This window comes from Festucalex cinctus, chromosome 15, assembly GCF_051991245.1.
Source record: "Festucalex cinctus isolate MCC-2025b chromosome 15, RoL_Fcin_1.0, whole genome shotgun sequence".
Classification (NCBI taxonomy): domain Eukaryota; kingdom Metazoa; phylum Chordata; class Actinopteri; order Syngnathiformes; family Syngnathidae; genus Festucalex; species Festucalex cinctus.
The window spans coordinates 11,507,697-11,764,786 of NC_135425.1; the positions used below are offsets into that span (position 1 = coordinate 11,507,697).

At 37.5% G+C, this 257,090-nt stretch overlaps 6 protein-coding genes across 13 annotated transcripts; 4 read left to right on the forward strand and 2 right to left on the reverse strand.

Annotated features, from left to right (window-relative positions):
* Positions 1–52,688: 52,688 nt before the first annotated feature.
* Positions 52,689–76,450, reverse strand: atp8b1 (ATPase phospholipid transporting 8B1). Its single transcript, XM_077497186.1, has 30 exons — positions 76,111–76,450; positions 69,149–69,331; positions 68,953–69,050; positions 68,626–68,739; positions 66,852–66,950; positions 66,554–66,615; positions 66,224–66,296; positions 65,498–65,568; positions 64,992–65,074; positions 64,587–64,745; positions 64,351–64,439; positions 63,959–64,149; positions 62,968–63,052; positions 62,687–62,810; positions 62,558–62,601; positions 62,286–62,442; positions 61,981–62,169; positions 61,773–61,885; positions 61,477–61,641; positions 59,250–59,361; positions 58,678–58,753; positions 58,369–58,501; positions 57,906–58,034; positions 57,667–57,823; positions 56,429–56,652; positions 56,264–56,347; positions 54,884–55,129; positions 54,558–54,696; positions 54,253–54,383; positions 52,689–54,142 (listed from the first exon to the last, which is right to left on the reverse strand). Exons 2-30 carry the CDS (start codon positions 69,309–69,311, stop codon positions 53,921–53,923), a joined length of 3,732 nt encoding a protein of 1,243 aa, XP_077353312.1. The 5' UTR covers positions 69,312–69,331; positions 76,111–76,450; the 3' UTR covers positions 52,689–53,920.
* A 1,023-nt stretch (positions 76,451–77,473) lies between these two features.
* On the reverse strand, positions 77,474–89,616 carry LOC144002745 (uncharacterized). 7 transcript variants are annotated; one of them, XM_077498230.1, is made up of 16 exons: positions 89,050–89,111; positions 88,827–88,914; positions 88,655–88,737; positions 87,758–87,835; positions 87,626–87,673; positions 84,879–84,953; positions 84,662–84,804; positions 84,110–84,184; positions 82,554–82,649; positions 82,040–82,234; positions 81,828–81,956; positions 80,319–80,412; positions 80,087–80,202; positions 79,819–79,992; positions 79,631–79,720; positions 77,474–79,480 (listed from the first exon to the last, which is right to left on the reverse strand). In XM_077498230.1, exons 1-16 carry the CDS (start codon positions 89,066–89,068, stop codon positions 79,373–79,375), a joined length of 1,611 nt encoding a protein of 536 aa, XP_077354356.1. In that variant the 5' UTR covers positions 89,069–89,111; the 3' UTR covers positions 77,474–79,372. The 7 variants fall into 7 exon arrangements, with proteins under 7 accessions (XP_077354356.1, XP_077354352.1, XP_077354354.1 ...); XM_077498228.1 differs by having other exon boundaries at positions 77,475–79,480; positions 87,749–87,835; XM_077498226.1 differs by having other exon boundaries at positions 87,626–87,835.
* Positions 89,617–91,027: 1,411 nt separating this feature from the next.
* txnl1 (thioredoxin-like 1) lies at positions 91,028–96,265 on the forward strand. Its single transcript, XM_077498075.1, has 8 exons — positions 91,028–91,314; positions 91,979–92,075; positions 92,522–92,695; positions 92,817–92,942; positions 94,861–94,930; positions 95,074–95,246; positions 95,802–95,906; positions 95,995–96,265. The coding sequence occupies exons 1-8, from the start codon at positions 91,217–91,219 to the stop codon at positions 96,022–96,024; spliced, it is 873 nt and encodes a 290-aa protein (XP_077354201.1). The 5' UTR covers positions 91,028–91,216; the 3' UTR covers positions 96,025–96,265.
* A 1,574-nt stretch (positions 96,266–97,839) lies between these two features.
* wdr7 (WD repeat domain 7) lies at positions 97,840–169,062 on the forward strand. 2 transcript variants are annotated; one of them, XM_077497291.1, is made up of 31 exons: positions 97,840–98,022; positions 98,840–99,011; positions 100,651–100,757; positions 100,954–101,032; positions 101,258–101,432; positions 102,672–102,748; positions 102,810–102,929; positions 103,052–103,197; positions 103,297–103,396; positions 104,400–104,547; positions 104,960–105,075; positions 105,195–105,327; positions 106,734–106,954; positions 107,615–107,810; positions 110,864–111,078; positions 115,177–115,410; positions 115,510–115,803; positions 118,127–118,323; positions 121,471–121,568; positions 127,924–128,070; positions 130,721–130,839; positions 132,723–132,846; positions 137,545–137,658; positions 150,347–150,574; positions 156,551–156,737; positions 162,004–162,121; positions 162,260–162,409; positions 162,580–162,662; positions 162,739–162,838; positions 163,900–164,004; positions 165,451–169,062. In XM_077497291.1, the coding sequence occupies exons 2-31, from the start codon at positions 98,853–98,855 to the stop codon at positions 165,652–165,654; spliced, it is 4,494 nt and encodes a 1,497-aa protein (XP_077353417.1). In that variant the 5' UTR covers positions 97,840–98,022; positions 98,840–98,852; the 3' UTR covers positions 165,655–169,062. The 2 variants fall into 2 exon arrangements, with proteins under 2 accessions (XP_077353417.1, XP_077353418.1); XM_077497292.1 differs by lacking the exon at positions 127,924–128,070.
* A 35,183-nt stretch (positions 169,063–204,245) lies between these two features.
* Positions 204,246–220,847, forward strand: st8sia3 (ST8 alpha-N-acetyl-neuraminide alpha-2,8-sialyltransferase 3). The gene is made up of 5 exons (XM_077497616.1): positions 204,246–204,632; positions 207,915–207,944; positions 210,518–210,637; positions 212,062–212,619; positions 215,585–220,847. Exons 1-5 carry the CDS (start codon positions 204,469–204,471, stop codon positions 215,865–215,867), a joined length of 1,155 nt encoding a protein of 384 aa, XP_077353742.1. The 5' UTR covers positions 204,246–204,468; the 3' UTR covers positions 215,868–220,847.
* A 10,059-nt stretch (positions 220,848–230,906) lies between these two features.
* On the forward strand, positions 230,907–255,612 carry onecut2 (one cut homeobox 2). The gene is made up of 2 exons (XM_077497341.1): positions 230,907–232,448; positions 255,306–255,612. The coding sequence occupies exons 1-2, from the start codon at positions 231,248–231,250 to the stop codon at positions 255,593–255,595; spliced, it is 1,491 nt and encodes a 496-aa protein (XP_077353467.1). The 5' UTR covers positions 230,907–231,247; the 3' UTR covers positions 255,596–255,612.
* Positions 255,613–257,090: the final 1,478 nt, after the last annotated feature.

Consider the following 257,090-nt stretch of genomic DNA (forward strand, 5'->3'; position numbering starts at 1 on the left):
AAAAATGAAGCAACATTTTTCTCATACAGTATCTACATTTTTCTTGAACTTGTATGACATATGGAATTGTTTGACAAACGTCTGATTGAAATTGAAATTGCTTGGGAATAACAACGTGGCTGCCAAGCAGACAGTATAGTGGTTTACACAGGTGTCGGCAGTGTATATTATGGGTGTGTGTTTGGGAGAGGGAATGGGAGAAAAAGGGAGAAAGAAGGACAGAACGGAAGCTTCAAAGAGGCAACTTTGGTCAATTCGTGAACACTGCCCTCTGTCTGTAGGGCAAAAAAAAAAAAGTAATTAGTGTTTCACACACAGTTATAAGATACTTGTTATTCATATGAAATCAAGTTTATTTATTTATTTATTTTTCACTTCAGTCAGACACTAGAATTACTGTACTGGTGATTTAAAATAAACACTTCTGTCCAGAGTTGCAGTCAATGCCAAGATCCTGAAAGTGAATTTGTTAAGTGGAAGTAGCAATACCTTTAGTAACTCATTCACTCCCAGCCATTTTGACAGAAGCAATCTCATTCGCTCCCGGCTGTTTTACTGGATTTTGACTGATTTTGAAAGGCCCACAGAATATTCTGTTATATTGCCAGAAAAACATGGAACCCACCAAAAGAAAGATTAAAGTCTCTTCTTTCATCAGGAAAAAAAGTTTCTATCTGTTTCCGTTTTGCAGCAATTAGCATTAGAATATAGCTAAGTTTAATCAGTTTTCACAAATTAAAACTGTAAGTAATTTAGCTTTTTTTCTACATGGCCCTGGTTGATCTCCTTTGCTCTGCTGCCACCTGCTGGCCGTTTGTGTAATAACTACCATTTCTGCAACCGTTCTTTGCAGTTGAGAGGCTGCATCAAAGTCTTCTGTATGCTCTAGCATAAAACAAAACAAACAAAAAAAATTATAAATACATCTTTGGGACACTTAAAACATAAAAAAAACCAAACGTATTTACACGTCATTGGGAGCAAATGAGTTAATTGCTCATTTGCTTTACTTCAACATAACAATTAGGCCTGTGGAACATCTTCATCATCTGTCATTAGTTACTCACCACCTTTATTCATCATCATCATCATCATCATCCGTATAGCCAGCACCTTCACAGTTTTGTTGTAACACAAAGTCATTCTCATAATCAGCAATCTCATGAACATCTTTATGATAAGATTATCAGTTTCTACAGATTTGCTGCTATCACTGTCTTCATTATTGTTGTGATCCCCATCCTCCATTAGTTCCCACCTCTGAATGTAAACATCTTTGAGTATCTTCATTGTCATTGTGATCATCGCAATGCTAATTAATGTCATCATTGACCTACTCATTGCCATTATTTATACCGTATATGCATAACTATTACAACATCATTGCTATCTCTGTTGTCATCATTATCATCATCATCTCAGTGTTCATTTGTTGTCATGGCGATCACTATGGTTTGTATCCACTCTGATAATGATCAGCCACATTTTCACCAATATCACACCCAAATGATCAGCAGTCATTGTCTCGTTAGGATTCATAATTTGCTTTGTTATCACCATCATCATCATCATCATCATCATCATCATCTGCAGAAGTTGCACTACCTCCCCAACTATATTTGTACATTCTCCAGTGAACAAAAAAAAAAATGTTGAATATGTTGCTCTGCTTTGTCTCAGTATTTTGAAAAAGCATGCATGCCTGCCCCATCCATTATGTCTGCTGAGTCCACTCTAATAATGATGAAATGGGCAAATAAAATACTGAAAATGCTATTTAACCCAAAGAACATTTGACTATTTTTACCTCCTTTTGATTTATTTACCTCAAATGTAGGTTGCTGTGTCCGGCTTCAACTTCTGCTGACTGGACGAGGAGCTGTGGAAGTAACTAGACTGCATTCAGATTAACGCTGAGGAGATTTTGTGGATGCAAGACTATATGAATCATAAGAAAAAATACTGGATTGGTTGAATTGATACATCTCAGGGACAGCAAGGTGGCTGACTGGTTAGCAGCACATCTGCCTATAGTCTTCTTTTATCCCAATTCTCTGTGTGGGTTGAATTATCTCCAGTTACAAAAAATATGTTTGGATAATTCCTCTCAGACATAACTCATAATTGGACATTATTATCTTTATCAAGTCAGGATTTTTGTTTTGTTTTGTTTCAGTAGAGTAAGTGGATAAACAGAACATAAGCCTAACAATCCTGTTGATTGCATTCACGTTTACATGCTGTCAATATTCGGGTTAAGGTCAGAATTCTGGTTTCTGAAACAATCGAGGTAACACGTTTACATCCGTGGCGGACAGGTACTAACCTGGCAATAGCATGATAGACATTGCGCTTGACTCAAGTGAGTTCTCCGCAATATCCATCTGGTACCTCTCCACGGTAATTTGCTCGGGAAAGGCGGGACATTATGTACAATAATTCGAGCTGATTGGACGATGCAACATTGTACACATTTGTTTCAACCAATCACGGCCACGGGTGAAAATGTTGTCTTCATTCATGTCGAAGTGGGGAAAAGCACGAACATCTTACCAGCTAGAAATGCACGAAGCGCCCTTTGTTGTTCAACATTCAACAAGGAAACGATGAGTCATTCTGCAACAACAGAATTAATTGTAGTGTCCATTCGTCCATGTTGGGTTTGTTTGTTAGCCCCGGCGTCTGCGCTGGCTTCCTGTTTTCGTCACTGTTGCATGTCCCTCCCTAAACACAATGTCGCCCTGTGATTGGTCCGAACCACCAGTGGTTCGTATCGGTGGAAATGACCGAGAGCGGTACAAGATGTATTCTCCGGAGTTTGTGAACTCACAAATACCACGAGACTTCATCTTGCCAGAGCAAGGTTAGACAGGTACTCCCATTTACATGCGCATTTGTGCTTGATTGGAGTATCCCGTTCGGACTGCGACACGCGGACAATGTAATTACGTAAATAACGTCATTTCTACTTTTAGCTTACGACGTTCAATAAAAGATATTATATTTATGTCACTCACCATGCTAAATAAAGTAGTCTGTTTCCTTCTTGCTCCAGAAGTGTGGATCTTTGCTGCAAGCGTCACGTCTGTTGACACCGGCTTGACTATTTCCGGTGGGTTACACGCCAGAAGCATGGACTTATATACGTGTATTTTCCCTATGTGTAGGCATAAACTGTGGCGTTTTCACCATAGAGACACAAAATAACATAAAAATGCAGCAGAGAAATCAATGTATTCAAGGGAGGCTCCTTAGCGAGTAGGACGGAGCTGTGCATACAAGTTGTGACTACACAGACCAAGATTCCTTGCGAATCAAATAAGCGAAGAACACGAAGAAGAAAATAGCGAGCATGCGCACAGCGAAAAACAATGCTTCGATCGATCAAGGTATTCTGAATGTGTTTATATCCACAAGAATTTGGGATATGAAAGGGGTAACCCAGGGGTCTTATTCGGGTTTTTAAAAACAGTAAAAGTGAAGTAAAACGTATCGGTTTTTAAAAATGCGAATAATACCATATTTGGGTTATTCATACGTTTTTACATGGCCTTATAAAACCCGAATATTGGCAATATTCGGGTTTTAAAAGGGTTATTGCCTGCAAGTAAACGTAGTCAGTGAGGTGAGAGTGAAGGAGGGAATGATGATCGAAAGGGAGAGAAAGTGAAATGGGAGAGGTCTAAATTTGGCATTGGTTTGAATTCCACTACATTCAATACACATGTAAAATAACATTAACTCATTCACTCCCAGCCATTTTCACTGAAGCAACCCCTTTCGCTGCCGGCTGTTTTACTGGATTTTGACTGATTTTGCAAGGCCCACAAAATACTGTGTTCTATTAGTATAAAAACATGGAACCTACCAAAAGAAAGATTGGAGTCTCTTCTTTCATCAGGAAAAAAAAGTATATTTATATCCGTTTCCGTTTTGCAGCAATTAGCATTAGAATATAACAAAGCTTCATCATTAATCACAAATCTGTTTAAAACTGTGGAGAAAACATGGGCCTGGTTGATCTCTTATACCCTGTTGCCACTATCACTATCACACTACCATTGCTTCAAAGGCTGCATCAAAGCCTGGTTTGTATTCTGTATGTCCTAGCATTAAAAAAACAAAACAAAAAAAACGCATAAATATGTCTTTGGGAGCGTGGTAACTTAAAATAGAACGTATTTATACGTTTTTGGGTGCAAATGAGTTAATGGTTAAAACATCACTTTGTATATCATCACTTGATGCCCCAAAGCTCGGGACCCCGAGGTGCCGTGTGGATTAAGACTTTTCCCATTGTCTTCATGCCCTTGCCTAGCAATAAGTTAGCCAAAATAGCACTAAATTGCTCCACCATCCGTTTTCCTATGGAAGGTGCTTGTCTGGCATCATGGCATGACAATATTTTTTAATTCAAGGTGATGTCCACTTGCCACAACGAACCGACCAGCAACGCCCCATTCCGTGGTTCCAAGCTCTCACTACATACACAGTCAACAGGATTGATGAGTGCACTGGAACCTGATAAATGCAGTGTGACAAGGGCTTTATTGTAGCAAAAAATAAATTTAAAAAAATGAAACTACTGTATTACATTCTGCTTGCACTTGAATAAGCCACAATGAAATACTGTTTGTCGTCCACAGTTGGACACAGACAGAACATATTCATTTGAAGCTAATCTCTCTCATAAACTAACAGCCATCTTCGTCATGATTTGATGATTTTGGCAGCCATGAGTATGATCACCTTCTGTGTGTTGATATTTCAACAAAAGGTCATTGACTACTGAAAAGCTTAGCTCCCTAAATTTAATCAGATCCGTGTGTGTGAGTGTGTCCGTCTGTCTGTCATTGAGCAGATTGAAATATAATCTACTGTTGATCCCCTTTTCTGACCGTGCGTTCCCACATTCCATAATACTTAATTACATTTACTTTAAAAAAAAAAAAAAAAAAAAAAAAAAACACAGTAATCAGCACTGTATTTACAATTTTTCATTTCATCTTGTTTTCCAATTTAGTGATTCTATTTTGTAGCTAGCTGAGTTCTGGTGTGTGACAACACTAGTGTAATATTAATTTTGGAATGTTAATTAGATCACAGCATGTCTGGATGATGAAAAGTGACCTCACCTCGCTCAATAATCTTGTTCAGATAACCTTTAAATGTCCAAAGAGCTCTTTCGCAATAATCTTCTCTGAAAGTGAGAAGATTGGTTTAAAAATATGTTATATCTACCCATGACCTTGTGAAATACTGTTTCAGTGAAAGGAAGAAGATTCTTGCACTGACGAAAAAAAAACACGAAGTAGTCATCAAGGGGGAAATATGGTCATGTGTATAAACTACAAAAGGAAAAACTGAGCTCAAAGACCGGCAGGGTTGATTTTAAAATATTTTTGTCCCCAATTCCCCCTCCCCATACACCCCTCACTGCTCTAGAACTTTCCTTTATGGCAACTAATGGTTTTAATAATGTGTGTTTGTATGAGTTAGCGTACAAGACACCAAAGCGATGCAGAAAAGCACACATACACAGATGCAGGCCTTTGAACAACCAGATGTTGCTGAGCTGCAGGTTGGAAACATCAGTGAACTAAAAACAGAGTAAGAAGTGGGCCGAGTCTGTGGCTAAACCAGAAACTGTAATGGAATGCAGATTTCTTCAAACTGCTGCAACCTCACACACACGCACGCGGGCACGCTCGCACTCTTAACGCAAGACATCACAATTTTGTCAATGTCAAAATTAGCTGATATTGTTGCAGCACCGTGTAATAGTGGTTAACACATATGCATCACCCGTCAAGAAGTTCTGGGTTCAAATCTTAGCTCAAACGGACAGGCTTCAGCCATGAGGGCTTCACATGTGAACTTACTGCAAGTCACATCCCAGTCCACCATTTGCAGATAGAACACTTTCAACGTTGCTTGGAACGGCTTTCCACAAATTTCAGGAGTGTGTTCATGGGAATTTTTGACCATGGTGCCAGAAGTGCATTGTGAAGTCACATGTTGATGTTGGTCTGGCTATTAGTCACTGCTCAAATACATCTCGAAGGTGTTCTATTGGCTTCAGGACTCTCTCATCCATGATTTTATGGAAACAAACAAACACTCACCATTTTGGCATCTCAGCTACTTCTTGCTGTTTCAACATGTGTGGCTAACATTTAAAGACGAAGTCAACCACAAATTGTCCTTACAAAAATATTTTCTATGCAGCCTCACTAGTCTAAACACGGTAGGCTATTCTGACTAATATTCTGTTTTGGAATATGAGCTAAGCAGATAAAATTCAACCATTTTTAGCTATATTAGGGCGTCAATCATGGCTCACCTGTTTTCTCAAGCTGAGCCATGAGTCTTCGTTACTTGAGCATCGAGCGACTGTGATGTAATTTTCAGTCGACAAGTGGCAAAATGGCCGACCCCTAAGATGGATTTAAAAAAGGGTGGTGTTTGATGCTTAACTCATATTTCCCAAACATAACATTAAGCAGAATGTCACGTTTAGACTATTGGGGGCACATAACATATTATTGTCACTGGCACAGGACTATCTCCTTGCTTCTAAACGCTTTTTAGGCAATCCTAAGGGTCTGACGTTTAGGGAGAGTGAGCTCCCGGCGAGGCAAGATAAATCTAAATGTTTTGTACAATTCATTCTGACATTTGGGAAAGTGAAGCATGAACCTTTTGGGAAAGTCTGTGACTTAAGCATCAAATGTGGTAAACTAGGTTGTTTAACTGTTAAGCTAAAGAGTGTCATGGTTGGGTTTGGGTTGATTTTGTTACTTTTGTCATGGCTTAGGTTTAATTTTGGTTTAGTTTGATTTTCTTTGTTTAAGTTCAGTCATGATTTGTGTTTTGCTTTGTTGTCCTGGTGTGTCCCCCTAGTCCTGTCAAGCATTGTCATGTCCACCTGTGTTTGCATGCCCTTCCTCATGTGTCAACCAATCAGCATCCTCTGCCACTTGTGTCTTGCCCAGCTGTGTCTAATTGTCAATTAGTGTGTGTGCGTGTGGGGGTATTTAGTATCTTGTCTCCCCTCTGTCCGCGTCGATTCATTGTTGCCCCCCCACCATTATGATGCTGGTTTTCTGCCTTGTTGTTCCCCCGTCATGCTTTGCTTACCTTTTGGAGTTCGCTTTTTGTTTGGTTCGATTAAATTCCTTTTGTTTTACTTCACCTCTGCCTCCTCGCATCGCTTCTCTGCATTTGGGTCCACAACCACAACAAACAACCTGACAAAGAGGAGTCAACTGAATTTACAAAACAAATTACTGTATTTGTAAGGTATTTAACACTATTAATACCTGGGGTAGGCCTAACACAACTCGGTTTGATACATCAGCACTACTACGTACACGTTCACAAAAGCATAATGCGAAGGTTGGTCAGGACACAAATCCACCTCAAATGTTTGATTGGCAAAGGTGGGAAACGGACGTTATACTTTACACTTAATATGATAACGAATGAGAAATTACTTTCAATGCTTGAATGTGCCCACGTAAGTAATATTTGGCCTGTTCTTATCATGTTCCTCCCTAAGGGCCCTTGTTGAGGCTTCTCTGAGTGTTGCATGATTAATGCTCGTATATTTGACCGCAGATATTTTGCTAAGAAATGAATCAATGTCCGAAATGTTATGACCTGATGGACATTTAACTTGTTTTTACCACTGCAGTATAAAGTATATAGTTATACCATGGAGAAATTTACAGTACCTCATAATTTCCTGGAATACATGCGGTTCACCTGTAAATCGGAATTCAAACACTTTGAGCAGGTGATAGAATCTTTTTCATAACTTGTTATCATTTCCCACAGCATGCGGCTGCACATCTTAGCGGGAAACTCTGAAGAGCTGATAGGGAATGTGTGAAGACAAGAGGAGGAGGGCTGGAAGCAAAGAGAGACTCCCTTTGGGTACATTTTCACCTTTGGCAAGGGAGGAGGGTGAGAAAAGAAGAAGAGAACGAGAGCGAAGAGGAGTGTCTGACGATAATAAAGAAGGAACAGTTTCAAAACCTGCGATGTGAGCTGCTGGTTGGAGCTCAACCACTGATTTATTTTTTTTTTTTTAAGTTGTCTACCAACTTTCATGTTATTGTTGTGAAAGTGTCAACGGACCACAGTGCTCATCTGACTGGCAAAAGTGCTTATTAGACTTGAAAAAGGCGATGGCACCTTTAAATGCATAAACACATTTTGCACAACAAGCATCTGGCTGTGAATTACTTTTTATATTTATGGTATCGACAAACGTGTGACATGTTCTAACTCACACATGCATGCGTGTCTCTTTAGCACATACGGTATAATTGTTTCTGGGTGATAATTATCGTGCTTTTGCATTAAAGTTTTCACTCCCAGTATAGTCAAAGCATTAGTTCATTTTCAAAATGAAACTGAAGTTCTGATAAAAGCATGATCAAAATTGAACACTATCAGTCAGTTGTATCACTCATACTATTTCTCACATTGTTGTTTATGTTTACAAGTTTGTTTCTTTATCATACAATATTATATTAGATCTTCATCCTGTAAAACCTCCATCCATCCATCCATTTTCTTGACCGCTTATTCCTCACAAGGGTCGCGGGGGCTGCTGGCGCCTATCTCAGCTGGCTCTGGGCAGTAGGCGGGGGACACCCTGGACTGGTTGCCAACCAATCGCAGGGCACACAGAGACGAACAACCATCCACACTCACACGCACACCTAGGGACAATTCGGAGCACCCAATTAACCTGCCATGCATGTCTTTGGAATGTGGGAGGAGACCGGAGTACCCGTAGAAGACCCACACGGGCACGGGGAGAACATGCAAACTCCACCCAGGAAGGTCCGAGCCTGGACTCGAACCGGAGACCTCAGAACTGGGAAGAGGACGTGCTAACCACTCGACTACCCTGTAAAACCTGAACCATGAAATATATGAGAGAAAATTCAGATTTTTTGTAAATAGAGCAACATTTTTTTTTTTTGAAAATCAAATTCCTCATGTAACTTTTGATTTGTGTCAAATTTGATACATTCAGTCACAATATGTGCTATATTCAATTGGATAGATTTTAGCAGTAGGGTCATTCCATGCCAAATCCCCAAAAGTGGAGACTGAGGAGATTTTGATTTGAATGAAAATTGCTGTACTTGTTGATAATGCAATCTCAAATTTGATGTAAATAAGAGCAGGTGTTTGGGGTTATGGCCCGCCCAGTTTTGCCAATTTAACCAAAAAGGAGTGTGGCCTCCTTTGCTTAAACCCTCATATCTAAGGAACTACTGGGTCGATCTTCACGAAACAGGTATTGTTGGAAAGGAAATTCAGTAAGCATTCAAAATCTGCACTTATTAAGAGAATTGGTGCATATTTTAGTAGTGACGGGTTGACCTAAAATTTGACCATGCAATTGACTTTGTGGATCACATGACCTTAATATTTTTCATGAAATGTAATCTCTCATATGTTCTCTTAAAAACACAAATGTGGTGTATTATTATTATTATTATTATTATTATTATTATTGTTATTATTATTATTATTATTATTATTATTATTATTATTATTATTATTATTATTTATTCATTCATTTCCTTGACCGCTTATTCCTCACAAGGGTCGCAGGGGGTGCTGGAGCCTATCTCAGCTGGCTCTGGGTAGTAGGCGGGGGACACCCTGGACTGGTTGCTAGCCAATGACAGTATTATTATTATTATTATTATGTTGTTCGTGCAAGCATGGATCTGTGTGTTGGTGTGTATGGGTCATCTCCGCTTTGACGTCAGTATTAGTAATGAAGCCTCTCATCCTACATACGCTTTGCCTATATTAGAGATCTCATGTTGTACCCACGTCATCATCATCGCACAAACCCTTTTGGGAACTTTAGCCCTGTGATTCAACATCTCACTTGTGGTAAACCTTTTTTTTTTCAGCAAACAAATTTAGGATGAGGCAGCACAGTGGTTGAGTGGTTAGCACATCTGTCTCACAGTTCTGAGGTTTCAATCTGGGCTGCAGCCTTCCATGTGATTGCATGCTCTCCCTGTGTTTACTTGAAGACTCAAAATTGTTGATAGGTGTACTTGAATTGCTGGTTGTCTATACGTGTCTTGCAATTGGCTGGCGACCAGTCCAGGTTTTACCCCGTCTCTTGCTGGGATAAGCTACAACTCAACGAGAATAAAATAAAATAAAATTCATCAAATTTTTATTTATTTATTTTTTTTAACTTTTTTTTTAAATTGCTGTTAAAGTAACACTAATTTTACCATTTAAACACTCTACCTTTAGTTTGGCATTTCCTTTTGTTTGGTACAGTGTATGATGCCTCCCACATGAAGGTCATTACCCGCTAAAGACCAAAAAGTGAAGCAATGCATGATAAAGATTTTTCAGGGTTGTGAGAGTATCTGGTCCATGAAACAGCTACAGAGAGAGGGCACTTCCTACTGGATAGTGACCAGATGGGGACATAAAAGTTGGTGCGTGTGTGTATGTGTCACTAGTTACTGTTTCCATGTCTTTTTGAAGGAATGGACGCTTTGAAAAGAACTCAAATGGGAGAAAGACGAGTCGGTGATGATGATGATGGTATTACGATGAAGCTCTATGTGTGTGTCTGTTGAATATGTGTGGCGGTGATGTCAGGTACGCAGGTGGGTGGCAGGGGGCATGGATGAAAAGGTCTCCTAAAATAAACACAGCTGATATCAGTAGATTTGGATTTTGGTGGGGCAGTCGCTCATCTGTCAGGACTTGGGCTTTTGAAAGTGGAGGGTCACGTTTTGAATCCCACTGCGGACAAATCCAAAATGGCAAATAGATGTCGGAACGATCCATGTCTGCTTTGCGACTACTGTGACTGTATCTCTCCTTGCATGCCTGCATGTGTGTGTGATCTTGTTCTCTGTGTAGCCAAAACAAATATACAGTGTGCAATAGTGTGGGATGAATTCCCCGTTGAGGGTTTATAATTAGTATAATAAATGTATAAAGGAAAAGAAAATTGTAACATGTCACGCTTCTGTGATGACATTCAAGGCAAAAATAAAGACACAAATCTGCTGTATTTGATGACAAAATACATTACAAACCTATTCTTGAGAATAATGTATCTTAAAATAAACATCATAAATTGAGATATGGTTTTACATATTTTTATAGAAAAACAAAATCATTGTATAGATGTTGAAGACAGTCAAATTATGCCTGTATCACATTGATGGGCGAACGTTTACAATACTAACCAATGTTGATTTTACGTTACGTTTTGTCATGTTTTCAATCAATCAATCAAACTTTATTTATACAGCACCTTTTCATACATTCAAATGCAACTCAAAGTGCTGAACAATTAAAACATCCAAAATACAATAAAAAGAAAAAGGCACCCCTTTTGTTTTGTTCAAGGTTGCAACATTTCCTAAACATTCTCTAAACAGTTGTAATGGTTCTCTAATAGTCTTAATGTTTTTCTTGTCACAAGGAAAGTTTGAACATGTTCAAAATAGGTCATTTTTGGAAGAGTTACATATGTAAATTTAAAGGTTCGTTGATGGCCTTGTGATATTACATATTATTATAAGAATGACAAAGACTAAACATTTGTAATTGAAAAAAAATTGGAATGTAAAGTCGGCACAATTTTTTTTCAATATATTTCTTCTTTGCATTGTATTCTTTTAGTTCTACTCTTTTTTTTCTTCTATTTTTATTACTTCAATGTTCATATTGTGAGGTAGTTTATAGCTTCTCTCGATTTCAGAATAATGTAATATTTAACTATTTAAAATGATTCAGTGAGATGTTCCATTTACATGGTAATTATTTTAACTTTTAATACAAACAATCATTTGGAATTTTTTTTTACATATACAATAAAACAATAAGAATGAAATAGTGCAATTTGCCAACAACAGTAATTGAAATAAGTTTTGAGTCCTGTTATCCACCAAATATGGAGACGAAGGAGTGAGCAAACTGAGTGCAAATGATGGTAATTGTTTTGACTGAACTACATGTGGAACATGAACAATTACAAGCAGATTTTGGGCAATGACTAAGAAAGGCATCAAAAGGAGAGAAAGGGAAGGTGCGTCTAAGGAGGAGTGACTCCCCTCCACTAATCCCTGCTCTTGCACGTCCTCTTGCCTTTAAATATATTCCACTGGCATGCATGTACATTTTTATTTTTGTTGTGTAGCCGCTGCTTTTTTGGCTGCGGGCCCCATCTGTCGGCCAGCTGCTAGATGTTTGTAAGGAAGTGTGTGTGCATGCGTGAAGGCGTGTGCGTGTGTGTTTGTGTGTGTGAGGTTAAGGAATGAAAACACACAAACTAATGCAAGGAGATTAAATGCTATTGGATGGGAATGTTTGTTGGTTTATGAATATGCATAATGGGGGAGAGAGTTTTAAAGGATGGAAAAAGGAGAGAGCAGAAAGAGTTGGCAGGAGGTAGAAGAAGCAGGAAAAATTAGTTTTGAAAAAAAAGGAGGAGGACAAGGCAAAAAACGGTTTAACAGTTGATTTAAACATAGATGGAACCAGAAGACCCAACATGTATTGAGGAACGACATAGAAGACACTTCAAAAATGGTGGACATCTATCCATCTATTCACAAAGTGCAACCTCAGGGAACATGTTTTTTTTATTTTTCATTATTCTAGAATGAAGTGTAATTGCACATCCTTTACAGTAGGTGGCAGTAGCGTTGTCAACGTTTGAAAGTGCTACATAAATAAAGATGACTTATCTCCTCTATAGTAGTGTACTTGCAGAAATTTTAACGACAAATATTACTTATAGTGTCAGCTGAGAGTTTGGGGGCAGAAAATACTTTCTTCTTCCTTGGGGGAGGGCGTTACAAAAAATAATTGAGAAGCACTGCACTAAAGGGAAAGTTGAGCTAAACCTTTCTGAGACTTAGGGAAAAGGCAGCAGCTTTTACCACAGAGTCTCTTGCAAAAATGCCATTAAATGTTGAAACAAGAAAATGCCTGCAACCAAAGAGGGTTGAAAAAAAATGTAGATGATTAAAAAAAAAAAAAAAATCAAATGGACATATAATTGATGGAAGAATTAATTGATGGGTGAATCGTGAATAAAGAATGAATGGGTGGAAGGCCTGAAATAGTGCATAAATGGATGGATGGTGGTTGGATGTAAATGGACAGATGTTTCCATCCAAACAGTGTTTGAAGTTTGGAGTTATTAGACAAATTAATTTAATTTCCAATCATTTAAATGGGAAAACTTTGGTTTGCGAAATGGATCGAGGAACAAATGAAGTTTGTGAACTAAAATTGACTGTACACAGAAAGAAGAAGTAATTGTGGGAATGCTTCATTTATGATTTATGCTGTTCAAATTTCAACTTGCTTCAAAATTTCACACCTCCCGGGTTATATATTGTCTGATTCCACATTGCTAACAGTATTCGCACAATTTAACGTTAAATATGAACTTTTCCCCATTCATTTTCAATGGGATAGACATTGAACTATTTCTAAGTGTCACTTTCCACACCCACGTATCATCATTACCAGGTGTTTGATACTGCTCATTGGCACAGTTGATAAAGTGCATTGTCCAGTAACCAGGAGGTCATCATTTCATAATTTATCTCTCAATTTACTTCATAAGCTATTAGTATTCAGGTTTCAGCATTCCCACCCAATTTCTCAAGAAATTGCACTTAGTCTAGTTTGATGTAAATTTCCAATGTAACTGTAATTTTTGGAAAGAATGGCAATGATATTTACAAATATATTGTATGTTTTAGTGTCATTGTGTGTGTGTGTGTGTGTGGATCAGTTTAGACTCTGCTATAGCACTGGGACGTCCATTAAAGTAGGTCACTCTCAAAGATAATCACACCGTCCTTTCCCTCTCTCTCTCAGTATGTTGATAAATCTGTTGGGGGTGATTCTTTCTTCCATTTGTTTGTGCCTTTGTTGTTGCTGTAGACATTCGTGGACAGGGTATGTGCATGTGTGTGGGGTCCTATTTACGGGGACAAAGCCCCTAGTGACCCAATAACGATACGGAAATCAGACTGTTGCATTGTTAGCAGCTCTGCTACTTTCATCAGCACATTCTGTTTAGCTCAGCCAATAGAAACAGCTCTGACACACTATCTCACAATTTGTATGCTGTAATATATAAATTACAGCATATCCGTTCAGAAAATAATAAAAAATGTGTGCTTTCATATGAAACATACCGAATTAGACGGATGATAACCATTTTGAGGGTTTTGTACAGTTTGGCCATATGCAATGCAATGTGATCTAATGTAATGAAAAGTTGTTGGAAATACATGGTAGCTTGGTAGGATGTGAATTTTGACAATGTATGTCCGCACTTGCAAATTTTCAACATGCAGTAATACAGTTCACCATCAAGCTCTTTAGGGGTTGACGTATCAAAGGAGCAATATTACTCGCAGATGTTTCTCTCAAATTCCCTTTGTATGTTTCCTCATTGGAATCCTTTTTTTTTAATTATTATTATTCTGGACTTTCAGGCTTGCTTTAATTTCTGATCTCCCAAGAGAGTTGCTTAAATGAATCAGTCAGAAATCCATCAGCATTGCCAGTTTATCTGCTAAAATGGATAACCCTCTGGGTGCACTGACTTGGCAATACTACTACAGTCATTTTATTCCAGTTTCCTTCTTTTTATCCTGCTTCCCTTTCACTTAATTCAAATCCCCTGACAAGCAGTAGGCCGCCCTAATTGAAGGAATATTAGAAACTATTATTCCTAATTAAACATCACAGTACACGCTGTCAGAGCAGGACAGGCAGAGAGATTTAAGATGTGCTAAACCTCTGGCACACTAACAAAGTCTTTTGGCAGAGGGAGATGAGGGATTCTTCCATTTTGCCAAGCAGACGCATAGGCACATGCAATCTCTGCCAGGTTTCAACTGTAAAAGGTGTGACTGTGTGCATTTGCGTGTCTCAGTGAATTTTAGTTGCTAAAACGCTCACACGAGCAAACAGGTTTTTCTTCACCGTGTCTTGCTGATTGAAAATAAAAAAGTAAACTTTTACTATTGTTATACTGTATTGAACATTAACTACGCATACAGTGAAACTTTGAAAGTGTCACGATTGAGGTGTGGTGGTGGACCCAAATGCAGGGAAGCAGGGCAAGGAGGCAGAGGTGAAGCCAAAAAGGGATTTAATAGAACAAAACAACGAGGTGAGCGAGGTACTAGTCACAAACAACAAACAAACTCAGGAAAGGCAAAATTGGGAGGAACGATGGGCCAAAAATCGGGCGGCATGTCATGAGGAAATAACAATGAATCGACAACGGACAGCGGGGAGACAAGAAACTAAATACACATACACTAATTGACACAATTAGACACAGCTGGGCAAGACACAAGAGGCAGAGGATGCTGATTGGTTGACACATGAGGAAGGGCAGACAAACACAGGTGGACAAGACAAGGCTTGACAAGGACAACAACGCAAAACACAGATCATGACTGAACGTAAAGAAACATGAGGATAATGACTAGTGTTGTTCCGATACCGATACTGGTATCGGCAGAGGTGCCGATACTGCATTAAAACAGTGGTATCGGTATCGGTGACTACTCACAAGTAACATGCCGATACCATTAATTCCAACGCTAATATAGGATTTTGGATTCAGCATCTTGTGTCTTGCTGGTGCACGACATTCACTGGTATGTGACATGTTCACTGCATGCCGCTCTAAGATATCCTATTGGCCCTTGAATGCTCTCAACCAATGGCAGGACACCTTTTTCATGTTGAAGAAAAAAAACCTTAAGTATCGGTATGGTATCGGCCGATGCTACAAACCTGGGTATTGGTATCGGGAGCCAAAAAACGGTATCGGAACAACACTAATAATGACAAAACCCAAATTAAACCCGAACCATAACAAAAGTAAAACAAAAAAACTAACCAAAACCCAACCCAAACCATGACAGAAAGTCTTTTGTGTGACTCGAGTTTACTTACTTTGAATCAACTCAATATTTGACAGTGATCGTCCAAAATATAAATAGAAGTTAACAGCTATGTGTAAGTTACAGCAGATTTGAATACTAGAATTTACAAAGAAAAGTGATCACTCATGAACTACAACTTGAATACAGCATGCTAAAACTACTTTTCCCAGAGTGTGATGTAATGCTGTGCCTTTTCTGTGCAATAACTACGCTGACGCCGTTGTTGCTCCACATCGTCCCTCTGTCGCAGCATGATGCCCCCTTGGTGTCTTCAAGTTTGTGTTTACTGGTGCTTTATAGCTTCTACCTTCTGTCAGACACATTAAAAACATACTGGATCATCCCACATAGCAGCAATAATACACTCTAACCCACTGCTACACATTGTACATATCAAATTAGAAGTGGGCTTCATTGTTAGTCAACGCTCTAGTCACTTCTGCCCATGCCAGGCAAGAATGCACAATAACAAAAATGGAAACTATTATATAGGATATGAGAAAATATTGCTGTCTAAATCACATAATTACTGGTTCACGTTCACACTAAAGGAAACAACTTCATGTAAAATGCACTTTACTCCCTCAAGCTGTCAATTTAATTTCTACCTTTGGTAGCTGTCATTTATTAATAGATGTGTACCAATTAACAGTGATCAGCAGTATGGCTAACAAGCAGCAGAAGACCTCCAGAAAAGCATTCCAGATGTGTGAAAATAACTTGATATCAACCTGGTGGTTTAAGGTGAAGGCTGAACAGTGTCTGACCTTGGAGCAGAGTCATTACAAAAAACTTGCCATTGTACAGCGTTCAAAACTGGCAATGATACATGAGATACAATGAGAAAAGCACAAATACAGGAAAGGACAAAGTAATCATTTATGTATCAGCATACACTGTAAAAAATAAACAAACAAAAAACGGTAAATTTTTAGTTGGGGCGTCAATAAAATACAGTTAATTCAATTAACAAAGAATTTATCGCAAAATTAAACATTTTTACGATTTAATTTCTCATTTCTCAGTCATTTTAAATCATCATCATCATCATCACGTTTATTAATCAGACTCAGGTCCACATAACAAACACACATAACATATAAAAGAGGAAAGGATAAAAAAAAAAAATGTTTACCCCCTTTTTTTTCTTGAGTTTTAAAGTTGAATTTTACAGTTTATTCACTTAAATAACAGACAGATATTTGTGCAATGAAGATTTATGTGTGAACTTATTTTAACAATAAATACATGCATTTCTAATGTGTTTTTTTTTGCGTAAAAGAATGGAAATATTGTGTTTTTCACCGTTCACATTATTTTACATTCAGTATAGAAGATTCCAGTCTATTTTTGAGAATTAAATGATATTTTTAAAATATAGGAAAATTCTATAAAATAAAATAAACATCGGAATTCTGTTTTTGTTTTTGTTTTGTTTTTTAAACAGTGTAATGTGGTGTTCCTCAGGGTTCAATCTTAGGTCCATCACTTTTTAATTTGTACATGCTGCCATTCGGCATCAGGAGACATGGAATGGTTTGGGATGGTTCTGGGGAGTGGATGGCTGTCAAGAAAGTGGGAGTGGGGCGTTGGCAGGGATGAGGTTTGGTATTCTTTGTTTTTTTGTCAGGTGTTATTGGTTGATTTTATAGTGCAAAATTTTTTTTTAGAACTGTAAAGCACTTTGCGTCGCACACTGTTTGATAAGGGGCTAAACAAATGTAATTGAGTTAAGTTGTCTTTATAACATTACTGATATTTCAGTCAGATAATATGTATGAATCAACATAAAAGTTTACAATGGGTTTCGGGTTGGGGTACAAATGTATAAGAGGATGTCCATATGGGTGTTGCGGATATTTCCAGCAATGTTTATAAAGTTGACTGCAGCGACAACAAAGTTGAGCAATTGGCTTTCACACTTCTACAAATTAACACTTGCTTAAACTCAATTTGCCGTTTTTTTTTTTTTTTCTCTCACTTTGTTGAACACATTTAAACAGAAACTTCTCATATGGATCTGCAATTTGTCTCACTTTTACACCCACCAAAAACATAAACTATGCTCTCTTTCACTTACTCTCTCACATGCACACAAACACACATGCGCGCACCCGCTCACACATTTGAAGTGACCCCTCTCTTGCCAACGAGCCAATTATCCAGTCTGCTTTTTCAACAGTATGCTGTATTAGTGGTGGGCCGTGTTTAAACACTACTAATAGTTGAAAGGTTAATTAATGATGCAGCAGTAAGCAGTCTGGAGTAATTAGTGGCCGCAATGACCTAAAGCTGCAATTATTCACTGTATTAGTAAAATTGAGAAAGTCTCCAAAATTCATTTTTAGTTTTCAATTACAACTGCACTAACCACTTAGTTGGGTTACTCGGAAATTTAATCTGCTCTCTTTTGCTCATCTGCTCTCCTAAATTCCAATTTCTTTTACTCAAAAGAAATGTCAGAAATCAACAAAATCATTTGTGAGTTTTTATGAACTGGACTTTACGATATTGTGTCTAAAATACATATTGTGCACCAACTGCATGATCTGGACCTCGTGCCCTTAATGCTGTGTCACCACCTTGGGGAATCTGAGGGACGAAAAACTGAATGCATATGTAGAAAATTCACACTAAAATCGAAGCAATTAGCATTAAATCGTCATGACATCGGCCCATCATTGACGGATGCCCACTTTGACCCCATTGACGGACGTAAATCTGCTTCAGTTGGTGCTCAGTTTGTGTATTTTTTCGAGGCTTTGCGTCATAAAGCAGTCGCAGAAAAAGCAGATGCACACGACAAAAGTTGGGCTGATGTAGCGACGGTTTTGCCCAGCTCTTGCAATTAGTATACTTATTCATCTTTATTACTCACTGCTAAATGGACAACAAATAAATAATGTACTGACTGTAGGCACAGTCAAAGAGTCTGTGGATTAAGGCTGGGGAAAACGTCAGCTAACTCGACCACAAAAATTGGGGTGACACAAAAAAATAATGCCTTGAAATTATAATAATTTTATAACTATATTTGCGATGCCCGAAACCAATGATTGGTTTCAAAAACAAGGTTGTATGTAAGTCCCAGTACTGCTTGCGCTTCTGCCTTTATACCCCTCGCTTCCCGATTTCCATTTGTGCATTTCTAGCACCCTCTGGTGGCTAGTTTATTAGTGGAATTTAATTTTCATTCGAGATGTTTTGGCCTTCTATGTTTAAAATCTGTGCTAATTGTCAGATAAAGGGCCTAATATGCCTGTGAAGCAAATCAATATATGGAGGAACTCAATGTGTGCGTGCATTTCAGCTGAGACGGCCTGCGCACACCGGCGCAGGGGTGGGAGGTACGAGGGTTGGAACTAGTGTTGCTCCGATACCGATACTGGTATTGGCAGAGGTGCCGATACTGCATTAAAACAGTGGTATCGGTATCGGTGACTACTCACAAGTAACATGCCGATACCATTAATTGCAACACTAATATAGGATTTTGGATGCAGCATCTTGTGTCTTGCTGGTGCACGACATTCACTGGTATGTGACATGTTCACTGCATGCCGATCTAAGATATCCTATTGGCCCTTGAATGCTCTGAACCAATGGCAGGACAGCTTTTTCATGTTGAGGAAAAAAAAAACGTAAGTATCGGTATGGTATCGGTATCGGCCGATACTGCAAAGCTGGGTATCGGTATCGGTATCGGGAGCCAAAAAATGGTATCGGAACAACACTAGTTGGAACGCGACCAGCAGTGGCCGGAAACGGCGCTTCGGAAGTCTGTGACGTCTACCCCATAGCATGCTTGAAATAAATGGTAAATGGAAACAAGCTAATTTGAGTATAAGTTGTTTCAAAGTATCATTATTTTCCATGCACATTGACAAAAAAAAAAAAAAAAGTCAAATCTTGGTTTGCAGCAGACCCTGACAGTTGTGGTTCATTCGCGTGACTTTCAAGCAGACTGCGTGTTCTTAGCTGAATACTGCATGTGTATGTCCACGTTGTTTGGAGTCAACTGAGCTAGCCTACAGATAATGTTTTTCCACATAAAATTGGTTAATGTAAGTTGAGACTGTATTAAATATTTAAATGTAATCTTAACCTTTGTGAATATAATATTTTGTACATGCCCACTCTGAATGTGACTGTGTGTTTGACAGCACTGCTAATCTCATACGTTGTTATTAATTAGGTGGGAGGCTATCCTCATTAGGTTATTTCAACAGGGCCGCTAATGTCTACTCTGGCTCTCATTTTAATTTAATTACACTTAGTGGTGTTAATATTTCATTAAAATATTAGACCAAAGAATGTGTTTTTTAATCAGACCCGTGCTGCTGCTGCTGCTGCTGAGTTGAGCTTTGTCCCTCTCATACCATCAGCTGCTGGCTGCTCATCCATTTACTCCCGAGACTTCCTCATCCTTTCATCCCATCCTGTGACAGAAGCCGCAATACGCGCGCACGGTACACACATGCACGGCTGTCTTTTAATTTCACGGCAATGCATGTAAATGAGAAGTTTTCTGTGCAACAATCCCAATGAAAACACAGACACACACATACAGAGCTTGTGCTCTCCACAGGCCAGAGCAGATGTCTCTTGTCAATGTGAGCAAACGTCAAACGCACGTCCCTGTCATATTTTCATATTTAACTATTCATTTCATTCTAATTTATGGAGTTAATAAGTGAACACTGTGAGATGCAACAGCAACGTTAAAATCTTGTGGAACACCTGAAGGAATTTCATTTTATCGTGACCTTAAAACGGTAGTCAACCAAAAAACAACTATTGACAACAATATGTGTTCTGCAGCAACACTAGTCTAAATACGGTATTGTGGTTAATATTGCGTTAGTGGATGTTTTTATCAATATCAGAAAGCGGCCATTTTGCCACTTGTCGAGTGAAAATGACACCACAGTCACATTACATTTGTGGCACATGTTATGAAACAAAATCCTGCCTTTATTTATTTATTTATTTTTTAATCCACCTCAGGGAGCAGCCATTTTGACACATGCTGTCAACTGAAGATGACATCACAGTTGCGCAAGACTAATGCTGCATTCGAGGACGGTCGGAAGTCAGACAGTATGCCCCCATCTCCCTGCGTGAAATTATACGGTGGACTAATGAACTGTATGAAATGCTTATGAAATGAGATAAAAACAATCAATGGGGCAAAATTGCGAGAAGGCAAGTTTACTGGAGGTCAAAATGAGTTTTGAGGATCAAAATAAAAACAATTTACCACTATCCGCCATTTTGGTTGTTTACTTTCGCCTCGAACACTTTCAGGTCGGAAATGGGAAAAAAAAACTACTCGGATATATCCCACTTCCGAACATCCTCGAATGCAGCATAAGGCAACGACCAATCACAGCTCATCTGTTTTCTGAAGCTGAGCTGTGATTGGTTGTTAACTGAGACTTGAGCAACTGTGATGTCAGATTAACAGAAAGTGGCAAATTGGCCGCCATCTGATATTGATAAAAAAAAAAAAAATGCTCTATTTTGCTGCTTAATTTATATTCCAATAGCACAATATTAACCATAATACTGTATTTAGACGTGGGGCTGCATAAAAAAATATTACACTATTGTCAAGAATTTTTCACTCTTTAATGTGAACAGAGCAGGTGTGAACTGGAAAAATAAATTTCAATTAAACTTATGTAAACAAAGACTACTAAATGATGAAATTAACTAACGTCAAGCAAATGAATTAAAAGCATGCTCAGTCATTTTTAACCCATTTAATGATGCAGCTTAGGTCGGTGACAGTCTCATACGCATACACATTTACGCTGGGGGTAACAATCAAAAGGAGAACGAAGCTGTCGCATTGGCCTGGTTTTACAACATTATCATAATGAATCAGATAAGAGTGACAATATTGTCATTTCAATTACCATCAGTTATCTGTGGCTTTCTGCTTCTTGTCTTTTGATTGTTCTGTAATCATCATTATCATGTATATGCTGATTAGTCATATCAGCAATTAATTTTATCTCTCTAGTATTGTAACAAGTTGTCCTAGGCCCTTCCTGAGAATCATTTTATCTGTGTTGAGTCATTTTCTGTCTTCAATTGTAATTATTATGTGGCTAACAAATGAATGAATGAAGGCGCCACTGATACGTCTGATTATGAACCATTTTGAACTGACCGCTGGACAGATGTAAGTAGTTCAGCTCTGTAAATAAAGCTCACAATTGTCAAGGTCAATGCAGTTTGGAACACATTTCCAAATTGAAGTCTTGTTTTTTTTTTTTTTTGGAAAAAAAGCTTGAATTAAGTAAGGACAAACCAGGACAATAAATCGTTTCATTTGTGTCCAAATGAAGCTGAGGTGATTTTTTATTTTTTATTTTTTGCCTCCAACTATCTACTTACAAATCATCCACCTTGTTTGTCCTGGTAAAGACGAATGTAAATGTCTCTTTCTTTCCTTTTATTGGTGGGAAGAGCCTATTCCGCCTGGCGACTGGCTGGTGATGGATGATGATTGGCTGGCCGGATCAGGGTCTTCTGTGTATTTCTATACATCATCTCTCTCCCTCTCTGCCCCTGACGATCTGCACCTGTGTCGCCTTGGTTTCCCCGAAAATACCTCTGATTAATGTCCAGAGCCGGAGGGGGGAGCAGAGCGGGGAGAAGCGGCGGTATTAATTACACCAAGTACAACACGCCATCTCTGTCATACGAGCAGGTAGAGAGATACAATGAGAAGTACGGTTTCCAAAATAAATATTTGGGAAAACTGTAGTGATCTGTGACGAGAAAGAACTAAAATGTTTAATATAAATGTGAACATACAGGATAAATAATATTGAGAAAAAAGGGGGAAAAAACAGCCAGAAGGGAAATAATGTGGTTTGAGATGTGAGAGAAAGAAAGATAGCAAAATAGATTAGATTAATATAAAATCTTGTAATAAAAAAAACACAGCTATAATGTTGATATATGATGCTACTTGCAATCACGTTTGTTTTTCTTACCTGCTAATAATAAAAGCTGCTGCTTCTGCTGATATAAATCAGCCTTATTGTAAATCCACATGCGCAAGCTGTGTGTTGGGAAAATTGTAGTGTAGCATTTGTTTTTGCCTAATTTGATAACACAAGCACACGTGTACTGGAAGATCACCAAGCAGAAGACACCGGATTCCATTCTCGTGCAATAACTATTAGACTACTTTGAAAAGCATTTGTTGTTTTGTCGATTCAGGATTCGGATGATAATGAAATGCACTAACTAGTAAAAAGTAATCTCATCAATTTAGCATGTAATGATTGACACATGGACTGACCAATGGCGTTGTAGTTCATCCCTTAAGGAACCAAAAACTGCTGCCGTTTGCAATGAGTGACATGTAGAGAAGCCAATGCAGGAAGGTAAGAATTCTTATTACACTGTCAGAAATTAGTACAATAAAACATTTTAAAGGAAAAGTAAACATCTTATTGAAGAAAAGATGGATGGATGTGTCATGAAGTGTGGAGCGAGTGTATGAGGCGAGATGGACCCAAAGGCGGAGAAACAAGGCAGGGAGACAGATAGGAGGGAAACGTGAGGAACTTTATTTACAACAAAGATAGTGACGGACAGGACGGGATGGAACGTGAGCAGACTGGTTGCCGTGACTGGACTGAACGTGGACAGACTTGGCATGACGTGGACAGACTTTGGCAGGACAGACTTGGCAGGGTGTGGACAGACTTGGCAGAACGTGAACAGACTTGGCAGGGCATGGACAGACTTGGCAGGGCTTGGACAGACTTGGCAGGATGTGGGCAGATGTGGCAGGACAGACTTGGCAGGACGTGGACAGACTTGGCAGGGCGTGGACAGACTTGGCAGGGTGTGGGCAGACGTGGCAGGACATACTTGGCAGGACAGACTTGGCAGAATGTGGACAGACTTGGCAGGACATGGACAGACTTGGCAGAACGTGAACAGACTTGGCAGGGCATGGACAGACTTGGCAGGGCGTGGACAGACTTGGCAGGATGTGGGCAGACTTGGCAGGACAGACTTGGCAGGACGTGGACAGACTTGGCAGGACAGACTTGGCATGGCGTGGACAGACTTAGCAGGATGTGGGTAGACTCTGCAGGACAGACTTGGCAGGGCGTGGACAGACTTGGCAGGGCGTGAACAGACTTGGCAAGGCGTGGACAGACTTGGCAGGGCAGACTTGGCAGGCAGACGTGGCAGGACATACTTGGCAGGACAGACTTGGCAGAATGTGGACAGACTTGGCAGGACATGGACAGACTTGGCAGAACGTGAACAGACTTGGCAGGGCATGGACAGACTTGGCAGGGCGTGGACAGACTTGGCAGGATGTGGGCAGACTTGGCAGGACAGACTTGGCAGGACGTGGACAGACTTGGCAGGACAGACTTGGCATGGCGTGGACAGACTTAGCAGGATGTGGGTAGACTCTGCAGGACAGACTTGGCAGGGCGTGGACAGACTTGGCAGGGCGTGAACAGACTTGGCAGGGCATGGACAGACTTGGCAGGGTGTGGACAGACTTGGCAGGATGTGGGCAGACGTGGCAGGACAGACTTAACAGGACAGACTTGGCAGGACGTGGACAGACTTGGCAGGACGTGGACAGACGTGGCAGGACAGACTTGGCAGGATGTGGACAGACTTTGCAGAACGTGGACACACTTGTCAGGACAGACTTGTCAGAACAGACTTGGCAGGACAGACTTAGCAGGACGTGGACAGACTTTGCAGAACATGGAATACTTTGCAGAACATAGACAGACTTGGCTTGGACGTGAGGGAGACACTAGACCAAACGTGGAGAAACTTGACTCGACAGCAAACGTTACCAACAAAGCACGCACCACGCCACGCCACGCCACGCCACACCACACTACACTACACTAGGACAAGACAATGCTCCCACAATGCGTGAAAAAACAACATTGACTAAATACACCAACACTAACGAGACACTAACAAGACACACCTAGGAAACACAAAAGGCTGAGGGCACTGATTGGTCACACTTACTGGGAAGGGAAGACACACGCAGGTGGACAAGGTTAACACAGGACAAAACACTACAACACCTAAAACTAAACAAAACCCAAACACCCGGAACGAAAACATGACAGGATGAGGAGGAAAAGGTAAAGCCGTATTGCATACCGCTTATCACAAAACTAAATTATTAAGAATGAAAGGGATGCTGCACCAAGCAGCCACGGATGACAGGAAATGCACAACAAATATTTTTCAGATGCAATATTTAAAAATGCAAAATAGATGCAATTACACTCGTCTTGTTTATCAGCAGTTATTAGCAGTAGTTTGGCGTCGCCACTCAGAAGAGCAGCCATATTTCAAAGCGTTTGCCGCTGGCCTCTCGCTACGCAGATAACGGCTTCTCCCTTGCAGATGTAATTACAAAACCATTTCTAGAAAACAGTGCGACTATTAAGAATATACCACGCCATCACAAACGTATACATTATACATATCGTGTAGCTAGAAACATAACTGGGTAACACCTTGAAATAAAGCAGCCCGATACCGATACCGATACCTGGTATCGGTACTCGCCCATCCCTACTATTTTTGCTATACACAAAATCAGGCCACCCAAAATATTGAAAGAGTTATATTGGACCAAAAAAAAAAAAAAAAAAACTCATCTGTCTGTAGCCACACACAAAAAAAAAAAAAAAAATAAATAATGAAAGCAACACATTTCACTGCAGCGTATCCTGGTGAGAATGACGTACCATGTGACTATGCTCCTGTGTGAAGAGGGCTGATGGGTTTAAAAAAAAATAAAATAAAAAATAAATCAAAAATCAATTTTGAATCGATTTTCCTTTTCAAGCCCAATATTGACTCATAATGCCATGTATCTATTATTTAAGTATCTGTTTTCCGCATAAATTAATAAGAAAATAGAATTTTAAAAGACTTTTTTTTTATTGTGCTGTTTTTGTTTGTTTGTTTTTTATTTAGTGTTCACAAGAATTTAAAAAGTATTTTCTTACATTTACAGAAGACCTGACTTATTGCACTTTAAGACAATTTAGAATTCTTTTCGTTTATATTTACAATTATTGAATTAGAAATTATGAAAATATTTTCATCTCATTCCTTCCGCAAAATTTACTTTATCATTAAAATATTAGATTTGTGGCGTTTTTGTAATGTCCTTGACGGTTAAGAATTGATGTTCCATAATTAATCAATATCGCATTGAGCTGACGTGAATCAAATCGAATCGAACTGAACTCTTGTGAATCAGAATCAAATCTATTGAGAAAATTAGACTCGATACACAGCCCTAATTTTAATTTTCCATTACAACATGAATGTATTATATTTATTGCATTGATGAAATTCTAGAAATACAGCAAAGAAATCGGATTTTTGATGTTCTTTTTATTTTGAGGATTTGAAAAAACAACATGGAACATGTATAATAGGCCTCTAATTTCAGACCTCTCCATGGAAATAAAATGTCCCATTTATAACCTTCAGCACAGCCTCACATGCAAATTGACAATGCTTGAGGCAGCCACAAGGGCGGTGCTAAAGAGCCACATGGGGCACGAGAGATTTGGGTCGCCGATCCCTGAACTAAATATTTTAACAAGCACAAATCAAGACTTTATCTTGCAAGCATACTCATTTTGATCTCAGCTAAAACAACAAAAATATATAGTAAAAAGTTTATAATACTCGAAATGCTCACTGTATGAGTTCATCATCATTGCTACATTAAAATATATGTTGTCAATATGTAACTGTGACAAACACATCCCAAACTTGAAAGATGGCATCTGCCAGCACATACTGAACATATCACCACCCACTCACCTGCATGTTAAAATGCATATGCAGCACGTGAACATATGTACAGCGCATACCACGCATACGAACGCGCACATGCATGCATGGTGCATATTGCATATGGACAAACAAAAGGAAACACATGCTCCTTCCAGGGAGAAATTACAGTGCAGATGTGTGTGTTGAATGCACAGGATGTGACTCCATACATGAGTGGTTGTCATGGCGTTTGGATGGCAGATGGATGACTGTGGTCTAGGCTTCATTCCAGAAGTTAACACACACGCACGCACACAGCTTCAGACACTCTTCATTTACTAATAATTGTATTTTAATTCCATTTGGCAGCCAGCACCACGAGGCTTCAAACAATGACAATAATCAGTCTATCAGAGAAAAGTGAATATCTATTAGATAGATAGATAGATAGATAGATAGATAGATAGATAGATAGATAGATAGATAGATAGATAGATAGATAGATAGATAGATAGATAGATAGATAGATAGATAGATAGATAGATAGATAGAAAGATAGATAGGAAGGGAGGTAGCCTGCTAGCTAGCTACATAGCTAACTTGCTAGCATAGATAGATAGATAGATAGATAGATAGATAGATAGATAGATAGATAGATAGATAGATAGATAGATAGATAGATAGATAGATAGATAGATAGATAGATAGATAGATAGATAGATAGATAGGAAGGGAGGTAGCCTGCTAGCTAGCTACATAGCTAACTTGCTAGCATAGATAGATAGATAGATAGATAGATAGATAGATAGATAGATAGATAGATAGATAGATAGATAGATAGATAGATAGATAGATAGATAGATAGATAGATAGATAGATAGATAGATAGATAGGAAGGGAGGTAGCCTGCTAGCTAGCTACATAGCTAACTTGCTAGCATAGATAGATAGATAGATAGATAGATAGATAGATAGATAGATAGATAGATAGATAGATAGATAGATAGATAGATAGATAGATAGATAGATAGATAGATAGATAGATAGATAGATAGATAGATAGATAGATAGGAAGGGAGGTAGCCTGCTAGCTAGCTACATAGCTAACTTGCTAGCATAGATAGATAGATAGATAGATAGATAGATAGATAGATAGATAGATAGATAGATAGATAGATAGATAGATAGATAGATAGATAGATAGATAGATAGATAGATAGATAGATAGATAGATAGATAGATAGATAGATAGAGTACTTAGGATGAAATATAAAATGGTGCCAGATATTGATGCTATCTATTATGATATACGTCTATTCCTTTACACAAACACAGTGTTTGTTCAAACAACTAGTCAGAAATCTAAATATATAACCCAAAGGACACTAAGTTCGCTGTGAATAATCATTTTTGTGATCCAATTTTGATTCAATAAATACAATACATTTTTGGACTTAAAAGAAAAGTGACACTTATTCCTCCAATATACTGTAACCTACAAGGCAGATATTGTTGATTTGCATACATTTCCTGACACCAAATAAATCCAATTGTTCCTAACTTTAATTAAGTTCTAAAGAGCCCAGCAGGCTTCCCTTTCAAAATGTCAAAATGGCCTGAACCTGAAAGTCAAACGTAGCTTTGAGCAGATCTTGTTTTTTTCCCCCCTTCTTTCAAAGTATTTTCCCACAATGAAACAAAGCATGAGCAAAAACCTGCCCTGTAAAAGTCAAAACTAATTAGAGCTTATACAATGAATTGGGCACTTTTTTTATTCCGCTCAGTCACTGATGATTTGTTCAACGTTTTGGCTAAAGTTAACAAGTTCTAGCAATATGAAATGCTTTCATTATCCATGTGCCTCAGATTGGCTGCTAAAGCCCAATGTATGTTATATACATATTGCTCATATGTATATCTGTATGCAAATCTGTGTGTGCTGGTGTTGTTCTGGGATTGGCTGCTACATTTGACTCCTCCTCTGTGATTGGTGATCCTCTTCTCTAAATCGACGATGTTTGTGTGCAGCAAAAATCATACATTAATGTACTTTACCATCTGTTGTTTTTCATAACACAGTAAATTTGAAAACTTGAATGAACGAATGAATGAATGAATGAATGAATGAATGAATGAATGAATGAATGAATGAATCATATAATGAAGTCCTAATACTGAACCCTGTGGAATACCTTTTGTTACTCTTCTCAGGTGTGAGTCAGTATTATTTATTTTTACACATTGAAACTTATTATTTAAATAACTCTTTAAACATTTAAATGCAACACCTCTCATGGCATATTGTTCACATTTCTGCAGGAGTGATCATTCACTTGTATCAAATGCTTTACATCAGTCAATAAATACACCCACAGCATGTGTTTTTTTTTTTTTTTTAATCTATTGATGTATCTTTATTTTCTACAAATTCCATCACTGACAACGATGTTGATCTCTTGTTCCTGAAGCAATACTGGTGGTCATTTAATAAACCATATTTTTCAAGAAGTCTTAAAAAAAAAAAAAAAAAAAAAATCAAGTATTTTAGAAAATTAAGGGAACAAGGAAACAGGTCTATAATTTGACACAATATGATTTTCACCATTTACCAATCTGTTTTTTAAAAATATTTTGGGTTTGTGTGTGCACAGTACAATATGTGTGCGTACACAAGTGTGTGATTGTGGTAAGGAGTCCTTTCACAGCAGTCGGGCCAGATGTTTGTGGTGAACACCCCCCTCCTTGTGGTTTTGCTCCTCTCCCCTTGCTCATACATAACCTCATCACTTCATCTCTCCTGTGATTCATTTTTCACTCATTTGGATTTTTATTCTCGCTCATTCCTGTTACGAGTTTGCATGTTCCCCCCGTGCCGGAGCGGGTTTTTCTTTCTGGAATTTGGCTTCCACCCACATTCCAAAAACAAGCATGTTAAATTAATTGAAGACTCTAAATTGCCCATAGATGTCAATGTGAGTGTGAATCATTGTTTTCCTGCAATTGACTAGCAAAAAACAGCTGGGATAGGCTTTACCTCACCTGTGGCCCTGATAATTATAAGCAGTATAGAAAACGAATGAATGGACAGACAATAACAAACATTAAATGTACACACACGACAGCATGAAGGAATATCAATGATTCATTAAAAAGGAAGTCAATCCAAAAATTATATTTACAACAATATGTTATATGCAGCCCCACTAGTAAAAACACAGTATTCTGATTTACTTATTGAAACCCAAAAACGTGTAAATACGTTTTTAGGAGTGAAGGACAAAGTATTAAAAATGTATTTACACGTTTTTGGGTTTCAATGAGTTAATATTGTGCTTGTGAAATATGATTAAAGCAGCAAAATCAATCTGTTTTTATCTATCTCGTGCGGCGGCCATTTTGCCACTTGCTGTCCACTGAAAATGACATCACAGTTTCTCAGGGCTTAGGTAACGACCAATCGTGGCTCAGCTTGCGAACGTCACATAACCCATCCATCCATCCATTTTCTTGGCCGCTTATTCCTCACAAGGGTCGCGGGGGGTGCTGGCGCCCATCTCAGCTGGCTCTGGGCAGTAGGCGGGGGACACCCTCGACTGGTTGCCAGCCAATCGCAGACGTCACATAACCAAAATCAGAAAACAGGTGATCATGAACAACAGTGGTGTTACTTTCAGTCGACAGCAAGTGGCAAAATGGCCGCCCCCTGAGATGGATAAAAATGGTTGCATTTTTCTGCTTTAATCATATTTGACAAACACAATATTAATACGAGTACCGTGTTTTGACTAGTGGGGGCACATAGAAAACATTATTGTTATTAAGATTTTTGGTGGCTTGACTTCCACTTTAATGTCCTGAAAATACAAATTTATGATGAATAAATACTAGGAGTGTCAGGTGATTAAAAATTGTAATCGTAATTAAGGATTTAATAGATAACTCACGATTAATAGCAAATTTTATTTCTGTTCTAAATATACAATAACGTATTTTTATATATTATATTTTACATATTTTAGTTTTCATGTTCTTGTTAACATAAAAGTGGGAAAACATATTTAATAGACATATGGCTGCATCTTTTAGGCAATGATACAGTAATTTTATAATAATTCCAAAAAAAATTAATTCAAATTAAAAAGATGTACAGTGCTGTAAAAAAAAAAAACAAGTGTGATATTGATTTGTGTTTGTGTCATTTTTCTGCCACTAGATAGCATAATTGCATTTGTATTTTTTTATGTGTTTGTATTTTATTTGTGTTATTTTTTAATAGTTAATATTTACATTTAATATTTTTAATATTATTTATTTATATATTATATTGTATGTATTATGTATGTATTTGTATGTACTTGTATTTTTATATTTGCATTTTTCCAATTAAGGGGCAGTCATGAATCGCGCGTGAAGTAAATTAGTTGCATTATAGGAATTTTAAATTAACTCAAAATTAACATACTAATTTTGACACCCCTAATAAATACATTTCTTAATTTTCTTGAAGGTTGGTCAAATGCCTGTTTTCTCCCACTAATATCGTTTTTGAGCATCATTTTGTGACTCCAGCAAGTAGAACACATGCCTAAAAACATTGACACAAAAAAGTTTTGTCTCACTAGAATCCGAAAATCAAATCTGTGAATATTGGAAATTAAAACACAAGCAAGAGTGAACACATTTTGCATCGGGGGTGGTACGCTGCAGGCTACTTTCCCATGTGAAAACGACAAGTGTTATTTTGAATGAAACACTTTTAGTACCATATCAGTCAGTCTAATCTTATTAAAGTGTTCTTTGACAATGAACGGTGTTTTACATCACTTATTATCCAAGTGTTTGGATGATGACTGGAAAGGAAACTTAGGAGCAGACAGAATGAAAGACGGTGAGACTTAGACAGACAGAGGTCACAAGAGGTCAGAGGGAAATATGAACCATCAGCTCTGCACTCCTTACAATGCATCCTAAAATATTTACTGGTTGTCATGGCAACTGGCATTCTTCCTGTCCCAACAACCTGACATTTGGATTTCCCCATCTGGAAAAATTGGGCTGTGATGAATAAGCGTATCAGATTCACATCCGACTGCTGGTGACTATTTTTTTTTTGTCTTTAGTTTTCCATTATATCGTTTTTCCTTTTGTCTGTGGCAGAAATGTTGAATGGTTAAAGGAGCATGGCGAGATCATGTCTGAATGAATGTTTGCCGTCAAGTTGCATGATTTATAGAGCCTGTTAAACTTTCAGAACCTGGAGCATTAAAATGGATCGGAGATAATACAAGGCAATGTACTTTTGATTCATCATGGTAAAAAAAAATAATACAATACATTAAAATGTTCCAATTTACGAATCATTTTCTTGTTTTTAAATTTCTTTACATGATATATTGTTTATTTGTTAATTAGTCAGTCAGGATGAAGACGCATATTGATGGAGAGATGAAAGCAGTAAGCTCGCTTAACACTGTTTTTTTTTCCCCCTTTTTTGTCAAATTCCTTATTTTTATCTCACTGCATTCTCATTGGTTGTCTGAACTGGTTCTCTGTGACGCCTGTTTTTTATATAAATTAAATTTGACAAAAAAAAAATGGTTTGAAACTGCATTGGAACATCTGCATTTGTGCACCCTGTCTTTGTATGTTTTTTTTTCCCACCTACACCTCCAAAAACATTTCTTTAGGTTGATTGGAGATTCTGAATTATCCATTGGTGTGAATGTGAGTGTGAATGATTAATTGCTGATATCTGACAACCAGTCCACAATGTAATTAATTTCTGTCCTGTCCAGTCCTTTTGTCCAGTTGGCCTTTTTATGTGTTATTGTCAGGGTCATGTATTTACATGTGCTTGCTTCAAGTGAGCTTCTGTCAAAGAAAACTTACAAGCTGTTGCTGCAGCAACTTTGCTATATTTGGGACCATCTGCTGTGAATGTCTACACTTTACAACACAAACTTTCACATGCACAGAATGTTGTTGTATTTTTAATTTATTTTTTTTGCATTATACCATATTTGTAGCTGTACGGAAGCGTATTTCATTCACTTAAAAAAAATAAAAAATAAAAAAAAATCCTGTTTTTTGGAGAGCTTTGTTTTTTTTGGGGAGTATTTTTTTTTTCTGTTTTTCTGAATATTTTTTTTCTGTTTTACTGAATATTTTTTTCTGACCTAAAACAAAAATATTCAAAAAAAACAGGGACAAAAATATTCAGAAAAACAGGAGGAAAAATTACGCAGAAAGACAGGAGAAAAAAATTATTGTAAATTTAAAAAACTGAAAAAAAATTAGTCCAAAAAACAGAGCACCAACTTCTGTTTTTTGGAGTAATTAGTATTTTTTTTTTTTTTTTTTTTTTTTTTTTTTTTTTTACCTCTGAACTCCAAGTGACTTGTTGCAGACCACTGCCCCGTATATATATGACTGCATTGCCGGTTGCCCATACACGGCAGTGCAAGCCGTTAAAAAGTCACAGGACGGCCATTTTGTTACTCCCATAATGATATTTTTTTTTCTGTTTTTTATTTTTATTTTTATTTTATATTTTTTTCTCCTGTTTTTCTGATTACTTTTTCCTCCTATTTTCTGAATATTTTTTCCCGTTTTTTTTTTTATATATATAATTTTATAGGATATATGATATATACCCCGTGAGGCATGAATTTGTGAAGCTAGTTGAAATTTGAACAATGTAAATTGGAAGTATTATGTGGGAGTTGTTAGGCGGCAAAAAAGTGAGGGGAATAAAAATCACAATAAACATATGTGGGAATGCTGAAGCATTCCCACAATGACTTTTTTTTTTTTTTTTTTTGTCATTTTTCTTCACCCGTCCATTTCCATTTACTGTTTTCTTCTGTGGATATTTTCTTGTTCAGCCCGTTTCTCATCTTCTGGCTTCTCCGTAACCCCAAATCTTTGTGTGATATTGACAGCTGCCAGTCCAAATAGTCAATGGGCTTTCACTTGTATTGCACTTTTTTTTTTTACCTTAGGTACTCGAAACACTTTCACCCAGTTTCCTCATTTTACCAACGGATGTTGCAGCATCAAAAGCAACTGGGGGTTCGATATCTTGGTCAAGGACACAGACAGACAGATAGACACATACCTAATGTTACAAAAGTGCAGTGAGAATGTGATGCACAATACTTGTGCCTCTGTGATTTCAAACAGGTAGAGATTAATGCTCCTACCTGCCACTAGAGACTACTGCACAAATGCATATTATCAAGCCACGTGAAGGGAAACCGCACTCCAAATCTCCATATATGCTGACATCAGCATTTCCATTGTGTGATTAATGCTAAATATGCAACTCTTAATTGCATTGTTCAAAAACAATTAGCCAGCGTATGTCTTGCGGTCCGAACAAATGTCTTGCTTCAAAGAACAAGGCCTTGTCCAGTCAGACAAAAAATCGTAATTCTTGGTTGTAATTTTGCCAAAAAATAAAATAAATTTAAAAAATGTTAAAAAAAAAAAAAAGAGAATAATGAAAAAATTAAGAAATTTAAAAAAATTATAAAAATGAAAACAAATGTACAAAATGTGAAAAACTTTGAATACAGTAAATGCAAAAAAATGGATGATCCTAACAGACTGACAAGTGCCACCTTCAAACGTGTAAAATACATGAGCTTTACTGCAAGACTCTATTGACCTTTTTGTTTCTATGAATGGACCATATTTAATGGTCAGCAAAATTTTGATTGCATTTACACTACCATGACCCATATCCAAACTGGGTCGTATACCATTTCAGAATTGTGCCATTTGACCAATGTTGTGTAACGCCTGCCAAAATCTGTTCAGCATAAACAATCTGTTGGCAAAAGAGGCCTCATTGTTTTTAGTGACGCAAACCTGCAGTCTTCCATCTGAACGCAAGTTAATGGCAGCTTTGCGTGGTCACCGCTGTCCTACTTTAAGGTCTTTTAGCTTCACCGGGCCACCCACCACTCACACACTATCCTGAGTGGTCCACCTTAACAACACTCTGCCTGGCACTCACACAAGCTTTGTTTACTGACAGGATTTGGCAGTCAGCCATCTTGTTTTTGCACATTTACATAAACACCAAATGGTGCCTGTTTCCTTTGTGTGTGCATGTGTGGCCTTCCCTCGCCACTGTTGATGGAAATCGGAGGCAGTTCGAGATTCGTTAAAGTGCGGTTGCTCCCTCGGTTTCCTGCAAAAGACTTGACACAAATGCTCACAAGCTGAAAGTTCATCTCTCCGTACCTTAATTTAGTTGATTACTAAATTATGCAATGACCCAGCCAAAGACATCTAAAGGGGGGGAGGGGAAACAGGGGAGTGGGGGGATTTTCCGCTGCCAGGGATTTTTCTAGAATTGCCCCGTTTTTAGAAATACTTCCTGCTCACCCCAGGGTAAACATGTGTGCTAGGCTACATAGCAGAAAATACTGTATATTTTTATTGCGCCCCCTCTTGGCCAATGGACAACCGCATAACTATCAACGGAAAGACAGTGACAGAAACTATTTATTTCCACTCACCTCACCAGTGACAACATTTACATACACCCACACACTCTAATGAGATCTAATACAAGAAGACTATCAACCATTCATCTGTCTTTAGAAAGATTATGCACAATTTTGACTAACTCTTTCACAGAGGGGTTCATTTAACTATAGTACCGTATTTTCCGCACTATAAGGCACACCTCATTATAAGGTGCACCTTCAATGCATGACATATTTTCAAACTTTTTCCATATATAAGGCGCTACAGTAGAGGCTGCATGGGGTTACCTGAGGCATCCATTAGATGGTGCTGCGCTAAAGGAAATGTCAGCAAAACAGTCAGATAGGTCAGTCAAACTTTATTAATAGATTACAAACCAGCTTTCTGACAACTCCATTTACTCCCAAAATGAATAAACAGCTGTTTTGTTATTTTCTCTGAGGTAAAGTATTAGTATTGGCTAGCGATCCAAGATGGCGGGATCTTCTGCGCATGGGGCCACCAATAGCGTCTTAACAGCGAGACCTGTTGCGGCTCAATATTGATCCATATATAAGGAGCACCTGATTATAAGGCGCATGGTCAGCTTTTGAAAAAATTGAAGGCTTTTAGGTGTGCCTTAGAGTGCGGAAAATACAGTAGTTTATGAATATCGACAACATTTTGGACATGACAAGTACATGTCAAAGCTTTACCTCACATTGGTCAGATGTCACATTACGTCACCTCGCGCTAAATGGGCCCCCCACAGAGGAATGGGGTCCACCCCATGGAGGATGTCACCTGTTTGCTCGTGACTGCCACGTCTGGCCTCAAGCGTAACTGCAGCATCTGTGTCTAACTCTTGCATGGTTCGCGTGCGACGTAGCTAAACTTTTTCAGCAGGGAAGATATGAGCTGATAGGGGCAGTCACAGTTCAAAAGTCAGGGCTCTTTGTATTCATCTGGGCATTGATGGCGAATGCATGATGTAGAAAAAGCTTTAATATTAACATTTTAAACTCCAAAATACACCTTTAAGCTAATGCATATTTTTCATTGGCTGTTGCGACACCATTCCCTATACTCCATATTATCGCTATTTGCATTTTAATTCACAGTCAAAACAATGGCGGACGGCCGTCGGATAATCATGAAAACAAGTTGCCGGCCCTTTGAGAAAAAAACAAAAATGACATATGTGTTAACATTTATAAATTTCTGTTTGTTGTAATTCTTCGCGGTTTTGTATACATGGATAAGATCATCTGTGGCAATTTTCAAGAGACTTTTGAAACAAAAACTAAAGCAAACAGAATACAACAACACAAAATTCAATGATGAAATACATATTTTAAAAATGTATATATATTTAAAGGGGTAAACACGGCATTCTAATCAATATGGCATTTGTGAAATATAAGTTAAGCAGCAAAATCCACCCACTTTAATTCATCGCACAGCGAGGCCATTTTGTCACTTGCTGTAAACTGAAAACGACATCATAATTGTGCAGGGCTCAGGCAATGACCAATCACGACGCACCTGTTTTCTGAAGCTGAGCCGTGAGTAACTGTGATGTCATTTTGAGTTGACACGATGTGTTATTCAACTGCAGCTTTATCTACTTTTTTTTTTTAAATGAAGATAGAGAAAATTCTGTCGGTGAGTATGCAAGATATTCGTTCTTTCCCTCTTGCTTCCCTCCTTGGGTCCTTTCTTGCTTCCTCACTTTCCACTGGGATGGAGACTGTCCCTTCAGGCTGTAATTAGGCAGCTCAGCCTCTCTGCGTTCAGCCATGGCTGGCTCATTGTACACATCGATTCCTTTGCAACGCTTAATTGGCTGAACATTGTTTAGCTCTCTTCGTCATTCCTCCTTCTCTCTTCTTCTTTCTATATCATAATTATTACCATAACTCCCATGCATCTCCATTCATCTCTGCACTGACAAAATGTATTTATTTCATTACTATTTTAAGCATTTTTGTTTTTGTCATGAATAACTTTGGCTACTGTCTCTCTATCGCTGCAATTTTCAATGTGTCTGTCTATTTTAGTTGCCTGTTAGTTTCTCCCTTTCATTTTCTCCTCTCATTTGGCCACGCTCCAGATCCGGCAGGGCTTTAGCCCGTGGTCTTAATTGTCAGGACGAGGGTAGATCCTGTATGAGACGGCCATATGGTGCCTGGCTACCAGGCTAAACTCCTCGGGCATTTTAAGGTTACTTCAATCCAAAGAGTTTGTTCTCGCTATGGTGAACTGTTTTCTACATCACAAATTATGACTTGGCACGGCAGACTGACTCGGGTTCACTAAACTGTTTAATATTTAAAAAAATTAAAAAATAATAAAAATATGTAACACTATATATGTTTGTTGCTTTTTGTTTAATCATACACAGCACATACAACAAATCACAAAAATGTATTTATCAACATGGTGGCACGAAGTAGTGATTACTACATTCCCACCACCTGGGCAATCTGGGGAAGCAACCTTCCTGTGTGAACTTTGCATGTTCTACCCATGCTTGTGTGGGTTCTTCCAAAACATTTCCAAAATATGTATGTTGAGTTCAGTGATGACTCTAAATTGAATGGAAGTGTGAATTGTTGTTGTTTGTTTTTTTTCCCCCACACACGTTCTTTCATATTCTCTGGTATATAACATTTTCTGCATCGTCTATCATGGAAATTCTGTTTAAAAAAACAAAAAAAAAGTCTAAAATATTCATGCTAAACCAGCGGTATCAAACATACGGCCTGCGGGCCATTATCGGCCCGTTAAGAGGTCCAATCTGGCCCGTGTGGACAGAACACAAACTGCAGTTCTTCATTAAAATTAACTGTTTGTGCTAATTTGGTCCACTGGAGGGCGCACTGACAACCATATACAGTGGTACCTCTATACTTATGAACGTCCCTTCATACGAAATTTTCAAGGTACGAAACTTCTCAACAGGAAAATGTTGACTTGTTACGAAAGAAGTTTCAGGATACAAAAGGTAAAAATACAGTATGGGCTGCTACTCGCAGCTCCCAGAGTTTCCTGAACGCAACATACTTACAGCTGCTATGCCATTGGCTAGTACCTTAGCATACAGCATGTATCTATGGGTGTAAAATAGATAGATAGATAATAGATGTATCTATGGAATGTCCTCGTCATTCGCCCCTCAGGCCATGAGGTATTCAGATAGCTTTACATAAATGTATTCACTAAAGGCCGACGCATTTGTGCAAAAATTCATACAATTGGGGATTGATAAAGGCGACGTTGCACGGTAAGTTTTTAGTTGCGACGAGACGGGCTTTTTTTGGAAAAAGATGCCTCGCCGTATCTGAAGTTTCCATCAAGTTTCGGAATTTGTTGGAAAGAATCACCCAGAAAAAGTGTTCACCAGTCGCGGGCGATCGCTCATTACGATGATGTTTGCCTTGGACATTTTCGAAGGATTGTTAAAAAAAAAAAAAATAATAAAACATCCTTGGCAAATGGCAAATGGCACTTCATTTATATAGCGCTTTTCCACCTTTAAGGCCCTCAAAGCGCTTTACATTTTTGACTACCCATTCACCTACTGATGACGCAGCATCAGGAGCAACTGGGGGTTCAGTATCTTGCTCAAGGATACTTCGACGTCTGGGTACTGGCCTGGGATCGAACCCACAACCTCTGGGTTGGGAGACGATCCACATCGCCAAGACTGCTGCCTTGGATCCGTTCATTACAAAACACCAGGCAAAAAAACACTTCAGAACATGAACCAAAGAGGGCAAAAAACCATCATCAAAAACGACCATCATTTTTATTCTTTACTCTATTCTTTGCTTTTTACATTACGCACAACTCTCATTTATTGTGCAATAATCTAATTGTAACATGTATTTGTTACATGTTTTGATGCATTTTTATGCTTTATAAAACATTTATGTCTGAATTTTGGGAGGCTTGGAACGGATTAGGGCATTTACATGGAAAATGCGTCTCTACTTACAAAATTTTCTACTTCAGAACTTTCTTCCAGAACCAATTAATTTCGTAAGTAGATGCACCACATTCTGGATGTTATTCAGAATTTGACCCCCCCCCCAAAAAAAGTAGCTAATTTTTTAAAAATACATTTTAGATTAATAAAAAATATATAAGATAATAACAAATGGGAATATTTTCTGAATGTAATTATTACTATTATTTGTATTAGTATTATTATTGTGATAAATGGACTGTTTTTTATATAGCACTTTAACTACACCATATGGTGCCTAAAGCACTTTACAATTCCTCACATTCACTCATTCACCCGCACATTCACACACCAATGGTCGACTGCTGCCACGCAAGGCGCTGCCAGATCCACTGGGAGCAAATTGGGGTTTTATAGTCTTGCTCAAGGACGCTTCGACGGGTGAAGATCAAACCCACAACCTAATGGATGGTAAACGACCACTCTACCACTGAGCCTTGCCGCCCCAATTTGTTATTTTTATTATTATTATTATTATTATTATTATTATTATTATTATTATTATCATCGTTATTATTATTGGTCCATTTGGTGACAGAAATTAAACAACGATTTTCTCAACCAGACTCAGATCCATTTTTTGGTTCTGGTAAGAAAACATGCTTCATTGATGTCACTACTATTGAAGGAGTCTGTTCGGACATAAAATAGAAAAAGAGTATTTGTGAGTAAATTACTTACTTTGTATTTCTCAATATTTGTTTGACCACAATATTGCCCATATTAAAGCAGGGGTCTCCAAGTTCGGTCCTCGAGAGCCCCGATCCAGCCAGATTTCCATATGTCTCCGTCCTTCAGCACAGCTGAATCTAATGACCAGCTAATCAGCAAGCTTTGCAGAAAACTGATAACAATCCCGATCATGAATCAGGTGTGTTAGTGGAGAGAAACATGGAAAACAGGCTGGATAGGCAGATACCTTTTTTTAATTTGAATCAGTGTTGTTGCCAATGTGTGGACAAAAAAAAAAAAAAAAAAAAAGGAAAATGAATTAAATTCTGAACTTTGCTAAACTTTTCTCAAATGTTTGGCTAAATGTGTATGTATGGAGCCCGTGGTTGATATATGCAGGTGATCTCCTCCATATGTTAATGGTCAGTAGATCACTCATGCCTACTATCCATGTCAACCTAATATCCATATAACACACAAAAACTCACCAGCATTTTAACCTGCAGGTGTCATGTCCATAATATCTACTAGACACGTGCAAATGTGTGCGTACGTGCGTGTGCATGTGGTGTAGACAAAACACAGGTCCCACTGGGAACTTTGGATCCAGCTGCTGACTTCAGAACAAATGGCATCTGGTTCCTGCACATACCACCTCCCTACCACCACCAAGAGTATATACAACCACGTAAGCACATGCTTTGGCGGTGCCACACACACAGAATGTATGACAGATGTAGTGTGGGCCTGAGACACATGCTTGCCCTCCTCCAGCTCAGGTAGTAAGAGAGCAAGAATGTCACTTGTGGAGAAAGTGCAGAAACTCATCCATTAGTAAAGAAGACACACACAGCATTATTTATGTAGATATTATATTAGCGGATTGCAGCGTTTGTTTATTAAGTAGAGCTTTGACTGTTTTTCTTTTTTTTTCCGTGTCAATACTGAAACTTTCCGACCCTCCAGCCAAGAAACATTTGACTACTTACTGCACCGTTTAACGTTCTCACATTCAACTTGCTTTCAAAGGACTCCATTCGGGTTATGGAACAAGAATGTCTGTTTAAAGTAGTAAAATGTTCCTGAAACAATGTATGTGTATCCAACATAAACGACGTCAGAAAAAGAGGATGGCTTTTCATCCTTTAGTGAGTCCGCATTTGACTTTCGCTACAATGTCCAAAATGTTCCAAACACACTTTCCAAGCCTCCTCTGTCACATCTCAATATACTCCTGGAAGGATTTTTCCAGGATATTACTCAAAGCTTTTTGGTTGTGGGCTCAGGACAATTTTTTGGTCACTCATGCAATAATTTACGGCAAAATCAAGTGAATATCACGCACCCGTGTATAATATGAAACATATATAGGGGCATGAAAGGTTAGGTTCCTCTTATTTGATTCATCAGAGTAGATAATGGGAATGAATAAAGATTCAAAATATACTAATAAAGTATAAATGCTTTTAAATTCAGGTAAAAAAAAAAAAAAGGTCACAATATTGTAAGAAAAAGAAAATATATATATATGAGCTCATACTAAAAACAAAAAAAACACAATATTGTGTTTTTGTACATTGCAGAAATGAAAAATATTATAAAAAATATAATATATAAATAATATTGAGGCAGTAATGCAAGCACACATTGAGCTCCTCCACATATTGACTCACTTAACAAGCATCCTCCATTCCCTGACATCTGACCATTAACGTGGATTTTAAACACAGGAGGGCCAAAACATGCCTTGTGAAAATTAAACTGCACTAAAAAACTAGCCATCAGAGGGTGCTATAACTGCCCAAATGGAAATCAACCTGACTTTTTGAACAGATGTGCTGCTTTTCATTTTTCGTAACATGATGACGAAGATATATTGTGGTAGTTTTAATATCACGATATCACGATATTGCCATTATCATTACATCAATACACCTAAGAGCCAAAATAAGTAGACGTCGGGCCTGTTAAAATAGCTCACCAGTGATGGAACATTATTGTCATGAACAGAATCAGTATATTCTAATAAATTAATGTTACCATATACTTAAAGATGATTTGACAAATGTGTTATTTATGTTAAGTGTGTACACAACAAGGTCACAAGTGATGGGACATTGTGATTTTCCAGGTGATCATTTGAAATTGTTTGCAGAGATTTATAGAAATATAGTTTTGTTACCCATTGATATTCATCTGTGCATTCACATAAATGAATATTATTAATTCATATATAAATTTAGTTTGAGGCAATGAGAAGTGTGTACCCAAGAAATAACTCAGTTTCAAGAAGGTGGGTGACCCCTACTCAACTGCATGTTATTCTTGTGTAGGATCTGCATTTTCTGTGCACTCTCAAGTTTTACGTATGCACTTGAATGTGTTTGCACTGTATATGTGTGTAAGCAGAGGGGGGGCAGGAAGGAGGCCGGTCAGTAGATCAGAGTGGCAGGTGCAAGGATCGTGGCGGAGCCCCCAGGCCAACCACGGGGCTTGAACGCTCACCGCAGTGTTTAATCACCCGGCAAAATGCTTCTGACATGCTGAAGAGGAAAAGAGGAGCTTCATGTTTCTGCATCCTTCACTGAGCATGTGTGTGCGCGTGTGAAGAATTAAGAAAGAAGATCGGGTTAAGGCAGGCAAATAGCATATATAATAGTGTGCGTGTATATATATATATATATATATATATATATATATATATATATATATATATATATATATATATATATATTGGAAGTGTCAAATTTTTCGTTCTATGTATTTATTATTACAAAGCACACCCAAAAACTCATAATTTGATTAAAATGTAAAATGGGGTATATGCCACGGAAGAGGCGGGTGTAGGAGGCAGGACCCAAATGCAGGGGGCAACAGCAAACAAGGTAAGGCAGGGATGCAAGTAAAATTAAAAAGGCAAACAAGGTACTCTGTGAAAATAACGAAATTAACAAGTGCCAAAAAACAGACTAAAGCAACAAAAACAGGAGGGAAACGAGGCATGGATGGCAACATGGGATGACTAGACAGCAACAATGACTCAACAAGAACTGAAAGAAAGCAGGGTAACTAAATACACATGGTAACGAGATAACAACAGACACCTTGGGCAAGACACAAGAGGCTTGGGGAGCTGATTGGTCAACACACTGGGAAGGTAAGACACACTCAGGTGGACGCAGTTAGACATAACGAGACAAGGGAAGAAACGAGGAATACATGACAAACACCCAAAAGCCCCAAACAAAAACAAAATCCCACCCCCACAGAACCAAAACATGACAACGGGGTGACGCCTCGTTTTTGCGTGCATGTGCAGTGCTTTTTCGTTTTTTGCAGTTCATGTTATTGACGGCGGGGAGGCGTACGACGATTGTGATGCGCAGTGGCGCCGAGCTCAGTTTTTTGTTTCTTAAAAAAATAAAAATAAAATAAAAAAAAGTGAACACGTGGACTTACAGTTTACTCCAAATTAAGCTGTCTGATTCACTTAAAAATTGCTTTATCAACCTGTAACAGACTTGTACTTATGTTTAAGTTGACATGGCGGGGAATGTTAGATTCTAATCCAATCAATCACGAAAGTGCTTCGTTATTGATTGGCTCCTGTCTTGTCAATCACACTTATTGAGTATGTGCCCCGAGTACGTAGCTTGCGTCGGCCTCTAATGTACAGTGTTTACCAGCGCAGCGGCAGCGTAGCTTCTTCTTACTCTAGCTAGCTCCTTGCGTGCATGTTCAAAGTTAACCAACAATGGCAGAGAAGGATACAGGACCACCGAACCGTAAAAGAAAGACTGTTTTTAAGGTTGCTGAACGGAGGAGAGTGAAAGTATCCTTGAGTAAGATAGTGAACCTCCAGATGCTGGATCATCTGTAGTCAAAATGTAAAGCACTTGTGAGGGCTTTGTAAGGAGGAAAATCGCTATCTAAATGAAGTACCATTTACCAGCGTAAAGTGTAGTTTGAGTTTTAACACTACTCAGTGTTTACCAGTGTAGATTTTTTTTTTTATTCTATATCTTGGAGTAACACTGGTCAAGTGTGAAAAAAGTAACACTTTGAAAAGATTTACACTTGCTGTGGACACATATAAACAAATTTCTAGTGTTATATTTAACACTCTCAGTGTTAATCTTGTGCTGCATTCGAGGCTGGTCGGAGTTCGGAAATACCCGAGTTGAAACTTCCCAGTTCCGACCTCAAAGCGTTCGAGGTGAAAGTAAACAACCAAAATGGTGAATAGTGATAAAAAAAAAAATTATTTTGGTCCTCAAAACTCAATTTGACCTCCAGAAAATTTACCTTTTTGCAATTTTGCTACATTTATTGTTTTAATCTTATTTCATAAGCATTCCATACAGTTAAGTAGTTTACCGTATAATTTCATGCGGCAATACTGTGACGTACGTCACGTTACGTTAAGTTATGGCGAATATTTATGAATGAAGAAAGCTATCTAGTTTTATACTCAAGTAAATTGTGTTTTGCCCTTCAGAGTGACGTCACATTGTCCGCCGGTGAAGTCGGGGTCCTTTTTTAATTCCAACTTCACAAGTGAAATTTCCGAGTTCAAGGGGGCGTTTCCGTACACACTTCCTGGTTTGAACTCTGAAAAGTCCGACTTCCGACCGTCCTCGAATGCAGCATAACGCTGGAGATTTTGCTGTGTACTTCCTGCTTTCGTGTCTAAGAATCATGGGAAATGTAGTCAATGATGTTAGGGACAAGCGCCCGACCCCACCCCCTTCCACGACTTCTCAACTCAGCTGTCCATGTTCAAAACGACGTTCCCATGCACACGTCCTGGTTTGAAGTCTGAAAAGTCTGACTTCCCACCTTCCTTTTGTCTTCAAATGCAGCATTAGTCTGCCATTTTGACTTGTTACGCAATTATGACATAAGCTCGGAATTGTCAACAGCTGACAGGACCGAGTAAAAAAGTTTGAATAATGGGTGAATGAATTGTTTAGTGCTTACTGTTTAACTAGGGTGACCACATTTTCAAATCCAAAAAAAACAGTCCACTGCACTCCTCCTCCTATAGGTTGTGCAATGTCAACCGGATATTTTCATGAATTTATCCCACACAGGACATAAAAAGGTGGTCTGTCCTCCCAAAAGAGTTTGTTTGGTCACCCTAGTTTAACTGTCACCCAAGATAGCATTTAGCATTAGCGATTGTAGCGACTGCACCTACCCGCCATACCTCCAAACGTCACTCGTGCAAGGTTCTGGAAATCTGGCTGTGGCTGGTATGTCCAACAATGACTTCTCACTTACAGAGGGTGTTGTGAGCATGTGTTGAGCTGCCTAAGTCAAATTCTAAATCAAAACTCCACAACTGATTTTTTTTTGCGTCACTCCATCCTTGAAGAAGAAGACCCTGCAACTTGCCAAGATCAGCAAAGTTTTCAAGGAACTCGGAATTTGCAAAGCCGCTGGCAAGCTGCAACCAACAGATGAAGATTTACCTGTCCTAATCACTTTTCGTAAAGTGCCACGGGGGAAGAAAAGATTGTGACGCTACGGAGAATCATGGGCAGTAAAAACACTCATTTCATCACCTTGCAATGTACCAGAAAAGGACGGCTGCTAGAAAATGTTGAAGGGCTGAACTAGAAGCTATTCAGGCCAGGGACTTGAAAAATATTAAATTCTATGTTTACAACCACTTTATGACCAGATAAAGGAAAATACAATCTGAATAGTGTGAACCTGACGTCAATAAAAGTTTTATTCAATCAAGTTGCAGTCTCATTTTATTAGCTGTGTGTGTTCCGGAAAAGAGTCCTGTGGGTGGACTCAAATTGGAGGACAGAAAACCTTTTTTGAAAAGAGAAAAAGTCATCATAATGAGTTAAAAATAGAAAGAAAATGGAAAATGCTCTATGGGTGATCAAGTCATCACTAGGGATATAACGATAAGGGCAATACCGTAATATTGTGATATTAAAACTGCCACAAGATCGTCGTCATCATGTTCACAATATTTAAAAGGAACACATCTGTTAAAAAAAAAAAGTCAGGTTGATCTCCATTTGTGCAGTTCTAGCACCCTCTAGTGGCTACTTTATTAGTGCAATTTCATTTTCATTAGGGATGTTTTGGCCTTCTATGTTTAAAATCTATGCTAATTGTCAGATGAAGGGGAACCAAATTTGCTTGTGAAGCGATTAATGTGTGCTTGCATTAGCAATTAAGTGCCTCAATATTGTTATTACAGATTTTAGGTGGTTTATATGCATTGCTGTTATGTACAAAAATACAATATTGTGCTTTTTTAGTATGAGCTCTTCTTTTTTCTTTTTTTTCTTTTTTTTTACAATATTGTGATCTTTTTTAAATATCGGCAACCCACCTACAATATCGTGATAATTATCGTATCGTGACCTTCATATCGTGATAATATCGTATCGTGATGTTTGGATATCGTTACATCCCGAGTCATCACATTACTAGTGGTTTCATTTGCCGCAAGGCATCATAATGACCAAAACCACCAATGATGTGCTTCACTCCTGCCAAGGCGACATTTAAACCCGGGCTGGTTTTTAATAAAATGGCTGTTTGACAAGCTATGACCTGTCAAGATGCCCTTACAGACAGACACCACAACCAGTGTGCTTATGTGCCGCTGGTCCCCACAAAACATGACCTGTGTATGTGGAAAGTGTCCCGGAAATGATGCCTCCTGCGGGCTTCTACCAGAAGGGAAAAAAAATAATAAAAAGAATTATAATGACTAAAAAGAATAAGATAGAAGAATAAAACACCCCTCAGTGCTCCCCTCGTGATAAAATGGTCACTTTGTTAAGTGTTTAATTTGATCCGGGGCGACAGAATGACCACCGCCACCAATTATGCACTTGATGCCAAAGCAATGATGAAGCCCTGGTCAACGAGCTGGTTAAAATAGTCCTCAGTGTGTGTGCGTGCGTGCGCATGCAAAACCACTTCAAGTGAAAGTGGCCCTCTGAGGTTCGAATTTACATAATGATCCCACGTCAATTTGATTTATCCGTTTGAGTCTAACCTCTTCTTTGTTTTTGAAGTCTTTATGCAGCCTTTTTTTTTTTGATAGTGTAAAGAAGAATCAAAAACTCTCTGCTTGGGTGAGCGTTCAACTCCCAACGGGGCCCCGCTTGCTAAAATGAGTACTAACTGTATCCAGGTAAATGGAACAAAATGCTACTGATGTTTAATCATAATTAAGCAACTGTAATATATTACAAAAAGAAACACTTCAAAAGGGGAGGGGAAAAAAATACCACAAGGGAAGAAACGAGCTCAGGTATTTATTTTAGTCAAAATGAGGCTTCATCTAAGACATTTATAGTTATTACTGGATAAACATAAAGCCTTAAGTATCATTATCATGTAATGGGCTGTGCTGAAGCAGCTATAATTCATTCTCATTGCATTTTTTTTACCTTTGGAAATGATATATATGACAATATACGATGAAATAAATGTATTTTAATTAAATTATGTCACATTTAACTAATTTGCTCCCAATAACGTGCAAATACGTTTTTTTATGTTGTAAGTGTCCCAAAGACATATTTTTACGTTTTTTTGTTGTTGTTTTTTATGCTAGAGCATACAGAAGGCTTTCGTGCAGCCTCTCAACTGCAAAGAACGGTTGCAGAAATTGTAGTTATTACACAAACGGCCATCAGGTGGCAGCAGAGCAAAGGAGATCAACCAGCTAGAAAAAAAAGCTAAATTACTTTCAATTTTAAATAGATTCGTGAAAACTGATTAAACTTAGCTCTCTTCTAATGCTAATTGCTGCAAAACGGAAACAGATAGAATCATACTTTTTTTTCCTGATGAAAGAAGAGACTTTAATCTTTCTTTTGGTAGCTTCCATGCTTTTATAGTAATAGAACACAATATTCTGTGGGCCTTGCAAAATCAGTCAAAATCCAGTAAAACAGTCGGGAGCGAACGGGATTGCTTCTGTGAAAATGGCTGGGAGTGTTAATAATTAAGGTAGACATGAGCTTTTATGGGACTTCTAAGGATTTTTTTTAAGGAGAGTAATATGTAAAATATATATAAAATAAATATAGAAATAGATGAATAAATTAAATTTGCCCTATATTACTATCCAGCCACCATTTTTTTCTGTATTTCATCCTTGTCAATTTTGTTCGTATAGTTTAGTCAGTGAATGTATTTAGCATGCATACAGGATGCACTAACGAAAATGCATTTGATCACCACATTAGTTTATTCATCTATACATTCGTGCCTTCGTTTTTCACTTCCATACACTCTCAGTCAAAGCAATTTACATTTTTCACTTCTGATCTGTGCAGGTGTCTTCCATGAATATCAAATTCACCTCAAAGAGAATAATGCACCTCCTGTGGCACTCGCGTGCACGTTCGGAAAAGCTGTGTTGTCAGCCTTGGAGTGATTCATGTCACGTGATGACATCTGGCACATACCTGTATTTTTTTTTTTAGATACATTGTGGAGGGGAAAAAAAAATCAGTAATTTTTCATTTATTAAACAAATTGTGTTTCTATTCTATTTTTTTCTCCTCTATAAGTAAGTCTTTCTGGAGTCAATTAAAAATAGCAGTATTTGTATTAGTGCTGTGCCTTTCCAACTGTCATTTTGTGGAGATTTTGTAGGCCTTCGAAGGCCCGTTTTCATTACCGCCAGCCAGCCCTCAGCACTTCTCCCTCTGTGTTTCTATAGTAACCTTGGCTAAAATCCAAACAGCCAGTAGGGCCCTCTGAAGGGCACTACACAGGGAAGATGAAAGATCTCCACCAGGCGACTGCAGCTTCCAGGCAACAGATAAATGTGATTTTTTTTTTAAAGGAGGGCACGGTTCCACTGTGCAGAAGAGCGACGGTGACTGTCACAGCGAGAGGGGTCTCTTCAGTAGTCTGATACGAACAAATATTAACACGCTTCTTTGTCAGCCATGTTTGCTTCCATGCTCCACCGCCTTCAAGCAGATCATATCGTGGAGAATGACGGTAGAGTAATGTTGGAACGTTGTTTAAATAGCCTCAATAGATGACAATAGTATTCCGTATAACAGATCACTACACATTAGTTTGATCTGACTCCAACTATTGCATTCAACATGCGGTTGTGGCCATTCAAACTCTAGCTTAGACAATTTACCCTCCAATAAATATATATTTAGAGTGAGAGAGAGATATTAGTGGTGTCAAAATTTATATGTTAATTTTAAGTTAATTTAAGGTTCCGGGTGTCCACATTTTTTCATTCGAGGGCCACACATACAGAAAATCAAAAGGACCCAAGGGACACATAATGTTATGAAGAGAAATTGTGTTTAGTCCTAAAAATTGTACAAATCATTTATTTGTTCTTTTGCATATTTAGATGAATGCTACAGTATATAAACCAATTTATTTGTAATATGGCAGTAGTTTTCATTTTAGTTAGTTTTAATTAGTTTTCAGGGTGGTTCTGTTAGTTTTTATTAGTTTAGTTCTTTAATAAATGCTTAGTTTTAGTTAGTTTCAGTATTAGTATTATTTTTTTTTAAATGTGTATTACTTGTGCGCAATATTTAAGAAAAAAACACCATTGGCGCAACGTCATTTGAAGGTGCTTTTCTATTGGCTGCTGCGAGATGAGTTCACTTCTGTGTGACATACTTTCAAACGTCATTATTCCGGTTTATATCAAAATAAATCTACTAAAAATCACATTTAAAATCATATCCAAAGGGTCATGCATTAAATTAATTACCAAAGACTAAAATTAAGGCCATTTTTTGCTAATTTTAGTTAGTTTTGTAAACATAAAATGTAGTTTCAGTTAGTTTTCGTTTTTTAAAAAGCATTTTCATTTTTATTTTATTTCGGTAACAATATTGTTTTTTGAATTTTAGTTTTAGTTTTTTTCATTAGTTTTAGTGAACTAAAATAACCTTTAATGGCACCTGTTTTTCGATACCCTCCCTTCTTACTTTGACCATCACCAAACATTTTTGTTTCATTTTATTTAAACTGAGTCCAATGCCATTTTTAGCATACGTCACAGGCCACTGAAAAATGGCCCCCGGGCCGTAGTTTGGACACCACTGCTTTAATGCCTCTAATTTCTTTTTAACATGTGATTAATACATTTAACAATAATGCATATATTTTTGGAGACTGGTGTCAGGTTTTATTTTACAATTTTAAAAATGTACAGAATTTGACAAGTTACTTCATGTTAAAGGTTAGATAGCTCTTGATATGAAAAGAAAAATGCACTGAGCTGTCACCAACATCTTACAAATGCAATTATGCCATCTAGGGGCAGAAAACGACCTCAGCATAAAGCATCACACTCGTTTTTCACAGTATCGTACATCTTTTTAATTAACTCAATTTTATGAATTATTATGAAATTATTGTCTCAATGAATAAATGATGCAGCCATATTTCTATCAATTTAACAAGAGTATGAAAACAAACAAAAAACTTTATAAATAAATATATAAAATTTGCGATGAACTAAAGAAATCATGCGATTCGTACGATTAAAAAAAAAATGTAATCGCCTGACACCAGTAATATGTATGAATTTACAGTATGTACAGTAGAGTATATATTTACATATTGACTCATATCTCCCCACTTTCTTTGGCCAAATTGTCAGCTCCCCGACAGCGAGCGTTTGCTGCCGCAGCCATCCAGCAGCCGCGGCGTTCAAAGCTCTAAGCGTCAGTGTTTCTGTTTGTTCTTTGAAAGATTCATAAGTGCCACATCTACATGAATCATTCACCAAGGAAATGATTGTCATAAACATGAAGTGCCATCTCTGCCACTGTGTGTTGAAAAATGTATGCTTTTTAAGTCATAAATTATGACATGGCACTCATCTTCCTTCTGCTGGAGGAGGGGTGCATGGCGATGACTTTCCTGCTCATTTCACAGTGACTTAACATGTAAAATGACGTTTTCTGTGTTAACTTCAAATAACTGCCAAATGTTATGTGGTATAAAAACACGAGAAAAACGGTTAGCAGAAAAGGTGCAAATGGGTCAATGTTGAAGTGATGGACAAGCTAAGACAACTTTTTACCTCAGCAGTTTCTCCATCTTGATTTCCAAAAGTGTTCCCGTTCATATTGGAACTGCACCAAACTGAGAGAGCACGTCCACGTCTTTGTGTGTGTTCCTCTCTTTCTGCCTGTACTGTATGGATGAGACCCTCACCTCGCGGCGAGCCGATCCTCTTACTATAATACCTTTACCTAATCTCGCAAGCGAATCAGAGCGAGCCTGGGGCACTAGGCACTAATAGGTTCACACAAATGGGATCTCGTCAAAACCCCTTAATCCTCCCGGAACTGTAAATATGGAGAGCATTATCTACGTAGGCCTAGAGGCCTCTGATGTGGTACTGATGCAGATTTGACAGAGAGGCTGCGAGATAGTAGCCAAAAACATACATAAAAATAATTTAACATGCTGTAAACCGTGTTACAGCAGTAATACTGTTAGATGATGAAATACATTTGAAACATTTTAAAAGCCAGATTGAGTGTAATGTGTTTTTCTTTAAGAGACAAAAATGAGGGGAAATGAAGGTTTTACTTCCCATGAAATGAGAAGGATTCCACAAATTATTTGGCGGAGCTGGGGAATGGACAAGGCAAGATGTTACAAAATATCTAAATTTGTTAGTTCATCAGAGAATCACGCATAAGAATAGTGAGGATTTTGATGAAAAAGGCAAAATGTATCAGGTGGATAACCATGCAGGGGGACAATTTGATGGAAAACATTGTTTGGTCTTAGAGGACATGCTTTTTATGCCATCCTATTTTCTACTGTACAGTATTATATTTTTTTACAGCATGAGTATGAATTCATATGTAGGCCTCACTAGAAAAATATACACACGATGACAAAGCAGAAACCATTTCACGAGATTAATGATTTTTTTTTTTTAAGAGACTACAACACGTGATTTATTTATTTTTTTAATTCTACATATCAGTTTTAAGCACCAATGGAAGTAGCTGCTCAACTCAGACCATTTCATTTATGTAGCCTCCATGAGGACATTTTCTATTCACTGAAGATTTATCCCTGTATTCTTATTCATAATCCCAAAAAACATAACATTTAGGACGTTGTTGGTTGTTAATGTACATTTTATTCTGAGAACAATAAACAATCAATGGCTTAAATATTCAGTTATTGAGCTCACCCATGACTTGTGAGATGTTACTTTTTAAGCACGTACTGCGTAAATCAATTTAAATAAATAAACTGATATAGGCTGGCATAAGAACTGAAGCAGACTTGATTTCAATGTTTGTCAGTAGCCTACAGATGCGATTTAATCATGTGCATTGATTTTTAGATTCCTTCACATGAATCCCAGACAACGTGGAACCCATTTAGAAGGTCAGAAAAAAAATATAATAAAAAAAAAATATATATATATAATATATATATATATTTTACGTGTTGTGGTTTCATAACTAAGCGGTAAATGTTACAGACAGGGTCCCATTGAGAAACACGGGTGTGAGAACGCACGCATACACACGAAAGAAGTGAAATATTGTGAGTTGGGTAGCATTGTCTTGCAGTGACACCCAGAGGTTTTGTTTGGTACTGCCAAATTAAAATACAAGCACTAACCTTACACCATGCAGCAAGACGGACGGACATCACTAATTTTATTGTTGAAACAAAGGATCCTTAGTTATAAAACACTCAAAACTCTACAATATCACCTCATTCACCTGTTAGTGAGATTGTGAAAAATTATTTTAAACCATGTGTTTGTCAATCCTGTGGTTGATCAAACCAGCGTGTGCTCCACCCATCACTAAAATCACATGAACAATATTTCACCTTCCTGTGACTTTGACAAGATTAAGTGAAATACAAATAAACACAATTTGCACCCTAAAAGAGCTGAGAAGAAAAAACAAAAAAACAAAACATGTTTCCAGATTGATACATACGCTTGGTTTTTATTAACACTATGATAAAATATCAATTGAACCCAACTACCACATTTCTGGGTCAACTGCCTCTATTCATTTAGTCATAAAAACATCTACATACAGTAAGAGAACAATGTCTTAGTTTTGGCTTGGAAGTGTGTATCAGATAAATAAATTTTAGGGTTAACAAAATGACATTTTAATGTAAACAAACATTTGCATATGTAAAGTACAAGCACAGAGATGCAAATAAAGTTGTAAAATCTTGAAAACAAAGATGGAAAGATGATTCTTGCCATCATGGGGATGAAAAAAAGGACAGTTTTTAAAGAAAACAATTCTTAAAAACTAAAGAGTTTGATTGAAACAAATGTGAATTTACAAAAAATATATATAGATATATTGTTGAAAGCTGTCTCAGCCACTAGATTCAGTAGAGGAGAAATGATCACTTCACAAATTAAATGGCATACACTTTACATACCCTGACATCGTAACATCCCTCCTAAATGAATCAATTTATTCATATTTAATGGAGATTAAAAAAAATTATATACTAATTTCAAGTGCTCGATAGATAAGGAGCCATCCCTGTTGGAAGGTGAAGCGGTGATTACAAGAGAGAAAAGCGGCTCAAACTAACCTTTTAAAAAATAAACTTTTGTCTTAAAAATCCTGAGTTAAATAAATGACATTATTGTGAGTCATACTGTCAGTGCATGACCCAAAATGGCAGTCGTTTCTCTTTGGTTTTGCATAATAGAGTCTGTGCATAGAGGATGATCAAGTGCCTCAGGTCTTGTGTCCCTTTCAAAAGCACTTATTCGAAAATATCCCTCAACTTTGAAGATGTCATTTCCCAATCGTGACCACGTCAAAAGTGTCGTCGCTGATCAAATGGTGATTCCACCACAGCAGTCAGTTTGCTCCGGCTTCCAGCCATCAAATGTTCTCAGCTCTTTCCGGAACCTCCCGCAGGGGGCCAACCCGTGGCGTGGGGCGCCTCCGAATGCTCCGCCCAGAAGCGATGAGGTCGGCGTAGCCCCGGGAGTGGGAGAAGGCGTAGCCAGAGCGGCGGGAACGGCCACCGCGTTGGAAGGCCGGTGCCCTTCTCCTCGCCTCCTGTTGCATTTCTAACTCGTACCTCTTTTTGTTTCTCTGGATCTTGAGGGCAGAAAAAAAAATGGATTCACACAACTCATAGGTGACTGATTGGGCAAATCAATGAGTCAGGGTTTCACATATGAGGCCTGAGACTTGAAGTTTGACCTTACCTTGTCTCCTATGGAAGGAAAGATGATTTTATGGAGGAACTGGATGCAGATGACAGGCAGCAGGCTGATGCCCACTGTGAGGATGATTGTTAACCACAAGTAAGGCTGGCGGAGAGCGTTTGATGCTGCCCCTATAAGAAATGAAATATCCGCAACATTCTTAGTGACAAAAGACAACAGGGTTCGAGTTCCTTTATATTTGAGCTCTTATGTACTGTATTGTTTTAGATAGTGGCATACAAATACATTTTGTATACTAAACTGAAGACCGACATGGACATGGAAGTTGTAAATGAGCCACTGACCTGTGAAGGTAAAATATCGGGGAAAGATGACGTGAATTCCAGCACTGTGCAAGTCAAACATAATGCCAAAGTAGATGGCTATGCTTCCTAAAACGGCAAAACAGTTGACAAACGTCCAGTAGGAGGTATCCAGGGAGATCTAAAGAGGCAGCAAGAATGATCATGTTTTATATTTCAGTTACACACGCTTACCAAATGTCATATCTAAACAATAACATACGAAATTACATTACATCATGCTTATACAGTATATAATGAGAATATATTGGTCAATATGTATAAACGATAACATCAGAGTCAAACTTGACAACCTGTGAGTGACTAACCTGGAGATTGACAGTAAAAATGAGTGATGAGGCAGTGACAACGGCGAAAGACTGATAATCTGAGGGGGCTTCTCCATCTTGCCCCATGGTGTGCAGGAATGCTCCGTAAGGGATGAAGAAGATGATGAGGGAGACGAAGATGCCGTGGAACAAGCTGATGAAGAAGTTCTTGTAGTTGAACAACGCCCCCTGCTGACCGGGCAGATACAACTTGGGAAACTTCAGGCTCAGTCTATCGTTCACGTCCTGCAGAAAATGCAAAAGAATCACGTTAAGCGCTGCAGGTTGATTTTCTTTGAGCCACACAAGACCAACTGGATATATATCTAAAAATAAAATTGTGGATAGTGAAAAAGCTACGTGACTAGTGACTTGTGAAGCCACTATTCAGTGGCTGGTGAGCTGAAAACGTTCAAAAGACAGAACAATTATATGCGTTACCACTAGATGGCAGAAAATACAATTATACTGTGTATTAGCCACCTGTTGCTATTCCTAGAACAGAATATAGCCGTGCTCACAAACAGGGCCAAAGAAGAAGTTGTGATGACGTTTTTGTTTGGTGATGGAGTATAATGGTTTTGAATGTTTAATATTTGCCTGAGCCAAGAAACATTAGTGGACAAAGAGTTGTTTGCTGCTATTTTAACCCTAGCAAAGTGATTTAGTCAAATTTCATTGCATTATTTATTTATTTTAAGGAGTATTTACTGACTTTCCATTCACCAAAGTTGTGAATACAAAAGCAATATCTCAATGGTAAAACATCTAAAGGCAGAGGTCTTCAATAGGTAAAATGCCCAGATGCTACTCTGACCCTGATCTATTTTGACATCTATTTTAGAAACAACTTCACACATTGACTTGTCTTAATTTAACCTGAGCATATTTCTAGCAACGCTTCGCGTCATAGTGATCAAACCATACAGTAAATATGGGTGCGTCAGGGAAGCGGTAAGGAGAAACAAGTTCTAAAAACAAGTTCAGACAAACTTGTTCCCAACAGAACTAAAACCTCTGACCTAAAGATTAGACACAATGCAGTTTATGGATTTCTTGACAAAAGATGTTCTCAACAGGAATGGGTGTGAAGGACACGTACTGTACAGTAGCCCGCCTTCAATTCATTGGTGCGTTACATGAAGTTTATGCTGAGGTCATTGTATTTACAAGGCTGACACACCCCACAGTAGAAATTGGTTTATTGTTCCAAAATGGACTGTAAATTGTACTGCTTTGGTGGCTTCAGTGGGTAAATATTTCATTTCAGATTTATACAACTATACAGTTGAACCTTCAGAACTCAGTACATCCGGGTTCTGAGCTGAATTTTAGCGTATAGTTTTTTTTTTACAATCACTATGAGAGTGTTGTTTTTACCTGATCGAGGAGTCCAACTAGAAGAACAGGTAAGCTGCTGTAAAAAAGATTGTAGAGCGTGATGAACCAGTCCTCATAGGCCACCTAAAGACACCGATAAAAGTTTATTAAGGGCCTGGGATCGCATTCCTTCAAATGTTCACTCTCGGCAAACAAGGTGCTGACCTGTGACGAGTATCCGCTGAAGAACGAGTACCAGAAATGGACCAACGTGAAGGCAAAGTTCTTGAAGAAGAAAAACCGAAGGAACTTGCACATGCGAATGTATGACCAGCGTCCGTGCACTAGCAGGAGTCGTTGCAAGTAACGGAACTGAGCAAAAGCAAAGTCACTCGACATCACCGCCTGCATCCCCTCTTGGCCGCTGATGCCAACACCAATATCGGCGGCTGGAGGAACCGGAAATGGGGAAAGATGGCGGGAAGATGTGCAATTAAAATGTGTACACAGCAAAATTGCAGTGTTAAACTTTTAGAGGTATATTTTTGGGAGTTGATTTTAACTCCTGAAGTGTAATTTTGCAACATTTTCAGAGATAATTGGTTTTATTGTACAGCGTTGAGAACCTCGTTAGATTAACTTCGCACCTATCGACGAAGATTAATTGCCACTCACTAGTGTAATAACACTGACCAGTGTTGACTAGTATTAAATTTCAACTACCATCAGAGTTGTTTTAACGCCAGCCCAGGAGCAAGCGGTTCAGAAAATGGATGGATGGATGTTTTAACTATATTTAGTGTAGACCAATAGACACTTTTGAGGTGTTAAATTTAAATCAGTAGGTGTTGAATTAACACTGCCAATTTTCCTGTGCAGCATATCCCCACAAATTAATTGTTCTTCACTCACAAATTTCCCTTTTTGCCATTTTTGGGGGGAAATCTCTCGTAATCACTAAATGGTTAAGGGTCTTGGATACATTAATGAAATGCTAATGTATAATAAACCCATTTGGGCTCTGAGGTCTACAGACTGGCAATAATTAGTGAAGCCCAGAGTTCAAAGTAAACATGGTGAAGCAGCATTTAATGGTTATGCTGCATGGCCAACAGAAGTGAAGCCAGCCCCATGTGTAAATGATTTTAAATCCACAATAAAAATAAATAAATAAATAAATAAATAAAATTGAAAAAAAAAAAAAAAAAAAAACTAGGCTGGTCTGTCAAAGCATTTTTAAAATCATCTTAACCAAAATTTTGCTCCTGCACTGTTTGTTATTTTAGTAAACTACTTTTGAAACACAGTTTGCTGTATATTTTTGAGTTGAACTATTAAAATATACTATTGTAAATCACTTTTAGGGGACCATCAATTACTCAAAAATTTGCAATTCACAGTCAGGCTCGGTCCCTATCACCTGTGAATAGTGAGGATCAACTAGTAAATATTTGCATACATACTCTTGATCATGTTGACATCATTGGCCCCATCTCCTATGGACAACGTCACCGCCTTCTTATACTTCTTCACCAAACTGACCACATTAGCTTTCTGCTTTGGCGTGACGCGGCAGCAGATCACCGATTCACACTCACAGGCCATGTCCACAAAGTCAATCTGTGAAGAAAAATAGATTTGTTCAAAATAGTCCATTGAAATTCAACTGTGACTTTATTCTGTTTATTTTATTTTTTTAAACCTGTCTCATCTCCTTCTCCCATTCGTTCATTGGCTGTCCATCCTGAGGGTTGCTGGGAGGCGGTCGCTTTCCCAGACGACGAAGTCGCAAACGGCGGCGTTTCTTCTTCTTTTCATAAAGAATCTCGTTCTGAGAAAATGAAGAAACGTGATGCGAATTTATTGGTAAAAATTGGTAGTAGTTTGGTTGGTAAACTATTATAGTTTTTCTATTACAAAATCACTTTTTGAGACACCAACTCAAACTCATCATTCTGATTTGATAATAACAATAACAAATTAATTAATTATTAAATTATTAAAACATGAATAATAATGTTAAAGGGTTATTATTTTGTACATCATTAGCTTCTTAAAAGCTCTACAAGCAGTATTGTAAAGTAGAAACAACCAATCAAAACATTAAAACAATAAGAAAAAAACCTCACAATACATCTTTAGGAAAAAAAACTAAATAAACATACCAGCCATCCTCCGGTGATAATGAGTGCATTTTTTCCTGGTTCTGGGAAAAATGGCTCGGAAGGTTTCTTTCTGCCTCGGCTGTCAGTCGGAGGCTCACGTCTCCTCTGAGCCTGACGAAGGCTCAGCTTCTCACTGATGACAAACCAATTCAGAGTAAAGTGAGTTTGAGACAATTGCCAACTACAAATCAAGGACGCCTTCACACAGACACACATTAATATTAAATAACTGTAGTTTTAAGATTTTGGCTGTATTTGATGGTGTTTGTAGACAAATGCATATAAATGAATTCAGTGACATCAACTCACTTGACATCCTCTCCATAGTGACGGTGCATGTCATCTGTCAAAAGGGAGCATGAAAATCCGATGTTCTCTGCAGTTTCTGGAAGGAGCAAATAAAGAAAACAGAGAATTGCTATGCAATCAAATTGTATTTATTTTAGCAGTATCGTAGCCGACTTATCAACAATTTCGTGTTCATTTGGTTTCCATGCTAAATGCTCAAAAAGAATGAATGTGCTTCTCTTCCATAGCCCTTTTCACACTCCATATTTGGAAGAGAGACATAGCTGTCTACCAGGAAGTAAAAATTGAGATTTTTCTGCTGGTTAGGCCGCATCTGCCCTGAATTTGCTCATTTTAAGAAGGAGCAGAGGAGAAACTGACTCAGCAGGAACTTTGTAAGTTTAATCATGCTGTTACTTGTGAAATAAATCTGTCAAAATAACACTAAATGACTCCACAAGCTCCTCTCTAATTAGTGGCACTTGTTTGACGTCATGCTGATGAATGAGTTTGATGACGACGCAATGCGCCCTGCTAAATGCAGTGTGAAAGGGGTTTAAGCTACTGGTGCTTGTTCTCCTTAGTGTAAGTACCTTTCTTATCTCCAGTCAAAACCCAAATCTTGATGTCAGCCTTTGCCAGTTTGGCGATGGTTTCTGGTACTCCTTCTTGCAGTTTGTCTTCGATGGCTGTTGCTCCAATCAGCTGAACAAAAAAAAGGTAGTTGATACATTTGAGCAAGTTGGTATTTTATAGTTCTCAAGAAAAGGATTAATTGAGGATATTGTTTCTTGATAAATGAGAAAAAAAATATTGGAACAACCAGCAATGAAAATCTGTGAAGTTTCTCAAAGAGACATTTTCAAATACAGCATTACAAATAAAGTGACAATAAATGCATTTAGACCAGAGGTGTCAAACTCAAGGACCGGCACTCATTTTGCCAATGATCCTTACTAAAATCTGCACCAAAATTCCAAATTGTGTAATAAATAAATTTTTAAAAAAAATTAGATTTTGCTAGTTTTTTTGTTTGAATTTTTAGAGTACCTTGAACAATAATTAAACCCTATAAAGCCCGAACCATGAAATATCAGAGAAAATTGTGATTATTTGTAAATAGTGTATTTATTGTTCCTCTTGAACAAACAATTATTTATTTATTTATTTATTTTGAAAATCAACTTTCACATATGACATTATTTGTATCATATTTGATACATCCGGTCACAATGGTTTAAATTTGTACATTTATAACTATCAAAAATACAATAATAGAAAGACAGCGCAAACATATATTAGTATTTCCAAAAATTAGAAAGAACATTTCCCAATGGAGCTGCACAATATATCGAAAAAATATCGATATTCCGATATTGGTCCATGCAGTATGCATATTGCAAAGACATGCAATAATTTTCATATGGAACTTTATGCTTTTATCTGAATTTGACCAGTCAGCCGCTAACTAAAATGTGCACCGCCATCCAATAACTGAACATTATTGAGAGGTAATTACAATTAATTAACTAAAAATATTTTGAGTTTGCTTATTTTCCTGCAAGGAAAAATGTAATTCTTTTATTAGATAATAAATTGTAATTTCTTTTAGTACATGTTAAATATCTCAATAATACCGATAGCTATACTCAGCAATTTCCCATTATTAATAAATATAGCTGTCTCCTTTCTCAATTGGGGCAATCTTGCAAGGTCGTTGGAAAAGCCATCAACTGGGTGATACTGCCCTCTAATGGATTATCCGTGCAATGCATGTGTCAGATTATATACATCAGGGTTTTTAACTCATTCACTGCCAGTCATTATAGAAAATTTTTACATTTCCAATACTCACGTGACATTACATTCAATAATTATATATAAACCGAATCTACCAAATAACAGAATAGACTCCCTACTTTTTGTCCCGTCCCGTTCTTTTATAATTGACAGCAGAAAAATGTAGGTTTGCCAAAATACAGCCATTTCTCCCATGGACTCTGAAACTGTGTTTATTTCCTATAAAATGGGGCAATGATGTCATCTACCGGTGGTTGGGCATCAGTAAAGTTGTTTCCAAGTTTGATATTTACAGTGGAGCATGCTCAGATTCGCCCCCATTTAGCACCGCTCTAAAAAATACAATTGACAAGTATACTTGTCAAAGGCAGTGAATGAGTTTTAATGGGGGGAAAAATATTATACTCATGAAATAGAGGGCTCAAAATGTCTTGCATTTAATATGATACATTTGACATATTGGGGTTATTCATTCACTGCCTTTGACAAGTATACTTGTCAATTGTATTTTTTAGAGCGGTGCTAAATGGGGGCGAATCTGAGCATGCTCCACTGTAAATATCAAACTTGGAAACAACTTTACTGATGCCCAACCACCGGTAGATGACATCATTGCCCCATTTTATAGGAAATAAACACAGTTTCAGAGTCCATGGGAGAAATGGCTGTATTTTGGAAAACCTACATTTTTCTGCTGTCAATTATAAAAGAACGGGACGGGACAAAAAGTAGGGAGTCTATTCTGTTATTTGGTAGATTTGGTTTATATATAATTATTGAATGTAATATCACGTGAGTATTGGAAATGTAAAAAATTTCTATAATGACTGGCAGTGAATGAGTTAAGAATGTATTAGCCTTGACGTCTAATTTCAAAACCATTTATTTAGTTTCACCGCCGTAACATCCCCTTAACGGAAGGCGTAACCACAATGTGCTCCACGACAAAAATGAGTTTGACACCCCTGATTTTGACAAAGGGTTCACTTTCAAACAAAAGATTCAGCATTTCCCACTCACCATAAGGTTTTTCTCAATCATCTCATACACTTGATCGAGGGCAGCCTCTCTGTTGACCATGGTCACCTGAGCATCCTGGTGTTTCCTGGACCAGGTTTCATACTCGCTACTGCTGATGTCCTTGTAGCACAAGCACAGAGTTCGCAAGGTCTCGTTGGCAAATTTCTGTGGGGGAAATATCACAGCAATGAAAAAAAAAAAAAAAAAAAAAAAAGTACTCTATATTTCATAGACTCAATATTGGACAGAAAACACATTTTATTCTTTGAAATCAGAGTTAAGCAAAATGAGCTCACATCCAGAGCAGTTTGAGTCGTCTCTTTGTGTTTAGAATTGGGGGAAAGTCGCTGGTAGATGACTGTGTCAGCGCCTTTGCAGTACAGACGAATACGACCATCGGGAAACTTCACTGAAACGGGCAAAAGATTCATTTAATCAGACTTTGCTCTGCTTTGTACGAGAACATTATTGATCAAAATGATGTGTTTGCGCAATCGCTCATACAGATGATGGACATGCGTTTGCGGTCAGAGTTGAAGTCGAGCAGCGCCAACATCTCGTAGGTTTTCTCCTGATCCATCTCCCTGATGCTGATTGTGTCCTGAGTTCGGGAAAGAAAGACAAAGCCAAAGTTCCGAGCTGCCGTCACTAGTGCGCCCTCATCTGGAGACGCCGCTTGGTACACCAATTCGCCTAAAAAGGAAAAAAAAAATCAGAATGTGGATAATTTGATATAGAATACTTGCTTGATAATTATACTTTATTATGCCTTAAATAATTATGAGTCATTATTTACAAACGTAAATTACCATCCTTGTTTTCCACCATGACAGTGTGACAAAGGGAGAGGAGTCTGAAGAAGTCGATCGCCTCTTTATCCTTCTTGGATCGCAAACAGGCAACGAGGGAATTGTCCATGAATTGGAACTTGTTGTCAGCAAACCGATTCCAGCTCCAGTCCACTGGCTTTTAGGAGAGCAGATGTGACAACTTTAGTTTGATTTATTTCTAATTTAAACACTGGCAATCTAATGAATAAAACAAAAAAAAACAAAAAAAGGTGTTTTCACTATTATGTTACCTTTCCACGGTCCAGAGGCACTCCCTCAGCAGTGGTCGGGTCACCTGTTGCGAATAAAGCAACACTTCAATATACCATCCTTTTATGACAAAAGTGCATGTAATGTTTATTTAAATTTATTACAGTTACCATAGCTGCGTCCAGCGATGGTGCACTTTTTGAACTGCATGACGTTTTGTGTTAGTGTTCCTGTCTTATCTGAGAAGATATATTCAATTTGCCCTAGCTGCTCATTCAGAGTGGTGGTTCGAGCCTGTCAAGAATTGGATCAGAAGGGATTGTCACTATTGAAGTTCAGGAGAAGGAAATTTATCCTAAGAGCAAACCTTTAATGAATTTGCATAATTTCAGTCAAAAACTTTCAGGCATGAAAATAATGTTGAAAAAACATTCAGTTGTTGGCAATGTACCTTTGCTGGTGTGTCTTTCTCTGCATAGTACATCTGCAGGTCCCAGTTGATGAACTTACTCTGGCCAAGACGGATTACCTCCACACTGAACAGAGAGCAATAAGAGAGCACTTTTATGCGTTGGTGTGTTTAACTTTTAAAACAATGATTTACTGCAGAGCTTGTCACTCTGAAATAAAGTGAACCCTATGAGAGACACGTCCCAATCCAAACCCATCCGCAGAGGGTCGGAAGCCATATTATAGAGATGCCATATAAAAGAAGAACAATTAAATATGCCTTTGAAGTATTTTTTTTTAATTATTTTTCATTATTTTTAGTATTAGGATTGTTTTTATTATTTTTTTATAATTACATTTATTTATTTAATTTTTGGTTGTTTATTATTATTATTGTTATTATTATCATCATTATAATTATTAGGGATGGGCGAGTACCGATACCAGGTATCGGTATCGGGCCGATACCGGCCTTTTTTCAAGTACTCGAGTACAAGCGACCGATGGCAGAGGGGGAAGACATTAAGTGAGTCCTCCTTGCCTGTAACTGGCGCTAGCTTGCAGCAGTTTTTCACCAAAACTTCACCAGTTTGGAAATACTTATGTTAATGTTAATCTTAAACTAAAAGAGCATTTTTGGAAAAGTGACTGTGCTGTTTTTTTGTCAAAATTAAAGGAAATATATTTGTTTAAAAATATTTTTTAGTGATTTTCTTTATTTGTCAAAATGTACTACTGGTATCGGCAGTTGGTATCGGTATCGGTGAGTACTGAGGGTCTGAGTATTGGTATCGGTCTGAAAAAAAGTGGTATCGAACATCCCTAAACATTATCATTATTATGTTTTTTTATTTTTATTTTTTTATCATTATTATCATCATCATCATCATTATTATTATTATTTTGTTATCATTACCGTCATTATTATTATCATCATCATTATCATTAATAGATCCAATAAGGTATTGTGGGTATTAATTCTTTTTACTAACCTGACGTAGAGTGAAATGGGTACCATGGTGTTCAGAACAATGAGGTAACCCCAGAAGCCAAGGAATCCTCTGTAGGAGGTACTATCATCTCTACCATCATAAAGATACCAGGCGTTGGACCCGACTTCCTCATACCAGAAGCTGTGACCAATGGCGAGTCCTGCAGCCACCAGGATCAGGAGGACAAATATCTATGGAGTCGTCAGACAAAAACACATTTTTATGAAGCTGCATGTGCAAAGTAGGACAACACAGTTTTAACAAAGTTATGTCTCAATGGCTTTAAGACTATTAATCAACAATAAATACCACATGCTCATTTCATCACTTAATCAATATGCCCATACCTTTAACAGCAAAAATAGTCATGATTGTGTTCAACTTGAACTCACAGTATAGACCATATAGTTCATCAGCTCATCAATTTTGGTCCTCTTGAACCTCGATTTTCCACCATTTCTCATGATTTTTGTATCAGCGCCTATAGAGATAAAACAAAGCTAAAAAATTAAAAAATAAGAAAATAGTGGACACAATTCTGATGCTGTGTATGTACTATAATACAACTACATAAATGCTTTTGTCAAATTGAGGATTTTTCACATGGAGACTGGAGACACATTCAAACCTGCAAAGATGACAAGTCCGTGACATGTTTCAGTATTTCTGATCTTGCAACCTCGGAGAAGCATGTTGTCCAGGTCGAGCGGATAGCGTTCTTGTTTCCAGTGCATCACCCCTGTGAACTTATCCAGACGGTTGTTGGGCTCCTCGCACTCAATCAGTGCTATTAAAAAAAAAAAAAAAAAAACATGGGGTCAAAATAAATAGTAGTGCATTTCTACATTATTTAAAAAACAGAAACTTTAATAAAATAAAAATGAAACTTAATCAAATAAAAATTATTGTACAGCTCATAAACATACTTAAAATGCACACTTAAATAAAATGTATTCATTCAAATGATTTACAGTAAATATAAGTTGATGAACTTGAAGTAAACCATGTAATTGCAAAAATGTGTAAGCGTTACCATCAAACTGAGCCATTTGACGTTCCTCCTGCAGTCTTTCATCAGTTACTCGAAGTCCCATTTTAAATTTTAGGTTGGTTTCTCTGAAGAGGAACAACCGACAACAAGAATTTATTAACTTGATTGGAAACCAGAACTCAGTGATGATCATCCCATACGGCATCAGGCCATTTGTAGTTTGACTACAAATGTTTGAATTAAAGGTGTTCCCCTCTTATCAAAATGAGCCACATGGGTCAAAGTCAAACGGAAGGCTGTTTGCAGTTGTCTTACTTGACAAAGTAACGTGTTGACAGAGCACTTGGAGAAAAAGAAATAAAAAGGAAAAACAAAACCATTGCTTCATAAATCAAATGTAGTTCAATGGCTGTGCTGGCATTTTAAATTCAACAAGTGCCTTATTCACTACAGTAGTCTATGTATTTTTGCATAAATATTTTCCAGGAGTTGTTTTTTTTTTTTTTTTTAACAAAAGATAAAATAATATTTTAAAACTGGTGTCTCACCCATCAAGTTCTGCTGTTTCCACATAGCACAGGCTGTTTGGGTTTGAGCTAGACAATAGCAACATGTCCGCCTAGAAAACAAAAACAAACAAAAAACAATACAATCAGACACACTGGTGTCAAAAATCATGCATGTGCAACGCAGTTTGTAGTCAGGGCCAATCAAAATTCTTAAATTTAAAAGAAGGGATAAATAGAATACACTTAACCAGTATTCCAAATACATATTACAAATTAGCTAGTCACAACAGGCTTGTACAAAATTGACTTTTTTTTTTCTTTTTTTTTTCTTTTTTTTGTAATTTGTCATTTGTAATATAACTTGAGCATTCTGAATCAATTTTGGTTTACAAACACGCACAAAATTACGGTAAGAAACAATACCAGTAGCAATGACAAATTCTGTATTGCAGCTTCTTGCTTCTAGAACCTCTAAACTAATTGTTGAGCATGTGGGAACACAGTGAAATGAAACAACACACTGATTATTTCCTGTAATAATAATGCATTATTATTTGAATCCATTTGAAACTGTAAAACAGACTATTACAGTATGAATAATGTAATGACATCCATCCATATCCATTTTCTAAAGCGCTTGTTGTCGTTGCCTATCCCAGCCGAATTTGGGTATTACCCTGGACTGGTTGCCAATTAATTGCAGGGCAAACATTGACAATCAATCATTCACACTCACATTCATGTTTCTGAGCAACTCACACGTACCGGAATAAAGTCATCTTTCTTCAGACGAACTACATCTCCGACCTCGATGTGTCTCCACTTTGAATCTTGAAATCTGAGCAATGAATACAAAAACAGAATGTTGTTGCAGTTTGTCAGTAGATTCTTTTAATCTCAAATGGGTAAAACATAACATAATGAAAAAAAAAAAAAAAAAAAAAACATGTTTTGAGAAAAATGAAATTGGTATTCTTTATAAGTGAACAGAACTGAATAGATGTAGGCATGCTTTTTTTGTGGTACATTTCAATTAAATATTTAATAAAAATAAAAAAAATAAAAAAAGTTAATGACAAGTTAGCAAGTTCTGACCTGCCATCAAGCATGACCTCAGTTTTCCTATTATTAATCTCCTTGTCCATCCTGTGTCGAGCCTGAAAGGTAAAAGCAAGAATGAGGGAAAATAAAGAAGAACATTTTCTAAGCTTTAGAAAATATAAATCTCAAAACTAATTAGCATTTAGCTCCCTCAATAGAATATTTTTAAGTCTGTTCCTCTTATACATCATCTGAAAATAACGAATACCAAATAGCAATGCAATTATTTCTTGCCATCTAATCACTGATACGTAAATGTTACATTTTATGTGATGCAAGTTGCTTTACTTACAAGATCGTCCACCAGGTCTTTGATGGCAGTTACTCCCAGAACCACAACCAGAGGAATCAGAGTGGTGTACCAAGGCAGAGTCGTAATAGCTGGAATACACTAAGAAGACAAAACATGTATTGGTCCTTTGGACTGTATATCACACATTGAATGCATTAATAGTAGCAGTGGATAGTTTACAGTTGGGGTCAAATTTAGTCCATTGGATTTCAATAATTTGTTTAACTCGACTGAGTGCAAATGAAAATGAATGGGGAAAAAAAGTTGAAATTAAATGTTGAATTGTGAAAATACTATAAGTAATGTGGAATCAGACGATATATACACTGGGAGGCGTGAATTTTTGAAGCTAGTTGAAATTTGAACAGTGTAAATTGGAAATGTGGGAGTTGTTAGGCAGCACAAAAGTGTGGAGAATAAAAATCACAACAAGCATTCCCACAAAAAAAAAAAAGAAGAAACTTCCATGTTGCATTAGTTTCTCACTGGGTGGTCCCAAGTCCTCGTTTCAGATCAAAATCAATTTTGCATTATACTTGGAAATCAAGGTCTTGAGTCTGCTAGAGCTCAAAAGTCAAGCTGCTTAAAGTCCAGTGTGAAGTTTCCACAGTCAGTAATAGTGTGGGGAACCATTTCATTTGCTTGTGTGGCTCCATTGACTATGTCTACATGCAATCAATATTTGGGTTGCAGTCAAAATTCCGATTTCTGACAAAAAACAAAAAACAAAACAAAAAAAAAACAAAAAAAACGGAATACCGTTTTTTACACGCTTTATCGTTACTCCCGTATAGATGGTCATTGTGCTCAATAGGAAAACCCGATTCATGGACGTCTTTTCTGCTTTTAAGATTCTACAGTCAATAAAAGGCATTTATTTGGGTTTTTAAAAACACAAATAAGAACAAATTCAAGCTATATTGCACATGATTACATGGCCTTTCAAAACCCAAATATTGCCAATATTCGGGTTGTAAAGGGGTGATTGCCTTTTATGAAGGCCATAGTCAAGACAGCTGTCTACCAGGAAATTTTCGAGCACTTCATGCTTCCCGCTGCCTGTGAGTTTTTTTTTTTTAAGAGACAATGATTTTATTTTCCAGCAGTATTTGGCACCTGCCCACAAAGTCAAAACTGCCAATACGTCCTTTAATAGCCATGTAATAAAAGTATTTGATTGGCCAGCAAACTTGCCTGACTTGAACCCCATTGAAAATTGATATTGTATTGTTAAGAGGAAGATGAGGGAAAATAAAGGATGATGTGGAGGCCATATACAGTAATACCTGAACTGTGCCAAAGGTCGATCGTCGCCTTGATACTGTCATGAATGTAAAAGGTGGCACAGCAAAGCACTGAGTGCATATCACTTGACTACATTTTTCAGAGGGCCAACATTTGTGTTCGAGATCCATTTTTGTTTACATGAAATATTGTGAAACACTGGATTTTTTTTTAGGTTTGTGAATTTCTACCATAATCAACTAAATTGAAACAAATAAAAGCTTGACATATTTCACTTTGCGTGTGGGGAACGAATGTAACATGCAAGTTTTGAAACATTTTATTGAAATTTTGAAACAAATTATTAATATTGTAATTTTCTAACCAGCGCCGACACACTCAAGATGGACATGAGGAACATAAACCCTAACACTGAAATATAAATAAATAAATAATAAATTCTAAAACAACTTCTCACATTCAAATTATTATTATTATTTTTTATATAAATTAGTAATTCTGACAGTGCGAGACTGCTTGTGATATGTACCTGTAGGATGAGCAGAGCCAAGAAGTAGATGTTGGCGACTCTCTTAAACTGCTCGTACAGGTTGAGGGGAAGGAATGTGAAGACGTTGTATTTGTATGTCTTGATGGCATTCCCCTGTAACAATGACAAATGCTGATGAGTACCAAGCCAGGAAGAGGAAATATTACAAATGATTCAACAGTGACGACAATCATTTTTACAACCTGGTTACAGTAAAAGTTTGAGTACCGTAAATTCATTATCATGAGGAACATTGGGCAAATAATGCACCCAAATCTTTGTTTCCTAATGCATTGGCCAGGTAAGAGTAATGGTTTGCACACTTACAGAGTATCTGCTCTTTTTGATGCAAAGGTATACTTTTTTGTCAAATTCCGGCAGGTGGTGATAAGCTCGATCATTGGCTTTAACCTTCCAGCCAATCTCTGAAGAGAAGACAGTAAAATTAGAAAATTTTGAAGAAAGAAAGAAAGAAAAAAAGAAAGAAAGAAAGAAAGAAAGAAAAATCTTTATAGTGCCTCACCACTGGGTCTAACTTCCGCGGGGGGCTGCGGGGCTCCTGGCGTCGGCTCTTCTTCCTCTTCCGTGCTCGCATCCAGCTCATCGTCTGTCTCGTCATCACTGTATGGCATGACTTCATCGTTGGGGCCCTCAGACCCATGTGTGCCCACATGGCGCGTAGTCATTTTGACACCACGGGGTATCTCTGAGAAGGAAGAAAGAACTCCGATTTTAAAATTCTTATGCCGATGTGCTCAACGGCAAGCACTAAACTGCAACAGGTCAGGCCTCTGTTGTTCCATCAACGAGGTTAGGATAGAAAACAGGAACAGCAGAGTAACATCGCTCACTGATAGCCTGAATGTAAGTTGCCCCTTACATGCCTACAGATGTGCAAGACTCGACAGAGTGTTAGTGATAAGCCCTGCTCAACACCATAACAAACTGCAATTGACACTTGGGTATCATAATTGGACTATGGAACTGAGAACGAGGGTGGCCTATTTTCTTTTCAGGGCAAAATATCTGCATGCTTTGTTGTAGGCTATTCAGTGTGACAACTGAGATGTTGCTTAATTAAAAATGTAGTTATTTTTAACTCAAGCCCGTCATCATCCAGTTGAACAACATACCACTCAAGTGGACTAAACAACCTTACATACTTTCCTAGAATGATGTCATCAAGTAAAAAGTATAGCCGCCATCAAGGCCATTTAAAAAATAAGAGAACACTGGATGTCTCCTTGTCAGCAAATTATAAACATCTCAAACCGGTTTGTTTTTTGTTTTTTTTATGAATTCCAGTCACAGGTACAGAAATGGCTCTATTAAATATGTAAGATTAAAAACAGGTGTCTGTGCTCGTCTTATTGGACCTTAGTGCTGCATTTGATCATAATATTCTGTTGAACAGGCTGGAAACTCGGGTGGTGTAAATGGAATGAAACATAGTCCTAAAATGGTTCAGGTCCTACTAGGAGGAAAGGAGTTACTTTGTGACCATTGGAAATTTTGAATCCAATCGAATGGCCATGACATATGGGGTCCCTCAAGGGTCAATCCCAGGACCCCTGTTGTTCAAGTCTGCATTTGGGTCAAATGCTTCAGAACGCCAATGTTGACTATTATAGTTATGCAGATGACACACAACTGTATTTATCAATGTCCCCCAATGACAGCAGTTCAAATAACGTATTGTCTTACTCACTAGGGATGTAACGATAAGGGCAATATCGTGATATCGTGATATTAAAACTGCCACAATATTGTCGTCGTCATGTTCACAATATTTAAAAGGAACACATCTGTTAAAAAAAGTGATTTCCATTTGTGCAGTTCTAGCACCCTCTAGTGGCTAGTTTATTAGTGCAATTTAATTTTCATTAGGGATGTTTTGGCCTTCTATGTTTAAAATATATGCTAACTGTCAGATGAAGGGGAATCTAATTTGCTTGTGAATCAATAAAAATGTATGCTTGCATTAGCAAATAAGTGCTTCAATATCGCTATTAGAGATTGTAGGTGGTTTATATGCATTGCTGTTATGTACAAAAGCACAATATTGTGGTTTTTTTTGTTTGTTTTTTACACACACTATATTGGGATCTTTTTTAAATATCGAGCTTCATATCGTGATAATATCGTATCATGACATTCGGATATCGTTACATCCCTATCACTCACGAGAGCATGTTATGCTGTACACAAATGAAGTTAGCTGCCAATGGAGGTGAAGTCAGCCTCGAGTGTAAATGCTTTTAAATCCAGGTTATAAAATCTTGCTTTTTCCTACACCTTTGATTAGGGTCTTCGAAACATTTTTAAATAGTGTTTTTTTCTTTTGAATATTTTAGAACATTACTCTTCAACGTTTTAAAATCTTCAGTTGATTTAATGTCGTCAATGTATGTTCTTTTTTTAATAATTTATTGTTAAGTTACTTTTGTGTGCTTTGCTTCTGAATGTCGTTAACTGTTTGTTGGGTCATTACTTGTGTAAGGCACATTGAGTTGCCTTGTGTATGAAATGTGCTATAGAAATAAAACTGCCCTGCAACGCATACATCGACACTGACTCGTCATTGAATGTTATGACTTAAAAAAAAAAAAAAAGAGAGAGAGAGAGAGAGAGAGAAACTAAAACAGAGTGGTATTAAAGTTACATAGCTTGTTTTTATCTACAGTCTATAACAACTTGGATGTGATGGTCCAGTTAATTCACACAATTGATGGACTGCATGATCAGACTATTATGCCCTTCCTGTTGCGAGAACGCAAAAATACCTTGCCACTGTAAAACTATGAAATGTGAAGGAACATGCTGGTGTTGTTTAGGACATGATTTAAAGCAGGGGTGTCCAAACTTTTTCATTTGAGGGCCACATTCAGAAAATCAGAAGGACGCAAGGACGACATAATGTCATGAAGAGAAATTGTGTTTCGTCCTAAAAATTGTACAAATACTTTATTTGTGCTTTTGCATATTTAGAAAAATGCTACAGTATATAAACCAATTTATTTGTAATATGGCAGTAGGGTTATTATAGTTTTGGAAATTTTCATTTTAGTTTTTATTTAGTTTTTTTTTAAATTTAGTTACTTTTAATTAGTTTTCAAGGCGGGTCTGTTAGTTTTTTATAAGTTTTAGTTCTTTAATAAATAATTAGTTTTATTTTAGTTAGTTTCAGTATTAGGTTTAGTTTTTTTATGTGTATTACTTGTGTGCAATATTTTAAAAAAAACAACACCATGGGCGCAACATAATTTCGGTTTATATCAAAATAAATCTACTAAAAATCAAATTTAAAATCATCCCCAAAGGCTCATGCATTAAATTACCAAAGACTAAAATGAAGGACATTTTTGCTATAATTATAGTTAGTTTTAATTTAGTTAATTTTGTAAACATAAGATGTAGTTTCAGTTAGTTTCCTTTTTTTTAAAAAAAGCATCTTCATTTTTATTTTATTTTGTTAATGAAATTGTTGTTTTGAATTTGTTTTTTTCGTTAGTTTTAGTTAACTAAAATAAACTTTAATAGCACCTGTGTTTTTCGACACCCTCCCAAACCTTCTTTTCAATTTAAAACCATCTCCAAACGTTTTTTGTCTTTATTTTATTTGAACTGAGTCAAATGCCATTTTTAGCATATGTTGCGGGCCACAAAAAAAAAAAAAAAAAAAAAAGGCGGGCCAGTTTGGACACCCCTGATTTAAAGTGATTTTTTCATTTTCATTATTCTGAAACTGAACAAGTTTAGTTGCATTGCGCTGATACAGAATCATTTTAAAAGGAACATTTATCAAACAAAACAATTTCATCAGTGGCATCATCCGACTCAGAAAACAGGTTTGGCGGCTGAGGTAACTATGGCAACAATGAGGGAGGGCGGGGTATGTGCTCTGCTGAGTGGGACAGAGGAGAGCATACTGTAGTGACGACAGTGAAACCGGAGAGTGGGGGGGATGGCACTGCTCTCGTTCAGACAGGTAAAGCCAGGAGCAGAAAAAGGGAACGGCGCACAAGCGTTGACACAACAAAGATGACACTCAGTAAATAAAAGCAGAAGGGATCGCTTGCCAGCTGGCATGCACTGTATTCAATTTTAAGAATAATCATGGATGGTCAAAAGTGATGTGTTTGTTTATCATTTGATACAGGCCAGATGATCAATCAATTCGAAATAAATTAAAAGATGTGATGTATGTATTTGTATGTATTTATGTGATGCAATTGGGCACCTTCACTTCTCTTTCAAACCAACTCTCGTGTATTCACAGGCATGTCTACAACTTAATCCGCAGTTTTTATATGAAAGAACAAGTGCCAGGTAACAAAGTCAACAATTGTCAATGAATGAAAAGTTCAAACAGAAAAGGTGGACAGCATTTTAATATTTAGAATATTCTTCCTTTGCGTATTTTTTGACAATAATATGTTATATGTGACCTCACTGCTCTAAACATTACATTTTAATTAATATTACATTTGTGGAATACAAGTTATGAAGCAAAATCCAGCCATTTTTAATCCATCTCAGGAGGCAGCCATTTTGCCACTTGCTGTTGAGTGAAAGTGACGTCACAGTTGCTGCTCAGGCAACGACCAATCACAGCTCACCTGTTTTCTGAAGTTGAGCTGTGATTGGTTGTTACCAGAGACCTGAGCATTTGTGATGTCATTTTCATTCTGCCTTCTGATAATGATGATGATCAAAACTGTTGGATATTGCTACTTAACTCATATTCCACTAACGCAATATTAACCAAAATACCTTATTTAGACTAGTGGGGCTACATAGAACGTATTGTAAATAAATTTTGGGGGGTTTGACTTCCTTTTTAAAAAGTAACTCAACTTAATATTTTATCTATGAAAGTGAAAACTGGATAAAGAAATTCTTACCAATAAAAAAAAAAACTGTAAAATTTCCAAATTAGCCCAATTACTTTAGCGAATAAAGAAAAGTTTTTGCTTTTTCTCCCACTGTTTATGATGGAATCTTTCACTGTATGAGCTACAGACCAAGCCCTGTTCAATGCGTTATTTCCAATTGTACTTATATATATATATATATATAAAAAAATAAAAAAAATAAAAAAATAAAAAAATAAAAAAACAGTTGCATCATTGTGTCATATGCCAGAGCAGGTGACCATTACAGTCAATGCAGCAGTAGCGTCAAATGAAAGCTATTGACTTTGAGTCGAGTCACAATTGAGATTCTCCAGCAGTTCTCACAGCAGGAATCAAACTAATGAAATCCACTTAATGCCAGTCCATAGAGACCTCATGCTGGCTAATCTCCTGTGCATGGCGCCAATAAAATACTATACATATTCATATCAGTGAGGAAAAGTCTATTTCTACAAACCTCATCAATCAAGTCGTCAAATTGTCAGTTACAGACAGTACGTTGTAACTGTATTAGCATTATGGCTAAAACAGGACAAGTGGAAAAATACTCTATTTAGTCTGAACATCAACAACAGCAATACTTACTGATGAGAAATAGCCATTGACAAACAATCAAATCAATTCCTTGTTGATGTTTTAGATGGCATAAAATAATAGTAAACGACTTAGGATGACATTGCAGCCTCACTGTGAAATCCACATTGCCTTAATTACTTCAAGACATGACTGATCAACATTTTATTCCATGTAAATGACAAATGATTAACTGGTTTATTCCCAAATTTTGAGTGGAAGTTGAACTGTAAAAAGTTGATCATTAATTTAGCTTGTCTCCATCGGCATAGGTGATTAGGTAGATGAGTGTGGGTATGTTTTATTTCAATTAAGTTGAACTGAATTTGAAACTAATTTAAAAAAAAAAAAAAAAAACATTGATGACTTATTATTTTGACTTTTTTTAAAGTCATAAACGGAATGATCTTGTACCTGCCATCAGTGTCAGCTCTATCCTCAAAGACACAGACAATATTTCCCTAATCAGAACTTTTGCTCATTGCTTGTTTAGAGTAAACAGTGGGCCAGGCTACTAGACCCAGGCCGTACTGGTACAACACTCTCCTGGACCTTTCAGCATTAAAGTAGTTCAACAAGGGAAGATTAGAGCTATCAAAACAAGAAATCATGTACTCGAAACCATTTTTGGTGTGTTGTTTAAAGAGATTCTTACTGCTGATTACATCATCTTGTTGTGATTAACAAAGACAATTACGATTTTTTACTAACACAATACGATGTTAGAGACTACCTATGAGAATTTTTTGTCGAGTCATTCAGAGGAACATTTGTGATGTCACCGGCATTGAACCTGAGAGATGACCGAGTTCACCAGGTTCTGTTTTTATTCATCCAAACGGTGTTGGATGGGCTTGACGTCAGGGTCCTTTCCAAACGGTTCAACGTTAAACTAATTCAAAAGCGCCCTCGGAGCACCGGGCCGCAGTCATGGTGAAACACGAAAAGGCCTTCTTCAAGTTATCCACAGTCTGGTTAACGAAATATTGTATTTTAGTAAGATAATGAATCAGAATTCACGAGGAACTTAGAGTTTAGTCCTGACAGTTAACTATGAACACTTGTTGTACATTGTTGCTGGATAGTGAAGAAATGATAGTGAAAAATGGACCTCAGACCCTATTTTAGAAACTGAGTTCTGCTTGAAGTGGAAACTCATCACTAATCATAATTCAAACTTAATTAGAAACAAATATTTGGATGAAAGGATTTGTGGATTATTCTCAGATGTCAAATGCCTGACTACACGTAAAATACTACAAAAGGTCAAAATATCACTTTTAAAGTGACATTGATTTAGCCTTGGCTTGCAGTTATATGGCAACAATAGGGTAGATTCAATAAAAGTAAAATTCTGCCTTTTCCGATAATAGTGGCGTTTCTCTGATCAATGTTTTTTTTTTATTTATTGAAGTTACATTCTGTAGTGGTGTGTGACTTTTACATCATATTGAGACTGTGCCTAAATGGTAACCAAATGCATCAGAAACCATCTTGTATGATCCACCACTGCAAACTACAACAATAATAAACACATAGTTTAATTACAAAATTGTGCATTGTAATCTTTGATTTGGCAAATATTAGCATTTGGCTAAAGTTTGCCTTTACTGCAAGGTCAGTCCATTATTAGCGTGAAAAAAAATATTAGTATTGTTTGGAACAATGCTGGGAAGTACATTTGTGGCTTGACATTTGATAATGGATTTGGAACTTTTGTTTAATTTTGGCTCAGTTACAACCACACACAGTTACAGTTCTGTTAGGGCTAAACCGTATTTCATATACAGTGAACATACTTCAAAATATATAGTATTTTTTTTTTTTAAAGAGCATATTGTGCTTTTGGTAAAGACAAAAATGTGAATGGAACAAGAGCAGTCGTCCAGGTGAGGCACTGACACTCCCTTACAAGTGTTTGAACCAAGCAACTCTTCAAAACCAAACTGAAACTGACCAGATAAAAATGTTTAAGATTATACTAAACTGTACTTACAACTCGTTCTTAGTTGATGAGTGGTAAGAAATTAAAGAATGGAAGAATCCAGGTCTCCTCGTGTGTCCGGCCACTATGTCACCGCACCATGTTTCCTTCTTCTTGTTCTTCCTGCTTGTACAGACGCTCCACTGCACCCCGCCCTTCCTCTTCCCCACACAACCTTACCTGCCCGGCCCTCACTATAACCCACGCGACCGGTTCGACACGTTCCACACCACATGCACGTCGCACACATAAACACTTGGCCTGTGTGGGGGGAAAAAAAGAAAAAACAAATCGACGTGGCGTTCAGGTACTGCACGAATGGCCGTCTCCGAAGTGAACGCTGTCCAGGTGGGTAAGTAAGGTGCCCTGAGCAGTGAGGACGTCACTCGATACGCAATAATAATAATAATAATAATAATAATAATAATAATAATAATAATAATAATAATAATAATAATAATAAAACTTGAAAAAAAAATCTATTTTTCTGACTAATTTTTTTGGGGGAGCTTTGTTTTTGTGAGTATTTTTTTTTCTCTTTTTCTGAATATTTTTTTCTGTTTTACAGTAGTGTCCCACCTAATCCAGTAGATGGCTCTGTCTTGAAAAAAAAGTTCTGTTTTTTTTAAGTCTTCCTGTTTAGATATTGAATACAGAGTAGTGTTTCTGTGCTAAGCCAAGTACAGTATGTGCTGTGCAAACTCATGGCTAGCATCGGGCTGATATTTTATGCAGAATATTGTTTTCAGTGGCAAAATGAATATACGCAGTTGACCTGAAAAGCAGAGTCAGTGGCTAACATTAGCATCCTATAGGCATATTCCGCATTTAATGGAGATTAGTGTTTTAATGGCGTGCAGTGTGACCCACAAAGTGAGTTATCATTAGCAGCAAGCTAGCTAGCCACTTGTGCATGTGTTTATTTATTAATAGTTTTTCTATGGTATAATGAGTATAGTGGAAAAAGTGGATTTCACAGCTAACATTAGCGTTCGCAGCTAGCTGCTACAGGCATGTTTTGTATTTCAATACAGCATAGTATTTCAAATTTATTTATTATATATTTTCTTACTTCTTAATTTGTAATGTGTTTATATGTTCAATAAACCCATAAATCATTAAAAAAAAAAAAAAAAAGTTGAAATGAACGTGTGCAGTGGAACCTCAAAAACCAAGCTCATGGCTAACAGTGTTAGCATGCAGCTATCTGACTAGCTGTAACAAGTATGACAATTTGTTTAATCACTTGTTTGTTTTTTTAAATAATAATACTGTACATGTTATATTTATATATGAGTCAGGAATTGAATTCTTCTCTTTTTTTAGTATGGTATATTCTTTAATATGGAAAAACACATTTAGTAATTGAACAAAAATACAACAAAATTTTTATTCATTGCATACATTCATGAAAGTGAATATGAGCATCTTTGTATCAAGTAGTTTAAATATTGAAAGCATTGTTATAAACAACCTATCAAATATAATACATAAATTCCAGACAAAATACAATTGTATCTTTAGTTTATACCATAATGAACTTTTCCCATACAACCTTTACTGTCAAGCAAACAGGACTTTTCAAACAGCATGAAAATAACACTGAAGCTTTTTCATGATCCAAAGTAGGACTGCCTTGCTCGACATGTTTGCATTCATTTCAAACAGTTGCAACAATTCATTTAGAGCAGGATTAACCTGTACTACACTTCATGAGAAAACACACGGATTTCACAGAGAAAAGTGTCATTTGAATAAGATAAACATGAATAAAAACAAAAAACAAAACTTCTTTTTGTGAGAGAATTGTACAACCTCATCATCTTCAAATTACAAAATTGGTTTTCTGCTAAACGACAATAAAAATAGTAAACAATAATATAAAAAAAAAACAAGATACAGTCAATTATGAGAATAATGTCATAATGATCATAAAGTTGCTTTGCAAGAAATAAGGGCTGAAAATCTGAGGAAAAAAAACATACCATTAATCATTTTAAGAGAGTAAAGTCCTATCAGCAGGTGAAACATCGCCAGATCCATCACTTTTCAGGGAAAAAAAATGCAATAATTTGTAAAACTAACAGGCCCATGTGGGGACTGACAAATATGGACAAATGAATTTTCCGGCTGACAGAGATGACATATATTTTTTTTACAATTATTTGTATTTTTTAAATTAATAATAATAAAAGTTCTGTGACTGCAATTGACTGGCAACCATTTCAGGGTGTACCCGGCCTGCTGCCCGAAGACAGCTGGGATAGGCTCCAGCACCCTCGCGACCCTTGTGAGGAATAAGCGGTTAAGAAAATGGATGGATGGATGGATGGATGGATGGATGGATGGATGGAAAAGTTCAGTGATTGACTGGTGACCAGTCCTTGGGGTACCCCGCCTTGCATTCAAAGTTAGCTGGGGTAGGCCCGTAATAGTAGTAGGGATGTAGCGATAAGGGCAATATCGTGATATTAAAACTGCCAATATATCATCGTCGTCATGTTCACAATATTTAAAAGGAACACATCTGTTAAAAAAGTCAGGTTGATTTCCATTTGTGCAGTTCTAGCACCATCTAGTGGTTAGTTTATTAGTGCAATTTAATTTTCATTAGGGATGTTTTGGCCTTCTATGTTTAAAATCTATGCTAATTGTCAGATGAAGGTGAACCTAATTTGCTTGTGAAGCGATCAATGTGTGCTTACATTAGCAAGTAGGTGCCTCAATTGTCATGTTTCAGTTTTGTTTTATTTTGGTGAGAGCTTTGGGAGTGATTTTATTCTCATCACATTACTACATTACTCTTTCAACTATCCTGAGTAATTTTTTTTCTTAATATTTTTTCCTCTTTTTTTTTTGCCCCTAGTACGCCATTCATACTGTACGAGTGTACGTCATCTATAAATTATAAAAAAGTCACAAGTTTGTAAAAATCTATTCTCTCACAAAAAATGAATTTTCATCATCTGACTTTCTGTTAGTAGAAAATTCATACATTTTACAAGGTCAAAGAAGAACAGGCATCATGCATCAACATGATGCTAGTATTTTTTTTATTTTATTTTATTTTTTTAAGTATTCAAGTATATAAGTGCCAGGGATAAAATGAAGTTTTTGAATGGGTGTGTATAAATTTGACCTAATATTATTTACATCCTTCAACAATCTTACAGGCCACTAGAATGAGCCTGAGGACCAGCTTCTCTTATGGTAAAGGTATCCTGACAGTAGATGTTTTTCAAGGAACAGCAACGGGCGGTGCGCCGAGCCGCCATCATGCCAAGGTACCGTGCACACGGAAGCGGTAGATGCACGTGACTTCCATGTGACCCCAGTTGCTGAGGACGCGCAGCTCCACCATGTGGTAGATCACATCGCTGGGCTGTGTCAGGAAAGAGCACAGAAGCGAATGGGTTCGGAATTTGGTCTTTGGTCACTTCCAGTATAACACAAAATAATGGACTTTATCACAATATTCTAATTGTCTGAGAGTCCTGTAGGTATAAAATAGTTGTGCGGCTTGGAAACTTACGGGCAGCTCAAATGTTTGTGTGGGTTCGCCATCCTTGTCGTATGTGAAAGTTCCCAGCAGCGTTCCTTCTTCCACCTCGTCCTTCAGTCCCTGAGGGAGCAAAGGCAAAAAAAAAAAAAAAAAAAAAAAAACGCTCAAATGGTGGTTTGTAACTTGAAAAACCGGTGGCAATGTTTTGGGGGACTTACATAAACCTCAAAGTCCTTGGGTGCAGAGTCAATTCGGCCGGTGGGGGTGATTTGACGCGGCACGTGGTCCAGCGTCACATGGGTTATCCTGATTGGGTGCGAGAGGGCGACGGCGAGACTCCCCTGGGCACCGCGGAAGGACCAACAGTTGTCTGGCAGCAACATTGTATCAGCCTCAAGTGTCAGGGAGTGAAGAAGGCAGAAGTGGGCATGGACGGATATACACTCGGAGAAAAAACAAAATCGAGAGGAAGGGAAAGATGATTACCCGAATGACAGTGCGGGGGCTCTCCTTCGGGCACCACAAGGTGAATCCAAACAAGGTCAGACATGGTGGGACGGTGCCATACGTTTCGGAACAGCGGTTGCTTATCACGCGGGCACCTGAACATCACGCAAACTATCAAATGGTGGTTCATACAATGCAACAGGTGGCATGGAATGGATAGTTAATAGAGATGTGCTATAGCTAGATGCAAACATTGTGGAAAGTGTCTTACCCTGACTTTCCAGAGCAAAGTTGGACATTTTGTTAGCGAAGGGCTGCGCGTACGCTGAGACTCCTTTGCCTTTTAGGTTGACCGCATGATGCCCCTGTGTGATAAACAAACGAGACAGCACATCAGTGGTTAGCCAGTGCATTTGCGAGTTATTTATTGCTAGGTCCAATTCTACCACTACAGTGTGTAGTTAGCTTGCTAGCTAAACCCCCAAAAAACATCTTCCCTGGATGCAGGGTTGCCAACTGTCCTGTCTTAGCCAGGACGCCCCGTATTTTGTGCTAAATTGTGATGTCCCGTACGGGACCTCAAAAGTCCCTTAAAATAATCTCAATTCTTACACGAAATGCAGCAAACGGCATTTTTTGCCATTTTTGGACCACGGCAGCTCCCGTAGGTTGACAAGTGACAAGGAAATTTCTCATAGCCAATAAAATGAGTCGCTGGGTGTGACGTTATGTCGAGATATTGCAAGGTAAGAGAGGCAACTAGAGAGAGAGAGAGAGAGAGAGAGGCACTTCCTGGTTTCGTCACAGCTTCATGTCGCCTCCACTCTAAACGGCGATCTTAATACGACGGCTGCGAACGTATCAGCGGGAGCAATACAAGATGTCTTCTCATACTATTTATGAACAAATACTGCGAGAATTTAGCTAGCTGGCAAGTTTCGCAATCAGCGCTTAACACAGAAAACTCGCACTCTACAGGTCCTAGATCAGCTAAAAGTAATGGGTGTTTTTTCTTTTTATTGTATTATTGATATTTTAATAGTTGAATTCCTTGAGTTGCATTTTACTGTATGAAAGATGCTATATAAATAAAGTTGATTGATCGATTGATTGATTGATTGATTGATTGATTGATTGATTGATTGATTGATTGATTGATTGATTGATTGATTGATTGATTGATTGATTGATTGATTGATTTTCTCCAGCTAACTGGCATAGTAAAGCTTGCTGCCTGTGTCTCATCAAAATACAGCTAAGTAGGTCTACTGCAGCTCATACCTGAGTAATCTATGGAAAAATAGAATAATCAATTCTAATAAGATGTTAGTTACAGGCCTAAAGTAGTCTTAAGCATTCAGTGGCTTTGAGAGCAGAAGCAAGAGCTTGATTTTTTTTTTTACAGTTTTGAAGCGTCATCATATTAACGGCATTTTTTTTTTTTTTTTTTATCATTCGGATTTGGCACGGGTGTTGTCTTTCTGTGGTATGTCAATTTTTTAAAGATTAGTCTATTTTCACTTTACATGGATTTTAAACACACAAAAAACAGTATGAGATATGCTAAGATTTGAGGTTGTTTTCATCTATATGACTATTTGCACTGCTAAAAAAAAATGACTGGCTGCAAAAAGAAAAAAAAATGTGAATAACAAGCTATTTCTACAACTAATAAAAGTTTTATGTGCACAGATTGACATTTCCATTATTCCCTGAATGGGAGCATTGATCCAAAATCCAAACAAACAAGAGGTCGACAGTGGTCCCGGAACTTGTTTACCTGCATGTGGTCAGTGAGCCACTTCTTCATGGCCTGCTGTAGCTCCGGCGTCAGCTGTTTTAGGGCGGAGATGTCAGGATAAGGCAGCACAGGAGGTTGCGATTGGATGGACAGCAACTCCTTTGACAACTGCAATCAGAAGTTCGTTTGGGTCGAAACACAGTATGCGGGAAACAAAAAAATCCACATTTGTTTCTTAACACATCCATTACCTCGGCAATCTGGTTTTCTAAAGCTTTTACTTTGTCACTGACACTATGACCTAAGAGGGACTGGAAATGCTGCTCTTGATCATCCATCCTCTTGCTCATGACGGTGATCTGGTCCAGATTCACCTCAATATTGGATTCCACTGTCTTCACTTCGCCCTTCAAATTCTGCATCTCCACATCAAATTCCTCTCTCATCTCAAACAGGGAAGAATAGAGAAAGTACTCAACTGAATACTACAAAGGGGGGATCACTTTACAGCGGAGCTAACTTGACTATGATTGACTTTTCCCGGCAAGTTAAGCCCTTTCATAGTCTTTTAGCTTTGTTTTTGCCTTTTATTTTTTTTCTTTTACTTTTTAACTGGTTTTATTTTGTTGTCTTTTAATATTTAGCTCCAGTGCTTCCTGGGTGCCTTTCCTCACATGGTTTCTCTGTGCCCCAATAATGTTTTTGTTGGGGGAATGGTCCCGAACGGACCCGAATGGACCCGAAGTGGTTTGGCCAGCCCCTTACCTGCATGTTGTCAGTTTGCCACTTATCCATGACCTGCTCCGTCGTCATCAAGTTGTTCCTCAGTCTCTGCAATTGCACCTCAAATTCCTCCCTCATCTGAAACAGGGAAGAATAGAGAAAGTTCTCAAGTGAATACTACGGGGGGTGGGGGGTGGTCACTTTACAGTGGATCTAAGATGTCTTAACACCCCTGCTCAAATGTAAGCTTTATGTGGTATAAAGTGAGCCAAGATAAATAATTTCAAAAACTTTTTCACCATTAATGTGACCTAGAAGCTGCACAACTCACTTGAGAATTTAAAAATATGCTTTTCAGGAAGCAAAAATTTTAAATCAACTAATAACATTTAAATGAGCGCTGTCAATGTAGAACTGTTAACTAATTACTTAACTCATTTGCTCCAATAACGTCTAAATGTTTTTTTTTAATGTTTTAAGTGTCCCAAAGACGTATTTATACGTTTTTTTTGTTTTTGTTTTTAATTTTATGCTAGCTAGAGCATACAGAATGCTTTGTTGCAGCCTCTCAACTGCAAAGAACGGTTGCAGAAATGGTAGTTATTACACAAACGGCCAGCAGGTGGCAGGAGAGCAAAGGAGATCAACCAGAGCCGTCTAGAAAAACAGCTAAATTACTTAGAATTTTAAATAGATTTGTGAAAACTGATGAAACTTAGCTCTCTTCTAATGCTAATTGCTGCAAAACGGAAACAGATAGAAACATACTTTCTTTTTCCTGATGAAAGAATAGACTTTAATAGGGTGCATGCTTTATATTTGGTAGGCAAAAAGGTTGATAAAAAGACGTTTTAATTAAGCGATTAATCGTGATTAATCAAAATTCTAAAATGTGATGAATCTGATTAAAAAAATGTAATCATTTGACAGCTATAATTTAAATTTGTGTTATACTTTAAAATTGCCTCTGGTGAGCTCCATTCAAAATTTAGATGTTCTAGTAGGCTTTTTGTGCACATTCCTTTGCATTCTAGCAGAAAAGTCTGATCGTTTTGTGCTCGACACCAGTTCCAAATGGCAGTGTTCTGCTAGAAAGCAAAACATAAATGTCAAGAAAAGCCAAACAACATTTGAAATTTATTTGGCGTGTTTGTGTACAGGCTCCTATTTAACATAAGTTGAATATTCAGAAGTCAGACACACTTGTGCAACCACATATATTTTTTTAAACTTATATTTACTTCCTCTCTCAAAAAGAAAAAAAAAATCAACTGAGTTGTACTGGTTGTAATCCACATTAATGGTGGGAAGTTCTGAAATAATTTCTCAGTCTCATTTTTTTAACTGGCATTTGAAAAGGGGTGTGTAGACTTCTTATATCTATTATATCATGCACCCTAATGACAAAATTCAGCAATAAGGTCCAAGGCTGTTATCTAGTAATCTATTACACTTGTTCTACTAAGCGTCACAGATGATCTGGAACCTATCACACCTGATTTGGACCAGATCACCCAATTGAAGTAAGATGCACTCACCCTTCACTAAATGTTATGTATTGACTTTTTTTTTTCTTTTTCTTACACACTGCTTCTTACCAGACCTTGCAGTTTTGCTTCTTGATCAGTAGGAAATGTGACAGAGTCCTGGAGAGTGGAACAAGACACACACCCCTCCAAAAAAAATAAAAAAAATTTTGTTATTCATAGCTGTGAAACTGATCATTATTGGTCACTTATCCTAAGCAGGTTTCTTTAGTGGGTGTCCTTCTAAGATCAATTGTGTGCAACCCATATTTTTTGAGCAGGTACGGACTGACCGAAAAATATGTATTCAGGTTTCCATCCAATTGTTTCGAATTTTTAAGTGCATTTACAAAATTTATAAGTGAAAAAAAAAAAAGAAAAATCCGTACGTGGGGTTTAGGAAAAAAAAATCACCATCACACATCAACAGAAGCCCAGAGGTGTAATTGAGAAGGAATTCATGTGTATAAATCCTGTATTTATATTGTACATTTTCCAGCGTGAAAACGGAAGACCGTGCCTTTAAGTATTCAAAACCAACACTTTTTTTTTTTTTTTTGCAACAATAGCTACTTGAGTTTATTTCAAAACATCCCCTCAGTACCAAGATAGAGAAAACTGTACCTTTGCTGACGTGTTAGGTGGAGGAAGTATAATGTTTGGCAGAAGCGGCTCCATGAGTTTGTTGGTCTCTGACTTGGCCTTTATGAAGCCCAAAATAGTGGAAGTGGAGAAAGGGAGCTCCGGGAGAAGGAGCCGCCAAACACCTTGAGAATAGCAGGAAGTGCAGTTATGGGTGAGTAAATGGAAGAACATGTAATGATTAATATGTGACACTTACAGGGGGCCACAACAAAGAGCAGGATGAGGCCAATGAAAACTTTCATTGTTTGGGCACCGATGAACGATCTATAAGCTGCAAGACAAGAAGACTAGTTTAGTGAGTTTCGACATGCACTTTTAATTGTGAATTTGGCTAAACTGTTATATGTGACCTCGTTAGTCTAAACATGACATTCTGATTAATATTACATTTATGGAATATGAGTTATGCAGCAAAATCCAGACGTTTCTATCCATGTCAGGGGGCGGCCATTTTGCCACTTGCTGTCGACTGAAGATGACATCACAGTTGCTCAGGGCTCAGGCAACGACCAATCACAGCTCACCTGTTTCCTGAAGCTGAGCTGTGATTGGTTGTTAGCTGAGACCTGAGCAACTGTGATGTCATTTTTACAGTAAAAGTAGAAAAGTACAGGCTATGAAATGTACTTGCAAAGTAGTAGTAAAACCTATTTTTACCGGATGCTTCCTTCTACCTCAATTTGAAAGATATTTGCTAATTGCAGCAAAAATGGGTATACAGTATGGAAGCCCCAAAGTGTCAAAATTCAATAAGTAAAAAGGTCATTTTGAAACAACTATCATGTAGATAAATAACAGACAATTATGTAATATGGCCATTACATTTTAAAATGAGGTGTTAGTATTATGAAAAGTGTTATGCTATTCTTTAATATGTAACAAATATTTTATTTTGATTAAATATTTCTTAATGATTATTTTAACAACGTCATACTTTTTAAAAAATAATGACATTTAATTTATTTTCAAGTTTTTATAAGATAAGAAAACTTTTTTTTTCTTTACAAAGTCAGATTTTATTTCATAATGTCCTTTTCCACAATGGTCTTCTTTTACATAATGGCATTTTACAGCCGAATGACTTGGTCTGTCAATCAAATGACATCAGGCGGAGCCAGTTACGTGATTGGCTGAATCCCTGATACAGACATGAGCAGCAGCACTTGCAAAATCGATTCACGCGTGGAGAGTTTAGCGCCTGATGAGGAGCCACGGCGGTCACAGGCTTGCCATATTACATAATTGTCTGTTAGTTATCTACAGGGTAGTTATTTCAAAAAGGCCTTTTTATTCATTGAATTTTGACACTTTTGGGCTTCCATAATACAGTGCCTCGGCCTTGACTTGCTATCAAGTTCAAATTATCCTCTTTTGTGGCAGCGCGCATTAACCTCATATTTACGGGTTGTTCTAATCGAGAAAATTGCACATGTGATGGAGTGTCGTAAAGCCAATCACAAGCTGGGGATGAACGGGATGTAACGCTTCACATGATTGGCGGAGCCGGGATACATCGACGGCTGCGTTTTCCTCCAGGTCGAGTGTTTTCATCGTTTTCATGTATTTAAAAACAAAAGTAACGATTTTGGAGGGCTGCTTGATTATGGAAAAAATAATAATCACGATTATTTTGGCAATAATTAAAATCACAATTATTCAGACGATTATTTATTTTTTGGTACAAAACAACAAAATGTTTAAGAATTAAAAAAAAAATAGAAACACTATAATTATGTAAGTTCCTTATGGACCAAACTGAATTTATAATAATATCCATCCATCCATTTTCTTGACCGCTTATTCCTCACGAGGGTCGCAGGGGGTGCTGGAGCCTATCTCAGCTGGCTTTGGGCAGTAGGCGGGGTACACCCTGGACTGGTTGCCAGCCAATCGCAGGGCCTCAGTAGGGAGGCGGACCTGCTAACCAGTCAGCCACCGTGCCGCCATTTATGACAATATATATTTATAAATTTTTTAGGAGTTAGTTTATTTATTTATGCTGGTAAAAACAAACTTGGAAAAATATTAAAATATTTAAAAAAAAAAATAGAAACACTAATTATGTAAATTCCTTTTGGACCAAACAGAATGTATAATAATATATATTTATTAATTTTTAATGTCTTTATTTATGTATTTATTTATTTATTTATTTATTTATTTATTTATGTGGGCAAAAACTTGAAGTTGGAGTGCAGCTTCACTGTGCAGTAGGACGATCATTTGTCTTTTGGTAAACAAGAAAATGTTTACACATGGAAAAAATTAAGACCAATTAAAAAAAAATAGAAACACTTTAATTATGTAAATTCCTTTTGGACCAAACAGAATGTATAATAATATATATTTATTAATTTTTAATGTCTTTATTTATTTATTTATTTATTTATTTATTTATTTATTTATTTATTTATGTTGGCAAATACTTGAAGTTGGAGTGCAGCATGTGCACTGTGCAGTGGGATGATCATTTAGTTTTTGGTACAAAACAAGAAAATGTTTAAATGTAAAAATTAAATAAAAACTTTTTTTAAGAAAAATAAAATTCTTTGAAACACTGACTATAATTATGCAAATTCCTTTTGGATGGAACATTTATTTTAAAATTTAAAAAGGTGCAAATGTATAAACAACTCAAAAATTAGTATTAATGTTTTTTTTCCCCCACTTTTATGCTCATTTTGTAATTGTGGCGTGTCATAATTGAAATTGTAATTGAATTCCGATTAACTGCACAGCCGTACGACCATGTTTTGAAAATGTATCAAGTAAAAATGAGATATGCAGTAAAATGTAACGGATAAAGGTAAAATAATAATAATAATAATAATAATAATAATAATAATAATAATAATACTCAGGAAAGCAGAAAGCAATGAAAAAAATAAATACTCAAGTAACTTCCCATCTCTGCTTAGCGACACACAAGCACACACTTCATACCAAAAGTGGTCACATGGTTGATCTTTCCAGTCAATGTTGACAGTAAGTCTGCAAAAAATAAAAAATAAAAAAATACAAGAAAGTGAAAAGCAGAGCACACAGCAAACAAAGGCATGCACTCACCCTTCATACCACAGAGGGCGCTGTTTCGTTGGATTCGGTGTCTGTCTCCGACAGCGGGAGCCACTGGGGCCACGCTGTTACTGTTGGCTGTGCAAACAAATGCTTATTTGAATAAAAATAATAATAATTCATTGCCACAGTTGAGAATTAGCTATTTATTTATTTAATATTATATTTTTTTTTTTTAGAAAATATGGACAGAGATACAGATAATGTTATTTTCCTTAAAAAAAAACATTATTTAATGTGAAAAGTGAACTAAACAAGTACATTAATTTAAATTTTAATTATAGGTAAATTTAATAATAAATTATTTTGGCACATATTACTAGTGATATCAATATCAGGTATCAAGCCTGGTATTTCAAAGTATTGGTACTCGCGATGGCTGCAATACGTCTTGTTGCCGTTTTACATTCTGGAACTAGAAATGAGAAGGATAGAAAATTGCCATTAATTTCATGCAATTTTAAGTACAAATTCTATACTGGAATATGTTGGTCTTTCTTTAAAATGATACTGTTTTTTGGGGGGGAAATTTTATGTATCAAAAATACTAGTGGTACGAGATATCGGTGACTACTCAAGAGTTTAGTACTCGTATTAGTATTGGTCTGAATTTCCAAATAAAGTTTCTACAAAATGTATTAAACTGGAAATGATTTTTGAAAAATGAATAACAACCAAATGAATTAATATACAGCAAAATTTCCATTACAGTCCTTTGTAGAAAAATGGTATCAAGCATCCCTAATTATTATGAATTTTTCTGTGACGTCATGAACGACATCTGTTCTTATTTTTGTACCACGAAAATTTCTGTTTATTTGAACAACTTTTGATGTTTCTGTAGTAGCTAAATTCTCTCGAAGCAGACAGGTGACTGACTACATGTTGACTTCATACCCGGATGTATGGTGGGCGGCGGCTGTAAGTTGCTCGGGCCAGCGGCGGCACGCTTGCCATTCCCCGCTTTCTTCTTAAAAATCCTGAGGGAAAAAAACAAACAAGCATTAGAAAAAAAAAAAACAAACAACTAACCAAATGTTACGCAAGATTTTGCGCCACCGTTACTCACTTGACGAGGTTCTCCCGATACGAAAAGTTCGGGTCGGATTCGTTGTCCAAGCGTGTGGCCGCCAGTCGAATGCTCCTGCGAAGCATGACTGAGAGAAGCGACAAAGTGGAGGTTTGTTAACCACTAGGTATACCATGCAACACAAAATACAATGAATCAATAAATCATTGTAATATGTCCAAATTTGGTCAATTTCCCTTTTTTTCCCCTCACAAATACATACTGCATGTGTTAATTTCCATCCATCCATTTTCTGAACCGCTTGTTCCTCACAAACGTCGCGGGGGGGGGGGGGGGGGGGGTGCTGGAGCCTATCTTAGCTGGCTATGGGCAGCAGGCCCGCCTACTCCCCAAAGCCAGCTGAGATAGGCTCCAGCACCCCCCCGCGTCGTACATCGTACATATATATAATCAAACTTGTTGAAATATTACTGCTTCCCCCTCACAAAAATACGACTTTATTCTCGTGAGATTACTTTTAATATCGTATTTTATTTTATTTTTTTGTATTTTTATTTTTTATTTTTTCCCCCCCACGTACTACCTCAACAGGCGGCGCGGTGCGGTTGTTTCCAAATTGTCAAGTTTGACAGCCCTCGAGTTATGATAACGCGAACACTGATAGACTGCTTTCCGGGGTGGGAAAAAAAGCTCCAAAATAAAGCTGTTTGAACTTAAAAGTAGCTCTTTTTTTTTTTTTTTCGCTGACTGGATAGCATTAAAACAAGATATTATTCACGAGCGACCATCTTGATTAATGTTACACAACGTTATCGTTTTATACAACCGGACGTGCTCAGCTTTATAAACGTGTGATGGCATTTGAAGGTATGTGACATCACGATGACAGACACTTGGAAACGTGACGTACTCTGCGAGCAAATTAAAAGTGTTCATTTATGCTGAGTTGCAGTTCAATTATTCGACACATGGGGCCGCCATCGGCTCGTCAATTACATTGTTGGTGTCAGGCAGTGTAGTTGGCAGCAAGAAAAAAAATACTCTGCTATTAAAAATGAATGAATTAATAAACATGAAAACAAAACCAGTATGTTATTTATTTTAAAATTATATATCATATAAATAAGTATTTCTGTAATAATACCATCAACAAACATGCATTCTAAATTATTTATTATATAAACTACCACGAGTATATAATTTCATGGATTTATTTATTTATTCAAAATAAAAGTAACATCATGTATTCATTTTAATTCTAACAATTGTAATAATACAAATAATCAATTCACGTCTCCAAATCACTTACATAAGAGTATCAAATTGATGCATCTAACAATCAATTATTTATCCTGACCCAAATAAAAACAACAATAAATAGGGCCTATTTAAGACATACTAATTGTAGGAACTGCAATTGGCTGGCAACCAGTCCAGGGTGTCTCCCGCCTACTGCCCAGAGCCAGCTGATAGATAAATGATGTCTAAAACTCAAATACCAAATCTTCTAGTAGCCCCAAATAAACCCGAAGGTAGCTTATCAACAGAGACAATCAGCAGACAGGGGACGTTGTGACAGGCCCCAATTTCCCCTTTTCCAAAAAGGGAGGATCAAGCTCTGAAATGTGGCTGCATTTCCAGATTTTTTGCATATTTGGCGATGTGGATCCCTGAGCTGAAGTGTATGGAGGACCAAAATTGACAAAATTCGAAATAAATAAATGACTAAATAAATTCTGGTTCGTGGGGAAACTGGGTTCGAATCCAGCATGGGTATCTCTTTAGTACGAATGCAATATTTAATACTAATCATGGTTACTAATAATTATTTCACATCCATTACTATTTCAATTGTCGTTAAATTTTGTTTCTATATTATCCGTTCTATATTCAAGGCAAGGCAAGTTTATTTGTGTAGCACATTAATACACAAGGCAACTCAATGTGCTTTACACAAGGAAAGACAACACATTAGCATCAACAAACACAGTAGTTAACATTCGGAGAAAAGAAAACAAAAGTAGGTTGCAAAATTTATTACAGGAACAGGAACATACATTGACATTGTTAAAACATTATACAGCAAACTTAAAAAAAATAGCGTAAGCCGCATGATATACAGCGTATTAAAAAAAAAAAATGTGTTCACACTCCAATGCACAAGGTGGCGGTAATACTAACTTGAAACTACGCCTGCGATAAAACACAGGTCACTTTCTCCACTCCTATTGGTCAATCAGAACATCACGTGTCGAATCACTTGTCGTGTGTCTGGAGCGCGCCTAGCAAAAAGATTGAATTTAGCTACTTTTGACGCAAAGCTAAAAGCACAACAATATAATTTACAGGAACTAAGTACAATTGCGTTTTTTTCCGGGAATATATCCACAGTTACAAGGCCAGGCTGCTTAAGTCGTTTGTGTTTGACCATGGTCGGCGTTAAAGTGATCGGGAGTGATCCGGAATTTCTACCGGAGCTAGCGGCCGCCGGCTCGAGGCTCGCAGTGGTAAAGTTCACAATGGCCGGGTAAGACCCACGTTGGAATCCTCCCTACAATCAACTATGTCTCTTCACATAGATTAAGTTTGTCATGAATGGTCACCATTAAGTTTTTGGAAGAAATGCCATTCACGGTGTGGATCTATATCTGAAAACAACAGCTTGCACGATGTATTGATGGGTTAGCATTATGCTAGCGTTAGCTTTTCCGGCATGCTTGCTTAGAATGACATAGCACTATTGCATTGACTTGGCATTGGAGCATTGTAAATTCCAATAACGAGTTGACTGATAGAGAATCTGATCCTGTGTCATCACTGAAAAGTATGTAGTGTACGAACTTGTCCATTTCCCTTAATTGTCTATTCTTTGACAGTTCGCACTGTGTGTTGACTTGTCAATGACAGATATTCTGACAAATTACACGTGTTAAGTATTTCACTGATTGGTTGCATGATAAGAACTGACTATAAATTTTAGATAGTTGGCCCTGGGTGGATATGTTAGTCCAACTCATATCTGGAAGAAGAAATGCAAGACAATCCTGCTTTATTTAAGATGAAACAAAATACAACACTGCTATGTACAAGATACATATATTGTATTAAGTGAGGTTATAGTCTTTAATCAATTATTTGAATACTTCTGCATGACAAGAGTAACTTAATAGGACATTCTGCTTGCCCCACAGGTGCCCGCCGTGTGTCAGAATAGCTCCAGCGTTCAACATGTTGAGTAATAAGTATCCCCAGGTCGTCTTCCTCGAAGTTGATGTCCACGTCTGTCCGGTCAGCCAGATCTCAAACACACAAAATCAATAAAACATATGGCATATGTTTCTTATGAATATGTTTTCGTAAAATGATTAAATGATTTCCAAACAATTGCAAAAGCCAAAGAGATGAGGTTTGCACACATTGCATGATCATCTATAACCAACCTTGAGGTTTGTTTTTCACTTTGTGATGTTTATATATGAAATAATTCGGCTTTTACTGTATTAGGTTTGCAAATGTATTGGTTCTGTCATTCTGGCAATTTGTGGGGGGCATCAAATTTTTAAGGTGTACCTCACATGACTAGTACAGTAAAATCATTGTTTTTAAAATGTTATAAAAGAGGCTCTTCTATCAATTTTGCTAGGCATCATACAAGTGCCTTGAGACCAAAGACACTATGCTTAGGAAATGCAACAATTTCGATCATTTGACTGAACTACCTTTCTCTTCCCTAGGCAACAAAAGAAGCCAACAACATAGCAGCCACACCGACATTCTTATTCTTCAGAAACCGGGAACGGGTGGACCAGTATCAAGGAGCAGATGCTGCAGGTCTGGAGGAGAAGATCAAACAGCTCACAGAGAATGATCCAGGAAACAGTGAGGATTCTGACATTCCGAAGGGATATGTAAGTGGATGTCATTTTACTCTTGCATTACAAAATATGCAGTATTTACTGAATTGCAGGCATTTCTGTTGACTTTCAAATGAAGCTAAAATACAGTATAGTACCCTTATTTTGTTTCCAGATGGACCTCATGCCTTTCGTCAACAAAGCCGGCTGTGAGTGCCTCAATGAGAGCGATGACTGTGGCTTTGACAACTGCTTACTGAAAGCTGATTCTTCCTACCTGGAGTCAGACTGTGATGAACAGGTAAGAAGCACAACAGACAACGGGGCTACTTCCACATTTTCAAGATATTAACCAATATGCTGTTAACAAGCAACATTTTATATTGATGTGACTGGTAGGTATCATTTTAAACATTTCTGTGTAGTTATATACTATATAGCATACTGGTGACATATTTTAACTTGACATTTTTAGATCTGACGATAGATGTACAGTGGCTTGAAAAAGTATTCATACCCCTTGAACTTTCCCACATTTTGTCACGTTCCCACCACAAACATAAAAATATTTTATTGGCATTTTAGATGAAAAATCAACACGAAGCGACACACGATTGTGAAGAAAAAGGAAAATTATACATGACTTAAAACATTTTTTAAAAATACAAAACTGAAAAATATGGTGTGCAAAAGTATTCAGCCCCCTTTTCTCTGAGTGCAGCCAGTTGATGATTGCTGAATGATCAGCTGTTGACCTAATGATTAAATGGAGTCCACCTCTGTGTAATCTAACCTTAGTAGCGATAAATACAGCTGTTCTGTGACGGCCTAAGAGGACACTAAGAGGAGCATCATGAAGTCCAAGGAACACGCCAAACAGGTCAGGGATAACGTTGTGGGGAAGTTTAAAGCAGAGTTAGGTTATAAAAGATTTCCCAAGCTTTGAACAGCTCACGGCGCACTGAGAGAGAGAAAAGAAAAAGCCGAGTACGCCATCGAACGGACCAATCACAAGCGAGCTACGCCCCGCCATCTACGGCGTGCAAAGATTGGCGACGTGTGCACCGCAGCCGGCCACGAGCTACGCGGCACTTAAAATTCATGGCTCGCCTAGATCATGTGATCTACGCCGGTCATCAACGCGAGAGCAAACGTGGAGGCATAAATCAGGATTTACATGCCAGAGGACAACAATTAGTCGTGCACTGCACAAATCTGGCCTTTATGGAAGAGTGGCAAGAAGAAAGCCATTGTTGAAAGAAAGCCACCAGAAGCCATGTGGGGGACACAGCAAACGTGTGGAAGAAGGTGCTCTGGTCAGATGATACCAAAATGGAACTTTTTGGCTTGAATGCAAAACATTATGGATGGCGGAAAACTAACACTGCACATCGCTCCCAACACACCATTCCCACTTTCAAACATGGTGGTGGCAGCATCATGTTGTGGGGCTGCTTTTCTTCAGCAGGGACAAGGAAGCTAGTCAGAGTTGATGGGAAGATGGATGGAGCCAAATACAGTACAATCTTGGAGGAAAATTTGCTGGAATCTGCAAAAGACTTGAGAATGGGGCGGAGGTTCACCTTTCAGCAGGACAATGACCCTAAACATAAAACCAGAGCTACAATGGAATGGTTTAAAACAAAACATATTCCTGTGTTAGAATGGCCCAGTCAAAGTCCAGACCTAAATCCAATCCAGTATTTGCAGCGAGAGGTGCTTCCGCCAAGTATTGACACAGGGGGGCTGAATGCTATTGCACGCCACATCTTTCAGTTTTGTATTAAAAAAAAAAAAAAAAGTCAATTGTATTGTGAAATTGTATTTTTAAAAAATGTTTTAAGTCATGTATGATTTTCCTTTTTCTTCACAATTGTGTGTCGCTTTGTGTTGATCTTTCATCTAAAATGCCAATAAAATATATTTGTTTGTGGTCGGAACATGACAAAATGTGGGAAAGTTTAAGGGGTAGGAATACTTTTTCAAGCCACTGTAATAAAGCAGGAGCTTGTCATTTGTATTTGGTAGCAGCTTTCTTTCTACTGCAGCATGTACACAACCCACGACTGCATATGCTGCATTTCATAAAGCATGCCTTCCTGAGTATGTGTGAGCCAGGTAAATTTGTCCATCTCTGTCAAATCCCAGCTGCTTGCGTGTCACACTTAACCGCTTGAAAGATGTCGTGTCCCTAACGACTTTTTATATGTTATTTGCAGTTGCTGATAACTATCGCCTTCAACCAGCCTGTGAGACTCTTCTCAATGAGGCTACAGTCCTCAGACTTTGGTGAGTATTTTTGCATTGATCGCCACTTCAGTCAACTGAATTCTTCATACGGCTATTTCGCATTGTATTCTGAGAACTATTTGTCTTCTTTTCTGTCTTCCCTTCATTTTCCTACTATGCAACATCCCTTCTTGGTGTACCAGCGCAAGCTCCTAAAGTGGTGAAGATATTTATCAATCTCCCGCGCTCCATGGGTTTTGACGATGCGGAGCGAAACGAAGCCACCCAAACTCTGGAGCTGGCAGAGGAAGACTACAAAGACGATGGAATCATTCCCCTACGCTATGTCAAGTTTCAGAACGTGCAAAGTGTAACGGTAAGAACCAGAACACTCTTGGTGCTCCTGTGCTGCACTGAAGCGTGAGATAAAACGAAATATTACTTTTTAAATACATTAAAAGGGGATTTTTATGTGCCTGGTTGCATTTGCACCAAATCACTTTATAAATGAAGTAAAAAGTACAAATTCTGGATTAAAATTTGTGTTTTCCCCATTCAATGATCATTCAGTGCCTCAATTAATCAAGTTTCACCCTTCCATTCATCCTCATTCTTAAGTTTCGTAAGAATAGATTTCTTACGAGTCCACATAACTTCACATAATTTGTCAGTACAGAACACAAAAGGGGAGATGCGACACAAAAAAAGGAATCAATGTGACAATTGTTACACATATCAGGATGCTCACACTAAATTGTCACAAGCTGTAAAGATGACGTACACATTGAGATGTAAATAGCTTTATTCTCACTCCATATTAGAGAACAGCAGTCTTAGCTGCTTGTCACCAAGAAACACATCTAGGACTTCTCTTGAGTCGAAAAATGCATTTCCGTTGTATTATTTTTGTCTTTGTTTCCCCACTCACTAGTTGTTCATCAAATCAAACCAAGGAGATGAGGAGACTACAAAAATAAACTATCTGACATTCATTGGTACTCCAGTACAGGCCACCAACATGAATGACTTCAAAAGGGTATGAATTTATCACATCAAACTAAGCATATGTGTATATATATTTTTTTCTTTAACTAATAAATGAATGGTCTATTCTATTCATACAGGTTGTGGGGAAAAAAGGAGAGAGTCACTGAGTCAGGACAAATGGGGGGGAAAGAGGAGTCTGCTGATATTTTGAAGGACTTTTCCCTTTGCCAAAGCTACCACGTTCAAGCAGACATTGACGCACAACTCACACATAAATGCACACAGACACGCAGCCCTCAACTTCTGATTTAAAGAATTATCAGTCTCTGGGGACTCCCAGTTGATTAACATTTGTATTGTAATTCAAATGAAAATCCCTGTAAATAAAACAATCCTTTTTCAAAGGCATGTGTGTCTTTTCTGATTTTATGGAAAATCCTAACTGAAGCAAGATTTATAGAATGCAAATAAATATTGTGTTGCCTGCAAACTGAAGCAAGCAAAGCTATGTTATTTCAGGGGTCACAAACAGTAGCTGACCAACTGTTTTTGAGTAACTTATATTTGTAAAAAGCTTCTTATTTGTTTTTAATAGCATCCAGGCCTCCCCTCTCTGCGACTTTTTGTCTGTTTGTCATGTTGCTAGAGATTAAATACTCATTGATTAGGGAAAACCTTTATGGATCCTGAAAGAAATTGAGAAAAATAAATATAAAAAAAAAAATAGCTACCACAGAAGAAAAATATGTTGTTAGAATGAGGTGTTCTAATACTATTATTGATACTGAGCAGTTATTTCAGAAAACAGAAACAAGCATGGTTTGTGTTAATCAGATGCTGAGATGCATATTCAATTAAATTTCAGTATTTTATTTAATCATGAAAATGGGGTGTGTGTGTGTGTGTTAAGATCCTAATATTGGTTAGAAGTGGTTCTCACAATTGTACACCAAAAAAAGTTTCGCCAAATAAATACTTCTAATACCAGTAATATGGACAAACATAAAACTAATGGAGCAGACTAAGGCCAAATTCATCAAGAGATTGTATTGTTAAAAGGTGGGCGTATATTCTCCTGACTACCGGGAAAAAAAATATTGTCCAATCATGTTTATTTTGATATTCTGCAATCTTTGTGAAATAACTGGAATACTGCAAAATATTTTTTTGGAAAAAAAAAACCACACCAAAATAATAAGCTATGATGTATCTACTACAGATGGCATTTTTTTTTTAAACTTAAATGCTAGGCTCAAATACAGTTAAAATAATTCAAACAATACTTTAATGTGTTCTTAAGGGTCTTACAGAACACATGCTAACAACATTTAAAGCCTAAATTTGTTCATTAAAAAGTGTTATACGTTTACTTTTCCTCTTCCCTAAAAAGTGCTTGCATTAAGGGAAGCCCCACCCCTACACATTTGGTATCATTGGAAAGCTCCGAATGTCCTCTGTAGAGCACAAAAGTTAATTCAATTGTATGCACTGGGTGGGAGATATTCAGGTTTAAAAAGGTCCACTACAGAGGACAAATTTGAATTGTTGGTAGTCAGGAGGTTACGTAGCCCAATATTGTGAGCAACTAAAACATTATGCGCAGTTTGACCATTTACACTGCGATTAAATTAAAAAAGGAAACTACTAGAATAATGATACATTGAACATGTTTTGCACACAAAAGTTAAATAAAAATGTGCTTAAATAAATGTTTACAACAAGCAGTTCCAAAATATATTGAAAGTAAAAGAGAATGCAACAGAACTGTAAAAATATATAAAAGAAAACAAAGTTCTGGCATCTACAGGAAATCTGGTGTAGTGGAACTTGTACCACAATGAGACTGCTGTGTATCAACCGTCAAAGTTCACAATAATGATGTACAGTGCATACAAAATACTGTACTACTGTAAATAGCATTACGTTGCAACAAATTGTGCGAGCTGAGCCTGAGAGCTTTTACTTTGACAGAGAACAGCCGGATGTGTTTGGGGTCATCGCTAATGTTGTCTCGTGATTAGTTCGCTGACCGTCACGCAAAGGTTTGACTGAGCTAAAACCCCCAAAACAAGCAGTAAATTTCCTCCGTTTTTATTGATCACCGACTGAGAGCTTTTTGCCTAATCTCAACACGAAGGAGATGCCTCAGTAAGCTGCGGTTTGCGGTGCGTATCCACTACCTTAAGCGTTATGTTTTTATTCTGTGAGCTGCTTTAGCAACCCGGAAGTCCCGACATTACAGTTGTTTGGCTTTAGTGTAACATAGCATCATTGTAGCCGTTCAGGTATTTATTTCACGATAACGCGCATAAATAGGGGTATAAATGAAAAGCAATAATGCGTGTAGTGTAGGGAGTCACACACGGACAGCTCTTTGAGCCATTCATACGCCTATGACCTTATTCTCACTGATCACTACACTTACTGTCCTCAATGTAAATAATCGCCACATTTAATTCGTATAATCCAACGTTATTCTCAGTTCTATCCCAGTCAGTGAATGAAATATCACCCATCTGGGAACTGCGCAAACAAAATTGAGCTGATGTTACGTCTTCTTTGGAAGATCGTTCTGCGCAAATTGAGTGAACGATGGATGTATCTACTACTACACTAGCTCCCTAAATGACCAAATGTGAGAATGTGTCAAGCTTTTGTTTGTGGACACGAAGTCTTTTAGATACTGAAGGCGAGTCGTTTTGTGCACAAAAACAGCATATGCTAGTATGTGTGAATGCAATCAAAATGGTAAGTTCTCTGAAAGTAAGAATTTGAAGAATACTCAAACATTGATGGCATTGACAAGATCTTGCGAAATGATCCAAGCAGTAGTTGCAAATCTTTTCAAATGCTGTTATTTAAGGCAGTATTATAAATATCTGTTGATCAACAGATACTGCCAAGTGTTGGAATACAATACAATACATTGAAATATGGGGATGTTTTTGAGTGTTAACTCACATTTATTTTCAACCCTACCAGATAAGTCAGCACTATGTCGGGGAACAATCTGGTTCTGCCCATTGTTCTATGGGGCCGCACCGCTCCAACCCACTGTATCAGCAGCCTGTTGGTGATGGATGACTTCAGCACAATTATCACTGGCTGCCATGACGGGCAGATCTGCCTTTGGGACATGACATCGGAGCTGGAGGTAGTGCACGGATCGTATGGTGCAGTTCTTTGTTGTGTGTGTCATTAACATGAGAGGTTTTTCGGGCCCGGAGACCAGCCGGGGCAGACACCATTTTTTTGTTTGTTTGTTTTTAACCACTGCTAACAACTGTACCGACATATAGCGACACAGGGAGAGGGCACTCTCAGTTACTGCCTTTGTCATATTCACTGTTTTTCATTGGATTGGATTTAAAGCCCAGCAATGTTTTTCATCCAAATATTTATTTTAATTATGACTTTACTAACTACCGGAACTTTAACGTGAACCAAGGTCCCCTGTGTGGTGTAATATTGAACATTGATCACAAGTGATTTGCATATACCCTTCTGTATAATGACTATTTATATGAGTATCGTACATGCATTTGTCATGTTCACCCAAAGTTTCTTAATAAGGTTCTCTGGAAGGCACTTTGAACTTGTGTAGCTATGGTTAAAATTATTATTGGCTAATTATAAATAAGTAGTCAAGAACCCCAATAATATTTGGAGCCGATAATAATTTTCAGAAAAAACGGGGGTTGGGGTAGGGGTGGAGCATTGGCATCAATTTTTTTTTTTTATATATATATATAAATGCAAATAGCAATCCAGACTTTGTAAGGTCTTAAAGCTTTTTTTTTTTTTTTTTTTTTTTTTTTTTTTAATCTTAGAAAATAGGCAATCCTTTTAAATTTCTAACAAAATATTCAGGGAGCTCCCAAGGAAATCAGTACGTCATAAAAAGTTAAATGGAAACTTAAACAAATAAATCCATAGCTTTCTATAGTTTAATAGAGTACCGGTAAATATTTTTTCCTAGAATTTAAAAATACCTGAAATTTTAAACTTTCACATTACTTTGTTTTAATGTCGAACAAAAACAAAAGGTTTTGAGATAAAATGGTTTTAGATTTACCTTTTAACGGCCATCAGATTTAAAAAAAAAAAAAAGAAAAAGACAGATATTTGTCAAAATGCCCAATATGTCTATCCCTAGTTAAAATATTACATTATGTTTTGTTTTTAAATATCTAAATTGTTCTTTTAGCAAAAAATACCTGTTGTATAGATTAGCATCTCATCATGCAGACATCCATATCTCAAATATCCTTAGTTAATTACAGGAAATGCCAAAAGATTATAGTTAAGTTATAGAGTAAGCTTACTCCCAAACTTGATGTAGAAGCAGTGGACATAGTTCATTTTGTCCGTTCGGGGCTGAATACTGCAAATAGATAACAAATACATCATACAAAGTGAATTATCAACCACAAGACAAATTACAGTGTCTGATTTTGTGTCTTAAAATACCGTTTCTGAATGAGAGGTCTCAAACAGCACGCAAAGTGGTGCCAGGCAAACTGAAAGGAAGCAGGTTGACTTCTCCCGCTTGTGTAATATTTTTTAGATCTGAAAAAAAAAAAAACCACACAGTGCAACATATCCAATTTTGGAGCTTATGATCTAATGGGGCCAGTCACAGGAAAATCATGCCATATCAGCTGACATCACAAAACTCTTTTCAATTCTGCATTTCCTTGCCTCTTTCACTAGCCCTGCCGGCGTGTTTGGTTTGATGGCCCTTTCCTTGCTGTTTGCATCTTTTAATTGTTTTTATGTTTCAATTCTGTCAGATATGTCCCAGGGCCATGTTGTTTGGTCATACAGCCTCCATCACCTGTCTGTCTAAAGCCAGCGCTTGCAGTGATAAACAGTACATCGTCAGTGCATCAGAGAGTGGGTGAGTATATTGTACAGTACTTTATTTTCAAAATAGTTTAATTTATTTTTATTTTTAACATAACTATTGAAATCTATATATATATATATCTATATATATATATATATATATATATATATATATATATATATATATATATATATATATATATATATATATTTTTATATTTGTGTACAATAACTTTTTTTGTTTCCAGGGAGATGTGTTTATGGGATGTAAATGATGGTCGCTGTATTGAATTCACAAAACTGGCTTGTGCTCACACTGGCATACAGGTAAATTCATTTCTAATACACATTGCACACTGTTTATCTTTAAATAGTCATATATTAAGTTAAGTCTCTTTCTAACAGCACTATCAAATTGTCATATAACACACCATGGAACACACGTGTTGAAATAATTACCAATCATTAATTTGATATAACACAGCTTCCATTTCCAGATTTCTTTATCTTTTGTTCTGGTTTCACTGTTGCTTTTCTTCTGTGATTGTCTAGTACTATCAGTTCACTGTCAGCACTCAGAGAGAAGGTCGCCTGCTCTGCAACGGCCATTATCCAGAGATTCTTGTGGTAGATGCCACCAGTCTGGAGGTGCTGTACTCGCTGGTGTCCAAAATCTCCCCCGACTGGATCAGCTCCATGAGTATTATCCGATCACACCGCACACAAGGTTTAATGATACTATTCACTTACTTGTAATTATCAATTTATTCGTAATGTAATGTTCTATGCAAACTTGCAATCTTTCTATGGGTGTTGAAATGAGCACCGATTTTGAGGTGAATCTAGTAATTCATGTTGTACTTCTTTGTATTCAGTAGGTGGTTTTACTTCTTGTTTACTCATTCTCTGTTGCAAGACTTTGCACTTTAAACATGGAAATGATCTTCTTTTTGATGTAATACTTTCTTGAACTACACGTTCGCACATTTGTGATTGGTCATCTTGAACAAATGTTTACAATCAAGACAGCTGGTGATGAATGTGCCTTTAATTTGCTTGAAATTAGTGATGTAACGATAAGCGCAATATCGTGATATTGCGATATTAAAACTGCCACAATATCGTCGTCGTCATGTTCACAATATTTAAATGCAACACATCTGTTAAAAAAAAGTCAGGTTGATTTCCATTTGTGCAGTTGTACCACCCTCTGGTGGCTAGTTTTTTAGTGCAATTTAATTTTCATTAGCGATGTTTTGGCCCTTTTATGTTTCAAATCTATGCTAATGGTCAGATGAAGGATCACGTAATGTGCTTTGAAGCGAGTCAATATGTGGAGCAACTCGATGTGTGCGTGCATTAATAACACAAGTATAATAACATAATAATAATAAACAAAAACATAACATTGCTGTTATGTACAAAAGCACAATATTCAATATTGTGTATGAGCTTTTTTATTTTTTTATTTAATTTTTTTTAAAATACAATATTGTGAGCTTTTTTAAATATCGCCAACCTCCCCACAATATCGTGTTAATTATCGTATCGTGGCGCTTCATATGGTGCTAATATTGTATCGTGACGTTTGGATATCGTTACATCCCTACTTGAAATGTAAAATTTACACTTCAATCAATCAATCAATCAATCAAACTTTATTTATATACCACCTGTCATCCATTCAAATGCAACTCAAAGTGCTGAACAATTAAAACATCCATCATACAAAAAAAAAAAAAAAAAAAATAGCCCCCTATGTCCCCATGATCGTACCAACAGACACACACGCAAACCACAACATGGCGGGCCACAGAAGAACCCTGTGAGGAAAGGCACCCAGGAGGAGTTCATCCACACTGAGAGTTCATCCACGCATTATGTTATAATAGTGATCCAAACTTACATTTTAACTTAATGAGTCTTTTTTTTTTTTTTTTTTTTTTCTCCCCCCCCCCCCCTGCAGAGGACACCGTCGTGGCCGTGTCAGTGACAGGCATTTTAAAAGTCTGGATCATCACAGCTGAGGTCAACAGGATGCAGGTAGTAGTTATTTTGCATTCAGAATGAGGATATCACTTTCACTGGAAAAATATCACCTCAGGACCTGGACCCGGTGTTTGAAGAAGAGTCCAAGCCCATATACTGTCAAGGCTGTCAGAGTATTTCCTTCTGTACGTTCACTCAGAGCAGCCTGCTGGTGGTCTGCTCCAAGTTCTGGAGGGTAAGAACTGGTCCTCAAAAAAAAGTATTGCTCACAGTACATGCAGATGGAGCAAAACACCACATAGCCTGGAACTTGAAACCCAAATATGTTTTTTTTTTGTTTTTTGTTTTTTTTGTCAGGTTTTTGATGCAGGTGACTACTCACTACTCTGCTCCGTGCCCAGTGACAATGACAAGGCCTGGGCTGGAGGAGAGTTCATTGCAGCAGACAAAGTCATCATTTGGACTGAAGATGGCTGCAGTTACATCTATAACCTACCAGCCAGGTATAGTTGCATTTAAGTTGTCATCATCATAATCGTCATGGCAGCTCATGCTGTAGAAGACAATTATAGACCATAAATATTTATTTATTTATTTTCCAGCTGTCTACCTGCCAGTGTACATTTCCGAAGTGATGTGGGCAAAAAAGAAGGCTCAATACCGCCATTGATCTACAGCATAGAGAATCTAACAGACAAACAGGTCAGTCACTCGGCTTTCTTTGTTAAAATGACAAAATATACACTCTCAAAATTCATTGAGGCAGGCATGAACCTGTATTTTACTTTAAGGAGATTGGCAGCTGATTGAAACTAGAGTATACTCTTTAATTCAAATCAATACAAGCATTGTTTGACCATGGACATGTTGCAAGCCAATCTCATGGCCAATATACAGTACAATCAGGAAATAAAATAATTCATAATCGGATGGCGTCATCGCTTAAATTTAGTGTGACTCAGGAAGCAAACAAGTTTGTTCTGATAGAAGCACATTAAGAAATGTTTCTGTCAGTCAAATCATATTAACTCATTTGCTCCCAATAACGTGTAATTACGTTTTTTATGTTTTAAGTGTCCCAAAGACGTATTTATACGTTTTTTGTTTTTGTTTTTTTGTTTGTTTTTTATGCCAGAGCATACAGAAGGCTTTGTTGCAGCTTCTCAACTGCAAAGAACGGTTGCAGAAATATTACACAAACGGCCAGCAAGTGGCAGCAGAGCAAAGGAGATCAACCAGGGGCATCTAGAAAAAAAGCTCTATTACATAGAATTTTAAATAGATTTGTGAAAGTCTGATAACCTCTCAGTACAGTCCAAATGCTTGATGTCATGCTCGAAAAGTGTAAACGAGCCATCCTTAATCAGTCTCACAAGGTGAAGTGGTGTTAATTTCAGAAGACATGCTTACATTGTTCAAAACGAGGCTGCAGCTTCAGAAAGTAAGTGGTGGAGTGAATTTGTTCGGCATAAAAATTCCACTAGTCATCAAAATGTCATTTGTAGGGGCAATGCACTAGAAACATACCAAACTGAAAAATCTGACGATACAGTACTGTATATCGAACGTAAAAAAATAAAATAAAATAAAATAAAATAAATAAATCAAAATCTCCCATAACCCCCAAACAACAGAAACAACTTGATTTGAATCTTCAGGTTGCACAAGCCCTCTCAAGTGTCCTCCAATTTGCGCTATTTTCTAGCTCCTGATATGTCCTCCTGTGACTTGCTTCTTCTTTGGACGACGAGAGCCCTTCCACAAGCTACTGATCCAGGGAGACTCTTCAGGCCGACTGTCTCTGTGGAGTATCCCAGACTCCTCGCCTCCACGGAAACTAGCCACTCCGGCAGGTAGGACTCCTGATAGAGTTCTGGTTGGATTTGAAACTTCCTCTTGAAAATGCCTTCCTTTGAAAATACCACTTGTGCTTCAGAGCAATTTGTTTGTTTGTTTTTCCTTCAAAATGCATTTTGTGATTGGTGTGATTATTACTCCAAGCTAATTATGGTCTGAATAACGGGGTACTGTTCCACTGAAGCTGCAGTTACTAGGCGTCTCCATAAGCGTCATTACGGGATGCATTTGACTAGCGTTTTTTTGTAATAGGAATGCACATTTGAAATGTTTTGGCAAAATAATTGATTGCAAGTGCATTTTAAGGACCCCAAGATTGGGCTTGTGGATCCTGGGGCATCAGATTGAAACAACTGTATTAGCAACTCAGATTATCTAATCTCACAGGTCTGCCTGTTTCCTCTCTAGAGCTGCAGGTCTCATCCACCGTCAGTCTCCAAGAAGCGTTTGATAAATTAATTCCTGTGTCTTCTGGTATCATTGATCAGCTCAGCATCCTCCCTAGCAAAGACGAACCCATTAAGGTTGGCACCAATGCGGGAATACATTTCTCAGACAGTTTGAGTTCGAAATTTAAATAGCCGATGGAGTTTTGTATTTCTGTTACCTCCCATTAAGATGCATATATGCTTTCCTTCTTCAGGTGACGGCTAGTGTGTACATCCCCTCCCAAGGCCGACTAGTATGTGGAAGAGAAGATGGCAGCATTATTTTGGTTCCTGCAACTCAAACTGCCATCGTTCAGTTGCTACAAGGAGAACACATGCTTAGAAGAGGTGAAGGAAGGACAGGTTTTTTCTTTTTTTTCTTTTTTTTCTTTTTTTTCTTTTTTTTCTTTTTTTCTTTTTTTTCTTTTTTTTCTTTTTTTTCTTTTTTTAAGGGGGAGCTTTTTAGACTGTTGACACTACTTATTTTGTCATTAATGTAAATAAATTGGAAGGTACACTGAAAATTTTGGGAAATGACCAAAAAAATCTTGGTCCATGTTCTACCATTCCCAGCTTGTGTGGCAATCTTTAGTAAAAGCACCCATTCATTTTAGTGGCATTTTTTCTTCATGAACTATAAATCTAAGTTTGACATTAAGAAAGGCAACATTTGATTTAGGGGTGTGCTAAAAAAATCGATACGGCAATATATCGTTGCGGGCCTCATTACAATACACGTATTGATACACAGGCATCAGAATCGATATTGCTCGTTAGCTTTAAATAGGCAGTTAACGTTTGCCTTTGCAGCTTGCATTGTACCTAAAAAATAAAACCCAGCAGCATCTTTGAAGTTAATTGCCTTCAATTAATGCAGAAATATCTCACCAGTGATTGGACACGGTGTCTTGCTAAGATAAATGAAAAAAAAGAAGAATGTCAACATTTATTTACTTATAAATTTAACATTGCACATGTGTCTTAATGTACCAATTTTCGTATATTTTGTTTAAAAACGAAATAGAATGTGTTACATGATAAAAATGCTGTTTTTATTTCCCCAAATATTTCAAATAAGCACATTTTAGAGCTCTAATTTTAATACTTTGATATTTTTGCTCATATCGGCTCATGCCTATTAATAAATGTTCCCGGTGTATCTGTGAAAGCTGCTCCTTGCTCTGCAGTGTGTACACATTTAGACCAGGCATGCCGCTAGGTGGTAAACTGGAAGAGCTGCTACAAAAATATTTTTGTCAATCAGCATAACAAACATATCCTTTAGGTAAACATATGACTGTTATTATAAAATGCAAGAAAATTAATGTAATATATCGGGATACGTATCACCTTGAAGATCAAGTATGGAGTATATGCCATAGAAGAGGCGGGACTGTTTTTGTACATCAGTTGGTTCGGTTTGAGACGTGTGGGCTGCGTCAAAAATACTTGTGCCACTCGGTTGCGCGTTCGCAACCTGGACCGGAACCAAACTCGTGCAAAAACACGTCCCGCCTCTTCCGTGGCATATACCCCATTGGGAGACATATGTATCGTGATACGTATCGTATCGTGATATGTATCGTGATACGTATCGTATCGTGATACGTATCGTATCGTGATACGTATCGTATCGTGATATGTATCGTGATACGTATCGTATCGTGATACGTATCGTATCGTGAGGTTTGCGGCAATACCCAGCACTAATTTGATTCCACTTTTCTAAAAAAATTTTGTCATTTTCTCTGCAGGATGGCCACCCCATCGTACTCTACGCGGTCACAGGAATAAGGTGACATGTGTCCTGTATCCATACCAGATATCTCCCCGTTACGACCAGCGCTCTTTGGTGTCGGGAGGAGTTGACTTCTCTGTCATTGTGTGGGACATTTTCACTGGGGAGATGAAGCACATTTTCTGTGTGCACGGAGGAGAAATCACCCAGCTCATTGTCCCTCCAGAAAACTGCAGTGTGAGTTTTCCTTCAGTTGAGTTTGTCATATAATACACAAGCCCTTGCCTTACACACTAGGCTTTGAGGTCAGCAGGCTTGGGTCAATTTGTGGTGCCTGGTGTTCAAAGCAAACATGGTGAATCAGCATTTAGCTGTTATGCTGCACGGAAATGGAATAAGCTGCCAACAAAAGTGGAGTCAGGCCCAAGTGTAATGCTTTTAAATCCAGGTTAAAAAGTAGACGCTCTTTTGCCCATATGATTAAGGTCTTTTAAAGCATCTCTAAAATCTAAATGTCTCCAATCTTGATCTTGCGCTGTTCGTTATTTTAGTACTTTGTGTAAGCGAATTTTATTCACTTTGCTTTTAAATGTCTTAAATTGTTTTATTTGTGTGTACTTTGTTCCTTACTTTGCTAATAAATGTCTTGAAACATTTTGTTTGTAAATGCCTTTAAATGTATTTTTATTTTGCCCTGCGATTGGCTGGCAACCAGTCCAGGGTGTACCCTGCCAACTGCCCAAAGCCATCTGAGATAGGCTCCAGCACCTCCGCGACCCTTGTGAGGAATTAAGTGGTCAAGAAAATGGATGGATGTATTTTTATTTATGTGAAGCAAATCGATGGCTCAATTATGGATCAACTATTGAAACATTTCTGGCCTTGTTTTCTCTGCAGACTCGGGTGCAACATTGCGTCTGCTCTGTTGCCAGCGACCACTCTGTGGGCCTGCTCAGTCTCAGGGAAAGGAAGTGCATCATGCTTGCATCGCGGCACCTGTTCCCAATCCAAGTCATCAAGTGGCGCCCCGCTGATGACTACCTCGTTGTTGGATGCTCTGATGGCTCTGTTTATGTCTGGCAGATGGACACAGGTGAGAGTTTTATTGCAGGGGATATAAGCTCTAGCCCAGGGTTGGCAAACTGCGATCCTCAAGGGCCGGAGCCCTGCAGTTTTTAGAGGTTTCCCTACTCAAAGTGTAGCTGATTCCAATTAACAGGATTGTTATCAGGCTTATGCAGAGCTTGCTGATAAGCTGATCGTGAATCAGATGTATTGAAGAAGGGAAATATCCAAAACCTGCAGGACTGCGGCCATCGAGGACCTGATCTCGCCACCCCTGCAATTAGTGACTGCTCACTTGCTCACTTGCACAACTCTCCAATTAAAGGGATTACACCACGGTATTTTAAGCCCTTCCAAATGATAACTAGGCATATAATGATTAAATCGTACCTTTGACACCATGGCGATGTAATTTTTTTACGAAATATTAGGTCTTTTGCTGGTCAGTTTTGTAACGCGGAAGTAAAACGGCCGGTTCAGTAAAACCCCGCCTCTCACCGTGTGATTGCCGCGCCCCCGGCGAGCTAACTGCATGTCCGCTTTTGGGGCTCTGCATTTGAGCACTCCTCTGAGTACGCCCTACAAATTGACGCAAGCCAATTCTTCAATCAACATTTGAAACAAAACGGCTCCTTGCCGCATGAAATCTTTGAGGAGGAGGCGAAAAAAATAAATCCTGGGCTGGTTTCGAACCCGTGACTTGCTGCACACTAACCTCTATACTATCGGTTCAGTTAGGTTCAACAGTGCAATTGTTTTACTTGTAGTTCACACAAATGTTAGCCAGAACCTGGGATTTTAAGACAGCCAATTGTCATTGCACTTTGACATTGCCAAATGTGAAGGATAATTGATTGCTTTGAATTCATTTGGACAGAATGTTTACTGATAAAGGCTATTTTTTTCACTATTCCATGGAGGTCTCAGAGAAAGTGGCCGTGCATTTAGTCCGCAGAGGCGGTGCGGGGGTGGGTCCGCACTTTATGATGTCATAAAGTGAGCACTCTGTCCTTTTCTCAGGTTGGGAGGGGCTGGTATTTGGACAGCAGAATGACCTAGAATTTCTCATAGAAGGGTGAATGGAGGAAAACACCACTTCCGTCATGTGTTTCGTGAGGAATTAGCATTTTAACATAGCTGAAAGCTCCAAAAATAGATTTTTCATTCTGTTGTCCCTTTAAGAGGCAAGGCAAATCTAAATTAGGACTTCCCTGTATAGCTATTTGCACTGATTAGATATGAGAGACAAACCATGGTTTCTCCACATTTTAAATTAGACTAACTTTGAATGTTTATCATTTTTACCATATTTGTTTTACACTAAAAGTCGTTCCAGGGTGTAAGTCAGTCAAAAAAAAAAGTATCGTAAAGAAGAAAAATACAGATAAGTTGCACCAGAGTATAAGTCAAATTTTCTGGGGAAATTTATTTTACAAAAACCGAGACAATGAACAATGGAGCTCGGACTTGCACCCAAAATCCCCCATGCCTAATTGTGGATGCATGTTGACAGCAGCAAACGAGTTCCGGTAGGATAAATCGCCCGCCTCTTACTATGTAAAAGTTTTTCTTATTAGTTTAAAATGTCTTAGCTTAACTAGAATCCCACGTCACATTGTGGTCAAAGGTAGACTGTGTCTTATTGGTGCTCTAAATCCTTGTTGTGGCTAAACGAAACTACATGTCACACATATAACTACTAGTCTTCTTCTTCCATTTCTTTTTCTACTTTCTTTTGGTAGTTACTATATACTTGTGGTGCATTACTACTGGTGGACAAAAGGTGGCAGCATTGCTCAGAAAGTCAACACGATTAGGGCACATTTGGCTTGCTGTCCAAACTTTAATTTTTTAAAATATATTGTATAAAAGTCGCACCTGAGTATAAAGTGCAGGACTAGCCAAACTGAAAAAAAGTTAACTTTGAAGGTTTATTCTGCGTTAGAAACGGGCAGTCTAAACATAACTGGTTTGAATGCAGCTCGACAACGATATCAGCTGGGAATGACTGCATGTGAGCGTGCCCATGCATGTGTGCGTGTTTGGAGTCTGAATGAGCTGTAGCGCTGAGAGATTGCAGGGTAACTGGGTGTGAAATTAAAGCGTGTGTATGAGACAGTGAGTGAGGAAAAAGTGTGCTTGCTTATGTGGATGTGAGAAAGAGATCCAGAGAGCAGAAAGAGGGAGAGTGTGTGTGTCTTGAGCGTTGGCACCATTACATGTCTGAGTCTACAGTCACTCACTCTCTTTGAAACACACACGCACAGCATAATGGTGCCACTTCTCTTCTCACTCAATACTTAAAGCCAATCGTGATATCAGGTCTGTCTGCAGCTAATGGGGTCTCCTCTAAACTCTCTCTTTTTTTTTTTTTTTTTTTTTTTCTTTTTTTTTTTTTTTTGTGAGAAGAGCAGAGGATTGTTACAGCCAGAGATAACTGACTTGAATCACATTCAAGACAATAGATGGTCATAGTAGTAAGCATTATGAAACCAAGGCATGGTTGATGAAGAATATTTGGTAATGATAAAAATACGGTGATAACAGAAGAAAAAAATGACATACAAGAAAGTGTGTCCTCGTACAATGGTCACAGGATTCAAAAATACATTAGACTGTGGCTAAAAAGATATTCACATGCTCTTGACCCAACAGTCATGTTTGACATATAAGGCCAAAGTCACTGTTAAGTTTTGTACCCAGGATGCTGCCTTTGCTTAAAATGCTCCTTTTGCTTTTATTAGGGGTGGGTGATGTGGCCTGAAAATTATATCACGATATTTCAAAAGAAATTTGCGGTGACCATATTTTTGACGATATTGGTAATAATTACTGAACAATAGATTTGTGATTGACAATAGCACTTATATTGCAGCAACAATTTTTAAGACACTTTTTACCCCACAATTTAAATGTATATAAAGTGCAAATATAGCAACTGTAATGGAATAAAATGGAAACAAAAACAAACCAGGTAGTGTTTACCCTGCGAAATGTAACATAACTGCTTAGCAAATACAATTAGCTAGCCATCACCCGGGTCTCTTAACTTTCTCACTCTCCGCTCCTTCATGTTTGTAGGGGCCTTGGACCGCTGTGTGATGGGTATAACTGCTGTCGAGATACTCAATGCCTGCGACGAGCTGGCTCCAGCCACCGTGGATGCCTTGAGCCATTCGGCGGTGAACCTGAAGCAGGCAATGACTCGCCGGAGCCTGGCGGCACTGAAGAACATGGCTCAGCACAAACTGCAAACACTTGCCACCAATCTGCTGGCGGCAGACAACGCTGACAAGGTACAGTCACATTTCAATGAAGTACTGCATAGCAGGATCTAGGAAGTATGCATTGTGTTGAAAATTAGACGGATGCCTGTTATTTGCTAATTGTGTGAATACTGACAGTCAGTCGTTTAGTGTTGTTGCAACCCCCCAAAAAAGCAAAATCAGTACATTTTAGTAGGGCTGTGCAATTAATTGAAATTCAATTACAATTTCAGTTACACTCCACAATTACAAAACCAGCATAATCGTAAAAAAAAAAAGATTATTAATACTAAATTTTGAGTAGTTAAAATTTACACAGTTGCACCTTTTTTTTTATTTTTTATTTAAGATAAGTAATTTAATATAAACGTTGTTTCATCCAAAAGGAACTTGCATAATTATAGTGTTTCGAAGAATTTTGTCTTAATATTTTTATTTGTTTCTTAAGTTTAAGCATTTTCTTGTTTTAAAACAAAAATAGAGTGCACATGCTCTAAACTCCAACTTCAGGTTTTTGCCACACATAAATAAATAAATAAATAATATACATTATAAATATATATTATTACAAATTTTGTTTGGTCCAAGGAACTTACATAATTATAGTGTTTCTATTTTTTTAATTGGTCTTTAATATTTTTAAATGCCTAAACATTTTCTTGCTTTGTACCAAAAAATAATCATTTAATTATTGAATGCATGAATAAATGAATGAATGAATGAATGAATATTATTATACATTTTATTTGGCCCAAAAGGAACTTGCAAAATTATAGTGTTTCTATTCTTTTTAAAATTGGCCTTAATATTTTTAAATGCTTAAACATTTTCTTGTTTTGTACCAAAAAAATAATTGTTTGAATAATCATGAGTTAAATTATTGCCAAAATAATCGTGATTATTATTTTTTCCCATAATCGAGCAGCCCTACATTTTAGTAACACTTAAAAGCATTGCTGTAAGGTGCACATCTACACATTATACAAACCTGTTAAAAAATCAACATTTTTTTTAGGACATTTCAAATTGATCAAGTTCAACACATTTCTTGAAATAGACAATCCACCATTGTTCAACTATGATATTTTTTTTTTCTTATAAAATTGCTTTTGCACAACATAGAAACCCCAATTCCATTGAAGATGTGACATTTTGTAAAACTTAAAACAAAACACAATACAATGATTTACAAATAATTTTCAACTTATATTAGGGTGTGTTAAAGGGCCCGTCTGCCGGTTTCACTCAGGAAAATGCACTTTTTAAATACAGGATTTAAACAAACAAACTACTTCTAAATTTATAGATATGGGCTTTTCATAACGTGTGGGGGTGATTTTGTCCTAAACTCCCACACCCCCAGCCTGTAGTTTGCCATTTTGTGTTTGTTTTGTAAACAGCGGGACGTTTGTTTACACCCCTCCAGCCAATCGCAGAGTGCGGGGGTGGCGTGTCGCAAACGGGGCCGGGCGAACGTGTCGGCTGCGTGACGTCACTCCCGCGGCAATTTGACAGCACGCACGGATTTTTTTTTCACTCACTCATTCACACATGTAAGCTTCTGTGAGTGAGTGAATAAAAAAATAATAATAATCCGTGCGTGCTTTCAAATTGCTGCGGGAGTGACTTTTTCATGGTCCGTCCACTGTGTTTACTGGAGGTGTCTTCCAGGATTTTCCTCATCGCCACATAATCACAGCCGTTTTCTGAAAAGGCCAACGCACAACAGCTGCAATTTTCCTGCCTTGCTGTATCAGAAATACATCACTGTTGTTTTTCTTTGTTGTTATTGTTTCTCACACCCCAGGGTCATTTGTCTGCTATAACTGTAAAATTATGGGTCCAAACTATCCAACATCCCCCCCCCCCCCCCCCCATGTGAGTGGCTATGTATGCTCCCCTGCCGTGTGTGATGGAAGATAATGACTGTGAAATGTCATACTATCAACACAAACACTACACCCACCCAGTCAACTGCAAGCCATCACCTGTGTTTACAGTTATAGCTTTTAGGCTGGTGTAAGGAAGTCAATATGTGACTTTGAGTCGTCCTCTGGCATTTCTGCTGAACCGTGTTTTTGTTTTCTTTTTTGTCTGAAGGAGGTATGTACAATATTGCCTGAGTGTGGAAAAAGATCATCAATAGATGGGTTTTTTTCTGGGTATAATCCGTTTAAGATTGATACGCTCTTCAAATTGACATGATTTATTAGGTGAACTGTAAGTCAAATTGTCGTTTTGTTGAGCAAAGTGTGTAAATGTTGATTATGAGATTGCTACAAAATCGGTGTGCGTAGTTCGATTAATCTGTGACACTGAGAGTTGGTCAGAGTTGAACCCAAAATCGAAGAGAAACACAATTGCCTGTTAGGGATGTCACGATAAGGGCAATATCGTGATATTATTGTCATGTTCACAATATTTAAAAGGAATACGTCTGTTATTTCCATTTGTGCAGTTGTAGCACCCTATAGTGGCTAGTTTATTAGTGCAATTTAGTTTTCATTAGGGATATTTTGGCCTTCCGTATTTAAAATTTATGCTAATTGTCAGATGAAGGGGGACTTAATTTGCTTGTGACGCCATCAATGTGTGCTTGCATTAGCAAGTAAGTGCTTCAATATTGTTATTAGCGATTGTAGGTGGTTTATATGCATTTCTGTAATGTACAAAAACACAATATTGTGCTTTTCTTTTTTAGTATGAGCTCTCTTTTTTTACAATATTGTGATCATTTTTTAAATATCGTCAATGCCCCCACAATATCGTGATAATTATCATATTGTGACTTTCTTATCGTGACAATATTGTATCGTGTTGTTTGGATATCGTTACATCCCTTTTGCCTATTAGTGTAATTTTGGATGGGGCGTATTATACATGTTATTTACATGATTTTATTGTAATTCATAATCATTCAGTCCCACCTATACAGTTTTCATACATTATCTAAAGAACACATCACAGAATCCTTAGCCACATTTAATGTTCATATACTATTCAATATTGAAATTTGACAATAATGCAAATACAGTAAATGTCATCCTTGTGTTTTGACTTTTCATAAAATGACCTGGAATGCACAAAAAATAGATTTTTTGCATTTGCTGCAAAATGACTAGTAAAACAGATGTTGGACTTTATCAGTGTGTATAAATCAAAGAAAATCCCGGTAATTGTGAGAAATCTGAAAATCTGAACCTGTACATGCCATAAAGGTGTTTGTATGTTTGTTTGTTTATTTATTTATTTATTTATTAATTATTATTTTTTTAAGGGACCGTGGTAGCAGTGTTCAAGAGGATGTTTGAAAAAATCCAGAGATGTGTCACCAACCACATTTATGCAGGTTTCCACTGAAACATGCACTTATTGGTCTCAAAAGAAATCTCAAAACCGTGTTAGCAGCATCAGAATGCAGAAATTCCTGCAATGCCAAATAAAAAGCATCAATTTATGAATTAATAATCCATTTATTGTTTCCATACAGGTCATTAATACGTTTTTCAAATGTATATTGTGCATCGTTTTAAATGTGAAATTAAGAGGATTTTCGTGGAAACTGTGATTAAGGTTAATTTAAGTACGTTGTGATTGAGCTTTTTAAATGTTAACTAGTGATTGTATTTCGCAATTTTTGATACGTAACACATAATAGATTATTGCAAATTATATCACAAAAGATTTTCTTCTGGTTTTTGGTGAGTGTGAAAAAAGGCCATAGAAGCCCAAACCATGCGTTATGAGGCCCTCTGCCTTTAGGTGGCAATGTTCATCCACCGGAACTCCATGATGATTGACACAAGGACCAGGACAAGAATGGCGTTTTAAGTTTTATTTGTATTTATTTTTTTTCCTTCCTACATGGCATTTCTAAGATGTATGATTTAAAAAATGTATATAGATTTTCATTCATAACAGCTGATTTAACTTTTCCATTCTGGTGGCAAAGAAGTCTAATCGTGCATGTCTATCATGTTAGTTATGATTCTCACAATGTAATGTAAATGCCTGCTTTCTTCTATAATTGATCAGTTTGTGTTACAGTAAAGTCTTACCCTTTTAAACGTTCAATGTGTCTCACTGACTCCTTGATTTGAGTGATTTTCAACATTCTTCCTTCTGTAGGGAAACCTGCCCAAATATTCCCACAACGCGCTGGTGGTCCAGGCAATGAAGACCAACCTCACGGACCCCGACATGCATGTGCTTTTCTTTGACGTGGAAGCCGTGATCATCCAGTTGCTGACAGAAGAAGCTCAGAGGCCAAATCCTATGCTGGTGTCCCCGGAAACGCTGCAGAAAAGCCAGGCTGGGGCTGACAAGGGAGGCTCTTTCCTGGCCAACAAGATCTTCAAGCAGGTCAGCAACAAACACGCAGCAATCCAGAATTAAATACAACATTAACCTGAACGCGACAAGGCATAGTGAACACTTGTGTTGACATCTTTTTCAAAATAGGTGAAAGAAACAATGAAGGAGACTATCAAGGAGCACCTGCTGGACGAAGATGAAGAAGAAGAAGAGGAGATGCGGAGGCGAGAGGAGAAGTCCAAGTCTCTGAGTCTTCTGGAGTACAACCTGACAATGGACACAGCCAAACTCTTCATGTCCTGCTTGCATGCCTGGGGTCTCAACGAGCAGCTGGACGGGATCTGTATGGAGAGACTCGGCATGCTCAGGCCGCACTGCCCCATTTCGTTTGGCCTCATCTCCAGAGGAGGTCACATGTCCCTCATGCTGCCCACCTTCAAGGTATATCCCAAACTGGAATCTGCTTGCAAGCAAGTACAGCTCTTAAATTGCTTCCAGATGCGATTAATCAACAGTTTGAAGCGCATAATAAACAGTCAATGAATTGATCAAAATAATTTAACAGTGGTGTATGCAGCTTACCGCTCATTTGTATTAGCGATAGACCGATATGTTTTTTCCAGGGCCGATACCAATTATTAGTGGTCAAGGTGGCCGATAGCCGATATTTGAAACCGATATTTATTTTCAGTTAAAAAAAAAAAAGAGGGTGGGGGTGGGGGGGTTATTGGAGTGTCTTAAAGCATTATTGCTTGTTGAACAATTTAATTTTTCAGACAATCTTAGACAATAGATTTCATTTTAAATGTCTAAAAAAAAATGTTCAGGGAGCCACCAAGGTTATCAGTACGTCTTAAAAAGTTCAATGGAAACTTAAACAAGTAAATACAATAGAGCTCTATAGTTTTCTACAGTAAATATTTTTTCCCCCAAAATTTAAAAATAGCTGAAATCTAAAGAAAAAAAAAAAAGCTGAAATCTTAAACTTTTGTTTAAATGTTGAGAGAAAAAAAAAGGTGCAGAAGGTTCCCAGGGTCATCTCTTATAAAGTTAACTGAAAATTTAAATAAATGGTTCGCGGAGATTAAAATGGCTTTAAATGTACCTTTTATTGTCATGTCCATTAGATTTAGGACGATACCGATATTCGTCAAAATGCCCAGTATCTGCGCCGGTAATCAGTCTGGCCGATTATCGGTCTATCCCTAATTTGTATAATGGTCCTGTGTTGTAACTTAAATTAATTTTAATTAATAAGAACTTTACATAACACAATGTGCTGCAACAATGGTAAAAAGTACATTTTAGGCACATCCATTTTATATGCTGCTTATTCATTCCTTGCTAAGGTTCTACCGCCAGATTGGACTAAGTTTTACTAAAGCTTGCAATGGTTTAGTCCATATTTTCTGTATGTAAAATGTGATCTTTATTAAGGTGTAAAGTGTAACCATTTCTCAAGCATATTATGCACTTGAATATATTACGCACCACCAAAATATCCCTTTCAAAAGTTGATTTTCCTATAGCCTTCATAGTAATTTGATTGAATGGGATTTTGTTCAGACACATTTTTTGGTGATAGAGAAGTTTTCTTACCTTGCTAAACCCATAAAATATGGATATGAATCAGTTCTGCAAAAAAAGTGTCGCTAGTTGAAATAAAAATGTGAAATTCTAAAAGTACCAATTATATACTCAACAAAACTATAAACGCAAAACTTTTGTTTTTAACTTCCATTTTTTTTTATGAGATCAACTCCGATTTAAAATCATTTCTCTCAAATATTGCTCACAAACCAGTCTAAATCTGGGATAATGAGCACTTCCCCTTTGCCGAGATAACCCCTCCCACCTCACAGGTGTACCACATCAAGATGCTGATTAGATTTAGACTTAAACTTGACTTTATGGGGTATATGCCACGGAAGAGGCGGGACTGTTTTTTGCACATCAGTTTGTTTCCGGTTTGGTTTGCGATGTGTGGGCTGCGTCAAAAATACTTGTGCTTCCGACTTTGTGCCCCTGGGTTGCGCGTTCGCAACCCGGACCGGGAATAAACTGATGTGCAAAATCACGTCCCGCCTCTTCCTTGGCATATACCCCATTGATCCCTTTGGGATGGCTCCCTCTGGGAAATGTACATGTCCAGCAGCAATAAGAACAGATAAGAAAACAAAAAATAATCCAATCAATCAATAAATAAGGTTATTACACCAGAGATTGAATTAATAATAATAGTAATAAAATGAAAAATAAAAATTCAATGTCAAAATTAGACACCTTGATTACTGCACACACGTGCCTTAGAATGCCCACAATAAAAGGCCAATTTGAATGAAAGGTGCAGTTTTGTTTTATTGGGGACTCAGAAAACCAGTAGGGGACCCCCCCCCCCCCCCCCCCCCCCGATCACCAATCCCCAATAAAAAAAACAAACAAACAAAAAAAAAACTGCACCTTTCAGAGGTTAGATACATTATATCGGCAAAGGAGAAGTGCTATCACAGATTCAGATTGGTTTGTGAACAATATTTGAGAGAAATTGTGATATTGTATATGTGGAAGGTTTTAGATCTTTGAGTTCATCATAAAAAATGGGAGCAAAAAAGTGTTGCGTTTATATTTTTGTTGAGTATATGAGTTGCCCCTTCTTTTAATGCTTATATCTTCTGCTGTCATGGTAGCTGATAAAATAACCTTTGACCTGCTCTCACCATCACTTGACTTTGGATCATTTATCGTATCGCACTCCATTTTCCAGGAGTCTTTGCTGCGGCAGTTGTCCCTCGCAACAGGCCGGAAGCTGACATTGTCAGACATTGTTGGCAAGGGGACATACGGCGTGTCAAGGGCGGTCACGACGCAGCACCTCCTGTCCGTCATCTCTCTGGCCAACACTCTGATGGGCATGACCAATGCCACCTTTGTCGGCGAGCATATGAAGAAGGCGCCAGTCAGGTAGTAAATCCAGATGCTGTCAAACATGCTGTCCAGTATTTGGTCATTATCTTGCGTTCCTGGTTGCTAGAGGTTAGCGTGGTTCCTCATGGGATGTTAATTAGGTGCATCGAGATCCACCAGGCAAGCAGTCTACTCCATTGATGTAATTGTAGAAGGAAAAATAAATGTCTTCACTCCTGCCAAGACCCCAAATTGACAGTATACAAACAAAGGAGGCTGCACACAAACACGCATCCAGTTAGACCAGCAGCAAACATTCAAGCAAGTCTGGAGTTTGTGTAAAGCTGTTTATTTGGTCTGCTTGAGCTCTCATTGTGCTATAAAAGATTTAACGCTAAAGGTCGTGCTCCAGCTGCTCTAACATCGCTTCACAATTTCATCAACCCAACGCAGAAGAGCACTGCAGTGAGAAAATCACAAATTACATCAATATATGGAGAAAAAAAAGTCCCTTGAGTTCCTGTTCAAATGATGATATTTTAATGATGATGTTTCTGTGGATTAATCCCGGCTAAGTTTTATTTGGGACACAGATGCAATGTAATGCAGACTTAAAAGGATTTTATTCAGAGTAATATGGCATTAATCCTTTTTTGTGACTGACTCTAAGTTAGTCATTAATTAAGTAGATGATTTGTCACCTTAGTTTTTGGGGGGCATTTAAAAAAGAAAGGTAAAATGGAAGCCATAATATTTACACTGTGGGTTGATTTATCTCATAAAATGCAGCCGCCTGCCCCACAAATTCTAGGCAAGGCTTGATTTGTAGTTTGACAAGAAAGTCTTTCTTGACAAGATCTGAATTTTGAAAATTTGGATAAGCGGTTCGGGAAAAAAATAAATAAATAAATCCTTTTACTATCACAGTTACCAAAGCTGCGTCCAACAACGGTGCACTTTTTGAACAGACTGAACTGAGTTTGTGTGGATTTTTTGTTGGAATTAATTCTAATTTGTGATAAAAATTGCCCCACGTTCATGTGCAATATTATAATTACTAGGGATGTTTGATACCACTTTTTCTCAGACCGATACCGATACTCAGACCCTCAGTGCTCACCGATACCGATACCAACTGCCGATACCAGTAGTACATTTTGACAAATAAAAAAAATCACTCAAAGATATTTTTAAACAAATATATTTCCTTTAATTTTGACAAAAAAAAACCAGCACAGTCACTCTTCAATAGTCTTAACACTCAAAATAAAATACAAAAATGCTATTTTAGTTTAAGATTCACAATTTTGAAGTATTTCCAAACTGGTGAAGTTCTTGGTGAAAAACTGCTGCAAGCTAGCGCCAGTTACAGGCAAGGAGGACTCACTTAACGTCTTCCCCCTCTGCCATCGGTCGCTTGTACTCGTCTGTGTCACGAGTACTCGATTACAGTACTTGAAAAAAGGCTGGTATCGGTACTTGCCCATCCCTAATAATTGTTATTGGAACATTAAGAAACATATTAAATAGTGTTGTTGTAATCGATCTTGAGGACAAGGAAACAACAAAAAAGCAATTGTTTGACTTCTGTTGAGAGATTTTGTCTTAATTATTATTTTAATAAGTATAAAAGGTGGTCCTTTAGCAGTAATAGTGATGTCTATATCTCTAATCTGATCTGTAATTCCCTGAGCCTTCCAATCTTACCAGCATATTCAAATGTCATTCATCGTGAAATGAACACAAACATTCCAATATGGATGATTATTTCTAAAGCCAATGCCACCCAGTCATTGCATGCTGTGTCTAGACTGTTTCTTTTCCTGTTCAAGGCCACATGAAAACTTAGCTGACTCACAAATCCTTATTTGGATCATCCTTGTGACTGGTCTCTATTGAATTAGGATTAATTATGATTTGTGACGTTCAATACCACTTTTTTTTCCAGACTTTTTTTCATGCTACGCAACTCTTGAGTAGTCGCCGATATAATATCAAATGCCGAAACCAATACTGCATAAAATTCCCCCAAATGTCAATGGCAGACAATTTTAAAGACCTATATACAGTGTTCCCTCGCTATAATGCGGTTCCCTTTTTGCGGCTTCGCTGTTTCGCAGATTTTTTTAGTGCAATTTTGTATGTGTTTTTTTTTTTTTTTTTTTTTTTTTACAGTAATGTACTGTACCTATATTATAAAATTTATGGAAGTTTTAACATTGAGAATGTTTAAACAAGAGAGAAATGCCTCGATGAGAAAAGTGTATAATCTGTGTGGCAAGGTGTTTGCGCCTTAAAGCTTTTATAATAAATGTAAAACATAAAGCTAACACTACTTTGCGGATTTCATTTATAGCTAGCGGGTATTTTTTGGAGCCTAACACCAGCGGAAAACGAGAGAACACTGTAACCCACTATAGGATTTTTTCTTAAAACTGCATGAAATGAAATGAACAGCAATTTTTTATTCTTCTAATTCCTAGTTCCTTATTATAAAATGGCCACAAGAGGGTATGAGTATTGGTGTCTTAAATTAAGGCTGGTATCGGCACTGATACTTTTGATTATGATTCATATCAAATAAAACCAAACTTTATTTATATAGCACCTTTCATACATTGAAATGCAACTCAACAAACACACACACAGACCACAACATGGTGGGGCACAGAGAAACCCTGTGAGGAAAGGCACCCAGGAGGAGCTCATCCACACTGAGAGGGATGACTGCCAACCACCACAGGGAGCAATGTGTCATCCCAGGGACCCCCGGCCCAGATCGACAGCGGCCCGTCCCACACAGAGTGAAGCGTGCCACAGTCCCCTGGGGGTCAAGGGGCCTCCAGGACGACTGCCCTCTTGCAGGAGCGAGGCTCCCCCATGAGGAAACACTGAAGCTTTCAGTATCAACCAAATAAAAACAGTTCAAAAGAAAAAAAAAATGAAATGGTCTTTGCAGCCCTGTTTGTCAATCATTTTTCCTGATATTTGTGTGTCTAGTTTTCCTTTAGTATGTTCAGACGCAGGATTGTGCCCTTAAAAATTCAATAGCTTGAGCATACAAATGCCCTTTTGTGTGTTTGCGTGCGTGTGTGTACATGTGTGTATGGACAGTGCTTGCTGTCTGTTTTTTTTGTGCTCTTGCACCTTTCTCCAGTCCATTCCTTTAATATTTCATGCCTTGTCTTTGTGATCCTCCTCCAGGCCTCCCAGACCAGGAGGAACCCCGGAGACTCCTCGTAGGATGCCAGCCACACCCCCTCAGCCCTCCAACCCGGCGCTACAAGCCCAGATCAAACAAGGTAACTACAAAAGGAGGGGGGGCATTTGCTTCACACACCCATGGGGCCCTGCGGGGACATTGGGAGAGAGGCGGGGGCTCCTAATGTAGCCTACTGGCGATAAATCCCACTGAGACTTAAAAAAAAATATCACAGAAGGAAGCTGCTGGTGTTTCTTGTTTTCAGTGGGTCTTTTAAAGGACTCTTTTGTCATTTTTGACATGGTCGAGGTATAACAGCTGGAGTTCAACCTTCTTAAATAATTTGAAGGTCTTTTATGTTTATAAAACAAAGGACTCGAAAATTAACTAGCTCTAAGTAAGTCTTCTTGAGCACCATGTTTTTATTGATCTCAAATTTGTCTAAAAATTGACGTATTTCTTCAACAAACTATCAAATGTGTATCAAAACTATTTTCCCACCTTAAAAGTTCAAATCTAATGTAATTTTTTAACATTTCACGTTGAACTATGTAGGTTTAGTCAATGTGCATAGTATCATATAATATTATGACAAGTCTCCCAGAAACAAAACAAGAAAAAAAGAGTCATATTTGTTACTGTTATCATTTCAATCTGTTTTAACTCTTTTACTGCCACACGTCATCAAAAAAAAAAAAAAAAAAGCCACCCGATTTCGAGCATTTTAACTCATCTTTCAAGGCAAAACAGAGTATTGTGTACTTTACTACATTTACAACGTGGGTACCACATGAAAGATCACATTTCATTCTTTACTTCGAAAAAAAAGTATGTTTCTAGCTTATTCCGTTCTTTAGTAATCACCATTTGAAAATATGTAATTTGAGTGACATTGAGTAAAAATTGAAAAAATAAGGAGAAAACAAGCTTTTTGTGAAAAGATACATTTTCCGCACAGCAGTGACTTTGACAATAATGTTTTTATGTTTAGTCTGAATCTGAATTAGGTTGAATATGACAAAGGCTTTGATCATTCACGTTATCCTTGAAAAGTTCCGATTTCATCAGATTATGTCATGTTTCATTGTAATTTCATACACGGCAGACCATTGAAAAGAGATACAATGTTGCCATCTGCTGGCCATAGTTAGTGGCTGTTTTTGATTCCACAACCCATTGACCAGGCAGCGCTGCACTTAAAAGATTGCACTGCCCATTCATAAAGGAAAAAAACGTAGTTTGACGTCATTTAGTGTTTATGGCCGCATACATTGTGATTTTAGTAATTGTTATTAACTCATTCACTCCCAACCATTTTCACTGAAGCAATCCCGTTCTCACCCGGCTGTTTTACTGGATTTTGACTCATTTTGCAAGGCCACAGAATATTGTGTTCTATTGCTATAAAAGCATGGAATCTATCAAAAGAAAGATTAAAGTCTCTTCTTTCATCAGGAAAAAAAATGTTTCTATCTGTTTCCGTTTTGCAGCAATTAGCATTAGAATAGAGCTAAGTTTCATCAGTTTTCACAAATCTATTTAAAATTGTAAGTAATTGAGCTTTTTTTCTAGATGGCCCTGGTTGATTTCCTTTGCTCCGCTGCCACCTGCTGGCCGTTTGTGTAATAACTACCATTTCTGCAACCGTTCTTTGCAGTTGAGAGGCTGCATCAAAGCCTTATGTATGCTCTAGCATTAAAAAAAAACAAAAACAAAACATATAAATACGTCTTTGGGACACTTAAAACATTAAAAAGAAAAACGTATTTACACGTTATTGGGAGCAAATGAGTTAAACGTTTTTGGCGCTCAAAGAGTTAAAGTTGTCCAAGCAGAAAAATATTTTTAGTGAAAGGCAACATTGCAAAAACTAGCTCAAATACATTGCTTTTGCATCTGTAAGAAGTGCTGAAACTTGTTCAGGTTCACTGTAGGCAACATTGTCACCATCTGTCACCATCTGCTGTACACGCGCACACAATACCTGCACATTTGTTTATACACGCACACTGGCCTTGGATGGCACACTTGTGTTCTCGGTGGGAGGGAAGGGGGGGTTTTGTGCTATTGTCATGCTCTAATGGGGAGGAAGCGTGACAAGCACGTGGACTGATTCACGCCACACTCCTATTCATGCCTATTCAGAGGGACCACTTGGCCATGAACTCTGCTCGGACAGTCTACAACAGCCAGGTGTGTGTGTGTTGTGCACTGATAGCGGCTCACGATCTCCCTGTGGGAAAAAAAAAAAATGCAGACTCCTAGTTAACACAGGAGATAAGTAAAGACAGTATATTTTTTTTCTTCTTGAAATTTCTATTTATATATTGAACATACTTATTCCAAAACATTTTCTTCAAAACATGTCCTGATTACAAAAAAGGAATAGTCAACAATCAGGTGGTAGCGATGCAGATGTTGTCAGTTCAAGCATCTGCGTCGCAACAGACACGCTTAAATTATTTTTATGGTTTACATAAATGAAGACAATTGGACAGTTAAATTTAGAAATATATTCTCCCCACTAGTGCTGGTTAACTGCTGACTGTTAGTTATCCTCACTGTATTTCATTGTCTTTGTTTCTTTCATTTATTACCAATGTATTTTCATCTTCTCCTGCATGGCTTCAGCCTGCTGCCTGCTCTGGAGAAAGGAGGAAAAAAAACAAAACAAAACTGCACCACAAGCAATAATGTCTTTGGTTTCTGTCACTGCACTTCATTTTTCTATTATGTTAATATGTGCAGCTTTCTTTATTCCTATAATTATTTTCTTGCTTTTTCTCTCAAAATCAATGTTCAACTTTTTTCCCCCCTTTGTCTCTTTGACATGTCTTTTTTTTCAAGATAACTATGGCAGAATTACAAACAAAATCTGTTGAATTTTGCTGTTAAGCACATTGTGTATGTTACAGTAATGTAATTAAATGTTATATCAGTTATTTTTAGGTTAAGATAGCAATTGTATCTGTGTGAAAACAGTGTGGCTGGTTAGATTTATGTATTTTTAATGTTTTTACTCCAGGCTGTCCAAACTAGTAGTGTTGTGGATTTACAACACCTTGAAAAGTATTCATACATCTTGTTGAGATTTTATGGGATAGACCAAAACAAAGGGCAATTAATTGTAAAGTGGTAAGAAAATGATAGATACATCGTTCAAAATTATAAACGAATACCAATTTGCTGTAGTTATGGATTCTACATATTTTGTTAAGGAAATCTCTCAAAGCTACCTCGTAACAGCTGTAACAAGGTGTCTTATGGATATTTAAAAAAATAAATAAATAAAAAAAAGCATGCACCACATTGCTCAGAGTTTGAAAACGAGCAAAAAATACTTATTTTACTATTTTAATGATATCTGGCTGGACTGCTTCTGGCTGGACATATCACGAGTAAGTTTTTTGTTTTGTTTATTTTTCCACATCACAAGGCTTAAAATGTATATCTCTCAATGTCATTTTTTCCTATATCAGGCAGCCCCGACCATTAACTATGTAAGGACCAGTGTTGCCACAGTTACCTTGAAAAAGTAACTTAGTTACTTTACTGATTACTTGGTTTTAAAAGTAACTAAATTGCGTTACTGATTACTTGATTTTAAAAGTAACTAAGTTAGATTAAAAGTTACTTTTTTAGTTACTTTCAGCAGCTGCCGATAACACCATCTCAACATAAAAATAATGAGTTCCAAATACTTTATTGAAAGTGCATTTTTAACATGAAAATAAAGTTTTTTTTTATGAAAAACAAAATAGGCAGTCTCTCTTGACTTCTTGTAACGTAAATACTTTTTATAAAACAAAAAATAAAAATCTATCCAGGTTGAAAATGAAAATCCCCTAAATTCCTCTATTGTTTGTTTGTTCCGCTATTCCAGTGTGTACACATGTATTAGTTTAAATATTTATTAGTAGTTATTGACAGTTATAATTGTTTTTTGGTTTGTTTGTTTTTTCTCTTCAAAATAAGGATCAGGAAAACAAAAGGTTGATAATTTAATGTTAAATATAAATATTTAACCTTTAGACAGACACCAACACAATTAAACAGAATATTTGCACATTGTGAAGTATTTCAGAAACATAAATTTAAGACATGAAATAAACCTACCGTCCAGCCAAAAGAAATATGAAGCCACCTTATGGAACAATAAATCTATCAAACACATTTTAACCACTTAATATATGCAAAAATATTTCCAAAAGTTCATTTCCCTTTTTAATCAACAATTTTTGTATTTAACAATTTTTTTTTCTTTTGTCATCACTTTCATTTTTGGTTAATGTATGACATCTTTTTTTGTTTTTTTTAATCTGAGACACGATGATGACCACAGAATCACTACTGTTTATATTTTGTTTTTTGGGCTGTCGTAATCGCGGGCACGTCTCAGTTCTCCTATCTGCTGCTCATGCTAGTTGTAGACATTGACAGGGAGCCACAAACTGAGAAATGAGATACTTGCAGTGTGCTTTTAGCTTAGCTGGTGTGTTGGCTGTGGGACATACCTGTGTCGTTTGAATCCGTGCATTGGATCGTCACGGGAGTTATTCTTTTTGGCTCGCGCGCAGTACCAACGCCGGCTCGGGACATACAAGTGCACCGAGAGGACTCGATAGCCATGGGAAATACCGAGATGTACGGCACCGGCTTCTGCTAACTGTCTCCATTTGTATGTTGTCACTCGTTGCGCGCGCGCGCGCCGTGTCGCGAGCACGGAAACACAGAAGTAGCTTGAATGGTGATGCTACTGAAATGTAAACAAAACAAGTAGAGCACGGCGCAGAACTCTTGCTATTGTTATGAAAACCATAAAGCCTCACTCGCAACCGATACGGTCGTTTAGCTCCCCTTGACGAACGATGGTTCGGTCGAATCGTTTTTTTGTTCCACCCCTACTGAAAACGTAACTTGTCTGACGTCACTCCCCGTGGCGAGAGGGCGGAGACGACCTCATCCCATAATGCTTCACGGACCAGTTGAGGATGGAAATAAATTATTTTTTTTACCACTTTTATGGTCCATAATGCACACTTTTTTTTGTTGTGTTGTGTGCCTGTTGGTTAATAAAACTAGTAGTAAAAGTATCATCACTTTTGTTTTAAATGTGCAAACCATTCATGACCAGACCATGGCTGAATTCAGTGTGGTGATCAATGACTTCTGCCTCATCTTCGTAGTTAGCAGTAGTTGTTTGTGACTGTTACAACAGTGAGATAGTTTGCCTTCTTCATGAAAATGTGGAGTAACGCATTGATTCTCTGGACAGTAACTTTAATCAGACTGCTTTGTAAAATAAAGTAACGCGTTAGACTATTAGTTACTTTAGAAAGCAACTTTTTTGAGTAACGCGTTACTAAGTAACGCGTTACCGGCAACACTGGTAAGGACACATTGCGTTTTGTTTGAACAATGAGTATTGATTGATTGATTGATTGTTCAAGTCACATGTAACTTAAAGCAAATTATATTTGGCTTTGGAAACTGACTTAGTGTTTTACCCAAAACAATTTGTCTACATTTAACTGATCTTTCCATTACAGGTGTAACATTAAGCAATATTTATGACTGCTTTGAATATAAACTGGAATTGAAGTAACCATTAACCTGCAGTGAATACTATTCGTAACAAAGAACTGATGAAAGTGTTTTGTTTTAAATTTGTTCTATTACATGAAACAGAATTTATATAATTGGCGATAGTACGGAAAAAAATCAACTCAAACATATGAGGGCTGTTTGTGATTTTATTTTTCAAAAATATTGTAAAGCCACAGTTTTCTTGAGTCAAGATGTTAGGTGTCAATAAAATGTTAGTGCCAGCCTGAAACGTTTGTCGTGTTATCTAGGATTTTTCCCGGCTTTGTTCTGATTTTGTCTGTCCTGATCTCAAAAGTAACGCAGGACTTTTTTATCTCTTCTCAAAGTGCTTGTGGTAAAGTCATTTGTTATCTCTTTGTGTTTTCTGTGACATTTGTGACTTTTGTGAGCTTATCTTGCTACTTTTCTCCTACATAGGAAATTGTCGTCTGTGGTTTGGGTTATGTCATATTACTGTATTCCGTCAAATATTGAAGATGGTCATCAAGTTCTAAGTGATGATCTTCAAACCTCTTGGAACCTGTCTCTCCACCTTGCTTTGTACTTCCCAATCCAGTACGAGTTATGTGATTGAATGTAGCTTTTTTTTTTCCAGACTGAATCAACAGATTTTCTGTCAATCATATAATTTGCTTGTTTTTATTCTTTGCTCTTGCTGTTGTTTTGTAATTGAGTGTAAAATATTCTCTCCTACTTCTTGATTGCGTCTCTAGTCTCCTCCCTCTACGTCAGTGGTTTGTTAACCTTGTTGGAATCACTGCTCTATGTTCTCTGTGTGCGTATGTATAAAGTTAACAGCTTTCTAACATCTTCCTTCACTCTTTACTATCTTTTCTTCCTTTTACAAGCTGCGGTAGCCACCACAGCCAGCGCCAACGTTTCTGCTACCGCTACAGCTGCTGGGCCCCTGGGGGCCCCTGGGGTTCTTCCTCAGAGGGCCCCTGGCTCCCCCAGCCCTGGTCCTGCTTCTCATAGCATCCCCTCAGTCAATGAAGGTACTGACTGAACTGATGCTTACAGGAAATCTTACAGCCCTGTTCTTTATTCCCCCACTTATCTTTGGAGATCTCCTTCTTCCCTTTCTATATTGTCCGCTCTCTTCTGTTCCTTTTTTGACGTTTGTAGTGTCCTTCATATGTAGTTTTAAACTATCACGTCATGTTATATTTGGTTTAATTTGGACTTCAATGCTGTCAAGTCATAAATTACTGACATCCCCAGAATCCGTTTCCATCCGGCTATGACTTCTCTTGCCTCAATCTAAACTTTACCATGCTTCTCCTGCTTTTCTCGAGTGTCCATGTAGGCCGTTTCCCCCCTTGTCTTAATCTTTGTGTCTACAGCGCTGTATGTCTAGTTTTGTTTGTCTGTCGAGTTATGCGATTGAATTTGCTTTTTATTGTGTGTTTATTGTGTGTTCAATTCACTTTCAGTTCACTCAGTTGAACAGCGATTTGCAGTACTAATACGTAGTTCAAATCATTGAGGCTAATGTTTTCAAGTTCCTAGAATTTTGCAACTTGAAAACAATGAAAGCTGTTTTGATGAGAGTGCATTGACCATTGTCCCTGTTGACTGGTGTTTTGTATTTCCTTTTGTCGAGTTGTTCATGTGCAGCGTCCTGTTGTCCAGTGAAATTTCTCTCTTTCGCATGTTTGAGCTTTTCTGCTTCTTTTTGCTCAGTTTGCATGTTTGTTATTTCCATTAGACAGTGCCAGCAGAGGTCATTGATTAATTGTAGACTCACTTGGCGATCTAAGCTTTTTAGTAGGGTATCATTTTCCTTAATCAGTGCTTGTTTGACAGGCAAAATAATGCTCAATCAACCCAATGAATGTGCTCTCTGGTATTTGAAAATGTTTCTTTTTTTTTTTTTTTTTTTCTTTTTTTTTAAATCTGTGAAGTAACCTCTGGTTTTTCGAATTTTGGTAATAGCAGACAATCTTCAAATTTCCCAAACATGAGCTGTTTTGTTGGTACGCTAACCGTCAAAATTTTTCACATACTGTGTTTCAACCAATGACGAGAGGTTTCTGATTCAGACAGATGATACATGCCATATACATAGATAAACTTTGCTGCGCAATGCATCATATTTATGCAGGCCAAATTTACACTGGCAAAAGTTTGAGCACATTTCCTGACTATCACCCTATGAAGCTTCCATTTACATGAAGATTCTTAGCACAACGGCCTGGCAGAGCATCACCAGGGATGGAATTCAGTATCTGGTGATGTCTATGCATTGCAGACTTCGGACGGTAATTAACTGCAGAGGATTTGCAGGATTTAAAAAACTGGATGTAAACTCTTAAGTTTAATAGATCGACATTCAATAACTTTAAGGTGGTCAGTTTCTTTAGTTTAGCATTTGTGTGTGATACAATTATAGTGGATCTCTGCTATTTGAAGGGGATAGGGACCGGATATATCAGCAAAAAAATTGTCAGACATTATAAAAAAAACACACACAAAAAACAGTTTTAAATTGATTTTTTTTTTTTATCCCCCCCCAAAAAAAAAACTAAATAAAATAAAAAGACTAAGCGGGGATATACATACATGCTATGCACTAAAAGATTTTTTAGATGTTATATATTTAAAAAATAAATACGGAAAAAATAAAAATGAAATGCATGCAGGGGTCCACTGTATGCATTATTTAAAAAACAAAACAAAAAAACAAAACAAATCTGTCTCAAGTGATTTATCGAAACAGTTTGTAGACAGGTAGGTGTGTACATGCATTTTCACTCTCAACATTTGTATAGAGACCTTCCGCTTTCATTAAAAACGAAAAAACAAAAACAAAACAGTTTTGCTGTCTGTGTATTACAGTAGGTCACATGTACTTTTACCGACAAATTATCCTTTGTGTGTATTTAAACAGTGTAGGTAAGTTTACATTGGTGTTCCTGTGAAAGGAATTAAATCAAACTGCCGTGAATTCTTTGCTTTGTTAACCGTTCATCATTCACATCAAACAAGCACAGCTTTTCAAGTCTCCCAAAACCATATATTGGAACAATATATGTGGATGAATAAGGTGCTTTGGTCATATGTTCAGTGTTATACCTTTCATACTCATAAAGCTTTCTAGCTTTGTAAGTAGATATGGACAATGACTGGGGCAGAATTGAACTCTTGGGATTGTTGGTTTGAGAGTTTTATATGAGTCAGATTTGTTTCACATAGCCACTTCCAGTAAATGGTGTCTTAAGTAAAAGTTATTCATTCTCAAGTAAAAGACTGTAGTGTTACTAATCAACATTTTTTCTGTCTGTCTGGTTGTTATACTTCATGAAGCACATTGAACATCTGAGTCACTAAGATCACCGTATTGCTGATACTATACCTGTTTTGAAGCCTGTAAGGAGCATAATTGTCATGTTTCTCACAATGGGGCAACGTAACGAAAAAATCTCTATTGTGGGGATGTTGCAAAAATGTTTAACAGAAATTACATTTTCAATCAAAATGTAATTATGTATAATCTGTCTTGTCTGACACTAGGCAAGACGATGCATGAACGAGTTTTTGCAAGCAGAGTTTTGTCATTTGATGTAGTTTTTTTTTTTTTTTTTCCTCCTCTCTCTTACAGCAGCCAGTACAAATTCCTTGAAATTACCTTGTGTGTATTTGCAGGTTGGAGCCAGCTGGCAGCAATGCACTGCGTTATGCTCCCTGACCTCTTGGGCCTGGATAAGTTTAGACCCCCACTACTAGAGATGCTGGCAAGGAGATGGCAGGACCGCTGTCTGGAGGTAAAACACAATTTTAAACAAAAACTCAACTCAACTTTTGTTTATAAAACACTTTAAAACAATCAGCACTGCATACAACTAAATAAATAATAAAATAAAGTAAAAAATCAGTCTTGCAGTAAGACAGGTAAAACAAAAATAACACTAAGTAAATTAATTAATACATATCTTAAGTAAATAAGTAAATAAAATTAATAATAAATTCATAACATAAGTATAAATAGCAAGCAGACACCATAAAACAGTGGAGCAAGACTGACTCTCATCTTGAGTCAAAAGCCAAAGAATAAAGATGTGTTTTAAAAATGAATAGTGTGGGAGATTGCCTGATATTTAGCGGAAGGTCGTTCCTAAGGGACGCTTAGTCCTCGGTACCTCCAGTTGTGTCTGGTCCACTGAACTGAGGCATGTGTGGAGGAGCTCAGAGAGATAAACTGGTGCAAGACCATTTAGAGATTAGAATACAAATAGAAGAATCTGAAAATGAGCTCTAAATTTCACAGCCAGCCAGTGAAGAGAGGCCAGAATTGGGGTTATGTACTCCCTCCTATGAGTACCAGTTAGGAGGAGAGCAACAGTATTTTGGTCCAAATGGAGGCGCCTGGGGCAGGGCTGGCTGACTCCAAAGAAGTACATTACAGTAATCCAGCCAAACGATACCGAAGGCATGGATTACCGTTTCTAAATGCTGCTTAGAAAGGAGAGTCATAGCATTAGCCGGCTGCCTAAGATGAAAAAAAGACAACAGCACCATTTTGTAGGTCCAATTTAATTATTGTCCAGTTTAACACCCAGTTTAAGACTGTTGACTTTACACAGGCCCCCATCGGGCCGAGTCAGCATGATATGATGGACCACTTGGACCAAAAGCCTAACTTCTAACAACTTTTATAACATGCATATGATATACAGTGGAACCTTGGGCGACGAACGACACTGTTTGCGAACAATTTTTGTTACACACAAAATTTTCATAGAAAGATTAGCTGTGCTTCTTCACACGCTGCGTAACCAACATTGGCTCCGTGCATAATGTACAAGTGAGTCTGGCAACCAGAAAGACAGATCAATTCATCTTTTCAACTGACATGACAACCCACTTTATGAAATGTTTCCCAGGATCGGAATTCCAAAATCAACCAATGAATAAGAAAAGAAAGGAAAAAAAACACCTGAGTCAGAATTACTTTATGCTATTATGGAAGAAGACTCTTTTCTTCAATGGCGGAATTGTAGTCGTCCTCCCCTTTTTACCCTTTTAAGCTGCAGTGAATGAATGAGTAGGGATATAACGATATCCAAAAATTACGATGCAATATCACAATACGATAATTAGCACAACATTGTGGGGAGGTTGGCGATATTGCCAAAAAAAACAAAAAAATAATAATTTTAAATATATTTGTTGGTATGACTGATTTATATGAGATAAACTCCGCAGTAGCCAAAACATTCCAAATTAAAATTTAACTGCACTAATAAACTAACCACCAGAGGGTGCTAGAACTACACAAATGGAATAAAACCTTTTTTTTTTTTAATAGATATGCTGCTTTTAATATCGTGATATGACAACAACGATGTGGCAATTTTAATATCGCGATATCACGATATTGTCATTATTGTTAAAACCGTATTAATGAGCAATAAATAGTAATGAGGCTTTTTTTAGTTAAAATTTAGTAAAAAGAAGTTTAACTCAGTTTTATGCCTGGAATGGATTCATTACTCTTCTATTCATGCAAATGATTACAAGCCTGGCCAAGGAACAAACTAAGTTAAATGAAGTTCATAACCCAACGTTCCCACACCTTTGCAGAAACATAAAGGATGTCGGTGCCTCAATCTAGATACTAACTGAAACCACTGTGCTTTTTACATAGGTGCGTGAAGCAGCGCAAGCTTTACTGCTGGCTGAGTTGAGAAGGATCGGCCAATCAGGACGTAAGGACACCATTGATTTGTGGGCTCCTTACCTGCCTCAGTATGTGGACACAGTCAGCTCCCGTAAGTACTCAGACATCACAAGGCTTTCATTTTTGCTTCCCTTCTTTCCCCACTCTCCTCTCACTATAGTTAGTTGGACCTTACGATGGGACGAAAGGTTGATCTCCACCTTCTTTTACTCAAAACAGCCTTCTAAATTACCATGTCTGTACTCTGTAATGTATCCGTTTCCAGGAGTTGCCTTGTAGTTGCCGATGATGCTGGGGGCGTTCTCAGGGGAACGGTTGCCATGGAAATGGGTACCGGTCAGTGTTGTGTTACCACAGCAGTACCGCAGGCGGGGGAGCTCGGGAAGTGATGGACGGGTGACCCCAGGGGAAGAGGGAGGACAGATGGGGGAGGGAACACACGGGGCAAGATAGAGTGAGGTTATAGGGTCACTGAATTTGATCTATGCACAGCACAACAAGACTGAGAGACAAAAAAAAAAAAGAAAGGTGGGTTGGGTTCTCCTGTTCCTGGAAATCTGGGTTATCATGACTAAGCCAAGTAATGTTTATGCTTTTTGATCTTCATGCATCTCCTGAATGTATGAGATGAGTATGTCATAGAGTGGCAGTTCTCTGACACAAAATTGTCAATCTACCACACTTCCCTAGCTTTCTCCTTTCTCTTCTTTCAGTTTCAGTTTCACCACCTTGGCAGTGCATGGCTGATGTTTGAAGCAAAACACCTGTACTCACCCGTTCGCTTTTAGTACAGAAGAAATGTTAATGAGATTGTGTTTTGCCAATTTCCCACCATTGCACCATCCTTTGCAACCAAGCTTATGAATATTACAAGGTTTTTACACATTGTGGTGAGTCGCTAGATAATTTTACCACTAATCTCTCCAATTCATTCCTTAATGCTAGTTCTAGTGCTAGTTAGTTTAATGCTAGTAGTTAGTAATAAGTTCCCACCCAGAACGTTACACTGTCACTATCAAAATTTCTTACTTTGATGAAACACAGAAGATAATCATGAAGGACTACAGAAATCAGTGAACAATTACTGTTGATATGCTGAAATCAGAGGATTTTTACCATTGTAAGTTAAAAAATGGCTCAAACAATTACTAGATTATTAAAATTAGGGATGTTCGAGACCACTTTTTTTCAGACCGATACCAATACCGATACTCAGACCCTCAGTACTCACCGATACCGATAGCACCTGCAGATACCAGTAATATATTTTGACAAATTATTTTAAATTATTTGAAAAAATTACTCAAAGATATTTTTAAACAAATGTATTTCCTTTAATTTTGACAAAAACAAACAAACAAACAAAAAAAAACAGCACAGCCACTCTTCAATAGTCTTACTGCTCAAAATAAAACACAAAAATGCTCTTTTAGTTTAAGATTCTCAATGTTGAAGTATTTCCAAACGGGTGAAGTTTTGGTGAAAAACTGCTGCAAGCTAGCGCCAGTTACAGACAAGGAGGACTCACTTAACGTCTTCCCCCTCTGCCATCGGTCGCTTGTACTCGTCTGTGTCACGAGTACTCGAGTACTTGAAAAAAAGGCTGGTATCGGCCCGATACCGATACCTGGTATCGGTACTCGCCCATCCCTAATTAAAATAGTTTCCCATTAATTTGATCATCAATTACTCGTCCATTAACCGATTAATTTTGACAGCTCTACTTCAAAGTACTTTTTTTGTGTGTTTTTTTTAAATTAGCCTACGAGGTTTTTTTTTTTTGTTTTTTTTTTGACAACCAAAAGTTTGAGTGGAGACATGTCAACCCCTGCTAGCCAGACAAGATACAAAATACAACAAAAGTACAATACAGCATCACATGTTAAAAGTTTAATCTTCGAGGTGGATGTCTTCTGGCACTGCAGTTGGAGGAGAGAATACGGAATGGGAGCCCAGGAGAGGTGCAGCAAGGGAAGGATTTAACCTCATATAAACTACTCACTTCATTAAGTGAAATCACCAGCATTATTCACACCTACGCGCTCACGCACACATACAATTCGGCCCATAGAAGTGCGCCAGATGTTTCTTTGATCACTGAATAGTGATCGCCATACCCTTTCTTGTTAGAACGCTTCACGTCTGTTTTCCCCAATTTTGTTCACCCGCTGCTCTTGCCGTTCAGTAGTTTGAGTAATTAGAAAGGTGAATTGTTTTTTTTTTATATATATAAATGCATCAATAAGATGAGTCAAGATAACTAATTAGCTATATTTCTACAATAAAGTGGAATTTGTTTTCTCTAATTTTACAGGAAAGGAAATATGTGTTTTGAATAGAGGAAAAGAGAGCAACAAACACAATAGAGTATGAGGAAAAGGTCCCAGAGGTTAACAAGGCATGCTGGGAGCTATGTGTCATGGCTGACATGACAAGCTTGACCTTGGAGCAGGCGAGAATACCTTCTTCTCCCTCTCCCCTCCCATCCATCCAAAACCCCTCCTACCTTCAATCCTCCGTTCGACCAAGCATCCCCCTCTTCTTTCTCCCGCAGCGGGTTGCAACTCTTTCATTCTTCAGCAGCTGACTTATAGATCATAGACCTGGTTGAATGCGTTTTGTAACGACGTGAAAAGTAATGGTGTGGAAGTCCCATTGGCAAGTGGCTCTGTATATCAACAGTGGATTAAATCCTCTTGCTGAAGATACCAGCTAAGTGTCTTTCCGTAGACGTCGAATAAGTGCCCTTTTTAAAAGTCGTCAGAACATTGCTTACCTAAGGATCATCTATTACGGCTCTTGTACTACGCAGGCTAATGCAAATACATTTTACATATTGCACTTTAACTTCAAAATTTTGTGATACTTTGTTGGTCCAGCCTGATTGTTGATTTCCATTTGTGCAGCTTTAGCACCATCTGGTGGCTAGTTTATTAGTGCAGTTAAATTTTCACAAGGCATCTTTTGGCCCTTATATGTTTAAAATCTACGCTAATTGTCACATGAAGAGCCCGGGGAACGTAATATTCCTGTGAACCAAGTCAATATGTGGAGTAATTAACAAGTAAGGGCCTCAATATTAAGTTTTATTAGCGATTGTAGGTGGTTTATATGCATTACGTTATGTATTTTTTTTTTAGTATGAGCTGTTTTTGTTTTTTGTTTTTACAATATTGTGACCTTGTTTAATTAACGCCAACCTCCCCAAAATATCGTGATATCGTACCGTGAGCTTCATATCGTGATAATATCGTATTGTGATGTTTGGATATTGTTACATCGGTACTGATTTTATCGAAGTTCATGGTTAAGTTTGACTCTATAAAAGTCCCCTAGGATTATGAGGGGTGAATCTGGGTGCGTTAGTTTATATTCGTTTACTTGGTCGACCGATGTTTGAAGTGCGTTCATGTTAGCTTCTGGTGGGACGTAAACACCAACAAAATGGTGGATAAAATGACAAATAATCTAAAGAGCTACTGCAAATCCGGGCTGCAGTATGTCTTGAGTTCTGTGACATCAGTGCACCATTTTCCGTTGACATAGAAGCATGTTCCACTGCTCTTTGATTTCCTCGATAGCTCTGTGACGCAATGAAGTTGGAAACCGGGGAGGTGTGGCGCCACATCCAGGATGCATTCACTGAGCCATGTTTCAGTGAAGCAGAGTACTCTGCAGCATGTGCAAGTCTTTGTTGGACTTTGTGAGGAGGAGAAGCGCGTCCGTTTTGTTGGGCAGGGAGCATAGGTTTTGCGAGGTGAATTGACCACTGCTCGTGTCCATTTTTAAACTCAGAAACTTTAGTAAACTGTGGTAACCCCAAAAATGGGCAACTGATTTCTCTGGCATTGTTCAGGATTCTTGTGACTGGCGTGCATGCCATGTACCATGTGTTTCACGTCTGTAAAGATCAGTCCATCTAATTGAATTCAGCGAGTGTTAATGCAAAAGCATTGCCCTGCCTTCATATCCATCACACTGAAACAATTGGGTTTTAATTAAGTTCAATTACATTTTTTTTTATCACTTAAATGGGCTGTGTATCAGCTTTGTGTCAGTCTGTTGTCATGTTTAATATAAAGCTTTGCCAGAGTCATTCTGGAGAATAGTCAGCACTGTCAGCGGGTTAATTGGAACATGAAGCAGAATCTTAACTTGGATGAATCACTATAATTAAAAAAAAAAAAAAAAAAGGTGTAATTGTTTTCATATTAATGCATATAATGTGATCACGTCGGGATGATGTAGTAATATTGTTACAGGCATTGTTTCTTTAGCTCTAATTATGGTAATGTTGTTTTCTATTGGGTGAGATAACACAATTGTGTTTTCTTATTTATACTTATCTGTCGTCTTTGTCTCATTTTGCTCAAATTAACATACAGGAATGATACTTGTTTTCTTGCAAGCTGTGTTGGGAATGTCTGTGTGTATTTCATTAATTAATCTGTTTAACCAGAGATTAGCCCAACATCAGTTCAATTACCTTTTGTCACTCCATTCATTAGGGAATAATTATTCATTAGCCTGGCTAATGAAAAGCACCGTTAATTGGCAATGGAGCGATAAGGGTTTAATGAAGGCACTAAGAGTAGTATGTGTGTTTTTACTGGTGTGTGTTTTCTATTAATTCTCTTGATAACGAGGTGGTCCAATAAACCTTTATTAGCTGCTTAACCAGGACAATAAGAATCAATGCGAAAACTGTTGTGATGCGAATACTAACGGTCACAGACTGTGACTATTCAGACCCATATGCATTTTAATTATGTGTGGTTCTGTCTTATAGCTGGAACAGCCACTGAACCTTCAACTCCAGCCCCACCCCCTCCTGAAGCTCAACCACCTGAGGTCAAGGCTCCTGAGGAGGAAATGGACGTAACTGATGATGACATCACTGCAGGTATTAATAACTACTTTGTATACAACATCAACAACAACAAAAGATACTTCACAATGAAACATATAAGGACCGGCACGACCTATGTAATATAATTAGCGATTACTAGACCTACGATGATAAAAAAAAAAATTGCTGGTGTCGGGCCGAAACCTCACAAGACACAATCTGGTAGATCAATATGTTTTTTAACAATCTATACTATAAATCAGTCCACATATGTGAGTGTTTAATTTTTACAAATTACTGACCAATTTAAAGTGTTGAAAATGGCTTGCTCACTTTGATGATGCAATGTTATTGGTGCATTGTTGGGGGGTAAAAGTGACAAGTTCCACAATGCATATTTAACCCATTCATACCCAAAAATGTGTAAATTCATTTTTTTTTTAATACTTTGTCCTTCACTCCCAAAATTGTATTATTATTTTTTAATTTAATTAAATTTTATTTTTTATTCATCTTCTGACATGAGGGTGCATAAAGCAATGGTAGTTATTACAAAAATGGCCAGCAGGTGGCAGCACAGTAAAAAAAGAAAGTTGTTTTTTTTTTTTTTTTTTTGCCAGTGCTTTCAACAGAAATGATTAGAGGTGTGCAAAATTTCCGATTCTTAGATTATTCACGATTCGGCCGTGGAACAATCGAGAACGATTCACAAACGTCCAAATTCCGATTATATAAATATGCCAAGGGAAGCGAAACTAAAGTGACCCGAGCGAAAAGTACGCGGAACTGAAACGCAGTAGCACGCGCGGTCTTCGGGACGCTTTTTGGGACGGACCGAGAGTACACATCCACAACTCACGCCTCGAGATTCAAAACAACAACAAGCATGGCTGAGCTGACCAACCCACCTCTTCGTGAGATCAGACCTGCTCCGAAAAGGCAAACAACTTCAGGCGGAAGTATCAGCTAGCTGGCTGCAGTGCGTCGGTTAGCGTTCTACAGGGCGCCGCGCAGTGATACGAACGAACGAACAGAAAAGTAGTGGCTGGCGGTAATGGCGTCTGACTTTATTCAGAAAAGAGTATTGTGGTGGAAATGTATCACGCTTTTGAAAACAAAAAGTTTTTAGAAGAAAAACGCTTTATTTCCGAGACCCCAGCCAGCTTGCTGGACTATTTTCTTTTTTATTTTCTTCTCGTCCAACGTCGAACCAGAACTGGTGTCACCGAACGCTGTCAGAAAGAAGTCAGTGCTGATCGCACACACGGGAGGTGAGGATCAAATTGAGATTCATGTTAAAAAAGCCGAACGATCCCATTAATGTTTACACGTTCATGTTTACACAAGTTAAAAAGCAGAAAAGCACTTGAGGGTTGTTGTTTTTTTTGTACCTCTGAGAAACTTTAATGTTTACATGTTCATCTTTACACAACTTAAAAAGCAGGAAAGCACTTCTTTTTTTTTTTTAGGCATTTGTATTGAAGTAGTAGTTCACATTGTCTTTCATTTATACCTCAATGCACTTTTGAGTGGATAAAAATACTATATTTTTGCTCAATGCTATGTTTTATTCTGTTGAAGACTGAATATACTTAAAAGCTGTTGTTACAGAATGAGGACTTGAGTATTTTATTTACTGTTTTGAACTGTTAACTTGATACTGAAATAGTAGTTTATGTAGGCCTGAGAGGACTTTTGTACTATTTTTGTAACTAATGTACGAAACATTAAAAGCACAAAAATGCATTGTTTTTTTTCTGCTGCCTGGGGGGGAAATCAATAATCGTTTTATAATCGAATCGTAGCCTCTGAATCGTAATCGCAATCGAATCGTGAGGTGCCCCAAGATTCCCACCTCTAGAAATGATGATGTAATAATGATGAAACTTAACTATATTCTAATTGCTGCAAAATAGAAACAAATATATATATTTTTTCCTGATGACAGAAGAGACGCTAATCTTTCTTTTGGTAGGTGTCCAATGTTTTTAGAGCAATAGAACACAATATTCTGTGGGCCTTGCAAAATCAGCCAAATCCAGTAAAACAGGAAGTGAAGGTTTGTTTCACTGAAAATGGCTGGGAGTGATTCTGGAGGTCCAATGTGTATTTGGCCTGATGCTAGCAAAATATGCACGTTAAAAAAATCACTTTCAAAATATATATATTAAAAAAAATAATTGAAAATGCAAATGTAAGGATGACGAACTGCGAGTATGTGGGTGTCAACTACTAACTTTGTATTATACGAAATAAGATTTATGTGGTCTCATTGCATCATACTAAAATGACTGGGAGGCAGTTGTGCTACCTACACAATCTACTCTGCCACCCACTGTTCCATACACAATCAGTTGCTTATTATTCAACTTAGAAACTTAGATGCATGCACATTTGTAAATTTCCACAAATTTACACTTCCCTCATGACATGCAAATATATTTTGCAACACTAATAACCTCATGCATCCAACCTTATTTACTTATTTAAAAAAATAGTTTGACATCTTTACTTTCCCAGCTTCCTTCCTTCCTTCCTTCCTTCCTACTTTTCTCCCCATCCTTCTCCCAGACCAATCAATATTACATACACAGCTAACAATTTGTCATTTCACACTGGTCATTTTTATTTTTTCCCCTGTATTGACAGCACATATTTGTCATTTTCTACGCAGCATTAAATCTTTAAAATTGTTCACACACCAAGTCCAGTCAAATATTCTTCTGTTGAGGGAAAATTACAAATTGCAAAGGGAAATTGCATGTGAAAGGTGTAAAATAATAAAATAAAAAAATTAAAAATTAAAAAAATGAGCAAGAGAAGACAAGGGGGGAAAGAATGTCGTCGACAACTACAGACTTACTTCGCTTTGGGCTGTCATCATGGAGCATCTGAGTTTACTGTTCCACACATGCACTTATCTTAGTCTGGTGGGAGGGGCAAGTGAAGCCCGGTGGGCCACCGGACTAATGAAACGCTGGGGAAAGCCTGTATGAATTAACATTTTTGCAGCACGGAGATTCTGCGGCGCAGCTTCTGTGTGTCCGCTGCGTTCTGCCTCACTGCCTGGCACCTTATCCTCACACACGAACACACAGACTAGAGATGTGCAGCACCAGTATGAGTATGATGAGGATGAGAGAAATTACCGTACGTGTCAGTTATCGCCATTATATCGAATATCAGCTTTTGTAGCCCCCAATATCAGTGACAAAAATCTCATTGCTTGGACTCCAATACAAAGCTCGGACATGAATTATTAATATAGTTGAGTATTATTGTAAAACACAATAGAGGTGGACTAGCCATCAGGAATTTCGGGAGTTTCTCAAATGGCTGGCCTCCTTTGCTCCCAAAAACGGATAAATACGTTCTATTCTAAATGTTTTAAGTGTCCCAAAGACGTGTTTATACGTTTTGTTTTTTTCATGTTCGAGCATACAGAAGGCTTTGATGCAGCCTCTCAACTGCAAAGAACAGTTGAATAAACGGTAGTTATTACATAAACAGCCAGTAGGTTGCAGCAGAGCAAAGGAGATCAACCAGGGCCATGTTGGAAAAAAAGCTCAATTACTCTGAATTCTAAATAGATTTGTGAGTAATGATGAAACTTAGCTATATTCTAATGCTAATTGCTACAACACCGAAACAGATAGAAATATGCTTTTTTCCCTGATGAAAGAAGAGACTTTAATCTTTCTTTTGGTTGGTTCCATGTTTTTAAAGCAATAGAACACAATATTCTGTGTGCCTTGTAAAATCGGTCAAAATCCAGTGAAACAGCCGGGAACGAAGGGGATTGTTTCTGTGAAAATAGCTGAAAGTGAATGAGTTAATTTCTTCTTGCAAAAAGTATTTAGACATTACTGTAAATAAATTCAGAATTTGTTTTGATAGAATATATGGAGCCCTACAATATACATTTTTTTTCCCCCTGTTAGATCAGAATTATATTTACCCTTTTGTGGGACTATTCTGGGTACAAGATAATAACCCATTAATTCTAAAGCAGTGTAAACAAGGAACATGAATGTTGCATTTCTTGTCTCAACTCATCCTTTTATTTTTCCGTTTCCACCTTCCACCCCTTGAGAGGGTTTGCAGCAACACAGATAGAGGTCAGAGGTGAAAGGTCAGGCTGACCCTTACCTCTCGGTGTCATTAGCCCAGTTGTGATTCGGTTAGCCGAAACGCTAGCCTCCCCTGCTAATCTAATATCAGAGCCTGGAGGTTGTTTGGGTCAGCTCACATTTCTCTTCAGCACAGATTGAATCTAGGCAGAAATGAATGTTGTGAGCGGTGACTTTAAACCCTCTGGATTGTTTCTGATGTTTGGGTTTGCGTAGTTTTGACACTGAGGGACACCGCTGCTGTATTGGAAATTTGTTATATTTTAGACTGGAGTTACTATTGTAACTATTTTATTTGTGTAGGATTGTAGTGCTGATTTGATTAAATTAATTTAGTATCTATAGCACTCTTATGGGATATTCTATTGGACAGTGTACTTAATGCATATTTGGTAGGTGATATGATATTACAGAGACCATAAATTATCAATTTGATTATGGCTCTTCCTTCTCGGTGTGCGGACTGCTCTGGTGACTCATTATTGCCTCTAGTGGAACATTTTGGTAATTAATTGTCCTTGGTCTGGGGCAGGTACTTTACAAATTAAGATTAATGATGACGATAATCATAATAATTGGGGCAATTACTTTTTCATGTGAACTTTCCCCTTATCAATTTTTCATTTCAAAAGCGCATTTGTATATACAGTATTTACTTGGGGGTTTCTATGAGGTATTAAAATTGGCTAGCCGATCTGATTCAATATACAAATAAAGACTTAGACTTGACTTTAATAGTAAATAAATAATAATAATAGTAAATGAACAAAAAAAATTTTTATTTTATTTTATTTTATTTTGTTTTTGCCATAGGGAGAAGCGAAAGGCAAAAATCATATACATATTGGCACTTTTTAACTCTAAGCTAATAAATACATAATCGAAGAAGTATGGGATTAGTAAATTAAATAAATTTAAGTATCTATTTGAACAGATGGGTTTCTTTCTGTGATTATGTGGGTTTTTATCCACCTTCATTCCAAAGTCATGTAAGTTCGTTAAGACTTACAATTGTCCTTAGGTGTGAATGGTTGATTGTCTTTAGGCCCTGCGCCTGGATGGCGACCAATCCTGGGTGTAACATGTCTCTCAACTATGGGCTATGCAGCTAGTCTTAAAGTCTGTCAACTTACAGTTAAAAAAAAAAAAAAAAAAACTTCTAACTTGTGTCTGTGTACATAAAAAAAACGTATAAATACGTCTTTGGGAGACTTATAACATTTTAATAGAATGTATTTATACGTTTTTGGGAGCAAATGAGTTAAGTACGTGTTTACTATCGCTTAATCTGGCTTCCGTTGGTGTCGCTAAATATCTTTAGCTAATGAATGCTAAACACTATTGCTACCTCAGTATAGTTCAACAGCAAGTAAATACACTTATGAGCACTCAGTATGCCACTTCCTTGTTTACCATTCAGTCCCGGCTGGCCACATTGTTGCCAATAGAAAAGACGATGTGTGTGATGTAGCCCATACTCAAAGCTGATTTGAAGTTCAAATTTTTCAGCTTGGGCGAAAGTGCGGATTTTCACCTTGCCGCACCACCTTCCACCGCTCCAAACGCGTCCCCTGCGCCCCCTCAGACCCTTTCACAACGTTCCGCGTGAAGCACATTGACAACAATGCAATCAAGCCACCGGAAACGCTGCAACAACTGAATTTCTATAGGTTGACAACTCTGCGTATTGATGATGATGCCTTCTAATTGTACTGAAAAAAAAAACCTGACATTGATAATTTTTAAAACTGATCATTGTTCAAGCTTGTGTCTTCTTTATTTACCAGCTTGTAAGTGGTTTGTTTGTGGTTGCCCCCGACGGCCCTGCATCCCAATCAAACTCCGCCTCTTCCCATCATACTTGGGCTTTCTTGTGACCACAAATTCTTGTCTGTCAGTCCTAAGACAATAAAATGCATTTAACCTTTAGACTGACTTAGGCAGGTTCGAAGGGCAATATCCACTTTAGGATTTTCAATTGTTTTTCCTGTGGCTCTTTTCTTTATCATCTTAATTGTGTTTTCAATTATTTCCCAAGCTATACCGTCCCCTGACATTCACTCGAAGGACGGAATGTATCCTTGACCACCCATTTATTCCATCGCAGCACACTTTTGTTTAAAAGAATTTTGTATTGGTTGTATTTTCTTTTTGAGAATATTTTCCACGGACTACTGTTTGCTTTCTCCTTCTACCTGCTTCCGTTCACACGTCAGTTTCCTGCTGATATTGATCCTTTTCCCTGAGTCCCGAGTGATCAAGTTTTACCAGCCTCCTATTGATTAGCAATGGATGCAGAGCCATGGTGTCGGATTGGAGGTTGATAGGGTTACCGCTTTTTGAAGTGAGGTTTGGTAAGCTTGTTAGCATGAGTTCCCCTTCAGGGTTCCCAAAAAAGGAAGATGTTTTAGTTTTTATTGTCATATGGCTATGAATTATGTATAGTTGTTATTTTTTCTGTTATAGTGTCTCCCAGTGTTTCGAAGAGCTAAGTTGTTTGGGATTTTATGCCCATTGACTAGATCAGGGGTGTCCAAACTTTTTTCCTCTGAGGGACACATACAGAAAAATCAAAGAGCCACTTTCAAACTTTTATTACTTGAATTTATCAAGCACACCAAAACTGTCAATCAAGCAACTGCATATTGTTTATTACTAGCGTGTTTTTTCGTTTTTTTTTTAGCTGCTGCCTGAACAACTTTCTTTCAGGCAAATAGTTTATTAAGCTAAAAAAAATCAGCGATACAGTGAGGGCGCCAAATGTGAACCGCGTTATAGCGAGGGAACACTGTATTCTCAAATACGTTTGAACATATTTACAGCTACGCTCAAACTTATTTGCAAGTCCATTCCAATCTATGTTCAAACGTATTTTCAAATACGTAAATAAATATTTGCAAATACGTTTTAACCTATTTACAAATACGTATGAACATATTTATAGGCTAAATTCTAGAAACTGCTTTTTTCCTATAATGCCACGGGGTATGGACTTGACATGATCAAGTAAAAAAAAAAAAAAAGAAATAAAAATAATAACAAAATAAACAATGTTTACTTACTAAATGTTTGAATGTACTGGTATAATGTAGGCTAAAAAATTTGCATTTTTGTTTTAACTGCACAAGTCAATACCCTGTGGCATTATGGGACAAAATGCTTTGTTTTTAGCATTTAGCATGTAAGTACGTTTAAACATATTTCCAAAAATGTTTAATAATATTTCCAGGTATCTTTAAGCTATTTGCAAGTACGTTTAACGCACATGGAAATTGTATAAACGTTTGTTTAAATGTACTTGCAAATACTGTATGTATATTTGCCATGAGTCAAAAGTGTTTACTTGACATATTTAGTAGAAAAGATTGTGGGGTGGTTAAGAGCCTGTGTGATATTTTCACAATTTGAACCTTGACACAATGTGGACTAAACCATTTTTTGCTGGTAAAATTTGTATATTCACCCACAGTGGTATGAAGAAAAATGCTGTTTAATGGTTGATTTGCATATTTAGAAAAGCTCTCCAGAATATAAAACAAATTTATTAGTAACTAACATCCTTTTTAGTATATGCTGTGGGATGCTTAAAAATGGTTGGCGGGCCACAAATGGCCACTGGGCCGTACTTTGAACACCACTGTACTATATAAAGCACGGTCCAGTAATAAAAATGTCAAGTTATATCGTAAATGTATATGTTTTAAAAACAAAACAAAAAACATACATTTCCCTCTTAAAACGCGACTTCTATGCATGCCAGCCTTTTCTGGTTTTTTTTTTTTCCATCCTTCCATTAATCCATTCCTTGCCCTGTCTCCCTCATATTCTCTGTTTGACCTTAAAAAAAAGGGTTGCATTAAATAATTTTCTTTCTCTTAAGGATAATGTTATTTATCCAGATAGCTCCCCCCCCCCCCCCCCCAACGCAGGCAAGTGGGGAGGAGAGCTTGTTCGTGCCCCTCTTTACTTTATTGGGTTATGTTTGGGAGCAGGTTGACCAACAAATAGGATTTAGATACAATGTCATTATAATAGATCTTCTGGCCATGAAGGAAGGAGATCGATGGCCTTCAAAAATCAATCATTCCTTCCACACGGGCCGAGTGGCCGCAGGTAGGATGTGATTCACCCGACGACTGTCCGCAGACATCTCATTTCATAAATGAAGTTCGGAGCATCTGCCAGTCAAAAAAGGAAAAAAAAAGAAGAAGAAGCTTTTACATTAGCAAAATGTTTTCGTTTTTATGGCTACCACTGACTTAACTGTAAAGTTTAGCACTGACAGAAAGTTTTGAATCTCAGTGAAGGTCTAAAAATAAAAGTCGACTTAACAATTAGTCATCGGCTGTACATGAAACAACTTCGCAGCTGTTCAGTGCGGAGAATTTACAAAGGGAGATTTGAGCAAATCATATTTGGAAAAATTTGGGTCAAAAGTCTACTTTTTTTAAGCGGTGAGGACACGCAATCAAGTCTGTTACTTTGTAGAAGACGTTCATATTTTTCTGAATTACATAGAATGCCTTGAAATATAATGGTTGCTATCAAACATTTGATGTACCCTTATCTGAATGTTTTTCTCACGCTACCGTAACTTTTTTTTTTTTTTCCTTTCTGTAAATCAGAACTTTTTGGTGATTCTGGTTGGAAGTCCATCTTTAATTCTGTTATCTACTGGCCCAGTCTGGCCCAGGGAATGGATGCCATCTGTAATCCATTTATCAGAGCCAGCCGCTGGGCCTTCATCCAAATGACAGCTGGCCCTTTAGCAATCTTATTATAAAGAGCACCAGGATATAGTATGAAAATATGGGGGAAGGGGTTTTTGAGGGTCTGAAAAATTGAGTAACAAACACGTGGACAAATGGCACCCACATTTGTATGAATCACTGGACAACATCTTGCAGATGGACATTTTCATTTATTTATAGGGTTTCTTATGTGAGAAGTTTTGTCTTCTTGGTGTTTTATATTTTTGTTGTTAACGTTCAATGATTATTTTTCATCAGACGAATACGCTAACTTGTAATAAAGGTCAACAACTGATTAACATCTTAACCTGGTCTATGGAAATGGTGGACCAAAATATTTCTTTGAACATTACTTTATAAATGTCCCACCGGGCTTATTACAGAGGCCGATATGGATTCAATTGGATTCATCTATCCACTCACTGCATATAGATTTTTTTTTTTTCTACACAGAACAGTCATAGTTTGACCTCCATCCAGTTCCAAATGTGTGTTTTTATAAATACTTGAATTCACTACATTAATAGACTTTATAAATAGTGGAGCTGTATCAAAAATTCCAATCCACAGAAATTGTATGGTTTGATCATTTATTTTTATATTTGTCTACATTTATAGTTGTGTATTAGTATCTGGATTTGGTGTGGAGTTGTTGACAGCTAAATTTTGTGCATCTGATGTGGGATCAATTCCTACTCGATGCCTTGTTCATAGTCACCCTGTGATAGTGTTACTTTTTGCTACTGAATAGTAATACACATTTCTGCTTGTAGCCAAATGCATGTTTTCTGCTGTCCCTTACTATATGATTAAGTCACAGCTGCACATGGAAGCACAACAGAATTTTTTAGTGTAATGCACAGACAAGGTTTGATCAGAGCCAAGTTTCTTGAATTAAATGAAATAAATAAATGAATATATATATATATATATATTTATTTTATTTTTCTGAAACTGATATATGAATAAAATATCACCAGTGGTATACAGGACTGTCTCAGAAAATTAGAATATTGTGATAAAGTCCATTATTTTCCGTAATGCAATTAAATAAGCAAAAATGTCATACATTCTGGATTCATTACAAATCAACTGAAATATTGCAAGCCTTTTTATTGTTTTAATATTGCTGATTATGGCATTTTTTTTAACTTGGTCTGAGGAAATATTCTAATATTTTGAATTATGATATTTGAGTTTTCTTCGGCTGTAAGCCATAATCAGCAATATTAAAATAATAAAAGGCTTGCAATATTTCAGTTGATTTGTAATGAATCCAGAATGTATGACATTTTTGCCTATTTAATTGCATTACAGAAAATAATGGACTTCATCACAATATTCTAATTTTCTGAGACAGTCATGTATATAGTTGGCTTGGCTGTAATAGACTTTCCTCTGACCAATCATAAGTGATTGTTGCTTTAGGCCTGGACTGGGGTTATATTTCTCATGATCCTCGAAGTTCATTTTGCTAACAATCAAATAGCTTTGGTTACTTTTACATCATATGCAATGTAAAATGCTTTTATATATATATATAATTTTTTTTTTCATAAAACAGGTTGCCTTCTCCTCTACTCTGAACACTAAATCTGATGTAATCCTTATTTACTGTTAAGCAAAATGTAAGCTACTATCATATTATTATTTTTTTTTACAAATTCATGTTATTATCAATGACTTTTGATTACAAATCCAGCAAGACCTCACAACAGTGGTTACCTCTCCCTTTGTATGTTCCATCTTCCAACCTCCTGCTGCTAGTGTGGGAGGGAGGGAGGGTGTAGTGTGGGTGGGTGTGGCTAGCAGGGGCTTTGTTCCCTGCAATATAAATTAGTTGCAATGATTTGCTCACTCACCCAAAGACAGAGAAAATCAAAACTAAAAATCTTGGTAGTTATAGGCTATTGCATCCGCTCTCTCTCATTCTCACACACAGTCACACACACCCCCACACAATTTATACGTATGTTACCCTTATTGGGCGTGCGATCTTTTTAACCATGTGTGTAAAGGAGCTCTCATCGCCTACTGTGATTTGCCGCAAACACAATCTTCAGGAGGCTGCTGCTGCAGTTCCCCGCTGTGCAGGTTCCGTTATACACGAGTGTACACATACACAAGGTTCTTTTTAGGTGTTTGTGAGCACAGTGGGGACGCACATAAATACTCGATAGAGAGAAATAACAAGTGTGTCCTATCACATGTGGAGAAAAAAAAAATCAAAAGAGGTCTGTGTATGTATTGCATGCACTGTAACAAAAGATTCAGTTGAACAGTAAGGTGTGTCTTTGTTTGGCTCTAAGTAATGACCTGACAATAGAAGTACTGTTTGCCTTTTAGTTGATATCAGCTTCATTTTGATTCACAGGTCTCCAGATTACGAAATTATAATAAAATAAAGAAATGTTAATGTTAATTAACCATATTAATCCAAATATTAACAAAAAAAAAAAAAAAAAAGGTCCTCTACCTTTGGTCTGAAAATAAAAATTCAGCCTGATAAAATGTTAAATAATAACATATATTAAAAATAATAAAATAATTAAAAAAAAAACTAACTAAATAAGTAAATAAATTAGGGGTGTCAAAATTAGTGCATTAATTTTGATTTAATTTAAAGTTCCTTTCACGCCACAATTTTTATTTTATTTTTTAATGATCGCCCCTGACTTGGAAAGCCTGTCAAAATTTCACAGTAATAAATTTAATAATAATAATACATATATTTGTGCAGACTGGGGTCAATTGTATTTTACAATTTTAATAAAATTGTGCAGAATTTCACAAGTTACTTCATGTTGAAGATTAGATAGCTCTTAATATGAAAAGAAAAATACTGTCTTACAGATGTAGTTATGCCATCTAGTGGCAGAGAAGTGACCTCAACGCAAATCAATATCACACTCATTTTTTTTCAGGACAGATCTTTTTCATTTTACCTACATTTTATTAAATATTGTGAAATTACTGCATCAATAACTAAATGATGCAGCCATATTTCTATTTAATATTTTTCTATTTTTATGTTAACAAGAGTAACCTGGCAATAGCCAGATGGGTATGCTTCGCAATATCCATCTGGTACCACTCCGCAGTAATTTGTTTGGGAATAGGCGGGACATTCCGTACAATAATTCAATAGTACAATAGTTTGTTTTAACCAATCACGGCCACGGCTAAAAATTCTGTCTTCGTTCATGTCGAAGAGAGGGAAAAGCACGAACATCTTACCAGCTAGAAATGCACGAAGCGCCTCTCGCTGTTCAACATTCAACAAGGAAACGATAAGTCATTCTGTGAGAACAGAATTAATTTCAGCGTCCATACGTACATGTTAGGTTGGTTTGTTAGCTCCGGCGTCGGCGCTTGCTTCCTGGTTTCGTCACAGTTGTAAATCCCGCCCCCAAACACAATGTCACTCTGTGATTGGTCCGAACCGTTCGGGAACGGCAGTTATCTGCGGGAGCGGTACAAGATGTATTCTCCGGAGTTTGTGAACTCACAAATACCGCGAGAATTCATCTTGCGAGAGCAAGGTTATAACAAGAGTATGAAAGCGTAGATATTTTTTTATTGTACATTTAGAACAGTTCTAAAATTTGCGATTAATCATCAGTTTACTATTCAAGTCATATGATTAATTACGATTACAAAAATTTGGTCACCTGACACCCCTAAATTATATATATCCTGTGTAAAAAATGATTCAGACTATGAAAAATATATTTAGATTCTCCATTTTGTTTGATGTGGAAGTCAAAGCGTCTAACCATTCGTATGAGGTTTGCTAAATTTGAAAGGCTGCAATGTTTCCCTTGAAACTCACACCAAGTTCTCTTTGTCTCTGTGCGCAAGGCTGTCTTTCCAACCTTCCACCAAACGCCAAGAAGATCTCCAATTCGTATGAGGAGCGCCGCAAACAGGCCACCGCCATCGTGTTGCTGGGTGTCATCGGGGCCGAGTTTGGGGCTGAGATCGAACCCCCAAAAGGTGCAGCACGTACTCGGGCCGGCGGGCAGGTCCCTGAAGGCTTTGGACCAACAAGTGGCGGGTCCTCAAATTATTCCCTGGCAAGACACACATGTAAGTAACTGGGACACTTCTAAACACAACACAACTAAAACATGACACTGCTCTTTTCAGGGTTAAGTAGATCATTATGTAATACAGTACCACGCAATTCAATCGCAATGCATTCCGTGATGCGACTATCTCCTTATGCAATACAGTTTTGTCACAAATCTAGAACTGTTAAAAAAAATCAGTGGGATTAAAGGTGAGGGGTAGAGTTAAGATTGATTTTAATCTGTCAAGCTTGACTCTTTAAAGAGCTTGGCGCTAAACACACACATGCACATGCACACTGATTGATCTGAGCCTGTGCCACACTGAGCCTGGAGCACTTGAGCCTCAGTGAGCATCAAACCTGCACTAAGCAGAGTCGCTCTTCCATCCTGCTTCTCCAGAGCTCTGATTGGTTGTCTCTGGGGGCATCCACCCCGAGACGGAGCCTGTCTGCTTACTGATAGGCTGTGATCCATGGTGATTTTAAGTTGGGGCTGGAGTCCGGACACACTGTAGATAGCTCACCTGAATGGACTCAACACTTGCATGAACCCCCTAAAAATCTCATACTTCAGTAATATATTGAACTTAAATATGACAGTCTTTTAACTATGTCACTCTACTTCCATTGTTTTGGTTGACTCATCTTCCAGGCCATAGATGTTTTTGAAAGAAAGTTGGCTTTTCACACAAAACTGGTATTGATAGTGGGCAATACCAGTTGCTTGCTGATTAGTGCCCTTTTTGAGGCCGATATCGATTTTTGTCAGAAAAAAAAAAAGCCAATTACTGATAAATCTGCCGATTATTTATTAAAAATATATTTTATACAAATATTGACAGCTAAGGCTGCTTGAAAGTGCTATATAAATCAAGATAACTTGACTATTCCTGTGCGTTTTGGCCTCTTGGGGGCAGTGTGGTGCCATGCATCCATGGCGTACACACTTAAAGTGAGTACAGAAGAAGGTTGTGATTGAATTCTATTAAAATAACTCGTCTATCACACATTGGGAAGAATTTGTGCCTGTGCGTAGTGTTATCTCATCTGTTAATATGTGTTCCCACAAGATTTGTGTGTGGATATTCGTTATTTGAAGGAAAAACACTCCCGAAGTCTACGTTAAACTTCCTGTCTTCCTGTTAGCATTTGCTAAATTCCTGTCCGTGCTAGGCTAGCAATGTTTTAGAAACGAATCATGTTTTGTATTTAAATATATAGTGGATGTAATTCTTTACGTTGTGTGGTTAGTTTTACAGTTAACTCCAACTGCGGCGTCATTAAACAGCTTAAAGGACACTTGGGGACAACAGAATAACGCTACACACTTGCTAGTTGCTAATGCTACGAAAGCAAAATGGTGCATTCAGGGCATTTTCACAGCGTCGGAAACTTTGGTTTTCTTTGATAATGTTTTAGAATACAATCCCAATAAATTACACTCAGCGATATTTCAGAGCACCATACAAGCATGTGAAAATGTTGTTTCTATATTTTCATTCAGGCCTCCTCAGTATTCTTAGCCTCATTCCATCAGTCTGTCCTTCAGCCTTTTCTCATTCAGTCTATTGTTTTTCTCTCTCCGTCCACCCCATCTCGTACTTCACCTGTCTCTGTCATGAAATTGAAAGATGGATTGGTGTTGTTGGCATACAGTGCTGTGTGCGTGCGTGATAAATGAGAGCTGTCTTCCCAGAGAGAAGCTGGGTACAGTAGTCTACACGGCAGCGTATGGATTTATGTTTTCATGTGGGGAGAGAAGAAACGTAGAGGATGGAGGGGGAAATTGAGCCTAGGATGGAAGGAATGACGGACAGATGATGACAAAGGAATGGTTGGACATGATAAAAAAGACAAACTGTCCATTGTGTTCTTTCTCTGGACAATTATCTCTGTCGTAAATGTCAAAATACTGCAAGTCCCTACAGGGGTCCATTCATCATGAATGGTGGCATTTTGAAACATTCATGAGAGCTGATTGGAAATTGAGTTATTTCTTTTTCACCTCTTTTTTTTTTTTTTTTTTGGGCAGTACTTTGCACAAAAACAGTTTTCCGCAATACTGTAAATGTAAAATGTTCTCATTTAAATTTCATACCAGTCGTTCAGGGATCATACTGTTGCGCTTAACTGAATAACTTTGAACGTGTAATTCATGCTTAACTCATTTGCCTCCAAAAACGTATAAATACGTTCTATTTTAAATATTACCATGGTCCCATAGACGTATTTATACGTTTTTGTTGTTGTTTTATGCTACAGCAGAATGCTTTGATGCAACCTCTGAACTGAAGAGAATGATTGAAGCAATGGTAGTTATTACAAAAATGGCGGTGGCAGCGGAGTATAAGAGATCAACCAGGGCCATGTTGCAAAAAAGGCTCATTTCCGCACGGATTTTAAAAAGATTTGTGAATAATGAGGAAACTTAGCTATAATCTAATGTCAATTGCCGTAAAATGGAAACAGATACAAATATAGTTGTTGTTTTGTTCCTGATGAAAGAAGAGACTGTAATCTTTCTTTTGGTAGGTTCCATGTTTTTTCTAGCAATAGAACACAATATTCTGGGCCTTGCACCAAAATCAGTCAAAATCCAGTAAAACAGCCGGGAGCCAATGAGGTTGCTTCAGTGAAAATGGCTGGGAGTGAATGAGTTAAAAGACGTTTTCAAAGAATTTTGTCAAGTATACACTCATAAGCCGTATGCCAGAACATTAGACAGTGAAGAGAAGACAAGACCTTCAAGACCTTTCTCCACTAAGTCCTTAACATTGATTTGCCTTCACTCAAGTGAAACAGTGGAAAAAAGTGTGGTAGCTGGAGGAAAGAAAGTAAAAACCCTGTTGTGTCGGCAGTTAGGTTAGCCCGTAAATTAAAATGTACCAATCTGTTGCCATTTCACACTCTCTTCTTTCACTCCTCGCTTTCCTCCCGTTGTCCGTTTCCTCGACCAAACTCCTGCTCTAATTACCCTCTCGGTGTTAATGTGACATGTTTACTACTCTAACGAACAGCCCATTATGGCCGACTGATGCTTTGTCAATAGATATTGAGTCATTTGAATCTAGAGCCTTCCTTTAAATAAAGATGTCCGCCGAGAGAAATGGACCTCAGTGGAGACTACTCTCACTTTTTCTTCACTGATGTCAGCAGTAGAGCTCCAATTGAGTCTCGAGACTTTCTTTAATTGTCTTTTTAAACAAAAATGGGAAAGTCAGCTTAAAATTTCAACAGGTAAGTACACACACACAAATCGACACGCCCACCCACCACCTTCATCAATCACATCATGACCTGTGACACTTATTCTATGTTTGTGGTGGCGTGGTGGCATGGTGGCTTCTGTGTTTCACTATGAGCAGAGCGTCGGCATACATATTCACATCAAGGATTTGACTTTGAGCAATGATCTTTTGCCCTCTGACCCCTACACCACACTCCTCCCCTAAGGTCTCCCACACATTCACCCATTCATTTTATATACTGGTTATCAGTTTATGTGAAACTAATCGCTCTCTGGAGCGCACATTGATTTGCTGTCAGGAGCAGAACAACAATGAAGTTAGCAAATGAATGTTTGCATATTTTAAACAGAAATTACAGGGGAATTCAATAAAGTTGCTTGTTGTATAAAGAGCGTATTAGTTTTGTTTTGATTGTTTCATATTTAATTTATTTGAGCAGTTGTCAACAATTCCCAACTGATTATTACAGTAGCTACCACTGAAACATTTCCATGTTATTTGCCTTGAGAATGCAAATTAGTCTTAAATTAACAAAATAAACAAAAAATCTTACCTATGAAAGGTACAAAAATATGAAGTACTTTATTTATTAGTTTATATAATCATACATAAACCTCATAATAGCATGTCAGGAATGTTTGTTCAAGCTGCAACGTTTAATAAAAGTCATTATTATTGTCCTTATTTTTAATTTGCAATATCACCAAGCTGAAAAAAGATATGACACTCATGAAAAAAATTGATTAGACAATGGACACCAATATTTTCTTGAATTTCTTGTTCATTTTAAGGCCTGATAAGACTAAAGTTGTATCATGTGACGGACAGGCTGAAAGAAAATATGGAATGCCTATAAATTCTATCATGATTTTTTTTCTGGGTTAGGGTTGCATAGCAAAACAATGCCGTAATTGTTGAAAGATCTTAAGTGGTGTTGGTTATTATCATGAAAAACATGAAAAAAAAAAAAGGTTAAAGGTTAAAATTTATTCTTGCGAGCTATTTTTGTTGGCATTTTTTTGTTTTGTTTTTTTTGTTTTACCATGTATTGAAAATGAACAAGAAACATAAACATGGCTATCTAAACAATTTTGGTATGACTATAGCAGCTGCACTTACATATGATCTAATAAGTTGACTACCGGTAATCATAAAAATAACTAGTTACTAGTTGACTATCAAATTAATAGTTTGGCAAAGCCTTAATGCGTAGGTGAGCATTTCTTATTTATTTGACATAGTTAGGGTGTCCGAAATGTACAACCACCGATTCAGAATTAAAATTTTAGCCCTCTTTCAGCTATAAAATATTTATTCAGCCTCAACATGTTAACAACATACTTATTTATACTGCTGACGATCTTCATGCTACTGTCTGTCATTCTCATCAATATGAGCACAAGAGGGAAAAAAAAAGCGATCAAGGTTTTATGTATCATTAGTGAGGTATGTCATAACCGCTGTACTCATCACTGCGACCGATGTTTTATTTCTAGCTTTATTTTTGATTACCACATCCCCACAGGCTGTGTGTGTTCACACGTGTACATCTGAGTGCCTGTGTATGGATAAATACACCAATAAGGTTCTCTGCCATCTAAGGCAGATTGAAGGAATCTTTTATATTTTAACTAGAAAATATTTGATTTATTTATATATGTATCATTTTAATTATTGTTTATTGATATTTTATGTACAACAAGTATGTCATTCATTGAAGGTGCGCCTTATAGTGAGGAAAATACGGTACTTGATTTTAGACAATAATTGATTTTGACAGCTCTAATGTTGTTAAAGTGCTCCAGAAATAAAGTTGAGGGGAGTATATTAGTGTTTTAAATGATTCTTCATATAACTCTTACAATGAACATATTAAACCGTTAAAGAAAATATCCAGAGAAATCCAGAATAGCATTTGTTAAAATTATTTCATCAATTTGCCATTTGACACAATGGATGTATATAGCACATCTATGGGTTATTTTGCCATCTCTAGTTGTACAGTTTTTTTGTTTTTTTTGTTTTTTTTTTTATATCGGTGTTTTTCCTTCTTGTTTTGTGTTAACATTTACCGTACCAACACTATAAAATCAGGTCCTGGTATTTGAGCTGCCTCGTTTTGGTTACGTCTCCTCTATATCACTCTGCTGAGGCTCGGTGCTCCGCTGGCAAGATCTACAGTCGGTCAGTCACCTGGGAGCTAGCCAACGTTACGTGTGCTTGGGGGAGGGGGACGTTATTGAGGGCTGGGGGGTATTTTTTGGACCCTTAATGGTCAGTGCGCCCCCACAGAGGCCAGCTCAAATGTCAGGTCAGCTATGAAATGACCTCCATTTCACTCAGTTGCTTCATCCCGTGTGGGCATGTTGGATTTCTACTCGCACCTCAATTTAATCTTGAGAAATTTGTCAATTCTCAATTATAATATGTTATTTTTATTGTAGAATTCATGACAGTTGTAATGTACATTGTGTTGCCTTTAGCGATGTAACATCCTGCTACCAAAGATCTCCAATGACGATAAAACGAAGCATGCAAATCCGGTTTCAGATTCAGTTTTGTTCACAAGTAAAAACCTATATCTGTGTCTTGAATTTCAAAAACAAAAATCAGAATTTATTTTTCAATAACGGGATCAGTGAATGCACATAAGTAACTAGTGGCGTTCTTTACCTCTGTGCCAATCTAAGTCGTAAAATTTCAGTGAATTGTTGAAATAGTAATGTCCGTGTTTTACTATCTCAGGTAAGGCACTGACCTTCCTGCTACTGCAGCCCCCCAGCCCCAAGCTGCCGCCGCACAGCACAATCCGTCGCACTGCCATCGATCTGATCGGCCGAGGCTTCACCGTGTGGGAGCCGTACATGGACGTGTCTGCGGTGCTCATGGGACTGCTGGAGCTCTGCGCTGACGCCGAGAAGCAGCTGGCCAAGTGAGTCCGTGCACACATACATTTATTTTTTTTCATGTTTCAAGTATGGGGAAAATTAATTTGTTCATTCATTCTCCGAATTGCTCATCAGGGGCAAAATTCACGTTTAATCAATTCATTTCACACAGTTTCACAACAAGCTCTCCAAATTGCTTTATTGTTATTAGGGATGTTCGATACCACTTTTTTTTCAGACCGACACCGATACCGATACTCCTCAGTACTCACCGATACCGATACCAACTGCCGATACCAGTAGTACATTTTGACAAATAAAAAAAATGACTAAAAGATATTTTTAAACAAATATATTTCCTTTAATTTTGACCAAAAAAAACAGCACAGTCACTCTTCAATAGTCTTAACGCTCAAAATAAAACAAAAAAAATGCTCTTTTAGATTAAGATTCACAATTTTGAAGTATTTCCAAACCGGTGAAGTTTTGGTGAAAAAGTGCTGCAAGCTCGCGCCAGTTACAGGCAAGGAGGATTCACTTAACGTCTTCCCCCTCTGCCATCGGTCGCTTGTACTCGTCTGAGTCACGAGTACTCGAGTACTTGAAAAAAGGCTGGTATCGGCCCGATACCGATACCTGGTATCGGTACTCGCCCATCCCTAATTGTTATATTGAATCTTTAATTGTGGTGTTTGTAATTTTGCTTGAAGTGTGAACCCTAACCCTAAGTAAGACGTTTTGTTGAATATTTCCATCAAAAATTGATGTTTTAAACATCGATTCGGCTGCATATTGAATCAGTACCGGAATTGTGCGCTGTAATATCACGACATATTGTCAAATCTCCCTTGACTTAAAGTTTAGATTAATGACTGCCTGTATTTCTAACTACTTATTTGCATACTGTTTAGACTGGACCTCACATACTTTCATTTGGAGTTGAACTTTTAAACCGGTAGCTAAAACTGGTACAAATTTACTTCTGTAGAATTGAAACCAATGACGTTGAACCCTTGCTTTGTATTTCATATGAAAAAACATAAACATCAAATCTTAAATACGACATTGACTCGTGTTTATGTTTGATCTTAATGCCAATATTTCTCATAATACAGCATAATAGGTTATAGTGTAATATTATGCTATTGTACTGTATAATATAGTGAAAAGCTGCACACAAACGCAACGCAGCGCTGACACTAAAACATGGGATCTAGACGTTAATCTGATTGCAGGACATTACCGTGATGTTGCATCGTCTGTATTGCACTGACATGTCAGCCATTTTCTGTCTTCATCTGTCTTAGTAAAATGACCACTTCCTAAAATCATGCACATGCTTTTACGGTGAAGGAAACATTTTCTTTTTTTCATAAAAAAAAAAAAAAAAAAAAAAAAAGAATCATCACATGACATATTTACTATATTCGCCATGAACTGATTTTGTTACGTTTGAAACCCGAGACATGCTAGTCTGCTTTAATGAGTATGACTGTCTGCTATCTGTTGGGGTATGAGTGCCTGTTTGTGTGCGTCTACACAGAAGAGGAATGAACACAGTTCAGTTTGTTTATGCATAATTTCGTTTGAAAAATACATGGATTTTGTGCATGTGACCATCTGAAAACCAATTCTAAGGCAGAGTACCTGCTTTAATTACTCGCACCATTCCCGTAGTTGAAGTAGGAAAAGGAGAAAGTAGCTTCTGAGGAGGTGAATGTGCAACTCGCTGAAAGGAAATGCACGTGCACACACAAGCTTGTATTTCCATGCAGCTGAATGGCAGTGAGGCTCTTTGTCCCTGTTGCACACTACTAGTCATCAATACACTCCTCACAGAGCGCCTTGTGTGAGTGAAAGTGATAATCCGCTTTTCAATACGTACAGAAGGGGAAAAGCCCCCGGTGTGGAAGACTTGCACAGGTTTGATACATTTTCAATACCGGGTTGCTGGTCTACAGGATGTTGCTTTACCTACTCTGTTCATTTCTTTAAAAAAAAAAAAAAAAAAAAAAAGACTTTAGAAAAATACCAAGTAATTTTGGTAACATTTCCGGAACACACATCAGCTTGAAAGGAAAGCCTCTCACCTCAGTACATTAAGGTTTTTGTTTTGTTTTGTTTTTTCATTGTGTTGCTCATATATTTTTCAATGCATAAAAGATCCACTATCCTAATCCAACCAAAAAGGGTTAGAAGCCGAACAAAATAGCCATTTCTCCCATGGACTCTGAAACTGTGTTTATTTCATATAAAATGGTGCAATGATGTCATCTACCGGTGGTTGGGCATCAGTAAAGTTGTTTCCAAGTTTGACATTTACAGTGGAGCACAATCAGATTCTCCCCCATCTATCCCCGCTCTAAAAAATGTAATTGACAACTATACTTGTCAAAGGCAGTGAATGAGTTAAAATATTCGATTCACAGTGTTATGAATCGATGTCTGGCTCAAAAAGGAAAATAGATTCGCTATCAATTATTCAATTTTTTTTTTTTTAAACCCAACTTGAGTCAATAATTTGTAAAAATAACAAACTTGTCCAAAATTTCTAAAATCTATTTGTGAGAACATATGAAACTCTCCAAATTTGGACATAGGAGGTTTTCTGTAGGAGAGTGATGATTTATGTATTTGTAAATTGGGTGATAATTGGGAACAGTTAATAAGTGGTGGTTTATTTACAGCAGATACAGTACTTTGGTTACAGCAAGATTGCACGGTGTGTGTGAGACAGAAACCAACAGTGAGCAGAAGGGAAAGTGTTGAGAGAGAGAGAGAGCTATCTAGCTAGCTAGCTAGAGCTAGCTAGATAGAGCTAGCTAGCTAGCTCGCTACTGAGCGAGATAGAGAGAGAGAGAGAGACTTTCAAATATATGAAGTGAAGAGATTAGTGGGCAATTTATAATGTCAAGGCTTAGTCAATGGGAGCCATTCACTAGACAACGGCATAATGGACTCCCACAATGCAACAGGAATAAGACACACACGACAAACACCCGAACAGCTGGCCCCTCACTTCTCCGTGTATATATGTGTGACAGAGGGGGTGAAAAGCCAAGGGAGGGCGAGCAAGGCCTTGTTAACAAATGAGTGAATCAGGGAGGAGAGAGAACGCGCGCGGACGAGAGAAGGGGGTGACTTGCGCGATTCATCTCCTCTGATTACAGATCACAGCCACAGATTAACGCGGGTAATATATAAGCAATAAATCAGCAAAGCTGAAATGTTTAATTCCATTTATAGTGTCGGGTGTAATTGGAAACAGTCACAATGTTGATATAAGGCAGGAGTGCAAGGAGCTAATTGTACTGAAAAGCAATGAGGTTAATGACCAACATTAAGCACATGTAATGAAATAATCTGAATTATCATTATCAGTGGGATCACACGCGAACGCACACACACCAGATGTCGATGTCATCACTTTACACACCGACACTGAAGGAAGAAGTAAATGATTAGCGGTAGTATTTTTACAGTTTGGCTTGATTATCTAACTGTCAACAATTATTTTGAGACTTATTGAGAGTGGCTATAAATACATATTTAGTGTTCATTGAACTTATGCCCCGCAACCCTTGTGAGGAGTAAGAGGTAGAGGAAATGAATGAATGAACTAGTGCCTATGAACATCAGAACTACATTTAATACAAGTCAACCCCTTGACATTACTCAACGGAAGGAGTAGAATGAAAGGTGAAACACAACTGTACTGTTTTATAGTTTCCCCTTGTTTTAGTTTTTAACCTTTCATGTAATTGACAAGCTGATAACAAGGAATGCACTGCATGTATGATAGAGGTTATTACTAGTATATGGTATATTTTACTATATAAATATATATATATATAAATATGGATTTTGATTATCAATGTTGTGAATGCTGGAAATGTATCAGTGTGTTCATACATATCACAATATATTCAAATAAGAGATCTGATGATGACATGTATTTGCTTTATTTCCTTTCGGGTCCTGATATAAGAAGCAAGACACTTGATAATAAAGACAATTTTTCATGGTACCAGTGAATGTATTATAACAGGGTGATTCGCCGTACTCTATCTACGGTTCTGGTGCATACTAAGTACAAATGTTTCTTGACTCTCTCCAAATTTTCAATATATTGGAATGATTAAACTACTATTTTATTCAAGTTCAGAGTAAGAACCAGCTTGGTTTGTGTAGCCAGTACAACCATGAGATTTATCCACTCGAGCCCACACAAACACATGTATGCACATGCACACACTCACAGTGATAAAAGGGGGGATATTGATTGTTATGTGTGAGGAAGGAGCTAATAACATCAGTCGCATTGTGTGAGTCATTCCAATCAGAAATCTACACCACAAGGGCCTGGCAGGTTACACGTTTGACTTTTTGAGTAAATTACAGACTGGTTGGTTTGCTGGTAACTTAAATTATTGGGACTACCTCAGCGATCGGACACTGGTGGCCAAACTGAGTGGCCCCTTGATTAATTCCCTCCCAAAAAATGCATTTACAACAAAAACAAAAAAAGAAGAAGAAAGAAACCCCAAAAAAATCTTCAAAAGGGGAAAATTCAAAATGACCAAATATTAGTTTAAAAAAATAAATAAATCAGCAACTATGTGAATCTGCGAGTCCGACTTAATTTTAAGTTGTAATATTTGCCACTAGATGGTAGTCATGTCTTAGTTACACATACACTGGGTCTTATACTGCCTTATACTACACGAGTAGGCCTCATCTTTTTTTTTTTTTTTTTTTTCGTGGATATGGAATCATATCCTCCTGACTCCTAGGAAAAAAATATTGTCCAATCATGTTTATTTTGATATTCCCCCAATCTTTGTGAAGTAACTGGCATACTGCAAAAGAAATTTTTGAAAAAAAAAAAAGTTTTTATATTTAATTTATGATGTGTCCACTACAGAGGACATTTTTTACAACTTAAATGCTAGGCTCAAATACATTTAAGAATTGATCATCCACAATTTATTGATATTGGATTGAAGTGAATTGGAAAAAATCAAAATCAAATTGAACTGAACTCTTGTGAATTGAAATTGAATCGATTGATAAATTATAATTGATACCAGCCCTTATTGACCAATGTGAAGTGTTGAAAATGACATGCTGTTTTTGACATTGCCATGTTAATATCAGTTTTCTGCTAATTATAGTTAATGTTTTTTTGTTTTGTTTTTTACCAAATCTGATCTGGATTTTTTTTTCCCCGATTTTTACCCCTTTCAATGAAGATGAGAAATAATGTCCCAGAATTTCAATCAAAATTTCTCTTCCTCTATGTCCATGTAGCATTACCATGGGTTTGCCGCTCAACCCGCCAGCAGATTCGGCTCGCTCAGCCCGACACGCCCTCTCTCTCATTGCGACTGCCCGGCCGCCAGCCTTCATCACCACTATTGCAAGAGAGGTGAGACCAAATGAGTTCAACGTGCCTCAAGATGTTGGCAGAAATATGTAATAATATGTAAAACAGAATCATGCAATATAGCTATAAGCTAGCTTCTCTTTGTTCTGTGAACACAAATATCATGTTGTTGTTTTTCAGGTCCATCGATATAATGCAGCCCAGGCTAACTCTCAGTCACAGCAGAACGTTCACACCACCACTCTGGCCCGAGCCAAGACGGAAATATTGAGAGTGATTGACATCCTGATCGAGAAGATGCCTGGAGATGTTGTGGACTTGCTTGTTGAGGTTATCATGTCAAACAGTTTTTTATAGATGACTAGATTGTATATTTCAAAGTCGCTTTGACTTTCTCCAATATTATGGATTATTTAATGTACATTTCCATGACAAAAGGCACAGATCTTGGCAATAAAGTAGCACCTTCTCAGTATCTTGCATTATCTTCTTGTTTTTAGGTGATGGACATCATCATGTACTGTATTGAAGGCTCTCTGGTAAAGAAAAAAGGGCTGCAAGAGTGTTTTCCTGCTATTTGCAAGTAAGTTGGTGTGGAATTCAAATTGTCTCACTGTCTTGTTCAGGACTTCATTTTTGATTATTGGGAACATCTTCAGGTTCTACATGGTGGGTTACTGCGACCGCAGTCACCGCATTGCCGTCGGAGCTCGTCACGGTTCCGTGGCCCTCTATGATGTCCGCACCGGAAAATGTCAGGTGCGTTCAGACCATGAAAATAAAGCTACAATAAGCTATATCTATTTTACATCTCTTCGCCATATTCAATTCCTTCCTTCCTTCATTCTCATTCCTGTTCAAAAATAAATTGTTGAGAGTTCACTTCATGGATGGTCTCTTCTAATGTTTATGACAAAAAAAAATAAAAAATGACGATCTGATCAAAGCATCGCCATTGTTTATCTGAACATCTGGAATAATTGTGCACTTAGAGCTGAACTGTATGACATTATTTTTCTCAAGTGTTCCTGAGCCCATGTGGTGATATCCTATCGAAGGCCATTTTGTTATTTTTATAAATAATTTTACAAACACGAGAAAAATCTTTTGACATAACGTAATTGATCTCGTGATGTAGAATCATTTAAGCAATGTCAAATAGGAATCAGGTGTTGCTAAAATGAGGTAATAGAAACCTAAAACTTAAACATGAAAAGATTGAAAATCATTAAGAGTGTTTGAAAAGAGAGAGATTGGCTTGGAAGACTGGAAAAAAAAAAATCACATAATTCAGCCAACACAACTGGGATCTAATACAAGTGAGAGAACCAGGTAAAAATATAAGAATTTCATTTCATTGTGCTATTATATTTTTCTTCTCTATAACCACAGATGGGCTATAATTTCAAGGTCTTGGGCGCCCAGGGCGACGTGCCTTAATCTCATCTAGTGGTGAGCGTTTCTAATCCCAGTCACAGGCAGGATCGGGATGGAGATTTCTGCGAGGGCTTTTATTGTGTTACGCACCTTTCATCTGCTGGGACATTTTATTTGGTTACTCGCAGTGCAGTGTTGCTTCATTTCGTCTCGCGAGCATCTGTTGGACCCGAAGCTGCCCCACACCTGATGGAATTATCTTGCTCAAACCAAAGATTTACTGTCAAGAAAAATCCTGAGATTTTCTGCTTTGTCGCAATGAAATTCTTCGAATGATACAAGGGTCCTTAAACTTCATTCAAAAGTCCACCAGTGTTACTACACAATGGCACAAATTTCCGATTTCCATTGTGAATTGTGATTTCCTGTCTCTTTCTTTCTAGAATATCCATGGTCATAAGGGTCCAATCACAGCGGTGTCATTTGCCCCTGATGGGCGTTACCTGGCAACCTACTCCAACGCTGACAGTCACATCTCTTTCTGGCAGGTAAATAACATGCACACGTTGCTTTCTTTGTCTCTGAACATGTTAAAATATAAAAGTTCTACATGAATCCATTTTATAGCCAGAAATCTGTTTTTAAAACTATTTGTAAACCAATTACATCTAATGACATCACTAGCCGAAATGCACAACTCACTTTCATCAGGATTTTCTGATTGTTTTTTGTTTTTTTCACTTTGGATGATGAGAATAAGAAATGATTTTCATATTCAGTCTTATATGCAAGGTAAACCTCATCCTTTGTTGTGACAGCAAAGTCACCTGACCAAAGCATCCACTCAAGTTTGCAGGTAAAATGTAGAAGAGCAAAACTTGCTATCTGCATCAGAACTGATTTTTGATAGAAGGTTTTGTGTTTTAGCCATCATTGCATGATATCCATGTGAGGGCGCGATCAAGACTAGGTATTGATACCAGGTATTGGTATCAGGCCAATTCCTGGCTTTATTTCAAGTTACAGTGTTTCCTCGTTTTTCACTGGGGTTAGGTTCGAAAAAATACCCGCAATTTACAGTTATTCAAAATGTTTTAAGGCAAAAGGATTTTGACTGATTTTGCAAGGCCCACAGAATATTGTGGTCGATTGCTATAAAAACATGGAACCTACCAAATGAAATCGGGGGGGGGGGGGGGGGGGGGGGGGGGGGGGGGGAGGTATATTTCTATGTTTCCGTTTTGCAGCAATTAGCATTAGAATATAGCTAAGTTTTATCATTATTCACAAATCTATTTACAATGGTGAGTAATTTAGCTTGTTTTCAAAATGGTCCTGGTTGATCTCCTTTACTCTGATGCCACCTGCTGGCCGTTTGTGTAATAACTACAATTTCTTCAACCGTTCTTTGCAGTTGAGAGGCTACATCAAAAAGCCTTCTGTATGTTCTAGCATTATAAAACATAAAAACGAATAAATACGTCTTTGGGACACTTAAAATATTTAAAATAGAACATATTTATACGTTTTTTGGGAGTAAATGAGTTAGTCAAGTCCGTAAATGCACACAAAACCAATGGCTTCTTATAAAATTAAGTGCAAAAGACGACTGCCCATATTAGCTGGCTGCTGTAGTAATGAAATGACATCCTAAAGTATTGGAACGGAAAGATCAATTCTTTGTTTTAGTTGTGTAGTAAGACATTTGGGTTTCAGATCAAAAGATGAGTTTGAGACAAAAGTTCAGAATCCCAGCTTGTCTTTGATGGTGCCTTTTGTTTGAAGCCACACACTTTTCAAGTGAGCAAAAACATTGGAACGGACATGACTACATATATGAACTAAAAGTGAGTAACATTTCATATTTGGTCTGCATCAAACTTCACCAGACTTTCCAGGGGATTGAGTGTGATTTTCTCTTCATTACTGTCTGTCGGTGTGTTTGAAGGAGAGTTGACAGTAAAGAAGAATGTTTTTGTAATTGCCCAACTCAGATGAACACCAGTCTGCTGGGCAGCATTGGGATGTTGAACTCAGCCCCTCAGCTGCGCTGCATTAAGACCTACCAGGTTCCTCCGGTGCAGCCGGCATCTCCTGGCTCCCAGAACCACTTGAAGCTCGCCCGCCTTATCTGGACCTCCAACCGGAACGTTATCCTGATGGCACATGACGGCAAGGAGCACCGCTTCATGGTTTAAATGGAGTTCATATCCAGTTCTTGTGTTGATCGAACACATTGATGTTCAGCTTCAAGGTTTTTTGCAGCACCACTTGGAAATTATTGGAAGTCTTGGAACCCACTCTAATTTTTGGCTGATATGTATATATAGTGTTGTTTTACCTCCTAAAGTGATGCTCATGAAGGAATTCACTTATTATATTTATTGGCAGAAACACAAGGCTAGCATTCTAATGTGTTCATATGTTACTTTAGTCATTTATAACTTCGTCATTCCTATTTTTTTTCTGCCTTAGTCACAATTGGAGCCATTAACTCTTTGACTGCCAAAAATGTTTAACAACGTTTAATAAAATCACGATGCATAAACGTGAAGTGACGTCAAATACTTTTTTTTTTTTTTTTTTTTTTTTTTTTTTTTAATATATCAGTGGTCAGTGCAACATCCAAGTGCAGCGCGGCCGGGTCAATGTGTTGTGAAATCAAAACACCCATTAACTATGGCCGGCAGATGGCAGCAGTAGCTGCTCGGGCCCTAACTAGAGCTGCGAATTACAATGAAACATGACGCAATCTGATGAAATCGAACGTTTTCAAGGCTGACGTGAACGATCAAAGCCTTTGTAACATTAAACCTTATTTGATGGAGTGTCACTAAACAAAAAATATTAGCATCAAAGTCACTGTGGAGAAAATGAATCTTTTCAATTTTCGCTCAATGTCACTCAAATGACCTATTTTCAAATGGTGATTACTAAAGAACGGAATAAGGTAGAAACATACTTTTTTTTTTCGAATGAAAGAATTTAATGCGATCTTTAATGTGGTACCCATGTTGTTTATGTAGCAAAAGAACACAAAATTCGGTTTGCTTCGAAAAATGAGTTAAAATGCTCGAAATCCGCTGTTATTGGTGGTTGTTTTTTAATAACTTGTGGCAGTAAAAGAGTTAAAGGTTCCTGCATTTATTTCTATTTATTTGTCAGCCTTATTATGCCAGCAAATTAGCTTTGGTTTGTATTCAAATTGTAGGTCACTATTTTATTTTATTGCTGGATAAATCATTTCACTTGAGTGGCCGCCATGAAAATATTAGTTGTGGTTGTCAGCCATTGCTTTGGCTATCCTCATGTATTCTTTTTATGGAGCAGAATGGGGCAACTTGTAGAGTGGTCTGTCATCTGTTAATATCAAGATAAAGCCCGTATCCCACTGAAGGGCGAACATTTGCAACGCTTACGTTAGGGTAGGCCTAGCTGTGGTTCGATCAAGGTCGCAATGTTTGAGAATGTTTAGAAAATAAACATTCACTAAACAGTCTTAATGATTCCGTTTAATGTTTGCTCTTGATGCAGGGAATATTCAAAAGTTCCTTGCAACAAAAGCAACCACTAAAACTCTTTTAGAGAACATTAAGACTGTTTAGGGAATATTTAGGAAACGCTGCTGCGACATTGAACGAACCCTCAGATGAACCTTGAATGAGCCCTGGCAAACCCTCCACAGGTGATGCTAACAAATGTCAGGGTTTGTTCAATGTCGCAATGTTTCCTAAACCTTTTCTAAACCGTCTTAATGGTTTCCTAAATGGTCTCAATGGTTCTCTAAACTGTCCTAATGGTCTTTAGTCACAACGTGTTAAAAATGTCCTTGTTAAAAAGACTGTTTAGAGAATGTTTAGGAACCGCTGCGACATTGAATAGACCCTGTGTGAAATCAACATTTGTTCGTTATCCCCTCAGTGGGATACGGGTTTAAAGCGCACGTATACGTTAGCAAGGTACTAAACCTCAGTTGCTCTTGACAGGGCGCATTCATGTGAAAATGAGTTGTTAAAGTTCCCTCCATGACAAAATTGTGTCAGAGAAAACACGTTGCCATTAATTGACATTTCCTTACATGCAATCAAAACATGAATAAGAAACTTCCTGCTTTCCTCCATTAAACAAATTCAGCATTGGTAGGATAGGATGAGCTTTAGTGCTGGATGGTCAAATATTTCAAAGATAATGGTTATTGTTCCAATTTTTTTCCTTCTACTACATAAAATCCCGACATGTGCTTGCGTGTAATGTAGTTGAGTATTAATCTTACGATTTTCTTACTTGTCGCTGTTGGTGTATGTGACTGCCTGCCTGGCAAATGTGATGATGTATTTGTTTGTTTTTGCAAATAACCATTCCAGTCCGGACCTTTTTGCATCACTGTTTTGTTTCTTGCAGATTTTTATGCACAAAGAGGAAAATATTCATAGATGTGTATATCATATATTTATAAAGAATGACTTTGTGAATGGGTTTAAATTGTAATATCATTTAGGCAGTGTAAATGTAGTTTTTCAAAAATATTTCTCATTGTGTTTGTGTCTTCCAACTCTCCCTGGAGTCCTCGATTCTGCCCTCTTGTTTCCTGTCAGTTTGCAGTGGTGGTGTCAGAAGGCTTCTAACACTGATACTCACCTGTAAACACAAGTGTCAAAGCTTTTCACAAGTTTCGTCTCAATTTAGACAAAAGGGGGAAAAAAGTCCAGACTGAGCTTGTAACTTCAATAGTACAGTGGCTAAAAAAAAAAAAAAAAAAAAAACTACACACCCCTGGTCTTATGACGTGTGGTATTAAAAATAATAATAATAATGTAAGACAAGATGAATTATTTCAAAAACAGGGGTGTGTAGACTTTTTATATCCACTGTGATTCCAGAGAGCATTGATATCTTAATCTTTGGTTTTCTCCAGCATGCTCATGGTTTAGAGAAAAAGAAAAAAAAAAAGAGCATTTTTGCCGGCCTCTCTGGGGAGGGAAGGTGAGAAAACGAAGGCAAAGAGGAAGAGCTGAAGAGTAAGTAACAAGTGAGGAAGATCAGTCATCCAAAAAAATGAAAACATTCTTTGACGGAGGAAGTGAAGCGAGGAAGCGTAAGTGGCATGATGCAATGTGGTAGAAACCTTCAAGGGTTACAGCATGATATAACATCACCTTTTTTCCCTTTCAACTGGATTATAATGACACATTTTGACATTGTAAGTCAGTTTTACAAATTTCTTTCTGTGTATGACATTTTCTTTAGCTTCAGCTCAATTGTCTAGACAAAAAAAAAAAAAATCACTAAAATGTGTTCAAATGAGTAGAATTCAGTAAAATACAATAGCCTCCACCCAAGAGGTTTTTAAACTTTGCTTCACTTGCTATAAGATAAGGTAAGATAAGATAAATATAGTGTATCATACTATATCGGTGCACCATATCAAGTGGTTGATGAGTGTATATTGTGTTTATGTCGTAACGATATTAACTTGCGTGTATGTATAGTGCATGCATGTGAGCACCTCTGCAACAGTTTGAATCCACTGTGTATCAAATGAATGTGTAGTGGTAAGCTGTGTTCTTGTTTTCACCGTGTGACTAATAAAGATGCAACTAAGACGAGACTTGTTTGGCCGTCGCTTGTATTCTTGCTAGATGCTGTTCTGTCATGTGAGGATTTGGTTTTTTTCTCACTCAGGATTAATGAAAGTTGGGATGTCACGAAGCAGTGAATGCTTGTGAAGATTGTGAAATTTAAGGTTTTCATCAGGATTTGTTAGATGTTCGGACAGTTTTTACTTGTCGCAGACATTTCGGACATATTCAGGCAATTTTTTTACTCTCTGTGAAGATCTTTTGCGAATCCTGACAAAAAATCTCAAATGAGTTACATTTGCACCTCAGTGAGATATAGGAAACTTTTCATTTATGGATTTATTTAAATTTGCACTTTATATATATATATTGATGTTTTTATATAAATCCCTTTAAGATTATTGCTTGCTCATCCTTACAATTGTCGATAGGAGAAATTCTCCAGCCGTGTGAACCAAGCTTTACCCTATTTTAACATTGAATCTGTATTCAAACCTGGGTTTGCAGATTGTTGACATGTAAGTGCCCATTCATATATAATGTCCCTAAAATATATCTATTATTATTATTATTATTATTATTATTATTAAGTGAATGAATGATTGATTGAAATTAATTTTGGAGAAACTTTGATTCTTTGTGGTGAGATGAAAAATTGTACCTGATTATGATCCTGAATGCAGTACTGCTTTTCTCTTCACATACCCTTCTCTCCATGATGAGCACACACTCGTGACTGAAAAGGTGGCACTTTCAAACTGTCTTGGGGTTGGGGGTGTGGTAATAAGTGTTTCTACCTGTGCTTTTACACTAGCTCAGGGGTGTTTTGTCGCAGGACCATTTGTAGTTACGGCTGTTATGACGGTGAAAGCAAATGTTGAATTGAATTACCGGTATTACATATCCACAACAATCTGATGAATCACGGAAGTCGCTTTGGTTTGTGGGTGAACCCAAACACGTTAAACAGACGTGTGTCGCCCAGTGTGACGTTGCCAACCAATCAAATTGCATATTCCCGTCGCTGCCAACCCATCAAATTGCATATTCCCGCCGAGCAGTTTTGCTACCCAGTGTTTCCATATGACTGTGTTGCTAGTAGTGTTGTTCTGATACCGATACTGGTATCGGCAGAGGTGCCGATACTGCATTAAAACAGTGGTATCGGTATCGGTGACTACTCACAAGTAACATGCTGATACCATTAATTCCAACGCTAATATAGGATTTTGGATGCAGCATCTTGTGTCTTGCTGGTGCATGACATTCACTGGTATGTGACATGCTCACTGCATGCCGCTCTAAGATATCCTATTGGTCCTTGAATGCTCTGAACCAATGGCAGGACAGCTTTTTCATGTTGAGGAAAAAAAACCTTAAGTATCGGTATCGGCTGATACTGCAAAGCTGGGTATAGGTATCGGTATCGGGAGCCAAAAAACTGTATCGTTACTCATTTTTAAGACCTGATAACTAAAATAACCTTTAATGGCACCTGTGTTTTTTGACACCCTCCCTTCTTACTTTGACCAGCTCCAAACATTTTTGTTTTTGTTCATTTTATTTGAACTGAGTCCAATGCCATTTTTAGCATATGTCGCGGGCCACTGACAAATGGACAGCAAGCCGCAAATGGCTCCCGGGCCGTAGTTTGGACACCACTGACCTATGTAAACAGAGTAAACAAATCCAATTTTGAGGACAATCAAAATGACGGCTCTGGGAGACCTAGTTTGTCAAGCTTATTGTTTTGAATACACGGACTGAGAAGGAGCATCTGGACTGAACCTGTAATCCTGATTCAGTTGATGCTCAGGCCGGTTTTTTTTGTTTTTTTTTAAGCTTCACGTCATAAAAAGCACGTGCGGAAATTGCTCCATACTAGTTGAGTTGAAGGCTGACCACGTGTCAACATATATTGATTAGTACGCAAGTGTATCTGCTCCATCATGCAAGCATTCAATGGACAACACAACTGAGTGTCGACAACATGTCGCTCTTGACTGTAAAGGGTGTTAAATGGAAGAAGGTCGCGGGGTCAGCGTTGTATGGTTTCACTTTATTTATTGGCAAGCGTGAGATCGTGTGCTTTGCTTGTGTGATCTTTATCTTTCTTCTTCTTTTCTCAGTGAACAAACAGACTTTTTGGTTATTATCCAAAAGGCAAGTATTTTTCAATTATTGATATTCCCAAAGTTTCTGCATTCCAAATTATTTTTTGGTGAAGATAAAAAGATTAGCAAAGGATCTACTGTTTATCGATATTATCTTGCTGTTATTGATGGTTTACAGGCGCTTGCATGGGTAACATTAGTTTGTGGAACAAAATAAAAAAAAAAAACATTTATTCATATGCTGTTATTGTTAAAGCTTTAAATAAATTGTTAAAAATTACATAAAAATAAAGCATTATATCTTGACTTGAAGGACAAAGGCATCATGCAAATGTTAACACGACGAAATTAGTTTAGCACATTCATTTTCAAACTGCGGTCTGATGAGTCATGTGACACATTTTTGCGAAATGTGTGTTGAACTTTTAAGGTTCCATTGAATACTTTTCCCACTTGCGCTGTGTTTTGGACCCAGCCGGAGGATTAAAAGCCTCACTGCGGCCTACACGAAGACTTTTATAGCTACAAACTATTTTAAGTGCAGCGCTTATCTGTAATTCTCAGCGCCTCTTTGGCCCATCTCAACATGGCCGCCGGTTGTCTTTAATCCTGAGAAAGAATCTGTGCATACTTAAACATGGGACAAAGTCCTCGTGTGTCAACGTTTAAAACGAATAGGAAAGAAAGTCGATGTTAAGTGGCGGGCGAGGAGGAGATCAAAAGGAGACTATATGTGTGTTTAGCGCTGACAAGCTTGGAGTTTGTTCCTAAAGTTGGTGAGGATGAAGAGAAAGTGGAGCGAGAGGAAGACCAGATGAGAGAAGTGGAGCGGGTGGGCTTTAGATTTCGATTAGTTAAGAGCAGAGAGGCTGTGATTCTGCTCAGCTGGAAAGCAAAAGTATCGACGTGGAGTCAGAGAACCTCGGTTTCCCCTCGCTTCCCTCCCCTATAGTCCCTCAGGTGGGCATTAAAACCGAGCCGAGCGATGGAGGATGGACGGGCGCAAACCCCGAGAGCCCAGCCGGAGCTTTGATTCACCGGGGTTTCTCACATCAACTGCCTTCCTTTAAAAAGCAGCACGCTGTCAAAAATTAATCACTGCCGCTTTACTTTTCAATTATCAATTCTTTGTTTCGCCACACGGCGGCTTATAGTCGGCTTAACGTAACTAACGGCGTTTAAGGTGCTGGAGTTTGTGGGTCTGCGGAATGGGATGACGTGCTTTTGTGGGGTTGAAGTGGGTGGGTGGGGGGGATTCTGACCTATGACCTGCTCATGATATATGTGTGTGTACAGGTGACATGTTCCTTCCCATCTGTTCCTCCACACGTTTTCTCCATCACTTTTTATGAGAAGCACCCGTCTAGGCACTTGACCCTACTGTTGCGTAAATATTAGAACAATGAAAATAAATTTCATTTTTAATAAAACATGTCGTGAGCACGGCATTGTTGTGAATTTCCAGCCAATTGTTATGGAATTGTGCGGCTAATTTACATAACAACTGCCTCCACACCAATGTTATTTGACTTAATGCGATACGTGACTCATTGAGCCATTTTCAGCAGTAAAAAGTTAATATTTTGTCCAGAATGGATTTGGTAGCGTCATTATTTTTCATGTTCAATTAATACCTATAAATACTATTTTTTTTATTTTTTTTTACTCACTCACTCACTCACTCACTCACTCACTCACTCACTCACTCACTCACACTGACCAAACCCAGAAAACAGGTGAGCCATGTTTGGTCGTTCCCTTACTTCCGCAGCACAGGTGATGTCATCTTCAGTGGACAGCAAGTAGAAAAATTAATTTTTAAAGTTATTAATTGTACAAGAAAAGTAATGAAGTTATCAAATTCATACTGGACAAAATATTAACTTTTTACTGCTGAAAATGGCTCAATGAGTCAAGTATCCCTTTAAGGAAAACTAACTAAATAACTAATGAAAATAAAGTAGAATAATTACAGTCATTGGACTGTTATACAGTATCTCTATTTAATTTGTGGATGGTTGTTTTTAAAATGTTTTAAATGTATTTTCATTGAAATTTTCTTAATGGGATATTTTTTAATCTTGCACACAAGAGACACGTAAAAAAATCTAACACTAAAGCTAATAAACTAAACTAAAACGAAGCATCTCCAAAAAAATGATTAAAAACGAACAAACATTGGCTGAAAACCAACCAAAACGAACTCAAATTTCAAAACAAATTGAAAACTAACTGCAGTTCTCTCGTTTATCGCGAGTGATACGTTCATCTCAAATCATCTCACTAATATAAAACTGTCAGGTTTATATTTAGAGTTTTAAATATAATAAGTTTGTTTGCAGACAATCTAGATTTCGAGATGAATGTGTACAACATGTATTTCACTTCTCATTTCCACTTGCTTGTGTTCATGCTGTGAATTTGAATTCCAGATTCAAACCCTCACCGCCCACTTAAAGATCTTCATCCCTACAAACGGTTTTAAGTGCTGCACTTATCCACCCGCATCTTTTCTCAGCGCCTCCTTGACACATCTCAACATGGCGGCCGCCAACCTGCTAAATTCTCATTAATCCCGAGAAAGAATCTGCGCATACCTAAACGTGGGACAAAGTCCTCGCGTGTCAACGTTTAAGATGAATACGAAGAGAAAGTCGATGTTAAGTGCTGCGCGAGGAGGAGATCAAAAGCGTTACTGTATGTGTGTGTAAGCGCCGGCAAGATTGGAGTTTGTTCTTCAAGTTGGTGAGCGTGGGGAATTGTGTGTGTGTAGGGCTGAGTTTTCAATTAGTGAAGAGCAGAAAAGCTCTTCAATTGCTCTTCATTTTAAGTACGAGTGCCATCTAATGTTGAGGGCTCAAGGAGCTGCGTTTGCAAAATAATTTTACCAGATGCTTTCCTGTTTTTTTCTCTGTTTTTGTGCTTTAAAACTATCAAATAGAAAAGTAACACTTGGGATGAAACTACATACACATAAAATGAATTCCTCTAAAACAAAAAGTTACCTTCTGTCCGACCATTTTCAGTCTAGTGCACTGCTGCTGTGCCATTCGGATATTTCAATAACAAAAACGTTTATAATGGTGGATTATATTTTTGGAGAGGTATTAATTTTATTCTGAACATAACTTGTACAATATGGAATAGTATTAACACCACAGTTACGACTACAATAATTAGTATAATATTGCAGGTTTGACACTAGTTTGATTTAAATAAAAAAAAAAAAAAAAAAAAGAAAGAATTAGCACATATTCCAATGTGGATTAAACATTTTTGACTGGTAAATACGTTTATACGTACTTGTAGCGAAATGTTAAAAACGTTTTTTTTTCCTATATTGCCATGGGTATTGACTTGTGCATGTGTAAGTATACATGTAAAAAAAATAATAATAATAAAATAAATAAATACATAAAAAAGCTATACGTACATTATATCTTAGAAAATGAAGTCAAAATTGTTTGTCATTTTTATGATTTATTATCTGCAGTGCATGATTTCCATACAGCATATTTTTAGGTATGCACATGCGCAAGTCATTGCCCCATTTTTAGCATTTATTTGCAAATATTCTGACATATTTGCCACTTAAAAAAGGTCCACTTTTTCCATACATTTGTCATTTGACTTGAATGTTGCACTTATGGGGGAAAAAGGCAGATAATTGAGGACCCAACTTTTGTGACACATATCATGTAGCATGATTTAAGTTGAGCTATCAAATGTAAAAGTTTAGGGTTTAATTTTAAATGTAAAACAATCAAAATGGGAAGTATATTTACAATGATATACGGTATATGTTCCAGCAGTTAAATGGCAAATTCTGTGACGCCAGCACACCTACCAAAAAAATAACATATCCGACCATAATTCCCCCACAGCAAATATAGAAGCAACAACTATAACAATAAACAGCAAATAAGAAAGATCCGTGTCCACAGCCAGAAAGTAGAAAAGCAAGCTTGTCACCTCCAGATTCTCAATGTCCTGTTGAGCAGATTCCTCGGGTCTATTAAACCCGGAAGCTCAGCAGTAGCGACGGCGGCCAGCAGGATGTGACTGGCGCGAACACGGGCTGGTTAAGGTTGAAGATTGCTGCGAGTGTACGGATCGATACACTCGCCGCTCACACACACAACTCAACACTTCAAAAGAGAGACGAGACGAGACAGGGCAGAAAGAACAAATGCCCGCTCAATAATTTCCAGTATATTTTGTTTTATTTTCGTTGTTTTAACGGGATGGTTTTACAATTATTGGAATATTGTTGGGCATGAAAATAATAATAATAATAATAATAATAACTATTATTATTATTTATTTATTTATTTATTTATTTATTTATTTATTTTACTTAGATTCTTACAGCCAAACACTGAAGTGCAAATTCTGGAGAAATTGCGTGGGAATGCTGAAAGCATATTGAGAGATAAATTCTGAAATTATCACCTCCTGCTTACTGGACAATGCATTTTACCAGCTGTGCCACCGAGCAGTATCAGACACCTGGTAATGATGATAAATATATATGAAAGTTGGTGTGGAAAGCGATACTTAGAAAAAGTTCAATGACTGTCCCATTGAGAAATTGCGTGGGAATGCTGAAAGTTGAATGCTAATAGCTGTATGCTAAGATTTGAATGCATGTGGAATGCTTATGAAGTAAATTGAGAGATAAATTATGAAATTATAACCTCCTGGTTACTGGACAATGCACTTTACCAACTATGCCACCGAGCACACTTGGTAATGATGATAAGTTATATATATGGAATTGGGCGTGGAAAGTGATACTTGGAAAAAGTTCAATGACTGTCCTATTGAAAATGAATGGGTAAAAGATTATATTAAATGTTAAATTGTGAAAATACTGTAAGAAATGTGGAATCAGGCGATATATACCCCAGGAGGCGTAAATTTTTGAAGCTAGTTGACATTTGAACAATATAAGTTGGAAGTTTTATGTGAGAGTTGTTCGGCGGAAAAAAAAATGTGGAGAATAAAAATCACAATAACATGTGGGAATTGGGATCATGTTTTATTTTTCAAAAAAGAAAGGTATGATGAATGCGCATCGAAAACTGGTGGGGGTCAGTACCTCCAACAAGGTGTTTAGGGTTTACTAATTGCATAATAAAATATAGGAAACAAAGCTGGGTGAGCAGTGTGAAAAAAGAAAGAATAGGAGAGGAAAATAAACGAGAGAATACAAAGAAAAGTCTGATCCAGAATTAGCTTGACTGTATCTGATGTGTGCATCACAATGGTGGTTTGATGTGTGACGAGAGGGGAGGTGCAGGAAGTTAAGAGAAGAGCGTTTAGGGAGCATGGGAGAGCGCCAGAAAGCAAAGTAGGGAATGCGGAAAACGACGAGATGGAGGATGGACGGTAAAAACAACAGGGAGGGAAGTGAAAGCGGAGGAGGAACAGATGGAGGGATGAGAAGTGAGGTGAGAAGACAGTTTTTAAAAAGTCAGCCGGCACTTTGAATTCCCCAGACTGCATCTCATCGTTATACGCACACGCACACACGTGCAAGTACGTTACGCGCTAAGTGAGTCCGCCGGCCCCTTCCGTGTTGGCCTAACACTTCACTTCCTCTCCTTTGAGACGTTTAGAGAGCTGTGAGCGGAGTTTTTATTTTTATTTTGCAAGGCTGATTTTGACAACATGGGAATGACGGTGCGAGTAATGGTCCCGTTAGACAATACAGTATATATGTGTGCGTGTAAGAGAGAGCGACTGCAATGTGGTTGTGTGTTTGTCCATTAACAGCTAATAGCATCCCTGTTTCTTCATTATCACTAATGGATGGGACTCGGCGGACACACATACACAAACACACGCACGTACATGAATGTATAGTAGAGTATCAGACTGAAAGATATCTAATGTCGACGTTAGATGAAAGTGTGGCCCATATTGAGTAGCAGATCATATCTGGTACAGACAGTGGGCAGGAACCGTCGGGCCATACACGGAAGTGAGTAGCACCATGAGTACACCCCACCCCTTATTTTTCATTCAGAAATATTAACATGTACATTTAAATTTAATTTAAATGATCGATATGAATGGGGGAAAATATCGTTTTAATGTGGTTCAATTGGTGCTGTTGTAATGTGGCGTCATCGTCATCCTTGTTGTAGCTACACGTCACTTTGAACTCGGAGATCCGAGTTGCCAAATTGGGAATTAAAAGGACCCCAACATCACTGACCAGCTTCAATCTGACATCACTTTACATTGGCAACCGCCGTAGATACACATACCATGAATGGCAAAACATAATTTAGTTATTTGAAATTCGTAACTTCTGCAGCATCCTCGGTTGAAATAAAGGTGGACTTTTATTGACCTTCCTTTTAGTGTAAGAGCTACAATGCAAAATAAAATAAAATTACATTAACAACTCAAATGGCGTGTTCTGTGCATACATGTTACCTTATTTATGGCCTGTACTATAAATGAATTTCCTTGAATTATGGTTTTATAGCCTTTACAATATATTTTTGCCTACAATTAACATACTGTAGTAGTATTTTGCGCACTATAAGGCGCACCTTCAATGAATGACATTTTAAAACTTTTTCCATATATAAGCGCTACAGTAGAGGCTGGGGTTACGTTATGCATCCATTAGATGGTGCTGCGCTAAAGGGAATGTCAACAAAACAGTCAGATAGGTCAGTCAAACTTTATTAATAGATTACAAACCAGCTTTCTGACAACTCCATTCACTCCCAAAATGAATAAACAGCTGTTTTATTATTTTCTCCGAGGTAAAGTATTAGTATTAGCTAGCAATCCAAGATGGCGGGATCTTCTGCGCATGCCCGTCACCGATCGTGCAGGGTCACCGATAGCGTCTTGACAGCGAGACCTGTTGCGGCTCAATATTGATCCATATATAAGGCGCACTGGATTATAAGGCGCATGGTCGGCTTTTGAAAAAATTGAAGGCTTTTAGGTGCGCCTTATAGTGCAGAAAATACGGTATATAAAAATTTTAACCTTGCCTTTTGCCTTTGTCATTTCCTTAAAACAAAAATAAACCATACAGAAATACAAATTCTCAGTGAACAAAACAGAATCTTGAGCCATAGCATTGTGCGTTAGCACAATCTAGTGGGTGAAAACGTTCGTGTTTCACAATGCAGCAAATCACACAAACAACGTGAAATGTAGCGATATTAATTCAACAGTAAACATGACTAGTATGAACCTCGTTCCCTTCTCAACCAGGTGCTAATATATAGGTTGGCGAATCCTTAACTTGACTTGTTTTCTGGCGCACACGCATCTTACTTGACATTGGAACGACGCTACTAATGGCGGTATGTCGCTTAGTTATGTAATTTCCTCTCCATTTATGACACATTTCCTGTGTACTTCAAAATAAAAATGTCACCTATATTACAATAGCACAATGGAACAAAACTGCATGATTACTTCTTTCTTTTCACGGTTTACGGGTGCTTTTGGTGCATTACACCTTATTAAATGGAGTGCAAGCATGCAGCAATAACTAAACTGTACTTTAACTGAAAGACAAAGTGAAAGACTGGACACAAATGCCCCACAAAAGAAGTAAGGTAAGAATTGGTCTTAAAAACACAAAATGCAGATACATAATTATTACGGGTGTCAGGCGATTACAATTTGTAATCATAATTAAGCACATGACTTCAATAGTTAATTCACGATTAATCACAAATTTTATATCTGTTCTAAATGTACAATAAGACATTTTTCATACTCGTGTTAACATAAAAGTGGAATCAAAATGTTAAGCTAGTAGAAATATGGCTGCATCTTTTAGTCTTTGAATAAGTAATTTCATAATAATTCATAAAATTGAGTTAAAATTAAGAAGGTATACTGTACTATAAAAAAAACGAGTGTAATATTGAATTGTCTTGTGGTCATTTTTCTGCCACTAGATGGCATAATTGCATTTCTAAGACGGTGACAGCTCAGTGCATTTTTCTTTTCATATTAAGAGCTACATAATCTTTAACATGAAGTCACTTGTGAAATTCTGCACATTTTTTAAATTGTAAATTACAACTTGACCTCAGTCTCCACAAATGTATGCATTATTATTAAACTTATTACTGCTAAATTTTGACATTGGATGGTCATTAATCGCACGTTAAAAAAAATTAGTGGAGTTAAAGGAACTTTAAATTAGCTCAAAATTAATGCACTAATTCTGACACCCCTAATAATTATAATTATGCGCTTTCTTTCATCTAAAGAAAGAGCTATAATTTTAATATATAAGGAAAAAATGAAGTAAAAATAAGTTTAAAAAAAAATGCATCATGAAGAAGAAAAAATCAGTCGCAGGACCAGCCGAAATTTGAAAGAAAGTGAAACTTAGGTCCGAAAAAATACGGCGCAAATTGCTTGGCAAGTTGGTGCACCCGAGTAACGTATGAAAAGTTGCTACAATATTCTAAATATATGAAAGTAAAAACCTATTACTTACTGTGGGTGAGTCAAGGATGTTTATGCTGGTTCTTTCTTTCATTTCTTATATAACATCATCTTCTGGCTTTCACTCCTCATTTGCCATCTTTTTTCTCCTCTCCATATTTTCCCTTTTTTTTAAGGTCAGGATGGTGCTAAGTGTCTATCAGCGATGATGAGGCTCAGGAGACTCCTTTGTTCTCAATGAGGGTGAAAATTTGAACCAGCCATCAGAGCAAACAGCACAACGGCCCCTCCCTCCTCACCCCTGACCTCCATCCCGCTATTCTTCATCCCATCACCCAATCAATCGCTTCTTCTCGCTAACAACTCTATTGATCAGGTGCACTAACAACATCTTTCATTTATTAATTATGAGGAAAAAGTCTTCCTTGGATTACTCTCCATTTGTTTGTGGTGGATTTGGCACAGGGCTTTGACTTCGACATATTTTGGAGATGTAACTATTTTTGGGCTTACTGTATTTAAACAGGGTTTGTGGTTTTCTTCTCATCATCTCTATTTCATTGTCTGACGCTCAACGTCAGTTCTTTTACTTCTGGTTGAAATAATGTGATTAATTAGAAGCTTTTCTTTCAATGATCCCCACAAGAAACGCATCACCAAAGCAGGAAAGCGTGGACCGTGAGTGAGGTGATTTAGTGATGTGGGAAAACTCATTTCCTTTTAGAAAATAAATTGTTTCCGTCACCGTCCTGTAATCAATGCACCCACCTTCTTATTATTAACATTAAACATATGCCTCGAACACTTGCTTGTTATAATTATAGTTCCCGATGGTAACATTTCAGTTGGGCATTTTTAGATCCTCATTTTATGAATGCAATGTGCTCTCGAGGCCGTATTAGTATAGAGTTTATCACGGGCCAATTATCGGTGCCCATATTTAGCATTTTGACAAATATCGGCATCGGCCTTTTTACGAATATGAAGGCAAATAAAAATGGTATCTCACTGAGCTGTGAATGCTTGCGAACGTAGCAAATTAAGTGTTTTCATCAGGATTTGTAAGATGTTCACAGAGAGCTTTTACATGTCGCAAAGATATTTCAAACATATTCGGACCATTTTTCACTGGCTGTGAACCTTTCAGGAACCCTGAAGAAATGCATTTGTCGCTCAGTGAGATAAAGGGAACTTTTCATTTACTGTATGGATTTATTTAAATTTCCACTTTATAAAAAAAAATGACGCTGACACTGGTAACTCCCTAACTTGGCAATAGCCAGCTGGATATGCGCTTCACTCAAGTGAGTTCTCCGCGATATCCATCTGGTACCTCTCCACAGTAATTTGGTTGGGAAAGGCGGAACATTCTGTACAATAATTCGCTGTTCAACATTCAACAAGGAAACGGTGAGTAATTCTGCGACAACAGAATTAATTGTAGCGTCTATTCATCCATGTTGGGTTTGTTTGTTAGCTGGTTTCCTGGTTTCGTCACAGTTGCATACCCCGCCCCCAAACACAATGTCGCTCTGTGATTGGTCCGAACCGAATGGCGGTTATCAGCGGGAACGGTACAATATGCATTCTCTGTGGTTTGTGAACTCACAAATACCGCGAGAATCTTGTGAGAGCAAGGTTAGTAACTCCCTACACTTTTTATTTTAAAAATTAATAAATTAAGAAATTATGTTGAACTTTAGGGAATGTTTTACTTGCTTAGTTTTTAATGTAGCTTTATACATGCTGTTGATCCTGAAGCTCCCTGCAATTTTTGTTAGAATTTTTAAACAAAACTACTGTCAATGCTTTATATTTTTAAATTAAAATGAAAAGTTTTTTATTTTTTATTTTTATAAGTTAATATTTTCCCTTTTACTGCAAATGAATATCGGCTTGAAATATTGGTTATCAGGCTCCCTGACTACTAATAATACATATCGCTATTGGCCTTGAAAATAGCCATATCGGTCTATCACTATTATTTATGGAAATAGAAAAGCAAAATAGTAGTAATTGCAGGAAAAATCAAAGCTCCCCAAAGTTCACACAGTATAATAACTACGTATATACATTGGCCAGGAAACAAACCAGCTGTGTTCACTCCCACAATGGCACAAACGCACCATTCTACTTTCACCCATCCACAAAAATACCAAAAGTATTTTTTCGTATATAGAGACTCGATGATTTTCAACTCTGGTGTCTTGTCTGCGTTTGGATACTTTATATGCTTTGAGTCTGGATTCGCAAATAGCAAGTTAACGGTTCAGTATTGTGGTAATTAGTTCCAGAACCGGACTCATGGTGGACAGGCAGGTGTATGGAGGAAGATCATCAGTTTTTTAAATATGAAGAGCCAGGTGAGCTTGAATGTGAGTATGAGAATTTGACTGGCAGTGGGGGAGTGGAAGAATTGGGACAGGTAGTTTGTGTTGTTAATAATTAAATGAGCAGGGAGAGATTGTTAGTTGTATGTGAAAAACATTTGGAAGATTTCTGTTTTTCTCACATTTAAACAAGAAACCTTCACGAGAACTATATTTTAAGAGAGTCCATAAGGAAGGAACGTGGCTTGGTGGAAAATAAAAGGGTACTTAGTTCAGAGCCTTGGGGAACACCTGGAGAATGTCCAGATAATAATCCATTGGTGAAGTGTGCTTTGCTATGATTTTAGACAAACTGACGCCAATAGATTAATTAGTTTGACGAATGACAAAAAAAGGCACACAATGACTAAATTAAAAATTAAATAAATACAATCAAATTACAATTCAAGTGCTTTCTCTGAGAGGGTAAGAAGGTTTCATGTGGCCCCTATTGCCAACGGATCTGTTTCTTTCTTCTTTTTTGTCTTGTTTTCTGCATGTTCAAGGCATTCACATGTTTTGTGCATTTTGTGTCCTATTCTTGTGAAGAAAAGAAGACTCTTAAGCCTTCATTGATTTGAGGGACGAGTGCTGACAGCCTGACAAATAGCCTTTTTATTAAGTGTCTGTCTGTGCCTGGTAGGTCAGAAATTGCAGAGAAGAACAATTCAATTTGATTGAATATGCTTTTCATTCCCCTCTGGGGTCTTTTTGATTACAAGCATAAAAACACTGATTAAAGACAAAACATAGACATTACTCCAATAAACTCAGCCTGCAGCAAGTATGCAGCAATCTGTTTGTGTGCTTTCCATTGGTCCCTGGTCTCGTGTATTCAAGCAGCCTGTTCTCAAAGAATTCCAGTATGAAATTGTTGTTGTATGAAAAGCAACTTTCTCGGGTACTTGAAAATACATTGTTCAAACTTTAATCATAAATATGATACATGAATATTAATATATTGAAATGACAGAGTTGGAAAGTGACAAAACACTACCTGATAATTATTGTGGAAATGTGTTGTGTGTTAAGATTATTTTAATTAAATAAAATTAACGAAATAACTAAAACTAAAATTTAAAAAAAATGTTAACAAAATACAATAAAACCAATTTATTTATGTATTTATTTAAAAATAATAATAATAATAATTTTAAAGTGAAAATGTTTTCAACCATTTTTTTCAAGTCACTTTGGTCTATTGTGAAAATATTTACATATAGTTCTTTATGAAAACAAACAAAGTGTCCTTGTGTTTTTTGGCAAAACAAAACATTCATGGACATCATCTTAGACTGAAAACTGATCAACATTTATGCCAATTCGAACCAAACAAGATCCCACTCATTCCCAACCTTACAAAGTGCTAGACCTCATTTTAAAATCTCAAAATAAATTCTTGTCTCCTGCAGCTTTTTGCCACCAAAACTGTCAACCTTGAAAACTGCCAATTTCACCGTCAAATGAGCAAATTTGTGCCATTTATCCGAAGAATAGGAGAAGAATAATTTGTTGAGTTGAGTAAATTACTGCTGATGCTCCAAGTCTTTCTTTCTTACACTTAACTCATTCAAACCCAAAAACCTTTTTTTAATACTTTTTCCTTCACTCCCAAAAACATATTTACACGTTTTTGTTTTTTGTTTATAATGCATGAGCATACAGAAGGCTTTGATTGAGCTTCTAGAATGAAGAGGTGGCTTGAAGCAATGGTAGTTATTACAAATAACGGCCAACAGCTGGCAGCAGAGTATAAGAGATCAATGAGGGTCATGTTGCAACAAGCTTGTTTTGCCAGTGTTTTCAACAGGTTTGTTGAATAATGAAACTTAGCTATATTCTAGAACTTGCTGCAAATTGGAAACTGATACAAATATGCATTTTTTTCCTGATGAAAGAAGAGACTAATCTTTCTTATTGTAGGTTTCATGTTTTTAGAACAATAGAACACAATATTCTGTGGGCCTTGCAAAAGCAGTCAAAATCCAGTAAAACATCCAGGAGCGAAGGGGGTTGCTTCAGTGAAAATGGCTGGGAGTGAATGAGTTAATATTATGTACAATACTCTTTTTACTCCTCAAGGACACTCATTTGCTTTCTCTCACTCTCTGGTGTCCTCTGCCTCACCTTTGTGTGACAGCGCCCTCAAGTCACTTGACTGTTCACTGACATGACAACCAAATTAAAGGCTAATTAATCAAGGTCCAGTGGATAGGTCATATCCTGAGCCACTCGGGGTGAAATTGCATGCGATGTGTATGTGCAAAAGAGAAAGAGACAGAAAATTGCGACGATATTGAAACATTACTAAATGTTGAGTGTGTATCCTCATCAGTTGTTTTGGAAACAACAATGCATCTGCAGGCAAGTATACGTCAAAGAAACAGGCACTATAAACGGCCACAACTTTTAAGCTGGTTCAGCCAAACAGAAACCTGAAGAAAAGACAAAAAACAACAACAAAAATGTTGAATTAGCAAAGGGAAATGTATGTACAGCTTGGCGAGTGGAGTAGAGTGTAAAGGTATTCCAATGCAGTGCTTTTATGCATACAAATTAACTTTCAAAGGTGGCACAAAACTGTTGAGCAGCAAATCAACATGAAGTACAAGATCTCATTTTGTTTAGTTTTTTTTTCTTCATAAAAATCAACTATACATTTTAGTATTATTCAAGTACTCCTGTTTGACCAGAATGTCATTCTAAATCCGAAATTATTAGGACTACTGACAGTTTATTATAGAGCAGGTCGGCAGGAAAAGACCCAGTGCAAGCGATGCCTGCCATCTAGTGGTGGGTGGTAACATTACAACTTAAAACTTGAACAATGTTAAACTATACAATGGAACCCCACTAATTATGGTGGGTAGGTACCAGGCCATCCTGCGGGGGTGGGGTGGGGTTTTGGGTGGGGGTGTATTATTTTTATTATTACATTTATTTATAAATGTATTTTTTTTTTAATTTATTTATTTATTTATTTAATTATTTGTTATACTTATTTTTTGGAAACCACAAAAATTATTTAAAAAGTTACTCATAAACCTTCGATCTGCATTTTCCATGGAAAACAGGTTGACTCACCCTCCCCTAAACACCCAAAACAAGTAAAAAATAAATAAATAAAAAAAATATTGCCATATGTTTTTTTCAATATGTTTTAAATATAAAAAAAAAAAATAATAAAATAAAATTAAAAAAAACATTTATATTTCTATCTCCCCCATAAAATGTTTTTGAATAATAATTAATTGGGCGGGGAGGAAATTAAGAGACAGTTGGCACGGGCCACACGCGGCCTATGGGCAGCCAGTTGCGCATCCCTGATTTAGAATCCTCAAAAAATAAAATAAAATCATGATGGCAACACACAAACTCCAAATCGCTCAACCACAGTGTCGTGATATGAATAATAATAAAACTCAAGATACACTTTTACACAAACTATTATATGCATTTTTGAATGTGAGTAAAATCAAAGCAAACAGAGTACAGTCACTCTTACTAATCAAGCACAAAAAAAAGCTACGATACCTGCTCAATACAAATGCAACATGTTCTGTCCATCCGTACATTCGACATCCCTTTTTAACGTGTTTAATAAATGATCCAACATGTTTACTGTACTTGAGTCAGCTTTGCATTGACTGTTATGTGTTACAATAAGAACACATGCAGGCACTCATCTGCCCTGCAGTGAAAGTTGTCAGCCCTCTAAAAATAAATGTGATCACTGTGGGGGGTCCCGGAGCCTTTGGGATGACTGAATGGATGTATTGATGAGAGGGAAGAGAGGGAAACTCTTTCGCTCTGCCTGTGTGCGCACACACAAGCAGCTAGATGTTAGCACTATACTGGCTGGAGGCCACAGTAAACCTATTGATCCGTTGTTTTCAGCCCATCTCTACACACACACACACAAGGTGAGAAAAGCTATCGCTGCGGCTCCTTTTGTTTTGTATTCCGTTTTCCTCTCAAGCCATGCCTTCATTTTGAAATTCCTTAAAATCTAATAGGTGGACAGCGCTCACCTTTCGAGTGGGAAATATGCACACAAGCTAGCAAATAAGAGTTCAAACAGTGGGGCGAACCTTTCGGAGATGGTGTGGTTATGTTTTAAGGGTGCAAAGGGAAGTGGTTGAACTCCACTTTTGATTGATCAGCAAAAATTCATTCATATGACTTCAAACTTTTGTTTGGTACACTTCTGAATCAGATGCAAGCTTCTAACAAGCCAGTTGTTTTGTGTTTACTGGCTAATTCCCTTTCAGTGAGTGAGGGCATGGGAACAGGGCAACGGAATCAAACAGAGCACGAGGGCCGACTTCCCGTTCCCGAGGGTGCTTCCGCATGACTGACAGCTCAAACGTTCACCAGCAGAAATCACCTGAACGGAAAACTCAGGTTTGTTGATGTCAGGTGTGGTCTGGAATATCAATTGTGCCACACGTTTTCCGATCACTGTCAATTAAGACTATAGAACCTGTTCAATATTTTTGCATTGATTTATGTGCACAAACGTGCGACGTGGCTATTTTCAGATTTTAGTTTAGTTTATTTGGGCATGGTGCTGTACATTCCATACAATACATTTACGTACAATGCCTACTCCGCCACAGTCTGCATCATGTGGTAGACTCACACATAACCACTCATTGTTGTGTGCTGGAGGGTTGGATCTCAAAGCGCAGACACAAATAAGGTTTTAACTATTTATTCACATAACTTGACTAAAGGAAAAACAACGAGAATGCATTGACAATCACGAGACGCCAAGCCCCCTTTGGGCTGCGGAGAGGCACAGAGGACAGTGAGCAATAATCCAGCAACAAGAACATCTTTCAGACAGTTTATATAGACAGTGAATCGATCTCATTGTTTGAGGCTAGACATGTGGGTACCAGCACTGACGTGGAATTATCTGATTGGCTGTTGACCCAGTAACGCATTAAAGATTCTTGACATCACATAGCCTAAAACTAGTTGAAACTAGATGATGGACACTTGACCTCAAACTTAACAGGTCATGAACTCAACTCAAACTTAACCCAGGCGTGAACCCAGACATGAGACAAGACCCAAACATTACTCCTGCATGACCCGAACATTACTCCTGCATGACCCCAGTCATGACACTCATAACATGAACTATTGGCAATTTTCTAGTATCTTTTTTTCCCCATTCATAAAACACTGTACACATCTTATAGAATACACAATAAAATGAATTGTAACAAATAAAACTAATAATCCAGTGGCCAGAAAAGGTCTCAATCCAAATAGGTTGTCGTACATCTTTTAATGAACATCTGTCAAATACGTATGCCTTTTGTTCTTAATCGTAAAACGGTCACAAAATCGTGGCCGATGCTGGTATTGGTGTCGCAAGTACCGATATGCTGGTATCAGTCCTCACTACGGGTGTAAGAATTTGATTTAAAAGATGTGTGCATCAAATTGAAACAAATCAAATTGTTCCACTTTGAAATATATTGATACTTATCGAATCATATTTTATTGAAGAGATATATCTGAGAAGGCAAAGACACTGTTATAGTATTGACCGGTTAATACAAATGAATGTAAAATAACAAAAAAGTCATTGCATCATTTCCTTTCGAACTGAGCCATACCGTATAAAATTGTATCGTAATCCCACTGAGTTGAAACGAAGCGAATCATTCCACGAATCAAACCGGTCTTGAATTGTTTTGCACCCCTCATATCGGGCCGTCTTTTGTGGAGAGATGCACACTCCAAGTACTCGCCCATCTCTACTGAAAATAATTCAAACAGAGTATTGTTTCAAAAGAATTCTTTGAGAATGAAGGTGTGAGATTACAATGTGCAAAATGGTAAATGTAGAAGAATGTTCAAAGCTTTCATTGGGGTATTATAATTTTGTCTGTGATGTGTACCCCCCCCCCCCCCCCCCCCCCCCACCCCCCCTTGCCCATAGTCAGCTGCGGACAGGCTCCAACACACCTGTGACCCTAGTGAGGTCAAGTGCTGAAGAAAATAGATGTTATTGTCTTGTTATTGTCAAGCATGTTGTTTTGGGTGTGTTTCGACACCAATATTGTGTGTCTCTCAAGGCAAAACATTTCTGGGAAAAACTGTTGAAATATTTACGTGTGCACACTACACAATTGATTTCTTCATTAAGGCAGACATCTTGTTTTTTCTGACACACTAACAATGGCTGTTTAGTCATTCCAATCGCATAGATCTGATTCGCTAGGTAAGTAGAACGTAGCAGAGTGACTATAGCGACTGTCCAAATTGTTTACTTTGTCTGTGTGTGAATTTTATAGCCAAAGCAAAGTAATACTGCTATATTTCTTTGCTGTTGGCCTTGGTAATGGTTTAGCCATTTGCATATTCGACTCATTTGAAAAAAAGAGTTGCATCCATTGCTTTGAAAATATAAAATCTGCAATATTCTTTTGCAAGGCTATATTTGAAAATGAACTTTGTCTTACAATGTAATTTAAACTCCGGAATCTCAAACTGGATGAACCTCAATGTTCATGACCTTCGATATTAAATAGCAGTGAGCTCGTGATGAAAGTGTCACTGTGATGCAATTTGTCAACAGAGCAATTATGTGTTGAGTTTTTTAATTACCTGAACTTACTAGAGCTAATCTAAAATCTTTGTGGTTTTGCCTTACAACGTGCTGAGGAGGACAGCCAGCCAGACATGTTGTTAAAATTGTAATAACGGGTATGAAGAAGGCAAGCAGGGTCAGAAACTCAACCTTTAGAAATTGCTGAATGCAAATTTCACAGGACACCACCAAACAAAAATATCACAAAAGGTACTTCAAGTTACGATATGAGCCCTTCCAGGTTAGCTTAGCGCTAGCTAGCTGGTATGACAGAATAAAGAAAGCTTTACCAAAAATTAAAAACACCCTTGAATCTGAGATTAGCCGGTGTATGGTGAGGGATCCCGGAGTAATTAAAGTAATTTCAAACCAGGAAATCTTTCTGTTGGTTGATGCGACTTTGTTAGCGCGTTGCTACATACAGTCTTGGTACACTTTGATATGTTTTCAAGTAAGTCAATATGAGGCTCAGTATATCATTTTGGACAACAAATGGTGCAGATAAAGCACTCTAAAGTGCACTTCATTTTCCATTATACTCAAACTGGCTTTTCAATTTTTGGACTATGATGTGTTTTTTTTGGTAAAAGTACAATTCGTGGGTGACCCATTCGAGTTGACGCGGGACTCGCTGGCTAAACAGTAAACAAATATTACAGGCAGATTAATTAAGTGGGAGGCAGGGTTAATATTTTTTGGAATTAATATTTTAGTTTTTATTTCAATACGAGTTGTTTTTAGTTTTCCAAGTGGTTTTGTTAGTTTTTGTATTATTTTAGTTGCTTTCTGTTAGGGGTGCCGGTTTAGCCGGCGACAGTGGATCCCAAAATACGCAGACCAAAGAAAGGAGGATCATGAATTTATTACTCAGAGATGCGCGGAAACAAACCAACTGAAAAGCTGGTCGGACAACCAGTACAAAACAACTCAACCGAAAACACTTGCAAAAGGCAAGGAGAGAGAGAGAAAAAAAAAAAAGGAGAAGGAGTTGTATCACAGTTATCCTAGCCCGAGATCTAAAATTTCAGACTTCCCAGATTACTGGAATGCTACAATAAATAATAAACAATAAAGAAAAGCATTTTAACTCTAATAGAGGAAGTGCGCTTACGGTGAAACACACATTTGTATGTTAATTCTACTACTGCTGCAAGATAATAGGGGGGAGAAAAAATGACAGTAAATGATCTGAAGGAGAGTAAAATGAACATGTGTTGCAAGGCTGCAGTGTTCATCATCATCGATGGGCAGCCAGACAAGATACAAACGTATGATTTGCCCTCTCCATCCACGTCCCATAATTCACCATCACGCCTGCCGTTTGCTGTCACCACGCAGGGACCGGTGCCAGTTTGGGATTGAAATACAGCTGCCGAGGTGTCCCTACGGCCCTCTCCAAAACAATGTTAGCCTGGAAAAATGGCAGGAGGAGGCGTGGGGTTAATAGAGGAAGCCTCCTCTTTTAATTGGAAAAGTTAAACGAGGCGACGGGGCAAAGATGTTATGACAACGAATGAGACAGGCGCAAAGAGATGAATGGTGGCCTCTGGAGGGTTAATGAGCACACGAGGGAGTAGGAAGGATACTACACAAGAGGGTCACTTTTTAAAGAAGGTTCAAATGGAGGAACGAATGAGGACAAAAACAGAATAGAACCTGGAGTGACATTTGCCTTTAACTATTTATTATTTAACGACATTTACGTATGTTTTATGTGTGACCGGCTCAGGCAAAAAGGTCCTCATGGGTCAAAAAATACAAATGCCATATTCTAATTTTATGCTTTAAGGATACTTGACTCATTGAGCTATTTTCAGCAGTAAAAAGTTAACATTTTTGTCAAAAATTAATTTGGTAACGTCATTATTTTTTATGTACATTTAAAACATTTTAAAGACAAATTTTTCCACTTATTGTCAACTGACGATGACATCACCTGTGCTGAGGAAGTAGGTCATGACCAATCATGGCTCAGTTTACTGACCAAACCCAGAAAACAGGTGAGCCGTGATTGGTCGTTATCTATTTCCTCAGCACAGGTGATGTCATTTTCAGTCAGCATCAAGTGGAAAAAATTGTATTTAAAGGTATTAATTGTACATGAAAAATAATGACATCACATTCATTCTGGACAAAATAACGTTTTACTGCTAAAAATGGCTTAATGAGTCAAGTATCCCTTTAAGTCCCTTTAAAATGTTGGACGTATCTCAAATTTGACACATTTAAAAATATTTTAATGTTGCCTGATTTGCCTAAATAAAGCTTCTCAGATTAATTCCTCTGTATTCCTCATCCCAGGGAGGCGCTGGAAACAATTATCACAACATTTTCTCCTTCTCATCAGCGGTGCGAGTTCAAAATATTGCTTTTGTATTTCCAGATTCAATTTCTGGTTCTTAGTACAACCGCCAACAATGCAACAAGTTTCCAAATGCTTACTATCATTTAGAAAAGAGGGAATAAAAACGTTCAAATAACAAGAGCTACTCTACAATTTTGAAATCGCACCGGCAATTAAACTCTGTAGTGTATGTTAATCAACAGTAGAATATAAAGTTACATACATACATACATACAGATTTAAGCAACTCCGTCAAAATAGTTGAATGTAGACTCTAAAACGGATGCACAGGCAACAGGTTTGGTTATTTTAGCTTGATGCCTTCAATGTAAGTCACAAGATATGCGCCATACTCCTCCTCGAACGCATACCCTCACCACATGAAAAGCATGCATCGTCTCTGCCCTTGAAATCTGATCAGACTGCTGCAGCTCATATCGCAGATTATTTTTGAATGCATTATGCAAGATGAGAGCTGATGGGGAGTGGCACTTGGGACATACTGTATCGGCCTATAGGGCTAGATACAAGTAGAGGATGACTTCATCTGAGACCCATAATGTAAAATGGTGTCATGAATTTAAGTACGAGTAAATCGTTCAAGTGTATGCGAACCTTAACTTTGGTAACGTTAATCTGGGCAAAATGGTTCAGTCTTGAAGGTCTATTGTAACACATACCAGACAGGCATAAATATTGCCTTGAATATTTGCACGACTCCTGTGATGAGTCCGTCAACCTTTCCTCGACTGATTAAACAGATCTAATGACATCACAGCCCCACAAAATGAGAGCAAATCAAGCATTTCTTCTTCCTTCCTGTTAAATATCTGAAAGTGATCCAACTCCCCCTTTTGGCCTCGTCAGCTTTCAAAGCACCCCACCCCGCGTGCCATCATTTATTAATGGTAAGAGGTCTGTCTGCATCGGGCATTAGCCATGTTTGCGATAAACCATTAATGATGTATTTCATTTCTCAGTAGGAAACAGAGGAGCGTTGGGGGCCGTTAATATCCGTTAATGTTAAAAGGCGGCGGAAGGAGAAGAGGTTCCTCCCTGTGAGGTGATTAGACCCCTCCATTTAGTTAGAACGCAGCACACACACCCACATTTTATCTTATCGTCCAACGTGCATATTTGTCGGGGTGCGAAACACATGATCGATGGATATTCACTTACTTATATTGAGGTATGTGCTGCATTAAAAATTGCCTGCAGAATAAATAAATCAAATAATTCATTTTACCTTATGTACTTTTGCATATGTATGTTGGGTTTTCTGACCACACGATGAATATTTTTAATAGCCCGTGTCATTTCATCTATCTGGGTCTCCATTAGCTTTGGATGGCACATTATTCCCAGAAGTTTGGTTTCTGCTGCCACATCATTTACATATACTGTAGATTCATTTTTGGCTTATTCATGAGCATAGTTTTTATTTTTGTCATAACCACTATGTTGTAGATACATTAAAACCATTCATTTTCATCCCACTACTGTCTGCAGTTCCTGATTTATGGCACATAACTTTGTCTATTGTAATTTCTGCAGTGTTGGTTGTAGAATCATCCCTATCAATTGATATCTTTCATTAGCATTCTTCAGGGTCAATTTGTAAATATTGACAATAGCAGTGGACCTAGACAACATCCCTGTGGCATTCCACAATCAATTCTTTTTTTTTTTTACCTCTGACAGATATCCATTTATTAAGATTTAAATTTGCCTCTTTCACAAATACTAATTTTGCACTTTTGTTTTTTATTTGCCAAATTTTACATGGTGAAAACTATGAGAGCGTACAAAAAAACTTGCTTTTATTTATTGCCCTTCCACTTTGATGCTCAACAGATTAAATCCATCCATCCATCCATCCATCCATCCATCCATCCATCCATCCATCCATCCATGCAGCATATCCACATTGGGGTCACAGGTGAGTTAAATTAAGTTTTAAATCGTCTTTTATTTGGTAAATGTCTACATGGTATTTGTTAAAACATTTTGTTTTTGTCACAGATACTTTTGAAATAGCAATAAATACATACTGTAGTTAGTAGCTCTGGGATTATACAGGACGGACAGTAGTCTGTAATTAAAACATGGCTGTGTGTATTTGAAATGACATGGAATTAGAGTTTATTTTAGCCTTTTATACCACTAGCTTAATGCAAACACCAAATAGCATAATTTCACTTAAAATTGACCAGAATACTGTCCAGGTACAACAGCACGTACCTGTATATAGACCAATCATTTCTTTCCTGTAGCTGTCATCGAGTGTCAGTGTAGTAAGTCAAGTGCTAATTAGTGAGCAAGTGAGATTACACCCTGAGTGCATTCCAGCAGCCACCTGCTTGTCAAACATGCCTCAAGCAGAAATCAATAGGTCATCATCTCTACATATTACAAGATATGAGGAAGACAAGTTGGGTAGGTGGCATGTATGCCGAGGGGACATTTTAAGATTCTGCATTTTTGAAAGTGGTTTACTTATTTGAAGGCTCCCTTATTTTAATTATTTAATTTATGTATTTATTTTTTAATTGCTATTTATATTATTCTATTTATTTATTTATTTATTTATTTATTTATTTATTTGTATAGTAATAAAGTGATTCTACACAAAAGAGCCCTCAATGTTTTTTTGTTTTTGTTTTTTTTTGTTTTTTTTTTAGAAAACCAAACAATTGTGTTGACCTGGCCTGATTAAACTGCTGCCATGACTGTATCCACCTTTGGGAAGGTTGCCATTGTTTACAAAATTGTGGATTTGTTTTCCTGACACCCCTTGCTCCTCAAATGAATGCTGCACTCTTAAAAACAGATTGGTCAAATCTACAACAAAAAAAAAAGATTAAATTTGACCAATCTATCTGGTAGTTATGTGTCCAACAGAACCACTCGAGAATGGTAGGCGGTTTTCAACCAATATATATTGTTGATTTGGCCAACCGATACAAATTGGTCATTCTGACCAAGAGATTGGTTAATCTGTGTTAGAGGCTGAAAAAAAAAAAAAAAAAGTACCACTGATTGTCATATCCACCAAGATGGGAAGAAATTTGTTCTCCGCATTTGACCCACTGAGGGAGCAGTAGCAGGGGGCTGCGTTCAGGAATCATTTGGTGATCTAACTCCCCAACTCCAACCCATAATGCTGAGTGTCCCATTTTTATAGTCTTCTGTATGACCCAGCCAAAGATTGAACCCACAATCTCTCAGTCTCAGGGCAAACACTAAGGCACATCTTTCTCGACACACATTTCCATTTTTAAACACGATATTATTTTTAATATAATACAATAAATTGATACAATAACTTTATTTCCAAGTGATAGTAAAAAAAGTAGACTTACTTGTAACCATTTCATTTCGCCAAACAACCAATTTCATTGGTTGTTTGGCGAACCAATAAAGTTGGTATGCCCGTAACCACCCGGAATGGTCAATGTCTGACCAACCTATTGGTTAATCAGGCCAATATGAACTCAACCTACTATATTGGTAGTTTTTTGTTGTCCCCCCCCCCCCCCCCCCCCCCCATTTTTAGTGTGGGGACCTGTCCGGATACATACAGTGCATGACCAATCATTAACTCAAAATATTGCGTTCATCAAAAACTTGCTTGCTCCCAAAAACGTATAAATACGTTTTTTTAAACGTTTTAAGTGTCCCAAAGACGTGTTTATACGTTGTTGTTTTTTTAAATGACCGAGCATACAGAAGGCTTTGATGCAGCCTCTCAACTGCAAAGAACGGTTCAAGAAATGGTAGTTATTACAAACGGCCAGCAGGTGGCAGCAGAGTATAAGAGATCAACCAGGGCCATGTTGGGGAAAAAAAAGCTCAATTACTCACAATTCTAAATAGATTTGTGAAAATTGATTAAACCTAACTATATTCTAATGAAATATACTTTTCGCCCTAATGATAAAAGAGACTTTAATCTTTCTTGATAGGTTCCGTGTTTTTATAGCAATACAACACAATATTTTGGGGGCCTTGCAAAATCAGTCAAAATCCAGTAAAACAGCCGGGAGCGAACGCTTCGCTTCTGTGAAAATAGCTGGGAGCGAATGGGTTAAAATAAAGTATTGGCAATTACCTAAATTTATTCATTTATTTATCCATTTATTTGGAGTGTTAAAACCTTCATGTACAGAACCAGTAGCGGAGCTTATAGTTGATTATCTTTTTTGTTTTTGTTTTTAAGCACTGTGCTTATACTTCAATATCATATATATGTAACTTAGCTCCAGCATTATTAATAGTGATGGATTCTTGATGAAGCAACCAGTTGCAATGTCACAATCGGGCAGACAGGCACGAAAGTGTCATTCATCGTGCCGCCATTGTTCTCCAATCCACAGTGATGAGACTAATCAGAAAGTAAACACGTATGTCAGGGATGGCTAATCTTGCTAACTGCGAAGAAACAATGGTTTGCGTGTCACTGAGTCACAGTAAATGATTAAATTACTCGACACTGTGAACAGTCATGTCATGCGTAAACAAATATTTGCGTAGATATTGATTGTAATGTTACAGGCCACTTCTTGATAAATGACTTACATGCATCATCTAATTTTTTTGTATTTTCAAAATGTGTGCTGTGATACAGTTCATATTTACAGCTTTAAAGGTAATTGAATAGAGCAGCGTTACATTTTTAGGATATTAATTTCCTGATGTCCCTTTACAGAATCTTTTTTCAAGACTAATTTTAACTACGGTACTTAATCTAATTTAAATTCTTCATATATTCATGTGTAACTGAGATTGATTATGTATTCTTATATCAGTAGATTTCTTTTGGGATTCCAGCTGATAGATTGGTTGATGGAAATGAAGTAATATGAGTTTCACCATCTCCTCTGTTCTGCTAGTGGCTCTTATCTATATATTCCCATCTCCCATTCAGTGTCAATCACACCCTCGACATTGATCACATTTACTTTCATTTTCTCTTTCATCATCCCATAATCAACTTCACAGATTCTCATTTTCAGAGATGAAGTCTGGGATGCCTCATGTGTCTGACTGTTCTTGTTTATTCCACCTGATGAGTTGTGAGGTCAACATACTGTTAAAAAAAACAAAAAACAAATTCTGTAGCATTACCTACAAAAAAAACAATGAAATATTGCTTATAGAAAAAGAAAACAGTAGTGAAGTTGCTGGAGAAATGTTCAATTATTATTGATGTGATTTTTTTTTTTTTTTTTTTTTTTTTTTTTTTTTTTTTTTTTTTAAAGCATAACGCAGAACGTTTTCTCCTGAAGGTCATTTTAGGGCTCTTGCATGGAGTCAGTGCTAGCACAACAACAACAACAACGACGACGACGACAACAACAACAACAACAACAACAACAACAATAATAATAATAATAATAATAATAATAATAATAGTAATAATAATAATAATAATAATAATAATAATAATAATAATAATAATAATAATAAGGACGGCACGGTGAGCTAGTGGTTAGCACGTCCGCCTCCCAGTTCTGAGGACTCCGGTTCGAGTCCAGGCTCCGGCCTTCCTGAGTGGAGTTTGCATGTTCTCCCCGTGCCTGTGTGAGTCTTCTCCGGGTACTCCGGTCTCCTCCCACATTCCAAAGACATGCATGGCAGGTTAATTGGGTGCTCCGAATTGTCCCTAGGTGTGCTTGTGCGTGTGTGTGGATGGTTGTTTGTCTCTATGTGCCCTGCGATTGGCTGGCAACCAGTCCAGGGTGTCCCCCGCCTCCTGCCCAGAGCCAGCTGAGATAGGCGTCAGCACACCCCGCGACCCTTGTGAGGAATAAGCGGTCAAGAAAATGGATGGGTGATGGATAATAATAAAAATAATAATAATAATAATAATAATAATAATAATAATAAAAAAGTTAACATACCAGTCAATAACGGTGAAGAGTAATACAATTATATTGATTGAATGAATCGTGTTGTATGGAGTAAAATGAGCTATGATTCTCATGTCATATTTTGCAGTGTTCGTCTTGTACCAGCTAAAGTCATCCAAGCAGATCAGATGAATGGCAGTTCCTATCAGGCCAGATCAATAGTGTTTAGAGACAGACTGATCAGTGAAACAGCCAACTTCTGACATCTGGGAGCCTCAGGAGTAATGAAGGAGACAGACAAAGACAGACTGGGAGGCTGCACTTTTTTCTTTTTTTTTTCTTTTTTTTTCTTCTTTTTTTTTCTTCTTTTTTTTTCTTCTTTTTTTTTAATACAACACAACAAATGAAAACGTGAATGTGGCTAATAGTTGTTCATTTCTACTGACACTGTCTTTTGTTACCTTTGCCAGGCGCAGAAGTGAAAAATTACAAGTTAGGGTGTGTCATTGTTTGTTTATCGGGATAGAACTTGTCGTAATTGACTTATTACTTATAGATCACAAAACGTCAGTGGAGTAGCCACTTTAAAAGAACAGACTGGAATCCAAACATCCATCACCAGGTAAGCTGTAAATATTTTCCTTTTTATTTTCCTTTTTTTTCTTTCTTTTTTTTTTTATTATTTTTATTTTTTATTTTTTAGTTAAACACTATTCATATGAGAGAGTGTTGATAAAGAAATTTTTAAACTAGACTGCCATTGATTGAGAGAGAAATCTGATCCGAAATAGGCTGGTGAGTCCTGGCGACAGCTCAGGAGGGCAGGGCCGCAGGCCCGGATCACATCAGCCCCGGGGTCCTATAATCCTATTTAAAATCCCAGCTGTCAGCTATCCTTCATCAGAGTGGTCTGAGGCAGCAATGGACCCTTGTAGAAAAGCATGCTTTATCTAAGCACGGGTTCAAATGGTAGGCTGGAATTCTGGTCTAGATCAAAGTAAAATACAAGATATTGCAATGTCCACACTGGCTTCATTTTTTTATTTTTTTTCCCCCAATTTTAAATTTTTTATGGTACTGCTGCGGAGCAAAGCAGTAGCGGAGCTACCACTTGCAAAGCAAAGCAGGCACATATTACTATCCTAGAAAACGGCATTGATTATTTTTCTTTATTTACCGGAATTTATCAGGCCCGAACCGTTTGAACATACCGGCACAAATGAGGTATCAAAAGATGCGGCTCAATCGGACTCGGCGGGGAATTATTTTTTTTCCGAATACCGAGTTACCATGGCGACGCCCCCCCCCCCCCCCAAAAAAAAAAAATAAGAATTCCAAAAAGTTCATAGGAATGAATGGAGAAGGGGGGAAAAGATCCACAAATCAAGCACCTAGTGATTGACCTGATTTCAACAAGAAGTGACCCAGAAGTGACCTCATTTCAACAGGAAGTGACCTGTTTCAACAGGAAGTGACCCGGAAGTGGCCTAAAATCAACAGGAAGCGACCTGATTTCAACAAGTGACCCAGAAGTGACCTGATTTCAACAGGAAGTGACCTGTTTCAACAGGAAGTGACCCGGAAGTGGCCTAAAATCAACAGGAAGCGACCTGATTTCAACAAGAAGTGACCCAGAAGTGACCTGATTTCATCAGGAAGTGACCTGTTTCAACAAGAAGTGACCCGGAAGTGGCCTAAAATCAACAGGAAGTGAGTGACTTGTTTCAACAGGAAGTGACCCAGAACTGACCTGATTTCAGCAGGAAGTGACTTAATTTCAACAGGATTTGGCAAACTTCATGCACCTTTTCACCTTGCAAGAGTCAGCACATACAAAATTTCCGCGGAAATTTTTCTAGTTTTACATTCAATTGTAAAAGAAAAAAAAAAAAGGGCAATCTAAAACAATATTTTTTGGTGATGAATGAAAAAGAGCCGTAAAAAGAAAAGTCTTATTTTAATCTGACCGAAGGTTTTGCAGTTAAGAAAGAACTACAATTTATGAATAAAATGAAAACGATTTGTACATGAACATTTTTTGTTTTTAACCAGCTCAGATGTCACACAGTTTGTAGAAGACAAACACGGCAAAACACATTGATGGAGGCAAACCCGAGTGAGAACCGTGGTGGGGGTGGGAATCCAGGCTCAAGCAGGATTTTAAACAATTTACACTATCACTATGTGAGAGCAATGAATTATTCCACAGCACTCAAAGATGTTCAAAATCACTTGGTAATTTTGCAAATTCGTGCCATGCAAAAGCCACATTTGTAATGGGCCCAGAAGGAGGAAGGAGGACAGGTAGCACCTGTTTGGCCAAGTTTTGTAAATGTCTGGCTTTCCCAGTGACAAGCATGACGGACACAAGCTTTTTTTTTTTCCGGCTGTAAATGATCTTGTGTCTCATATTCAAATAATCTATTATTGGCCTCACCTCTCCAATACTTATGGAAGGGAGTTTGTTTCATCTTCAGCTTTTGCCCAATTCCCCAGTAATGAACGCGTCTTCCTTTGTGTGCACGTGATGTGTGATTGATGCTGGATCGCTGTGGTCACGCACCTGCTCAAATTGATTGGCCAGAGCGACTCCAATCAGTGGGCTGTGACCAGCGCTTTATCCTCGTCCCTTTATGCTCCCTCGCCCCTCCCTTCTTCACTCTCATCATGCCGTCTTCCCTTCCTTCAATCTCTCACTTCATGTTCCTTCCCGCATCCCCCAATCCTCGGCTTCGTCTTTCGCCTGGAGCCTCCACTCACCTTATTGGTCAGCCGGGTTGCTCGGTAACAGATTTATCTCTCTCGTTGTTACTCTCACACAGGTATTTAAGTGGCTGCTTCACAGTTCTGCAGGTGTGTGAAGTTTGTTCTTTCCAAACACATGCACGGAAGATTAAAATATCTAAACTGTCCATAGGTGTGGATGGAGGTATTTGAATGGTGGGATGAGAGGAAGTAAAAAAAAAAAGAAAAAAAAGAGTCCTACCGCTAGTGTATGAGTGTTGTGTGCTGAGAGGATCCCAAAGGCGCAGACACAAATAAGATTTTATCTATTTATTCACATTGAGAGGCAGAAACTCAGAGACGCTGTACACAGGAACAGGTAGACAATAACCCGACAAAGAACACACACTCCTCAGACAGCTTATATAGAGAATCTCTCAATCTCATCATAGAATGTGGCAAGACATCGGTGACATGAAGTTCTGAAGTCGTTTACATTCCATGCTTCCTATTGCAATAATACCATTATATGAAGTTCCAATCAAGTTTAGCCATATTTTACCGAGAAGCCAGCAGACTGACATGTCAAGTCAAGTCAAGTCAAGTCAAGTCAACTTGTGACCCATCTTCATTGCTACACTACTACTATGTTTCTATAAGTTGTCTTTTGGGTTCTATGATGATAATAACAATAATGGCAATAATAAGAATAACAATACTAATATTAATACTAATACTAATAATAATAATAATAATAATAGCAGAAGCAATATAAGAGGAGGAGTTGTAGTAGTCTTTGTGTGCCTCCTTTCCACTGTCCAAACTTTGAGTGAGGCAATCGACTGTCCTCCATCATCACAGTGATATACTGGATATAAGAAAGCATCTCAGCCCATCCCATTTGCAGGACACACTTAGACATGGACTTTCTTCTCTCTCACTCTCTCTCTCTCTCTCTCTCTCTCTCTCTCTCGTGAACACAGACACCTCATCTTCCGAAAGGACCAAGTTCAATCCCGAGGTTGGGATGATGAATTATGAAGTCTGGTGTCTTCAATGTGACCTTCACACTGTTTGTGAGGTTTCATCTTCACACACTGCAGTGATTTCGCAACCTCCAACCAGTTATAAGTATAAAAGGAGCAAGCTAATGAACCGTTGACACACCACAAATGAAGTGGTTAGTAGCAAAAGTGTGGGGAGAACGCCATGGAAATATGAAATTAGTAAATATGGGTCATTTTCATATAACTTGCACTGCATTCCATTTTGAAAACAATTAATTTGCTGATTGAATTATTGGTAGAAGTTAACATTCCAAATGTAATAATTATTGACCAGAAAAATAATAGTTCTAAAGTGATATGTTTCATACTTTTCATGCTAAAATGTCTTTACTGCCAAATTAAATTTCATAATTTGCAACATGTTTTCTGAAGATTCAAACTACAGTTTCTCTCCTATTGCTTCATATCGACACCTTCTTATTGGCCCAACTCCTTTTTTTCCTCCAGATTTTTCAGGAAACACAAAAAAACAACATTTGCATCATGAGGAGATGACGGGAAAAATCTATTATTTTTTGCAACAAAAAAAAAAAAAGAAAAGACTGGGTGATAATATGCCTTTTTCATGAAGAGTAACACAAATGCTTGTGAGTGTCAGAGTTCCTTTTTTTTATTTTTTATTTTTTTTTATTATTATTATTTATTAAATTAACTCTAGGTGTCTTGAATAATAATAATGCCACTGGAGAAAGCCTCATGTGGATAAGGAAGCCATTATGCATTCACACAATAGCAAATTACAAAATTGAATGTGCTCAGATATGTACACATTTTTAAAAGTGTTATAACAATTGCAAGCCTTTACTGTTGTTATAAAGACATAAAACTGAGTAGCTGTGCATCTCACATAGTCGCTATGAAGCTATTTAATTCTTTATCAATATACACTTTTCCGTTTAATGCAATAGTGTTTCAGTGGACCACTACAATTTGCGCTGTCAAAAAAAGCTGTGGTAAAATTTAAGTTGGAATACGATTGCTGTAGAACTTCAAAATACGTGTTCTTTAATCACTATTTCTAGTTCGTATAGCTAATTTATAATTGCATAGTCAGTTTTTCATAGTATAATGTACAACGTTTTTGTACATTATTATATGACCAATCGCCACCAAAATTGACAATGCACATCTCTAACTTAGGCCTACATCAATATCTTAAGATAGCAATATGATCGGTTTGTTTACGATTGATCGTAGTTTTCTGAAATTAAGCCACATACGAGCCCCCTGATTGTCTTTTGTGATTTAGCCTTTGAGGAAAAACTGTAATCTGTGTGTCTGTTTGATGGGATTTACAAAGCCTAAAGACGTGTGCACGTGTGTGTAGGCTCAATCCAGCATTAAGACCAGCAGAAAGGTCACTGATGAAATGTCAGCAGCCGTGACAGTCTGTCTATCTGATGTCTTTATGCCGATTACTGTCCGTCTGCCTCCTTTCGTTGAACACAATCATAGTTTTTGAGTAAAAAGTCAAGAAACAGCAGCAAACTGGTTTCTTGTCTCTTGACTTCAATTACAGATTATAAAACCAAAGCTTTATTCAAGCAAAAATGTGTCAACATAGTGGAAAAGGCTAATAAAACGCCGGGGGGAAAGCTTGAGCATAATCACCATGCAGGAATGTATGCTGCATAGCCTACTGGGACATTCAAAAACAATATCTGAGGAACACATTTCCTCACAATCAAGTCAATTGTTAAATTTTATTTTTTTTTTTAAACTCTGGCTACATACCTGAAGCAAGCTGGAAGGCTTGATTAGAAATAATTTAATGCAGTGTTTTGTCGCAATGGGCCCACTATTGGTCTGAGCGATGACCCCGATGTCTCCTTACTGGTGCCCGTAAGAGGGAACACATAACTCCTATTCTGGCCTCTCTTCACTGGCTGCCCGTGAAATTTAAAATCAACTTTAAGATTCTTCTTATTTGTTTTCAAATCTCTCAATGGTTTTGCCCCACCTTATCTCGCCGACACACCTGCCCGGTGCCTCAGGTCAGCAGACCCGACTCAATTGGAGGTACCGATTGCTAAGCGGAGGCTTAGAGGAGATCGAGCCTTTGCTGTTGCCGGTCCCTCCGTTTGGAACGATCTACCACTAAATATTAGGCAGTCCCCCTCGTTATCCTCTTTTAAAAGACGTCTTAAAACACATCTGTATTCTTTAACTTTTGGCGCAACATGAGACTTGTTCCTGGTGTTTTGTGGTGTGTACGAGTTTGATGTTTAGTCTACTTATTTATGTATTTATTTATCTCTTTATTCACTACTTCTTATTTATTTTCTGATGTAAAATGTATTTACTTCTTAAAAAAAACAACTTGTATTCGCACTTCAAAATGTTTGCTTTGTTCTTGTTTACTGCAAAACTGATATTTATGTTTATGTACAGCACTTTGTTTTCAGCAATGCATGTTCTTAAAACGCTTTATAAATAAAGTTGAGTTGAGTTCAATTGCTTCAGCTGTTATCATTCGTTAATTACACTTTTTTTTTTGTCACTCAGCGTTACAATGTTAGCACACCTTTGGATTATGTTTTTTTTTTTTTTTTTTATCTCGGGTTCTTCTCAGTACAAGCAGTATGTACGCTAAGCATTGATCAAATTGAAATTATTTTGTGCGTAAAGAAGTCTTTTCTCAAGTTATCAAAATTGGCACTGCATATTAATTTGGACTTTTCTTAAGAAGCTACATTTCAGAGTCTCTTTTGCAAAAGTATTTTTTTTTTCTTTTAATCAACAAAGTGGGTTTTAGTGACAATTTCGTCGCCGAAAAATTTTTGTCGTATTTTTTTGTCAGACGAAAATTAAACGAAAACTAAAATAGAAGCCATTCATTGGGACGATAACTACAACTAAAATTCCCTGACAATTTTGTCAATGACTAAAACAAAAATGAAACCAACACAGTGATGAAAATTGACACAATCCAATCAGAAGGAACGAAACGCGGGTGGGAGAAAAGAACCCCTCAGAAACAGTTCAGTGTACTGTTCACTGCACTTTATTTAATGTTCAAATATTTTTACATTCATTGTGCAGCTGTAAAATTAAACTCAATTAATTGTGCACTTTTTTTTTTTATTTAGGTGAAAACTACTGCCTTACGTGTTAAAGTAGTTACAAATGTGTGTTATAATTTTCTGTGTAAAAATTGAATTCTATGCTGACTAAACTGTCTATAGTCAACTAAATTGCTCTTTTTTCGTCGACTAAAATTGTTCTTTATTTTTAAAATTGGATTAAAACTAAAATACAATCAATTGACTAAATTATTAATTAATTCTAGTCCAAAGACTGCAACTAAAACTAAATTAAAATTTCTTGTGGGTATCTGTACTTCATAGTGTGGGAGTGTGAGAACTTCTGCCAACTTTGCTTATTTGTAGTATTGCACAGCACGCAACAATATGTAAAGAGTCGTGTCAGCTGTACCTAATGAAATGTCCGGTGGCGGTGCGTCTCCCTGCACCTTCAGTCTGCAGACGACAAGAGCTCCGCCTCGCTTAAGGATGCTGTTTATGTGATTAGAGTAGCAATAGAGCCGCATCTCTTAAAGCTAACGCTGGCCGACTTAATTAATGACGCACCGAAGGAAGGACGGAGACAACCGCGAGGATGATTCTGAAGCTGTCGCCGCTATCAGGTCTCATTTCTGAGATGCTGCCTTTTTTTAATTTTTTATTTTATTTTATTTTTTAGGACACAGCACCCTTCATCTTCGATGATGTCTTTGCTCGCTCTCAGTGGCTAACGTCGCGTCGTTTTTTATTTTTTTATTTTTATTTTTTTTTAATTTCCTTCTTACCTCGGCTATGCTTCTGATCGTGTCCACGTCTCCTCCGCTGTCGTCCCGCCTCGGCCGCATCGTCGTGCCGGGCTCGGTCACCCACTGACGCCGAGGCAGGATGGTGCGCATCGCTAGCGCCCTGGGGCTCGTCATGTTCAGTGTGGCGCTGCTCATTCTGTCCCTCATCAGCTACGTGTCCATTAAGAAGGACTTCCTTCTCGGAACCCCCAGATATGGACCGAACGGGGGACCGAGGATGTACATGTTCCACGCTGGGTATCGGTGAGTTCCAGCCAGGATCTGTTTTGCATTTTTTGTCTGGTGTTTGTTTGCAGCATTTCATTTGGGTCATTGTTACTGTGGATGCTAATTCATAACGGTAACCACAGTGTAGCTACCCAATGGTGAGGGCCTCAGTGCAGCCTCTGACATGGGCCTGGCTGCAGGCACTGGACTGGACATCATCAATGTTGAATTACTCCCTTGTAAATTGGTAGTAATGGAGAGTACAGTGAACCAGAGGTGCGAGTAAGTCACAAATGTGTAATTAAGGCACAAGTCATAACCTTCAACTTCAAGTCTCAAGCAAGTCTAAGTTACGTTTGGGGGTGGGTCATTCATCTCAAGTCGAGAAGTGGAGACCACCAAATTTCAAGCAAGTTGGGTCTCATTGTGTAGTTTAAGCAAATTGTAAGTCAAGTCATACAATCTTGCTCAGTCACAATATTGGAGTGATAAAAACAAAACAAAAAACATTTTGTCCCCCACTGATCATAACACAACAAAGTACCTTTATAGCTCTAAAAATTAAATATCTTAATAAAATTATATTATTTAGAAGAATGCATCATGCATGAGTGTTTGCAGCTACAAATGTATCCAATGTGATAATAAATATCGGCACGTTATACTGTGTTGTATGTTGTTTTTTTGGTGCCAACCCATTTCCCAAATCTATTCACATGTGTAATGGGAGAATGTAGGCTGTCCCTTTATCAAGTTCAGTCAAGTCAGCGTGGATTAGTTTAGGGGGGGCGCTGCCACATCACATATGGCGGACATGCTGACATCCATCAAATCATCTGAAAGTGAAGCCTATATATTAGGGATGTGCTCAAAAAAAGCCCCTTTACAATACACGATACATCGATATGGAGGCGTCAGAATTGATACTGCTTCATTCATAAAGTTTCCCGGCTCCCGGTTTCCCCCCTGAAAGTTGCTCCTTGCAGTGTGCACATAATGACATTGGCGGTAAACCGAAAGTGCTGCTAACATTAGAAAAAGAACATATTTTTGCCATCCAGCATAATAAACATATCATTTGGGTATACATATGACAGTTTTCATATAAATGTACGTAAAGTCATGTAAAATATCAGGATATATAAAGCCTTGAAGTTACGACATGTATTGGGATACGTGTGTCGTAATACGTATCGTGATATGCATCGCATTGTGAGGTTATTAGCAATACCCAACCCTACTATGTTTGTATACATTTCTATGCTTATACCGCAATCACATTTTTAATGGTAGCATTTAAAGATAACAATCTCCATAATGTCTAATATATCAGTTTATTGCTCAATTACATGCACAACTGACATGAAGTTTTGTTGATATTTGATCATCTATTGGTGAGCTAATGTGTCAAGCTAGCTTAGTTAGCTTAGCTTCACGCAAATAGCTTACCTGCATTTGACAAGTGAAGATAAACGTCAGAGATTTGGGTCATCTTGTCTTTGAGTTGCAAACCTTGAATTTCACTCATGTCTTTTTCCCAGTTTTATCAAAAAGATCATCCCAAATCCAAAATATTCGTCTTTGGACCATCCTCCATAACACATAGAACTACTAGTGGGTTGGTTACGGTGCACATGACACACAAAAAAAAAAGACTATATAAAAAATACTTTGTAAACAAAATGACACAAGTAACTGAGCTTAGATAAATCTCTGATGTTTATCTTCACTTGTCAAATGCAGATAAGCTATTTGCGTAAACCGTGAAGCTAAACTAGCTAAGCTAGCTTGACACTTTAGCTCACCAATAGATGATCAAATATCAAAGTCAAGTTGAGTCAGAAGTTTTTGCCAAGCAAGTCATAAGGTGTAAAATCAGCAATAAAGTTAATATTAGCGACTTTCACAATGAACGCTTCAACAACATTGCTAGTACATCACAGTGTAGAATATTGGCTGTTTTTGATTGCTTCCAAAACATATTTTGTCTGCCGTATGTTTCATGTAAAGAAACCAAAGATAGATTAAAATAATGTTACTCTTTATTTAATCGATGAGACACCGCGTCGGTTGCCGTGCAAAAAGGTTCTTTCACTATGGAACTTTGGCTAGTCCTGCCAAGTTGTTGTCTGGAACATTATGTGCAGGGGTGGTCATTATGTTAAATTATTAGTGGGTATATTGTAATGGCTGGAGGTAATTGACAGGCATATTTTTAATCATTTTTGCACCAATAAACCGGTCTAAAATGCTCACATTAGAGTGTGTGCGTTAGCCTGAAGGAAAACATCTGTCACTTAATCTCACATCAGGGATTTTGATGAGCTTTACTAATCTGCCGCTTCTTCTTGAAGTCATTTGACTGCTTCTCACAGAGGGACTGTTATTAATGTCTGGATTAGGAACACGTTTTGAGCTGTTGTCACATTTCAAATTTTAACTGGTATGAATTGTTACGGTAGAACTCGGTTAATTTACAGTAATATTTGATTTACGGCATTTGCTATACTTTTGTTCCTTGCCTTTTAAAATGCTACCAAAGGATTGTTGCCCAGAAAGGTCACCGCCTATTGAGCTGATAAAGAACCTCAGTTTAAAATTTGCTTTGTAACTACTTCCCCGGTTCAAAGCTACTCTAAAGCCACTTTAGATTTTTCCATTTTTTTTCTGTCTCTTTTCTTAAAATGGTGCTGTGTATGTTAGCCATTCTCAAATGAAAAACGTTCCTGTCCGAAGAGGAACTGGATTGGCGCTATAGGGCCCAGCAGGGTCATTACAGTCCACGTCCATGGAAATCCTTCATGTGCGATCAAGAGTGTGATGCTAAAACACAGTTGATCTAGCAAAGGTTCGGGAAGTCAGCAAACTGCCTTTGACTCTGATTTACAGCACAAGCGCTCCATTCATTTCCCTCCTGCTGTAATCATTTTCCTTCTCGCTTGGCTGTCACGGTGGGCCAAGGTTATGCTTTGAGTGAGTTAGACTTGAAGGTCTTTTGGTGGATGGTGGACAAACACTCATATTTCCTTTTGCCATGTTGCACAATTGTGAGAAAGTCTTGGTGACGCTGTTTATCTTTTGTGACCAGTGGATGGATCGTGTGTGTGTCTTCTGTAGTAAAGCCAAAACTGTGCTGTAAATACTCTTTGCTTTATGGATCTAAATGATTGAGGGTTGATTAATTTGCCTAATAACACTCGTAAGTATGGATGTAATAATTATTTTGTATTTAAATGCTTACAATTTAAATTGTCATGAAAGGATTTTAAAATTTGATTAGTTCTTCAAAGGGTTTGACTTATTGTATTCCTTCTGCAGTGAAAGGCCGCCTCGCAAGCCTGACCTCAGGTGAGTACCAATACGCACTTCTTTGGTAAACCTGCACAATTTCATGACATATTACAAGATCTGTAGGAATAATTCTGTTTTCACAAGGGACAAAGTTCCTGGGAATGAGATTGCTTGAATTTGAGGGTAGGACATGGTAGGACAAGTTGTTTGTTTGTTTTTTAAATTTATTTACTTATTTTTTTATTTTTTTTATTTTGAGTATCAACCAGAATACTGGGTGCCACAAAGGTGCTGAAATGACAGACTTACGCTAAGTGGATGCGAGCATCTGTGCAGCTTTGAGTTAAATGCTAATCACAATTAATTTGATCAATATTGTAATCACGATTATTAATGACAATTATTCATCTTGATAGGGAAAACATCTATATTTATTAAATAATAAACCGAAATGTAAACAATTATCAGTACAAGATCCTTCAAAATAAATCGGTTTTGTTGTGTGCTGAGAGGTTTGGATCCCAAAGGCGCAGACACAAATACGATTTTATCTATTTATTTACATCGAGAGGCACAGAAACTCAGAGACGCTGTACACAGGAACAGGTGGACAATAATCCGGCAAAACACAAACAATTCTCAGACCCTTAAATAGACAGTCAATCAATCTCATTGGTGGTGGCTAGACATGTGAGTACTAGTACTGACATGGAATTCTCTGATTGGCTGTTGACTCTGTAATTACAGATAGTTCCTCACATCAACAAACATCATATAGCATAAAAGATCCTTAACAACATAGTCCATATATCATATAGCCTAAAACTAGTTGAAACTGGATACTGTTACATCAATACCAAAACAGACACGTAACGGGTCGTGAACTCTGGCGCACGGTCATGAACTCTACTCAAACTTAACCCAGGCGTGACCCCAGACATGAGACAAGATCCAAACATTACTCCTGCATGACTCGAATCATGACAGGTTTATCTTTTAAGAACAAATGATGAATAATGGGGGAAAAAAAAAACAGAAACTAAATTTACCAAGGGCTAAAGGCAATTTTTGCTGTACTTTGTTCTCTCGACATGACTCACTCTCAACAGTTCACCGGGTAATCAAGCCTTAACCATCCATCTAAATTTGTACTTGTCGAGAAGGTGTTTGTTTAGATATGCAGCACATTACAGGCGATCACTGTGCAGCCCTTCTTTAAATTGAAGACATTTTAAGAGTTTCTTTCTCTTAAGAGGGTGAAAAATACACTCAAGACAGTACCTATAAAATCCCTATAAACTTCACTACCTACCAGTTTACCACATTAAATGTGTCAGCAAAATAAAGTGTTGATGGGACAAATAAATTCCATTCATCTTTCCATTTGTCCTCAATGGCGTTATGACTGGTCGCCATTCAACAGAAAGGCGCAATGCCATTTCAAGTCTTTAACTAACCTTACGAGGGGAAACAAATTCAATCCTATCATAAAAGAATATCCCTGACATTTGCACCACAAACAAATCTGCAGCGAACTGATTTACATGTTGCATCCGTCACCAAGTTACCACTCGCTGGTGGTCCGTTGCTGACCTATAAAAGTCTTATGTCGCCCGTTCAATAACCAATAAAACGAGTACGTGTGTCCAGCAGGGGCGTCCGTATTCATGCACCAAGGTTCTCTTGGCTATTATTGTTCATGCTTGTTGCTGCTAGCGCAGACTGTGATACATTTTAAGCACCTCTAGACTGTATTTGATACATAAGGTGATGCGTCAAGTCAACAAGGCTAGAAAATGTGCACAAATTGTTGGTGTGATGTCACTACACCTCCAGTAAAAAGCCGCAAACTCTTCTTAGGTTAAGATGTCACACATTATAGCTATTTTATCATATGCCTTCTGTATGGGTAGGAAAAAAAACCTTTTGTAGTCTTACTTGACAAATGGATAAATGACATCATGTCCTAAAACAGTGGTGTCCAAGCTTTTTTGCTTCAAAATCTAATTAGGGATCGAACCAAGGGTCTACAGCTTGGTAGTGCAGAACACTCCCATCGAGCTAAACTTCTTGGCTGTCTACACAGCTTAACACTTTATTTGAAAGTTTAGGGATGAAATGACTGCAGCTGTATGCGGTTCGGTAACAACTCCACTCGGCGCAGCGACTTTAAGAACGGCGACGAAAGACCAACGAATCAACAGGATGTCATATTGCTTGCATTATTGTATTGCAAGACCCGCCAGGCTTCCCATTATGTCAATGTTATTTTATGTTTCTTGGACGTGCCGTGTCTGTGAAGACAAATTCCTTGTGTGTTTTACATACTTTGTCAATAAAGATGATTCTGATAAGTTCCCACGATAATTCTGAAACATAAAAATATCAATAGGCAACACGACACGGTAAATTCTTTAGAGTGAATTTGACTCTATTTAGAGTGGGACAAAATAGACTCAGTTTTACACTTGGAAGAGCAAAATTAGAGAATTGTGGAAAAAAACGTCACCCAAGTTACACTGCATCCTGACTGTCAAAGATGCGCTTGAGCAAGATATCAAACCACTTTTTTTTTCCCATCTAAACTTGTTGACTGCTTTCTTTCCACATTTTCTGCCTCCCCTGTGTAGCTCCCAGTTGGCACTGAAGTATCTGGATCCAGCTTTCACACCACTGACCAACGCTCTTAGCGAAGACCTGAAGAATTCCTCTAAATGGAGGTACAACAGCACAGCTTTTATCCAACAAAGGTACGTATGTAAACAAACATATGGATCACATAAAACAAAAATTATATTAATTCATTATTCGGGATGTTCCACTCAGGATTTCATGCTGTTGATTCTGATACGATAATCCACGAGTGAGATTGGCCTGTACCGATCATATGGATATGGATTTTTTTCAATTTTAGAGCTGCTCACTAAAGATTATTTTATCTCATTCAAACCCAAAAGCGTATAAATATGTTTTTTAACAATTTGTCCTGCTCTCCCAAAAACGTACTTAAACATTTTTATGTATTTTTATGCAAGAGTATACAGAAGGCTTTGATACAGCTTCTGATATGAAGAAGTCACATAAATGGTAGTTGCAACAAAAAAAAAAAAAAAAAAAAAAAAAAAAAAAAAAACGGCCAGCAGGTGGCAGCAGAGTATAAGAGATCAGCCAAGGACATGTTGCAACAAGCTCTTTCTCCCATTGTTTTCAACAGGTTTTTGAATATTGATGAAACCGAACTATATTCTAATGCTAATTGCTGCAAAACGGAAACAGATATAAATACTTTTTTTTTTTCCCTTGATGAAAGTAGAGAGTTGGTAGGTTCCATGTTTTATAGCAATAGAACAGAATATTCTGTGGACCTTGCAAAATCAGTCAAAATCCAGTAAAATGGCTCAGAGTGAATGAGTTTAGCCCTGCGATTGGCTGGCAACCAGTCCGGGGTGTACCCCGCGCCTAAAGCCCAATGCCAGCTGAGATAGGCTCCAGCACCCCCTGCGACCTTTGTGAGGAATAAGTGGTCAAGAAAATGGATGAATGAATGAGTTTAAATGTGATTGAAATATATATATTTTTTATTAACTGATAAACCAGTTGTTGTTTTTTAACTCTGACTGCAAAAAACGTTTAATAACGATTAGTAAAATCACGATGTATGCCGCCATAAATGTTAAATGACGTCAACTACGTTTTTTTTGTTTGTTTGTATGTTTTAATCAATGGTCAGTGCAACATCTAAGTGAGGCGTGCCTGGTCAATAGGTTGTGGAATCAAAAACACTCACTAATTATGGCCAGAAGATGGCAGCATTGTATCTCTTTTCAATGGGCTGCCGGTGTATGAAATTACAATGAAACATGACAAAATCTGATGAAATAGAACTTTTTCAAAGATGAATCACTGCGATTGGCTGGCAACCAGTCCAGGGTGTCCCCTGCCTACTGCCCAGAGCCAGCTGAGATAGGCGCCAGCACCCCCCGCGACCCTTGTGAGGAATAAGCAGTCAAGAAAATGGATGTATGGATGAATCATCCAAGCCTTTGTCATATTAAAGTTTTTTTGTTTTTTTTTAAACATCTTGCAGTAAAAGAGTTAAACATTTTTTAAACATCTATTAAAACATTGTCTACATTACCCTTTATCATCATCCATTCCTTTTGGCTTCTTTCAGGAAGGAAATCTCCCAGTACATCGACATTCCTCACAACTTCACCTTAACACGCAGCTTAGTCCGCATTGGCCAGCTGATGCATTACGCCTACTCCAGCCACAAGTACGTCTACTCCATCGGCGAGAACTTCCGCTCGCTCCTCCCCGAGGTCTCGCCGATTCTGAACAAGCACTACAATGTCTGCGCAGTCGTTGGCAACAGCGGCATCCTCACCGGCTCACGTTGCGGCGATCAGATTGAGAAGTTTGACTTTGTCTTCCGCTGCAACTTTGCACCAACAGAGGTCTTTAAGAGGGATGTCGGGCGGCGCACAAACATGACAACCTTTAACCCGAGTATCTTGGAGAAATACTACAACAATCTACTGACGGTGCAGGATAGGAATAATTTCTTCCTGAGCTTAAAGAAGCTGGACGGTGCGATTCTGTGGATCCCAGCGTTCTTCTTCCACACGTCGGCCACAGTGACCAGGACGCTGGTGGATTTTTTTGTGGAACATCGCGGCCAGCTGAACGTGCAGCTGGCCTGGCCTGGAAATATCATGCAGCACATAAACAAGTAAGACGTGCACCCTCACATGCACAAACATTACAGTGCGCGTCAACAATTAAAGACAACAGTGATTGCCCACCATGGTTATTATTGTTAACTATTTATAACAAAACTAAAACTCCTTTTTAAGATGATTATAAATGTATTTATTTCTGTATTACTGTACAACCAAACGGAAGAATAAATATCAAAAAGTCATTTGGGAATCGTTAATCTTTATTACATGATAATTACGGTGATTTTTTATTTTTTTTTAATCTTGCACTTGACTTATTTTCCATTTGTTAAAAAAAAACTAATGCTAAAATTAATTAATAATAAAAAAATTAAACAATTTCAGAAAAAACAACAACCTGCTCTAAAATTTGCTGAATTTAAAACAAAATAAGAACAAACTATAATGAAAAACTGAAAACTATTATAACCCTGTTCCCCACCTGGGTACTGTATGTTTTTGTAAGAAAAAAAAAAATCCTAAACGATATTTGCATTCATACACTCAAAATGACCCATAATAACCTAATATGGGTAAAAAATAACCCAATTCTCTATTTGGGTCGATTTGACCCAATTTTTTGTCAGGAAAGGGGTTTTTTTAGTGGTAAACAATTCCTAAATATTGGTCAGATCATTTATTTAGGTAAAAAAAGGTAAAAAAAAAAAAAAAAGAAGAAAAAAAAGAAAAATATGTCATTTTGTCAAGAACAACCCTGGAAGTTGGGTCAAATTGACCCATAAGGTGAATTCGCCCATTTTTGATCCATAATTTGGTTACTTTTGACCAAACTGTTTTTAGAGTGTTGATACTGAGTTAATATTTGTTTGATACGGAATCATGTGGCTGCCCAATGTGGTGTTAAAATTTTTGACAGGCAATCTTGTTTGAACGTATTTGCAAATACATTCAAATGTATATAAATATGTTCAAACAAATTTGTAAATAATACGTTCAAACATATTTGCAAATACTTTCCAATGTACATATAGGCTAAATGCTAAAAACATAATGTTACAGGTTATTGAAATGCTAATGATTTTTGTTTAGCATTTGGCCTACATAATACCAATACGCTCAAAAAATAAGTAAGTAAACAGTTTATTCGTATTTTTTTTAAATTATGTCTAGAGTGCATGAGTTCCATTTGGCTTTTTCTTTTTCTCACGGGATATGAATTGTGGGGAAAAAATACCGAACGGAAATAATGCATTACAGACATAATAATAATACAATAATAGACCAAATTGATTTTAGCAATTAGCCTCCAAGTTCGTTCAAACGAGTTTGCAAATACGTTCGAGCGACATTTTATAGGCTGCAACTTATTATTAACTTTGCTGTATTTCAAATTCAGACTCAAATCAAATTTTTGAACAGCTGCAGACCACATGTTGACATTTATTTTTTTACAACTGTGTGCGGCCGTTTGTGTGTGTGGAGATTTAAGCTCAAAAGACAGATTATAGAGAAAGTACTATTTAGTGAAAGGTATGGCACCGAGTTGAAACTGCAGAAAGGGATTTAAGTGTTGTAGTAACAGAATGGGCCACTCTTACAGTAGCCTAATCTTCACCAAGCCCATTAAATCTACCTGCTGGGGAAGTATTACCACGTTTAAGCAGCTCAGGCTGGCTTTTAGCACTTCAACCACTTGCTGAGCACCTTTTGTTGAGACCAGTCTGAAGAGTGTCGACTCTCTAACAAGGATGTGGATAAGGGGGATTTGGCAGTGTTGTTACTTAAAATGAACTGGTAATTGCATTTGACCGAGAAATGACTCCGCTAAATCAAAATACCAACGAAAGAATTTAAAGACCATGCCTGTACGCCAAATGTTTATTGCCAAATATCATGATCATGCTTTTGATCTTCTTAAATAATAAGAATACTAATGATAATTTCAAACTTAATGATAATGATATTCACAATGATGATAAGAAGAAGGGGCTTACTACTAAAAACAGCATCAATGCAGATATTCTACATTACATTCTTGGAATATGCAATCAAATTTATTCTGACCAATTAAATTACGTACAGGAAACTAGGAGTAAAACATTTACTATCCATCCATCCATTTTCTTGCCGCTTATTCCTCACAAGGGTCGCAGGGGTGCTGGAGCCTATCCCAGCTGGCTTCAAGCAGTAGGCGGGGTACACCCTGAACTGGTTGCCAGCCAATCGCAGGGCAACATTTACCATTATATTGTAAAATGTTTCAATATTGTTTAGGACAAATGTTCAGTAATGTTACAACCATGTGGTGTATTCCTTCCCTTGTGTTATGGTCAGCCATACAGAAGCGGATTGCATTAACTTAAAAAAAAATAATAATAATCTACATTTTTTTTATTCCTGGGTATTTTTTTATTTATTTTTTTTTGGAGTGGCTTTATTTTTTCCTGTTTTATGGAATATTTGTTTTTTTAAGGAGTATTTCTTACTGTTTTTCCAAATATTCTTTGCTCAGTATGTTTTTCTGTTTTTCATAATTTTTTCTTTTTTTCACAATAATTATTTTTCTCTGTTTTTTAATTTTTTTTCTTTAAAAAAAAATCTGTTTTTCAGATTTTTTTTTTACTGTTTCTCTAAATTGTTTTCTGCTTTTCATAGGTTTTTTTTCTGTTTTTTGGAATATTTTTGTCTGTTTTTTCAGAATATTTTCTTCTCCATTTTCAGATTTTTTTCGTTTGTTCTTCTGTTGTTTTGAATATTGTATGTATTTTTTATATTTTGGTTGTTTGAAAATTTTATTTTTTTAATGGCAGAACAAAAGTATTTTAAAAAAAAGAAGGAAAAATATCGGCAAAACCAGAAAAAAATATTCCATAAAACAGGGAAAAAAAAAAAAAAAAGCACAAAAAAAAATAAAAATACAGGATTCCCCTCCAGCCCACTCAAGTAAATGCAATCTGCTTCTGTGCAGTCTAATACTCTGTTCTCTTCATGTTTCTTCTCAATCGGACTCACCAGCTACTGGAAAACTAAGCAGCTGTCGCCAAAGCGTCTGAGCACCGGCATCCTGATGTACACGCTGGCGTCTTCTATGTGTGACCAGATCCACTTGTATGGCTTCTGGCCATTCGGCTGGGACCCCAACACAGGGAAGGAGTTGCCTTATCACTACTACGACAAGAAGGGCACCAAGTTCACCACCAAGTGGCAGGAGGCCCATCAGTTGCCTGCTGAGTTCAAACTCCTCTACAAGATGCACACAGAGGGACTGCTGAAGCTCAGCCTCTCCCACTGCGCTTAGACATGAAACTGCGGGAGGTATTTCAATTGTCTCACCAGAGCTTCCACGGGCCCGAGTCACAAAAGGACCAGTCAGACGAGGACTGATAAATGTGGTTTTCGCAACAGCACGAGCTTGGCAATGGACTCTCGTGCTATTTTAGCACAAGATTGCAGAGTCTATCTCTATCAAGCTGTGACGGCCCCTCGCTGAACCTGTAGAAACAAGGACTCTGTTCTTTTTTTCTTCTTCTTCTTCAGTGAAAACACTCAAGGACTGCTGCTCCTTAGGTCATGCTGCGCTTCAGCAAAACATCACAAGTGTGTTACTTAAGGTGGTTCAAACTTAACGATTCCTTAACATTAATTGTCACACATGGACCATACATATCCCATCCTTGTGTTATTACAGGGGTGTCCAAACTTTTTCCTCTGAGGGCCACATACAGAAAAACAGAAAGCTGCAAGGGCCACTTTGAGTTTTTTTTAATTTATTTATTTATTAACACAGTCATTGCCAGACCAGCAAAGAATGCATCATTTGACGTCTTTTAACGTCAATGGCAGTGAATGAGTTAAACATGGTAAAAATCAATGAAGCAATTATAAATTGTTGATATAATTTACACTTACTTCTTGAAAACTGCTAACAGTCACAAGACCCCACAGTGACCCCTGTGTGCCACTATAATAGATACACCTCTCCACTGAACAGCAGCTGAATCCCAACTTGACATTCTGAACCACAACAAGAACAACTGGTAGTAAACTCACCACACTTAAGAACCATTAATTTAATGTGATGTTTTCACAAATTGGACCTTGACACTAAGCAACAAGTGGATTTTTTTATTTTTATTTCTGAAACTGAAATATTAGCTGCAAATTTGTGTCTTTGCGTAGCTAGAAATGTTTCATCCAGCCTCTTTTTTCTCTTTTTTTTTTTTTTTTTTTTAACAGCATTGAAAAATTATTTTTAGTATTTGCTGTGGGCCGCCAAAAAATGTATGGCGGGCCGCAAATGGCCCCTGGGCCGTAGTTTGGACACCCCTGTGTTATTACCTCCACCAAGCAGAGAAGCTTGAGGAAAGAGCTACTGTATGTGATCACACTTTTTTTTTTGTTCAAAATCAACATCCACTGCACAAACAGAGATAGGGCTCGTCACGTTAGGCCTTGGTGGAGGTATCTGCTGTACCAAGTGTCGTTCTAGTTGTCAATGCATCGCCTCAATGCCTTGAGGGGGGAGGGGACGCCCGGGTGGTACCGCGTACAATAAACCAGGGTTTCTGCAGGAATATTGCACAACTGTGGGGATTTCTCCGGCATCTGTTTTCTGAAAATATCAAAATATGTTGTAAAAGTACAGAATTACTTCAAAACACATCGCATGTGCGTATTATGAAAAAGGAGTTGACATCCTGTCAAGGATTTTCTTAGAATGTGTATACAGCATAGCGACGATTTATTAGAAATTATTAGAAATAATGTAAAGTAAATTAGCTGCGTGGGAATGACAGTTAAAAGACATGATTTGTTAAGGTGGACAGAAACAAAAGGTGGATTAAAAAATTTGGGCTATTTTTGTGCCACTTTTTTTTTTCCACGATTGTATTCAATGATTCTTTCTAGACAGCAGCGAAAACAAATTCACACTCATCTCAATTGAATTCCACTGGTAACTTTGACCCTGACGTTTCTGCATGATTTGTCAAAACTAAAATATACGTCACATATATAAAGTGTGACATCTTACCACAAATAGGCAGTAATTTTGCTGTACCGTTTGTTCTCTGAAATTTGAGATGGTTCTGTTTGATTTGTTGTATTTCACAGTAATGCACTTCAAAAGGGTTATGGCTCTCATACAAAGCTTGAAATGACAGTGGTGCCTTGAGATACGAGTGACTTGAGTTGTGAGGTTTTTTTTTTTTAGATGCATGTCATTAGGCAAATGTTTTACTTCGAGTGTTGGGCAAAATTTTGAAATACAAACATGTACAATATTATGTGCTGTTATATTTGCTAAAGCGCAGATTATAAAAAAAAAGTGTTTTGTTTTGTTTTTTTGGTGAGGGGAGCTGCAATATATGAATGGCATTTCCATTCGTTTCAATGGGGAAAGTGTTATAAGCTACCAGAATGGTCACATAAATTGAACTCGCCTCTCAATGAACCACTGTACCAAAATCATATTAATAACTAGACTAAGTGCAATTTCTGGAGAAATTGCGTGGGAATGCTGAAAGCTGAATGCCAATAGCTGAATGCTAAGATGAATGCATATGAAGTAAATTGAAAGATAAATTATGTGAAAATTACAAAGTTTTAATTGAAGTTGAAAGATAAATTAATATAAAGAACTGCACAGTATCACAGAACTGGTAATGATGATGATGGTAACGTAGGCGTGGAAAGTTGGACTTAAAAAAAGTTCAATGTCAGTCCCATTGAAAATGAATGTGGGAAAGGTGATATTTAACGTCAAATTGTGCGAGTACTGTAAGCGTGAATTTTTGAAGCAAGTTGAAATTTGAACGTGTCAATCGGAAGTATTATGTGGGAGTTGTTTCACGGCAAAAAAGTGAGGAGGATAAAAATCCAAATAACATATGTGGGATGCTTTCTGCATTCCCACAACTAGACTGAGTGCAATTTCTGAAGAAATTGCGTGGGAATGCTGAAAGCTGAATGCTAATAGCTGAATGCTAAGCTGAATGCTTATGAAGTAAATTGAAAGATAAATTACAAAGTTTTAATTACAGTTGAAAGATAAATTAATATAAAGAACTAAGCAGTATCACAGAACTGGTAATGATGATCAGTTGTATGTATGGAAGTAGGCGTGGAATGTGGGATTTAGAAAAAGATCAATGTCAGTCCCATTGAAAATGGATGTGGGAAAGTTGATATTTAACATCAAATTGTGTGAGTACTGTAAGTAATATGGAATCAGGCGATATATAACCCCGGAATACGTGAATTTTTGAAGCAAGTTGAAATTTGAACGGTGTAAATTGGAAGTATTATGTGGGAGCAGTGTGACATCAAAAAAAGTGTGGAGAATAAAAATCATAATAACATATGTGAGATGCGTTCAGCATTCCCACAATAAATAGAGTACACGTTCAATGTTCATGCAACTAGGTTCAGAGTTGTTGTCCAACTGACTGTATTTACTGTGTTTTATTTACAGACTTGTGTTTGTTTATATTTTTTAAAAGCGCTTCATCTTCTTAGGTTAAGATGTTTGATACAAAATCTAGTATTTAAGTGTATAAAAGCAATCCAGTTTTCTTTAATGTGTACTAATAGTCGCCTTGATTGTACAACATTCTCACAAGTAGTTAAGAGGATTGTGACCAAAAAGACAAAAACAAGCATAGGTTAATAAGAGGCTATTGTACTAATTAAAATCTATTTGTTGTGCATCATCAACTGTCTTATATACTTCCATTGATGATAAACGTACTATTATTCTCCATGCCTTATTTATGTCCAGGTGTTGTTTTTTTGTTTTTTCATTTGCATACTCAGGTTTTGTCCAGTATGTATCCACAATTGTTGGCTCAATGTTTATACTTATCAGTATTGAGCATGATCTGTTTAAGTGAATGTAGAGTAGGTCCACCCCAGGTGGGTTGATCATGTCCATTACCGTTCCCTCGAGCTCACAAGAATTTTGTGTCTTTCTAATTTGTCATTACTCCAATTTGGTTGCACAAGTCACATAAATACAGTAAAGCCAATGCAAGATGTCAAGTTATAGTCGTTCTTTAAAAGACAATTACTGCTATTGTAATACACTACCGAAAAAAGGTAGTTAGACACATTTAGAAAAGTTGTTCTGAGACGTTTTTGGACAATCCTATGCTTAAGGTAGGGTAGGCCATTTGGTGTTCCAACATGAATGTGTCCCGGTGTACAAATCAAGGTCCATAAGGGCACGCTTGAACAAGTTTGCTGTGGAAAAAAAACTTTTGACGGACACAACCAGAGACATCCGTGTTCTCTAACCTACTGTTTTTCTGGATGAATAGACAAAACAAATCCCACAAATGCACTACAAAATCCTGTACACAATCTTTGCAGAAGAGAATAAAATGTTATAACTGCAAAAGGAGGCCAACTCCATATCTATATTTTCTCAGATTTTACTTTCCTGTAGGTTTCACAAACACACGCACACACTGGTGATGAATCTGTGGATTATTTTGTTGATGAATCAGATTGAAAACAAGTTTTAATTTTCATCGCTATATTAAAAAACAAAACATTATTTCAAATTGAAAGTGCAGAAAATGCACAAATGTTTTCTGTAACACAAAAAAATAATCGGTTTGCTTTCATGCACGAATCAGGAAATATATACCGTTGAGAGGCTAAAATTGCAAGGATTTGGACTATTTTACATTAAACAATGTAACATTCTAGATTATACTTCTTCCTATTATTCTGAATTTCTTGTTGTGATCCAGCATCAATCACATATTGAATGTACTAAAACGACTCATTGTGTAATCATTCTCCAATATGTTTTGATTTATGCTGCAATGTGTTATCGAGATGAGAAGCAAAATAAGGACTATTTTGATCAACCATTTCTGTATTGTCGGCGTGCTTTAGCCTTTTATTTTTTATGTTTAAACTTTTCCGTACATATCTTAACATTTTGCTGCCATTTTAGTTACACATTTCAAACAAAGATACTGTTTGTGTTTGTTTGTTTTCCAAGTCAGTTTGTCGGTTTCCTTTAGAAATTTTATTGTGACACATATAAATGTTTAAAAAGAATATGAACAATGTTTCATGGTGAAATAATCGTTTGCTGTGTAACATTCCTACATTTCACAATAAATGTAGAGATGAATATATAATGTATCACTGAATTCTGATAATATGCTGCAGAGGAAACTTGGGTGGGAAGCTTGAAATGAAACATATCTGCTATTGAGTACTTTTAGTCATCACTCAGAGATTAAACTTCATTAAATTCTCTAATTTAAAAAAAATATGAGTGCTGTCATTTTTTTCATCAGTCTAATTTATTTATACTTTTTTTGTAAAAACATATTTTGACAATGTTCTCATTGTCTACTCCTGATCACACACAAGCACACTGTCTCGAAGACCACGAAAGTAACTGTATATGAGATTTCCATAATCTGTGTAAAAATTGAAAATATATTTTAGACTCATAAATATGATTTAGTAAAAGTGTATATATATATATATATATATATATATATATATATATATATATATATATATATATATATATATATATATTATTCTTACATACAAATTTAAGAACATTTTTATAAACATATTGTTTAATCAATGTTTTATATTTTAGTGTTCAGTTTTGTGAGCCAACAACAAAATAGTAAATAAATAATATAATTGTTGGTACTGTAAATTAATTCCTAAAATTAAATCAAATACACTTCTGGCAGAAAATAAAAGGAGAAAAAAGGTCAAGCAATGTAGGTCAGCATGTACGTAAATGAGAGGTCAGAAGGCGTGTGCCAGTGGAGACTGACCTTTGACCTCTGACCCCTTCACTCCGCTGATTTATGTCAGCATCATGTAACAAAAGAAAAACGGGGATCAAGTCAAACGCTAGACTTGATCAAATGCCTGATGTGTCAAAAATATTTTTCATAGCATCTGAATGCATCATTTCAACTTGCTGTAGTTCAAAGTAGGACTGTAAACAGTTTAACAAAAGATGATTTTTTTTAAAATGACAAAAGGTTATATTTTATGATTACTGTATTGACTGTTTCAAATCAGATGCAAATTTGTGAAAAAGATCTTCAATAATTGATTTCAGCTAGCAAGCAAAACAGAAAAACAACATTTCAAAAATGAATTTCATTGTTTTCATACATTTCAGGTAGTGTCAAGTGTCAAATCAGTTCATGTCACATACAAATACTGTACCAACGTGTTACATTAACAATGTGCACACAAGCAGGTTCAACGTGCAGCACGTCATTGATTCACGGAACAATAGTCATATTAAATCTCGAGCAGCTCTGAGACGCTTTTGGTCACATTAATAAGCTCCACTAATCTCCTGTCATTTCTAATTCAGCTTGTGTAGTTGCTGTAAATTATTAATACTCCTTTTCTTCTCCTTCTTATCCGCCTCTTTGATCAGAAGTTTAAAAAGTCAGAGACCCCCGCTCCCTCTTCAGGCCGAGAAGAAATCAATAGGTTAAATCAAATGTTATGATTAAAAGAACTACACTCCAGAGGACATTAAATAATCATGTCAAGGGAGGAGTCCCAATAGTTCCAGCGCACCTTTGAGTCTTTGGTTAATGAATAACAACTCTGTAAAACTAACTTTACCTCATACACGGTAACATGGAGGAATTTTTTTTTGTACATTTCCTTCATAAAAGCATCACACATTTATTTTCAAATGCATCTCCAAAATGTCACATATTTCCATAGCATTTTTATTTTTTTTTTAAACGGTGTGTACCTCTCTCCATATGTAACCATAAAGTTGAAAGGTATTCAAACGCACGCGCGCACATGCTCGGTATTGATGACTCTCGTGTGTACAGATGAGAAATAAAAGCTGCCCTCAGATCAGCGTGCATGTTGAGTGGAAGGAAACAAAGCGCCCATGGAAATTCATCACTAATATTGATTTGAATTAGCATGAGCTCGTTCTGCCCGTGGTCATGTTCTTTCGAATGTTTGCTCGAGCATACTGTACTGTATGTGTTATGCATGCGTGGAGCTGCTTGTGTGCCCAGTGTGTTTTTTACTTAAGGGAATTATGTAAAATGTGGAAAAATATTCAGAATTTTATTATAGGATGGCTTTGGAGGACAGAAAGCTGGCAATGACATATTTGTTATGGGATCTCACTGGGAATGTTTGAAGGGGAAAAAAAAGCTAAGAATATAATATGTTCTCTGTTTGGTTTGTCCAGTACTCTTAAAGTGTAGATGCAATATTTATTTAGAATTGCAGAATTGCATTTGTGGAGTCAATAATTAGTAATAATCATACTGTATGTACAGTATGTACTCATGACATACACAACTGTGTATATGGGGAATAAAACACAGCTTGCATTTTTTGAGGGTACAAACAGTAATTTATTTATTTATTTATTTATTTATTTTTATTTTATTTACAGCATTAATACAATTATACTCTCATCCAGCATCAGATGGAAAAATGCATGATGGAAAAATAATGGCATCATGCTGCTAAAATGATTTTTATTTTTTTTTTGTCATTTATTTTGAAACAAATAAAAAAATTTAAAATAAAATTGTATTTCTCGGGAAAGCCAATTTCCACAATAGCGAAACGTAATTTTTTAAAAATTTTGAATTAAAGATTTTCTCGAAATGTTTTGTATTGAAATGTTGAGGTTTTTTTTCCAAGGTTTTTTTTTTCCGAGTTTTTTATTTTTTTTATTTTTTATTTTTAAACACAGTATTAATACAATAATACTCTCATCCAGCATCACATGGAAAAATGAATGATGGAAAAATAATGGCATCCTGCTGCTAAAATGATTTTTTTTTAAACTAAAACAGTAATTTATTTTTAAACAAATAAAAATTTTAAATAAAATTGTATACTCGTATTTCTTTGTTGCGAAATGCGGGAAAGCCAATTTCCCCAACAGTGAAACTCATTTATTTTTATTTTTTTTAATTAAAGATTTTCTCAAAATGTGTTGTCATGAAATGTTGAGGGGTTTTCCTTTTTTTTTTTTTTTTTTTTTTTTCAGCATTAATACAATAATACTCTCAATCCAGCATCAGATTGAAACATGCATGATGGAAAAATAATGGCATCCTGCTGCTGAAATGATTTTTAAAAAAAAGTTTTATTTAAAAAAAAGAAAATCATCAAACCTCATTTGTAACCCTGCGTTGCAGTTTCCCAAGTTCAAGAATTTCAAATAACCAACACACTAATTCATGGTCAGAAATGAATGGCTGTTGAGTGAGTGTTTATTTAGAGTTGGACACACAGAGATGATGGCGTGTGGTCACATTTGAATACAGCGGGCGGCTCTGCACGCGGCCATTGTGTTCTCATTAATAGCTGATTTCATGGCCAACAGGACCTCAACAAAAGAGGCAGTAGGTCTGAAAAGTTTGAAAAGATTTCAAGAGAATAAAGGAGAAAAAGGAGGTGCTGCGAGTGAGGAGGAAGAGGAGGAGGAAGGTGGCATCAGATGGAGGAAGAATAAAATGGAGCTTTTTCTTGAATCGATTCTCCAAACCAAAGACTAAGGTTGAGCTATGTGATGCTACATTGTTACTATTTACTCTCTTACTATTCTATTATGACATGTCTATTTCTAATGTGCGCGTGCGTGCATGTGTTTTGTAAATAATAGATTTGTCGCCACTTCACTGAATATGACATGTACATACTGTATTTACATTTCATAATGTACTTATATTTAAATCAGTGAGTTCAGTCGATGGGTTAAAAACGTTAATCTGTCTTGTTACTAAAAATAAGATTTATTCTACAAAGACTTAGTTTTTTTTAATTTGCGTATTTTTCAATAAAAGCTCATCACCTTTTTAAAATTAAAAGAATGTGTTTGCAGATTGGAATTATTTGATCATACATAAATTAAGGTATGGTAATATGTAATATTGACTATTGAACAGAACACTCTGCTGCATTTTAATAATTTAGTCAGAGACTGCAATATTTATTCGTATATTTTAATTTTTCTAAAAAAAAAAAATTAGTTTTTTAAATACATACAATATATAGGCCTATGTGTGTGTTTATGTTGAAATGGATAAATATATATTTATAATGTACAGTATGTTGTATCATCCACTGCAAAACCTACCCTGCTAAATTTTATGTAGTCAGTGACTGCATATTTCAATGTTTTAAAAACATTATGACATTTTTAAAAATCAAATATTTGTATGTAGATTTAGACTATATGAACATATCAAATTTGACATGGATAATATAAGCCACTGTAAATACAGGTTGTTATTATTTAGCCAAGTCAATGTATTTAATCACTGAATTTTTGTCACATATTTTTGTATTTTTGTTATGTGTACTATATATTAAAATAATTCTAAAATGACATGCTGCTTTATGCTGTAGTGTATCTGTGTGTGTTTTTATACTGTATATTCACACATTAAAAAAAAATGTATTATACTTTTACACGTCAATAATGTGTATGGAAATGTTGACGTTTTGTACATATTAAATTAGACTAATATGCCTACTGTAGATGCTGTGTAATGGACAACTGGATGTTGTCATTTATGTGTTGAATATTTTTGTTTACTTAAAGCTTACTGCATATATTGAAATGTTTCTTTAAAAAAAAACAAAAAAATATGTATTAATGTGTAGAATGTGACAGATCCCAGTTGAAAATGACAACAGACTCATATGAAATATATTTGCACTCTTAACATTTCATGTAGTTCATTTCTCTATTTTAGTTCATGTAACATATTTTTTATTTTATATATTTCAATAAAATCATCCACTGAAAAATAATATTTTATATAAAAGAAAACAATATTTACATTTTGTATACATCAATAATTGTGTAGCTTGTATATTGAGGTGTAATATTATGACTCTAATTTAGCAATATCTACAATTCAAGTTCCACTCCGTGAAAAGGTGTAAATGATGTTACACGCAGCTGTTTGCAACTATTTCTCATTTTTGGGCACCTGGTGAGTCTGAGACTGAAAATGGCTGCCGTCAAAAGCACAACACACGGAACAGGACTCACCATGCAGCACCCAAACCACTGCAGGAGGAGGAGGAAGATGAGTTTACAGGCGGACAGATGGCTCCCCCATCCCCAAAAAAATGCTCGGTCATTGAGGGAGCGAAGGATCGAGAGGTAGAGATTGAACGGAGGGAGGATGACACTGGTTTTATGGGGAGAAAAGAGGGGAGAGAGAGAGAGAGTCAGTGGGACAGATGCGAGGCAAAGCCGAGCGGGGTTTGTCACTAACGCTATAGATTAGCATGTGGTCTCCAGCACAAAGCTGCAGATCAATACCGCTGCTCAGTACACAGCAGATGGCCCGGGACAGAGAGACACGGACACAGAAAAAGAGAGAGAGAGAGAGAGAGAGAGAGAGAGAGAGAGAGAGAGAGAGAGAGAGAGAGAGAGAGAGAGAGAGAGAGAGAGAGAGAGAGAGAGAGAGAGAGAGAGAGAGGTGGATAAAATGTCTGATCGTTCTGTAGTTTTGTTCCCATTTTACAAGATGCCAAACTCACCAAAACGCACACAACCTTTGTCTTCATTATTATTATTATTATTATTATTATTATTATTATTATTATTATTATTATTATTAGTAGTAGTAGTAGTAGTAGTAGTAGTAGTAGTAGTAGTTTTTAACATACTAGTCAGTGTTAAGTAGTGTGGATTCGATTCAGGTTGATTCAGGTGGTTATCAATCAAAAGGCTTAATTAAGTCTATAATTGTGTACCAAACCCTTTACAGTCGCAATGTTACCCAGATGTCGTGTTTTTTCCTGCATCTGCGGTTGAGCAACATGACTCCAAAGAGTGTAAATAAACAGGCTATTGATTATCTCAACAGTCAGCCAGTTAATCTGCCTTTGTGTCTGCAAGTAGCAACAAAGTGACCAAACATTGACTTCCATATCAAGTGACTCCAGTAGTATCGGTCCATATTTGCTAACTTAAAAATAACACTCCTCACTAAAGCAAGGCAGCAGAGCCATGCGATAACCCGCAGACCACCAAGAAGAAACGGAAATAATAGAAAAGTAATGATTGAGGGGAAAAAAAGTGACATTTTTTAAAACACGGAGTATTACACCAGGGGGGTTTATGTTCCACAGTATATTGAGACATTGTCCAGGTTGTTTTACAACAGATGCATTCACTTGCGGCAAGGAATAGACAAAAATAAACAGACACTTTCTTAGTATCATTTTACGCATCTGACTTACTGTACTTCAAATTATTAAAACGTACGTTGTTATAAAATGTATTGAACTTCTGAAAACAATGTATTTTCTCAATCTGCTGTCCTATATTTGAATTACAATTCAACTATTCAACTGTGCGAAAGCTACTGTAACCAAATGGATGACTTCATGTGACAATAAAAAAAAAAAAAACAGACTTGCTTCTCTTGCTGTGATGTGTCATGTGATTTAGTTCCACACACGCCGAATATCTCCATACTGTGTATATAGTCTTATGTGTATGTAAAAAAAAAATCACTACAAAATGTTTTCATGAGGATTTAATAAATTAGCTAGTAGAAAATAGTTTGGAAAGCATAGACTATAGTTTTTTATATACAAGATGAGCCGGAGCCCCAAAGTAACAATATATGCATGCATCTATTTACTGTTTGTCAGATTTGTATATTGCAATACAATTGAAGCATTTCTTATTAATTCTCGCTATCACCGAACAGTATTCAAAGAAACAATAATGAGTGTACTGTGTGTAGTTAGCATGCTAATTCCTAGTTCATACTTTACAAAGGACGACAAAAGACAACGAGATTGCACTGTTTGTTTATTATGGGTAGTGGAGAATGTGTTCTATCGAAATACAAAAATTTTGACACCGCATTGTGTTTCTTGTTCATGGAGAATGAAGCCTCTCCCAAACATTGACTGCAAATTGATTGTGTTCACTTTAATAAGGGAATAGTTGTTGCTTTGTTAATTCAAATGGACAATTAAGGAGTTATATTTAACACTGTGTGCTTGTCGGGATTGGTGTTAAAGTAACTCTTTCCTCAGTGTTAAAATTTCAGAGTAAAAATTAACTAAAAACTGAGTAAAAGATTAACAAGTCTGGAAAGAGTAAACATGACTCCCAGCTGTGTTGATTATTTATGTGACTGTGTGATCCAAACAATCTTTCCTCATCTGCCTCTTCTTCCTCCCCAAACATCTGCTCCTCCTCATCTCCTCATCCTTGAGCCCTCTACATGTCCACCTTATAGTCCCCCCTTGCATCCTAACTCCACCCACTTTGCAGCTTTTGGCTTATATCTACACGGAGCCTTCTTCCTCTTCAATTTCTGCCCACTTTGTAATCAGCCACCGTCCCCATACCGGTCCTTACATTTTGAATGAACGCCAAAGATTGCACCCGTCTTTGGTCCGCAAGCGAGACAAAACTTTTGAAGAGGAAATAGACAGGTTGTCCCTCAGCGGACCCCCTGCCTGTCCCACTGACAGCTGATCAAAAGAAGAAAATGGGTCAGGCTTCTGTTCCTCTGCCCTTAATTACACAACAGTCTTTAAACAAAGCAACATCTGCCCAACTACCCAGCTTGCTCCTCCTCCATCTTGTCTTTTTTTTTTCAGTCTCCCCATCATCCTTCTTATCTTCCAAGCTCGGCACATTTTATAGGGGTAATTTTTTACAATGACAATTTCCAGGAAGATGGACTGAAAGAGCAACAAAAATTGGTGGAGATTATAGATAGGGTTCACCACCAAATGGATACAGTGCATCCAATTAAACCATTTGTTGTCAGTGTTGAGATGAGCAGTGTGTTCAGCGGTAATTGCATGCGTAATTGCATAGTTAGAGTGAATGTGAGCCATCAAGTTATTTTTTTTTCTTGAGCCACAACAGGTTATCATCATATTATTTGTTGTTTTCCACCCTAATGGTCGACATTATTTTATCTTATTAGTTTTAGTGACTCGCATTGATCATCTGTTGAACTCTGTGGGCGATGCTTTGCATGGAAAGCTTTAGTTTGGGGGGCATCTTAATCTCACATGCCAGATGGATTGTTTCTCAAAGCCATCTTGGAATGAAACTGTTTGCAAAAGGTAGCACTTCACTAAAAATAAAAATGTTGTTTTAAGTTTTTTTTTCCCACTGAAACATGTCACAATCTTGATCACTGCACATGTTCTGAAGGCAAATATGGAAATATACTAATTTGTGTGCTAAGAAAACCTCACTGATAGTAATTTCATGCTATTCTTAGCTGACGGCTGAATGACAGAAGGGGAGCTGGGGCCACAGTTCTTTCGCTCTCATTTGTCCTTGGAAGTGTAATGAATTGTGCAGTAAACAGGCTACAGGCCATAATGCTCTTTCATTGCAGCTCCCACACATCCATCCACCCCGAGACTGTCAATAACATCCCCGTGCTCACCATTTACACGGCAGCAGTTTGCACTTAACACCGCCAGTGTGTTAACTGCTCAAAACATCCGACTCAAAGTACTTCATCTTCATCGCGGATTACGTTTACATCTGCATTTCATCAACTTACTGTTCTGTCAGTTGCTCAAATACGACAACTTTGATTTGATTTAACCGTTTGTGTTTTAAGATATCGCATGAAAAAGCACAAAGGGAATGTGACAGCTTTTAAAGCCGATCGGTTCGAGGCTGGTTTTATCACTTGCTTCTTCCTGCCACCTTTATCTTAACAATCAGAGGCACAGGGTGATGAGGTAAGAGCTGAGATGAGATCAAATTTTAATGATCCCTGTGGGCAAATTGTTCCCTGGCAGCTGCAGCAACAACCGAGACAAACAGCACCCTTCAGCCTATTACAAAAAACCTTGCACATTTTTGTGTGCGTGTTTGTCTGTGTGTGTGATCCTGCCAGAGCTTTGTTAGCTCTATACTTTACAGTATCACTATATGGTGCATGTATTTCCTGAAATTCCTCAACTGCAGGTAATTCTTTTTTGCACAACTTTCCCTATAGCTTTATTTTAAATAGATTATCCACAACAAATTTTCCATATAGGCTACATACTATACACTAATCTTAGTCGTACACATTGTGATAGAGAAAGAGCTGTATTAAAATGTCTGCCTTTGCAAAGTCAATAAGTTCTGACTGACGCTGTCACTAAGGTAGCCTATTTACCGGTATGTTTATTATTAATGGCTGTAGTTTGCAGTCTTGCTTACTGTAAATGAGGTGAAAGGTGTTTTAAGCTAATGAATACGTGCTGAATACAAATATTCGAAACTCCCATGTTGCAATGCAGTTCCTCGCCTTGTAATTGATCATATATTGTTTCAGTGCAAACTTTTTCATTTGAAATCGCATACAGAACAAAGGAATGATACAAGGGCCGCTTTGACATTTTTTGACTTTGTTAAATGCACTAAAATCAATCAAGCAAACAATTATATGTTGGGGGTTTTTACAATTAAATTGAAAAGCTGCTAGATAATAGATTTTTGTTTTAGGCAAATAGTTGAGGATTTTCAAGATTATGGGGTGGCATCAGCCCTGCATCCAACTGGACTAGAGCAACCTCTGCACTGAACAGTGACAAAATCCTATCTCCACATTCAGAACCCAAACAAGGTAGCCATTTTCAAAACAGTTACTTGATGAATATTACTGTTCATAAATTGGACCCTGGCAGAGAGAAGAAAATTGAAGAAACAATGCTTCTAAAATTGAATTTAAGTCATATAGTTTGCAGGTAACTAAGCTCTAACCAATTTATTATTAGTAGTAGTGGCACCTACTTTTTATTCGACACCCTACCTTCTCACTCTTCTCCGTTTGTTTGTTTGTTTGTTTGTTTGTTTGTTTGTTTGTTTGTTTGTTTTTAACTAGCCTTGTTGAGCATGTTAAATTTCATTTTTGTCTTGGGCCGCTTAAAGATGGACGACTGGCCGCAAATGGTACCCGGGCCATAGTTTGGACACACCTGGTTTAAGTGTAGTTTATTAGCATGCTGAATGCTAGCTGGATAAGAACAATCATGAATGGTGGACTCATGATACACTAATGTGGATAAGCATACAATTTAAATAGAATTTAAATATTTAATGTGTGAATGTGAATAACAAAATGTGCTTAGTTTCCATATATTTCATTTTTACTATTTAAAGGGTGACGTTGGTTATCATCACTGATTACAACAATGCGTCGACTGGTGATGTTGCTCGTCCCGCCCACTACGTCCCAGAGCGTACCCTGATTGGTTAAACGCCCAATCAGTCAAAGAGGGTGCCGCCCCATTTACTCGCTCGCTCTTTTCCACCCCTCCCTTCGGCAGCAGGTTGGGTTGAGCGGTCCACTAGGGGACCGTGGACAGCTCCCGTCTGAGGAGCAGAGCAACACAGGAGGAGGAGAGGGCTGGACATGGGGGAGCCACCGCACAGGCCCGTATGATCGAGATCAACACAATTCGGATGTGCACCCACCGGGGAACAAACACAAAGAGAGCAGAGTGGCGAGGCCATCGGAGGACGGGGAAACAAGCGAGGAAGTGAAGGAAAAAAGGGGGATACGGCTACTGACCCATCCCGGCGCATCAGGGGGGAGAAGAGGAGAGAGGAAGGAGGAGAAGAAGGAGAAATATTTCCGCTCGACCTGATGGACTGACGACAGATGAATGAAGACTGCCTACACTAACGCCTATCGATGCCTGGCCAAGGACCTGGACGCTTACGCCATGAACACGGACATGACAATGGACGGCATCGGCAGCCTGCACGGCGGGTTGGCGGTGAGCTCCGTGGCCCCTGACGTGGAGCTGATGAGCGGCCACAGCCCTCACCACGGCCGCGGGAGCTCTTCGGGGGCGGTGGGGGGCCACGGGGCGGCGGCAGCGGCTGCCCTGCGGATACACCAGGACCTGGCCGCCGCTGCCGCGTCATCCCGCTCGGCCATGGTGTCCGGCATGGCCACCATACTGGACGGCAGCGGGGAGTACCGTCCGGATCTGTCCCTGCCGCTGCACCACGCCATGAGCGTGCCCTGCGACACGTCCTCTCCCGGGATGGGGATGAGCGGCACTTACACCACCTTAACCCCGCTGCAGCCGCTCCCCCCCATCTCCACCGTGTCCGACAAGTTCCATCACCACCACCACCACCATCACCAGCGGCTTTCCGGCAACGTCAGCGGGAGCTTCACCCTGATGCGGGACGAGCGTGTGCTACCGGGCATGAACAACCTTTACAACCCCTACCACAAGGATCCCATGTCCGGGATGGGTCAGAGTCTATCCCCGGTGCTCGGCAACGGCCTGGGCTCCCTCCACAACACCCAGCAGGGTCTCCACAATTACGGCACCACGACGCACGGAGGCCACGACAAGATGCTCAACTTCGACCCCACCGCCTCCATGCTCACCAGGGGGGACCACCACCAGCACCGAGGCCTCGCTGGGCCGGCGAGCGGGATGATGCCGCACCTGAACGGGATGCACCACACGGGACATCCCGTTTCGTCTGCTGGACAGCACCCCCACCCTCACCTCCACTCTCCATCCCACGGGCCCGTGTTGGCTTCCACCAGGGAAAGACCGCCCTCCTCCTCGGGGACGCAGGGGGGGAACAGTTCGGGGCAGCTGGAGGAGATCAACACCAAGGAGGTGGCGCAGAGGATCACGGCCGAATTGAAGAGGTACAGCATTCCTCAGGCCATCTTCGCCCAGAGGGTCCTGTGCCGCTCCCAGGGGACCCTGTCGGACCTGCTGAGGAACCCCAAACCCTGGAGTAAACTAAAGTCGGGCCGGGAGACCTTCAGGCGGATGTGGAAGTGGCTGCAGGAGCCTGAATTTCAGAGGATGTCGGCACTCAGACTGGCAGGTAACACACTTCTTCATATACTGTGTGCTGTAACTTATGCAGACATTTTTTTCCCTTACCACCTTAACATAGTCGCCATATTTGGCTCATTTTATTTTGAATTATGCCCCCACTGTCTCCACTGAGAAAAAAAGAATGCTCAAGTGGACCATGAAATTTATTCGGAATCACATGACATTATGTTTACCATTATTGATCAACAAATAAGGCGATCGATGGGGAATGACCAGGTCAGAGGATTTCCCTCCAAACGCAATGTTCTCACGCACTGTGTATCCACACTCTCGCACTAAATTACAGCAAACAGTTGTTGTTAAAAAGTAAAATTCAAGCAATTTTTCTTGCTATTTATAAGTAATTAATCATGCTTGGTTAAATCTAATTCTTACCATAGATAGATAGATAGATAGATAGATATGTATGTAAACAAATTCATCTTGCTTGAGGGGCTCATAGGAGGTTGTGACAGAAAGGTTGTCACTTGAATGGGTCTGGGGCCCCCTCTAGTGAGGAACCTGGCTTGTGTCCCAACAACAATTCCCCATTGTCTGCAGGGGACAGCCACAGCAGCAGGGGCCATACAAAAGGTTCAGGTGTTTTTTTTTGTTTTTTTTAAGGTGTTGTTGGAGAGACGTGATTGCGGTGGTAAATTGCACCAAAAGGAGGCTTGAGTGATGCTGCTGAGGTTTAGTTGTGCTGTACAAGCAGTTTTCTTATGGCCACTCTCAGTTAAGGCAAGGTTCATTTCACCTTTCTCTTCAAAACGGCACTTTTTTTTTTTTGGAGTGACAATATAGTGGAGGGCTAGTGAATACAAGGCACATTGTTGCATTATTTTTGCATGTAACAATAATTTTCCGCGGAGTAAATGTATTTCCATGTCATTTTATTCTTCTCTTTGAGCACCTCAAACACTGAAGAGCAGTGGAAATATAATATTTTACATTGGTACTTCTCCCCTTTAAAACAATAACAAAAAGCACAATCAAAGAGAGCATTTTTTTTTTTTTTTAAGACCAACAACAATAAAGATCCAAATATTTGAATTACAGCTCGTTCAGTAACAAAGCTTATTATGAAAAAGCAGTTTGTCATGAAAAATTATTAAATTAAAAAAGAAATGAGAGCGGAATAATTGTTTTATTTCCAATTGTTGGTGGTAAAATATAAATTTCAATTTGTAGTTAAGATGCACAATTTTGTTCTAATCTAACTCTATAAAAAAATTCCTGAATTTCAAATGAAGTTATCTATTTTGTTAGGAGCAGGTAAAAAAAGAAAAGAAAAAAAAGATGTTTTGTATAAATAAACAGTGTCTATGTTACATAAATCCAAAAGTGTTTAAATAAGACTAGTTATTAAATCAGAAACAATGACATATGGAATTTATTTTACATATCTTTGTATTGTAGTGTTAATTTGGATTAAAAAAAAATGGCATTCATTCCATTTTAAATTACATTTATGTGTAGGCTACTCCAATTATGTTTACTGTTTTTATTGGTGATTTGCTCAAATGGCCTAATTATATTGTGCTCTGACAACAACAAATGTTCTCTTTTTTAGGATTAAAAATTGTTTTGAATCAGTCCATTTTTTATTCTTAATAAAATTATATTGTGAATGTCAATTTGTATTTTGAAGTGTGTTAATGTAAAATACACATTTTATTTCGATAATACTAACCAAGGTTTCAAAACAGTGCAGTTTTTAGGATTGTGGCTGAAATTGTTGTTGTGCATTATATCATGACCAATATGTTCAACTTTTATCTTCAAATCATAACCATTTTAAAGTTAAAGAAGAACATAAATCAATCAACGTGACTGTCAGAATGGTTTGGTGCAAATTTGCGCTTTAAAAATTGGTGAGAAAATAGGACTGTTAGATTATGGAAAAAATAATAAGCATGATTATTCAAACGATTATTTTTGTATGAAACGAGAAAATGTTTAAACCTTTAAAAATATTAAGACAAATAAAATGATTTGAAACACTGTAATTATGTAAGTTCCTTTGCAAAAATGTAAATTTAAACAACTCAAAATGAGTATTACTAATCTAATTTTTGTTTACGATCGTGCAGATTTTGTATTTGTGGATTGCAATAATTGTGGGAATGCTGCCACTTATGTTATTGTGATTTTTATTCTCTACACTTTTTTTGCCACGTAACAACTCCTCCCACATAATACTTCCAATTTACATTGTTCAAATTTCAACTAGCTTCAAAAATTCACGCCTTCCTGTGTATATATTGCCTGATTCCACATTACTAACAGTAGTTGCACAATTTAACATTTAATATCAACTTTTCCCCATTAATTGTATATGTGACAGACATTGAACTTTTTCTAAGTATCACTTTCCACGTAGCACAGTTGGTAAAGCACATTGTCCAGTAACCAGGAGGTTATAATTTTATAATTTCATAATTTATCTCTCAATTGGCTTCATAAGCATTCCACATGCATTCAAATCTCAGCATTCAGCTATGAGCATTCATCTTTCAGCATTCCCACGCAATTTCTCCAGTAATTGCACTTAGTGTAGGTGAAATTGTAATTGAATTTTGATTAATTGCACAGCCCTAAGATAAATATATGGAATTCAAACCACAGATGACTGAGTGATGGCCTCTACTTTTTTGCTCCTGTTTGTGTATCAAAGCAGTTTGTGCTCAAGCTCTGACAGATGCGATTATCTCTGCACAATTGCGCTGTCCTTTGATTCCTTGATTTCTGTCTATCGACCCTGTGGCAGGGGCTGCTCAGTTTTGACGGCTGTTGTTTGATTATATAGATTAACAGGAAATGCCTTGAGTGAAGGAGGGGGTCGGGGTGAGGAGGGGCGGGCGGGCGAGGCTCTTTCATGCTATGTGTGTTGTAAAATGGCAGCGCGCAGACACACACTGAACCGCATCCTGCTTCTGCTGTCTTGTGAAGCTTCGCTTTCCGTACTGTCTGGCTTCATCATGTCCAACATGTGCTTATGTTAAACATCTAAAATTCACTCTTAGAATATTGCTTTATCAACAGTAAATGTCAGTATAAAACACAAATTGTGTTTTCCCAGCCACATTTTCCAAACACCAAAAATCCGTCAGGTGAATGACACCCTAAGTAAACTAAACTCGGTCGATTGTAACCAGCTGCCATTTTCATGGATAGTGTAAGCAAATGAATGAAACGGAATACTGCCTTATAAAATAATCCTCATATTAAAAGTAGTGTGTTAATTTTGAGTTAATTTAAAGTTTCTTTTACGCCACAAATTTTTTTAACGCATGATTAATAACCACCCCTTACTGTTGGAAAGCCTGTACCTTCCAGTCACAACGCAGCAGACACATCCACGTCAAAATTGAGCAGAAATAAATGTACTAATAATGCATATATTTGTGCAGACTGAGGTCAAGTTGTATTTTACAATTTTAAAAACAGATTTTTAAAAGCAGATTTTCACAAGTTACTTCATGTTAAAGATAAGAAAGCTCTTAAAATGAAAAGAAAAATGCTGAGCTTTCACCGTCTTACAAATGCATTTATGCCATTTAGTGGCAGAAAAATGGCCTCACCACAAATTAATATCACACTCGTTTTTTACAGTACATTACACCTTTTCATTTCAACTAAATTTGATGAATTATAGTATTATGAAATTACTGTATCAATGACTAAATGATGCAGCCATATTTCTATTAGTCTTGTTTTCATCCCACTTTTATAAAGATAATTATTAACATTTATTAACTTTTGTTAAGTGTGGAAACAGAAAAATATATTGTACATTTTATTTTACATTTAGAAAAGCTATAAAATGTGCGATTAATCGTGTTAACTATTGAAGTCATGTGATTAAACGATTAAAAATTGTATTTGCCTGATATCCCTAATTAAAAGGCTTACTATCTTTTGTAAAAGAAGATTTGTATTTCAGAGCCCTTTTTCACTAACTGTAATATATATGCTGTGCAGTTTTAGTTTATGATTAATCAAATTAATACGATTAATCATCATTTTGAAAATCGAATCATAGAAAATGTACTAAATCGTGATATAGAATTTTGTCTTCTGGATTATTAAAAAGTATACCTTATTGTTGTTTGAACATTTTGCACAGGAATTATTTTTAAATCAATGAAACTTTTAAAAAGCAAAGTGCAGAGATGGTCAATGGATAGGACAATTATTGCCAATAGCCTCTAAAATATCCACACTGTCTTCTTTATTACATACTTGGCCTATAAGAATGATTCTGATTCCTCCTTGACAATCACAGAATGTTGTTTGTGGTTCCAAAAAAAAATAAAACAAAAGAATACAGTACAGTATTTGTGGAGCTTCAAAACATTGTACACAGTTTATTGATAAAGCATCACGAGCTTTTTTTTTCCATTGTGAACTACCACTGACACACTACGACTCAATGTTGTAAAAGGAGGTGACCAGCTGTGGTTGTTATTGTGAAGATTGTGCGTGTGGCTGTGCAGGGATCACAATAGTTATTTCATTGCACTCACTCTTCACCAGTATGACTTTTCGAACGGCTATGGGACAACAGGGAGCTGCAAATCCTAGATCAACAATGCTACAGCCATCTTATGGAGCTGGGGTCAAAGGTTAGAGCTTGCAACCCCGGATATTAGCTGTGGTAAATGTAGCAGTTGCGAGGAATAAACACTTTGAAGCCCTACTTAATCTTTTTGAAATAAATAAAGCTACCGATTCGACTGTTCTATATGAAAGTATTTTAGTCCAGTCCTCTGTATCTACTATGTCCGCCATGCTGAGTATTAATGATATCTGAGTAGAAACAGCTGAGGTGAGGTTGAATCAGGAGAAACACGTTCTTTGTCTGGGCTCAATCATTTGAAAGACATCTTCAAAATTGTGGTTACTAATATCCTACATATTATTAATGTTGTTTTTGTTCAAGTCTTGGTTTCTCCTGAGTCATGTCACTGTATCTTTGATGAAGATACCAAAACCCAACTTAGGGGTTCACTAGCACTCAACTAAGCTACTAAATTATTTCACAACAGTGTAGATGTCTTAGACCAACACTAGGTTTGTACAACAACAAATACACAAAACCTCGAGGAGTTGTAGTGTATTGGCCAAAGAAGAAAACATTTTATTTTGCATAAAAGTGCAGACACGAGAGTTTATTTGCATTACTGAGTGAACCTATATGGAATGGAACTGAACGATGGGATGGCCCTGCTCATCAGTTTATCATAGCCAAAAGTAGCCTGCTTGCTAACTAACACTGTGACACTCCCAGAATTTATTTGTTTGTTTGTTTGTTTCCTTCTTTCTTTCTTTCTTTCTTTCTTTGGTCCAGCCATGCTAAATACCTTTTGAAATGTACTGTAGTTGCTTGGTAAGTACTATCCACAGACATCTTCAACAGTTTTTGGACGATCCCAGTTCAGAAAAGTCATTCAGCTCCATGTTGCCTCAGACATTTGCGTAATAACTTCCGTGCTGCCTTTAATCACAGATTGCCAAAACGATACAGAACAAGCAGAAGAACCCGTGATTTAAACTCCAAGCATTGGCTTGTAATTAAGTTCGCTGTGCTCAGACATCTCACCTATCAATTTTCATGGCTCTGAAATTGTGAATTTTTTGAAGAAAATATTCCTGATGGTGAGCCTATGGTGGCTGTTCCTATGGTCGGAAAACGCTCAAAGGTGCGGCCTTGAAATGTATCCCAAGCGTTGCATCCTTACCTCCTCCTACCTTTTTTGAATCTCTTTCTCCCTCTCGTTCTCTCTTTTGGGGGGAGGTATTATGTGATTGTCAGGGGAATTGAACACAAGAGCCGAGGCAGCAGCAGCCCGATGAATTATTGATGGGAATCTCGGCGTGACCCTCCTCGGTCTGCTCACTTCACTTCTTCTTCACCTCACAGCCGGGTTAACCAGGCAAAATGGAGGGAGGGAACAAAAGCGGGGGAGGAAGTGTGTAGCCCATTGTTTGGTTGGAGGATGCTGCCTGCGACTCCAAGTGAATTATGGATGACAAGAAAACGATCCTCAAATCAGTGTTAGAATACTCTAGCTCAGTACTAATGCATTTTGTGACATGTTTGCTACTACGCTACCTTTGACATCCTTAACCATAGTTGGCCGTAGTGTAATAAGAATTTTGAAATGTCACACTTGACTTGAATATGTGCAAGTATTAAGTACAGTAGTTTTGGTTAAATTGTACTGAAAATCCAAATGATTCGGCTCTAAATATTTTCCATTTTACGTGTCCAGTTGCAAGCAGACACAGTGCATTATTGATGAGCTGGACTCTGCTTTATGGCACGCCGATTACCAGCAGTTACTCTCCTTGTGTTTTTGTGCGTACAGTATGTATTTGGACTTACAGTTGCAGACTGTGAGAATACAGATTGCTTCTGTTTTCAACTTCTATTCTTTGGACCTCCTGCATATTCACCGTCTGCTATTGATCCATAATAATGGATTTTAGGCTGCTGGGAGAAGGAGGCGTGAGAGCTCTGTAGGGCTTCACTTTGAGATGATTTAACTGAAAATGTTGTAATGTTCACTTCTTGTTTACTAAACATGAATGTAACATAGCTACAACATGGCTTATTTGTTTATCCAGTGTCAGTATTTTTGGGTTATACAGTACTGGGTTATTGCAGTAAGCACATCATCACAATGTTATCAAGGTTAGTAGGGCTAATATTAGTTTAGTTTATTTAGTTTAGTTTAGCTTAGCTTAGCTTAACTTATCTTAGTTTAGCTTATCTTACTTTAGTTTTGTTTAGTTAATTTAGTTTAGTTTAGTTTAGTTTAGTTTAGCTTGTCATAGTGGTCCCTTAATAGAATTCCATATTATTAATTGAGATGTGGAAAACTACACCTCATTGGAAGAAAACAAAAAAAAAACCTTAATTAATACAGTGTTCCCTTGTTTATCGCGGGTGTCACGTTTCAAAATCTACAGGCAATAATGGCAATCCACGTTAATTGAAAAAAAAAATCCAGTTACGTAATTGTATATATTTTTTTTTGTTATGTTTTTTTGTTTTGGTATGGTTTTTACTTTATTATAAATGCTTTTTAATTGATCATATATATTCTTTTCAAATTTACATTATTTTTTTACGTTAAAAGTATGTTTTTGTTTTTTGTTTTTTTACTTATTATACAGCACAGTATATGTATTTTTTCATTTATTATATGTTTTTTCGTTTTGGTATGATTTTTAGTTTATTATGAATGTTTTTTCATTCATCATTTATGTTTTTTTTTATTTTATTTACAGTCATTTTTTTCTATTAAAAGTATGTGTTTTTTAATTTACTTATACAGCAAAGTATGTATTTTTTATTTGCGCAATGCAATGGCATGGGGTGACGGGACAGACACCGTTGGAAAGGTCTCATCGAGACGAATCAGCGGATGCCCATTTGTCCCAAAAAATAAACAAACCAAAAAAGCATGCTGTTAAAAAAAAGACACACTAAAAAATACATGAAAAAGCGAGGCTGCGAAAGATGAACCCGCGATAAATGAGGGAACACTTACAGTAAAATGTATTTTACCCCAGAAAACAATTTCATGACATGACAATACTTTTTTGGGGTAACATAATTATTAGATTCATAATAATGATATACCAGTATTCTATACCTACAGTATATAATGAGTTTTTATCCAAGCCCACTGAGGGTACAAAATGGCAAATGTTGATTTCTCGTCAGGTCACGTTCACCAAACGTTTGCCAGATTTCCACCAACAGTTGTAAAGTTTTTTCTTGTTGCAAGGACATTTTGAACATGTTCTAATTTTGAGGATGTCCAAAATCTCCAAGAAAAGAAAAACCGTTAGCCACCATTAAAACTGTTGGCAAGCATCTGCCAAACATCTTTTGAGTCCTTGAAGAAAACACTTGCAAATGTTCAGCGCTCAGTGGGATACCAGAAGTAGAGCTTCATCATCATTACCTTTTGTTTGACAATTTCTCTATGTGTGTTACTCACCAACCATTAGGCAACTGCAGTTGTTTGTTTACATTCAAACTGAGCTTGTAGCAAACAAGAGGGACGTCATGGCGCGATTACATTACAACATCCTCATACTGGAAATGTGTTCAATGTGTTCCGATCGAGCAAGAATTTCAAATTTCCACATTTTTCTCTGTAGCATTTGGCCTGTTCCTGAAGTTGTGGTTATGGTGAATGATACACAATTAATCAGAGGATCGCAAGCCAAGTCCTGCAAGCACATTGCAACTCCACATTGGATAAAGCTCTTTAAAAGTTCCAACATCGAAGCAAAAACAAAAAACAAAACATGACTCTAAAAACATGATCCTACTTAGTGGTTGGAAGTGCGATCATGTTTTTTTTTTTTAACTAACATGGCATTAGAGTGTCTGACTGATGCTTTTGAGAAGTGCCTTCCATCACCTTCACCAGGTTGTTAGTATTTTTTATTTTTTTTTTGTAACTGCCGCTCCTCTCATTCGTTGGATAAAGCAGAGGCAGCCGAGGTGTTTGCAGGATGCACAGTTTGATTGGCACCCAACCTGTGATGACAGCCTTGACTGCTTTCTTGATAGCCTCGGGATAAAAGACGGGTTTTAGTCTGTCCAGCAGAGAACTGACTTTAGAAAACGACAGCCAATCAAACTGTGGGATCAAATTGCTGTGCGGCTCCGCATAAAGTGGGAGACCTGTTGTCCCCCTACATCAGCAAGTGACCTTTGAAGGTCTTTGCTTTGTGGTTGTTGTTGGTTTTTTCACCTTTTGAGTACAAGGGAAACGGAAAATAATTCTAGCTGGTCTGGTCATATTTTCTTTTCTCTTTTTTTTTCGCTAGTGGGTGTAAACATAAACATGAACACAATACGGTACTCGTCAATATCTTAAAAGTGTAAACATCAGCCTTGCTTGTTCTCACTCTTTGCAACATTCACAGTGGCTTTTAATATCACTGGCGTTGTGTAGTGATTTATTTTATTTAGACTGTCTACAACAATTATGGTGCCGTGGATGTTTGGAGTGGTACAAGTGTTGAGAGCAACCCAAGTTCAGAGGAGAAAATGGTCCTGTCTCAGCTTTATTAAGGCGGTCAAATCAAACGTGACATCTGTACTCTGAACTCATCGAGGCCGAGCGCTTGTAGAATTCACACAAACGTCTGCGCGAAGACAATTCTCCAACAGAAGTCGAAATCAGATCTTTTGGTGACTAAATGTACACACTTTTCTTCTACAGGCATGGTCGGATGAGTTTAGTGTGGAAGAATTTGAGCTCTGATTTTAATCGTATCTAACAGTTTTTGAATAAAGTGAAGGTTGTGAGTCAGGCCCTCATTCGCAATTTTGAGTAAATGTACATTGGAATTAAGGCTGGGCGATATGGCCAAAAAATAAAATCTCGATTTTTGCAGTCATTCAGGATGATGACGATTTAATCGATTTTAATCTAATAAATACAAAAAAAAATCATTTAAAGGTTTCACTTATTCAAAAATAATTCCTGTACAAAATGTTCAGACACCAGTAACGTATACTGATTCTAGATTAGTTTTAACATAAACTTAACATTCATAGTTTGTGCTTAAATGCCACAATTAAGTAGTTGGTAGCTATTAAACCACCCATCCAGCATTCTGCCATTTGTTCAAAATTACAACATATAAAAGTATTTGGATGTAACAGAACATAAGAACAACAGATTTTTCTAATCCAGAAGACAAAACTCGATTTCACGATTTAACAAATTTTCAACGATTCGATTTTTTTAAAATGACGATGTATCGAATTAATTCGATTTATCGCCTAGCCCTAATTGGAATGAATTTTTTTTTCATGTTGGTATAAGATTATTGTGTCCTTGAGGCGCTATTCAGAAAGTGACTAAGGGAAATTGTCAACTTAAAAACCTAGGCCCAAAATGTTATTCATTTAAATTTTACTCAGGATTTAGAGTGATTCTCTTACAATCCAGAGGTTGTGGGTTCAATCCCATGCCATTACGACCACGTCAAAGTATCCTTGAGCAAAACACTGAACCCCCCCCAGTTGCTCCTGATTCTTCGCCATCAGTAGTCGAATGTGAAGCGCTTTGAGGGCCTTGTAAGGTGGAAAAGAACAATAAAGAATGAGGTACTATTTGTTCAAACATTCAGTTAGTTTTGGTCTGTAACATTAGTAAAAGCTTATTTGGCTGCTGGGTTGTGAGCAGAGATGGGAAATCCAGGTCCAGAAAGTAAAAACTCTACCACGGTTTGGCTTTAGCTACAGTTGTTTGTAATCAACCAGCGGGTAAACGAGGTCATTACGAGAAGCACCTGTGGCTAAAAGCCAAACTGGCAGGGTTTTTACTTTGTTGACCTGGTTTTCCCATCTCTGGTTGTGAGATTTGATGACATTACATCTCAAACAGTAGCTACTGTGACTCCTGATGAAGTGTAGATGAGGCATGTTTAAATAGCTAGAGGACTTTGGACGTCACTCACCAACCTTCATTTTTCGCTTTGTCTGTCTTTCCTTATGTGTTGCCATTCAGAAATTTTCGGTCTCGTCCTCTACTTCCCTCTGGTTCATTAGTATTGGTGTCACAGAGTGGCTGAAATAACTCTGTCTGCAGGTGTAATGAATAAAGACAGGCGGCACGGAGCCGTCAGTCTCTGGACAGGCTTTATGGTGAAAGACAAACAGCACTGAGAGAAATAAAAGGACAAATACAACTCATTGCCTTTTGGTATTTGACCTTGTGTCGGACAAAATTGTGCAGTCTTAAAATAGGTACATCCAATATATTATCATGTTAAAATTAATCATTACATACACAACAACATTTAGTACCTTGAGTGTGAAAATATTTAATGATATGTAAGGATTTAATGATGATTATATAACCAGCAGATTAGAGTCTAGGGGCCCTATTTTTATAGATTTCGTAGATTATTTATATGTCTACTCTAGTGGCAAGTCTGGTCTTCCTCGTCTGGGACCGTATTACGCCTCTACGGGCGTTTCGGCAGACGCTGCTGACACGCATCTCGCAATTTGGTAACAAAAAGTAGACTCGATTTTAGACTCACAAAAAGTAGGTCTTAATGGTGGCGCAGATGGTGTGATCAAGGTGCAGGCAGATTTTGGCGCGGTGTGCATGTACCTGTACTCAAATTTCGTAGGTTAATTGAAAACTTACACCAATTGTCTCATATCGTCTCATCTCGCGTGGAGGTGACTGTGAATGGCTATTTGTATATATCTTGGTATAAATGGCTGGCAATTGGTCCAGCGTGTACCCCGTGACCATAATGAGGATAAAGTGATATCGAAAATGGATGAATCATATAATCATCAGCATTGAGTGAAAAACAGATTGGTTGTTGTTTGATGAGTTCTTGTCTGTTGTTGCCTCAGCTGCCTGTAAATGTGCTGAAGTGCGTCTGTAGTGGATCAATGCTCAGCTGATGCTCAGATACTGACACCAAACAGCAACATTTGTTGTCTCTGGTCTGCTTTATTTAGATATTCTGTGTGTGCGTGCGTGTGTGTGCGTGAGTCAGTAGGTTTCTGCGGCAATGTGTGCGAGTTCGATCGTGAAGCAGCAGTTTGGGCTTGGCCCGTGCGTTGGGGTGGATGTATGCGGATCGATGGCAGTAATCCAGAGCAGATTAAAAGAGCATTAATACTGGCAAGGATAACGTAAACGGTACGGACCTAGATCTCCATTGATCTGTAGGAACCTGATCTAGACTGGTTCCTGGAAGAGACGGGGAGGTAGTGAGTGGGGGAGGGAGAGCTGACTGACCGTATGTACTCCTTAGAGAAGGGAAATATGATGATTAACATGCTATTAAATGAAAAGTTTACCCTTATTATCATTACAAGCAAAATAGAAAACATACACGACACAATAAAATGTGATTTTTCAAGATAAACATTTTAATTGAAAAGCATATCTCACTGCCATTATCTGTAAGCAATACATACAATAGATTAGAATGAGATTAAAGTGTAAATAGTGGGAATCCACTGTTTGCACATCTACATATAGTATGTGCAAGTTTGCCTCTTAAAATTAAGGGTCCTAGAATTACTGTACAGCCATTTCATGTAGACGAGTCAAAAGTATTTGGACATTTGCCATACTTTAGTAAATATGGAAATCTTTCCTTTTCAATGTCTGCCTGAAGTCTGGATTCATTGTCGATTGAAATAATCAAATTCAAAGTTTTCCACCCTGGAGAAATTTTCCCAAGTCTTCACCGTAACAACTTACTGGTACTTACTGCTAATATGTAGGGCTTAATTTAGATTTGGATGATTTCCATTGGCTGCAGACAAGTATAACCGTAATAGATGAATGACTCTGTATAATGCTACGTTTTTGTCAATTTTCTTAATTGTATTTAATTTTTAATTAGTTATGACTGACCCAGTTTACAATACAATCCTGTTTTTCTTTACTTAAAACGTTAAAAACATAAATAAATAAATAAATAAATATTGTAATGTGTTTTTGGGGGGTTGGAACGTATTAATGGAATTTCTTCTCACTTCAAGTCAAAATATTGTTTTAATATACAAGTAAATTCAGATTGTAGCTTAGTTATGTGACAATTAAACTGGTAATCAAGTACCACTCAGTTGTTACTGACTACCGTACATTCTTTCTATTCAAACTTACTGTAAAATGCACGCTAAAAACATAGCAAATGTTTGTGAGGCAAATATTCCTGAAATTAACACTGCCTTTAAACCAGGTGTTTTTATTTAATGACTGTTTATTGCTGTGGTTGTAGCACATCATAGCTACCGAGAGCCGTTTCTGCTATTTTGGTAACATTATTTAACTTAATTTAAAGTGGGGCAAAAGTAGGATGCAGCACATTTCTGTAACATTGCAAACTGCAACCTTAGTAAACATTCACTGTGTTGTCAAACTTGTATTTTGCAAGCCTGAATTAATTCTGCAATGGGTGCACAACAAAGTCCATGCATGGGACTTGCATTATTGTGGAGATGTTGATACTTTCAGGCATGTGTTTATGTCAAAAGAGTTTATGCAACACAGCTAGCTAATATTGATAGCATACACTGTTCGGATTCAGCATGTACTGTATGTTGAAGTTCACTGTTATCAAGCATATTCACAGGGATTTTGCGCAATGCGTATGACTGTCTTTTTTTTAAAATCACATTTATGTGATTTAATTTTTATTATTAATATTTCTACCAATACTCTGTAGCTCATAGTTTTCATGTTATCACATGACTGAATTAGGACTTAATCCTCAATTGTTCACTATTTTGAAGTATAGATGGGCTTTACAGTATTATCTCCTCTCCAGATTGTTTCTCCAGCTAACCCCAAGTCTTATCATTGGCTCGGCTTGTGCTGACAAGTCAAAAGCAAACCTGAACATAAAGTGAGACAATGAAGAAAACTGATTTTTTTTTTCCCCCTTTACATTTGGTCGTAAAAGCATTAAAAAGAGCTCTCATTTGATGTGCATTAGACTTATGAGATTGGGTGGAATCCTCTTCTATTTGATTGTGCCACATAACTGGATTCATTTAGTTGATATGGTCTGTTATTGGATTAGGTTTTAGATTAGATGGATAGGATCCAATTGCAGATATTGCAGCCTTTAATAGTGACAGGTTACCGGGAGAGAGTAGCTGCAAATATGTGTCCATCCATTCACTATCCATACTGAGGCATTCTTCCAAATTATCCACATCCATTCATTATCTTTTCCCATTCATTGTGGCAACACAAAATTAAATTCTGATGTCAAAAAACATCAGATTCGTATAACTAGTAAGACTCTGTTTCACATCTAACAGACAAGGAAATCTGATTAACTTGTATGACCTGATCAAAACAGAGACAAGGACAGAGTTGAGCGGTTTGCAAAGATTTCCATTTATAGCTGGCGAACCTCCACTTGATCAATCATCAATAACAATCCAAAGTATTGATCGCAGAATATTATCTCTCTGCCTGTGTTTGCTCTACGCCGGGCTGTGTGCTGTGAGACAGACCACCGATGGCTTCAGGACGCCAAAAACAAAGCTGATAAGATCGAGTACAGAGAAGCCAGTTAACTCATCATCTATTAGTCTTGTCTAGTGTGTATACATGTATGTGTGTGACCAAACAGTGGCTCCCTTTGACTCACCCTCACTGTCAACATTTAGCAAGTCAAGGTTAGTGAATGTTTTCCCTGAAGCTTTTATGTCTCTCCAAAGAGACAAGATTGGAAATACAAATGTTTATTAATTTGGAGTCTAGTTAATCATTCTGTTGCCGTAGTCAGACTCGTGTCTTGAGGGTGGATAGATGGGTCGCTAGCTAGCTAGATCCTACCTAGCTAGCTAGCTAGCTAGCTAGATCCTACCTAGCTAGCTAGCTAGCTAGCTAGCTATCTAGCTATCTAGCTATCTTACCGAGCTAGCTCGTTAGGATAGATAGCTAAATAGATAGATAGCTAGATAGATAGATAGATAGATAGATAGATTTTGTTTTCGTGTTCACACCATTGTTCATTTTCTTGTTTTTGTTTCAGAATTTTGTTTTTCATGTTCGCACCATTGTTCATTTGCTTGTTTTTGTTTCAGAATTTACATGTAGGCTTTTTGAAAGTTTTAAAATACAAAGTATGATCATCGAAAGTCTTTGGTACATTTACCCACTGTGTGTGTATGACACAATTTTCTGGCACTAGTGCTCCTTTGCTGGGAATGACTACATGTACCAAGGTAGAATATGTTGAACTATTGGACAAGTGTACAAATGGTGAAGCAAATTTCTGACGCAAAACCAAAATGATGCACAACCATAAGCAAACTGAGATAAATGACTCATCAAGTAAAATTTCAGCTTTCTATTTCAGATGTGACTTTGTTAAAGTAAACAATGTTTGGGGACAAAAACCTCTTTGCTTGTCAGGTTACAACATTTGGTCTCAAAAAGAGGTTCTTTATTTATTTATTTATTTATTTAAAAGAGGTTCTTTATTTTAAGCAATCTGTTGGTCTAACTCAACTAAACTCAAACTGAAATACTACTACGGTATTATACTATTTGAAATATGTGCACACATGAGGTCGATTCCTAATACTCGGGTGCAAAGTGGAAGAAGTACATTGATAACGATTAGTGACAGGTCAAATTCTGGATCCACACTGGCAACTATCTCCTGCCTGATGAAACAGATGCAGAGAAACTGCATTACGTTGTATAAATGTTTGGTTGATATATTGGTCCATTAAATGATACATTGTACCAGCCTATTTTCCTGTTTATTTTTACATTGTTTCTAAATGGGTTTTTTTTCTATTGACAAGTATGGCTAAAATGTAGTAAACTGATGCATTTTCCTTGAAAATAAACAAATTTTAAGTTCAACACATTTTAACCATGTGCAACCACTGTCCATATTCAAATTAAAGAAATCCAAAACATTTTTCTCCCCCAAGTGTACATCAAATGACAAGACAGGTATCAAATGACGCTGCAGCTGTTGTTTTGTGTATATTGCACCTATTGCACATTTAACTGAAAAGAAACTTTGGAATGAAAAAAGAAATATGATATCAAGGCCCGCTGAGGACATCACATCCTACTATTATCAGAGGATGTGATTGGTCAGCCTGTTACGCCTGGTAAATGTATATGTGTGCAGATCTTTGTCTGATGGTATCACCTTATACACGATGGACTGATTATACAAAGGGAAACCTTTTTGAGTGGTCAATATTGATATACAACTATTTGGTGATTGTATGTTTGTCTGCACAATTGCATCATGTTGTGTTCCCAATCACAAATATCTCAGAAACACAGGCAGAGCACATTTACACCATTAATTGTATGCTCGTATTGATCTCCAATCAGTTACATTCATGATTAAGTGCTTCAGCTGCTAAGTGTATTGAATAGCGCTGATGTAATTCCATATTTTTCTTTACATTAAAAACGTCTTAAAGCAGCGGGTGATTACACTTTTAGTGCTCCTGTGGGTGGTTCCATCAATAGGACAGTGTATGTGGAATTGATCTTGAACAAGTTTTCATATGTGTGTGTGTGTGTGTGTGTATAGGTGTGCGCGTGCACCCCTACATGTGTGTTGTGTTTACATAAACAGAAAAGGATAATCAGTGAGGGTCATTGACTTAATTAATAGTTATAGTTTCTGCTATGGCCTGCTAAAATATTGATTTTGGTAGTCTACATTAACTTTGTTTCTTTGTTTAATGGAAACAAAAAATTGTGGACCACAATGAATTGAAGCAAGCTGTACTGCTTAGTGGAAATACCAAAGCCTCGGTTCAATCCTGTTTTGGGAGCTTTCATGTTCAAACTAAGCAGAGATACAGCACACTGTAGAGACAGAGAAAGCATTTCCGGTTGGCAAAGTGGGAAGAGGCATTAAGCACAACCACACACACTCACACAGACACGGGGTTATTATGGACTGCTGATTGCTAAGTGCTAAAATATTGCATGCCTTAATATAAATCTACTATATATTGTGTGTGTATGTGTGTGCGTGCGTGCATACGAAAAGAATAAGATGAAGAAGAATCATTATTTGTCATGAAATTTGACTTTTACATTTGCCCCATTACAGTAGTTGACATTAGTGTCACACCCTGGAGCAGCATATATTATAATAGTGTGTAGGGCTGTGCAATTCGTTGAAATTCAAATACAATTTCAATTATTACACTACACAATTATAAAATCAGCATAAACAAATATTGTTAATACAAATTTTTGAATTGTTTAAATTTTACATTTTCATTCCAACCTTTTTTTTTTTTTAATTTAAACTAAGTAATTTAAAGAAGCTATATGGAAGATTTAAAATTTCAAATAGCTACTGCCACCTGTGGCCGAAAACAAACTGCACGCTCGTACACGCTGCGTGCACTCGTACGTACGTACTCGTACGTGCACGACCTCATTACTGAAGACTCAGAGGCTGGACTCTTCATATCCAATCAACTATGTTTTCAGAGGTATTTTCAGAGGTAAGAAGTTTTATAATGTTATACAAAGCTGGCCACATCATGGAATGAGATGTTCGATCCCCACTAAACAGTTGATGCCCACGGGACGTGCAGATCATATTGCTTTAGTCGAAGACCAGTTCTGTACTGTACTCCAAAACGATGTGCAAATTACGTCAATTAATTGGACCTTATTCCGACGTCAATATGCAGTTACATATTGTAGTCACCCCGCTCGACGGACGTGAACCTGATTCAAGTCATTATTAGTTTGTCGCCCCGAGGCTAGTGTCATTGTGCATTAGCCAAAAGGTGGGCCGTCATTTATGGAAATTGACGATTGAGAAAAATATATAGACCCATTCACTGCTTAGTGTGATACGGCTGTGAATGTTATCGCCATTCAGTAGTAGCGTTCACATTCCGCTAGCATGATGTAGCTACAATAGGCTATCACAACAGGCAACATTTAGCCTGTTAGAAACGCCGCAGAATGGAACGTCTGTTCTTCATAAAGTCATTCTTTTCTATTTCATTCAATCTTGCCACCCCTTTCACGCTAAATGTTGAAGTCTACCTCGTTCACCCCTAGTTACGACCGAGAAGGGATCGATTTTGAGGTTACTGCTATTTGAAAACAACACATTTTTTTCTAAATATCAAGATACTCGCTTCTTACCTTTTGGAGCAGGAAGAAAGCCAGTTGTGAATCACTTTTCTAATCAAAGTCCGATCTGAACTCTCTCCGCCGCTGAAATTTCAAACCGATGTTCACTCTCGTTCTTGCCCGGCGTCGGTCACTATCAAGTTTAGTTTAGTTTTGTTTTTTTCGTGGCACTTGACATGTTTTTTTTTTTTTTTTTTTGTTTTTTTAGCGTTCCGCGAGTAACTGCGGGTGTCTGGGGCACTCTAGATGCAGATGGTGGTCTCTTCTGAGTACACTCCATTGCAGCAAAAATCTGTACTAGTTCCGTCTTAGTGACTACAGGAAACAATGAACGAGAACGCGCATGACGTCACATCTGCAGACAGGGCGGGAAATTCGAACGAATCGGACCGGATGCTTCCTGAAAAATATTGGCCAGAGGCTTGTAGGAGTACCCATTGTGAACAGCTAAGATGTGGATCTACTAATTAGAATATGTTTTAGTCATAAATGGTCAAATAGAAAGGGTATTGTTAAGATATTTTGGGGAAAAAATCTTCCATATTGCAACTTTAACAAATTTTGTTTCGTCCAAAAGGAACTTGCATAATTATCCCTTTAAGCCTGGGATCTGGCAACGGGTCTGTTGATATCTATGCGGATGGCCGCCTGTTTGAAAATGTACGTTTTGCTTCCTTATTCTAAATGATCACATAGCATTTCAAAATGTATTTATTTGTGAGAAACAGTGTCACAAGTTGCTGTCAAGAGATTGAACAAAATAATCATTCAGCTCTGCCGGCCCCTGATGGAGCGTTTCGATGTGCCAAAATGTGGCGCCACACTCCAGCAGTGAAATGTATGTTGAAGGACGAGTTTACTACTTACTGCACTTACATGCCCTCAGTGTAATGGATGCCAGGCTTAAGTGGTAATGGTGCAATAAAAAAATGATACAGAGTGCAAGAGGAGGCAAGCCATGGTGAAAGGAAAAAAAAAGACGGATGAAGCAAGTCAGAAAGATGAGGGCGAGGCAGGGGGGGAGTGATGCAAGCAGGCCAGAAGAAGTAAAACGATGGGTGGTGGTGTAGGAGGATGGACCAAAGACAATGGTGCAGGGAGATAATGGAGACAAAAGAGTGATGATGAAAGCAAAACTGAAGGAGAGCCAAAAAAGATCAGAAATGAGGCAAAGACTAAAAAATAGGTTAGTTGTCATCCCATTAGCACCACAACTTGTGTCAACTGGAGTGAAATGTAAGCAGGTCTTCCACTATAGTCCCTTTTTTTTCCAAGAATAACTGCAGTTTTTTTTCTATTTATTTATTTCTATTTAAGTCATTAGAATCAAGTTGTCAAATGTATTGATGGGGCATATACTCTCTCACTAAGATATCACACATCATAAATATGATACTACCAATGTATAATTCAGAAGCTTCAGTTATTCCATTTTTTTTTTGTTTGCTCTCCAAATAGGTTTCAGAGTATTACGGTGTTTTAATGTCAATGATTATTCTCTTGTGGATATGGTTGCAAGCCTACAAAAAAAAAAGGCATCACACAAAATGAAGGTCAAGGATTTAGCCGGAAATGAACCTTTTGGAACCATGTAAATGGAAAGATCTTAGTTTTCAGAAGGATTCATCTGCCCATATAGTTGACATGACTCATTTTCATAAACAATTATGAAAGTCAGTGGTCCTCAACCCTGGTCCTCGGGAACCGGTATGTAGTCTGTTTTCCATGTCTCCCGTAGCCAACACAGGTGATTCATATCATCAGTTAATCAGCGAGGTCTAGAGAAGCCTGATAACGATTTCCACCTGTGTGAGACATGGAAAACAGGCTGGATACTGGTCCCTGAGGACCAGGGTCCAGGACCATTAATGTAAGTGACTCCCAAGTAATTTAAAATAGCAAAACGCTAAAAATAACAGTTTGCAACCATACAGTAGTTCCCAGAGAAGCTAGCAATTCGCTAGCTTTCTCAATTTCTTATACTTCTACTATTAATCATGCCCAGTGGTACCATGCTGCCTCTCACAGTTCAGTCTTGGTATTATGCCAAGCTTCTGGTTTGGGGGAGGAGACTTAAGGCCTTTTCACACTGCACTTTGTTTTCTTGGTATGTGCCACGGTGCCGCTTAAAAGGACGATAGCTTTTCAGCGCAAGCTTGCCCAACTGCAAGTACTTGTGTTGTGACCTATAAGCAGTCTTTTGTAATGTGAGAAGGCATATCCAATAGGCAATAGCAACATGATTTCAGAGTGCTAGCAGCAATTGACTAGCTAGGAAAACCTTCCTTGTAACTTCATGGTTAGCTGCTACACATGAGCTTCCAAATATGGACACGCATGCATCGCGGCAGGATACGCTTTCACCTGTTCGCATTCTTAAGTCACCCCGCCAGCCCCTCTTCCGTGTCACTCTCAAAATTAAAATTTCTCATTTCAAGGGCATGTTGCGATGTTCCATCCTCGAGCCCCTTCATGTTAAAGAATGACATGTACATTATAAGTAGTGTGCCCTAAACTAGCAGTCCTACTAATCCTTCACAGTGTTTTATGTTATATTTTACATTTATTTATATTAATTAACGTGCAATGTTCCTTTTAAATATTAAAAAAAAAAAAAGTCTCAAGTAAAAAAAGAAAAATAATCAAGTCAAACAGAGGGAGGCTAACAAAAAATTGCTATAATATTACTTTCTCTGGCTTCTACTCAACTCTCTTGTTCACCTCTTCCATCATCTAAACTGTTTTTATTTTCTACTTTTCTCATATCGCCTCCTCTTCCACAATTGTTGTTCCACTCCAGTCTGTTCGTCTCAGCCCATGTCTGTTTGTCATCTCTCTTTACAATAAATGTGTCAATAAAAGAACAGTGGGATTAGGGCTTCACAGCATATCGGAAAAATAACAATATCGCGATATTGGCCCATGCAATGCATATCGCAAAGACATGCAATAAGTTTCATATGAAATTTTATGCTTTTATCTGAATTTCACCAGTCAGACGCTAACTAAAATGTTCACCGTCATCCAATAGTTGGAACGTAATCCATAGAGAGGTAATTACAATTAATTAAATGAGAATATATTGAGTTTGCTTATTTTTTCCTTATTTTGCTGCATGAAAAAGTGTAATTATATCATTAGATAATAAAAATGTATTTTTTTAGGTAACATGTTAAATACGTATTGCTATAATACACTTGACAAATCACTGCATAAAAGGATCTGAGTGTTCCTATTTTAATATATAGATGTAGATTGTTCTTTGAGGAAGAATGAATTGACTGCTATTCTCTTACTTTGGGCAATAATACAGAGCTGAATAATACTGACATAAGAAAATTGATTGCAGCATACTCATTGGGGGACGGTTACAATGACATTACTACGGTACTGTATTTATTACGGAGGTAAACTATCCAAGTGATCTATATTTTCTGCTGATACTGTCTGTGCTTATTGACACGTTTAGCAACGCTCTCATTCACGGCAGAGAGCTGATGAAAGACAGAGCAACCGTGCGTTATTGATCCCATTGATCCCGTCTCACCTTTAAAGAATACAACCCTCCCCTTTTACGCTCACCCACCGCTTTATTTTCCACCCTCCCCCTTGTTCTCAGACCGGTAAACCCCTTTTGAATAATATAATTGTGCATTTGATCCTCACTGTAACCCCGATCAGAGGGTGAAACCCCCCCTTGATTGAATCACTCAAGCGTGCTCCTTGATGGCAGCGGTTGTGTTTGTGTGTCTGTGAGTGATTGCGATGCCTCTACTTTTACATTTGACACTTGATCTTATCTGCACTTTTTCCTCATACATTGTCTGGTGAAAACAGTTGCTGAGCGACACAACACATTCACGCTTTCAAGTCCCAATTCAGACTATAGACTACGTATAGAATTGTTGTAATATTTCATTTCATATATCTAGTTTAGGCAGATATTTCCAAGATAAAGTAAATTGTGAAGCAATTAATTTGTAACATCTATTTGTAATTAAAAACCAAAAAAAACAAATTAATTTACCGAGGAGTTGCATCTAGTTTATGCTATGTTTGTGCCTGTTTGGCTTAATTTACTTTTGACTGTAATTGAATTACACAACAAATGTTTTGAAAGGAGTCATTCAAGGTTAGCTGTGGATTTACACTAACTTGGCAATAGCTAGATTGATATTGTGATTCACTCAAGAGTTCTCCACGATAACAATCGGGGACTGCTCCATGGTGATTTGCTCCGGAAAGTCGTAAATTTCTGTTGGACTGATTGGACGATGAGGCATATCATACGTTTGTTTTGACTAATCACGGCAACGGATGAAAACGTCTTTGGTTCTCATCTTAGAACAGAATCAATTGCAGCGTCTATTCATCCATGTTAGATTAGTTTGTTTCCTACGGTGTCGGCGCGTCCTGGTTTCACCACAGCTGCATATCCTGCCCCCAAACACAATCTCGCTCTGTGATTGGTCCGAACCACTGGTCGTTCGGACCACTCACAGAGCGACGTTCCGGTGGAAATGAATGGGCTCGGTACAAGATGTATTCTCCGGAGTTTGTCAACTCACGTACAATGCTAAACTGGTCACCGGCCTGGTCTTGACTTTGAAGCAGATGTTCTAAAGAAGGAGTCACCAACCTTTTTACTGTTTGTACTAAATGTGAAGATATTGAGGACTTGAAATTAGAGTAGTTGGACAGTTTTCAGTTAAACAATTACTCTAAACGCTGACTCAATTAACAATTACTAAAGAAGTTGCAGAACAATTTGATAATTAATTAGTTGTCGATTAGTCGGTTAATTTTGGCACTAGAAATTTCTCACAATAATTAGGAAAGCAGATAAACATCACTCTGCAACACTATTTCAATAACACTCTGTCAGTGTTCACATTCTCAACTGATCACTTCTACAACATTCCGAGAAAATCCCATTCAAACCGAGTCTCCAAAAATAAGTAATCATCAGCACCTCACCAGCTGTCCCCTCCCACGTCCACCCCCGGTGAACATAGTTTTCTGCCTGCTGTTATATGAACCCACGCTCAAGTTGGCAATCTGGCCCCGGGCAGAAACTCTGCTCTGAACGTCACTGGCACACAGTAAGATTATACAGAGAGAATAAGCAACTCTAACATTTTCTATTTCTTGTCTCCTTTGCCCGTGGGTTATAGCATGCAAGCGGAAGGAGCAGGACACAGCAAAGGAGCGGAACAACACACCAAAGAAATCCCGGTTGGTCTTCACCGACCTGCAGAGGCGAACGCTGCTGGCCATCTTCAAAGAAAACAAGCGGCCTTCCAAAGAGATGCAGCTCACCATCTCGCAGCAGCTGGGCCTCGAACTCACCACCGTCAGCAATTTCTTCATGAACGCCCGCCGCCGGAGCCTGGACAAATGGACAGACGACGGAGCCAGTCCCGGCGCCCAATCTTCAGCGTCCAGCACTTGTACCAAAGCGTGATAATGGGTGACGGGGTAGATAACAGGGATGGGGGGTTGGGCGGGGCGGGTAACGGTAAGGGGATTTGCGAGGTTGAGGGCACGGGTCCAGGTTTAGCCTGATCCAAGCAAGGAGTGGAAACCGGGAAACCAAACATTTGACTTTTTGTTTTGTTTGTCTGTTTGCATTTGTCAGAGGTGACAAACTTAGAGAGGGGCTGCTTACTGTGTCGACTTGTAGCCAAACCACCTTTTCCAGACTCATACAAATCCATTCAAAAGCTGAGGGGTAAAAGCTTTGCCAGAGAACAAAACTATATATTAAAAAAAAAATGCTGGTGTCTCATGTGTGACAAGAAACTGACACACTAGCCCAAATACCAAAGACGAGAGGACAATACATGTTTTCTATTATGCAATATAAGCTAGGAGCAACCAATGGACGAACCAATGAAAGCTTTATGACTACAGAATGTGCTAAAAATGAATGGACATTTCATCACATGTCCAAAACATATAGGTTACTTACCAAACCAAAGAGCATGGAAAGATTTCTCACGAATTAAGACATCATACTTGAGTCTTATTTTTTGACAAAGTTCACCTTTTTCACAGAATTAATCTCACCCTCAAGTTCGATTACAGTAACAGAAAACCCCATTTCCCCTTCCAAACAGAGTTCAACACCTGCTATCGTTTTTTTTACTTGAAGCTTCAGTCTTACCGTAGACAAATTCAACAGTTCTGAGTTAGGAAATGGCTTGAAACAGAAGCACAAACACACACAACACGAGTACCCTCCCAGGCACATAAACCTTCCTCACAGTCTGAGCCAACATTCAAGTTTTCCTCTAATTCAGTGGAGTATGGTGAATAAGAGTATGTACAAGGAATGTGAGCACAATGTTGAAGCACATTTTGTTTTGCAATAGAACTGGAGCTCTCTGCCAAGCCGAGTGGTTTTTCGCATCTTAGAAAACTCAGGATGCCATTTTTCTAAACAGTGGCTGAAATCCACTCTGCGTTCTCGTCATCTCATCATGTAATGTTCTGTATAATTGTACATTCACACACTCACGCAACCTTCAGTCATTTCCTAAATGTCGTCCCCAAATTGACAAGCTGAGAAAAACGTGGCCATGCTAAACCAATCGTAAACTGGGAGAAACTATCTGCACTACTAGAAAATAGAAACACACTGTGAAACACTTTGTGGCAGTGAATCATACAGTTTTTACAATTTCACAAATTCTGTTTTGAGGCATTATTGTAGACTTTAGAACCGTTTATACAATATGTTTGATGATCAGTACATTTGAGGGTTATCAGACTTCAAGACTAGTTCTTCATTTTTGGTTTCAATCTTCTAATCGACCTTTTAAGACAGCCATCAAACCATGGCAAAGACCAACAGTAGACCATTTGATCCTTTGGGGAATGGACTGCCCAGGCGAATCAGGGCCTTTGTAATAGTTAAAGAGGACAATCTAAAGACGATGTCTGGAAAGTCCGTCTCC

Coding starts and splice junctions, on each gene's coding strand:
- st8sia3 (XM_077497616.1), top strand. CDS start 204,469: ATGGTGCGCATCGCTAGCGCCCTGGGGCTCGTCATGTTCAGTGTGGCG. Junction 210,638..212,061: donor ACAGCTTTTATCCAACAAAG/GTACGTATGTAA, acceptor GGCTTCTTTCAG/GAAGGAAATCTCCCAGTACA. Junction 212,620..215,584: donor ATCATGCAGCACATAAACAA/GTAAGACGTGCA, acceptor CGGACTCACCAG/CTACTGGAAAACTAAGCAGC.
- txnl1 (XM_077498075.1), top strand. CDS start 91,217: ATGGTCGGCGTTAAAGTGATCGGGAGTGATCCGGAATTTCTACCGGAG. Junction 92,076..92,521: donor TTGATGTCCACGTCTGTCCG/GTCAGCCAGATC, acceptor TCTCTTCCCTAG/GCAACAAAAGAAGCCAACAA. Junction 95,907..95,994: donor ACATGAATGACTTCAAAAGG/GTATGAATTTAT, acceptor CTATTCATACAG/GTTGTGGGGAAAAAAGGAGA.
- LOC144002745 (XM_077498226.1), bottom strand. Junction 84,805..84,878: donor GCTCTTTGTTGTGGCCCCCT/GTAAGTGTCACA, acceptor GCTATTCTCAAG/GTGTTTGGCGGCTCCTTCTC. Junction 80,203..80,318: donor CTTTGCTCTGGAAAGTCAGG/GTAAGACACTTT, acceptor CGTGATGTTCAG/GTGCCCGCGTGATAAGCAAC.
- wdr7 (XM_077497291.1), top strand. CDS start 98,853: ATGTCGGGGAACAATCTGGTTCTGCCCATTGTTCTATGGGGCCGCACC. Junction 101,433..102,671: donor CCGATCACACCGCACACAAG/GTTTAATGATAC, acceptor CCCCCCCTGCAG/AGGACACCGTCGTGGCCGTG. Junction 103,198..103,296: donor ATCTATAACCTACCAGCCAG/GTATAGTTGCAT, acceptor TTTATTTTCCAG/CTGTCTACCTGCCAGTGTAC.
- atp8b1 (XM_077497186.1), bottom strand. CDS start 69,311: ATGACTACGCGCCATGTGGGCACACATGGGTCTGAGGGCCCCAACGAT. Junction 66,297..66,553: donor GAGGTCATGCTTGATGGCAG/GTCAGAACTTGC, acceptor TTCATTGCTCAG/ATTTCAAGATTCAAAGTGGA. Junction 64,746..64,991: donor TCAAATGGCTCAGTTTGATG/GTAACGCTTACA, acceptor TTTTTTTAATAG/CACTGATTGAGTGCGAGGAG.
- onecut2 (XM_077497341.1), top strand. CDS start 231,248: ATGAAGACTGCCTACACTAACGCCTATCGATGCCTGGCCAAGGACCTG. Junction 232,449..255,305: donor GTCGGCACTCAGACTGGCAG/GTAACACACTTC, acceptor CGTGGGTTATAG/CATGCAAGCGGAAGGAGCAG.